Below are 249264 nucleotides of genomic sequence, written 5' to 3' on the forward strand. Positions count from 1 at the left end.
TTCAAGCAACGTCTGTAAGTACTTTGTTTTACATAATTGATCATATTTCTAGTTTATTTCATGCTGATAATTCATATGTTTATAGGTTAAAAATGCAATTAAAAACAAAGTATTTTCTCAATGACATAGCAAACACATGATGTAACTTAGCTAAATAGTAATTCATGTACTATTTTTGATGCATGTTTTGTATGTGTTTGTATTTCAGTTTCACAAAATGATGATTCAGTAAAAATCACAAGAAAGAATCTGCTTCTGTGGAGTTTCTGAATCCCTGTTTAGCTGCTTGGATAGCTACTCTTAGTGAGGCCAAGACATCTTGAGACTCGTGACCTTACAATCACTGACCAAGTTCGTAAACTTGGAGTGTTGATAGACTCAGATCTCACTTTCAGCAGCCACATCAAAGCTGTCACCAAGGCAGCTTTTTACCATCTCAGAAACATCAACAGAATTAAAGGTTTTCTCTCCCAAAAAAGACCAGAAGAAACTCATCCATCTCCAGTAGACTCCATTACTGTAACGCCTATTATGCTCTGAATGCGTGCAGAAGTTGTAGAGGAGCTGGAGGTGGAAGAGAACCGTCAGGATCATCAGCGGGTCATATCTTCATTTATTTTAATCTTTTATTAGTTACTATAGTTTTCCTACTCTTTGTAAAAGATCAATACCTGCCGATTAAAGTGTTCGTTGGAATAGTAGACCTAAATATTCAGCACACACCCTTTGACATGAGCAACTTAATGAAAAATAAAAAATATGTAGGAGTGTAATTAGGCTTCCGTGGTTAATTTTTTTCAAAGGTGACTGGTATGAGCAGATTCCCAATAAGGCTATCTACAATTGCCAAACTGCTATTAGTTCTGCCACACTGAAATGCTGATGCAGAGAGGGTTTTTTCCATGGTGGGGCTCAATAAAACCAAGACCAGGAACACTTTGTTTCTGAATGGAACTCTGTCATCCATCATGACTGTGAAAATGGCTGACATTGAGCCACAGTGCTTTAAATGGGAGCCCCCAATATCAGTCATCAAGCATCAAAATCTGCCACAGACACTTACAACACTCATAAACAAACACACACAGAGAGGGACTGCTCAAGGGGCCCATTTGGGGTTATGTTTGTTTTTCTTAATTTAATTTGTCTGTTTTTTTGTTTGTTAAGACTTTGCATACCTAAAACAATTTATTTTAAAATATAGCAGAATTTAGTGTAAAAGTGAAGATTTGTGATTTTGGTATAAATAAAACAATTTCTTTGTTCTTTAAGTAGCTAGTTTATGGCGATGGGATACTGCAAGGGACCCCCCCCCCCAAAAAAAAACGAAAAAAAACCCCCCACGCACATGGCCCGGCCCCTGCCCCGCCCGAATCTCACTCCAAGCAAACTTGAAACTTGAGAGCCCTGATAACACTACTGTCTCGTGTGTAATATGTATATATATGTATTTGTATGACTTGATATAAAGACAATTTATAAAATACTTTATACATACAACCTCCACACGAAGATGTGAATTTATAAAAAATTAAAAAATTTTCAACAAGTTTTTGAAAAGTGCTTCCAAGCTGTTGAAAGCTCAAGTTTCTTAATTTGTTCCTTAAGTAAAATAGTACGTTCAATTGAATTCTTATCCAAAGAAATTAAAATTAAAAAGTCTATTGTATATGTATGTATTGTATGCACCCCTGCATCTAACATCTAAATCTAATCATTTAAATATAACTGATAGCTCTTCAGCTAATGTTCAGCTCGTATTTCTGAAAACGCTTTTAGAAATGTTTTTAGAAACTTCATCGAGCGAGTAAAACACCAAACAAAAACAATTTTTGTGTAAATAAGAGTAACATTTCCAAACAGAACTTACAGTTTGTCAGGCCCAGGAACTCAGGATGCAGATGCAGGGATAAGGTTCTTCCAAAAATGGAAGAACCTGGCATAGCTATAAAAATGATCAAAATAATAATCGCTCGACTAAAAGGAGAAAAACAAAAGACTGTAAAACGTTATACGTAACAGAAAATCACTCCCGCTACGGAGGTAAGACCAAGTAGACTATGGTAAGAAATAACAGAAAAACACTCCTGAAAACTGGAGGCACTAGAGTAGACTATGAAAATATTTAAGAAAACAAAGAATCGCTCCACTCGGAGGAAACAAAAGGCTATGAAACATTCACTATGATTATCCAAACTAAGATATAAAAATTACAAAATCAAAATCTCTCTCTAGGAGGAATAGAACAATCACACAATCACTTTGTTCTGTCATACTTTTCTATTCTGTGATGTACATCCCCTGCAAACACAAACACAATGAATAAATCTGATGAGCTCAACACTGCTGGGATGTAAATTGAGGTACTTTAAGAGGCACATTAACATTAGCATATCTAAAATCGCCTTTGAGATGTCCATTTCATCATTCAATCACGGCTACCTCCACACACAGATGTCATGCATTTGTGTGTGCATGTGTGGCTGACACTGCATCCTGCACTGAAGCTTAAACACATTGGGGCTCCATAAATAGGAGGGACATTTCACCCAGATTAGAGTTAGAGTTTTCTAATTTTTCAACTTTCAGATTATATGCAGAGAAGCAAGTGAGAAGAATTAAGTATGTAAAAAGAATGTATTTTAGTCCTTCCCATGATCATTTTCTAGCTTTCACCAAGTAAATTTGATATCTAACTTTAGCTATGTAATGTTTTAACCTAAACCATCCAGGAAATTACATTATCATCCCCCACCTTTAATTACCTCTTTATGAGGAATTTGTTGCTCCATCTGCTCCAATGTGGAAATGTTAATATGAGTATTTTTTCCCTCCCTATCAGTTGTAGGGATGGAAATTAAAAGAACGTAGTTATAGGTCATATTTAAGAGTATGAAAAATCTTTATTTGACATGAATTCTCTGGATAGTCTCATATTAATTGAGTGTGTAATCAACAGTGTTATCAAGACTTTACCTGGATGTTGTTGGAATAATGTCTGAATTATGGTGTTTATATTTCTCTAATACAGCTTCTCCAGGTCGTGTTCTTGAATTACATTTTAATACTACAGTGTTTGGATGTATACATTCATTTATTTAACAACAATTATTTGAATCACTGTAAACACTACGTGACCACTGAATTTAGCACAATGGTGGTAAAAAAAAAACTGTTTTAAATGTACTCTGGATCACATTTTGTTGCAATGTAGTCTAAATGAAAAACCAATGTAAATTCCTGCTACATGACAATGTAATATGGATAATGTTATAATATTTGTAATACAAAATGTTGATTATTCCTGGGTTGTAGATATTAACACTTGATAATTTACGCCTGATGTCATAGTTTTTTTTACCTGTTGTGTTGAATCTGTCAGGACTTTTAAGCTCATGGACTGCTTAGTTTGCATTTTATCATGCTTAGCAACATGCCAGCACCAACACAACCTTACTTTGTTTTTTAAACTCAGTGTTATTTTCCATCTTAATACATTTCTTATCCAGTATCCCTCAATCTCTCTCCTTCCCTGCACTGTCTGACTTTTGCCATCACATTTTTTTGTGTTGTGATATGACTGCTAAGCCATTTCTTCATTCAGCGGTTTCTGCTACCCTTCCTCTGTCTCACTCCTCCTCCTCCTACTATTACTCCTTTCCCCAAATCCTATATTTGTGGTTGCATAAAGGTCAAAATATTTTTCATTTCAGTCACCTATAGGAAATAGAAATGTCAGTGTTGTATAGGAGCTTTGGTAAACCCAGGAAGGGAGTTGTGTGAGTAGCAGAGGCACAGTGTAAGTCCTGAGAGTGTATTTTCTGTCTGCTTGGGCTCATGGGTTGTTGTTGGCCCCAACCCAAACATGATCTTTGCAACTAGGTAAAATTACACAAAACGGAATCGGCCTTTAACGATACAATGTCCTTGCTCCTCTGTATGCTTGTAATTGAGCATGTTTTCACTTGATTACAAGCTAAGACAACACAGATAAATTCAAGGTGTTTACAGTCAAGATTAGCATACAGAGGGCATTGAGGAAGAGTATCTTACATATACTGTCAATATAAATAAAGGAGGTGAAGGAGGAAGCAGCAAAGCAAAGGTGTTGAAGTGGGGAAGAAAGACAGAAATTAGGGGGTATCTGCCTGGATGAGATGAAAAGTGGAGGGGCAGAGAAAGAGGCTGCAAATGCTGCAACATGACAACTCACACTGATAGTGTGTGTAATCAGCTCTCTGAGAGGTTAGAGGCCACTTAATCAGTGTTGGGTTTCCTGACCCCTCATTTTATCACGATCAGATGCCGCTCTGTCTCTGCAGCTTGTGTGTGTGTGCTAGTTGGTGTGGTGTTGGTTCATGATTAAGCCATTAATGATAATCCTATCAGTTTGTTATCTAAGGCAAACAACAGCTCCCCCTACCATGAAAACCGTTGTTAATGTGCTTTCCACAACCAAAGAGAGCCTCTCCATAAACATAGGCTGCGGCTACACGGAAACGTTTTTCACTGTAAACGATACTTTTTCTTATCGTTTCACTGTCGCGGCCACACGGAGCCGGCGTTCCCACTACCCCAAAACGATAGTTTTTGAAAACGGGTTCCAGAGTGGGAAAGTTTGAAAACGGCCTCGTTTCGTTTCCATTGTTACAGCTAAAACGTTTTTGCGTCAGTCACACGTTGACGCTGGGAGCCAATTTTAACACTTCTCTATTGTCTCACAGCGTGGCGTGACACAGTGGCATGTGTACTGCCTCGTTTCATCGTTTTCGTCTGGACAGCAGCGCGTTTCCGTGTGGTCGCAAGAATTTTCGAACCCGTTTTCAAAAAAAACCTCGTTTCGTTTTCGTGTAGCCGTAGCCATAGTCAGACACACTCACACCTTTCCCCAAGGCCGTTGGCTGTAATTAGACAAAGAGGGATGAAAAGACATTTAGCATCCTGTCATTGAAAGTATGTCTCTGTGTGTGAGTTTACTACATGTTGATGAGCAGTGACCCGTACTTCTCTGTAATTCCACTCTTACAGTTGAGTGACTTGCCCACAAACAGGTCTGTCTTTTGTTTCTCTTTAACAATACCACTATACATATGACTACTGTCTGCAGTTGGAAGGTAGTGGATCGTGAAAACAGTGTGTGTATATGTGTGTGTTTCTCATACATTAAAGTACAGTCAGTTTCAAAGAATGAAATTGTGAGTTTTAGGAGTGGATTAATAATATAAAAAAACGGAGAGAAAATAAACTTGATTTAAATTTAGAATCAAAAAGAGGTAAGTAAACAATGAAAGGGGGGATAGAGCTCCCTCTTACTGTCTGTCTTGTCAGGCAGTGACTGATGGTGCAGCTGTCACAGTTGAATTATGTAAATGTAAAAGATTAAACTATTGAGGAATAGGGAAGACAAATCTCTGTAATGAGACTTACGTGAGGGGCAGCCCAGTCTCACCAGGAAACACGTTATACATACAGTGCCGTAACCAGCATTGAGGACACACAGGTATTTTCCCCGGTGTTTTTTTTTTTTATTCAGAGAAATGTCAAATTAATATAAGATGAAAATCGGTCTGACTTTGATTGGTGGAAAGATCAGCATGCATTCTCATTTGTTTTTCTGAAAATAAAGTCCACATAATCCCTTTATCATCACGTTATATTTTAAAACTGAGCGGAAAAACGCCACCCGACTTTTTTTTTTTTTTTTTTTTTTTTTTTACGCCACCCGACATTGGAAACATGTTTATCATATTACGCGCTTCGACGCGAAAGTCAGCTAGGAAATGGAAGCAAGATGAAGAAATCTACTAAACAAACTAAACTCAGCTTTGGAAAGCCAACTGGCCAGGGGAAAAGAAAGAGAGAAGGAGGTGAGTTCATTTCGCCAATCGCCAGTGAGAATGAGTGACAGTTCATAATGTTCATATGCGTTCAAAGCGCGGCTAGGAATAGGAGGATGCTAGATCATTGTCCTCAGCATTTCAAGCAACAGTCACAAAGCCCCTTGGTTAGGATTTCGTTTTCCAGTCGGCACAAACACACTGCACACAAATCTCTCTCTCAATTCGATTTTCCAAAAAAAAAGTAGCGACCTGTAATGAAATTATTGGGAATCGTGACACGGCTTGGGCTGTTAAGCTAACCTTTTTTTTAATCAGGGCTTGACAGCTTTGTGCCAACTGTGGCTAGTGGTCATTCAGCCTCACTAGCTACAGTTTTGTTCAGTGCTATATGGCTTCCTACATGTAAATAAAGCAGACTAATAGAAACTGGGTCAGAAACTTATATTTTTCTTTTACTTAAAACAATTGATCATGCACACGGGGCAAAATAACAGAATGAAATACCCCGTGTACTCTCTCATATGACACAATCTTAAGGTTAGTTGTGCTGCTCATGGTGCATTATGAAGCCAAGTTTTACCAGCATTTAGCTAGTTGTCAGGCCCAGCATGATACCTCTGTCTTCTCTGTGTTGAGTGAATGGATTGAATTGAGACATCTAAAATACAGCCAACATCTTGTGGTCTGTTTGGCACATTCTACGATGTTAATTTAGTGGGTGGATTCAACCAGTTACTTAGGTAAAATGATTGCATTTTTCCTAATGAACCATTTGGATTTTATTGCAAATGGTGTCTAAAATTTTGCACATCGGTTAGACCAATAGCCCAACTCATTCATTTGACCTTTTAGTGGGTCATGCACATGCATGGTGATGATGGTGACAATAGTAGTAGTAATAATAATAATGTAATATTAATAATAACAATAATATTAATGGTGATGCTGATGATATTTTAAAACAGATGACACAGGAGAGGATGAGAATGAGGGAGTTGAAGAGAGAGAGTCAGTAGAGGAAGAAAGGGGAAGAACTGAGTCTCACTCACTCACATTCATTCTCACTAACTCACTCACACTCACTCACACTCACTCACACTCACTCACTCACATTCATTCTCACTAACTCACTCACACTCACTCACACTCACTCACTCACATTCATTCTCACTAACTCACTCACACTCACTCACTCACATTCATTCTCACTAACTCACTCACACTCACTCACACTCACTCACTCACATTCATTCTCACTAACTCACTCACACTCACTCACTCACTCACTCACTCACTCACTTTAATACTCTACTTTTGTGATCACATTGTTATAATAAACTTGTTCACCTACATATTCACCTCATTGATGGGCTTGTGATTTACCTCTGTTTATTCACATTTACAAACTGTATTTTAAAAAGTCACCATATTAGGATGTTTTTTTTTGTCAAATAAGATTTATCGCAATATTTGACCTCGGTATTTGAAAAATCCTGGTTACGGCCCTGTATACATAAGTTTGTCCACTTGTCCAAAATGTTATGGTGTCACAATCCATGTTTTTAAAATATGAGATAATAAAGTGTCTCCAGGCCGTTGTTTTCTGCAGGGCAGTGTTTGTGTGATATGAATCACTTTCCTGTTGATCCATTTAAAATGTATAAACTTAGCATGTAGACTTTTGTGACTGTCTAACATGTATTTTACAACATACAGCCTTTCCCATGTACATTAATTCCAACCCTAAGCATGTACTTTAAATGTTTAACCTTAACCATTAAAGGGTGAGAGCACAGTAAAAAAAGTAAGTGATCATGAGTGTAGGAGCCATATAGGCTATTGAGTCAGGTCTCATTGGGTAATCAGCGGTCATGGGTATAAGGTAGAAAGCTTCCTTGTTTAGGCAGGTGTTTCACCCGGAAGGGGAAAACAGATTTTGACCGCTGAAGCGATGGGTGTTTACAACAGGTGTGGATGTTTTTATGTGTACGAGAAGCCAGAGGAAATAAATGGACAAAGTGTTAAGAAGCAATTCCGACTCCTACTTTAAAGACATCGAACAAGGTAAAAAATCAGCGCGTCAATTACCTGGTGCATCACCTCAGTGGCTTAAAGCTTTGGCTTGGCCTCTACAATGAGTATGAGGAAAGTAAAAAGTTGAATAACTTTCAGTAATCTCTTGCACTTTAATCCAAAATGTTCATAATCAGCACCTGACACCATCCTTTTTTGGATGTCATCGACACACTGACTAATAAAAATTGAAGCTGTGTCTTAGCAGGGAACAGAGTAATCCAATGTTTACACCAAAAGTAGCATGTTAGACCTAGCTCTGAGGGCTACAACTTATTCAGAAAAGTTCCAACCCCTCCCTGTCAGGCAACAAGCCTGCAACTACAGCAGTTTTATGTCAGTTTCAGAACCTCCATGTGAGACATTAAAGTCAGTAAAAGTTAGCTTCTATTAAAAATCTCTCTGACACCTCCAAATAAAATATATGTATTTTTCCCTACTCCACCAGTGAGTGCTGGTGGAGTAAACCGCACTTCTTCTTTACTGTTTCTTTGATCATCATGTCTGTCGTGTTCATGACATTTTGAAATGCAAATGACACATTAGAGGAGTGTCTGCTTCCATTCGTGGTTAAAAATGGGAGTTCAGGTTCAGGTTTAAATAAAATAAAACCTGCATTAATGCGCAATAAAATATTTATCGCCGTTAAATAATTAACGAGTTAATGCGACAATAACGAGTTAACTCGCCCAGCCCTAATTTAATTAATTTACATCTAATGATAAAAAAGGAATGATAAAAATATTTGTTACACAAACTGAGTATTACTTTGATAAACTGAAGATCAACTCTTAAGTAAGACCACTCTAAACTTTGTGCTGTTCAGTTGCTGTTCATATGAAAAAGAGCTGGATATAATTTCGATAGCTACTACACACACACACTAGCATTTCAATTACAAGACTCTGACGAGTAGTTCCAAAGTCAGTCTGACTTCTGTGTAAAACCCGTAATTTCCCCACTGAGGAACACTAAGCTGCTAACTGCTGCTGCTGTGCTACCAGCTGAGTGAAACATCAAGAGAGGACAATCCTAATCTACCACCACACAGAGAGGAAGACAGAGAAAAAAAAAAGGGAAGGGGGGGGGGGCAAAGGGAAAAACATATAACACGAGAGAGAAGAAATAAGAAAGTCAGACAGAGGAGAGGCAGGAAAATGGTATATGATGAAAGAGACATGTAGAGACAGAGAACTGTGGAAGGAAAGCTCAGAGTGTAAAAAGTGGGAAGAAGCAACACGGTCTCACAGCAATCAGTGAAACAAGAAACTTATTCCACAGAAATAAAAAGGAAAACTTAGTTAAGTGATAACAAAGCTAAAATGAAAAAGGAAAAAGGCAGAAGCGATGGAACATAAAGAAAGTTGGACGGGAAAGTTTTTAGAGAGTAGACATTTTTCACAAACCCCACACATCTCAGACGGCCTACTGTGATCCCTCAACACTTTGTGCACAAATCGATGAATCAGTCTGTGCGTGTTGCTCTGCTTGGGGTTGTCTATATATTTGTCTCTTTCTATCACCTCTGTGTCCCTGTTAATAACTCAGCCAACTTCCTGCAGTCTCCGCAGGCTGGACTGTGATTATCACTATTTAGCTGTGCACCCACACGAGCACAGGGATGGAGTTCCAGCAGTAATATGTCAGAGTAGCCCATGTTGACCGCTGGCACACTCATTTACGGCAGCTTCCCGTAAGATCTGATTAGTAATATAACTTTATTAAAGAGGCTTTGGGGAGTGTATATGTGTGTATTTGCATTATGGAGTGTTTTCAGTGCGGTTGGACCCACACTGGAGATAAACAGCAGATAAATATGGTCAATCCATCGAGGCATGGTTGCACACAAATATTTAGTCTGCTTGTGAATGTGTCTGCTTGACATACCTACACCCACATTACAGAAGGTTTATATAAAGACTGAAATGTGTGCAGACAAAATTTACATCTGTTCTTAAGAGAGATAAGAAAAGAGGAGAGGACAGGTAACATGATCCATGATGTGGGAGAAATCTTGAAGAGGGAATTTCATTTTGGAAGGCAGTGAGACTCTGGACATAAAGTCCCTGGAGCCTGAAGGTGTCAACAGGTTGAAACTACACACGAACAATAAGTATATCCAGCATACTGGCAGCCTCCAGCTATGTCCACAGACATAATTTAACTCAGTGGTATTAAGACATGCGTACAAATATTTATTGAAAGGCACACACACACACACGTACAAATGAGGGGAGACTGATGGACACATAACTGCTGGTCCCGCTGAGATCACCATTCTCTCTGTGTGCTTGTTTTATCATTCCTACTGCTGGATGCCGAGCCATTTTTCTATATATAACTACAGGAAAATGTTGTGATAATCTCGATGGAGACATATTGTAGCTTTGATTTGAATTAAGATTATTTTCAATATTTACTCTACAATTATGTGAAAAAGAGAGTACAGCATCTGTCATTTCTGAGGTTTAACAAAACAGGACATAGAAAAAAAACTAACTGGCCACAGGTCTTAGAATGATGGAAAATACAACCTTAGACAAACAGTAAGTCAGGTTGAGGTCTGGACTTTGACTGGACCGTTGCAACACCTTGATTCTGTTGTAGATTTGCTGCTGTGTTTGTAGTCATTGTCCTGTTCCATAACCCAGATGTGTCCAACCTGTAGCTGTCAGACAGATGGCCATTAACTCTAGAACACTTTGGTATACAGAGGAGTTCATGGCTGACTCAGTGACAAGGTGCCCAGGTCCTGTGGCTCCAGAACAAGCCCAAATCATCAGCCCTCCACCACCGTGCTTGACAGTTGCTTTGAGATGTTTGTGCTGATATGCTGAGTTTGGTTTTCTCCAAACATTGCACTGTGGATCATACATCTCTACTTTGGTCTCATTTGTACTGAGGACATTGTTCCAGAAGTGTCACATGTTGTTCTTCATTTGATGCTGTATTTAAGACCTGAGGACCGGACGATTTTGTTTGTCATGTCTTGATACCATATATCTTATAAACGAAAGAGAGTGTACTTTCCCTTTAACATGACTATACTTTTTAAGTATTGTAACATTTGTAAAGTTTCAGTTTCAGTTAGTATCAGCCAGTTCTTGGAGTTGAGTAAAATAGAGGGCTCTGTTGGCTTGTGGTTTGTTTCAAGTGGCCAGCACTGACCTCAGTTCCAGTGGTTTTACTGTAGGGAGATTTTCTTTGGGGCCAGTATGGGAGAAACAAGCATATCGCTGCTTAAAAAAGCACCAGAAAAGAAAAAGCATGTTCACACAGAGGTCCCAGTACAGCTGGTCTGCACCATTAAACTCCCAGGTGAAATGGGCATCCCACTCCACATTTAGGGAATTTCAAATTGAGATAAGGGATATGAAACCATAAAATCACTCATCAAATGAGCTGAATGAGAGAGGATGGTGGAGGTGCAGAGTATTGGCAAGGTGTGGACAGGGCCAGTATTACTTGTTGACAAGCAAGCCGAGAAGCTCTGCCCCTGACGCAGAGGAAGGATCAGCTTTCCCTCTCCTGGTTTCACGGTTCTGTTGAAACACACACACACACACACACGCACACACACACACATGCATGCACGCGCACACACACGCGTGCGCGCACACACACACACACCCGCACACACACACGCACACACATGCATGCACGCACACACACACACGCGTGCGTGCGCGCGCGCGCACACACACACACACATGCACACGCACACACACACACACACACACACACACACACACACACACACACACCAGTGTGTTGCATGAAGATGCAATTTTCAATCACTTCTCTCTAAACTGGACCCAGTAGTTCAGCTAAATAAGATCAACTTAACTTAAAGCACTTGTCAGAACTCTGATAGAGCGTAATGAATAACAGGAAAAAAGATGCAATGCTGAAATGATTTCTGTAATGAAACTCAACATCGGTGATGTTTCAGAATGAACAAAAACTTAAGAACAGCTTGAATGTTGATTTATGGGCACAGTTGACCTGGTGCATTGGAAAGGCCTCCTCTTAGTTACCAGATTATTCCAGTACCTCTGCTGCCTCTCTTAAATAGTGGCAAGTTAAAAAAAGACTGGGAGTGTGAGTCAAGACTGCAAACATGCCAAGGATTTTTTTCTATAATGTCGGCAATCTACGGTAACTCGCCCATAGTTTTCAATTAGGGAGAGACGTTGGGCTGTTAGCAAAGAGCAGAGTCAGATGCCTCTAATTGGATTCTTGGTGATGTCAGTAGTTACTTCTGGGAAACCCATACCACTGCCAAGCAGAAAAGGTGTCATGGGTAAGCAGAGTTTAACAACAGCCGGGCAAGTTATAAATGTGAATACTGTAGAAGAGGGAAAGTCCAGAAGGTTTCAATATATGTGACGTAGTGGTGGGATTTGTTCCTGACAGCTTGTGGAATGCAAAATCATTTAGTGTGCTTGAATTAACACAATTTTTACTTTTTCACTTCAATTGGACTGATTATCTCTTTCTGTGTTGAATTAAAATATAGATCTAATCTTTAAGCAGTATTTTTAAGAAATTGTTTTTCATATTAAAAAGTGATGAACCGTATAACAGCTTAACAGTTTAATAGCTCAGCTGGATAACTGGTCTCTCCTGCTCCAAAAATCTGACATTTTTACAAACTTAGACTGAGAGTTCAGATGAGCGCTATGTTGATCATGTGACTGCTCTGCGCTCTCATCACCTGACAGATTCCAGTCCACCGGGCTGGGTTTCGTTTCAGTGAAGAGATGCAGCGTGAAGGCAGCTGGAGGGGTAAGAGAGACGGGTTACAGAGGTCGCAGGACGAGAGGGAGCCGAGGAGAGAGAAGGGTGACAGTTCCTCCTTCTCAGACTAACACGTACACACACATATACATGGACGCATAACGTGTCATTATGGCCCTGCTAAATGTGTGTACATCTGTGTGTGGATGTGCGCAGGGTGTGCCCTGCGTTAAGATTGGTTTACCGCTGATACACTGCCACCGTTACACTGCTGAGAGTGGAACAGCAGCATGGCTTCAAACTCTAAATGTCTGTTTGGTATAAGTAGGCAGGAATCCACTCACCTTGCTATTCAGGCCTGCTGATATGTGTCAGTGCATATAAACATGATTATTTATGCGTGTGTGTCTCTATCGTATTACACTCCATCCTCCACCTCTTGTTCAAATTCTGCTCACTAATGACCCATGTACCCTTGGTAAGCAGCTAAGCTTGCAGACAAGTGGCTGTGCATGTGTGTTTGAATTTGCATCAATGATCTCAAGCATTATTACCACAACGGCTGTTCTGCATGACCTGAATCTGCTGCTGTAACAGATTCCCTCATTTCTTTACATATTGACAGGAAAATGAGAACATTAAGTAGTCTTCAGGAATAGTTCTCCAGGCTTCTCCAGGCAAACAGGTAAGAACCTCCTGTTGGATAATTACTGCATGGAAGAAATGTGGTTGGAAAAAAAATCTTGAATGATCGCGATCAGCGATCACATAAACGTTTGGTGACATCGAATCATAAAAAAAACAGCAGTAGAACTCACAGCTTTGTTTAATAGTGAAAGTATTTTAACATTCCACATGCACAATGAGAAGAGAACTCAAGGGATTGGGACCAAACAGCTGTGTAGCCTTAAGAAAACCCCTGATCAGTGAGGCTAAAAAAGGGAGAACAAAGATTGGACTGTGGAGCAATGGAAGAAGGTCATGTGGTCTGATGAGTCCAGATTTACCCTGTTCCAGAGTGATGGGAGCATCAGAGGTGGATGAAGGGAAGGGATGCACCCATCATGTGTAGTTCCTAACCTGTGGGGGCAGTGCTATGATTGGGGGCTGCTGCAGGTGGTCAGGTTGAGGTTGAGGCCAGAGACTGAGGTCAGCTGACTCCCTGAATATAGTGAATGAGCAGGCTATTCCATCAGTGGATTTTTTCTTCCCTGACGGCACGGGCATATTCCAAGATGACAATGCCCGGATTCATCAGGCTCACAGTGTGAGTGTGGTTCAAAGAGTGGTTCAGGGAGCATTAATCATCATTTTCACACGACTGGCCCCACAGAGTCCAGACCTTAACCCCACTGAGAAGCTTTGGGATCCGGTCTGACTCTCCCATCAACTCTGGACGGAAGTATGTTAAAGCTAAAGACAGTCCAACAGAATATTACAGTGTGGAACTTTTTGTGGACCATCAGTCTATAAAGACATGAGAGTTGGCTCAAGACTTTTGCACAATATGAATAGTGTTTTTTATATTTGGTCACAATGCTGCCTTTCAGATTCCTCTGCATTTCCTCAGTAAACCTGCTGTAAACCAGCATGGGGTTCTGCACCACAAAGCTCTCAAAGCTGTGTTATGGCCCTGCTCTCTGCTGTTTTCTGCCTTTCACTTTCTTTCTCCCTCCTTTCTCCACAGCATGGGGGGGGGGGGGGGGGGGGGGGGGGTTGGAGAAAAAAGCCGGGGGATATGAGAGAACCTCCAGGCACAGAATGAGAGGAAGCTGAGGAAAATTAGAGAAAGTTTGAGAGAAATTTTGTGAACATTTAAAGGAGAATCAAGGTAAAGGTGTAGGGGCATGAGAGAATAGAGGGAAATTAAACTGCTCTTTATCAGCGAAGGGCTGTATGGAGGCGGACCGAGGTGCCTACTGTAATCCGATACACGCTCGCGCGCACGGCGAGCACACACTCCCAGACAGGGGATTGAGTGAGCGGTCCTCCTCGCTGCCACAAACCCGCCGGAGATCGGAGAGGAAGGAGCGCACTACCGGAGCTTGTCGGGAGAGGGAGGACAGACAGAGGCACTCAGTGAGCGTCAGGACGCAGAAGACACGCTTTTATAGGAGGAGAGTGGAGAGGCACCGCGCTTATCTTCTCCCGAGCAGTTTTACGCACAAAAATTGGATCTCGTGTTATCTGTATGCGCAAGAACAAACTGCTGTTGGGACATCATATTAAAGGGAAGTTGATGAAAATCCCCCCCCCCCCCCCCCCCGAAGAGAGTTGCAGATTTGTTCATACTGAATCTGTTCGAGGAGGAAAGACACTTTTTCTTTCTTTTTAGATTTAGGTAAACTCGATTTGTTTGCTTATGTTTCTGGTGGTTCTATTTGATCTGTTGTTTATTTCAAATCTGCAGTTTCTTCTATCAACTGTGTTGCCACGGTCCGTTCTCGCACGCGTTTTGACTGCCGCGGAGACCCAGTGCTGTGGGACTGTGCGCACCGCAATGGATTTCGCGGGTTTAAAACAGCGTTTAGAGAATGAATGACTCTGATTTTACATCAAATTACGCTGATTTTAGTTTTCACCAGAGAAGAAACAGTGCCACACAGACGCAACTCATGTGAACTGTGCATTAGATCCATTGTCTCATTCTTGGAGAGCACAGTGAACGCACGCCGGCGTTTGGATTTTGGTCTCTAGAAACAGACAATTGTGGAACTGGACAGTCGGAAAAGTTCTCCCTCAGCTCTGTCACAGATAAACCGAAGAAATCCCACAGGAGAAGAGGAGGTGTTTACTGTTTTTTTCTCCATACCAGAGGGGGAAAGATGGATTTACTCATATGGCTGTGTGGATGTATACTGGCGTTTCTTTTGCCACCGGGAGCAAACACAGAGGAAGGGGGTAAGTTTGACACTTTTGCTGCTCGCTTAGATGTCTCATAAGGTGCTGAATGGAAAATAAACAGCAAGTTTTCATTGAGCGCGAGAGTATTACAGAATTTCCCCATCCAACTCCCCAAAAGTCTGTTAAACACAACAGATACTGACCGACGATGTTTTACTGTCAATCGAAAATAGGCGGTGAATGCGGGTATTAAGATTTTAGGGAGACCATGCATTTGACCACTGTGGACACAACATTCTTCACTTCATTTAAATTAAAATGAACACTGCAGAGAGACACTCATTTATGTAATTTAGGCACAATTAGGAGGCTTCAGGACGGCCTCAGATATGTGAACAAACTAACTCGCTCTGTCGGCCATAAAAGGCGGGGTGGTAAAATGAAAAAAGTAAGATACGAACGTATTACCAACATCAGCGATTTGTCTCTTCCAAGGTAATTTAACCTGGACGATCAAACATCTCCCCCACCGTCTGTCTCCATTGTTCCACTTCACTGCTGCTCTCAGCCTGTCTATGATGTTGGCTGCGCATCGGTAGCCTACTGATTTCTTTCGCCTTGAAAAGTAGGCTATATTGTTTTTTTTATTTATTTTTTTTATTGTTAGCTACAGCACAATAGAAAAAAGTGTCAATGATAATAAATAAAAAAAATAATATCCCAATGATAAGCTAAGGCTGTCGGTAAATTATGTTCGGCGTTCCGCCTCAAGCGGAGTTTATCACTCGTTTACTCCGAATCAATCTTTCAACATTCCGCGATAGTTTTTCCTGAAAGTCTGGCATGGGAATGCATTTCAACGCTTTGCTGTCCTGACAAGCATTCACGTAACTGTCAGCTGTTCGGGGAGGTGGTGACTCTGACCGGGCTACCGTCCCTGCGGCCAGGGGTCAGCTCCGGCGCTCCACACGGGCTTCAGCTTGGTTTCCAGCGACTCAGGCTCCCGCTGCCGGGGAGTGGGTGAGGGACGGATCTTTAATCCGCATAGGCTTGATCTGTTGTTTACATTTAACCTTTTTACACAGACTATGATTTGAGAGATAGGCTAACACGAGCTCTGCCATCCACACAACATCGGACGCTGCGGTGCATTTTGCGTAGGTCTCTGTGCGCCTTTCAATTTGTCCAAGCAATCTTCCAAATCCAAGAAAAAAAGGAGAAGACTAAAAACGGTCAATTAAATGCCATGACGCTGCTGCACAGAGCTGCATTTTAGACCGTTTTGTTAAATATTACCTTGACACCAGTTCAACGCTTCCTGCGTTCACTCTCTGCTCAGCCGCCACAGGTGTGGGGTACTCGAAGAGCCAATGAGAACCGAGAATGAGAAAATAAAATAAAAAGATAGTTTGGAAAATAATATGTGAGTGTTCTCATAATCGGGATTCTATGGATTCGGGACTGAGATTGTGATGACGACCGGTTTTTGATCATAGATACGAATTATTTCTAACTGTGTTTATAAAAGCAGAAAACGTAACGTGGCCATCTCCGAACTTAAAGTCAAGGTTAGAAATACACTCGTGTGTGTACATTGGAGAAAAAAAAGGAAATTAGAAGTGCAGCTATGGAGATGCTGGTTGCAATCTAGTTTTCTATTGATTTAGGGCTTTTTTCAGGTCTCATGACTTGGATTGAGTTGTTTGCCAAATGTTGTTTGGAAGAAACGCAGTGCAGTGCGCAGAGAGCACAGAGGAGGCATTCTTCCTATTACACGCAACTCTGATGGGAGAAAGTTTGCCGTTCTGGGGACATTCCTATGATAAACCTGAAATATTGACAGCAGAAAGAGATGGAACATTTACACTAGCCTATATTTACGACTGTCTTATCCACCCTTTTATCCATTCAAATCATTCTTACCAATAATCATAATTGTTTCTTTATCCATGTAAAACAGTATTCTGTTAATCTTCATCAGTGCCCTGAATATAATCTTAATACTCAATTGTTTCACATGATGCGCACTGACAATCAACAGATTTAGACCTATTCTGTCCGAGGACCTGTTGATTACTGCCAAACCCACTTTTTTGACAACAGAATATCTTCTGACAATCGATGAAACTTCACATTTTCTGGGGACTCCCTCAAGCTCCCCTCCAAATCTCCCCGCTGGCATGCTGAGCACCACCGGAACATCCATGTTCTCATAAGCTTTGTAGAATGAAGCTTACCCAATAAACTTTTTAAGATACTCTCCTCCTCTGTCTCTGGAGAGATAAGCGAGTTTAGCATGGTGAGACTAAGAAGTGTGTACATATAGCGAGAGACATAAGGGATGGAAGTACAGAGAGAGGAAGCAGAGACAGGCAGAAAGGGAAGCTGGGAAAAAAGAACGAAACGGAAGAATGATTTTAAGCCTCGCTGTTGATCCTGTTTCTTCATTCCGTTTGATCACAACTGCGCCTGGAAGCGAGATAAACGGACATAATTGGCCACTCAAGACCAGCTGTCTGCCTCCATAGTGTCTCTGCTGAAGTATGCTAGATGATGAAACAGGATCATTACGATAGAGAGTGGAAGAAGAGCTCCAGCAGTGGGGTGAATTGCCCACAGGTAGCATTAGGGATTGATTCATGTTTTTATTAAAGCTATTTTCATTGCTCCAACCAACTCACTGGAATTTCATAAGTCTGAAAGACACAGTGTCAGCAAGTTGATATGCATATTTATTGTAAATCATTTAATTTCAGCTGTGTATGCTTCAACCATGTTTGCATGAACCAAAGCAGGAAAGTTTCTCCTGATTTCGATTGTTGGTTGTTGTTTTGTTTTTTTGGTCGTTGCAATGCAAAGTCAGCACGGTAACCATACTTTATGAATTACATGCGTCAGGAGTATTTATTTGTTCTCTTCAACCTAAGCAGGTCAGTTTGTAAAAAGGAAACATTACATTGGTGTCGGTCATAGTGCTTTGTAAGTCATCAATAAAACAAATTTCCATGTAATTTGTTCACTTAATGGGGTTTTACTCAGTTTAGAAAACTCCATATTTAATTGACTACCAGCCACAAACACAGTCATTCTATGTAGATTACCTCACATTAGACAGGATTAGCTTTTTAGACATAAATATTATTGATTTATATATATATATATATATATATATATATATATATAAATCTAATTGGATTTGTTCCTTCTAATAAAATGTTGTATTATGTGAATAATTACTGAGCACATATGAAGATTGGCAAGTACTTCGGACAGGCTAACAGCTTCATGGAATGAAAAGTCAGCCCACAAATGAATGTTTAATATTAGCAGAAAAAAATATTACAGCCGACTATAAACAGAAAGGTCAGTCAGTGACTGGGGAATCACTTTCTCTCTATCTGAACTCTGTGTAGTTCAGATAATGTCTTCATTTGTAGTTTCTGATCGTGTTTGGTACCGATTGAGATGTTTATTATCAGTATTGCATTGCTAGATGTGTTTTGCATTACCAGTACTGAAGAGAGGAAATTCTAATTCAAAAGCTGTTTATGCTGCCTTAACTTCAGAAATTGTGAACTTTCTTCCTTGGGCAACAAAAAGAGAAAAAGTGAGAGAAAAAGATAGAAAGAACAAGGGATCACGAGAGTTTAGAAGTGCAAAAGGGAAAGGGGAAAGGTGAGAAACTGCGAGGGTGAGAGTATTAGAGGGCATTAGTGTAACAAGAGGAAAGCAGTACTTGAGGGGAGCTACCAGTAAACCAATCCAGATTTATTCCCCACCGCTGCTGTGCACAGGAGGCTTTCAACCCAAGGTGTGACACTAAATAGAACCAAAGGTGAAAGATTAAAATGCATGCCTATCATTAATAATGAAAATAAAATACAGTTGAAGAGATGCCTTGACTTTTACAGAAAAGCAGTCACGTTTCCATTGGAACCGTTTTAAGTGACAGTGCTTGTGTGAGTGTGCCGCTCTGTGGCAGGTGACACGTCGCTGCAGACTTTTCTCAGATTTCATTTTAATTACCTGCAGGCAGCAGCTGTTCTCCTCCAGGTTCCAGGATTAAGAGCTACCGTCATCTAGCGACTCAGACTTATGTGGTGATGCAGATTTTTCTTTTTTTTGTGAAGACAAATGTAAATAAATCAAATTAGTCAAACAAAAGGAAAGAAAAAAATAACACAACATCAGTCTTTCAATTATTTGATTATATATAGCCTTGTATTGGGGGGTGTTGCTGACATCAGCAACCCGGAAAAGAGTGAAAAACACGATACCAGTTTTCCTTTTGCACATTCTTCCTCTGTCTGTCCCCATCTATAAAACAGATAGGACAATTAGTGTAACCAGCAGGATGTTCTAATTACAGTTATCATGTCATTAGTAAACTGTTAGTACTCTGGGGTCTTCATTGGCCGCTTGTAATGGCAAGAGTAATTATAGAGGATCGGCAGACTCGAATGTGTCAGTTGTGTTTGTACACTTCCCTCCGATGGAAGCAGAAATGAAGGGAATGCCTCAAAGGACGATATCTACCTGTCCTCGCTTCCTTTAAATCTTCAGACACAATAAAGAATATCTGTGAGTGTGTCGGAGCCTTCAGAAGTCCCTCCAAAGCAGTGGGGTGCGAGGCCACAGGTCGTTTTCCTTTTTCTTTCTCCCTTCACGCTAAATCATCCTGTTGTTTCCCCCTTCACGGCACTTCAGCTCGTCTATAATAGCTCTCTGTCTCTTTCTCCACACCTCCCTGCCAGAGTTTTTCCTCACCCCGATTCAGAAGCCTCTCTCACCTTCTGTTCTCCCAACTCCGACACGGTGGCAAATCTCTTTTACTCTTTGAGCCATTTGTTTTTCTCTTTCTGCCTATCATCTCAGACTCTGTCACTTTATGTTTTCTCACACTTGTTGGAAATTCATTCACACGACTTGTTAGAGAAACTCATTCATACACGTCTGAGAAACATGATGTATGACTTTAAGTAGGCTGATTCTGGTATTTTTCCAATTGCCTAAAGAAGTACGGTACACTAGATTTAGGCTTCATTGATCATTACAAATTCTTTACATAATCTGCCCTTTAGAACATTAGAATGACTGATAACAGGCTCTTGAAAAAGGAGAGATTGCTAATGTGAAACTCAACAATTTTGACATGTGGTACACAGATGTAAATGTTTTTTTTTTCAGCATGGATTGATGAACAGAGCCCACACAGGTTTTTGGTTTCTTTGTTTTGTTTTGTATTGTTTTTATGTGGATATCTCTTTTGACATCTTTGGCAAACCCCTTCATGTTAAATGTTGCATGTCTTGAGATAAGGCTCCAAATAAGACGTGACCAAACTTTCTAGGATAGCATGATCCCACCAATGCATGTATGTAGCCCTTTTCTTTTATCGGTTTTGGCCTATTAGAGAAAAAAAGATAGACCTTGTTAATCCATGGCTGTTCCTTCTTGGTAATTCACACATGCCAAACAGAGGCATCACATCAATATTTGGACCAGACTTCCTTCTTGGCTTTAGGCAGAAGAAATCACTTGTGTTGGGTTGGTTAATGATGATTGTTGGAGTTTATTTATTTTACCACGTGACCATCAACCTCATGTATGCTGTTTTTACCCGTCATGTGCAGTTGCTGTCATGACCAGTAGAGGTAACATATTCTTTGAATGTAATTATTGGGTGTATCTGTCTGCATGAACAAATGCCACCTGGTCATGTTCTGGGAGGGAGAATAGTCTTGAAGTTTTTGTTGTGCAGACACAAGGCATTTAGAATTTCCGCTCATAGGACGAATAAAGCTCTATCTTATCTTAAGTAATTAGTACTTTTGCAGTATTTAAATGAATTATCAAAAAGCTCCTACAGTCAAAAGCCCTCATAACATGAACTTTACCTCCTGGACAGGAGAAAATCCTGAAGAATGTAGACAGATTCATGAGGAGCCTCTATGTTCATGGAACAGAGCCCTGTTGCAGCTGTAGTAATAGTGATGGGAGCAGCCCACTGAGTGCTGTTATAGACCGATTCCTTTTAAGTAGAGAGGTCAAGGTGGTTTTGATCATCACTATTATGTCATGAAGCAACTTTTATCAATTTTAAACGAGTCTAACAAGACGACAAGGACAAATTATTAAAAATGCCTTGTGACCAATTCTAATATTGTTTTTTCTGCTAGCTGTTGCTACTTAAAGGTATTGATCCAAAATCTTTGTCTCGTTTCATTTGATTTCACATCGTCACTTTGCATTTCAAAGCCCTGTGAGTTCAGAAGCTTGTTTTTGTGTCAGAACTTTTTCTTTCCTACACGCTCAGCTTAATTTTTTATTACTAATTTTCTCTGTATTTTCCACTCACTATATTTAGTCTCAGATCCTTTGTAGTATTCCTTTGTCAGTTTTACACGTATCCGTACAAACACAGCCGGAGGTTTTCCACTGTGTCTTAATGCAGGGCACCTGGAGAGCACAGCTCCACCTGTTTTTGTGTGCGTATTTGTGTCTGCGTCAATATGTGTGTAGCTTGGATTTTCTGTCCAGTGAGCTTTTCTAAGCTGCTGACTTTCTCCTTTCAGATGATGAGAGACAGATGTTCTTGCATCACTCTCCCTTTATTATTTTCATCCTGCTCTGCCTTCTCCCTCCTTTCCTCTCTTCTCTCTTTGTTTGTCCATTTCCAGATTTCATTGAGTAAAAGCTTTTGATTTTGATCCAGACAACACATTTCATTTTGTCATTTTCAATCTTTCTCATATTACCGTTGATAAGGTTGGTAAGAATATGTTTTTCTTGTTTGAGGAAAGAACGCTCGAACCCCTCAAAATGGTGTATAAACAGTTAAAGACATGAATAGAAATCTGTGGGGAAATGATCACAAATGATTTTGTCAGGCTTTGATTCACATGGTCTGAATAAACAGATTTTTAAATTTAGGGACCAATTAAAGTCAAAATGATGAGAATGCTTGACTCACTGTGCTGTTTGGAGTATTAGGGCCAGTGTTGTTGACAGCTTTCCTCTTAACAAGCCCTCTGGTTAGCTGGGTGTGACACATTTTCTCACTTTTCAACACAAACACTTACTAACCTATTAATGCTTTCATTACAGGTTCAAGCCGTTTGAAATAACTCACTTTACTGATCAGTAGATCGACTGCTTCAGGCTGAAAAGTGTCTGTTTTGAGTCAAACCAGGCTCCCTCAGAGGGAGATGAAATCTGTTAGACATCTTTGAAACAAGGTCAGAACATTTGCATTTGGGGCCAACAAACAGGGTTCTAGGGTTCAAACTAGTTCAATTGTGTAAAGCAAGACCGTGTTTGTAGATGTTTTGGAATATTAAAAGTGTGGTTCACTTTGTATGAAGACATCTGTATGTGTGTATGAGCATGTGGGGAGAAGTTGCTGAATAGGTGTTATCGGGAAACCAAACACGGTGGTGAGCCATACATAATGCAGTGACCTGTCTTATACCCCCGCCCAACTGCTTAGCACCATTTACCACTACTTATGTGTGTGTGCGTGTGTGTGTGTGTGGCCTGAATTCAGTGATGTCTTGGGGATAAATGATGTTCAGTGGCTTGTGTTTGCACATTTGTTATGAATGTGGTCTGAATACAGCCTCTCCCTGATGATCTTAAATGCTGGTGTGGTTTTGTTAAAAACTGCCTTGTGTGAAAATGGGATCAAGACTGGGGAAGTCTTAATGTGGTCTTGGTGGTCTTTTTGAATTGGTATCTTTTGCTCATATAGGTATGATATAACAACTGCAGCTGATCGGAGCAGGCAGGGAGAGATGCTGTAAGTTAAAGCACAGCTATAGGATGACTCTGTCTTTTACCTGTTTGATCATTCTTTTCATGAACTCAGGCTTTTCCTCAACTCAGCATCCTCTACTGTGACACACACCACACACACACACTGCACTTCACAGCATGCAGACCTGAGTTCTTCAGTACAGAATACAAATTAGCATTGATTTTGATTTGTGAGCTGTCTTTAATAACTAACCTTTATGTCTGCGAGGGACCGAGCCAGTTAGACATGAGGACACAGTGATAGTTTCCAGAAATGGGTTTTATTTACCCAAAAAATGCTAAAACACACAACTGACTACACAGGACCCTTAAAAGAAAACAAAACTGAACGCAAGTCATTACAGCAACGTAATCACCTAAGTAACCCCAAACTAACTGTTCAACAAAATCAAACTGACCTAACACACAACAAACAAAGGGGACTTAAATACTGGCTGATCAGACCAGTCTGACAAATCCATGGGGTTGCAGGGGTTTACCGACCTTACAGCTGTGTCGCCATCACAATGTCCTTCCATAAAATCAATGTATGCATAGTTAAATGTGTATGTGAACACAGCAAAGGAGCAAACTGTATCAGATCCAAGATGTCAGCATATTGCCCTCCCTGTTTGGATGCACTAACACTTGAATGACTTTGTGTGCATGTCTGCAGATTAATAGACCTTTAAAGTGGAGCAGACACATCACTTCATGCACATACACCGCCTGTCTCACCATTGCAGTAGCCTTATTCATCATATGCTTTGAGGTGCTGTCTTTATTGGCTTCATGCCAAAGGTGAGAGAGGACAGGGTAGTTGCACTGAGACAAAATATTTAAAAAAACGGGTAAACAGGCATAGAAATACCTGAGGTATGTTCTGTTGAGCTGGATTGTTTCACAGGTGGTTGCGTTATTGTCTACACTCATTCTGTTTCCACAAGCCAGTTAGTTGTGGCTGAAAATCAGTTGTAAGAAAAGGACACACTAGTGTGTTGATGATGATACTTTATGACACCTAATCTAAGATTGTTGTTGCTAATTGTTACAGAGAAGCCCTGAAGTGCTCATTTTTACATGGCGTTGATATGTTCAGTTGCCATCTGATTGGAAAGGGCTTCTTGTTTTCAAGGATCTGTAAGCTACATTTGTGGTGATCCTTCTTGACCCAGTCAATGGTGGCACACTCCAAAATTGAAGTCATAAAGCCTGCCGTGCCAGATGCTTTAGTGTCATTTTGGCCAGTCGTGCACCTCCCAATATTTGTAATTTGACGTGAGCTGCAAGAGCGACACGTTTGAAAATCAGAAGAGCTGGAGGTTAGCGGGCACATCTCTACAAGTACCAAAACCCAAGAGGGTACAATTTATTATATCTAATTATTGCAAATGTTGTAAAACCATAAAAACAATGCTTCAAACTAAAAAGTAGAAGCTGTGTAGTTATTTTGGTGCTTCATGTTTGACTTCTTCTACTACTATTCCTGTGACATAGCTAGTCTTTTTCTGAGTAGCGACAGCTACCGTTCAGGATGAAGACTGCTGTGAGTCCAGCATGCCTCGAGCGGTGGCATGAATAGTTTTAATTTTTAGGGCATTTTTTTTTTTATGCCTTTAATGACAGGACAGTTGGAGAGAGACAGGAAGCAAGGGGCAGAGAGAGGGGGAAGACATGCAGCAAAGGGCCGCTCGGTGCGGGACTCGAACCGGGGCCCACTGCAGCGAGGACTGTAGCCTCTGTACATGGGGCGGCTGCTTAACCCACTACGCCAACAACCATCCCGTCATGAATAGTTTTGACACTGTGCTAACGTCACAATTAATCTATGCCACCAGCATAATTATTCCTTTTTTCGTTTTCATGTGACGGAATCTAAAAATGTGGAGTCCCATTTTTTACTTCCCATACAATGAGATAGCCCAATAACAAATATGCATGCAAGATAAGTCCCACAAAAGCTTATTAATCAGTCAGTGTTCTCTACCAATTTAAGTTTTGCATTATGTCTCAAAAAAGTTTGTTAGAGTGAGCTAGCTAAGCAGTGTGCTATAAGTGGTGTTTGGCTGATGCTGCTGTGAGATTCCAGAGTGGTTAAACACTAATCCAGGTGGAGCTGAGATGAAATGCATCTGGCTTGGTTACATAGCTCTTGTAACTCTACTCCTGTATTACTGTATATCACCAGGTAGACTGAAAACAGATAGGTGGAGTCAGACGGGAGTAGTTAGTTCACAGCATGAGGTATAGGGAGACAGAAAGATAACGAGTGGTGGTCATTAATTGTTAGCAGGCAGAGTGAGCAGACACCAGATATAGGTGCCAAAGTGTCAATCACTTCTTGTGCCGAATGCTGAAATATGATTTCCTCTGTAATTTTCACTGACTGACTCTTGCATGTATGATATGTATCAGACCATATGTAGGCCTATTTTGCAGTGGTGAGAAAATGTGTATTTTTCTGCTTACTTTAATTAGTTTTGAAGCTGGTGTCTGGCTACGTGTTTACCCTGTGCCTTGTGTGTCTGCCAATGTTTGCATGTGTGACTCCTCTCACAGTAGGTTTGCAGTAATCGGCCTATTATTAACTTTCAAACATGTTGTATTCTGCTGAGTAGTTTGACTTGGCTATGTCAACCCACCGCTGCACAGAGGCAATAAATAAAACGTCATCGCACAGCGCGGGCTGCATGGTGGCTCAACACGTTACGCAACCTCCACACAGATTTACCTCTTATTTTTCTCCTGAGGCCGGTCTCCTTTTGCATACCAAGCCATGACTGAAAGAATAATACAGACTGTCATGATTGTGAGTTTGTTTTTCTTTTCTCTCTCAAAAACAGGAAATTATTTTCAGTGTTGCATACCAGCCAAGTATTTCCTATCGAGCATCCAGCATTCACAGATGCTGTTTTCATTGAACAACCCGGTCCATTGTGGCCATCGTTCTCCCTAAATATTTGCTGAAAATCCATTTGCTTTGTCAAAGATAAACAGTTTGATCAATTGTGTCTGTATGTATTAAACCTATTCCTTGTTTGCCATTGAGTCCTTTTCAGGCATCTTTTTGCAGAGAGGTGGAGGCATTATAGTTTTCTTTCTATATATGAAATACTTTTTCTTTACTGTTTAGGGAGCAAACAGCTCCTAGCCTTGGGAGTTGTTTGCAACCTAAACTACGCCATTATATTGGAAGTTCTGAAACATAACAAAGATTGCATTCAGTGTATGTCCACCATGATGGTTTAACTTAACTTTTATGGATCTTAAACAATGAAGAAGCACAGCTCACGTAGAAAGTCTGCAGAGTCCATCAAAAGGAGCAGCCAGCACTCTTAATAATTGACCCTATAGATTTCATACAGCGGAGTTGTGTGTGCGTGCGTGTGTTATGTTGCTGGGTGTCACAGATATCTATGTGTTACCCCTCAATGCCAGGATACAGCTGTGGCAGTGAATGAATGGCATTGTTTATGACATGACACATACATACGACTGCTGACAAGTGGATCCGCTCTGTGACGGTAACTGTGGCATCTGGGAAGCTCTGCGCGTGTGTGTGTGTGTGTGTGTGTGTGTGTGTGTGTGTGTGTGTGTGTGTGCGTGTGTGTGTGCGTGTGTAAGATAGTGTGTGTGTGTGAGTCACCCTGGGCCAGAATGAAGTCTTTGTGCATCAGGATGCTGCGATGACTTTTGACACCATACACACACAGAGACACATCTACACTTTACTTTTGTTTCTCACATCCTGTCATTGCAAACACTTATCAGCATTTGATCTGGTTAGCCTCATTTACTGTTTGAATTCATGCATAATGTACAAATCTATTTTGAATTGACCTGAGTGAGTTTGTACTTCCATGTGGCGAGTCTTTATAAATAAACAGCTTTGACCCTGATAAAACTCTTATCTGCTACCCCAAGGAAAGGTATCGTTGTTTCATGTTGTGATTGGGGATTTATTTGATTGGTATGGAAGCCCATTTCCACCTCTGTAATGAAAAAAGAAAATTCCTGCTGTTTTAAACTAGTACCGCAGCATTATGACTCAGTATATCAAATCTTATTTTCCAGATAAATCAAAATGATGAGAAATGATCTCAACACCTTAAGATAGAATCTGAAAAATGATGACGTACTAAGTCAAAATGATCAAATACTTAGTCAAATATTTTAGATAAGTCGAGTCTGTGTTACAAGGTCATCAATTTAGATGATAAAGCAACATTGAGTTAGGATATTAAGCCATACTTTATTACTTAAAAGATTTTTTTCATTGAAAGTTTTTTCAAAGTGATGAAAATATGTTTGATTGATTAGTATGTTTCTTTCTTTAGAGCATGAGGTGGAGATTTCTATAGATATGTCTGTATGACAACATTATCATATTATAACATTTTGGCAAGGTTTTAACACTTTCAGTAACTTATACAGAAATAAAGAGAAAAGAAAACAAAGCCATTTTCTTGCGTATATTTTTGTTAATTTCACTCACATTTTCCTTTCTTATATCTCTCTCTCTCTCTCTCTCTTCATCCAGCATCTGAGCCGTGTGGAGGCTATTTAGATGCCAGTGATGCTGGCTACATCACCACCCCCGGCTACCCTCTGGAGTATCCACCCCACCAGAATTGTCGCTGGGTCATCACAGCCCCCGAGCCTTCACAACGCATCATTCTCAATTTCAACCCACACTTTGAGATTGAGAAACTGGACTGCAGGTGAGTTTAAAGAGCACGGATTACCTGGGCTGGCTGGCAAACAAGGCCTTTATATAGACAGAGTGAGACTGAGTGGATTGAAAGACAGAGAGATTTAAAGTTCCATGAAAAGTTGGACTGCATCTGACAAGTTTCACTTACTTCTTTTTTCTCCCTGGAGCTTTTGTCTCGTCTGTCTCTGTGTGAGACTTGTTGGGTGTATTTGGTGAACTTCAGCCCACTCTTCTTCTGTTTTTCTGGCTTTTACTATGCCATAATAATCACTGCGGGACCTCTCTTGGTCCCCTGTCTCTAATTATCAAAGTCTAGTTACAACACATTTACTGTTCCAGCATGGTTTTCACACTTTGGAGCAATCAGCACAGATTAAAGGATTTGGTGTCCATCATTGTGTTTGTCTGTTTGGCTTTGGTTGCTCAGTGAGGCTGACAGAAAGGAATAAAAGTTGCAATAAAAGCAGATTGAGAGGCAAACAGGCAGGCTGAGAAATTACATAAAAATTGCATTGTTGAAGAAGACTAGTTAGGAGGCAAACATTATATCTACACTACGTATTTGGATACCATACCGCTCTGAGGGTAGGTATCTAAATGTTTAATTTCAAATGACATATGGACAGTTATCTGAAAAATATCTGTATACACAGAACACATAAAGTGAGATTTTTCTGAAATAACGGTTTGTCACATCTTGAGCCATGTATGTGCCTTAAAATACACTACTGGAAAGTTTTTCTGCCACAGAAGGGTGAATGCATCTTCCACACAGTGTAGGAGAGACCTCTGGGACGTAATGGGCACTGTGAGCGTAAAGACTACAGATTCAAACGCAGCAGTGCAGACAGAAAAGCACACACACTTTTCAACATGTGTTTCAGTGCTTCCCCATCTAGTTATTAACATTTCAGCCATATCAATTATGAATAGGGGAATTCTCCCCACTCAGATGTACCAAAATCATTCAGATATTTCTTTGTTGGAATTAAAGCATCAATATTTTACTGACTACCTGTTTGTTGAAAGGCTAAGAGGTTGGAATGGTTTTGCCCTGTTTTCCCACTCTGCTGTGGAAACGGAAAAAAAGAAACACTCTTCTATCTCCCGTTCCTCGTAGTTTCTTCAGTTTGACTCAGCATCTAGTTTGATACGTATTGTTGGATTCTTGCTCTTTCTCTCAGCACTTACTTTCCATCTTACCCATGCACATGGTTTCTCCTTTTTGCTCCCCTGCCGTTCCCTTCTATTTTTCTGACTTTCTTGCATTCATTTGAAGTCCAACAGTTTCCCAGGAGGATGAAATGTAGTAACTACTAGAAATAACATTTCTACAACATTCTTTTTTTATTATAGTGCATGCATATAGTATACTGCCTGTGCAGAGCATTAAACTTTATCTTACGCTGTTGGTGAGTGCCTGCATGTTTTTTTTAGTTTCAGTCATTTTTTGAAAAGTCATCTTCCAGGCCATACAAGGAGAGTGAGATATATGCATTGTTGGTGATGCCTTATGGTGAAGAGCTATTTAGGTCTACAAGCACCGTGCCCCAAGTGTGTCTGTATATGTGTGTTAGTCTGTCCAAAGGTTGGCTGAAAATGAGCTGTTAGGTTCAGGGGGCGAGAAGGCCAAGGAGCAGAAGTTGATGTGTGTGTGTGTGTGTGTGTGTGTGTGTGTGTGTGTGTGCAACAACCACGACAGACAGACACACGCATGCAGTGTTTAGTTCTTCGTCTGTGGCTGTCTAATGTGTCCTACATTTGATATGGTCTTGAGACCGTTATCCATGTGTTTCTTTTGCTCGCTTTTAGAGACAGAAAACTGCTGTTTATCTCGAGTATAGTGGAGGAGAAAACACAAACTTATCTTTTTGGGACAAAGAAGCCATCTATGCTTTCTGACAAAGACGACATTATGAACAGCTATATGGTTCCTCTCAATCCCTTTTTATCACATGAAAAGACCCTGATGATATTTTGGCATCTCTCTCTCTTCCACAGTCATCTATCAGCGAGCGCACATAGAATCTCATAAGTTGCACTTTATGAATCTACATACTCCTGTTTCACGAGGATTGTCTTATTCAATCACTGTAATCAAGCAGTTGAATCTGTCGTGATCCTGATTGTAATATAGGATAAAAATCTTCACTTTGCGATACATTACATTTGGAAGTGGTTGTAAAATAATAGAAAATAATAATAAAATAAAAAACTAATTCTTTAAAATTTGTATAGAGTGGCAATTTGTATAAAGGGAAACAGCTGTTACTTAGATAAATAAACAGGAATTCAGACAGACTTGTCCCCCTGCTAAGCTGACTATATTCAGTCAGATCATGATTCACTTTGGCGTCCCTTTTCCCCTCACATGACTGTCACTACATAGCAACACACCAGTCCGTTATAAGTGACAAGTTTCAGTTACAAATATGCCGCATCTGTAGAGCCTGAGTGTGTTTCATGAAGTAATACCAAACCATGTGACAGATGACAAGTACACAGGAGAGAATTCTCAATGTCTTTTTGTTGCAAACAGTAAGGAAATGAATGAATAAGTTCAACTAAAAGCTTTTTCATTCAATAGTGAGAAGCTGACTTACTCACCACTGCAATGGGAAGTGGATATGAGGTTTGGACCAGAAATACACAGAAAGCCTTCCCCACCCATATGCTTGACGTGCCGGTCTCTGCGTGTGCAAACTGTGGGTCCAGCACAGCACTATAAGCCTGTTTATTTGCAACCTAAAAATTTTCAGATGTTACTCATTTTTGATTATGTTGCGAATAAGGAGGATGGACGATGGATGGTGCTCCAATCACTCTTATTCTAACAGTGCTGGTTTGTTTAGCAGTCTTTTCGCTCTTCTATGTCCCGTCTGACTCGTGAATACTTACATTGTTACTTTGCTCTCACCCCCAAATGGTTATAGTTTGAAATTAAAAATACATGGTTCAGGTTAGATGTTAAACAACAATGAGAAAATTAGCATGCTCAACTCCAAAACTCTCCTGAAACTTTGACGGGTGCTGATCCCTGATTAGACAATAGCTGAAAACGTCAGCACTCATGAATGCCTTTTCTAACAAGTTTTATTTGAACAGTAACAATGGGGTTAGATATTTAGAATATATGGTATGTGTTACATACATGTGTTACGGGCTTAGGTTTTTTTTTTTTTTTTTTTTAAATATTTTTATTGCTTTTTCCAAGGAAAAGTGAAAAAGTAGACATACAGAAAAAACAAACAAACAAACAAACAAAAAAAAAAAAAAAAAAAAAAAAAAAAAAAAAAAAAAAACGATCACGTAACACAGAACGCAGCACATCTAGGATTATAACAATATTTCATGGTCGTATCTAACAAAAACATCCAAAAGTAGACAAATAAATTAATCTGACATATACAAAACCATATATTAACTTGCACAGTTAGGTGTCATACAGCATCCGTTGTTCGCGAGCTCACATTTTTAAGATAATTTAGTACTGGGTCCCATGTTTTATCAAATATATCTCCCCTATCATTGTTATAGAATCTTAGCCTCTCCAGATGTAAAGTATTTGACAATTCTCCCAGCCAGGGCTTAGGTTTTTTAATCCTTTTGGGTCACAGTACTAACATGTGACCTGGAGGTACCCCGTACAAAACAACTACAGAGCTTAGAATATACAAACTGTAACATGAGGTATTGGTTTAATGTCTTTTTAACATTTTTCTCTGAGCTCACTGCACTGCTTAGTCAGAGAGCAAGTTCTCTATTAGGAGTGTTTTGGAAAGAGGACACACACACATGTACACACACAGACAGCCGCACAGAGAAAAGTGCAGCGTCAGGGTCCGCTGAGGGCAGGCTCAAATCATCCTGACAGCTACCTCCTGTCCCTCTGTCTCCTCTCCTCTTTCCTCTTGGCTCTTTCCCCATTCTCCCCCCTTAACCCCCCCCCCCCCCCCCCCCACCACTGCCCAATGGATTCCATTTATCATTTTTCACCTGCTCTTGCAACTTTATTGAACTCACCTTCTCCTCCATCTTCATCACCTCCACTCCTCTTTTGCCCCCACCTTGTTCTACCTGCTTTGAGTGCCTCAGTCTAATTTCTCACTTTCTTTACTTCCCCTCTCGTCCTTCTTTTCACCTCATCACACCTCACCCTCTTCCTTCTGCTATGAGGCAGTCTTTTATTCCACAAGTCATTATTCAGCATTTGATATAAAAAAAATAGAAACAGCGGGCCAATTGCCACTCCGCCCTGCTTCTCACTATCCTCCTCCTCCTCCTCCTCTCTGTGCCGCATCTATACTTATTCTTCTCTCAGACATATTTGTCTCGTTCTCTGAAAATCTCTTTCCCAAACAAACTAAAAAACTCACATATCATATAAGTCATATTAACACTTGAAAATCGAAAGTGTGTGTTGTAATTTATCAAGGTTTTTACAGGTTGAACTCCATGATGAGCAGAGACAAAAGGTAAAGGAAAAAATTTATTCAAAGGGGGTAACAAAAGGTGCTGAGTCCAAAAGGTGACTCAGGTTGAGAACTCAGGATCTGCGGACAGATCTACACCCGGATGGATGGATTATGGATTATGCAGACAGTCATGCAGGCCTTTTCATGGTTGATGGCTCACACAATAAGTGTGGAGTAAAGCAGTGAGTTAACAAGTGATTTAGAAGCTGCAGTCAACAAAAATGGTTTCTAATGACTTAGACCTTGTTTTTAAGCTCTGCATCAATCAATCATTTAACGTCATGCTAGATCTGTACTTTTCTTGTCTTCTCTGCCGTTTCCGGTGTGAGTGTGACTAGAGTGGATTTGGATTGTGTTCTACATTTCGATATTTCTGAACTGTTTCTTGTGCATGGTCAAGTAAGTGTCTTTCATTGTTCTTTACGGAGTGACTGTTGAAAGACTTGGCTTTGGTTTCTGTGAGTTATGGAGCTGGCATAGTGCCACCTGATAACACCATCAGGGTGGAGAAGCTGTTGCTAGCTGTCGGTGAACAGGTAGGTCATGGTAATCTTATTTTTGCTTCTAGAATGAATAAGACCATTGTTGTATTTATGAAGAAGGTGTCTTGTGTGACTGAACTGATTGAGAAAGGTGTTGTTATTCGAGATCTTTTTCCCCGCTGCCAGTGCCGACAGTTCGTATCACAGTGTCAGTCAGGTTGCCACCGTTCATACCAAATGAGCTTTTGGAGACTGAGCTTAGAAGTTATGGAAAATTTGTGAGTTTAGGGCTATAAGTTTGGGCTGCAAAGATCCTGAGCTCAAGCATGTGCAGTCTCTTAGAAGGCAAGTGCTCATGTTTCTTGATAACCCGACTCAAATTTTGGAGGTGTCCTTTAGGGTTAAATGTGGCGATGGCAGTTATATGGTCTACGCCAGCTTGGGGCAGATTAAGTGTTTAGAATGTGGCGATGTTGGCCATAAAAGGTTTGCATGCCCACACAGCCAGCAGCTGAAAAAAAAAGAAGACAATGAGCATGTTTTAGCTGGAACCAGAACGTTGGATGGTGGAGATGCATCCGCGCTCCCGGCGATTTCTGGTCGTGCGGATGGACCCTCGATGACAGTAACTTTTGAGAGACAAGGCTGCTGCATCGTTGGTCAGTCCAGCTGTGTCAGCAAAGTCGCTGCCTGCATTGAACACTGATGTTTTAATCCCATTAACTACTGGGAGTGTGTTGACGATGGTTGCAGATAAAGAAGCTGAAGTTGTGGCTTCAGTAAATGAGCAAACAGTGGTCTCTGGTTGCTCTGAAATGGAAACTAAGGGGAGACATAGAGATGATGATGAGAATCTAAGTATGGACGTAAGTCTTTGCAGCCAGGATATTGAACACCCAGAAGATGTTAATTATGAAACTGAGTCTGATACCTCTTCTGTTATTGATAAGCCACTGCAAAAGAGAGATATCCACACAGTTGATAATATAATAGTTTTTCTGGATGAGAACTTTGGAAGATCTGTGAGAATTAAGGATTATTTTCCCGACACTGAGAAGTTCATCAGAGCTGTTAATTATCTACAGAGACTGTTGGTTAAGATGTTTTAGATAAGAAAAAGCGGTATCAGCTCAAGAAACACATATTAAATATCTATTGACAGAAGTCATGATGGGAATCTAAAATGTGCTGACGTGCACAGACAGATTACCGACAGCTCTCAAGGTAAAGCACTGAGAAAATAACCCTAACCCAAAAACAATGAAATAAAACACCATGATTGTGCATCACAGGGGTTGTTTTTTTTGTCAGTGGTTCTTGCTGGTTTTCCTTTTCCTTTTTCTATCCTTTCTATGCAGAGTTTTCGTGGGAACTAATGTAAATGGTGGTAGGGACAGGAATAAAAAGGCTGTGATCGATAAGTTTTTTCAGCAAAACAACTTGAGATAATTTTTTTTTGCATGAGACTCATAGGGTTAGTCAGCATGAAATAGACTGAAAGGATGTCTAGAATCAATAAATCATATGGACCAAACTTATTGTGTTCAAGATCGCAGTGTAATAGATCATCTTTTCTTGTTTAAGATGTTTTTGAGTTAATTACTGTTGATAATTTGTGTTTTGGTATAATCTCATTGGACCAGAAAAAGGTCTTTGACAGAGCGACCACAGTTATCTGTTTTCTGTGTTAAATACTTTTGGTTTTAGAGATGTTTTCATTTCTTGGGTAAAATAGTTATACAGTGGTGCAGAATGTTTGTTAAAGTTGGAGGTCTTAGTAGACCAATCCCAGTTAAGAGGGGAATAAGGCAAGACTGTCCGATCTGGGGCCAACTTTACAGTTTAGTTATAGAACCTTTGTTATGTAGGCTACGCGATAGGCTGCATGGTTTTTCCTTGCTTGGTACAAGTATAATATACCTTTAGTTGTAAGTTCTTATGCTGATGATGTTATTGTTTTTATTAGAGAGCAAACAGACATTGAAGCTCTAAAAGAAAGCCTAAATATCCATATGAAATCATCCCCTGCAAAGGTAAATTGAGCAAAATGTGAAGCTTTTCTGGCAGGGAGTTGGGAAGGGAACATGCCTCCTACTTTGCTTGGGAATTTAATGTGGGGAAGGACCGGCTTGAAAGTTCTTGGGCTATTGTTGGGTACTGAGGAGTTTCAGAAACAAAATTGGGATGGAGTGATGGATAAAGTATGTGCAAGGTTATCTAAATGTAAATGGTTGCGATCCCAGCTGTTTTACAGAGGACATGTCCTGACTACTAATAACTTAGTTGCCTTGATGCTGTGACGTAAGCTGATAGTCCCCCTAAAGACCCAACTGAGAGAATACAGCATACGATCTTGGACTTTTCTTTGAGCAGAAAACACTTGATTCGTGGATCTGCACTTTTGTTTTTTACCTGTAGCAGAAGGAGATCAAGGCCTTGTTGACATTTTGTCCAAGATGACACCATTCAGATTGCAGACGGCTTAGAGATTTCTTTATCATTGTGGCGTGAGGTGTCTTTTACTGGAAGACTGGTATATGATAAACAGCTTTTTCCTTCTACAGATGGGAGCTGAGGATTTGACGGGTCTTTCAGCTATTTTTCCTTCTGTCCTGGAAGCTTGGGAATTTCTGAAAGCTGACAGGGAACCTGCTGCCATTCCAGGTCTGTGGATATTTCAAGAGCCTCTTTTCCACAATTGCTTGATTAATGCAAGCATTCTCACATCAGTCTCCATAAGATCTGAAGCTTGGACATTTGACCTCACCTACAAAGCCAGAATATAAATATAAGGCCAAGGTTGCTATCCAGAGTTGTTGAGGACATTATGAGGTCCCTTCCAGAAAGGTGGAGGTGTTTCATGTCTGCTTCAGCGGGCCTTTGGGATCCAGAAGCACGGTACAAGTTTTCATCTCTGACTGTTGCTCCCAATGTGGAAGACTGGGAGGAAAATGGAGGAAAATTGCTTTCTTTCAGGGCTCCGGAGTAAGGGGAGTTTGAGAGCTTTAAAAAGAAAACGGCCTATTACATTTGTGTAAAAGTGAGACATTTCCGGTCCTTGAAAGACTTAAAGGCATTGAGGTGGGTAGAGTTTTTTGGAGCAGGCTCCACTCCGAGAGGACGCTGGCGGTTTCTGTACAAACTGCCTGTTGAGAAATGGGCAGCAGACCTCCAATGAAGGATTGTTCATGGTGCCACAGCTTTAAACAGATACAAGCCACATATTGATCCCAATTACTTGGGGAATTGTATATTTTGTAATGAAACTGGAACTCCGGCACATTCAGTTGTACAGTGTTCAAGGTAAAAGAGATGTTGGATACTGACTGGTGTCTCAGGCTGGGGGAGGTGTTTTCTTTCCCCTTGTTTGAGTAATGCCCAAGGTATTCTGCAAGGAAGAAGCATGTTCGCCAGCTGGTCAATCTAATTTTTGCTACTGCCAAACTTGCCATATGGTTGACACAAAAAAATAGTTCTGAATCTGTTGGTTGTGTGGACATGAAATGGTGTTTCAGGGATTGTTGAAATCTCCACTACAGGTTGAGTATGCTTATTTTAAGATAATCGATGCACTGCAGACTTTCAAGTGTACTTTGGCCATAGAGGGAGTATTATGTGTTCTGGATGAAAATGAAGTGATGATATATACTTTTTTTTTTCCTCTCTGTTTTTTGGGGTGTCAGAGATATTGAAATTGGCCTTGTTTTTTTTTGCTAGTTTAATCTATAGTGTGTTATACTTGTGTGTTTTGTTAAAATGGGTTGATAAAGAATACTTTAAAATAAATATACTCTACTTTATTCTACATGTTTATATGAAGAGGGATCTCAGCCAGGTATCAAATATGAACATTGCTGGCTAGAGCTGTAGGAATATTTCATCCAACATGCAGACACACCTGGCTGGCAGGCAGAAGTTCCACCAATAGAAAACCAAATGGTAGAGTGATATGATGTGACACTGGCCTGAGGGTAAAGTGGCAGAAGGAGAAAGGTGGAGAGAGAGATGAAGAGGCTGTATGACAGAAGAAGGAGGAGAGAGGAGCAGCATGTGGAGTGACAGTTCGATTACCAGCTGTGGGCATTTAGCAGCTGCCTGCATGTTTGAATTAACGTCACAGCAACTCTCCCAGCAGGAGACTCAAGGGTCCAGGCAAGACTTTGAACACAGAGGGGAGGACAGTGTTGTTACACAGCTGCAGAAAGAAAAGCTAAGAGATCTCACTGGAACTCAAATAAGTGATGCAACTCATAATTTGATGAAAGAAAAATAGTCACAGGGTAAACTTTCAGGAAGTGACGACGACAGCTGAGGTAAAAATAGCAATGCCAGAATATGTGTGGAGACAGGTGTCTTGATGTGATTATTTGTTCAGGTTTGTCACAGAGCTGCAGAGATAGCCAAGCTACTTAAAAGTAGCTCCTGCACATTAAAATAAGTATATTGTGATTTTTTTTTCTAGAAAATTAATACAATTTCCTGAGGCCTTAATGAAATGCATGTGACATGCTTTGGTCAAAATATCACAGAAAGACAGTTCGAAAGCTCTTTTGTCCACCATGAATTTACACCTCTCTTCAAACTGACCTGTAGTAGAGTTTTAAGATCCACTCACACCTCTTTTTGCAAAGTTTCCAGGACCCCTTGAAGTGCATTAGCATACCTGAAAGCATGCATTAGCATACATACAGAGCATGGACTGCACTGTCGCTGTGTTTAGTTTAGTTTTTAAGAGGGTAACAGTAGAGCCATTGCTTATGTGGGCTACACCGAAATTAGTAAGATATCCACAAAAAATCTGAACCACTCAGTGAATGAGATATTTTCAAACCTAGATGGGCCCAAACAGACACAGTTGGCAGTAATTTCAGAAGGCTGCAAATATATTCCAAAGCAAAGAAAAGTCATTTTTATTTTCATGATAGGTCCCCCTTTAAAAAGAGTAAAGAAAGAAATCAAACAACAATATCCAACTTATCACATTCTATAAAAACTCAACTGGTCATGATTTAAAACCCCAAATGGTTTTAGGAAACATGTAGCTAGAAGCAACAGATAAATAATCCCAGTATGTAGACAAATACTGGATAAATGGTCAATTTAGATTAAAAAAACACAGTAATTGAACATGGTTTTAGTAGCGAAACATAATATGTAAAGGTTGCAATCATCAATTTAGATATTGAACAATTAATGAAAATATTGGAAAAATAGTTCAGATATTTATCTGATTGTTATGGATCCATGACTCAAACTTCTACATTTTGCTTCCAAATGAATGCCGTTTACCACAGCAACAATATACAATTCTATTGTATAATAATGAGTTTTCACAATGTTTTATGGTCAAATTAGCATATTTGGAACATGATGGTTATGATGGTGTCATTGAAGAGGAAACCGTAGCTCTTCTTATTGGTCTGCTTGTGTACGGCCGTCGAAAAAAGTTGGCACTCACTGACTTAAGAGATATGTTGTTACAGAAAAGCACCTTTCAAGATTTGTTAAGCTCCAGAGTGGTGACTCAAAGAAATCCACTCACACACCCTCAGATAGTGGAGGTAATGATGATAATATCAGTGCTCTGATTTACAGACACTCCTCTAGGCCCTGAAGGTCTGCCTGATCAATGTCTGTCACTGTAATAACTCTGCATATGTTGGTGTGTGTGCATGTCAGTGAAGGACTGATCCTGATCAATGCGTGTTAAAGCCATAATGAGGAATCGATTGGTTGTCCTGGAGACTGCAGCTGGACACACGCATACATATATTGCACACAGTCACATACACACACTGTCCAACAGTCCACAGTAATATGCCTATTACTTTCTATCAGTGAAGTCGGCCCTCTCTCAGCTCTTGCTTTTAACTACTTCAGTGACGGATTGACTGACTGCTACAGTGCAGGTGTATGAATATACTGTAAAAAACAAACTATTGTGTGGGTCACACTGTGTAGAAACCTGGATTCTTACAGTTTTGATTTGATGATGATTGGTTTATTGTTTTAAACACTAGGTACCAATGGGATGCAAAGCTTCGCAATCCTAAATTCTTCTAATGATTTTCACCCCTGCTTCAACAGCCAAAGTGATGCTTTAATTACACAGAAATATAATGCTTTAAGACTGCACGCAGATTAGATTTTAAGGACAGACTGCTCAAACGTTTTTTTTTTGTGAGTAATCAGATCAGATTTGTGTCTAAACATCACCAACTTCTCTGCAAAAGCTGTTTTGGTGTTATCACTGAACTATGCTAGTAACGGCTTTTCTTAAAGCTTCGCCTTTGCTGAGACCGCCTTCCAAAGGGCCAAACTTATTTCAGTATCTGTACATTCTCCATGCTGTTCAACATTGCACTCTGCTTGTGGCAACACTGATTCCACTCAGCTGTCAATCTGGAAAACTCCATCTGGAAGGGCATTTCTTAGAGTCCTCTGAATCATTGTCTCTCAAGGTGTACAATAATGAGAATCAAAAGTAAAAGTGACAAAAAAAAAAACCCACCAAGAATTGGTGAACTACTAGTTTGCTATAGTTGGCTTATAGTTCTAGCCAGTTAGTTATTTACATGACACTAAAAAATTAACCAAAAGATAAACAAATAAATAAATACTAAAGCTGAAATCTGAACAAAATCATAAGAAATTGAGCTTCTCATTCTCAGGCGTACACACTTAAAATACAGGTGGGGTTTGAATCACTCCTGCATGTATAAATGTCTAAACCAGGCACAAATGGGCCTAGATGCTCCACACATGTCAGCTGTTACTCTGCTCTGATAAAATACTGATTTAATAACACAGCGTCATCTGACAAAAATCACCATTCAAGCACCTTAAAGGCAACATCTGTGAAGGTAATTCAGCTTTACTCAACATGTGGGATGATCTCCCATGAAGAAAGTTAGAAGCAGCAGAAAGTCTTGAATGTTTTCTCACACAGTCCACAGGGGTTGAATATATCTTGGTCAACAACTTGATTCAGTGTCCATGCATGTATACTGTGAAGGAAGGTGGTATATTTAAATGGCCATATCAAACTCCAGCCATAACTCTACTCAACTGTGCATGTAACCAGTCTGAGTGTTGAAAGACGCTATGAGAACAGTTGGAGGGGAAAAAAACTAATTATTTTCTTAAGCAGTGCAGTTTTGCTTCTCTATGAACCACCTTAAAACATCTCCAATGGCTAAAAATGAACTGTCAATCACAAGACTATAGTGGAGAGGAGGTGTATGTATGAATCACCACATATGTTTCACTAAGAAATATTTCTCTGTACAAAAATGGTTTCGCTTCCTTTTCTGGGAAGCAAAAATTTCATTCTCTGAAATGATTTTTCTCTGTCAGTTCATTCCTAAAGTTTTGACGTTTGTTTTCAGTTGAGTATTTTTCCATTTTACTACTAAGGGCAGGTAAAATAGTGAGAAGAAACATATCACAATCTAACGATACATGCACAAATTTGGTTTTGAATTTTGACCACCTAATAACTTATGATATTATAGATGTTTATTTAATCTCTTTTTTGCTTCATCATCACCACAACGTCTAACATCAATGCAAGTCAGGCCGGGTTTCAGCTCTTTTTATTGTGTGAGGGAATGCGCATGTGTGCCAAGCAGATGTTGTGTCTACAGCTAAAGGCACCCCCAATGTTTGAGAGGTGGAAGAAGACAACTCCCAACCTGAGGAGTCAGACAGAATGTGTGAAAGGCATTTAAGAGGAAGAAGAGGTGGAAGTTCATCTGTATCCGAGGCTTTTCCTCGGTTCCCATCAGGTGGGCTTTGTAGAGCGTTCTCACTACTGAAACACTCCTACCCCCAAAACACAAACAAGCACAGACAAAGAAATCTGCCAGAATCTCAGATGTTACAGTCAGCATTCATTCCACAATGCAATTTGTGCTTACAGTCCATGAGTGCTTCTTTATAGCCTCCCACGATATAGGCTTTGGATCCAGCATTTACAATTTCAAAAACTCCTTCATGTTAGAAAGAATGAAAATCCTGCGCCTTGTTAACAAATTCATTTTGGGGGAAAGTGTGGGAGAAACAATTTGGAGTTCTTCTCATTCCCTTTGGCGAGCCTTTGGCAGTGAAACGTATTCTGGGAGAGGAGAATGAAGGAGGGAGAGATGATGGGATTAAACAGGTTTTTAGAGGCTGTACACCTCCTACACGCACACACACACACACACACCTGTCTCCGTCTGTCAAAGGTACAGACGAGGCAGACCGCATGCAGTTTCATGTTCTCTGTCTGACCCTATGCAAAGTGTGCTGGCTAAATTTTGTAATTCTTCTCTTCCCTTTGCATTTTGGTCTTGTCTGAGGGCAGCATTTTTCATAAAAAGTAGAAATTTGTAAAAGCTAATGAGCTAAAACTCTTTTTTTTAGTTGCATGAAGGTGAAGGTAGAACATTTCTCTTCGCCATCTTTGTCTTTTCTTTTTTACACACACACGGTTCCGTTGCCACTGGTTTTGCGCGTAAGCACATAACAGAAAGCTACAGAGGGAAAGGGATCTGACTGAAAGGAATAAAGAATGCGCTGAAAAGCAAATCACTGAGGGAGTGGGCAATAAAAAGAAAGTAAAACGGATGTTGGGTTGAGATGAGTAGCTGTTAAACAAAGTTGTCACTCCAAGAAAGGGGACGGGGAAACTGTCAATACAATGAAGCGTTCTCCGGGGAGACTGACTGGAGCTGTGGCACCTTCATGCACACTTACTCACACTTGCATGCACATCCACATGTGAAGATGCACACACAGACAAGCTCACTGCAGTGACAGCTTGCATCATAAATCTGGTGTTAGTTCCACACAGAACATGATGGGGGAGTAGGAAGCGTGTGACCCTCATTATGTTGGGAGGTTGCTCACCTGTCAGATGACACACAGACACTAACAAACACAAACTCCAGGATGACTGCATGCAGATGAAGAGCAACTGTCAAAATGTACACTCTTAGGTATTGTTGCACACACCACATCTATATAGTTGGCAGTATTTTGTAAAGCTGTCGGTGTTCTGTAGTTTTGAGTTAATGTCTGTTACCATGAGTATTTCTGTGACATGATAAGAGGCAGGTTGTGTCACATGCTGTCATGTAAAAAAGGAAAGTACAATCTCTTTCAATTCTAAGGTTTCATGTATGTAGAGGCAGTGTGTGAAAGCCTTTTTCCAATTGTGCTGTCATGAACATTTAATTGAGGCCTGTGGAGTCTGAGATGTAACTCTTCGGTTGTTTTGCAGTTTCTCTGAGCGTCGCACGGTCTGACCTTGTGGTGGACTTGGTGAGACGTCCACCCTTTGAAAAATTGGCTACTATCTCAGTTGTTTTCTACCTATAAATAATCTTCTCACTGCAAAATGATGGACTCCAAATAATTTGGAAATGGCCTTACAACCCTTCTCAAATTGATGGGCAGCAACAACTGCTTTTCTCTTCTCTGCTAATAGGTGTTCACGCTTACTGATAATCTATTAGTCAAGTGCATTTGATGAGCAGCTCTTGGCTGCTACTTACCCTTTTAATTCCTATGGACGCAATAAAGGTGGATTTAGTTTTTCACACACAGTTTCTGTATTTTAGCTCAGTTTATGTCAAATTAATAATGACACAGTGTCATGTGTTGTTCTTCATCTGAGGTTGAATTTATCTAATTTTAGAACAGGTTGATTTTTGTTTTTAATAATGTCTTGAAATATAGAACCTTGGAATTGAAAAATGATATACTTTATTTGTCATTATTATTCACACACATGCACACATTTTGTTAATAACTGTCATTATGTGGGAGTGAGAGTAACGCATGAGGATAAATTAACCTTAAACATCCATTTCTTACTGTATTTAATGGTAAAGTTCAATAATGTTCCCAGTTTCAGTCATATTTAAGGAATAACTCTCCAATACAAATGTCCCAGATATACCCTGGTTCCTATATTTAAGGAATAATGTGAAGTTGCGTGTCCATGAAATAATCTTCCTGTCCACCTCGGTGACAAACCAGCATGTGCATGTACTTTTTTTTGGGTTCTCTGTTTAGGAATGAAACACATTAATCTGAATGCAAGCTTACAAAGAGTGAAAAGATTAACACCCCTTTAATATTCATGTATTTTTTAATGTGTGTGAACTATGGCACAAAATTTGCTGTTCAGCAGTACATAATGCCCTCATCTGTGGAGCCACTGGGAGGCCTTCTGTTGCTGGCTGATGATATTTTCACTGGTATCAAAGTCATGATTACAGCTCTGAAAGTGATAGAAAATTCTGAGCCACTGATCTCTGGGTTTAGCAAAATCGAGTGTCACACCAGTGATGTCAGAAGTTATTTGTATGATGTACATACATGTGAAACTAAACTTTAGACAATGTTTTGCTTTGCTGTAAAAAAAAATCCCTAATTTACGGAGAACTTGTGTCAATCAGAATCAGACTTGAAGTCTTTATTTAGAGTTTATTTGTTCCAGGAATTTCTTCACTGGAAGCTATTTTAGAGTTAGGCAGGTGTGTCTTTGGTATCCAGACAAAGAGGCAACACTCCTGCTGTGGGTCTGCAAGACAGACCTCTACATTTGTTGTCAGAAAACATGAAAGGAACAGAAATAGTAATAGATTCTTTTGTCAGTACCTTCCTTTTATAGAGGAGAAAAATTCCTAGCATCCTGTCTGCTCATACATCAAATGCATCTACTACACATTGTCTATTGCAAAGTTGTCGACAGTTCCATGTTTAGAGTTTTTTTTATTTGGATGTCTAAAACATGCTTCAAAGAGAAAGCTGCAAAACACTAAATTAGCAGCAGCATTTCTTATTGTGACATGGAAAGTGGCATTGCCATCCAAATGATGTCTCTCCATGTATCAAAACATGTTTACAGTTTAGACAGTATTAATATGGAAACCATACTCGTCACTTTTACCCCAGCTTCACTGAGATAAGATTTAGACTTTATTGTCATGTAGATGCATGAAATTTCCCCTCCGCATTTAACCCATCCAGGTTGGCACCTGTTGAACACGCACATGCACATGTACATGCACATGCATATGCATATGCATATGCACATGCACATGCACAGATTCACACACTCATAAAGACAGATGCCGTATACACTGGCGTGGTAGGCAGCCATTCACAGCACTCACCGATCTTTTAGAGCGGTGAGAGTGGGAATCGTACAGCCAACCTTGCAGCTATTGGACGACCCACTCTAACCATTAAGTGTAAGAATGTAAGATATATTCCAGTTGCCTCTTTGTGAATATGCATAAGCATCTCTTGCTGCATTTATTTCAACTCTAATGAAATCTGTGCCTAATAGTAACTGATAGTAACGGTGCTTTCAGCAGTTCTTCTCGTATCTCGTAGCTGCAAACAAACTGCTCATTGCCTCCATTCTATCAACAAATCCGATGAAAGAACTAATAAAGAAAGAAAACTAATCACATCGGAGTCAAAGCAGCTTTGAGGATTTAATATATTTCTCTTTCTGAAATGAATTTCCCCTTCCCTTCCTCCACTTAACAACTCGTCAGTAGATTAAACTAGCATCTGCTGATGTTCAAGTGTGTACCAAGCTAAGTAGGCTGCCACTACATTTTACTGAGAAGTAATAAAGGAATGTTTGCTTTCGCTGTGACTTTCCACATGCTGCTAATCTCTGGATTCCAATAAAATGACAGTTCTGTCAAGTTAATCAGAATTAATCCAAGAGCGAGGGTATTTATGAACACACTTGTTTGTCTTTTGCAGGTATGACTATGTAGAGATCCACGATGGGAACTCGGAGTCGGCTGACCTACTGGGGAAGCACTGCAGCAACATCGCCCCTGCACCAATCATATCATCAGGCCCCTCGCTCCACATCAAGTTCGTGTCAGACTACGCCCACCAGGGGGCGGGCTTCTCGTTACGCTATGAGATCTTCAAAACTGGTAAATAGAAGGATTTTATTTATCTATTTAATGTTACTGATATACAGTTTTATCATCTGAGAAAATGGAAGGAGAATTTGATGTGAATGCCAGCTCAACTGCTGTGCATAATTAGATTTTTCAGCCACCAGGACACCAAGCCTGAAAATGTACTGTTGTTTTGAGGCCCTTTACATTTTCAAACTTTTATCAACAAGCACTGAAAACAAGTTCCCATTTCCATAAACAACTTTCACACTTGGAGAAACTTAAAAGTACAGTATAAATGGAGTTCAGCTTTGAGTAGGCTATTAGTGACTGTATTACAAGATACTAGAGGACTCAACATGCGCCATTAGGTGATCAAGCCTCGTTTATCTCCCTGGTGTCAATGAAGATGGAGGGAAAGCGTCTAGAGACACGGCAGAGGACCATTGACGGTCCTCTAGTCTGTCTTCACTTCAAGGCACTTTGTATGTGTGCATAAGTGTCTGTGTGCCTAACATGGCTCCCCTTCACGCTGCCATGGGTCAGCCAAAGTGAGACCAATTGAGATCAAGGGCAAGTGAGACAGAGAGGCGCGTAGTGTCGGCCCCACAGCCATCTTGTCCCATTCCCCCTGAAAGCATTCCTCACATGCCTGCTTAATTGAGTCCTGAGCCCTTTTCCCCTGAGACACACACACACACACACGCTAACACACACACACACACACACACACACACACACACACACACACACACACACACACACACACACACACACACACACACACACACACACACACACACACACAGAGGGCTGAGGTTACTAACACAACACGTGCGGCCGTCTGTGTTTCTCTCTTACAGGCACCAGCCTTTTGGGATTTCTGCAGTGTGTGTGTATGTGTGTGTTTATGTGTGTGTATGTGCTTTGCACATGACAACCTGATGGACCCGAAAACAACAAGGGTGTCAGTGTTCACGCCCCAGGGAGGAAAAGAGAATGAGACCCAGAAAAAGAGGACGATTTGTGAACAAATTGATTTGTTTTGGACTTTAACATTGTAAACTTACCAGACATGAAATATAAAACACTGGAGGTTTTATGGGAACATTCACTGTTTTGTTGTTCTGATCTATGCACTGAGTTGCTTTTATGAGCATTTTGCATGTTGCATATTAGCCATAAGGTCGATAGGGTCAAAAGTATGCAATTTTATCTCTCAATGTGGTGAGTTCAGTATTTTTTTTTTTTTATAAATCCAAGCTTGAGAAAATTGTCTGTACACATATGGGAACATGCAAATCCAGTAACAGCTAAGAACTATTGTAACGGAAGAGGCAGACTATGCAAAATGCACACGTGTGCATTCACACAGACTAGTTCCTTTAAGCCCCCCCCACAAAATATCTAAATTATTGAACGCTCTGCCAGATATCAGGAAAATTTAAGCGTCATTTGAAGCAATACTCACACAGTTCTGATCCTCAGAATTTACACGAATACCATCTGGATGTCATCAAGCAATTAGTAGCCCACATAAAAATCCAAGCAATAAATTTATAATAATCAAATCACTGGCTATTGAACCCAGCATTTAGGTCTGAACATGGCAAGGAAAGTAATGCACCAGACTGCAGCAAGCCAATGTAAAGATCCTGACTCACCACTTGTAGAAGTCCATTGTCCTCTCCTCTCTTTAGCTCCTTCATTATAACTGACTCAAAGGGAGCAGTCGCCACGTTATCAGTCTTTTTGTTGTGCAGTTTGCTTTCACTGCTTTCAGTGATGTGTCATTTTACCTTACAAATCCTGAGCGACGCACATATCATGTCAGCATTTCCAAGATAGACTAACGATTTCATACTTTAAAATAAAAGTTACTGATAAAAACATTAAGGCAAAATCACTCATTTACCAAAAAAAAAAGTTCAGATCTTAAATGATTATTATTTCAGTTTCTTCAGAGGCTGACAAGAAAGTGATATTGTACAGTGAAGTTTTCCAGAAAATCTTCTAATTTATGTACCTGTAGTCTTCTAAATGTATGTTCAGTTTCCCTTCAGTTAGCTTTCACAGGCTACAATAATAACAAAGTCACGAAGAATAGTATAAGGAAGCTGCTTTCTGACTGGTCCAAAATACGTAAGGCAAAGGAGAGTTTCAAAATGTATCCTGACAATAGAAAATGAGCCAAATTCTCATGAAAGCATTTTGAGCTTCCTTTGGCAGCTTGTTAGATCTCACAAAGTGATTATTAGTTATTCAACATCTGCCAGTGACCGAATTACAGAATCAAACTGAATTCGCTTTATTTTCATCACACAGAACAGTTTTTTTTTCTTGCTTCTTCCAAAACTTTCATGGAGGCTTTGCCTGCCTTGTCTTCTTGAGAACTGTACAGTTCTTCAGTTGGTTCATTTCTTCAAGGAGTAAATACTGAGTAGCATTTCCATTTCAGATTTAAGTAATGCTTTTTCATTTTTCAGTCGTCTCTGGCAGTAACGACGGAGCCATTTGGAACGTTAAAGCTGTTGTTATGCTGCTGACGAGATCTTGTTATCCCAGAAGGTGCAGCTCAACGTCTGTTTGTGAGAGTGTGTACAAGTTGTGTGTAACAAATATTATACGGGCTCATGGTGAACAATCTAAATATTAAATCCATGACAGACAAAAAATACAATTCCTCTCCTCCATGTTGTTTTTCAACATTCTAAAAATACTTGAGCTGCTATGATAAAAGCCATGTAAAAATATTATTAAAAGTGCTGACAGTGAGCAGTTTAACCACTCATGATTTATATGATTAGTTTATGACACTACTGCTTGTTCGGCTTTAACCTTTACACACTTTTCCTCCATTTATGTTTACTGTGGTGGTCAGAGGACCTTGTTTGCCTAAGGATGTAAAATCTGTGTGGAAACTGTTGAGCAAATCTGTTCACTTTTGCTGTGCTTTATCTTGAAGAGATGAGTCTTTCTTGTAATTAAGTCACTTTGTTTCAGTGTCCCACATTGTAGGATCTTAATTATGACCAATGGCTTTGTTTTTTCTTCATCCCCGAGTCCTTTGTTCCCTTGAGTGAACATTTCAAGGCAGTCTCTGACACAAACTGCTACTGGGATTGCTTTTGTCGTAGTGTTGCATGTCTGTGTAATCACAGTATATCAGAGTATATGATACGTACGCAGGTATTCGAAGGAAGGCATCAAAGTTTAAACAAACACATAACCACTTAGAAGCCAAAATTAACAGAAATGCCTTACTTGTTATTGTTTACAGCTCTGTTACCATGGATACAGTAGTAAATTTCCAGCCAATACTAACACAGGCGTAAAAATGTGGCAGCCAATCAAATTTCACTGTCTAGGCTGTGTGCCCCCAGCTGTTGTTGTGACCTAGAACTTACCAGACACACACGCATATGAATGCACTGATGCAGCATAGATCACGAATGTGGGGCAGCTTGCATGTCTGCGCGGTAACCTTAATTCACACATTTACATGTACAGTTCTTACTTTCATCACTTAGCGAGATTGCATTGACTTTCATTCATTCCTAGTAAACTTATTCTGGGTTTAGCAGAACAGTGACAAACATCACCTCAGCTGAACACCATTTCCTGCCCTAAATGTGAAAGGAATCAAATTGAAATGAAATCAACAGAGTAAACAGATTTTCAGGAGTTATATAAGTACACCTCCACCCAATCGCACACACACCAAAGGCTGTATAATGTGACAAGTTATCGTGACAATCCCTCCGATAACTGGTGTTGTTTACATTCTACCCAGCGCCTTTAGGCACATCCTCTCTGCCTCTGTCCGACTATTCATCAAGTGAGTTTAATAGATTCTAACCATCATATCACTCTCTCGTCCTCCCTCTGGCTTTAACTGAGCAAAGTGATTCCAGATCTGACCCAGTAACAAGCAAAATGTTCTTTACAGTAACAAACAGTTGTGATGTCCTTCTGAAAGCTCCTTGTTAGCAAAATAAGCAGAATGTTTTCCCTTTGCCATCTGTTCTGTTAAAAAAAATAACCAATAACCTAAACCTCTATGATACTCCAAACTAATTGTCATTAGGGATAGTTGAAATCAAGACATAAGGTGTAATATTACTGTCATTTGCGGAAGTTTTCTGCTGGAAAAGTTTTACTCTGATTGATTTTTTATGAAATATTTAGATAAAGCAGACAGCGTTTAGGCTGATGGAAAACAGAGTATTTTCACCTTAAACTGAGACTCTTGCACTTGTTACAGTGTACTTGCATAATGCAATTAATTTTGGTTTCACATTGCAATTATGCATCGCCCCCAAAGTACTTATGAAACACCCTGTTGTCATCACCTATACTTGACACTGATTGGTTTGTAGATGGGCGTATAAGTGCTGTTGATATGCTGTCAGTTCGTTGATTTGCCTTCTATCACCACCGGAACAAACAGAGAAAACCGAATCAGCTGATTCATCATTCATTTGTTGCCATAATAACAAAGAAGGGGGTCCCCACATGTGATGTTTGTCTCTCCCATATACTCTTCCAGTATGGTTCAGTCTCAGCCCCGGGTGGGTCTATTCTCATCTTATTACCCTGCTACTGATTATAAACTTTGGATGGTTCAGTGGAAAACATCCTATTTACTCTCCTGGCTTCAGCTCCTCTGGTGTACCTTCTGAGGCAGGTAGCCAAAGCTGTGAGTCGCTGTTTGGCAGTCTCCAGTGCCTCAGGTATGGAGCGTTTGTTGTATTTCTTAGGTAGTTCCCTCTTTATTGCACCTTTCTGAAGCTCGATAGCTGGCTAACCTCCCTCAGTGCTGGGTAAGGGTGTATGTGTGTGTGTATATATATACAAATACACATAAAAATTAGTCAGTGACAGAGGCTGAAATATAATGTCAGAGGGGTTTCAGCACCATGTGCCTTAGACTTAAGCCCTATTCGGACGGGACTAGTTCAATGGGGGGACGTATGGTAATGTTGGTTAACCAGACGTGGCCAGGGAGAAGAAATGACCAATTCGGACGGGACAAGAAATCCCTGTAATATTCATCTAACATGGGAGGAGTTGTTGGTTACGCACAACCGTGACATCCTGGATGCTATGCATGTCTTTATTTCACTTCCGTAAACCCCATCTGTAAACAGACATGGCGCCGACCAGGTCGAAGCAAGCCAAAGTCCGAAATTGGATGCGTGCTTGCAAGCAGCGCTTCATCCAGAACCTCCATGTTTGCAAACAGACACACCTAATTGTTTCTCTCTTTAAAAGGATGTGACGACATATTCCGTACTTATTACCGAAGGTCGCATTCGCACGGGATTAGTATTACCTATGGTAGATACTCCGGACCGTTTCACAGGAGGTAGAATTCTCGGCAAAGTTTACCGACATACTCCGCTATCTTTACTGACATGGCGCGTTCGGACGGGACTAGATTTCCCGGTTATTATTACTTTACCCCAGGTCCCCCATTTAAACTAGTCCCGTCCGAATAGGGCTTTAGATGACACCCAGGTTGAATTCAAACACAGACAAGGAAAAGCCAGACTGTGCTTTCTCTGGGCTTGTTAAACTGTGTGTGGTTGCGTGCAGTGTGTGTCTTTCAGAATATATGTTACAGTAAACTTCCTTGGCATATGCACTGATGTGTGTGTGTGTGTGTGTGTGTAAGGAAGGGGCTGTAAAATGGGTTTCATCTAATTAATAATCCTTTGGCATGAAAGATGGTTTGACTGAAAGTGGATGTCTTCATGTCAACTTACAGAATACACACAACACAAAGGCGCACACACATTTTCATAATGTACACCCAGTACTGAGATGAATCAGTGGTTATAAGCCAGCACGTCACTTTAAGGCGCGCTGACAAACCTCGTCCTGTCTCCTAGAGATCAGCAAGGCACCCCCACCAGATCTACCCAGCAACACAAACACGCACACACACAAGAAACTCTCCAAACCTTACAAGTGAAACATGTGTTTCTTTCACAGTTATCCTGTTCCATCAGATGGGAAGTAATGAGAGTACAATAGGAAATGAGACAAGGTGGAGTTTACCCAGAGAAAGAACGTGGAGTGGGGACAGACCAGAGCAAGACAGGAGAAAGGAGGGCACAAGTGTTTTTGCTATGTCCATGAACATGAAGTAATGAGAGGGGAATAAAATTGCCGTTGGCTACAAAACTGGTCAGGCGTTCACTGTACACACACTTACACACACATGCTCGTAGTCACGCAGACCCGTGTTTTGCAGCGACGGCCTCTGCAGGCGAGGCAGATGCAAGGGAAGCCCTGTGAGAGAGTGTCTGCATCTGTGTTTGATGATAGAGAAAATCACAATAACAAGAAAATCAGACCAGAAAGTGGGACAGAAAATAACAGGGATAATCAAGGGAGGCCTTTTTATCAGACTAAAAACAGAGTGCAGTGAACAAGAGAAGATCAGATAGATCGAGGGCAGTTATTAATTTCTCCGAGCAAACCAGAAAACTGATCCCTGGTAAAAAAAATATGAGGAGGAACAGCAAATTGGGCAGAGATGTTCAAAAATAAAGAAATGTACATAGATTTGTTTGTTTCATATAGCATCTGTCAGTTATGGTATAGCAAACTAATTGCCTCTAATTTTGGAGGTATACTAAAACTGACTATTTCTATGCTGTGACTCCACGTTACACATTGCAAAAGTAGCACACGACTCAAAGCTGAAGTTCTACTTCTCATCAGGCCTGTAATGGATCAGCTCATCAACAACAGCTGGATTTCCATTGCAGTTTCTGATTTGGATTCAGAATATATGAATTGGAAAGGTAAAAACTGAAAAGACTTGATAGAAATGGGGGGTAATATAAAAAACCTTTTGAACCCTTCTAACCTGGCAGAGATTGAGGATATGTGACCGAGAAGCTGAGCTAACAAACAACAAACTGACTTAATGTTGTTTTCCTAGATATGATATTGTGCTCCAGATACAGTATTCCCAGGAAATGTATATAATTTCTGAAAAATGACAGAAAAGCAATTCCCAGAGGATAGTTGCTGGTTAGGACAAGTACTTCTTCTTCTGTGGCCTGTTTGGCAACATTATGCAGCGTAGTTTATTTGTTTCAAACCATTAATGGAAACGCACATGATTCCCATTTCTTTTTCCTTTGAAAAAATTTGCTCTCTTGTTTTGTGTTCTTACCTAATTCTCTTCATTTACTTCTGGAAACATGTAAACAGAATCACAGACACCCAAACAGGCTGGAGAGAAGTGGGTTACTATAAGAGGCTTAGATGGTGTGAGAGTGTGCGTGTTAGGTCTCACATGGCTGGCTGCACTGGAATAATGGTCCAGTCGGTGAGACCACATTCACTTCATAATGTGTGTGGATGTGAGTATTAATAGAGGGGTATTACAGTTGTGTGTGTGTGTGTGTGTGTGTGTGTGTGTGTGTGCACATATGATGATATCTAAAAGCTCCCCGTAACTGCAGGACCACCGATCCATGATACTGTCGGCAGACATGTCTGCCTTTCTGTCTCTTTAATACCATCTCTTGCTCACTCGTGCCCGCTCATTTTTCTAAAAGATTAAAGCAGGGTCGAGGCTTTTCTTCCATTTTTTTTCCTGGAGCTGCACAAAGAAACTCTAGCCTAAGGGTTTAGTACAACCCCTGACAAAATAATGGCTTTTGTGGATGTTCATTCAGCTTTTTTAATTTGTTTTTTTTTTAAAAAGACAGATGATTATATTCATTGCAAACCATTCGGAATTTGAAAATACAGAATTAAGAAAAATAATAAACATATCATATCAAGTAGAGGAGAAGAATTTTGAAATGATGATCCAAATAAATAAATAAATAGATAAAAAATCATACTACTCTGGCTTTTATGACAGAGGCATGAACTTCACAAAAGAAAAAACAATATTCTTCATCAAAAAGGTTTGAACTTTCTTGTATAGCAGTTGACTTTGCATGATGAAGCTTTGTCAATTTTTGACCAATTTCAATTAAATATTTCCAACTGGACTGAGATCCAAACTGTTTGCAGACCACATCAATGAGTTTACAAGTCTTTCATGAAAAAAAATTTGAATGCTCTTTGCTCTGTGGCAGGATGCATTATCATCCCTGGAAACTGACCTCAGCATCATCAGACTTCCATTCCACTGATGGAATTTGAGGTGTCAACATGTACATCTACTGTAAAGTTCTACTGTAAAGATGACCGCCATCTCCCCATATCCTTTACCTGACGTCAGCCTCATATCATTAAGGAATGTGGACATGTGCTTGTTTTCTTTAGGCAGTCAATTTTCTCTGTTTTGTAGACCTGCACAAAACTAAATTTCCAGCATCATCTCCTTGCCAAATGCACTGAAAATCTTTTTCATGCCATCACCCACAGTTCATCCTCTCCATCTTGCTTGCACCCTGAATGGTTAGAGATAGGTGTTAAAAGTACTTTTTTAGGGTTAGAATTGATGTACATGGTTATGTAAACGTGTTACATAATGCATAGTGGGTCAGTTACAAAAATCCAAACAGTTATGGCTTAGACATTTCTGCTTTTAAATTTTACATATTCAATTCTCAGGCAATTTCTGTCATGATGATCTGGCCCTCATTGAAAGAAAACAATAGCATAAGGATACATTACCATCTCACGGTTTACAATAATGGACATACAACATTTTGGACGTGGAAAAATGTATATAATCCATGTTTTCTGGTCAGATACCAAACCAAGGTAAAATGTCTATCAAAAAGCCAAAACACCACCTCAGGCACGCTCAGGACGGGAGATTGACTGAAGACAAGTTTTGGTGCAATCTGTTGGTTTCCTTAGCTAAGAAATTGTTTTTGAATTGGCTCTATATGAATGAATTGGATTATTTTGAAAATAAATATGATTACAATGAATTGAATTCCAATTGGCTTGAATTGGACTTTATTATTTAAAGGTGGGGTCTGAGATCTTGGAAAAACGGTTCCTGTAAGCTATATTTTTGAAAATACACAACCTTGCCTCTCCCTTCAGCCCACCCCTCGAAACCACGCCTTCAAAACACAGGAACGAGTCACGAGTCTGTGAAAGCGCCGGGGGGAGGGGGGAGGGGGGCTGACGGTTGATTGGCATGTCAGAATCCAATAGAAGTAACTCTCATCATTACTTCTATTGGTCAGACATTTCCTCTTGCTACACCCTCTACAATGGACTAAAATATTTAGTGCAATGGGGTCCTGAGGAGGTTTTCAGACAATATGATAAAAAATGCTCCAGAAAACATCACAGACCCCACCTTTAACTCTTTCGGTGCCATTGACGTCTATAGACGTCAATTTAAAAAAAACGTTGACTGCCGACGTCAATTGCGTTTTTTAACGGAGCGGGCTGGGGGACAATCTAGCGGAGTTTATCGCTAAATCTTAGGCTTGTAAACACTAAACAGAGAATATACTGCCAAAATTACCCGCAAGGTGGCAGCAGTGCCACTTTGCACAAAAAAAAAAGAAGCGTGTTTTCTCCGTTTTTTGGGTCAAACAGCTGTTTTTGGTGAAACCAACCTATGTTCTACTGTCTATTACTAAAGGACTGAAAATGGTAGAAACAAACTTTTTTTTCCTGATGAAAGAAGAGAGTCTATTCTTTCGTTTGGTAATTTCGGTGTGTACATAGTCATAAGACACACTTTTCTGTGGGTCTTGGAAAATCAGTCAAAATACTGTAAAACACTTGGCAGTATGGGTCTCTCTGAACTGAAAATGGCTGGCAGCCAATGAGTTAAGTGCCTTGAGATAACATTTGTTGTAAGTTGGCGCTATATAAATAACACTGAACTGAACTGAACCAGAATCAGCTTCATGTTAACTACTCTTATTCATTTTGAGTCACTTTTGAATGTGTGCCCACCCACAAGATTAGCATTGATGTAAAAGTAATGTTATTACTGGAACAATAAATGCCATTTATTCACATTCTAGATTGCAAGAATTGAGTTCAAAATACATAATGTGCTCCCTGATCTCTCACCAGAATGTGTAACAGCTATACTGCTATGTCCACAGCACATTTTTTTCTTTTGTTTCCACAACAGTGGAGAGCTCAATAATTGTAGTGTCTATGTTTTCCTGACTCATTTTCCTTTCTAATAATAGAGCTTTCATCTTATTATGTGATGATGCTGGCATTTGACATCATGTTGTTCCATCACATCTTTGATGTTTTTTATGTCTTGCTTCATAATGATGTAGATGTTCGACACTTATGATCTGGTTGCAGATGCTTGTCAGGAGTAAAGATAGGTTGCTCAGGATCCAGTTCAAGATCCATCCTGCACAATATTTTCTGCGGTACATTGATTTTAGGGTTTAGACATTACAAAATCCATAGTTGGAGTAAAATAATACTAAACGGTTACAGGTAACTCATTTCACTAATCATTGGTTTGATTCCCCTCATGTCAGAGGTCAAGCTGTACAACACAAAATTACAGACTACGGATGTGTTGTCATCTCACTATTCAAGAAAACTTAGATATCACAACTGGGACTTATGAAATGTTTTGAGTTATTTTCAGAAATTTAAAAGCAACCTTCTCTAAAAACAGCACATCTGGGTTAGTGCCCAGAATAATCCCATTAGTTTAAAGTATGAAGACAGTCTTTGTAGTCCACATGCTTTTCTAAACATGTTTTATTTTTCAGGTTAATAATGCCATCAACCAATGTCAAACTGCAATTAGAAACATTTTTTGTTTAATATGTATCTTATAATCCGTTTTGTCTCATCTTACCAGGCTCAGACTGCTCCCGTAATTTCACCAGTCCCTCGGGTCTCATTGAGTCCCCAGGCTTCCCTGACAAATACCCCCACAACCTGGAGTGCTCCTTCATCATCATTGTCCCGCCCAGCATGGATGTCACTCTCACCTTCCTCACCTTTGACCTGGAGAATGATCCCCTGCCAGGCGGAGATGGAGAATGCAAGTACGATTGGCTGGAAGTGTGGGATGGACTCCCAGGAGGTACAACATTTACTACACTTCGTTTTGTTCTTGATCATGTAATCTCCACATTATTTGTGCTGAGAGTGGGGTTCTTGGTGGAAATGTTGAGCAGTAATTCACCAGTGTTGTGAGTCGGTACAGTAAAAATTTGTGTATCCAGCCCTGTCTGTGTCATTATTGACTGAAGTGGAGCAGCAACTATTTTAGTAGCTATGCGTCGGTAGATGAAAGCTGAGCTTACAGGCAGGAGGCTGGCAACTACTGTGGAAAAACAACAGAACTTTGAAGGGGGAAATAAAATAGAAGTTGCTGAGTTGAGGGAGAGGATACTGGAGGTGAGGCAGAAAACAGTAGTGAAATAAGATATTTCTTGTCTGGCTTCAGGAAATATTGGAAGAGTTTAGAAAGAAAAATCTAAGGCAAAAAAGACCTCGGGCCTAGTTTCAAGCAATGGAAGAAGTAGAAAGAAATAGTGGAGCAGTGGAACGGCAGCAAAAAGTCATCTTCTGTTGCAAAGGAAGTAGATTTTGGTATTAAACATACAGTAAAGTCCCGAAAATGTATGGTCCACCTTCAAGAAAAGAGAAACAACATTTCAAGGGAGTTCAGCAACAGTGACTGAAAATAGAGGGAAAAGTTTTTGCAGGATTACAGCCCTTAAACAATCTTGTATCAATAAAATGTACTTTAAGGCTAAGTACACGCAATCACAGGTATTTGTTAAACACTGGGTTTAATAGGATACCGAACTACACAGGGATTTCCTTGACATATGAGAACTCTCTCACCATTCTTTGACGAAAGTCACCTCGTTCTCAAAGTTGTCACATCAACTCAAGGTCTGTTGGGCTCTGGTCCAAAATTGGCTATCCACATAGAGTTCTGTGTTGTTGGATTGTCGTTTTATGTAGCAGTGTACTCCATAATAGAATAGAATAGAAAAATACTTTATTCATCCCCCAATGGGGGAAATTCAAATTAGTCAAGTAGCTCAAAAAAATTATTAATATTTACAATGATTGTATAATTCTAATAATATTAGAATATCTATTATATATGTTATATATATATTATTGTAATATCATTCTAATAATGCCTCCTTTCCCCAGTATTTTCTGCAAGAAACTCAAAATTTATACACGAACATGTGGAAAATCCCCTTAGCAAAATTAGCACTATTGCTATCTTAGCCGGGTTTGGACCTGCCATGTAAACAAAGTGCTGATTGCTGCATACGGTTACGTTAAACAAAGGAGATAGCGACGCACAATCTGACATCGCAAACCGAAAACCATGGTTTTCCAGTCCACAGGTAAAATCCCTCAAAAAACAGTGATTCAACCTATCAGAAAAGAGAGCCACAAATGGTGTTCTGCTTGTTATGAACTTTACTGTAAGTATGAGAAAGTGATGGTTCACAGAAAGAAGACAGCTGCATACAAGGATAAAGGAACAGGAAGAAAGGATGAGAAAAAGCAGGAAAAGAGAAAGCCTGAATGTGTTGAGGTTAAATGGATTGAAAGAAGGGAAGAAATGCTGAGAGAAGGGAAGATGGCTGATAAATCTGCATACAGATAATAGGGAGAAGAGGAACAGATGAGAGAATCCAGTTTTTACCTGATTGGACAACAAATCAAATAAAGAAAGAGAGAGAAAACTCGATGTCCGAGCTAAAATTGAGTTTCCTCATTTGCTCCAATGTTCATACATGTGAATAAGTGTGCTGAGATGTTATCTCCTCTGATAAACTGTCTTGTCAATTGTTTGCTCTCAAAGCCATTTATCCACATCATGATGGAAATTAAACAAAAAAATACAATTTACTACATATTACATTTGTTTTACTCTACTCCTCTCTTTTTCCTGTTTTCTTTCTCCTCGCCACCATCAAGAAAAGAGTTATTGCCATTATTTGCTCAAGAGCCCTATTTCAAATATCCACCCATTCCAAAAGGGAGGAAAAAAATCAATAGCACGAATCGATCGCTGGCTATTTTCTCTCCTCCTCCTCATGCGTATATCTCTGTGTGTAAGACAGGAGCAGGGAGTTCGCAGGATAAATGTACTATCTGTGCTCCCACTCCCTCACACACACTCACACACACACACACACACACACACACACACACACACACACACACACACACTCTCACACACACACACACACACACACACACACACACACGCACACTCCCCTGGGCTTTAAATCCTAATCATCTGTTTGTGTTGACACATTCACAGCTCGTGGTACAATGGCCTATTACAGAAGAAGACAGTAGAGGAATCACTTAGATCCTTGAATTTACACACACGCATACATTACAGTTTATAGTATAAAGTGCACATTGTAAAGCCAGATTCAATCCAGAGATAGAGAGGGTAGATGACGGGAAGCTTGGTGAAGTGATGAGCAGATGTCAGGGTAGGAGGGAGTAATAGAGATAATAGATGAAAGGGAAAACAGCACAAGTAGCAAAGGAGATGAACAAATATGAGGGTTAAGGGATGGAAGGATTCAAAGATAGACCTCTATCTTGACCCCTGGAGTATTCTGTCATGGGTCAGAGAAATAAAGAAAGAAATAAAGAAAGAACTGAAGACTCACGGTTTCAAAGTTACTCTCAAATTTTTCATCAGATCGCTTGCTAATCTAATAAATCTTGTTTGACTGACAGTGGGCCCCCGGATTGGTCGATACTGTGGGATCAAGGTGCCTCCTGAGATCCAGTCATCCACTGGGATTCTCTCTCTGTCCTTCCACACTGACATGGCCGTGGCTAAAGATGGCTTCTCAGCTCGATACAACATGACGCACAAGGAAGTCAGCGAGAGTAAGTTTAGGGCAGCATTGGGTGTGTGTTTTATTTCAAAATGAACTCATCAGTGTTGGTTAAAACTTCTTTGTCTCTACCTCCTGTCTCCAGCTTTTCACTGTAGCAATGCATTTGGTATGGAGTCAGGAAAGATCACAGACGATCAGTTCACCGCCTCATCAAGTTTCTATGATGGACACTGGCTGCCACGACAGGCCAGACTCAATTACAACGACAACGGATGGACGCCTAAGGAAGACAGCAACAGGGAGTACATTCAGGTACAAGTTTTGGAGCTGGGTTTAAAACGGAAAAGGTTCCTCAAACTTTTCTGTGGTTCGAACAGTTCAGGGAGGTTATTTTTATTTTTATCAGATTTTGGCAAAAATGAAAAACTCCAAGCCTTACATACAGATAAGTTAAAACACAGTAATCCGCCTAAACTAAAAATAAGCTGCACTCCGACTTTAACAGCATATTTTTCCATTTGTTGACATAACCACTGATATATTTGTGTCAGTGTGTGAGAGTTATGTGGGAGTTAGTGATAGATAGTGAGTGGGAGCAGTAGTGCCATCAAGGTTCAGCAGCCTGAACGAGGCATTGTTTCCTTTATTTTATCACAGTGGCAACTTTGTGCCATCCCTGTGCTAAGCTTGAGTTATAAGGCTGTCTGAGTGAGGGGAAAGAGCGAAGGTTAGGTTCACTCAGGCCAGCCAGAAAAGCACTTTTCAGGCAGACACCCTCTGTAAACAACAGATTATCTTGTTGGTTGTCACTTTCTGGTAGTCTCACAAAGCCGGCCTGCAGTTTTAACTTTGCTTTTTGTTAAGGTTCAGTAATCTTATAGGGGGATTGGTTTTGTTTCAGGTGCTTTACTTGCAGTTCTTTTAGACCTTTAAAAGGGAAAAACATGGCAGTGTTTATATAAATGCCGTAAAGCACTCACCAATCTTGTAAATCCATCTTTTGAGATTTTAAAGGTAGATCTGAAGGCCAGCAACTCTGCTTTATCATCACCAACCATTAAATCAAGGCCTGGGGGTTGTTAAAATCCTTTTAAGGAATGCAGTTTATAGTAGTCCGTGATCAAAATATGAAACACAATTTAATTAGAAAAAAATCTCAACAGCAGAATTATATCTTGTGAACCCTCAGACTTATCTTACAGCCTCTCTGCAGGATGCTGCACCTCAGGCTGGAAAGCACTGAACTCTACTGACCTTTACAGTTTTCTGACTGGCCTGGCTACCAGCTCTCAGCTTTCCACATAACTACAACATCACACTGCAAAATTTGATTTTGCCAGATTAGGCAATTATTAGATTATCAAAGCCTAAACCTTATGAGAAATTCCACATTAGTACAGTCATCATTCTAAAGACTTTTGTCTAAGAAGCCACATAATCCTCATAAAGAGGAAGGAGGGGTGGCTGATGTAGCTGCTGCGCTTTTAACCGTGGGCCTTGTGTGACGTAAGATCGGGACTAACATTCCTTCTTCACCACTTTAAATTGAAATTTCAACACTATTCTTTTAACTTCAACACTATATTAGAACATTTTGTAACAGGATTTAGGCAACAACTTTACTTTTTAACTCTTTCGGTGCCATTGACGTCTATAGACGTCAATTTAAAAAAAAACGTTCACTGCCAAAGACGTCTATAGACGTCAATTGCGTTTTTTAACGGAGCGGGCTGGGGGACAATCTAGCGGAGTTCGTCACTAAATCTTAGGCTTGTAAACACTAAACAGAGAATATACTGGCAAAATTACCCGCAAGGTGGCAGCAGTGCCACTATGCACAAAAAAAGAAAAAGCGTGTTTTCTCCGTTTTTTGGGTCAAACAGCTGATTTTGGTGAAACCAACCTATGTTCTACTGTCTATTACTAAAAGACTGAAAATGGTACAAACAAACTTTTTTTTCCTGATCAAAGAAGAGAGTCTACTCTTTCTTTTGGTAATTTCGGTGTGTACATAGTCATAAGACACACTTTTCTGTGGGTCTTGGAAAATCAGTCAAAATACTGAAAAACACTTGGCAGTATGGGTGGCTCTGAACTGAAAATGGCTGGCAGTTAATAATGATCACCTTTTTACAAAGCAAATGTCACCCACACAGATGCCATTCTGCTTGTTCCCCGAGCTGCATGGAAACACAATAAGTAAGAATGAAACGTCACTTTCTGGTTAGCTATAGGAAATAATCTCATTTTTTCAGGGTTAAAAATCAAACGGCTCGGCTCGGGTTAGAAAACATTCATAGTTAGGGATAAAATAAACATGACTGTTATGTGAAAGGCTCTATTTTTACCCTTCATCAGCAGTTGCTCCCATGACCACCTGAGGTTCACATTCTTTGAGAGAAATTATTGACCATATGTGCCAGCATGAATAAACACCACATGGGTTTGTTTTTAGAAGGAAGACAGTCTCAGATCTAACCTGGCTCCCTTGCTGTTATGAAGCCTCTCTTGTCTCCATCTTGTTTTCACTTCCTTTATATTAGTGGGAATAAAGGCTGACCAATAAAGCATGTTTACATGAAATTAGAAAATCACAACTGTTGCGTTGGTCCATCCATACATGTTAGTCTGAACAAAATTGAGCTTCTTGAAAACATGGGAATACATCCAGGTAATGCATTTGGAGATTAAATCACCCCATATTTCCACTTAATTTTGGTCGAATGGGCCTCCATACTCTGCCCATGTTCCACAGGTAAATTGTTTTACTTCTTTTTGTAAAAACATTAAACTGTAAATTCATATCAGTGCAGCTGAATTCTTCTCTCATTCCACATATTCTTCTGTATTTAAAAAAAAAAAGTATTTCAACTTGCGATCACTGTAAGCATTACCAGACTGGTGCACTGCCCCAATAAATTTCTGATTTTATAACCGCAGCATTGTCTAATAAATCCCCTTTTAAGTAACTTAAAGACAACGTCTGTGCAGTGTACTAAGCTGTACTAAGAAGTAAGACGATCTCTCACAGAGAAAGGTAGAATGTTTTCTCATACAGGTCACAGTGTTGCACTGTCAGATATACTTGGCAGGGTTGGTTGTATAATTCAACTCAATTTGGCTCCTGTGCATATATATACTGCGATGAGGACAGGGATAAGAATCAAGCTGTAACTCTGGTTTGACTCACATGTACATGTAACCGTGCTCATAGATTGTTACATACAGATGTGGGCTAAATGCAGTAGTTGAAACCCAGACTCAGGAAGGGACTGTGGCCACCAGTCTCACACCTCTTCTCTCACTTACAGTACCTTCTTCAGCTGACAGCTCTCTCCCTCCAGCCATCATTTAAAAGTAGCTGATGTAAAACTATGCTTATTTTACAACAGAAATCAGTGGTTGCAGGACTTTTACCATATTTAAATGACTGAAATCATCCTGTTGACTCAAAGTAAGACCCCTTTTTGGATTTTATTGTCTGTGATGCTTCAGATCTTTGCATAAAAGAGGTATCACAGTTGGCTGGAAATGCAGCCTCTATCTCTCTCTTGTTGTATTTTCCTCCTCTCTGGTCCCTGGTGTCACTGTTGGGTTGTTGTGTCCTGCAGACACTCTCAGCTATTTTCTTGCGTTTACAGAGAAAGAGCCCCCACATGCGTGTCAGTGTGTGTCTTTGTGTGTAATAGCTTCTGTCTTGACGAGCAGCTGTCATAAATGCCAACGTGTCTCTCCTTCTTGCTTCTTGCACCCTGGTGTCTTATAACTTGGTGTGTGTGTGTGTGTTGCCTGTGCCTTTGCAGCTTAGGCATGCATGTTTTGCCACGGTGACTAAGGAGCCACGTGTGTGGTTTAAATCTCGCTACAGCACTTTTTCTGATTTAACTTATGCTGTTTTACTATTCTATTCTATTTGTCTACCTTTATAGATTATATTCTGGTTTGGTCCAGTGAGGTGTGCTGCAGATTGATGATGCCAGGTTTGGTGGCTCCGCTATTCTAACAGCTCTGTGATTGATGAGAAACCTTCCCTGGGAAGGCTCACTTAGCATCTCTCTCTTTCATTTGTTCTTCACCTCCTTCCTCTTGTTTCCTTTTCTCTCTCTCTCTACATTATACCTTACACCCTCCATCTCCTCTCTTCCTCTCCTTGGTTCTGGACTATTGATTAGTTGTCTTGGTGGATCTCGTTCTTGCTCCAGCAGTGCAGGTACACACCCGTGTGTGTGTTGGAAGTAATCTAAAACACCTGTCTCACTGACGGATAACAAACACTGCATTTTACCTCCCCCAGTGTTTTGTATTTTTATCCCAGAGGGACATACAGCTCACACTCACACAGCACACTCAGATTAATCTACAGGTTTCAACAGCTCCAATGGAGGAGAATAAATGTTGTGACCTTAAATAGAACATTTCTCATGTTCTGATCTCTATTTGTCTGTCTTGGAGTGAGAGCTTAAAAAATGTAAAATGCTCATATTTCTAGTAAGGAACTTCTACAATCCTCAAGAAAAATCATGTTTGACTTCAGAGTAGTTCTTTCTTCATGTACAAACAACTTCATGGTTTCAGTGAGGTATATTATTACCTTTACTTGAGGTATTTTCAAGTCTCTGGTTTATCTATGTAATTATCACAGAGCAATTGTTTTTTTTCCTGACAGATACTCTTTATCAAACAAATGAGATTCCTGAGGACCTCAAAAAGAGTTGTTGAGGTCGGGTATTTTAGAAAGCGATCTCTAAAGAGTTCGATCTCCAATTGACAGGCTGAGAACCTGCATACAAATGAGGAAATATTAAAATCAATAATAGTCTGAGTAGCCACAAAGGAGCCTAGAAACCTTGACTAAGATTAATGTTGGTGAGTTCACCGTCAGCGAGCGACCATGTTGGTGGTGGTAAGAAAGCCTCTTCTCTCCAAGCAGATCATTACTGCTTTGTCTGCAGTTTGCTAAAAGTGACATGAACATGAACACTGCTGAAAAAGTTTTGTGGATAGATGAGACCAAATAGATTCACGTTTAAGGATTTGAAAATGCTGGATTCCTGCCTAAGAACCTTTTCTCATCCTTGGAAAAACCGTGGAGGTGGTATCATGATTTGTCCGCTTTTTGCTGCATCTACAGCAGAGCAGCTTGCCATCATTGATAGAACAATGAATTCTGAGTAATGCCAGCAAGTTTTGAAAGAAAATGTCAGGATATCTGTTTTTGAAGCAAATTTCAAGAGAGAGTGGATAATGCAGTAATGAAGGTACCCTAAACACATAAGTTATTCCACTTTTGAATGGTTATAAAAAGAAAAGAAGGTTTTGGAATGTCACGTTAAAGTCTTGATCATAATCCAATAGAAATGTTGTGGATGGACCTGACAAAAAAAAAGAGTTCATGTAAGGAAACCCACCAACATCCCAGTGCTGCAGAGGTTCATTGACTTTGAATTGTGGTAATTAAAAAAATGTTTTATGTTCAGGTCAGATCAGCAGTAACTGGAGACATTAAAATGCACATAGATAGAATCCACATACCTGTGTCACCCACAGAAAGTAATATTACATTGTTTTACTCAATAAACAAAAGACTAGTTCTAAAAATGTTTTGTAACATGTTCAATTTGGTGCTGACTTGTGTAGACATGATGTTTTAGTTCCCATTTATATGAATAACTGAAAAAAAACAAAATCAAAACAGCTTCACAAACTTCTAAACATCACTTAAGTATCAATATGCCAGTCATGCTCAGCACTGCTGTGCAAAATAAATGCATATCTGCTTGATTCTGAAGTGGGCAGCCATCATCCTGCACAATGGCGCCCATGTCACAACACAGCTAACAGCATGCCAGACACGCAGCGTAACATCCATAATTAGAATGGCGAGGTGATTATTGCTGTTGTATAGGAGAAAATGAAAATGAGCCCAGATAATTACTATCGATCTGCCAAGAAGCAGAGAGGAAAAAAAACATGGGGAAGGAGATGGGAACAAAAGTAGACTTCTGAACATATATATACGTGTATATATATATAGACATATATAGATATATATGTATGTGTGTATATTTGCATTCAAATATTCATCTATCAATATCACGTTGTTTTTTACTTGTAGAACTTTTAGAAAAATGGCAGTTTAGCAGATTTAGAAAGCTTAGAAATCCTTTCCTAAGGTGACTTCAACACACGCATCCCATTATGTAAAATTATTCATTTCTGATATTAGTTTAGAATTTTTTTAATGTACTATACCTGTCACTGTTGTTGTGTGTTTCAAACTCAAGCCATTTTCAGATCAAAATATATTGATCTTTTTCTATTTTTTTTATTCAATCATGAATGATTCTGTTATTTAATAAAAGTTAAAAGCTTCTCTCCCCGCCAACAGGTGGACCTCCATACTCTAAAGGTGCTTACAGGCATCGCCACACAGGGTGCCATCTCGAAGGAAACTCAGAAGATCTACTATGTTACCACCTTCAAGCTGGAGATCAGCACTAATGGAGAAGACTGGATGGTCTACAGATATGGCAAGAACCACAAGGTGGGCACAGACACGCATGATAGGAACTGGAGCACAGCCACACTTGCATTCTCATGGAAGAGGTAGAGAGAAATATGAGATGGAATAACTACAGCCAGAGTCGACCACAAATGCAAAATTTAACCAGTGTCTACAATTACAGCTGTTTGACTGCCATTCAGTAGGCTTGATTTAAGGGTTTATGACCAAGCCCTGAATGAATGCACGTCTCCAAGCTCAGAGTGGTACCTTACAGCATCATATGGAACTACATTTATACTTCGCATTCTGCTTTTCTCATCACATCTGTTTTCTGTTACTCTCTGGTCAGAGTTCTGCTGAATTTTGACCTGACCGAGCAGCACTCTGAGCTGTTTCTCTCAGAGGTGTTAAGGCACAATATATCAGTCAGCATGCTACAGTCTGGGGGGCTCCAGGTAGAAATGAAGCAATTGGAATTGAGCGTCTTAATGGTTGAAACATCAATTAAAGTAGAGGAGCATTCCAGCAGTTGCGGTTGGTTTTTCCATCACAGCAATTCTTCCCCTGTAATGTGGGCACACGTTTTTCCTGTGGTCTAGCACCACGTCTAGCTTTGTGCTGTAAACCCTTATTCCTTAATGAACACTCATGCAAGCACACATTCACAGATGCATGCATTTTTCTCTGAGGGGGAAACAAGAGATCTAGTATAACTATCTGGGGTTCTTGCAGACCCCATAAGACTCATAACAAAGGCAAGCTTCCAAAGAAGTGATAGACGGCTAAAACAGATTATGGAATAAAGAGATGATTGAGGGAAAAGGCTTAGGAACTGAATGTAGAGCAAATTAATTTTCAATCATATTTACAGGTATGGGGTTGGACAGTAGTGTGATACATAGCAAAGTCGCCTCATGGCAGGAAGGTTAAAATCTCAGCTGGGGCCTCCACATGTCCTTGGGATTCTTTCTCCCACCGTCCATTAATTCCCAATTCCAAACTGACCTAAGGAGTGAATGTAAGCGTTAATGGTTGTTTTTCTGGTTCGTCTCTATGTTGGCCCTGTCATGGACTGGTGATGTGTTCAGGATGAACCCTGCCTGTCACCTGATGGCAGCTGGAATAGGCTCCAGACCCACTGCATCCCTTAAGGGCATGGAAAACTAATGAAGAGATGATAATCATGTTCAAAGAACAAGCAACCTCCAATGGTCAGGAGAACAGCTGCATGTAAAGTGTCAGTGAATGCATTTGAGTCCTAAACATATGTTTTTGGTAGTCCTTATGAAGTACTTTGGATTTATAACTCTAAGCATGTAATGCTATTGCCTTAATCCAACCAGAAGGGACAAATTGTTGTTGTGATATGCTGTTCTATATAGGCCTGATGGCCTCGGATGATCAACAATCTTCTGTAAAGATACCAAAGTCACAGGCTCAAAGTTATCAAAAACACCAGAGCAGGGGACAAAGACTGAGGGGCCATAGTTGGAAGGGGCAGTAACAGCCCTTGTAGATGCAACCTTAAGGGCGGATTATAGTTCTGCGTCTATCGTCTTGACGTGTTGCTTTGCTCTGGTCGCGAACCACTTTTCATGTTATGGTTCTGCAACCTCGGTCTGGAATTTCTCGGGACGCACAGCAGTTTCCCCTCGCGAGAATTTCGGTGGGCGGTGACGAGAACTTCGGGGGCGCCGGCGGAAGTGTTTATTTTTCAAAAAAAAAAAAAAGTGTATGCAAGATATGGATCTGGAGTTGCTCGACATCGAAGAAGAACAGCTTCTTTTATTGGAGTTGGCGAAAATGCAAAGGAGGAAGCCACACAGACAACCGGAAGAGCACACCGAGGACCAATCACAGCCGCTTTTGTCTGCGCACTTCCGTTGGTGGTCTGCGTGCGTCTGTCGCGTAGTCAGGATTTTTCTGAGGTGCACGACAACGCGCGCAGAGCCTCTGCGTGGGGGAGTGGTCAAGATTTTGACGCTCGCAGAGGCTCTGCGTCCGAGCGTCAGAGGCTTTGCGTCTGAAGCATAAATCAGCCTTTATTCATGAAAAATTGAAGAAAGTTTTCACAGACAGCAGAGGAGGGTTAGATACCGAACTTTAAAACCGAACTTCCCTTTTAACTTTGGGAGAGGGAGGGACTGTGGAGTTGTCGATTGTTATTGAGTAATGGCTTTCATGGAAGAACATAATATCCTCAAGGTTTTCCAATTTGGCTTTAATATGTTACACAGTACTGAATCAGCTCTTTAAGGGGTTTTTAATATGTGTTTTTAGCTACTGATTCTGGTGACTGTGTTATTCTTGTGCTTTTAGATCTAACTGCTGCATTTGACATCGTTTGGGGTCCCCCAGGGCTCGGTTTTAGGTCCCCTTCTTCACTCTCTCTATCTGCTCCCACTTGACTCAATTCTTAGGCAATGTGGTATTTAATTCCACTGTTATGCAGATGACAGTCAGATTTATCTACATCTTAAAAAGAATTAAGGCTATTCTGTAAAACCTTGCTCAGGTGCCTTGATGACATAAAGGCCTGGAAGGCTCATAACCTCTTAAATTTGAATGAAAAAAAGATGCTTTACCTAGTATATCAAGCCAACTATTACCAACCTAGAGGTTAAAGTGGACGCCGATCTTTAGCTTGACAGTCAGATCAGAGCAGTCGTCAAATCAAGCATTTTCCAATCGGGACATCTTGCCAAAATAAAGCCATTTATGTCCAGGCAGCATTTTGAGACAGTAATCCATGCCTTTGTCCCAACTCGGCTTGATTACTGTAATGCATTTTATATTGGGGTTAGTGTTTCCTCCATTACCTGGCTTCAGATGGTTCAAAATGCTGCTACACGTCTTTTAACTGGCACGCCAAAATATGAGCACATTTCCCTCATTTTAGCCTCCCTCCACTGGCTGCCAATACATTTTATGATTCATTTCAGTCCTCTTATTTGCTTTTAAAGCTCACAATGGTCTTTCCCCACCCTACCTCTCTGAACAGCTTTACCCTTATACATCCACTCATTCTCTCAGGTCAGCTGATCAACTGCTCCTGAATGTCCCAAAAACTAAGCGGAAGCTAAGAGGGGACTGAGCTTAATGGTGGTTAATATGCAAAGCTGCCTTTGCATATTAGACAGGCCTCTTCTGTGCTTGCTTTTAAGTCTCTTCTTAAAATCCATCTCTTCTCCTTGGCCTTTGACACCATTTGTGTTGTTCACTTCCTTATTCTTATTATTTTATTGTATATTTTATTCTTTATCTATTGTGTCTTTTAGCACTAATTAGGTCTTTTAAGACCTAATCTTGAATTGATTAGGTCTTATTGCTGATATATTTTGTCTTTTATTTACTATGTCTTTTACCTACTATTCTGTAAAGCGCTTTGGTCCACTGTGGTTATTTTAAAGTGCTTTATGAATAAAGCTGGATTGGATTGGATTGGATAATAGTGTTTTCAACAAATGTTGTTGTGTTTTTGACTGAATATAACCCAGAAGTGAAGAACAGTTGTCGTATCTGGGTGGCTAACCCCATCCCGTTCCAACCGCCTGCCCCAGTAATTTTTCCTCCATAAAAGGACTTCTTTTCCCTCCAATGTGGAAACACATATGAGATGTATTTCCCTCCTACCACCTGTATAGCATGACCTAATGGGTTATATTAAAAGGTAGGAACTAGCATACAATTTGGCTTTTTTGTGTAGATGACTTGTTGCTTATGATTTATAGAGGAGTATGATAAAATGTGTTAGTTATTATGATGCTGTATGCAGGATTATTTTATTTTTATAGTGAATAAGAAATATGAAAAGGGATTTACAGAAAAGGAAACTGACCAATTAGTAATTTTACTGTGTATTGTGTATCCACCACATGTGGTAGCAGCTGCAGCCCAGTTTTATACCATAGTGACATTGGGCCACAGTATAAAATTATAAAAATCCAATATGCAAAACAGATTAATGACCAGTATTTTGAGATGAGTTGCTGGTGTCACATCCCATAATACCCTTTAAATCCTCCATAACAACAAAAAGCCACCTCAAGCTGAATATCAAGAGATACAGAGAGATGGGTGTGTCAACATACAAATGTGTGTGTTTGAGGAGAATGGGTCTAGAATAGATTAGTAGCAGCTTCTGGTTGAATACAGTAAGTACACCATCAAATACACTCAAACCAACTGGTAAGGCTCCTCTGAGCTGTTTTGCTCCCTGGTGTGTAAGTCTGTTCAGTAATCTGATGGTTCAGATCAGAGCTGCCAGTCGCAGTTAATTTACTTCTGTGTCACATTGTTAAATTATGGATGCTAACCATAATTTAGTCTTTGTGTTATGTTCTATCCCTAGAGGGAGAGATGAAAGTGAAAAAATGTGTGGAATGTGTTTGTATTCTGGCTATATTTCTGATGATGAAACTATGGTGTCAGGATCTGGAGTACCATGACATCCCATCTCAACTGACTCACCTCAGACAGCTAGTCAGGGTTTTGTGTTGTAAATAACTCAGCTGAAGTTGATGAGATCTGTTAGCAAAGTGTGGTTTTGAGTGTAAAATGCTGCCTTATTTTGTGAATGTCTCCCTTCACAAACTAATTCAAATAAATAGTTTTTAGTGAGAAATAGTGAGAGCAGACCTTTTATCACTTTGAGGATTCAGTTTAAAAGTTTGTGATGCATCTTCCTGTTTTTTTTTTAACTTTGAGTTGAACTTTCAACTGATTCCTGAATCTCACCTCGTCTGTTTACTGCCTGATCCTGTTTTTAACCACACATACACACACAAATCTCTTCAATGACATTTTCATTCACTTGCCCTTTTTTCTAGTTTTCTCAAAATCTCTTCCTTCATAATTTCTCCCTCCTGTCTACCTATTCACTCTCTTCACATCTGCATCTACCTCTCTTTCCACTTTTCCCATCTCCCCTCTTTTCCCTCCCTCAGCACTCAATCATTTATTCCTCCATTTCCTTTATAACTCTGTGAAAGTCATCATGAAATAGACAGGCACGTTGATGCAGTTTAAATAAATGACTTTTTGTGCTTGCCATGGCAATGCTTAAGTGTATATATGTGTGTTAATCTGGAAGAACTATTGAATTAGTGCTTTATGAGAATCATTAAAAGCAGAAATTAATGGGAGCCATATGGACAGAAACAAAATCACACAATGTACAAAGTACTGTAGTTCATGCATACAAAGACAAGGATACATATAGACAGATGTATGCTGACTACTACGTTCTTGTTGTTTTTTTAACATTTGTCTCAGATGAGTAACTTTTAATGAAGCAGCCACTGTGCACACACTCTCACATAGATGCATGTACACACTTAAACATCTGTGAGCCAGCCCACAGGGGTGGTGCTGTTGTCACACAGCATCACAATGATTTGTGATCTGTAATGTATTTGATAATGTAATTAAAGGCCTGTTGTGAACCAGATGGGACATAAGGAATTCATGTTAATGTACTGAGATTTTTTAGGCAGAAGGTAATATTTAAGCATAATTTACTCCAACAAAGCAATGAAATACACTATCAGAAATACATGGGAGTGAGAGATGGGAAAGGCGCCCATATGAATCTGAATGTTGTTTTGTGTAACCCGGAGACGTTTCTGTTTTTCTGTGTGTACCTTTCTTAACTGTGAAGCAGCCGTCCAGTCAGTGTTAGATTTGTGAAGATGCAGAATACAGAGTCAAGTCAGGTTTATTTGTATAGCACATTTCATGTAAAAAACAATTCAAAGTGCTTTACACAAAATAAAAGCATTGCAGCAGGGAGTAAAAGAAGCATTAAAAATACGTAAAAGAATATAAAGAGAAAGAAATAAAACAATTAAAATTAATTAAAATTATTTTTAAAAAAGCAACAGTCCAGATAAGTTCAAAGATATCGTGCAGATTTCATGCATAGACACATGAGAAAAGAAATGTTTTTAACCTGGATTTAAAAATGTCTCCATTTGGTGAAAGTTTAATCTCCACTGGCAGTTTGTTCCACTTGTTTGCAGCATAACAGCTAAATGCTGCTTCTCCATGTTTAGTCTGGACTCTGGACTGGACCAGCTGACCTGAGTCCTTGGATCTAAGAGCTCTGCTAGGTTTATATTCTCTGAACATATCACAGATGTATTTTGGCCCTAAACCGTTCTGGGATTTGTAAACCATCAGCAGGCTTTTAAAATCTATTCTGTGACTGACTGGAAGACAGAGTAAAGATTTTAAAGCTGCTGTGATGTGTTCAGATCTCTTAGTCCGGGTTAAAACTCCAGCAGCAGCGTTCTGGATGAGCTGCAGATGTTTAATGCTCTTTTTGGGAAGTCCAGTTAAAGAGCATTACAGTAATGGAGTCTACTGGAGATGAATGCATGGATGAGTTTCTCCTGGTCTTTTTGGGACAGAAAACCTTTAATTCTGCTGATGTTTCTGAGATGGTAAAAAGCTGCCTTGGTGACAGCTTTGATGTGGCTGCTGAAAGTCAGATTTGAGTCTATCAACACTCCGAGGTTACCAACTTGGTCAGTGATTGTAAGGGACCAGGTCTCAAGATATTTACCAACGCTGACCCTCTTCTCTTTGCTACCAAACAGAATGATCTGATCTGAGAAAATATGTACAACTAAAACTAGTCAAGGATTTGGAACACAAAATTCCCTGTGGGCCATTTTTATGGGAGGTTGTGTACATGACCAGGAAAACCATTGATTTTCAGCAACCTGAGATCACAAGTTGAGATATTATGTTGACTGACTTTCAGTCTGTGTTGTTTGAGACCTTCTGTAGAGAGTATTTTTTTTCAAGTTTGACGTGGTACAAATGTCCTTATGTATCCCACTGAATTGCTGCTGGCAGACCTGACAGTGATCATTACAACCCTGGAGCTCAATCAAGGACCAAAATCTCCTATTCCCACTCCAACCAATGGGAGGGTGGAAAGAAGGAGCATATACAAAGGTTTAACGGAATTTGCGAAGAAAAGAAAGAATGTAAAGAACAAAAAAAAGAGTTGAGCAATAAACTGGTAGTAATGTGAAACTAGGCAGGGAGGAAGAAAGATGGAAACCAGAGGAAGAAAAGCAAGGTTCATAGGGGAAGAGGTGAGAGAAGGAAAGAGGCTGATGAGGGGAAGAAATGTTCTTCTGGGAATCACAGACTGAAAGAGAGAGTAATGGATGGATGGGTTGAAGCAAGAAAGAGAGGGGGAATAATGAGAATAACAGATCAGGGTGTTGACCACAAATCCCTCTGGATAGATCAGAGATCTCAGCAACACAGCCTGGAAGGATGTCAGAAGGGGAGGAAAGAAAATAAAATGTCAAAGTCGAGGGAGGAAAGCTACAAGGTGAGGGAAAGAAAGAAGGGAGGGTGAGGTCAAAGGACTGGAAGAGAAACAAGTTTGTGACAAATGAAGACAGAAAAGCTTAGAGAATAAAGGGAGAAAAGAGACAAAGGTGGTATAATAAAGATGCTGTGTGCCATTTGCTCTTTGAGCTTTGTGTTTTGTACTGTTACACATAACACACAGTTACATTCAGCTGACAAAGACAGGTCACCTCCCCAAAGTGTGTGTGTGTGTGTGTGTGTGTGTGTGTGCGCGCGTGTGTGTGTGTGTGTGTGTGTGTGTGTGTGTGTGTGTGTGTGTGTGTGCACGCGCGCGTGTGTGTGTGTGTGTGTGCACGCGCGCGTGTGTGTGTGAGTGTGTGTTTATCTGTATTTGTCCTGGTGTGAAGAAATGAAAGGTGATGGAGAGTGTTTTACTGCTTTATAACTTGATGCACACACACACACACACACAGAAAGCACAGATATTTGCATAATTTAGCACGTCTGACTCTCCTGAGTGACTGTGGCCTGCAGGATTATAACAAGGTCACTCACACACAGGCACACATGTTTCTTGTTCCTCACACTCCTGTGCGGTGAATGTATTCCTCATTAGATATCATTTAGTTTTATACAGGATCTGATTAGTCGTGTTTTGCCTAGAAACCAGAATTGGGTACCCTGTACCTGCACAAACTCATCATTTTCACTTCAGCAGGTGTGTATAAATGAAGGAGAAAACAGTACTCGCTGTTTGTCAAGGTTGAACTTCACTGAAAACTATTTGATAGTATTTTTTGAGCAACAGCTTGTTATTTTTTGGTGTGTGTGTGTGTGTGTGTGTGTGTGGTTGGGTGGGGTGGGTTAGGTGAGCATCTGTTCACCCTCCACCTTTCTTGGTGTCAGCTTCCCATGTCTCTGAACACTCATGACAACATTAGACCATTAACAAATGCTGACAGACTCACAAAGACACACACACACTTGGCTGGGTTGCAGGTGTAGTCCATTAGCTGATTATTATTGAGGCCCTTTAGACACACACTGTTAACAGTGAATTTAGGAGTTGAAGACCTCAGTAATGCTACTTATCCTCTTACACATCTCCTCTGTGGATTCTGACTGCGAAGCCATGACCTGGGAGCAGTCCCAGCAATAACAATATGTTTGTTAGCATGCATAAACGAATGTTGTGCTTATTGTTTATTATTAGTTTAAATTCAAAGGTGAACTTTGGTGTAACACGAAAATGTGCACTATTGATCCATATCATTATTTTGCCAATCTACAAAGAAGACAATATTCCGCATGGGTAACAAATGATCAGTTACACAAATTAGTCATAACGTAGGTGATCGTTAATAAGCTCACAGCAGTGTACAATATGACCTATCCACCAGCTTTTTTAACTCTTTAAGGTTAGCCATTTTATATGAAAGTATATAAAACACTCTTGAGAGTTCTGGTAAAGATATACCTGAGTGGTTGTTCGTGAGGTTTCAGGAAAAACTATGGATGCATGAACAACTAGAAATGCACTCAGAGAGTGCAGACCTCTGCCAATGAAGCTTTGTTTTATAAGCGCATTTTTTTTATCCACCCATAGCCTATATTGTAGTGAATGGTCTGAAGCGATTAACGTAGTAATCCACCACGTCCGAGAGAAAGCGACTCGTCTGCTTAAACTTGTCCATAGATTCAGCTGGCTCGTGTTCCGATTGAAAAGGTTTACAAAGTTAAGATGCTATCTTTCAGATGCGACTTCTCAGAAACGGCAAAGACGGCTTTCACACTGCGATCCGCTACCTTAGCGGGTCCAAATTGCGGACCTCCTTGTCTCCCCAGTTGGCCATATTAAAAAATGTCTCCAACTTGATGTAGGCTAAAACAGAGTAAAACTTGTGCTCACCTGTCGCTGTTGTTCTGAATCAGCTGTCCATTCTGTCTTTTTAACTCCTCACGTCACGCCCACGTCCGACCCGCGTCGACTGTGTTCACATCAAACCATCAAACTCGGCTCGGCAAAAAGACTAGGGTCTGACGCGGGTCGAAAGGCGAGTCGAGTTGACGCGGCAGCCCGGGTCGACAGTGTGAACACAACAGCGGACACGCTAAATTCGCGAATTAAGGCTCTAGCATGGTTGCCGCGTCTGCTCGCGCGAGCGGTGTTGATGACGTCACGAGTTCGTGCCCGCCATAGGACCCTATATAGTGGCGCAAGTCGTTGCGCGCCAGTAGTTGCAATTTTCTCCGTCACAGAGGTGGCGCTGCTACGTGAAGGTTACCTCTACTCTACAACCACGAAAGTGGAGAAGAAAACAATGCCGCTGTCAAGAGCAAGAATACTGTAATTAATGATACTGCTGCAGTTTTCGGATCATTTTAATTTTTTAATTCAGTTAAAAGAAGTGAAGGTCTGAAGCCCCCGGCATCAACAAAGTCTCTGCCCTCTTCTTTGCCTTCACGTATCTGTCCCGTAGCTTCTTCCACACATTCTTACAGAACTCTCCCTCTTTCCCCAAAGTTCTGCCCATCTCTGTGCACCAGTTTTGGGAGTTTACGTGCTCCCTGTGCTGTTTCACTGCAGTTTCGTACAGCTGCCTGTACAAACGCACCTCCTCACTGAGCCTGGTCTCACATCGGTCCATCCGGTTCGTTGTGCTCGGCGCCGCCAAGTTACAAAAATCGACTGGTGCACGACAACGCGCTGCGCCGTCTGTTCAAGGGAAGCGCCAGGCCTGAAACGTCATTTTGACATCACGGTCCACCACCGCCGTGACAGACGCGGCAACCATGCTACCGCCTTTAAACGCGGGTTATTCGGCAGTGTGAAAGGGGCTACTGTTTACCTTCCCCCCTGCGCAGTTAGTGTAAGCTTTCCCCCTGCGCACCCCCTCCTACCCCTCCCTCAACGACAACGAAACAACCAAGCCCCGCCACCTTGTGGCAGGTCGCAAGATTGCAGCACGAACAGACGAACATCCAGACAAACATCCAGACAAACATCCAGACAAACATCCAGACAAACATCCAGACCAACAGACAAACTCGGGCGATCACATAACCTCCTTGGCGGAGGTAATAACGCAACAACATGCTGTGATCAGTGACCTAATGTGACAGCTTGTAAAGATTCAGGTCACTCTGACAAGAGGGCTAAATTTGCTTAGTTTTTAGGCCATTTGCCTAACTTGAAAATAAATTAAGATTGTCGTTTCTTTTGGTGCAGCTGACACTCAACTTTTAGGAGATCATCTTTGCAAAATATGTAGTTACTCTAGACCATAGACCGAATTTATTAACATCCTGTTAGTCTAACTTTAGCTTGTAAAGCTTAATTCAAGCTCAATTCTTAATTCAGAGGTACAGCTGTTAGCCTTTTTAGGACCTCATAAAGTCCTCCACTGTGCGTGAGGTGACGGTGACGCAGACAGATATATCCACGCAAGCATGAATGAGCTTTTACATTGTTGTGGGTATTTAAACCCGTATGACAGTGCGTATGTCAGTTTGAATTTAGACCTCCATAGTCATAGGTGGAGTTGGGAAGGCTTTGCTGTCTTTTATTTGCATTATCCAAGCTATGACAAATAAAAACAGATGATTATTCAATGTAACAGTTCTATTGTTGTGTGTGGAGTTAATAAATGTCGAACAACAGTCACTTATATTGAAATTACTGCAACACAGAAAAGAGAGAGGACAATGGAGGGGATAATGTATATAACCATTGTTACGTCTACTTGGTGACCCAGTCAGCAGACAATAACACGACAACCATAAAATCAAATAAGTCTCAGTGAAAGTGAACAACGTGGTTTATTAAAACAAAAAGACACACTGAAGTGGGGGAGGACAGGATAAAGAGATTGTGCCAAAACAAATTAAATTAATATAATAAAAGGAAGCCTACCTAAACTACCTCTGAAGAAAACAAAGTGCAAACAAAATGCCTAACTGGCTTCTCTAGCAAAAGAACATCTCAAAACAGTACAGGAGTGGCACAACCAATAAACCTAGTGAGGTAACAATTTTCACCTATGTGTATGCAGAAATGTAAAGGGTACCCCAACTTACCTAGACCCAAAACCTCCCACCACATACAGTCCAAATTACAAGTCAGAGACACCACTTAGCCAGACGAGGACAGCAATAGCACAAGCAAAAACCAAAAGGGCCAAAGGTCTGGGATGTCCTCCATTTTAAGGCCTCTCCCTTGTCACCATAGGCCAGCTGGGGAGGTAGAGAGCCAATGAGCAGCCGAGCCTGCTTGCACAGGTGAGCAGCATTTCTGCTGCAAGCACCTAAAAGACACACACAGGGGAGGGGGGAGACACAGACACAACACACACACACACACACACACACACACACACATACATGCCTGGCATGTAACACCACCGATCAAAATGACTCTACACAAAAACAGAGGTTTCAAGATTATATAAAAAAAGCATATAGCAATATAGGCAGGATACTAGATACTATGAGTACTATTAGCTAGCCTGATACTTCCATTCATCTACCCTGTGTTCTGGCTTTGTCCTGTTAGAGGATCCTGCTGAGCTGGAACTTCTCATAGCTGTCCTGGGGAGAGGTATGTCATCATTCCCTCACAGGGCGAACACAGAGACAGGCATGCATGTACACTCTCTTATAGTGTAGAGTCACCAGTTTACCTGGGAAGCATGTTTTGACTCTTGGTAGGAGCAACCAGAAACTCCACTTAGAAAGGCCATCGCAGGGGTTTGAACAAGTAACCAACTTTCTTTAAGTTAACAGAGCAAAGCATCAGCTACAGCACTGACATAATTATGGCTTAGTACATTCCAATTATTTATTTTAAAAAGGTTTTACTTGTGAGCTGTTGATTTGCTGTATTTACACAAATTACAGCTAAAACAGTCTGTGTTGAGGAATGAGCAGTAGGTCATGGGAAAGCTACACAGGCCAGAATGCAGGGTGCGCTGCTATGTCACAGTCTCCACATCAATCTTTTGAAAGCATAATTCTAGCTTAAGTTTGTCATGTGGTTACAGTCACAGTGTAAGCCACACATATATATATATATATCTATATATATGTATATATATGTATTGAACAACATGAATAGATGGATATATATATATATATATGCTATAAATTGTATTTGATCACTAATTCATTTTTTCATGGCTTGTTTGGAACTTTTGTGTTGGCAGTGGAAGGGTAATGGTACATCAAACAGCAGCTTGAATTTGAGCTCTGTTTGGTGACCCTGAACACAGTAGCTAATTGACTGAATTTAATCTGGTGTCCCTGTTTTTTTTGTTTTTTTTTAAAACACAACGTGTATACAGAAGCACACTCATACTGTACACACAAACACTTCACTGAAAATGTTAAGAGCTGGTAAAGGACAGCAAACATACATGTGCACAAAAACCCATTACAGTATGTGCACTCTTACAAAAGTATATATGTGCCAAGGAAATGTTCGTGTCTGCACCAAGGGAAATCAGAAAGCACCCGCCAGCCCCCAAATCCTCAGAGCGAGACCTCATAATTACACTTTTACACACACTAACACGCACACACTTGTAATTACAGTCAGCTACCACAATCCCATTAATTCTTGTAGGGCCTTCAGGCATTTTTCCATCATTTAGGTGGTCACGGTTTCTAGTGTGAAGGCCTGTGAGGTCACCAAAGCCGACTTTGTGTTGTTCAACCATTGGGTCATGGGTTAAATTCCCAGCTGGCTCAGTGGCTTGCTGCTGTTCCGGCAAGTCAGAGACTCCCTTCATCCATATTTTGTCACCCCTGATGGGTCCTGCTGTTTAATGGATTGAGAACAGGAGGAAAATAACAAATTTACACTCACACACGCACACACACACACACACACACACACACACACACACACACACACACACACACACACACACACACACTCACATTGATTCACACAGAGCTAAAACAAAACACCTATAAATGCGTATCCAAGCAAGTAATTGCAAGGCCTTTGGCTCTGTTAAATAAGGCTCACTACTCTCTGTAATAAACACACTATGCTGTGTTATCAGCACTAATGCAACATAACAGAAAGGGTTTTGTAAAAAGAACACAGAGGGATTTTTTCCCTTAAATTTACAGCAGTATATCATCATGGCAGCGTGACAGAGTGGGAGATAGAGATGTCGAAGAGAAGGACAGAGAGGAGGGGAGAAAGTGAAATGATAGGGAGCAAAGCAGAAGCCCAGCTGTGTTTTCCTGCGGAGAGCTCAGCAGTGATGACTGCTGGAAAGAGACAGACTGAGAGGGGGAGACATGACACTCTGTCAGAGAGACAGAGATATGAAGTCCTGATGTCAGGAGACAAAAAAGAGTGCTTCTGGCCATGTGTGCTTGCATTCAATTTCCTTTTATCTGTAGTTGTGTGTATTTTGACAGGATATCATTTTGTGTGTGTGTGTTTATGTGTGTGCACATAGTGACGAGTGCAGGGGCTCTGAGGGCAACATGAATGACCAGAAAAACTGTCTGTGTGTGTAAAAGACTAATGTGTTAGCATGTAGTTTACAATTGTGTGTTTTGTGTGAGGGGTGTGTTTATCTTTGCCCTCAGAGCGTGATGGATTAAAGATGTTTTCCTCTGTGTGTGTGCGTGTGTGTGTGTGTGTGTCTGTGGTTAAGTCAAGAGGAGTCAAGAGAAGAGGATTCTCCTCCACATACTTACGCGTTTGATTTATTGCACACTGCATGTTTCAGACTGTGTGTGTGTGTGTGTGTGTGTGTGTGATTGTATAGGTAAATCTTTGCACTCATTCTTCCCTCTGTGAAGAAACAATGTTTATTTTATGCATTTACAGTTCTGGATTTACTGTGCGTCATCACACAGAGGAGAAACATTTCTCTGTTGTCATTGAAACTCATGTGAAATCATATTGTCCTGGGCTCGAACCACGGACAGAGCCATGTCAGCCCCCATCTCTTATGTTTTCATGTGAACACACTTTGACCCATGAATAAATATTAATGTTATGTTGCTACGCTTGGAAATAAAGAAAGTAACCGTATTTCCATTTCCAGAAGGATCACATTTATTCCACCTTTTTCTCTCAGAGAAAGATTTGAGGTGTTCAGATATTCTAACAGTTAAACAGATGTTCAAAACACAAAAACAAATGCATACACAAAACAACATCAATATTTTACAAACAACAAAACCAAAAATACAATATTTGAGAATCTCAGAAGTAACACAACCTCCAAACAGCAAATTAGATTGTGTTTTATAGAGCACAACAGCATTTCCTTAAAACACAACAATCAAATGTAGTTAACTTAAGCACATAACAGAAACATAGGAGACAACGTGAGACAGAAAAACCCACTGCTCCTGTGTACAGTTGAATTTTTGAAAAAAAAACAACAACACTACCAAGCAGATTTTCAGCTTGGTAAAGTTCTTATCAAAAAAGTTTGCCCTTTGACCCCTGAGACCCAGTACTCAATATCACAGCACACTTCAAAGTAGGAGCTAAATACAAATGTGCAGCTTATTTAATGTCAGGCCCATTAAAAACATTTGATTCAAAATGTATGAGAAAGGGGAGGTCAGCCCAAAAGCACCATTCATACCCAGGATGTGCAAGCTGAGGTGGGTGTTTTATTCATGAATATCTGACATGTTAGATTTGCTGTGTATTTGCATTTAGCTCTTATTTTAAGTGTTGTATTGATTTTTCAAGTGTATATATGACTTGTTTATGTTTTTAATATTATCTGGATTATTGGTATCCAGCGCAGGCTCTCGCTTGAAAAGCCAAAGGTTAAACTTGTTCCATAAGAATGTGGCAAAGCTGACCTGCTGCTTTAAATGTAAAAGTCTTGTTTTATTTCACATGCTTTGGAGTGGAATTCAGTCCTCTGATTGGATAATTGGTTGTGGGTACTGTTTATATAAAGATCATGGTCAGAATGACTGAAACTCTTGATTTTTGAAAACTTTTCTGTCTTTTGTGTGTTTTTTCTGAGGTAAATCATGTCATAAATGTGTGATTTTCAATTTTTTTTTCAGGGTATGTCCACAGTCAGAACTTATAGATCTCTTATGTTCCTCCTCTAGCGACTCTGTGACACCCTTCAACCAACCCATTGAATAGCTTTTTAGAGTTTTTAGTATTTACCACATAGATGGGCAGACATACTATGCTATAGTATCTCATAGAAAAACAAAGATGAGCTTTAAATGCACCACATGACCCTCCAGGTTCAGTGTCTCTCCATGAGGGTAACACCATGGTTCTTGTCTTTTCACAACAACATGACTGCTGTATGACTCAGTGATAGTTCTTCACGCTCCTTTGTTGCAGCTCACTCTCCATCCTGGTCCAGCTACCAATGTAGTATTATTTAGTCTCTCTATTATGCTCTCTGTACAGGTTTTCCATGCCAATACTGACGCCACGGAAGTGGTTCTCAATCGGATCCCACAGCCGGTCCTGGCCCGCTTTGTACGAATCAGACCTCAGACGTGGAAGAACGGCATCGCCCTGCGGTTTGAGCTGTACGGTTGTCAGATTACGGGTAAGAAAGATGAAGCGTCTTCTTCTGCAGAATTTCTCAGACAATTTTTTGTTGGACAGTCTCCTCGTGTGAAAACACAGTTGTCATTTTGCCAAGTTCTACACCAGTGATATACTGGCTTTTACACTGGGTCAGAAGGTGGGTCAGAGAAAAAATAACTCCTTTAGAGAACATTCTCTAAAAGAACAGGCAAATGTCAAAGGTTAGTTCTTTTCTTTTCATGTATGTAATCAGATGAGAAGTAATACTATATTTTCCTCACCCTTCAGTCCTATATAGCACTTTTTCATACTTTCATCTGTTTCTCTCTTTCACATGCACACAACACACCCACTCTTGTGCACTCACTCTCTTGCCCTCGCACTTTCAAACACATATCTCCCTTCTCTGACTCCCACTTGCGCACACACACACACACACACACTCACACACACACACACACACAAAGAGACCCACATCTGTCCTAATAGAATAATACTAGAGTGTGATGTGTGGGTGATAACATCAGAGAGTAACAGGCTCTCAGCTTTCATCTGCAGCTCTGGCAAACAAACACAATTTCAACCAGAATAATCAGCTCAATACTATAAATAGATAAAACTTAATTATACCGTCTGTGTTTGTGTGTGTGCATGCATCTGTATATTGTGGAATAGTAAAAGAGAGAGGGTTTCAATCCATCTAAGTGGGCCTGGATGTGTGTCTCAGCTCCACTGTATCATTATTAGGTTAGGGCCTCTCTCTGCTGCCATTGTGGCGGCCACTGAGAGGGACAGATATGCTCTTATCCAGGAGAGCTATTTCAGCACCCACACAAATCAAAATCACACCAAAACAATATGATACCGTGCGCATGTGTGTGTGTGAGTAAATGATAGAGTCAGACAGGGACGTGGAATATATCGGGTATCCTGGCAGTTTTTTTCTAAACTCTATATTAACACCTAAAATTTCATTAGATATCACCTTTCTTTTCTTATTTTTCTCAGCAGAGAGAACGTGTTTAACATGTTTTTTGGGCCATTATCTGTGTCTATCCTTTATTTGTGGCACTTTGTCATTTCTGTTATCTGTAATTGGCCTGAAGAAAACATCAGCTTTATATGCAACATCTCGACAGTTTCATACCAGTCTGCCTTTCGGTAAGAGGATTGGCAGAGTTTGACATTTGAGAGGTAAGCAGAGAGAAAACAACCTGTTGTGCTGTAGTGAAATATGTCTTCCTGCAGAAAAAAGCAAACATATCTGCTGATAGCCATGCGGTATCTTTTAAGTTTCTTTCCCTGCTCATAGACATGTAGGCAAGCACACACTCGAACACACTACCAGGGGGGATGTGATAATGCCCTACACAAGCCTATAAAGGCAGACATAAAGCAGGCACTCAGTGACATGTCATTAACTTAAATCACACTTTTATGTCTCCTGTTCTACTTTCCTCTCACTTTCCACCTTTCTCTCCTCTATGTCTCTCTGTTTTTTCTTCCTCCTCGTTCTGCTCCCCCCTCTGCTGACAGCCTCCATGCCTCCACTTCTCTCCAGCCCTCTCTCATTTTCTTTTCTCCATCACCTTCCTTAAATTTCCCGGGCCCCTGCCTCATTCAGCAGCTCTTTCCTCCTCCATCATCCTAATCTCATTTTATTTTAGAGCTGCAGCACTTATTTTCAGCATCTTTATCATTTTTCTAGCCAGGCTTGTGTGTCGAGCATGTCCATTTGTATGGTCCAGGTAAGGATGCTTATCAGTGGTTATCTGGTTATCAGTGAAAGCTTGGTGGGAGTTCGTGCTCGCCCATGTGTGGGTGACACATCAGAACATACAGCAGAGGAAAGGAAGTGGGTTTGTGTGCGAGGACTTGACTGCTCTGCTGTGATGCACTTTGTGTGAATGTGTGTGTATGTGTTAGAGTGAGTTTAAGAGCTCTCATGCTGGTGTGTAATATCTGTCTATTTCTGCTGGGATGTGAAAGGGAGGATATTCTGGTCGACTCCCACTGCACTCCTGAATTAAAAGGCCTGCTGGAGTGCTGTATCTAAAGTACAGAGACAAAAGTATAAAAAAAAGCAGTGGTAGAGTTTTTTGTAGTTAATAAGTTTTTGTGAATGTTCATCACCTCTGGCTGGTGCTGTTTATTGTTAATACATTATTCACTATACTGAGGCAATGTTGCAAACGTCATGGCATTAAACATTCAAGACCTGAAGAATGTCACCATCAGTTACCGTCAGCGCTTGCTGTCAGCCCACTCTTTCCTTCTTCCTCTCTGTGTGCATCTCTTTCTACCTGTATTCATTCTCTCTGTTTACTCGCTGTCTTTTCAGTCCTTCTCTCTGTTAAACCATTTATCCATTTTTTGTCTCCTCATTATCCTTGAACTCCTCTTTCTTCCCTTTTGTCTTCCCTCTTCCTCTGACTTAACATCTTTTTTTCAGCCATCATATTTTCACTCAGTACATTTGAAAAACAGAAGTGGCCACATTGTTTGATTCCCTGTTGTTTTCTGTCATTATTAACGGCAATGCTATATTTTGATGCTTGTTGGACTAAAACACATTTGTCAGTGTAATAAACAGAATCCCTTTGATCTGCAACATGCTTTTATTTAGTTCTTCCATTTGGGAGATCTCTGGCTCAATCCCCCATGCACAATCCCCTTTAGCTCCTTGGTTAAAGTTATGCATCTACTTTGCAGCAGCAAGAAGGAAAAATAATGAAACGGGATGAAGGAAAGCAGCTCAGTGGGGCTGCAGAATGTAACACATCAGTCATCGCCTTAACAATTTGTGTCACGATCAAACAAGATTCGAGCGAAAGTTTCATGTAAGAGGGTGCATGAACCTCAGTTAGCTAGTCTGGATGTGGAACAGTTTAGCCTTTATAATTGTATGTTTTAGATTGATATAATCTGGATCAGCACATTTTTTTAACATGTAAGGTGGTCAAACTTTATTAGTCCCATAGCCGTTTGGATGCCTAAAACTAACAAAAAAAACTTATTCAAAAGGAAATAAACTTTAAAGAAATTGACAAAAAAACTGAACTTCTTCTGACATCCTTTAAACTCACCCAAGTAAAAATCTAATTGGCTTCTGTTTTTCGCTTTTCTTGTTTGGACTTGAAGCAGCATAAGCTCCACCACGGGAACCTTTTCCAGAAACACGCATGTTTTAGGGGTCCTTTTCTCAGCCCATTTTAACCACAGGAATCACAGGCTAAAAAGAGTTCTGAGGGAGAAATTTAATTGCTAAAATAGAGCATTGATACAGCAGTCGTACCTTTCAGACTACCCTGAACCTTTGGAGTGAGGCTTGTAGAGTTGATCATTTCTGATTGGTTGAATTTTCTCATCTTTTTTATTCTACCTTTCTGTCCTAATCACGTCAGATTTATATCCACAAAGGTTGCTCCAGCAGTGAAATCAGTACATAAAGTGTTAAACTCTGATCTTTTCACAGTGGCTATGCTCTAAAGCTTAAATAAAAACAACCAAAACAAATATAGGTGAATAACATTGGCAGATTATACATTAAAACAATGAAGATCACTTCCTGGTTTTACTGTCGGTTAAGTGTAGCAGTGCTGAAACTCTGGAGAGAAAAAAACATGGTGAAATGACAAACTTCAGCAGGCTTGATATGTTTGATCTACCCTGAACTTTTGACCTCAGTGAAAATGCAACATATCTCAGGCTAATATCCCCCTTTAGCTCCTGAGAAAAAAACATAAAAAGAAAAGAAAGATTCCTGTTGTGTGCTGACCGTCACAACCCTGGGAAAAATAACCTAAACCCTGTTTTCTGCCTTCAGTGTAAGAAAACAAGCATAAAGTTCTCTTAACATTTTTGACAATTGCCCATCAGTAGTGTAAAGTATTCTTTCTCTCTGTCTCATGGTCAGATGCTCCCTGCTCAGAGCTGCAGGGCATGTTGTCTGGACTGCTTCCCGACTCCCAAATTTCTGCATCCTCTATGAGGGACATCCATGGCTCCATGGGAGCAGCCAGGCTGGTGGCCAGTCGGTCAGGCTGGTTTCCCAACCCAACACAACCCATAGCTGGAGAGGAGTGGCTGCAGGTATGGAACTCTAACTTCCTTTTTTTCTATTTATATTACATCATGCCCCATAGGACTAATTGCTTGCTCTCTTCAGTCAAAGAGACTGTAAGTTGGGCTCGGGGGCTGGAGAAAGGGTTGATTGACTAGTTTGGGTGTCTTTTCACTCTTTTTGATAGTGCTAAAAAATGTATTTTTCATAGTTATGGCCACCAGGTGTCCATCTGCACCTCCAAGCAGGCTCAGTAGATTACCATCATCAAGTGTGATCGTTGATACAGAATCCAGGTTACGAAGGTGACCTTCTGCAGTTGTGTGAGCACTGTGTGTGCATCAAGTATAAATTCTTATTTCAACCAAAAAACTTGCTTTTCAGCACCAAAGTCTAAAATCCCTTTCCCACCTGAACACTCCCAAAGTGAGACCTCCTTGCTCTGCTTATTGGTATAACCAGCAAATGGAAAGTCACCATCTGATGTTCCACCCAGAGAATGAACAAACATTAATAACAGTGATTTTCTGTGTTTTCAGGTGGACCTCGGTGTGCCCAAGATGGTGCGTGGCATTATTACCCAGGGTGCAAGAGTGCTGGAGGGCAGCACTAGTGCTGAGAACAGAGCATTTGTCAGAAAGTACAAACTAGCATACAGCTTGAGTGGCAAAGACTGGAAGTACATCACTGACAGCAAGACTGGGTTTGCTAAGGTAAACCAAAACAACACACACATTATCTCTCTCTGTCTAAGAAATACTCCCTGTCCACTGAGTTAGTTTATTTATAGCTATCTCTCAACTTAGTCCTCCTACTGTCTCCCTCCCCTTCTTTGCCTCCTCGCTCTCATTCTTGTCATTTCTTCTGCAAAAAAAGTCATTTTAGTCCAGCCTCAGCTCTGATAATAATTCAATTTAATCACTTCACTCTTCTCACTTCTGTCTTTTCCTCTCTCTTAATCCTGTACTGTCTCTGTCTTTCATCCACTTGCTCATTCATCCCCTATTTGTCTCTCACGGGTGTTAATTAAAAAATGTCTTTCCTGCATCACCACTCAACGCTGCTGGCAGCCTAACGCACCGTGAGACAGGGCACTTCGTTTTCCTGTCTGAGACTATGTCTTAAAACGCTTTAATAGTACCATTGAGTGCCTGGATTTTCTCCTGATGCTAAAATCCTGTTCTCTCTCATCTGCCTGTCTTTTTAAATGAGTGTCCTGGGAAATTCATCATAGGTTTTTAAAACTCTGAAAGCACAGAAGACAGAACACACAGCTCAGTTCATGAAACCAACAGCAGTCTGGTGCAGTCAGCGTTAAGCTCATGATAAAGTCTGCGGCCCAAAACATTGGAAAATCAAAGGCAACATGCTTTCAGTTGTCATTTTTATGACACATCATACTGAGCCGGGAAATAATACTGATGAGTTGTGTTGGATGACTTTAGACTGGCGTACTGTTGTTTTATGATGACATTCTCACTGACATTGTTTGTCAGTGAGATTTTAAAGGAATGGAGTGGAATATCTAAATCTAGAAAATCTTTGTGCCTCAGCTTAATTTTTATGTTCTTACATCATGGACCTCAGTATTAAAACCCTTTGAAAGAATCTTTGATCCAGTGTGACAGCCCACAGAGCTTTGTGGCTGATAGCTGTTTTCTGCTAAGGCCTACATTTTGAAAGGAAAAAATGAAACAGCAGTTAACACTGTTTCTCCATCTCTTTGCTCAGATATTTGAAGGGAACAGCCACTATGATACTCCAGAGGTGCGGAGGTTTGATGAGATCATTGCCCAGCACATCAGAGTTTTTCCAGAACGGTGGTCCCCTGCTGGGATCGGCATGAGGATGGAGGTTCTCGGCTGCGACCTGCCCGGTAAGAGCACACACATGGTAGCAGAGGGATAAGCGCACTTGATGATGGCACATGCACACGAAACAAGCAATATTGCTAACAAAAAAGGACAGAAGAAATGTACTACAAAGTGAAGTCCTTTTACACCGGTCAAAATTGAATCACCTCGGTCTTATGTTAAACTCAGAAATTGTGGTCCAACACATCCTGTAGAATCCAGTGTGATGCCATCCCTCAGTGATGTTGTAGTTACAGGCTCGTCCCCTGGAGGTAGTGGTAGTTACTGGACCAGTTCTGAATCCATTGTAGCCCCAAGAGCACGAAAAGTCAACTAGGTACTCTTAGCAATGGGAAAGGCTTAAATAGTTTAAATTTAAACATGCTGTTTTTTGTTTAAGAATGATGAGAAATGAATGATCTACCAACTGTTATCATGAACAATCTTTTTGCTGTAGTTTATATCATAAAGAAATTGTATTACAGCATGATATATTTATATCATATCTGATATTGTGTAACATGATCTGGAAACTTTGTTATAGAGTGAGATTTGACTTTATCAGAATTGTAAATTAAAGAGTGCATAACATTTTCTAACTATGAGACAGGAAATACTGATTTTCTTAAAAATTGCAACCTTGACTCTTAATTTGATACAGATTAAAGCACAACAATACAATGTCTGTTATATTTCTAACAGTATAAGGTGGCCTAAGAGATAATTCCTTGCGCTACAACTCTGAAAGCAGTAGCAGGTTTACATATTCTGATTCATGCACAGTAACCTACAAAGAAAGGAGTTGAATATACAGTGGAAATCACACCTTTCATTTCTTTGTCATCTTTGTATTTTAATCTGCCGTTGTGTACAGCTTCTTGTCTCTGTCTTTGTGGGTGTATGTACAGTACTGTACATGTGTGTCTATGTGCATATACTTATACTATGCTCTTACTCATCCTGCACAAATTCTTGTGGCTGAAGTTAATCACGTTGCTCCATAGGAGGTTTTTGAACATGTCTGGACAGGGATTAAAATGTCTAGGTCATGGGACTTTAACTAATAGTGGCCAGCTGTGTGATACATTGTGCTCAGAGTCTATTAAGTTAGCAACATGTTGCTATTGTGTAGTAACGGATTAGCTGCAGTACATAGTGTGCTGAATTATGGTATTCATGATGAATCCATGATCAGTTATGTTGAAAATAAAAGGCTGTTTTTTCTCAACCAGCTGGGAGTTTAAGTGGTGATTTAGCACATTGTGCGTTTAGAGTGATGAATGCAGGCCATTAGTCTATATGTAACTTTACTGAGCTGTGTAAGTGCAATTCATTATAACATGCTTGTGTTGTACAGACCTTATTAGTTATGTCAAGCTATGTTTTTTCCTAGTTGCATAGTAACTTTGGAAATAAAGTAAGCCATTGTACAGATGCTGTTACATTTATTAACTCGTGCAATAATGATGTGCTGTATAAATTTAACAGCTAATGAAGTAGAGACCAAGGATACCTTGTCATTACAGCTGTGACATTTTAATGCCCTGTGCTGCATTTTAGAAAAAAAGATAAAGTCATAGTCCCCATCTGAAACGCTAACGGCATATAAATGATGTCCTCTTCACCAAAACTCTACTCTACTCTCACTTATTTTGCAATGGTCCTCTAAAAATGGTGTTGCTACAGCCAGCCTCCTTTTCTTTTCTCCATGTTCCATCAGATCTTACTTTACTCAGATTATAACATGTGAAAGGTGAAGACAAAAACTGGAAATGACCTGCTCTCAGCAGCACTCAAATTAGTTTCAATTCAGTTCATTTATACAGCGCCAAATCCCAACAAATGTCATCTCAAGGCACTTCCAATTTAAGCCAATTTGAGTCCAATTCATTGCCATCATAATCCAATTAATTAAGTAGAAAATGGATCCAATTCATTCTTACAGAGCCAATTCAAAAACAATTTCCAAGCTAAGGAAACCAACAGATTGCACTGAAACTTCTCTTCGGTCCAATCCCCCGTCCTGATTATGCATGAGGCAACTTTGGAGAGAAACGACTCCCTTTTAACAGGAAGAAACCTCTGGCAGAACCAGACTCAGGAAGGGTGGCCATCCACCTCGACCAGCTGGGGTTTGACAAGACAGAAAAGAGGGGATAACAAACACCATAACACCATTCAAAGGATACCTGTTGGAACAGGGAAACACAAGTTAATGACAACAATAATGCCAAATGTACATAATATCATATGAGGATATAAAAAAGGGGAAAAAGACAAAGTGAGGAAAGGTGTGACATAAGAGCTCCCCCAGCAGTCTAGGCCTATAGCAGCTCAACTATGGGATGTTCCAGGGTCACCTGAACCACCCCTAACTATAAGCTTTATCAAAAAGGAAAGTTTTAAGCCTAATCTTAAAGTTAGAGAGGGTGTCTGCTTCCTGAAGCCAAACTGGCAGCTGGTTCCACAGAGAGGGGCCTGATAACTGAAGGCTCTGCCTCCCAAACTGGCAGCTGGTTCCACAGAGAGGGGCCTGATAACTGAAGGCTCTGCCTCCCAAACTGGCAGCTGGTCCCACAGAGAGGGGCCTGATAACTGAAGGTTCTGCCTCCCAAACTGGCAGCTGGTTCCACAGAGAGGGGCCTGATAACTGAAGGCTCTGCCTCCCAAACTGGCAGCTGGTCCCACAGAGAGGGGCCTGATAACTGAAGGTTCTGCCTCCCAAACTGGCAGCTGGTCCCACAGAGAGGGGCCTGATAACTGAAGGTTCTGCCTCCCAAACTGGCAGCTGGTTCCACAGAGAGGGGCCTGATAACTGAAGGTTCTGCCTCCCAAACTGGCAGCTGGTTCCACAGAGAGGGGCCTGATAACTGAAGGCTCTGCCTCCCATTCTACTTTTTGAAACTGTGGGAACCACAAGTAAACCTGCAGACTGAGAGCAAAGTGCTCTTGTGGTAGGAAATGTAATGAGTTTCCTGATTGCTGCAATTACTGACCAATCAGGTCTCTGCTTGCAGTATATAAACGCTAGATGGAAGTTTACGTATCTGTCATGCTTTGAGCTCTCCTCCGGTGTTGAGTGCGCGCCCTGTTATCTGACTTCCGTTGCTTTTGTAAACCAGTGTCCGTGATGTTTTTTTAAATGAGTCGCTCTGTAATATTTGCTTATTGTGAGCATTTAATTACCCTAAGATCAGTTCATGGTGGGGTTTCCTCCTGTTCTCTTCTGGATTGTTACTGGTAGGTTTGCTCCCACCTGTCATGATCTCTAACGTATTGGTATTAAGCAGGTGCTTTGCCTCAGGTTTATACCGCAGGGAATCGGATAAGCGTCATGATGCCTGCTGTGTTGGTGTTGGGAGTCACTGCCTGATTGGTATGGATCGCCAAGAAATTGAACATTTCCAAATCAAATCATTCTCTGCCCTCACACAATGTGAGCACACTCACGCCACAGTGCCTGTCACTGCTGAGGTAACAGCATTCCGACCGGTCAGCCGTGTTACCATGAAGTTTTGTACTCTGTCTGGGTGTAACAATGAGCGATCAGGTAAAACCTGCACAAAGTCAGATAGTGGTGACAAGCTAAAATAACGAAGTCAGAAGGCTAACATGGTCAAAATAATGGTGATGAATGCATGAAGGGATCAATGAATACAGTAGGGCAAAACAGCAGCGTTCCTGTAGCCTAGATCACAGCTGCAGGTCTTAGATTAGCATAGGCTATTATGTGTATTATATGTTCAGTATAGCTCTAGTAATTAGCGTAAAATGTCAGTATCCATATTGCCTATTTATTGTTATTGTCAGAGAACTTATGTCATGTCATGTTACGGCATGTTATGTCTTGTTATGGTAGTTGCTGTACGGTGTCCTGTCCTAAGAATTTCAGTGCCCAGTCCGACTCTGTCCTGTGCATCTGACAATAAAAGACTTGACTTGACTTGACTTGAGCAGCGCAAGCAATGGTCCTGTCCCAGCTGCCAATGACCTCAGAACAGCCCCAGGATCCCTGACATGAATAAAACAGCAGATCAGAAAATGACCCGATTTGGAAATGTTCAATTTTGCGGCATTACATACATAATAAATATATAGCTAGACAGTTTTTTCCCTGAAGCGCTCAGGTCCAAAGAAAAGAACTTCGGTTTTCTCTGAATTTAGAAGTAGAAAGTTCTGAGTCATCCAGGTCTTTATGTCTTCAAGACATGCTTGTAGTCTGGAAATGTATGCCTTATAATGTTACCTAATGGAAGCATATATAGAGTGAAAAGAATTGGTCCAAGCACAGAACCCTGAGGAGCTCCATGACTTACTCTAGTGTGTGAGGAAGATTCTTCATTTACATCACTGTGAGAGTTAAAGGAATACCTGGCTCAACAGAGCTCAGACTCTTTGTCAACCTGGCTACAGTGCTCACAGTGCTCCAGACATGAGGTGGACTGTTGGCTACAACTGATAAATACAGTTCTTTATTTCTGAATGTGAGTGCATGCAGAGAGAAAAAGAGAGCCCAACGGGAAATGTAAAGAGGAGACGCAGAAATAAATGGGCTTGGAGAAATAATATCAAATACATGACAAATTAAACAGAGGTGTTAACAGAAAAAGTCAAATGAATACAGTTAAAAATCAAAGCAGAAATAACAATACAATTCACATTTCATAGACTGATTATTGCCAAAGAGATTTTTCATATTATTTTTGTAGCATTTGTTGGCATAGGTATTTCATTTATTGTGCCTTTTTTATATGTATTTTTTATTTCATCAGTTTCAGTCCTTTGTTTTACAGTTTGTCCTTTTAAACATTGTTCTTTTATACACCATTTCAACACTCCCGGTGAACAGAATGTGTAATTAAAACACATAAAGGTGACATCTTTTATATATTCTTTTTTTCCTGGTGGCAACCTTTTTTCATTTTGATTTTCAGCTGACTGCCAATGAGGGAAAAAAAGTAGGAACATTAGCAAGGTAAATATCCCCGGGCATTGTAAAATCACACTGAAACTTAAATATTAATAGAAAAGATATGACTTTCCCCTTATATGTCCAGTCAAACTGACTGCAGTTTGCTGTGTTTATTCTATCCATACACAGTATTTGTAACTGCATCTACTGCACATCATTTCAGCAGGCATTACTGAAAAGATCAACATCTTAACTGATGGAGTATTCGCTGGTCTGGCTGTCTATGTCTGCATGCCAGATGTTTGCCCCCTGGATTTAATCTGTGCATTAGAGATGATAACAGTTCATTCCCACTTCACATGAACACCACAGCAACTGCTCCTGCTCCTGTCCTATAAATACAGCCTCACAGTGAGATAAACCCACATCTTAAATTTCACTTATCCTTTGAATTGCTCTAATTCTATCTAATCTGAATGTAATAATGATACAGAAAAACACTTGATCTCACTTGTCAGAGATCAACTATTATTTTCCTAGTACTATAAATGAAAACAAAAGAAAACACATGATCTTTTTTTTTTGCTTTTGCATACGTGTGTGTTTGTTCTAGCAGTTGTGTTGAGTTCTCGAAGGAAAATGAAATATTTAGCACTGCATCAGCCTCAGTCCACTGAGCACATCTGTTTACAGATAAGTCACAAACACAAAAAAAATGCAGACATTCATTTCTAATGGGCTTCTATATATTCAGACAAACGCTCAGAGTTATCTACAGAGTAAAACAAGAAAAGGACTAACAGCAACTTTTTCACCTACATACAGGAGACCATGAGGTAACCCATATTCGAAGTGTTTTTCACCCTTTTTTAAAATTTGAACTAAGTCTCATTTTTTGTTGGAAAAGATGAGACCACGACTTATTTTTGAGCACATGAATATTAGAATTGCATTGTACAGAAATCCACTTGTGTCCAAGCGCCATGCCTTGTTGGCATGAATAAAAAACTATTCAGGCTTGGTATTTACTCATGTACTCCAAAAAACATGTACAGTAGTTTTTGGTGTTGTTTAAGATGACTTTATTTACCATTCAAATGTAAAGACAAAAAAATAGCTCTTCCATTACTGCTTTTGCTGTGTTTTCATATCATAAAATGAAGTGAAATGACCCAACAATTTCCTCACATGAGCGAGACAATCTCAAAATCCAATTCCAAATTACAGATACAGGGTTCTTCAGGGCACACAATAATGTTGTTTAGCATCTCATTATTGTGCTAAACCTTCGGTGCAAACACAGAAACAAAAGCCAGAAAATGACTGCTCATTTCCAATCATTCACGCTAGCTATGGAGGCAACATGTAATTTAGGTCTTGTAACCTCAACTATTGGATGTGAACTGAGAGCTTACAAGCTGCCAGTTTTGTTCATGTGTTCAATGACTGAGCTATCAGAACATCTGCTACACTCTCATCTCTTTCACTCTGCACCTAGTTTTTGGCAGGCAGGCAGGCACAGATGTACACACAAATACACACGCACACACACCACCTGTTTGGCACAAAGATGAGGGTTTGTTTCTCAAGTCCTTTAAAAACTACAATGTTATGGGGTAATTGAGAAAAATAACAGAGAGGAAGTGACAAACACAGACAGAGTGAAAGCTTCATGTCCAGAATCTTAAAGTAGCTTCGAGAAGCTTTGTCTTTATTCATCTGCTGCTGCTGCAGTTTCCTATGTGCATGGGTAACTTAGACACTGCAACCAAACACAACAAAACCACAATAATTTGACAAAAATGGGAACTGCAGTCTCAGTTAACTGATGCTTTTTAGTTAATATCAGTTGGGGCAGTGATAGCATTGGCTCTATGAAATTCACTGTGTCACTATAAAGCTTTGGTTATCCTACAGAAAAACAGTCACGTGAGAAACAAAGGACACCTTCTTTGGATTCAAAGGTTATACTTGACCAGACATAGTAAAAACATTTCTGGTCCATACCACGGTTAAATTTAGGCAACTGAAACACATGACAAATTACACTTGGTCATTATTAATTTGACTGAAATTAAGTCAAAATGCAGAACCGTGTGTGAAAAGCCTAATCCACCCTTACTGTGTTAATAGTAATTAAGAGGGTTATAGCAGCCAGGTTCTGCTAATCAGATGCACTTGACTGTAATTAATCGATCATCAGTAAGTGTTAGCACCTCTATAAAAGCAGAAGTTTTGGCAAACTGCTCTTGCTCATTCGGGTGTGTGTTAATACAGTGCCAAGAAGGAAAGACATCAGCAAAGATCTTCCAGAAGCAATTGTTGCTGCCATTTCCAAATTATTTTGGAGATCAAAGATTATTCAAGTTGAATAGATTTGTTGCCAATCGTCCCGGGAGTGGATGTCGTAACAAGTTCATCCCATGGCCAGACTGTGCCATGAATGCTCAGAGAAATTATTTAAAAAAAAACAAAGAGCTACATCTCAGACTCTACAGGCCTCAGTTAGCATGTTAAATGTTACAGTTGATGACAGTACAGTTAGAAAATTACTGGACAAGTGTGGCTTGTTTGGAAGGGTTGCAGGAGGAAGCCTTTTAGCAGCACTAACTTGCTACTGAAAGTGGTTCTACAAGCTATTGAATCATGTACCTCATTTTTTACCACTGCTTGTTCATTTTGGCTTGGTTTTTAGAAAAGAAAAGATTATTAAGATCATCTTTTTTTAAGCATTGCTATGAGCAGGATGTTCCTGTCAGTGCATAATACCACATACTGTATTTCCTGATTTCATTGTACTGTAGGTTGACTTTTAATGGTTATTGTGTAAAATGCAGCAGTTAATGAAAGTAAAAGACTTTCCTTTTTTCTGTCATTTTCATCTGGACAGAGTTAGACCAGGAAAACACACAAACACACACACACACACACACACACACGCACACACACACACACACACACACACACACACACACACACACACACACAACACATGCACACAAACACACTAATGGCAGCCTTGTGGGACGTACTGTTGATTTTTCTTGAACATTTTGAGGTGTTCTGCTTTTCCAAGTTTCACTCAGGTATTCTTGCCAAGTGTGTGTGCGTGTGCGTGTGTGTGTGTCAGCATTGCTGATCATTATCACATGTGAGCCATGGCTCCAGTTCAAATATATTCATGTGATCGGTGGGATGTGTCCTCAGTTACACCCATTAATATTTCTTCCCTGCTGCTCCTTCCCCTTTCTTTACACACTCCTTATCTCTCTGAGGGAATTAAAAGTAATATGATTATAAAAACTCAACAGAGGCCAATACTAACCAGCATGGAAACTATTAAAACATGTTGAAAAAAATGTATCATATTGCTCTGAAGTATACTGTAATAGGAATAAGAATCCTCACAAAATGCAGTGGTTGTAACTGTATTCGAGGTACAAGCAAAGACACAACACATGATTAGGTCCTTTAAAATATTGATTAACTTGATGTCTGATTAATGTTTCACCCAAAGCCACTTGGCAATAAATGTAGAAATGGAAAATAATGTTAGATCCAGGGCCCTAGCTCAAATTGCTGTGGTTTCTGCTGTACTCACTGTGTCTCCTGCCAAGGCCCCTGAAACAAAGCCCAACCACCCTGCAGACACACACTCACCAGCGTCATCACTTTCGCTCCTCCCCTTTATGCTCATGCATCCTCTCCCTACGCTCTTTACTTTTTTCTGCGGAGAGATCTTTCTTTTAAAAGAAATCTATCACCTGTTTGTCTCAGCCATATAAATCCAAAGCAAAATAAAGCTGTTGCCAGCAATACATGTTGCTTTCATTATTTATGAAAACTCAATCACAAAGATTTTCATGCCTCTTTAATCATTCAAATCAGAACAGAGGTGTTAAACTAGCAGCCAGCTCAAGATTGTAATTCCTGACAGTACAATGCACTGGTGTGCCATGGTGTTGAAGAATTATTTGTCCACTGCAGATGTTCGGTGCCCTGTAGCACTTCTCCTGGCCTGGGCCTGTCGTACTGCAGAGACACGAGGCCACGTTTGCAGAATATAAGAATACTTTCGTGTTAAGTGCCTGGAATTCCAGCAAACAGCCACAGGAGGATAAGCTTTTTTGAACCACATACAACAATGTTTCATTTCCTTTCAGACAGTTAAGTTGATCTATTCCTTCTCTTTCCCTGCTTGTCATATCGCACATGGAAACATTTAAGGTTGGGCTCAGGTTCATTGTGGTTGACTCTGTGTTTAAGTATGTCTGTTTGCAAAAGGGTACAAACTTTTCCAATATAAATATTTAGCTTTGGCACACCACCCCTTTACTACTTTTCCCATATATGTCTGCATCTTTTTTTCCATCAATTTCCAATTTCTTTTATCCATCTATCCATCCGCCCATCTGTCAGTCTGTCCATCTGTTCAATGCTGCTTCATACCTTGTGCAAAAATGGAATTCAGTGGTTTTCCATGATGAAACATATTATGTAAAGACTTATTTTTCATTACCCAAAATTTACTGGCAGTCCATCAGTGTTGCACTATACTTGCTGATGAAGCATAAAAAGTTAGATATAATATAAATATAATAAGTTAATGTTAACTATTAGTAAAGTAGAAAGCAGCTTCTCTTTTCCAGAGATCTCATTGATACACTTAGCTCAATGTTTCACTCTTAAACTAATTTCCTTTGTAGCTTAGTTTAAGTTGTTAGCCCATCATTGCCGCCAGTCTGTTTTGATCTTCTCAGTTGTTGTACATTGCCTGACTCTTAAGGCCACAATTACAATCACGTACCTTGTGGTACTTTGATGGCACAATGAGCTAATGAGCAATTCACTGTCAGTAGTTTCCTGACATGAAAAGCATCCTCCCTTTTAGCATGTCAGCTATATAGCTCATGGCTCTGCCTTTTAGCCACACTTTAAGCTCCATCATTGGTGGCTTTTTAACGAAAGTCACATGCTTTGTTTTATTATTAATGGGGTAGCAGTAACTCTCCAACATGTCTGCTAGACATAAAATGTTATGGTTCAGCGCAGCACTTACTATAAAAACAGATATTATTGGTAGGTTGCCGAAGAATGACCTAATTAGACATTTAACCTATAGAAAAAAAGAAATTTCCCGCTATAAATATAACATTTTATCTCCTGCTCATCTACAGAATAGGGAGTCATGATTACTGTAGCACTTCAAGCTACCCACGTAACAAACTTGCACTTTTACTTTTTAAGAATAGTCATTAGATTGGTCATTCAGTTTGCTGGGATGGTTTTCATCCAAAAAACACTCGTGTTTTCTGCCATCACTTGTCAATTGATGTCACACTTAACACTGAACAGCCCTGCTTGCTTTACATCCAGAACTGGAAATGCTCCTACAAGTTTCCAAGTTCCAAGATTCTACGTACACAAGCTGGATACTTGGAGCATTTACTGTAGCCATTCTAAAAAAAGAACTATCAGTAGAGTGCCATAAAAAGGGCTTACCTATCATGAAGAAAACACACACTTGCAGCATGTCACCAATAAGTGAGGAACAACAACACTCGCTCTTTTTCCCAGATACACACACTCACACAATATGTCAGTAGTCATTATTTAAGCTGACACAGGTAGATTTATACCCACAGCTCTTTCCATAATTGAACAGTTTTCTCTGTTTCCGTTTGGTTCCACCCAGTCAGCAGCTTTACAATGAGCCCGTGGGCCCACAACACCTTTTTCTCAGTTTAGAGAACGTGTATATGTGTGTGTGTGTGTGTGTGTGTGTGTGTGTGTGTGTGTGTGTTTGTACGAGGAAGTCATGGCAGTTTTCTGTAGATGACCCATCTATAGAGTGCCTCTTTCACTACAACAAGTAAAAGAAAAACCTCCTGCAACAGTATTATATTTTATAATAAGTAACTTATTCAAATTATTCCACTGACCTTTACAGTTGCTACATAGAGGACCTTGATGAATAGAAAGAGGATGGGGATGACAGATGATGAAGAGGATATGGAATGGAGGAAGTAAAGGAGTGAGGAGGAGAGAGAAAACAAAACTGGATCGGACAGGTGGAGGGGAGATGGAGGTAGAAACAGGAGCCTGACAAGAGTTATGTGTGGTCACTAATTGTGGGTGGAAGGTGGAAGGGGTTAGGTTCCATCCTCTATGTTTCTTGTGTTTCTCTGTCTCTCACCCCACCCCACCCCACCCCACCCCTTCATTTCCACCCAGTGTGGGCTCATTACAGCAGTAAAGGGCACCAAATTAAAACGGCTTAATGTCAGCAGCTGAGAGCATCTAGTTGTGTGTGTGTGTGTGTGTGTGTGTGTGTGTGTGTGTGTGTGTGTGTGTGTTTCCGCTTACATAACAATCCTGCATACTTTTACTGTGAGCAAACTCAATAAAATGATGCACGTCCACAATGCACAGCAGAGGACAAGATGAACCCAGACGCCGCAGAAAATTCAGAGCTATTACTAAAGGATTGCAAAGGTTAACAGTTTACTCTCTAAACAGGACACACACACACACACACACATATCCATCACCATATGAGTCATGGAAACATTTCACTGCAACTGAAGAAGATGTAAATCAACAGTGTGATCAAGTTTACTGAGCTGGTGGTTCAAATCTACATAAAACGACACTAAACAGAACTGTGGCACACTGAGCAGTGCTGAAAGTTTCAACAGAAAGAAGAAAAAGAAGAGACACAATCTCAATAAAAAGAGCTGTGGGCATGCAGAAGCATGGGGCGAGTGGATATCAAAATACCTCAGGGAGGGGTGACAGAAAGAGAGCAGCGAGAGAGAGTTCTGAAGAAGAAAACTGCAGATGTGGGAAAACAGAAACAACACTGGGCAGGATTTCACTTCTATGATATGCTACAGATTCAAGAGAAGATTGATTGTGTGTGGGAGTGAGTTAGCACTTGTGTTTATGTGTGTAGACAGATTTTTGGGGTGTTGATTGTGGTTTTGCACAGTGGAGCTGAATTTGGTCAGATTTCTTATGGCAGAGAGAGAGGATAGGCACATGTGGTGTGCCTGAGACAAAGAAACAGATGAAGGAAGGGGAGAACAAAAACATCAGATGAATGAGAGAAGTAGGAACAGGAGCAGCTTCTGAGATTAATAAGGTGAGAGGTTTGGGGTGTTTGTGCCACAGAAGCCAGAAAATCTTCTGTTCCCTGACGTCAGCGTCTTACAGGCATACACTCACTTTCTCCACTGTGTGTGTGTGTGTGTGTGTGTGTGTGTGTGTGTGTGTGTGTGTGTGTGTGTGTGTGTGTGTGTGTGTGTGTGTGTGTGTGTGTGTGTGAGAGAGAGAGAGGGAGAGAGCTGGTAAAACATTCGTGGACGTTTAAGGACTCAGTAACCAACAGAAGAAAACTGCTTATTTAGACCAGAAGGTTGTGGGGTTACAGTGACATTGCTGATGTGTTTGTATGTGTGTGCTTGTGTTTGATCTATCATACACTGGTTGCATGCTGCTGTGCTCCAAGGTCAGTTTGAGAGCAGCATTTATCATCACAGGGCACAATTTTCATGGGGTCTGAGAATCAGGAGCAAACTATTCCTGAGGGTGTATTTACATAGATGTTTGCAGGCAAAGACTTGATTTTAAAGTTGGAGATAGGGTTGGGTAAGATACGAGTAAGGTTGTGTGTCACCCAAAGGTGTGGTTTAAAAGGATTTTATTCTACGACTTTGTGTATTCATATGTGTAAAGATTGGGGAAACAGTTTTTTTTTCACCCATTTCTTTTGTAGTTGTTGACATATTTCACTAGTAATTCCATATGTGCAATATTTCTGTCTCAGGGATCATAGACTTGCAGTCTGGTTTAATTTCTATAAGGAAATGGTCCTGATAAAACTGCCCAGAGCGTTTCCAAGATGTATGCTGAGAGGCAAGACTCTCCTCTCCAAAGACTTTTGGCACACTTACTTTTGGTTGTGAGAGTTGAGGTAAGAGGCTAGGCAAAGTAAAAAAAACACTTGTTGCTGCTACCTTTTTACCTGTACTGGATTATGGAGATCTTTTATGTATGAATGCTCCTGCTAAATGTCTGTACATGGTTGACATGGTCGATCAGGCCTCTCTGAGGTTCATTACCAACTGTAAACCATTGACACACCACTGTGAGTTACACACTCGAGTTGGATGGGCTGCTCTGGCCACCCGAAGACTCAGTCATTGGTATACTTTTGTGCATTAATTGGTCTACTGCCTTCCTATATTTGTTCCCTAATTGCACAGAGAAGTGCTGGTCCTTACTCCTTCCGTTCTCCACACTACGTGTTGCTTTCTGTTCCACATGCCCAAACTGAATTGGGTAAAAAGGCTTTTGGCTGCTCTGCAGCTCTAGCATGGAATATGTTGCAGATGCAGAATGACTGGAAACTAACAGGGTTAATCTCTTTGAGTGTCTTCAAATCCAAACTGAGAACACTTGAGGCCGACTCCAGTACATGTACTTGTTTTTCATAATCTGCTTGTAAATTCAACACTTTTTGTTTTTATCTGTGTAATTTGTAACTGTGTCTTGTATTTGCTGCTGCCTATCTTGGCCAGGTCTCCCTTGAAAAGGAAGTTCTTAATCTCAATGGGATCTTCCTGGTTAAATAAAGGTTATAATAATAACTATGATAATGCAATATGCCAGTGACAGGCCCCCACAAAGAGAAGTGTACAAGCATCTGTGTGTGTGTGTCTTTGCATGCCAAGCAGTGGATGAACGGAGTGATGTGGCACAGTTCTCAGCATGCCAGCTTACTGCTTCAGCTCACTGTGTCGCTGCTTGGATTGCAACAAAGTTCATCTTTTTCCACACAGTCCTGGAACACAGCAGTGTGTAAACATTATTGTTTACCATAATGTCTACTCCTCGGCTTTGCTCAAAAACACAAATGTACTCCTGTGCATATTCAGCTGTGTCGTGAGCTGTTGTAGAGCTAATTGTGGGTATTTAAAAAGGAGAGCTTTGGTTTTGTAGTGGGATGTCCTGTGTGGCTGCTACTCTTACAGTTGGAGTGTGTTCAAAATTTGAATTTGAAACAGATATGCTCATACTAAAGCTTGACTAAATGTTAAGTATGGTGTTCTGCCATCTTATCTTATTACCTTTTATGCTAATCGCCTTTTATTTTTCCTGCTGACAGAAACCACCACTCTACCTCACACGGTGACCCCCACGTCTCCCAGAGTGGAACAGACAACCTCTGCAATGAGATCTGGTAAGCACACACACAGAAACATTTTTTAAGCACTCTTGCACACACTATTCCTCCTAATGCCGCACAAGCACACATTTATTTATTTCTGTTCGTCTCACATCTACACACGCTGATGCTCTTAAGGTCAAATTCATGATGTCACTATGCACCACAAGGCCTCTGGGCTTTGAAGTCTGTTACATTCAAGAGTCACACAGGAAGCTCCGTTCGAGGGAAAATCAGCTCTCACAGCCAGAGGATCTTGCCTCCTCACACACACAGACACGCACTGGGAATATGATTTCACAGCTATGGGTCAATTGACTGCAAGTAGCCTAACTGGAGTTTATGTGGTTCAAGCAGCATCATTTTATCATTTTATTCTCCCTTGTTTCTTTTTTCTTCTGTTATTCTCCTTTACTCCTCTTTTTGGACTTTTTTGTTGAAAAAAGTGTGTTTGCTTGCCAAACCATCGAAACACGATGGATACCTTCACCAGCCACATTGTTCAGACCTGATTAAATCCTGATTCTCTGCATGGCAGATTTGACAATTCACAATCATAACTACAAGTGTTTTGCTTCTGACTTTTAAATGAACATGACTGCCAACTGAAACGCATCCTCACCAGACACCAGACGTTTTGCACTTTTTCACACTTGTGTCACCAGCAACAGAAAAGTAATTCATGGAACCACACTGGGGATTAGATCCTGAAATTGAAGCTAGCTATGTTTGTGGATGTCATTTATCTCTAGAAGATAAAAAAACATGTGTCCAGCTGTATAGGAAAAGATTTATAAGGACAAAAAACACTAGACAGTTGGCTTTTGCTGCTCGCTGTTTGCTAGCAGTCTTTTAACTGCAAGTTTATGACAACGCGCATATATTTAAGAAAACAGCCACATATAATCTGACTGAGATATGAGCATTTTTACTGATGCCGCTTTGCCACATGTCAGATATATAAAACTGATCTAAGACCACATGTTAATGTGATACAAATTGGAATGGAAAATTGGAATTTACTTTTCGATTACTGTGTCCACAGAGTCCGAAATAAAAAAAATCAGATATTAACCACATCAACAGAAAAAGATCAGATTTGTTTCACTTTAGTGTTGTAATGTGAAGATAGTCAGTGGGTATATTTCTCAAAGTACTATGAAATAAATGTGAACCGGCCTATATGGGAGCAAAAATAAGTTTAATTGGTTAAAAATCATTACATTACATAAATGCTAAAAAAAAACATGAGTCCTTGATCAGTTTTATTTCAGTGGAAACCGATGCACTTACAGACGTATTTATTCATAATCTGTGTTTCTCTGTCCACTCCCAGCCACCACTCCATCTCTGTCAGCGATGTGTGACTTTGAGCAGAGCTTGTGCGGCTGGTCGGCTGATCCCCACTCAGGTGTGAGCTGGTCCCTGCACACAGTCAGCAGCAGTTCAACTGGACAGAGCTCACATGGAGCAAGGCAGGACCTGGCGCTGGGATCTGATAGTAAGAACATGCACAACTACTCAGGCGGAATGAGTTTGAAAATATCAACATGTCAGATATCAGCTAAAATTCAACATCACACGTAGCTTGAATACATTGTGGTATATAGGGATGGGAATTGTTAAGAATTTAGCAATTACGGTTCCATTATCGATATCACTTATCGATTCGGTTCCTTATCGGTTCTCGTATCGATTCTCATCCGGTCATATATAGTAAGACAAGGCAAGGCAAGGCAAGTTTATTTGTATAGCACAATTCAACTACTAGGCGGTTCAAAGTGCTTTACAGATACATTATTTAAATTTTAAACAAAAAAGAAAGAAATAAGAATAATAGATAAAATCAGATAAAATCAGTAGTTAAAATGTGATTAAGTTTTTAAACTTAAGCTTCAGATTTGGAGCTTTATTCAAATGCAGCTGAAAATAGGTGTGTCTTCAACCTGGACTTAAATACACTGAGTGTTTCAGCTGATCTGAGGCTTTCTGGGAGTTTGTTCCAGACATGTGGAGCATAGAAGCTGAATCCAGCTTCTCCATGTCTGGTTCTGACTCTGGGAACTGATAGAAGACCGGATCCAGATGACCTGAGGGGTCTGGAAGGTTCATACTGGGTCAGGAGGTCACTGATGTATTCTGGTCCTAGACCATTCAGAGCTTTATAGACCAGCATCAGAACTTTAAAGTCTACTCTGATGGACAGGCAGCCAGTGTAAAGACCTCAGAGCTGGACTGATGTGGTCCACTTTTTTGGTCTCAGTGAGGACTCGTGCAGCAGAGTTCTGAATAAGCTGCAGTTGTCTAACTGACTTTTTAGGTAGACCTGTAAAGATGTTGTTACAGTAGTCAAGCCTACTAAAGATGAACGCATGGACTAGTTTTTCCAGGTCCTGCTGACACATCAGATCTTTTAACCTTGATATATTCTTAAGGTGATAGTAGGCTGACTTTGTTATTGTCTTAATGTGTTTTTCCAAATGTAGGTCTGAGTCCATCACTACACCCAGATTTCTGGCCTGGTTGGTAGTTTCTAGGTGTATAGATTGAAGTTCTGTGGTGACCTGTAATAGTATAAATATAGTACAAATGGCTTTGGTTGCAGTAGCACTTTAATTTCAAGTATGCACCAACATTTTATCTATTTTTGCCTCTGTCATTTTACTTTTCCCTGCCTCGAAGAAAGGGGTAGCTACAGATATGCAGGAGCCTGCCTCTGAGCCTGCCTCACTCTTGCGGTCCTCGTCAACTAAATGTTAATATCCGATGGAAATTATTCATAAAGTATGTCGCTAACATTATTAGAATCAACAGGACCTGGAAGTTTTACGTTACAGGGCTCTCCAGTTTTGAAGAGTGATATCTCTCTCCCCGTTGGCTGGCCCGGTTGTACGGGTCGCAGGAATGGGGGTCTTTCATTAATAATATTATTATCATTAGTATTGTTGTGTCACAAGCTCCCCGCGAGTCAAAGACTTTACATTCATGCACAGTAACTGAATGCTGTGTGGTCAGATGTTTCAGCATGTTGGAGGTATTTCCCTAACCTGACTCACGTCATCTGGCTGTGTTCACCAACTACACGCGGGGGCGTTCCCTTTCCTCACACAACCATCTGAGGAGCCTGGGAGTCATATGTGTTTCGTCCGATTAGAAAATAATCAGAGCCAATCATTAATCGCTGGGTGAGACTTTGGATGAATGGGCGGCGTTATGGCCGCGTTATGGCCGCCCATTCATGCTCCAGAGGGCGGGAGTCAAGTAAGCTCTGAGCTACGTCACGGGTTGAGTCATTGGGAGTGGCTGAAGTGGCGTGTCAGTCAAGATGACGGACATATTCTTCATCCAATCACATGCACGAGTTTTAGAAAAAATAGCCCCATTTGAAATCATGTCGGTTGTGGGCTCGTCCCAGATGGTATGCGAATACCAGAGGGCGGGAGTCAGGTAAGTATTTCCCCCCTTTGATGTGATCACAGCTCTGCACGTGTTGCAACTGGCCCTAGTATTGTCATTTTTGGTGAAAAATACCCAAACTTTGGTGCGCTTCTGCCTCAACGCCATGTTGGAAACATTCTGAGCCAAAATACGAAGCGTGCACATGACGTCATCGCGCAAATGCGTCAGACATTAGCCGAACCTATAAACGGGATCGTTAGGCAGGCGAATTGACGATTACACAGAATCGAACTACTGGCAGCTCATCCCTAGTGGTATTCTAAAGGATGTCTCAACTATGCAGTTTTGACATTTATTGGACATCAAATTTCTTACATTTAATTTGATTCGAATTTTTAAAAATACCTGTAGATTAAAAGGAGTAAGTGATAGTTGCAGTTATAATTTTTCATCCATCAGATTTTCCAGCCACAGGGTTGCACCCCATTGAAAGGATTTATGGGCAGGCCTCTATTCAAACATTCAAGCTTACTAAAGACTGTGCTGATTACAAACGCCTGCATCACTGGACATTTTTTATTTGAAGTCATTTCTCATTTCTTTAAACATCTGAAAGACATCGTCATGCCGAGATGTTTGACCTTCCTCATCACAAAGCCTTCTCGAGCTAATTAAGAACAAAGCAGTTGTCCTGTGGTGGAATATTATACATACCAGTGCTGGGAGGAACCACCAGAAGCAACCATGATGCAAGGATTTCACTGAGATCTGATAGAATTGTTTGGAGTTTAGGGAAAAAAATCTAGGTTTAACAGTTTTACTTTCCTTAACTAGTTTGCTGTTTAGTTCTCTCATTTAGCTACAGTTTTTTTAACCTCTTGTTATTTTCAGACATAGTTGACAACTTTACTACCCTTCATCTCTTCTTGGAGTTTTACTTTTTCCTAACATTTGTTCTTTTTAATTTGTCTCTGTATTCTATCTTTGGAGCATCTTTGTTCACTTTAATTATTGTACTCCAACCCTCTTCTTTCAATTCAATTCAATTCAATTCATTTTTATTTATATAGCGCCAAATACAACAAATGTCATCTCAAGGTACTTAGATAATAAAGTCCAATTCAAGCCAATTGGAATTCAATTAATCGTAATCAGAATTATTCATAAAATAGTCCAATTCGTTCATATAGAGCCAATTCAAAAACAATTTCCTAGGAAACCAACAGATTGCACTGAAAACTTTTTCTTTTTCGGTCCAATCTCCCGGCCTGAGCGTGCCTATGGCGACTGTGGAGAGAAACGACTCCCTTTTAACAGGAAGAAACCTCTGGCAGAACCAGACTCAGGAAGGGTGGCCATCCGCCTCGACCAGCTGGGGTTTGAGAAGACAGAAAAGGGGGGGGGGGGGCACTGTAACACCATTAAAGGATATCTGTTGGAGCAGGGAAACACGCGTTAATGACCACAATAATGTCACATATACATAAAGAGAGTAAAGTGAGGAAAGGTGTGACAGATGAGGCCCCCCAGCAGTCTAGGCCTATAGCAGCTTAACTATGGGATGTTTCAGGATCACCTGAGCCATCCCTAACTATAAGCTTTATAAAAAAGGAAAGTTTTAAGCCTGGTCTTAAATGTGGAAAGGGTGTCTGCTTCCCGGACATTTACTGGCAGCTTATTCCACAAGAGAGGGGCCTGATAACTGAAGGCTCTGCCTCCCATTCTACTTTTAGAAACTCTGGGAACCTCAAGTAAACCTGCAGTTTGGTAACGAAGTGCTCTGTTAGGAAAATATCTTATAATGAGATCTTTAAGATATGATGGAGCTCGGTCATTAAGAGCTTTATATGTAAGGAGAAGAATCTTAAATTCTATTCTGAATTTAGCAGGGAGCCAATGAAGAGAAGCTAAAACTGGAGAAATATGATCTCTCCTGTTAGTTCTCAACAGAACTCTGGCTGCAGCATTTTGGATCAACTGAAGGCTTTTCAGAGAATATGTCGGACAGCCCAGTAATAAAGAATTACAGTAGTCCAATCTTGTTTTATATGCGAGTCAAATGATAAGTTCTGGTCAAAAATAACTCCAAGGTTCCTCACTGTAGAACTAGAAGTCAAGGAAATACCATCTAGAGTAACTATATAGCTAGACAATTTCTCCCTGAAACGCTCAGGTCCAAAGATAACGACTTCAGTTTTGTCTGAATTTAGAAGCAGACAGTTCTAAGTCATCCAGGTCTTTATGTCTTTAAGACATGCTTGTAGTCTGACCAACCTATTGGGTTCATCTGCTTTTATATATAAGTACAACTGGGTATCATCAGCATAGCAATGGAAATTTATGCCATGCTGTCTAATAATGTTACCTAATGGAAGCATGTATAAAGTGAAAAGAATCGGTCCAAGCACAGAACCCTGAGGAACTCCATGACTTACTCTGGTGTGTGAGGAAGATTCTTCATTTACAAGAACAAACTGAAATCTATCTGAACTGAAGTCAGATAAATATGACTTAAACCAGCCTAATGCAGTTCCTTTAATCTCAATAACATGTTCAAGTCTCTGTAATAAGATACTGTGATCGACCGTATCAAATGCAGCACTGAGATCCAACAGGACAAGCACAGACACAAGTCCGCTATCAGAGGCTAAGAGGAGATCATTGGTAACTTTCAGCAGTGCAGTTTCTGTGCTATGATGCACTCTGAATCCTGACTGAAACTCTTCAAACAGATTATTTCTGTGTAAATGATCACAAAGCTGAGCTGCAACTATTTTTTCAAGAACTTTAGACATAAAAGGGAGATTGGATATAGGTCTATAATGAGCTAACACTTCTGAGTCAAGAGTAGGTTTTTTAAGTAAAGGTTTTATTACAGCAACCTTAAAAGGCTGAGGTACATATCCTGTCAACAAAGACAGATTGATCAAATCCAATATGGAAGTGTCAATTAAGGGGAAAACCTCCTTGAACAGTCTGGTTGGGATTGGGTCTAAAACACAAGTTGATGGTTTAGAAGACACTATTGCTGTTGTTAGTTCAGAGAGATCAACTGGGCAGAAGCCGTCTAAATATAAATCAGGTTCTAAAGACACCTCTAAAGCTGCTGTACTTGATGATACATCACTGATAATAGTGGGAAGGACTCCATCAATCTTCTCTCTAATAGAAACAATTTTATTGATGAAGAAGCTCATGAAATCATCACTGCTGAGAGTTAAAGGAATACCTGGCTCAACAGAGCTCGGACTCTTTGTCAGACCTGCTACAGTGCTGAAAAGAAACCTGGGATTGTTCTTATTCTCTTCTATCAATGATGAATAATAAGCAGTTCTAGCTTTACGAAGGGCTTTCTTATACGTTATTAAACTATCTTTCCAGACTAATTGAGACTCTTCTAAATTAGAGGAATGCCACCGTCTCTCCAGCTTTCTTGCAGTCTGCTTTAAAGCACGCAGCTGTGAATTATACCAAGGAGCCAACCTCTTCTGACTGATTACCTTCCTTTTCAGAGGGGCAACATTGTCCAGTGCTGTACGCATTGAAACTATAGTGCTGTCAACAAGAGAGTCAAGTGCTGCTGGAGTAAAGTTTAGGTAGTCGTCCTCTTTCATATATGCACATGGCAGTGAAGAAGATGATAGAATTAATTCTTTAAATCTGGTTACAGCATCCTCTGATAGACACCTTCTATATGTAAATTTCTTCTCAGAAACTGTATAGTCAAGTAATGTAAACTCAAAGGATATCAGAAAATGGTCAGATAAGACAGGGTTATGAGGGAACACTGTTAACTGTTCACTCTCAATGCCATAAGTCAGCACAAGATCAAGGGTGTGATTAAGGCTACGGCTACACGAAAACGTTTTTCACTGTAAACGATACTTTTTCTTATCGTTTGGCTGTCGCGGCCACACGGAGCCGGCGTTCCCACTACCCCAAAACAATAGTTTTTGAGAACGGGTTCCAGAGTGGGAAGATCTGAGAACGGCCTCGTTTCGTTTCCATTGTTACAGCGAAAACGGATTCGTTTACATCTGCGTCACAGCCACATGGCTAACGCTAGTGACGTATACACATACGTCAGTGACCAGAACAAAAAGCGGCTTCCATTCAAAATCCGGAAGAAGAAGACAACACAACAAGGACAGACAGCGATCATCATGGACCCCACAACATTGATAGCAGCACTGCTGCAGACACTGCTAACTACGTTGTTGAAGGAACAACGTGAGCTTCGCGCTGGTAGAAGTAGGGGCGTACACGCATGCGCATTGCTTCTTCTATTGTTCTGGTGTAACCGGTGGGGGTGGCTTACAGCGCACCTAGAGGGGTTTCGTGTGTACTGCATCGTTTTCATCGTTTCCATGAGGACACAGAAGCTTCCCCGTGTGGTCGCAATAATTTTCGTACCCGTTTTCCAAAAAACCCTCATTTCGTTTTCGTGTAGCCGTTCCTAAGGCAGTGAGTCGGTCTGTGAACACTCTGAGAAAATCCAATAGAGTCTAATATAGAATCAAAGTTCATATTCAGGCTGTCATTTTCAACATCTACATGAATATTAAAGTCACCCACTACAATGACTTTATCTGTACTCAGCACTAACTGGGATAAAAACTCTGAGAATTCAGACAGAAACTCAGAATAAGGGCCAGGTGGACGATACACAACAACAAACACAAGAGGTTTCTGTGATTTCCACTTTGCGTGGGAAAAACTGAGAATCAGAGATTCAAAAGAGCTCAAACTAATCTTGGGTCTGGGACTGATTAGTAACCCTGATCTGAAAATAGCTGCCACTCCTCCTCCTCTGCCTGTGGTTCCAGGAACGTGAACATTTAAACAGTCAGAGGGAGTTGATTCATTAATGCTAACATGATCCTTCTGCTGCAGCCAGGTTTCTGTAAGACAAAATATATCAATATGATGATCACAAATCAACTCATTCACTAACAGAGACTTCGAAAGGAGAGATCTGATATTCAGCAAACCACATTTAATAGTTTGATGTTTTTGTTCAGTTAAAGTTTTTGTTTTAATTTTTTTTTTTTTGCACAAGAGGATTTGCTCCTTTTGTGTTAATTGATTGGGTGGATAGCAGCAGGTGGGAAGCTGCAGAGAAGTGTGTAAGACTACAACTCTGCATCCTGGTCTGAGCCCTGGGTTGTCATGTTTTAGGGTGGCAAATAAATTCGTCCATATTTCTAGAAATGAGAGCTGCTCCTTCCAAAGTGGGATGGATGCCGACGCCGTCTCTCCTCATCAGACCAGGTTTTCTCCAGAAAGATTGCCAATTATCTATGTAGCCCACGTTGTTTGCTGGACACCATCTAGACAACCAGCGATTGTAGGACGACATGCGGCTAAACATGTCATCACTGGTCAGATTTGGCAGGGGTCCAGAGAAAACTACGGAGTCCGACATTGTTTTGGCAAAATTACACACCAATGCAACATTATTTTAGTGACCTCCGATTGGCGCAACTGGGTGTCATTAACGCAGACGTGAATAACTATTTTACCATATTTACGTTTATCCTTAGCCAGCAGTTTTAAATAGGATTCTATGTCGCCCGCTCTGGCCCCTGGAATGCATTTGACTATGGCCGCTGGTGTCTCTAATGCCACGTTTCTGACTATGGAGCTGCCAATTACCAGGGTTTTGTCCTCAGCGGGTGTGTCGCTGAGTGGGGAAAATCTGTTAGAAGCGTGGACAGGTCGATGGTGAACAACGGGCTTGACTTTAGAGCTATGCCTCTTCCTGACAGTCACCCAGCCACGTTGTAATCCTGGCTGCTCAGGTTCTGCTAGGGGGAGGCTAATTGAGCTAGCTACGCTAGGTGGCTCCACACTGGCTAAAGGGACCTGGCTCGCTATCGGTTGATTTTCAACAGTGCAGATCCGAGCTTCCAATTCAGATAACCTCGCCTCCAAAACTACAAAAAGACTACATTTGTTACATGTACCATTATCACTAAAGGAGGCAGAGGAGTAACTAAACATCTGACACACGGAGCAGGTGAAAGCAGGAGATAGAGGGAGAGAACTGGTAGCCATGCTACGCTAGAGAACCAGACACACCGTTAAAAAGTGAGAATAAAGATTAAAGATCTGTAGGAGTGTGTTAGAACAGAACGGTAAGCTGTAGAGTTTAACCTTCGCAAAATTGTGTAAGTTATAGATAGAAATAAAGTGATTATCAGTAGTCCAAGCGGAGCAAGAAATTCCACAGTGCACAAGCAAGGTAACAGGAAGTGATGCAATACGTCTTACCGCAAAGCAAAGCGTCACACAATTCCACCTCTTCCACCAATTCACTTTTCTCTGCCGTTTTCCTCTTTTTTCTATACTGCACTTTATTTTCCACTAATGTCCCTTCAAAAGTCTTCTTGCTCTCATTCATTGTCATCTATTTTTTTCTTGTTCCCTTACAGCACAATGCTTCTTGCATGCCATCCTTCCTTTATAAGTCAGTCACCTCTTTTTCAACTCGTACTACTTTGTATAATTCCTGCATTTTCCCATCACTTTTCATCTCCAGCCTTCTCATTCCATCACCTTTTCTCTTCCTCACTGACCTCATCCATTTCACCCAGTGATTTTTGCCTTTTTCCACATCTGTCCATCTTTAATAAGAGAGCATGAGGATAACCAAGACTGTTTTATCAATCACACTTACGTTCCCTGTCTCACACACATACCCACTGGACTTACACACCCATAAGGTGCACTTACATAGCCCAGAGCAGTCAGATAAGTCAGATGATGGCTTCGACAGAAGTGCTGCTTTAGCCTTAGCGTTACCCGTACCCCGGAGGCTCCACACACTTGCACACCACAACTCACGGAAGGACTCTCCGCGTATTAAACACTCAAAGCGAGTAGTTTTTTTCCGCTTGCTGACACATGACCTTGGCATCCAGCAAGGTTTTGTTCGTATCTGTTGAAACCATCTAGTTTATGGCTGACCAAGCACCTCCTTCATAAACAGACTGGGCCGTGACATGAGGCAAAGCTCTATTGCACATCTCACTAGGCTGCTATGTGTGTGCGCCTGCAAACACGTTCACGCCCTTACGGGTGTGTGCGTATGACAATGTGAAATTGACTTAGCAGCGTCCCTGCCTTAGTGTTTGACAGCAACATGACATTAAGTCTTGTTCAACAGCAGCATTAGTGTGGCACCCTGTCTAGAAGCTGCCTCCATATGCAAATCAAATCTGCAGCCCTTATCATTAAGGGCCCTTTTAGGGCTTTAAAAGAGAAAAGTCGACCAAAAAGGAACTCATAAGTTATTCTTTTGATCTCAGATATGCCAACGTATGCCATGCTGAAATTCCTCTCTCTGTGGAGATTTTTATGGACATAAAAAAACACAGTATTCACTGTTGTATGTTGAATTATAACTGATAAGTAAAGGAGGGGCAAAAAGGAAGTAAACGGACAAGGTAACCGTAGTTTCTAAAAGTATTGTATGAAATTTTCTTCCTGTGATCCAAGACATGTAGATGATAGACATATCAGTTCTGTCTATGATGATAGTTTAACCCTGTGTGAAACTTCAATATACACATAGTATACAGGCACATACAGCAGCTGTACATGCACACAATGACTGACAGACCCGCAATCATAAATAAAGATACTGAAAACTGTGTAAAAATTTCACAAACACACACAGACTTACACAAATTTCCCTCCCTCCCTCCCTTCCTTCCTCCCTTCCTTCCTCCCTCCCTTCCTCCCTCCCTCAGAGCTAACTCTACATCCCAGCCTATCCCTCCCATGGAGAGTTGTTAATTAATTCCCTTCCTTTGTACGTTTGCTGAGATCAAACGCAGAACGACAGAAAAACACAGCAACTTTTCTCTAAGTGTGCTTAATGAGCAACGGTAATTTAGGTCCTCTTTTTTCCATGCCTCCAAGTGAAGAGTTGAGTAACCTAAACCCAAATGCATTATTCATTGAGAATAATGTGCTGTGAAATCTGTCAAAACTTTTTCTCGCTGTCATAGCTGACTGAGGTGACAGATGGCCTGTCTTTTGATGACACTACTGGTGTATTTGCAGCTTGAGAGCACCTCTTACTCCCCGGCCATAATGGACACAACAAAAAACAGCAGAAAACAGGAGCAAAATAATGATTAGGATTTTATTTTTCAGTGGAGAAAAGCATTATGTTTCTACATTTCCCTGTCAGCCCTGCTCATTCTTTCATCCACTCACTCCTTCCTTCCCCTCACCGCCTCGTCCTTCTGAACAAGCTTACAGCATTAGAATGATTAAGGCCAGTTAGCAGAGTTGTGTGTGTGTGTATGCAATGTATGTCATCTGTGTCCATAGCTATTAGCGGCCATTATGAAATGGCAGTCAAATTTGTGGTTGAGCAGCACGCCACAGAATGTCTTCAGTTGGAAACAACAACAACCTGCTGTCTTACTACAAAGCACTGTCTTAAATAAGAAAATAAAGTAACATTAAATCCATTTAGTGCAATGAATGCAATAGCTCATGTCAAATTTAAGATTCAAATTTAAATATTTAACATATGCAGAACAGTGATTTCACCCCCAATCTGTACGAAGGCTTAGTTTATTCACTGTAATAGTGTCTTCAAGGAGAATATCTTCTATTTTTAATTTCCTTCATGGAGAATGAATAAAGTATTTTTCTTTTCTTTTCTATTCTATTCTATTCTATTCTATTCTATGTTGTTCTATTCTTATGGAAGTGGTGTTTAGATGATGTATGTTGTTCTTTAAGGGTTCTTAAACAACAAATCAGCATCTATAATAACTCCTTGATTTAATTGAGTTACATCAACATTCAATTTCCCTCTGGGATAAATAAAGTATTTTTTAATTGAATTTGAATTGAATTGAATTGAAGGGCCCACTTGAATAATTTTTTACTTGCTGAATTTCCCTGAGTAAAGTGAAATACTTACTGTGTGATGGATCCTTTTTTGATGTGTCACACAGTCAATGCAAAGTAGTGTTGTGGTTTTATTGTTAATTGAAACTTATTGGAGTGAAATGCAATTCTTAGGTGACAATAACAACGTAAAAATATTGTAACATCTTTCTCCTCTATCCAACCAGATTTTTCAGGGAACTACCTTCATCTGGATGCAGGTAGCCACACCCAGCGCAAGAGAGCCAGGCTGCTGAGCCCTGAGGTGGGGCCAGAGCAAGGCCCACTCTGCCTTCTGTTCTACTACGAACTCCAGGGGGAGGCACAGGGGAGCCTGAGGGTCCTGCTGAGGGACAGCGACCAGGAGGAGACCCTCTTATGGGTCCTAAAAGGCGACCAGGGGCCTCACTGGAGAGAAGGTCGGACCATCCTACCCCAAAGCCCCAAAGAGTATCAGGTAAACAACCGATGGGCAACATTCATTTACTTCTCTGTGCCGGATTGCTCTCAAATGCACAAAATCCATCACTGTGTGCTCTAGATAAAGGAGCTAACAAATAAGCTAAATGTAATGGTTACTTTCTCCCTTTATCATATAGGTGGTGTTTGAGGGGTTCTTTGATCACCCTACAAGAGGCCACATCAGAATAGACAACATCCACATGAGCAACAGCATTGAGCTGGAGCAGTGTGCACGTAAGTCCCATAATGTGTCTGTTCACCTTTTAGCACATTTATTTCTATGCTGTTCTCACACCAGACCGTCTGTTGTGTGTTTGCTCAAGAGGCCTGATAAAAGAAAGTAAAGGGGTAATAACTACTAAAATGTTGTATTTACACGCAGACACATCAAAAAAAGAAAGAATATACTGCATACAGAAAGAAAGTAGGCCACAAAGGGCCTTTGGGCATGGATTCTAATTTATCTTCATTATATCTCCCTCAGTCTTTTCCTGCACCACTCTATCCTACTGTGTCTCCACCCTTCCCATTCCTTCTCTCTCATTGTCTATCACTTTATCCATCCCTAACATCGTCTTCTGCAATGTCTCAGACATTAAGCACAGAAACAAGGTGTGTGCTTCAGTGTGATTCCTGAAGGGAACCGTAATGTTGTAAGGATCGTAATGCTTCAGAAGCAGTTAATCTGTCTTCATATTCTCCTGCACACAGACCCCAGCTGAACGGTGACAGAACTGTTATAATTGTTGGCTTCTCTTGTAATAGTTGCTTTGCTCAGAAAGATTCAGATATATTTCTGTACATGGCCTAAGATGTAGGAACCCGTTGTTGGCATTGAGCATGGAGCTTTTACCAGGCCAGATGATTGAATACAATATAATATCAAATTCTGATAAAGAAATGATTGGATCAAGAATTTTTTAAACTTCGGTCTGCCCAGGATTTAATATTTCTTCCTTTGGTGCTTCTCTTTTGTCCAGGATTTTTTTAAGTGATCAAAGCAAGACTCTTGAGGGCTTTCATCTGGGATAGCAGATTCTTATTTCACTTTTCCCACCACTTTGTTTCCACTGTTTTTTTTTCATAATTTCCTCTTCCTTCATTATCATTTTTCCATTTCTTTTATTTCTATTTTCTCCTTTTCTTAACACATGTCACATGCTCCAGCAAAAATACACAGCAGTCTTTTTCCATTCATGCTCTCACAACCCCTGACCCTAGAGCTTTCCTCCACCCTTCCTTCCCATTTCTACATTTCCTTCTCTACACATTGTCCTCTACCCTTTTCACCCCATCTTCTATTCATTCCCTTCTTTTCTCTGTACTTTTTTACCCAGCATGTTTGCTGCAATTTAGACCTTGTTTATCAAAGTGGGAAAGAGAATACAAGATAATGCAGATAATTAAGAGCAAGTACATAAAAAGAGATACACAGGATTACAAAGCAAAGAGAAAAATTTTCCTTCTCGTGTTCCTCTATTTATTTTCGCTCCATTTTGGAAAAACAACTCATCCTGGAAGATTTATGGACTTTTCAACATCAAAACAATGTCTGAACTAGGTAAATCTGAATTAATCTTCCTAGCAAAGACTGAAATTTAGAGCAATTTTGCAAATATATCAAAGGACCCCTTTTCATTCAAGTTGACACAATTTCCTGAGGTCTTAATTAAAAATCTATCATTTGCATGGTTCAAAAGATCACAGAGAAACCTTACAGCAGCTCAACCATGACTTTACAGCTTTTTTCATAACAACTGGTTTTAGGAAGTGGAGTGAGCCATACAACTCTACTTCCATGGGGGTGTGTCTTATTTGAGATATGTCCTACTACTTCAAGCTACCATGCAAACTTGAATCTGGACAAATTATATTCATATTGGCTTCATAAATCCTAGGCTTCACTGTCACTTCATTCGTCTTCGTTTTGCTTAATTCTTTAAGAGTCTAACATTAGAAACCATTACTTATATGGGCAAAGTCTTGCCAATGTATGTTGTTGTAATGGTGGAATGCTGTTGCACTACAGATGGTACAATTCAGTGGCCAATTCGAAATTGGGATTTCCAAGTTCCACCAGGGAAAAAAAAAAGAAATTAAGTAAAATATGTAACTATTGATCAGAATTTGCTGTTAATAACAAAGCAAAAAGCAAAAGAGATGATTTCTCTTGAGAACTTGAAATTGGGCATGACTGAATATTTCTACTCTTAACTGGGAGTGTGACGTAAAAATCCACTACAGTCTGAACTGTTCACTAATGAGAATTTGTAAAACCGAGACAGTGTCAGGGTTGTTTTTGAGTTTGCATTGACTTCTAATATATGCCCCCAAGCACAGAATCAGTAATAAAATGTAATATAATTACCACATAATAATTAGATAGAACAATAATACAATATGTCACATTAACCAAGTCTGAAACAATCCTTATAAGACTTATTGTATTTCATATTGGAAAGGGAAATATTTGAGGAATACCTGAATAAAATCATGTTCAGCACAGCTGCAGTTGTGCCCGACTGACTAGTGAAACAATTCTGGTAAAACTGGTCATTATTACTTCTGATCTTTCTGTAAACCCCCATCAACATTTTTTGCTCTCTCTCTTTTCCAGAGCCCCTTCCCGCCTTAACTCCTGGAATAATCAGTAAGTTTGACCTGCTGTGCATTTGTTCATCTTTTGCCAACGTGTCTGTGCTTCCTGCTTGTTGCTAAGCTCAGCCTGCAGCACTGCACTGGCCCTCAGTAACCTTTTCAGTTTATAAGACTTCATACAAAACAGTGCTCTAAAGTATATTTATTTAAGTGGGAGCTAAACTTTGACTTTATTTCCAAACAAATCAAAATGTGATTTTGTAAATGTTGTGTAATTGGTGCTTCAAACAACTGGACCGAAACAGTGAAAGACTTTAAAGGGATATACTGTATTTCACTTCTAGACTTAGATATGTATACTTGATCCATATACAGTTCCAACATTGCAGCTTGATGGAATGGGTCCACTGCATGACTCCCTGCATGCTGGGCTGATATTCTTGGTTAATGGTATCATAAAGAAACAGACACATGATCGTTCACCACAACAGCGACTGTCAGACTGCAATGGCAGCCGTGTGCAGCTGTAATAGAGGACTATCCTCCTCCCCAAAATGTGTCCATGTGACATTTGTATATGAAGACAGAGACTTGTTAAAAAATATGCAACCTGAGAGTGTTTTTAAACTTAACAAAGTGAAATTAATATTAAAACCCAATCAGTAAGTGACACGAGTAAAGAGTTGTCATCTTATAGACTGAACAGGACTCAGAAGTCAAAAAACAGTAGTCCCTTTGTGGTCTTGATCTTGCGCCCTCCTAAAGGGCAGATTACAGTTCTGCGTCTATCGTCTATCGTCTTGACGTGTTGCTTTGCTCTGGTCGCGAACCACTTTTCATGTTATGGTTCTGCAACCTCGACCTAGAAATTCTAGTGACGCATAGCAGTTTCCCGCCAAAACGCTAGTGGGAGCCCATTCGAGAACTCGCGAGTCGCGAGAACTTCGGTGGGGGGAGTGTATACAGACAACCGGAAAGGCACACCGAGGACCAATCACAGCCGCTTTTGTCTGCGCACTTCCGTTGGTGGTCTGCGTGCGTCTGTCGCGTAGTCAGGATTTTTTTGAGGTGCACGAGAACGCGTGCAGAGCCTCTGCGTGGTGGAGTGGTCAAGATTTTGACGCTCGCAGAGGCTATGCGTCCGAGCGTCAGAGGCTTTGCGTCTGAAGCATAAATTAGGCTTAAGGTGTATGACTGAAAGTTCTGTGAACACCATCTACGGATTCTACGCCCTACTTTTTGGCTTCTTAAACAAAAGACTTGATAATGATGTCTGCTCCGAGGTGGAAGTTTCATATGAGTCGCATTTCCCTTCTGCTGCTCATAGGGGTGATACTAAACACTAAAGGTCCTATTTAAGGGGACAAATGAGTATTGTTTGGCGGACTTGTTGATAACAGAGTAAAACCGAGGTATTTTGGTCGTCTTAAATGATGTCCAGTGCACCGAACTGTGTCTCACAGTTGTTATTTCGCTTTAGGATTGTTTCTACAGCAAAAATCGGATTCTCTGTAAACTCCTTGTGTGGTAAATGACTTTGGCATGAAGTTTAAGTTCATGAGGTCAGGATTATCATAAAATGAAAAGCACAAATGTCTTTGTTACTATCTTAGTATTCTACCATAAACATTTTTGAAGCCCAGAGAGAGGCAGCCCTGCTCATATTTCTTTTTCTTATTTTGTTGTCACAGAGACAACGTTCTCTCTCCTACTTCTCTGCCTCTCTACTACTTTTCCACTCCTCTCCTTCTTCTCTGGTCATTCCTTTTTCATTATTTTAACCTTTTTTTATTTTCTCTTCCATGCCCTCTCTAATTCTTGCTTTGTTACTGAACCCAGTAAGTTCCTGATCCCACCTGCAAGAAATGCTGAGCTTCCTTTTTCTTTTCTTTTTTACTCCTTCATCCTCAAATAGCTCGTCTGACGGAAAATAAAAGGGCTTAGGCAGATTATGCTCCTGGATCTCTTTTTTTAAACTCTGGGTTGCGACCCGAACCAGTGGTTCTATGTGTGCTACTGTTTAAAGGGCTGATCGTAAGCATAGTCATTTTGTTTCAAGTTCTATTTTTTGTTAAAACATACCTGAATACCTGAGAAGAATATCAAGACTATAGTGATATAAAGACGTTCTTGGATTTAGGGATTTGATCTCAGTTCACGGGTGCTTGATTCATGACTGCTATGTGATAATGATTTTTCATTTTCGTTCAGTTAGACATCTCTTTAGGGACAATGCGGTACTTTTCTCTTTGTCAGATGGTATGGTCTACATGTGTTCTTGGTGTGTGAATAGATCAGACACATTCTTTGAATACTGTTGAAAACTTGAGCCGCACTTACTTTTTTCTCCCCACATCCAATTCAACAAAAACATGGATACCATTCCAAAATAGAGAAGTAAAGTCACCTGAGTCACTGCTCAATTATGCGACCCAATCTTTGCTGTTTCTGACACAGTTGAATCCTAAACAGCTATCATAATAATTTTTTTCAAAATAACCAAAATGTTGCAAATTTTAGAAAATACTTTAGTTGTTATTTAACTGATGTGCTGCTATTTATCTGTCTCAGCAAGAATCTCTAACTCATGAGGTGCATATACTTTAAAGCGTTTTTTTGTTTGTCAGCTACATATTTTCTCACACAACCCAACAGGTAAAAATGGGACTGGATATGATTTTTAGTTATTACAGTGTAACGGATAACTGACCGATCATGCCACATACGAAGGCAAACACACTGAGAAAAGATACTCATTCTAAAAGAAGTGATTCACATTCCTACTCAAATTTAAAAAAAAATCTAATTCACATGCTTTAATGCTAATGAGTGAATTGAATGTCCTGGTTTGATAATGGTCAAGTGTTTGAGAAACTTCCTCGAATGCTGGAAGCTTCCTCGACATGTTCAGTTTTAATAATGGGGCTCTTGAGAAACTTTCCCCTGAAAATGATCTCTATTAATCCACCAGTGGGAAGGCTCTGCATGCAAGCTGCATTGAGAGCAGGTTTACAATCAAAGCCAATTTTAAACCCTTAAAGAGCTCGTCTGAACTTAGAAAAAGACTAAATCAAGAGGACTGCTTTCCTTGAGGTTCTGTATCCTGCTCTGCAAAACTCCTTCTTCTCATCTTTCATTATTTCTCTCTTCTGTCTCATCCCAAGCTAGTTTTTGCTCTTTTTCCTTTTTCCCTTCTCATTTCTTTCTTTCTCCTGTTCTTTATTTCTCTCTTTGTGTCTTTCTTATTTTCTCTCCTTTTCCTTTTCTGTATCTTTCTTTCTCTCTGCGGGTTTCTTTCACAGTGAGTTGACAGAGTATTGAAGTTTCAGACAAACCCTTTAATGCAGGATTAAAGATATCATGGCAGGATTAGCTCTTTCACTTCACAACCCCATCCTCCCACCCTCTCTACTCTCACTTTCTACCAACCTACTCTATTTCACTGCATTCAATCCTCCAATAATACCTTTTTTCTTACCCTTTCTCCAACCCTGTAATTTCTCTCCGTCTTTCGCTCCACTCTTCATTAGTATGAGCTTGCCCCGATTAAAGAAAAAAGAAGAAGAAAGCGAAATCAAGTCACTCGACACACCCCACCCTTTGTTCAGGTCCCCCAGTCACTGCATAATCAAGCTTTTGCATTCTTTGATTGAATTGGAGCGCATGGCATGAGCCTTTGCGTGTCAATGTGCAGCTAATGTTTGTGACATTTGCATCTATCAAAAAATACTTGGAAAATGTTTGAAAGACAGGCTATGCATCAGCCTCTTTGAGAAATAAGGATTTGAAATATATTAAAATAAGTGTTTGGTTGTTTGAAAATTGGAATATCAAATTAAATCTGGTTGCTATATCTTACTTGTTTAGTTAAATACCAGCAGCAACAACTTTACCATCTGCTAAAACCCCGCTACATTACAGATGCTAGGTCTGTCAAGCTTTCAGTTTTAAAAAGTGTATGCAGCTTACATTCATAACAGTGACACATTAACATTTATTTTGTAAAGATATTTTAGAGGTGTTTCATTCAAAACCAGTGCAGGGAGATTTGATAAGCTGTAGTCAGATAGCTAACTGAGCTAATGCTAGCTCCACAAGAAATTAAGTCTAGTTGATTTTTTTTTTAGTGTCTCCAGCTTTCCATCTTATGCGTCAAGAAATTAGCATCCTCACCCATTAATTATCCATTTACAGTCAAAGAGAAATAAGTAAATGTTTTTTTATTGAAAAATCTAAAGACTGACACAAAAGTAACCTCAGTAATGTCCACAAAAGTTCTATAAGTTCTATCTTATCTTATCTTATCTTATTCACTGCAAGTGGGCTACATAGTGGGAGTCCCTCTTACTTTGCTTTGTTGTCAACATTAGTAGGTCGGCTATGTGGACACCAGCAGAACAGTTTCACACCAAAATTAGTGTTATTAGTCACAACTTTCCAGACTTGCTACAAAATAGGCTGTTAAACTGTGAGCATCCTATTGCAGTAGTCACCCTGAAAAAGCAGAAAATTTAAATTGCTTACATTTGAGTGATGTTGTGAAAGAACATATTTAAAGTCAAATCATGATCTCATCTGATCTTAACTAAAGTCTATATGTTTGTCGCCTAATCCCAACCAAACAGCGACTGATAATTAAAATGTTTTAATATAATCAATAAAATAAAGGTATTGTAATACACACTCACTGAAAATAAAGTCTAAAACTTTATCTTAAACTTACCCTAGAAACGCTACAGGATCAGAGTAGAAACTCCTGTATGACTCACCAGCCCAGTCTCATCAGAAAACAGCTGGGTTTTTTTGTTTGTTTTTGTTTTGCAGCATCATTGCACATGAAAGGGACCATGACCGACACAAAACTGTGTACCTTTACAACCCCAACCATATATTTTGAGCATTTAACCCCAACTGTGTACTTTTAACTCCTAACATTAACCACTTCCAAGTAAGAAAACTGTAGAAAAAAAAGTATTCACGGAGGAGAGGAGAAAAGGACAGTGGAAAAGATTGTGGAGTCAAACGAAAGATCTGAACAATACATTGTGCGCGTTTCCACAAACCCACTTTATGTGGATTTCAGTCTCCTTTGCATTTATAGAGTGTTGTCCAAGTAGAATCCAATACGGTACCAAAATAGATACAACTACATGTCAATTATGACAAATGTCCTTGTGCACAAACACAAATGCACATATTATAAGACTCTTATCTGCAGAGAGGACATGGCGTCCTGCCTCCAAAGGTGGACTTTATGACTCTATTTATCTGCAATAAGAAAACAAACTGACAGTCATGTGACACGGACATGTGCCTGCAGAAGAGAGCAGGCTAACAAAAAAACATTTCTTTAACACATCACCACCTAAATGAATGCTGTTTGCGAGGAAAACTTAAAACAATTTGCAGCTACATTTCTGCAAATTTTTTCACAACATTGACTTTGTTTGTCAAGAGATATAGGGCTGAGTGCCGCTTTTCTAATTGACTGAGCAGAGCTGAGCTATAAATGTGCATGCACATACAGAGACACACTTTCTGCTAATAATGCTATTACTATATCATCTGTACATAGACCTTAAAGTAATACTTAAAGGTATTAAGCTACTAGATCAGAGTTGCAACTAATACATGTACAAGCTGTATAATCAAATGAGCTTTTTTGGGGGGATTTGATAAGACTTTGGAAAAAAAACTACAGACTCAACTCACTTTTAAAATGGTATCACACCAGTTCTGCACTCTTAAGCATGTGGAGAAATTCAAAGCTTGACAGACCTGCTATGCACAGTCACAACTTAGCAGCCACTTAGTTAGACAATTACCAGCTTTTAACTCCTAAGTAAAGTCTGCATGCTTGCCTCGCTCCTCCTCTGAGCAAATCAGTAACGTGTACTCCTGCCCTCCAGGGGGTGCCATATCTGGGATGGAGCCCACCATAGACACAGTGATGGTGCAGCCGCTCCCTGCCTACTGGTACTATGTATTGGCGGCAGGTGGTGCCTTCTTGCTGTTGGTCACTGTAACCGTGGTGATGATACTGTGCTGTCATCGCTACCACTGGGCGACCAAGAAGACCAGCAGTAGCCATCATCATTCAGTGATGTACCACAACAGCCAACAACCGTATCAGCAAGGTCAAGAGAGCTGTTACCAGAACCAAAACCTCAGCTGTAATCTGATCCCTAACCAAAACCAACTGTACCCGGGAGCTAGCCCAGGTCTTGAACCCATGCTCACCATAACAATGGAGAAAGATGACAGCTATGGCTCCCGGTGTTGAAATGACTGGACTGAAGAGAAAAATGCAATTTCATTAGAATGCTTATTTAAATTAAAGAGATCAAAGGGTGTAAAAGCTTTATGAAATGAATAAGAAACAGCGGCATTCTGCATAATCTCCACTGTTCACTGGTGAGCATCTACATGGTAGAGGCACCCCAGCTCCTGTTGCTACTGAGATATCGAATAAAATGATCAGTTAACAGTTTTGGCTGAAAATGGCAGAATGAAGGCCTGATGTTAAACTTCTGTTCCCTCAACAAAGAGAGTGCTGAAGATGGAAAACTTAAGAATCCAACTCTGATCTTTGAGGAGAGCCTGATAACTGCAATATAGTGCAACTTTTCTGATGTTCTAGATCTGAACCCCAACCTTGAAGTGAGTTGGATTATGGACAGAGTAAATTACAAGTAGACAAACTCTGGACAAGACATGTGTCATGTACGTCCAGTGTACAATGTCAGCGCTGCTTCCCTCTTCTATTAATGTCAGAGAAGGATGCGTCTGTCTGCCCTGTTGTGATCTACAGCTTGGACACTGGCTGCTTCCAAATACCCTGTCTGACAAAGAGGGGATTTACATGCAGGTAGAGAGGACACACTGTGTTTGTTAGCAGCATTAAGAGTGATGGCTATGTCTTTGGGACGGAATAAATCTGCAGTTTATTTGCCCCCTTACCTTTGAGAGACTGAGAGGAAGAGAAGCAAAAGGGAGTGTCCATCACTGAAAACCAGACAGAAACAAACATTGCAGCTTTGGGGTGTGAATATCACAGCAAAGGCTCCTGTAAATGCACAGACACTTTCAAGACTTTTCAAGCCTCTGGTGTGACCTTGAGCGTATTTTTCATTACATCCTGGATATGCCTTTTTAAAAATGTGCTTTAAAACTATTACCTCTTCACCCCCAGAATGAGGTAGTGCCTCAATGTTGAATAAGAATGTGGATGGATGCAGTTTTACTCTACCGTTTGTTGCCTGGATCTTCTGCCTGTCAATTTAATGTTCAAACTAAAACCCACTCTGTGTCCTGCTCACATTAGACTGTATGTGAACGTGGAATGTATGTTTTCCTTCATCTCTCTGCAAGTACAAGCATTCTGAAATCATTTTCATGGACACAAACCATGACATTTAATATTATAAACTAAGAGTTTGTTGTACATTGGCTTAGTATCCTGAAAGAAAACAATGTGGCTAAATATTTTGCAGTATTACTTTCTTTCAACAATTGAGACCAAACTTACTGTGACAAAAAAAGCATCAAACTTTTCTGAGGGCTGACATCAGTTAGTTCAGAGCATATCTGTGTCTCAACTGGGACTTCTTTCCTTTTTTTGTTGCCATGCGTGTCAAGTTAAAAAATTCTATCATTCTGGTCACTAAGAAAAGTAACAGATGTGGTCCGATCAGTTTATTTGTGCTCGTATGCCCGACTGAAACAAAACAACAAGGAGAAAAGGACTATTTGTGGGAGATTACGTGCAATGAAGCTGCTGACCTTTTGGGATATTTACGTCTGTGTTTGTGTTTTTATCACTGTATGCTTTCCATACTTGTTAGCTTTAGGTCAACACCTCTTTGTCACAGAAGAGTTTAAATGGAAACACCCCTTATGAAGGCTTTTAAATCTCTTATTTGGTTACTTTTCTTTTGTTTGTTTGTTTGATGGATATATGTAAATGTATATATCCTTTATTTAAAGGTAGGGTAGGAGATCCTGGATTTTGAGTCCAGCGAAGCTGCATTTTGAAAATACACCGGTAAAAAGTCCCAACCCTTTTCTTCACTTTCCCCCCGAAGGCACGCCTCTAGAGTACATGAACGCGCACGAGCACTAAGGTGCACGAGCGCTGTTCTGACAGCAAGCATCGATCGTTGCCGTATTTAGTATTTAGTATTTAGTTTATGCTAACTATACGTTTAATAATGCTAGGTGCTAGCCAAGCTGGCTCTAGTTTAGCTTCCTGCCAAGCTTCTGGACGTGTAATTCGTTCACGGAGCAGGGTACGCGCACAGGGGGGGGAGGGAGGAGCAGATTGCAGTTTGATAGACGGCATCAGTATCCAATCATTGTGAACGGTCCGTTCACAATGATTGGATAGTGTTTTTCCTAGATTGTACGTTCTAGAGGCCACTAAAACTTTTCATATTTGTGTCAAAAGTTTTAATTAATTGGTTGCAATGGGGGTGTGAAGGGTATTTCAAGCAATATGTAAAAAAATGTTCCAGAAAAAGATCCCCTACCCCGCCTTTAAAGTAAGACTGTCATAATACTTATTTTTGAAATACCATTTGGGTAAGTACTGGAATCTACCAGTGCATATTTCTTATTTTGAGTCTAAATTAGCATTTACTGAAGAAGTGTAATATAATTTCTTCTAAATTGTTTTTTCAATGTTGAGATGAGGACCTTTTTCACATTTGGTGTGATAATGCATCCTGAGTGATCCGATTATAAGTGGATAACGAAGTACGTGTGTTCACGCCTGGCATTATAGCACATCCTCACATGCGTCCTGAGTGACTTCTTATCATCTGATCTCAGTTAGCTGATTTTTATGCAAATAAACACGCAGCCTGTGTCACACAGTCAGCTGCCAGCGAGCATCAAACATCATCAGTTCATCATCAAATCCCATTCAGGAACTGAACTATATTGATATTAAGACATTAAAAAGCTCTGTTGCATCTATTGCGGAATCATTTACAAACATTTCAATAAGTTCAGTTATGTAACAGAAATGATACGAGAAAAGCAAAGGAGCATGAGACAAATCATTTGCAATGTTGCAGAGCTCAGTGTCAGCAGGTGTTTGCTGATAAAGACACACACACTGAAGCTTTTAACAACTAAACTTCTGGCAGCTCACGGGCAGCTGTCAGTAGTTTTCTTGACAACTTTGTTGTGCACACAAGGGTTGAATGTAAGTGGGTGTCCAAGCAACATGGTGATGGAAAGCTGAAATTCTTGTGATTTGATTGATGCAAAGCATTTAGCAATTCAGTGACCGTATAGGGTACAATCAATGTCAATAACAATAACAAAAAAATACACTATTAAAACAATTCACTTGTGAATATTATTGGAAACCACTGATAGATCATTTTCTGACAAGAATGGTCCTTTTCTTTGACAAAGGTATGATCCAGTTCAGCAGATGCATCTGTTTGTGCAGTGGATGTCAGTTGCCTCGGTGGTCCCAGAATGTGTCCTGGGGATGCACTTTGGTCACACTGCAAGACGAATGCAGAGAAATGCATCTTGGACCACGTCTGGATGTGTCCTCAATCCGTCCTGAGTGTGTTCACGCCTGTATTTAGAGTCAACCATTTGTGATCGGATCACCCAGCACTCATGTTAAAACCAGATCCAGACAGGGCCTTAGATGAGCACTTTGATTTTTTTGTCTTGATATCAATTTACTCAAGGATTATTTCTTACGTTTACTGTGAATCTTTTAAAGAATGCATGAAGAACTTGGTGTAAGAGAGCTACATGTGGTTCTAATTGTAGTTATACAGTCTTTTTTTTATAATTTACACACTGACTATTAACTCTGTTCACTGAGATAATCTTAACAAGTTTACCAGACATTCAATTGATGTCAGTTTGTAAAGCTTAAGGTATTTTGAAATGGGGAATGTTTGTTCCTCATTTCAGCATCCAGTTTATTTAGATGGCGACACATTTGAAGCAAATCAATAAATGTTTTGTAAAAATTATTCAGGTAATGTAAAAAAAAAATCTATTGAAATCCACACTTGTTCTCACTAATTGGAGAGGGGAGATAAAATGGGGCTGCAGGGAGTTTTAATCTCTTCTCAGATCCATGTGATATTTCTTATCAGGCTCTTCAATGTGGTACTTACTGTCTGGACTTCACATCATCTTGTGTCGTATGCTACCTGCTGCATCATTTTGCTCATGCACCCTTTCCATTTTTCATTTTTTTTTTTTTTTTTTACCAAAACCTGCTTGTTTGTATTCTATTCCTTTCCTTCACATCATATCCTCCCAGTAAAAAAAACACAGGGGAGAAATGCGAGGCAGAAATAGAGGGGAGCTAAATCTCTCTGAGCAGAAGGGCCCATTAAACAAGCCTCTTCTTTCTCTAATGAATGCACCCAGAGATGGAGGGAGATAAAAGAAGTAAAAAAAAAGAAAAGAAAAGCTCCTCTCTATAAAGATAGAATTTCCTCCTGCTCTGAGAGGGATAGATAATGGGGAGGCAGGTTGGGCTTTGGATTGAAGGAGAGGGCGAATTGAAGGCGGCGGACAGGTAGTTCCAAACGCAAAAGCTGATGAAAGAAGTCTTTTGGCTGAATAGTGTGATGAAGACACACTCTTGATGCTGTGCACACTAACCAACTCACCAGCACAGACCAGTCATGGCAAATAATCTATATTTCCTCCTGCTCTCTAATACAGCCATTTAGATCATTGCTGCATGCATTTTTCACAGTGCAGATATTATATTGCCCATATTGACTTATTTCATCTTACTATATCTCATAAAATGTTTCTTTTGTGCTTTAGTCAACAAGTATTTTAGTTATTTTTTGCTTGCATATCTGTTTCTGCCTCCCTAGCCCCTTTCACTTCCATTTCAATTGACATGTGCATGATTTACACATTATATGACTCATTCCAGCAACCCTGTGCCATAACCCAATCAATGTGGGTCCGAATTCAAATCGAGGAATGATGTATGACTGTATTTATGTTGTGCTACCCATGCACTTTTCTCTCTCATTCTGTCTCAGCCTATCAAACTTTTTGCAAGATTTGGAAAACGTTTCACAGAGAGCTTTTAAATCAGCCTTCCCTCACTTCCCTCCCTCATCTCCATCACAGGATACTTTGAAGCCCTTTAATATTTCTAATTAGTTAATGGAGCTGATTGCATTCATAAAACCCTGCAGTTAGCATTTCGAGCCCTCAGGCCATCTCTAGTTTTTCTCTTTACTCCTCCTCCTCCTCTTCTGTTTCCTGGAGACATATCAGTGCAAGCAGTCTAACAGGTCCTCAGGTCCCCACTTGAACAGAAAACGGTGGCAAAGAGCCATCCCTATCTCTGCCGGAATTAGAAGGAAAAAAAGACCATTTTATTTTTCTCTTTACTAATTGGAGAGGGGAGATAAAATGGGGCTGCAGGGAGTTTTAATCTCTTCTCAGATCCATGTGATATTTCTTCTCAGGCTCCCAGCCTGAGGGCTTCCAACCAGCATCATTAGAAAGTGTTCAACAGTCATCCAAAGGGGGTCCAGGCGCCTGTTTTCCCTCCTTTCTTTTTGCAATCTCCCCGTAACTGATTTAATGCTCTGGTCAAAGCCTGCGGTGCTTTCAGTTGACAGTGGGAGGGACAGTAAGCGTTCAGAGCCTGTGGACAGACAGGCTACATGTCACATGACAGAAAAACTTTATTCTTATATCCAAAGTACATTTCACTGAGACCTCCAAAAAGTTATTACAATATTACGAGTGGGATCATTAGCTTAAGAATCACTTCACTATTCTCACATGTAATAGAATGGGAGTTATTTATTGAAATAAGTAAGACTGTTACCAACACTGTTTGAAATTATGTTTGCAGGCACTGTGGGCTTTTTCATGCTTGCATGCTTTAAGATGCCTTACAGGGTGGTCAGATATTTTGAGTCAATGTGTTTTCCTCTGTTTTTACATCTCTTTTATTTCAATTCTGATGATGGGAAATTGTACTATTATACAAGTACAATCCCATGTGGTGTTTCCAAGAAATCAACCAAGATGATGTCATTTTAGTAGATAATTTAATGGTGTTGCTATAGTTTTTGGATTTCTTTATTAATCAGCAATCTTTCTTGATAATAATTTGTTTTAAGGAGTGAAGACTGATCTTTGTGAAACTTGGCCCCAGCAAGGGATGAAGCTGAATTGGAGTCAGTTCCAGCTGCGACTGGTTTAGACTCACTCAAACTAAATGAAATTAGCCTTTAGCTCCTTGCGTTGCACTTTGAGTACATTAAACATTGATGTACAATATGCACACCAATTCCAAACAGTTGGGACTCTGAGTAATATGTAAAAAGTGAATGCAATGATTTACAAATCTCATAAACCAAAATTTTATTCAAAATTAAATGTTGAAAGTGAGACATTTCCCAATGTCATAAAATAAATGGGCACATCTTGAATTTGATGACATCAAAATATCTCAAAAAAGCTGGGACAGGGCCAACAAAAGGCTGTTCAGCTTCCCACAGACAAAATGCTCAGCAACTGAATCTAATTGGATCTAATTCATCTTGGATTTGTTAGCTTTTATATTATTTTATTAAGTCGGTTTTTCCAGGTTTGTATATTTAATGATTGCTCAGTTGAAACTCACCTCTTTTATTTTTATAATAACCTCATATTTCAGTCAGATCATTTTGCAGGTGTCCCTTAAAAGTTTTAATCTCCTACCGTTATTCACTGTTTTAGGAGTCTTTGAGGTCTGTACAGTCAGTTTATTGAAATTATAATATGAAAATGGGAAAATTGTCTCATAGAAGAATGACCTTATCTAACTGAGGAAATGAGGATGTGGATCTTTTTCATACCGTCGAAATTAGGTTTTCACCTCTTATCCTCTGAATATCTATTACAGTTTTACTTCATAAAGTGCTTTTGGTTCCCTTGCCCAATAAATGGTTATCAGTTTTCCAGATATTGCTCCATTTTTTTTTTCTGGCGACTTTAGTGTCAACTTCCCTGAAAAAACTGAGCTGAAGGTGAACAGAGCCCCAAACCCTTCAGAGCCTTGCACTACGGCCTGCCTCAAAAATTTAAAGTGGTATTTTAGCTCGTTGAATTTATTGGTCTTGGTATAAAAAGAAAATGGATTGTAGTGAATGTGAAGGTAATAAAAGTATTATTTTTCTATGAAACGGTTTTGTGTGTGTGTGTTTTTTCACACTTTCCACTTGTCTCTCGTTCTCCATCCTAACTTTCCATGTCAGAATGTCTTCTGACATTCTCTTCATTTCATTTCATTTCATTTCTTATCACATACTGGAACTTGTCAGATTTATGCAGGTAGTCTTGCTTAAAAGTTTAGTAAGGCTGGCTTTTTTCTTTTCCCTTGATAAACTGGACACAGAACTAAATGGTTTATAGAAGATTTCTAGCTTGATCTCTTCAGGAAGTTTGAACAAAATGATTCAGTCTTTAAGGTGATTGTCTTTCGTGATTTCCCTCTATGAATGTAGCTTATATGCAGACAACATTAGAGATGGAGAGATGCTATCACAGCATGAGTGGACTCCCCAGCATATGGATGGTTGAGATTAATACTGCTATTCTTTCTGTCTTGTTAACAGATCCCAAGACTCTGGATTTTGGAAAAGATTCTTTTTTCAAGCTCAAGCCCCCCATCAACGGAGGTGAGGTCCTCTCCTTTCTGCTGCTCTCCTTCCCTCTTCTCTCCTCTCAGCCTGAGGCGATACTGACTGTTTTACAAGTCTCACCCAAAGGCTAGTGAAATGGCTCATGCAGAGGCATGCCTATGGCTCTTTTCTTTACTTGCAATTCCACAAGAAACAAGCCTGTGGCAACAGTGACAGACAATCGTGTGTGTGCGTGTGTGTGTGTGTGTGTGTGTGTGTGTCAGAGAGAGTGAGTAGAGAAAAGTGTAAGACAGCATTCAGAAGTATGTGTCTGTGAGTACACGTGGTGTGTTTCGCCTCCTACTCTTTTATGTTCCATGGCAAACAAAGTGAGACCGACAGCTTCCTTCTGGGCACCTAGAAAAACATCTGTCTGTAACAATCACGCTTTGTGTGTGTGTGTGTGTGTGTGTGTGTGTGTGTGTGTGTGTGTGTGTGTGTATGCCCACTGTTGCTTGTATTTTCCAGTCCCTCGACAGATACAAGACAAGTACTCAGCCTTTACCTCGCTAAACAAGTCTGTTTACTGTCAGGTTTATAGCATTCTTTTGTGTGCGTCTGTCTGTTTCAGTCTGTTCTTCCGTAAAACCATAATTCCGTAATTATAGACATACTTGATTATGTGTATGTATTCATTACATGAATTAGCATGATTGTGTACCAAGTAGATGTGCGCACTTTGACCCCCACAGACACCAGGTATTAACACTGCACTATTTCACTTAAATCATTTATAGCAGCCGTTATGTGTAACATTTGCATGTTTGAAATGTTTTTGTTCCTCACAGTGCAGCCTTGTTGCATTCCCAGATCATTAGTGGGAAAGCCTGGTCGGGGCCTCTTGGCATCACATTTTTAACTTTATTGTAATTTTTGTTGATCAAGGAGAGTCCATCTGAAATGGATGACATGAGACGGTTAAAAACCTTAAAAAGCTCAAGACTTTCATTTTCAAATTTCTGTCGCCCTTTACTATTGGTGCATTACTTTTTAGTTGAACTGGCAATATGCAGCTTTACAGCATGTCCACGTGTCAGAAAGTGACGTTAAAGGATTGCCTCAAGTATTGAAAACTGACACGAAGGGCTCCCGATGAGGCCACATTTTACGAGCTGGGATGTGTTACCCAGCAAGATGCTAATGGAGATCACAAATTACCAAGCTGAAAAATGGCTTTAAAAGGAAACACAGTGTTTTAAAATGAATCCCATCCCGGGTGAGTTGAGGATATATGTACATATATGTATACTGGCAATTATAATTAGATTTTTTAGGTACGAGCATAAGATAAAGGGCTGTCTAATGCATTCTAACTTTCATTTGTAAATGGGTAAATAAACAAATCCTACTTGTTTTCTGACATTTTTACCTGGAAAATGGTCAACTCCAGCATGAAGTCATTCTCAACTCAGATTTCCAAAGCCAGTGGAACACAGCCAAAGTATCAGATTAAAACAACACATCAACGTTTTTGAAATATACCAGTGTGGTTACATTACGTTTCTAACATTTCCGGTTTTATCTCCAGATTATGTTTTCCCAGGCTGGCCATCCTCCTTCTCCACTCCACCTTCTGATGTAGACCCATCATCTGTCACCCTTGTGTCAGAAAAAGACAAGGACAACGCCTGGCTGTACACACTGGACCCTATCCTGCTCACCATAATTGTGATGAGCTCATTAGGCGTCCTGCTGGGAGCAGTTTGTGCCGGATTGCTCCTCTACTGCACATGCTCCTATAGCGGGCTGTCTTCACGTTCCTCTACGACACTGGAGAACTACAACTTTGAACTCTACGATGGAATCAAGCACAAAGTTAAGATAAACCAGCAGCGGTGTTGCTCAGAGGCATGAGGTAAAGAAGGAGAAGGACCAGGATCCTGGAGAATGATGGGGAAAGGTGTGTCCTTTGATTCCTGCATAAGAAATCTGTTCTCAGTTTGGACAAAATCAACAAAAAAGAAGCACTATCTATCATTTCAAAGTGTCCCCCACCTAAAATTCTACTACTCTTTTACTCTGATGTCTAATGGGGTAACATTGCACCCAGAACTTGCACAACTGTTTATGTGCCAGTGGGGACTTGATCTTCTCTACATGCTTTGTGGCCTGAACCCAGGAAACATCTGACCCCAGTCTCCCTTACCTACAGTCCCATTTCTCCTCTGCCTGAAGGAGAGAGCCTGCTCGATTCTTAAAGCCTGTGAATGAATGAAGAAATGAATATAATTAACAGATCTATCATAGAATATATCCCACCAGCCCCTGGAATGAAGTTAAAAAGGAGTTGAACTACAGCACCCATGACAAACTGGACATTTGGACCACAAATGCATTGTTAATGGGATTCTGAATGACAGGCATTCCACTGGAAGGACTGGTGCTTTTTACAGGAGAGTGACATAAGGTTTTGTCGTCATCTGCCAACAGACAGCTTGCAAAAATCTGAAAGTTCCAGCTTCTTACTGTTTGTGAGGACTTCAGCACCAGTGGGCCCTTTGAAGTGGGTACTTTTGACTGAAATCAACACATATCAAGTGAATGCTTTTTTATGGCAAAGAAGGAAAAGATGATGAAAAAGGACATATTCTTTTTGTTTGTTTTAGCTATGAGTTCTGTGAGTTTTAAATGTCCATTAGCCTGCCATGTGGCACACGCTAGCTCCTTTGTCTGCCCTCGCTCTGCGCTTTGTGAAACCAGTGGCTTAGAAGAGTAATGGTGACTGTTTTTGTTCTGTTTTAGACTTGTGTCCATTTGGATAAGAAGGTTAAGAAAAGCAAACTTTGGTTCGTAGCAGCCCTGTAGAGCTCTGATGCCATTTTTAGACTTTTCTGTTAGAATTGTGTTGGACTTCATGGTGTCAGCTGTTACTTCGGTTCTTTTCTATTTTGACAAATTTTCCATTACAATTTATCGGTCTTTGCAAAGAATAGGAGAAAGGTAAAGTAATACAATAGACAGGAAGTCAGAGGTTTATCAAAATCTAACATGCTGTTATGGAGTCGTGCTTTAGATTCAGTATTCCAGAGTTTCGTTTTTGGTATATATCTATATTTTTTGCTTTTCAGACTGTATGATGCCCAAATGATGGATACACACTGTGTAAACAAAATTTCAGTGATTGTTTTATTGCAACCTATGGATTGCCAAAGAGCTTTGTATGTGCTCAGTTGTGGCTGAATTAGTGTTAAAAGAGGCTGGGTGGACTGAGAGTGATGAATTATCATGCTGTTTATCCATCACTCTTAATCCCACCTGCTGAAAAAAGGCTGAAGTAAGAGAGAATGACTAAAGGAGGAGAACTGAAATCATACAGTCGATTTTTTTTTTTTGGAAACACAAAGGAGCCTTAAGCAAACTACAGTATACGCTGTATCGGAGGACAGCCATCAAGAAGGGCCAGTGCTGCTGGGGAGACACATGCCTACATCAACACACACATGCATACACACATCCTAGTACTCCAATGTTTGTGGGTAGCCTTCACTGACGCAATACATTCTTCAGCCCCGCACCTTAACTGGATTAAGTGGATACCCAACCCATAGCCTGGACTTTGATCTAATCTTAAACCTTCATCCTTAACATTCCTTAACATTTAAACATGCATTTTCCAGTATTTGGGCCCCATTCTGTACGTACTTGTATACCACAAATGCAGTTCAGTTTTCAGACCCCACAAATATAGTGGAACAAGCCCACAAACACATGCATACTGAAAGACACAGATAAGGAATGTGGGGAAGAGAGGGAGGAAAAAAGTTATCTTTACTTGCAAGAGGAAACCATCCAAAGGGTCCACTTTCTATTTGATAAAATTACTCAAAGTAGTGAAAATTACGGAAAGGACACAAGAACAAGCGGGGTAATCAGTCAGTTTGAGCATTTGTAGCCACAATAAATCGGCTATTCCTTCTAAGAATAACTCCATAGGACTATATATGATGCCTCAGCTCAGAACATTTTGGCATAAATTTAATTGTACCTAAAATTTTGGCTCTGTAAAAGCACAACAGGTCAGTGTTTTTACAGGCAGATTTCCCATTTATTTATACATTACTTATTGAACTTAGCTGTTTGATTGATCAACAGCTGGTGATAGTATCAACAAATGTAGCAATGCACCAGAGAATTCTGATGTGATATTTTTAATCCCAGCCCAGTCTCACAAGAATATGTGTAATAGGTACGTTTGTCCACGTGTCTAAATAAAGGTACCTGAAAGGCCCATACTTGCTTCTCTTGCTTGACAGTGCTTGGTGTTATTCCACCATCCACTGAATTTTGCATAATATTATACTGTGATGGTAAAAAGTAATGCAAAATGTAACGTAATTACAATCTGCAAAGGACAATGTAGTAATGAAATGCTTTTGGGGCCTTGCAAATGTTGTAATTTTCTAATTTTTGAGCAACCGTCACACTTTCATGTAATGCAAAATTTTGGAAAGTTACAATTTTGAATGGAAGGTGTAGCACCTAAGGATTCTGTTGCCCAAAAAAAGTGATAGTTTTACATGTTTTGAGCCTTCATGGGGAAGCTGCCCACCTTTGCACCGTGGACCAATATGGCTATTTCACATTCTGGACTGCAATGTTAATGCTGCTCAGATTACTTTAGTTTACAATTAACACATCCTATTTCTCTCATATGTTGTTTTTCCTACAGTATAAACTTAATTTAAAACTTATTGTCAATATTATACATTTTCCATTTATTTGAAGCAAACTATTGTAAAGTGATTTGACCATACCAAACTGTGGACCATTTGATAAATTAACAAGCAGGTTGCCTTGTGCATGTAAACATAGCTTGTAATGAGTCAATAACGGGGAGAACCAATGACATACACACTGCCAATATCTATGATATCATGACAGTTTATGAAGATTGTATTTCAGGGACATTTTGTGTGTCATTTCTACTGTCTGCATTTTATGGTGTTAGATGGCACACAAAATGGTTAGGATTAGGTCTATTTCATTAGATTTTGTGTTCAAAAGAAACACAACATACATATTACTGTCAAAAAGAAAGTTGGAGGAAAGAGAGAAAGACACAATCAAGACACAAAGAACACAGGCAAAGAGACAACTGAGCAAAAATGAGAAATCTGTACTTTGGAGAATCAGATACTGACCTCTCTGTTGAGCAACAGCAGGTTAAGTTGCATCATTCAAAGTCTCTTTTGCCCTCTGAATCTGTGAAGTATCCAAGTTATGATGTTGTTGTCTGAGGCTGAGGCACTTGTGAGAGAAAGTGGGGAGAAAAGAAACTTCTGATTCAGTTGTGTCTTTGCCTACAGCCCACATTCTTTCTCGTTGTGCTCTTCTCTCCCCTCCCCATACTCACAGGCCTGTGTTGGTGAAAAACACAAAGAAAATAAAGGGAATATTAAAAGGTGTTGAACAATGGTCAGAAAAGGAAAGATGGAACAAGGGAACAATGGAAAGAGATGAAGACTTTTCTGTCCATCTTACTGCGTTTTCTTTGGACTGTTTTCCAAGTGCCTTGGAGCTCTCTTGTCATGTTCTTCTATCTTTCTCTTTCTCTTTCTCTGTACTTTATTATGTCACACTCTGGCTCTACTTCTTTCTCTCACATGCAAACAGGAAAAATGAAGCAGTGACCCCTGACAACATCATGCAACATGCAAACACACACACAGACATGCTCATTCTCAACCCATACCCTCTGTCTGTCTCCTGCTTGACTTTGCTAACTTGTTTCCTCAGATAGTATTACCTCTTTCTGTCTTGATGGATACACACACAGACACACATTTACTTATGCACAACTGACTGACTCATACACAGTACATTATGACACACCTATGGCACACTGGCCAGAGAACTCAAACTGTTGTTTGTAGACTTTGTACAGAGAAATTTCTTTTTTAATGTTATTATTATTATTTAATAAAGGCTAAATAACAGATTATTTGTTTGTGGGTGTATTTTTCTGTGTATGTTTGAAAAGTTAAGTCAGTTTAATCATGTAAAAACTAGTTTTAAATAACCTCCATGAATGTTCAAAGAAGCTCTTGGGACCTCAGAGCCTTCAGAAACATTTGACAGGTTTTTGCGCTTTTGAAAGTTCATAACTTTATGTAGACTGTATGATAATAAAATATGCTTAAAGGTAAATGGAGCACATGGGAGCAGTCCACTGAATTTTATATCTAAATCATAAACTGTTTTACTGATGACAATAATCATAGAGCAAACATGGCCCAGCCATTCATTCATCTTTTTTCCCTTTATCCCGTTAAGATTTTGGGAGTCAAACCGGGAACCCTTTTGCTGTTATGTAACAACACTAATCACCACACCACCATGCTGCCAACCTCTCAATCTATCTAAGTGGTAAACTTGATCTCATGAATGAACGTTACGTTGGTTCACATTACTTAATGGTGCACTTTCAAAATAAAAATGACAAAATTGTACTAAGGTTGTAACACATTTTCCAAGACTGTCCTCCAAATAATGACCCTATGGGTCATTAGCTCATACAAGCCAAGGCAACCTATAATTAGGTTTCAAATCATCTGAAACCTCCAGTGGTCATGGAGGTAACTGCATATAAACTGTAAAATGCTGTCCATGAAGGTCACTTTGGAAAAACAATGTAGTTGTTTAGTTAATCCTAACCAAGAAGTTTTGATTCCTTATTCTAACCAAGTAAAGTAATTGACTAAACCCAGCCAGGAAGTGACAAAGTTTCCCTCCTTAGTGCTGTGTTTACGTGTAACCAAGGCAACCTGCAAAACCGTGTCTATGAGGAACAAAAGGTGTCCAGACATGTGGAACAAATATGCGTTCCTTATGTTTGGACATCTCCAAGGAACTTTGTGACACCTTCGTTCAAGAAATCTCTCGTGCAAGACTAATCCTACTCAGTCTTTTCAACCGGCATTGTACTTTTCTGTTTCCCTCCTACTCCACCATTCCTTTCTGTGCTCTCACATGCTAATGGCTAGGGTTAGCAACTAAAGCTACTTGGTTAGTAGGTCTTTATCACAAAATATGTGGTTGGAAAATCTTCATGCATACAGCTTACTTATTTTTATATTCATTTAAATAGACTATACGTTTAGAGCGCTTTTCTAGTCTTGTTGACCATTCAAAGTGCTTTTACACTACAAGCCACATTCACACACACACTTATTCAATTAAATTCTATTCTATTTACATAGCGCCAAATTACAACAAATGTTATACTTCAAAGACAGAATCCAATATATGCAGCATGTCTTGGTCAGAGGCTACACAGTGCTTTTTTCTTCTGTATCACAGAAGTGTCTTGCCCAAGGACACTTCAACGAGTGGTCCGGGAAAACCAGAGTTTAACCACTGACTTTCCGATTGGCAGATAACTGCTCTCTCTTTAAAACTGCAGCAGCACAATTCACATTGTTTTACATGAGCACTGCCCATAAAACAAAGCCTTGAGAAAAGTTGCCATCTCACAAATTTTACCCATGGATTGTGACACTACTATGTTTTTGACAAGTGGACAGGTGGAGATGTTCCCTTTTGAGATGCTGACAGCAACAGCAGCTCTGAGGTTGGTGGTGTGAGCAGGCCTCCAGAACACAACTTAGATGCATGTTTTGGATATATGTTTGCAATGAGAGTTGGAACTAAAAAGGTGGATTTTGTTAATTATCAGAGATGGTCAGTTTTGACCTGCCAATGGTGCAAGACAATACTTGAGACAAACACACACGTACACTTAGGAAGAGTCATCACTCACATTCACTCTCACCCTCTCTGTGTCTCAGAGGTGTTATGTTGTTGGTCCCCATGAGAGGCCAAAATAGGAGGGATCAAAGATTTTCTCTCTTCATTTAAATGAGCTGTGGAAGCTTTCTCCTAATTAGCATTCAGCTATAAAAAAAAACACACAAAGCAAAGCGCCAAAGCCTGCTGGAGATTAGCTTGGAGATCACAATAGAAAATTTGTCGCCCACTCAACCAATTTATCTTAAAAGGGTGAGAGCACAAATGAAACAGATTTTTGGATAATTAGCTTACAATTGAACATGACACCTCTGGTTATGCTTACATTTATGTGTCTGTGTATGAGTGTGAATGTAACCATGGAACAAAGAATGTAGGGATATTTTTTTTACATATTTGCAGCACACTATAGTCTGCCCCATATCCTTGACCATGTGTCCAACTGTTAAGATTTTTCAATTTGCTGTAGCTGTAGGAGGTTAGTCCTAAAGTTTGATTTTAGCCCCTAATTATCTTCGTGAGCCATTTCCACTGGCACTACCTGCATCAGCAGTTCTTTGCCTTTTCTTCTTCTTCTTTTTGACATCACTCCTGCGCTCATTTATTCATCATTTCCTCATCCCACCGTTCCTCTTCTCCTCAGGAGACTGACCTGGTTCTCACGCTTCCGCTGACATAAAACAGGCAATTGCACACACACACACACGCTGTGTACGCTTATACGAGCACAAGCGTCAAAATTTCTGTACACACTGAGTTGAAGGGAGGCTGATACAAAAACACAAGTGTGCCAGCACACATACTTCAGACAGATCTCCTGCAGTTGGCATTTGCTGAGAACGTAACCTACTAGCACAGATTTTCACTCTCTGCTTAGTAGCACAAATCACTGATCTCTCGCTCTCCCTCACACACACACACATTCAAAACTTTTTTCTGCTTATTTTTTCATCTGATCAAACACTGATCCAACACTGATCAGAACTGATAAAAACAAAAATTAAAATCAGTAGAATTGCCATTATTTTGATGGTTGATAGGTGTCAGCCCCATGGAGGACCCAGGAGCAGGAGATGATATATCCAAAAGCTTTTAATGAGGAGCAGGAGTTCACCAGGCTCTCCAAGAGAGAAACAAACCAGGCTATAGAAGTTATCTGTTAATATATATATACTTCTCCCAAAGTGAGATAAGTATATCTATGAAAAATTATCAAAATAAGAATCACTCCACTATAAGGAGGAAAAACAAAAAGGATTATCAAAATTTTAGCTTTAACTTAATATCACTCCTGCTACGGAGGAAAACAAAAAACCTCTCCTGAAAAATAGGAGGCACTATACCATGAAAAATGTATTAAACAAAAACTCACTCCACTGGGAGGAAAAACGAGAATGCTATGAAACTTAAACTTGACTTTAGCAAGACTATATTATTAAAGTTAATCAGAACAAAAAACTCTCTTAGCGAGGATATGACCAAAATGGTAACTTTGAACTTTGACTATGGCTTGGAAAGGCAAGAGTGAAGCACCTTTGACCAACAAATACGACACACTGGCACAAGACAAGGGGAGACGCAGACTCTTATGCACACAGGGTTAACAGGGAACAGGTGGAATCATTCACACAACAATCAGACTGGAACACGAGAGGAAGGCCAAGTGACCTGAAACAAGAGGGAGAGTTAGTATTTCAAAATAAAACAGAAAATGATGAGACATGACATGGAGACGAGACAAAAAACCCACTTGACCTCACCGCAGTGTGACAATACGTTTGTTCGACGGTGAAAAAAAAAACACAATTAAAAAGAGATACCAAAAAAACGTGTCACATTATGTTAGATATCCATGGAAAAAAATTCTAAAATTTAATGGAGGAGCCAAATAATCATTTCTTTGGACAAGGTAAAAAAAAAACCTTCATCTGTTTCTTCTGCATATTTAGGTCCAGTTTGCACCCCTAAGCAGGCCTGGCATAGCTTCCCTGTCCGGAGCCACCACTTGTAGCTTCTCAAAGGGGAAACTGAGGTGTTTTCAGCAGGGATTATCCCATGCCCACCAAGAGCTGTAGTGTCTTTATCCTATACTGGTTGTGGCCTGGGGTCTTCTCTTGGTATAACATATTAAAAGTTCCTCACCTGAGAGGTATCTAATATAGATGCCAAACTATATGTTAAATGGCCCCTCTGTAGCTCCGCCCTGAGCTCCAGCTGAATTATTGTCTCAGTCCCCTCTTCACTACAACATACAAGTACTGGGTCTTCATCACTGCAGATGCCGCTCCAATCAGCCTGCCAGACTGTTACACTCTGATATGCTGATCCAAAAGGCTGCAGCCAGAGTTCTGATGAGATCCAACAGTAGAGCAGAGCACATTTCTCCAGTTTTAGCTTCTCTTCATTGGCTCCCTGTTACATTCAGAATAGAATTTAAGATTCTTCTCCTCACATAATGACCAAGCTCCATCAGATCTTTAAGATCTCATAGGTGGGTATTTTCCCAACAGAGCACTTTGCTCTCAGACTGCAGGTTTACTTGTGGTTGCCAGAGTTTCTAAAAGCAGAATGGGAGGCAGAGCTTTCAGTTATCAGGCCCCTCTCTGTGGAACCAGCTGCCAGTCTGGGAGGCAGAGCCTTAAGTGCGAGTGCACAAGGAACGTAAGAAGCCCTGACGAGTGGATGGTGGAAAAACGGAGATCTGTGTGAAAAGGAGAGCAGCGCTGTTATTTTTTCGGCAGCTGAACAAATAATGCTTATGGAGCTGTATGAGGATTTTAAAAGTGTCATCACCAGAAATGGTATTACAGCTGCGATCAAAAAAGCGAAGAAATCAGTATGGTTAACAAATGCAGACAGACTAAATGCGTAAGTTATGAAAGTTTCATACCTTTGTCAATTGTTAGACATTTATTTTACTGTCCTCATGTATTTATGCTCTCCTCTTGGTGTTATAATTTGTTTACATAAAGCATGCTGAATTGTCTCTGTATGAGATGTACAGCACACATATACTGGCCCTGCTCACTTTATTAATAACCCAATAATCGACACGCATCATCATACTTTGGGACTATATTATCGTGAGTGTGTGACCCACATATTAATTTTTCACTGTTACATCTCAACAGGAGCAATCTTAACAGCCAAAAGCGTACCTGGCAGCAAGTGAAGGTAAAGTACAGGAAAATATTTCAGAGTGGTAAATAGCCTTTGAAGAAATGTGTTTGTACAATAAATAGAGCACCAAACAAGATATGGAAGAAACTGAAAATAAAAAAGATCAAGCTAGAGATTATGAAACTGGAGAGGGATGTTTGTATAAATTCAGATAAAGGAGAAATTCGTGTTGTGAACTGTATTTAATTCTGTTTTCTCTCCACAGCTTGAGAAACATGTAATAATAATTAAACAATTCAACACAACTTGAACTCAAACTTGTCATTATTGTACGATTCATGCAACATGTTAGAAATGTGTTTTTTACATTTATATTCACAGTGGGGTGCCATGACCTAACGTGTGGAAAGTTATAAATCATCTCTGTCCATTTAGCCTTCTTACACTTGCTCTGACTTAAACTGCTACTGTGCCAACGCTAAATTATGAAAAGAAGTTCTAACTCAAAGGTCACAACAATAAGGATCAAAGGAAATATGTGTCCCTGTACAGGTCCCTCACTGTGTCAGGAGAAACTGAGTCCTTTCAGGCACTGGAACCTCCAGGGACTCAGACTTTCAGCCCGAAAAGTTGTCCACAAGACAAAATGTATAAAATATGAAGTATACTATTAATTCAAGATGGCTCTGTCAGAAGTCAGCCATGGTGCCTGAGAACTTTAAGCAATGAACCTGTATTTAATTTGGCCAAAGGTCATTTCTATCCGTGCCCTTGTTGTAGCATGTGCATGTGCATGTGCATGTGCTTGTTCCTGGATCAGGATATGCCGTGAGGAGGTACGGCCAGCATGCATAGCCTCTGTCCCCAAGCAGGACACCATTGAACTCTCCTGCAGAATAAGAGAAATATTGGATAGATATACATGTGTTAAGACTTGGCAATTTGATGCAATATGTGCCTTATATGGCTATCTATAATAAAGTATGACGAGCACTTTAAATTCCTTAAGATGACCTCTACACCTGACCTTTCATTACATTACCAAAATTCTGCCTATAGACCTTACTTCAAAACTACACTCCTTCGGGTAAGTAAAACTCTTGCGCCTTGTGCAAACCTCTGTGCCAGTGAGGATGCTCGGAAGATCCAAGAATCATGACCTGATCCCGGCCATTTAGCCTCAATGTTGGAAATTAAATGACCTCCATCACAGATCATCTGTATGTACGGGGGAAAGGAGTCAATGATGAGGTTTCACAGGGCATAAATGTAACATTGCTCAGCATTACCCAAAAAGGGGTTGATGTGGTATTTTTCAAAATGAGAAATCAAGTTCAGAGTTTATGGACAATTATCCCCAAGCGTACCTGTACATTTAGGATATGGAAAAATTTTCAGTTTACATAGTCAGCCTCCACGGGTCCAGCAGGGGCCTGGATAATGTGACAATGTTTAAATCCAGACTGAAAGTTCTATTTAGATGTGCATATGACACCTGAAAGTATTTTATCTGCACTCTTCACTTTTAAATTAATTAATTAATATTTTTTTTGTTTTTTGGAATGATTTTATTGCCGCCTTGTGATTTTATGTGGCTGTAAAGCACTTTGAATTGCCTTGTGTACGAATTGTGATCTACAAATTGCCTTGCCTTGGATGCGTACATGGGTACAGTGTAGTGCACCGATAACATTAGGGAGGGAGATGATGAACTTAATGCAAATACTTCAGCCAGTAGGTTGTTTTACATTATTGGCTACTGTAAATGTGGAGCAGCAGCCTGAAAGGACAGAGGTCCCCCCCCCCGACATTCGCAATACTGACACTCTCCCTCTGTTCAAGTCTTAACTCAAAACCCATCCGTTTAACTTTGCTTACCTCCATTTATTGCTCTGTTCTGTGTACTTTTAATATGGTAATATTTTTTAATTCCTGTGTTCGAATATGTAATATCTTATTTGTACAGTGTCCTTGACTGTTTTGAAAGGAGCTTTCAATAATTTGTATCATTAACATTATTACCTGTCCCCCATTTTTCTGAGTCTGGTCCTACGTGGGTGTAGATTGGATGTTTGTTAGGTATTGATTAGTTTTAATGATTACCATGTTCTCTCTCATTTAAAGTAATACTATGTAACTTCTCAAAAAGCCCATTATGGAGCTCCCCCTACAGGCTTGGAGGTAATGTACGGTTACACTGTCGTAAATACAACACCCTTTCGCTTTCACGTTTCACGTTTGTTGACGAACCAGCGAGGAGTCAGAAGGTGCAAGCTATGTTGACCGAGAAGGTAAGAGTAATCAAATGTACCTGGGAGCGTGAGAGGGGTCTATTTGTTTTTGCGGTAGGTGTGCCAGAAAGCAAGTCGAAGTACTTCCGCTCAGCTCCCGGGCCGGTCCAGCAAAGTTACATAGCGCAGTTATTCCAACTCAGACCCCCGAAGGGCATAGGAGACAGGCCAATCGTAATATTAAAACTCATTCTAGCCGCACAATTTTTTTCAAGCTGTTATTTTAAGGTAGAAATGTTACATAGTATTGCTTTAATTTCATGTTCAATACGTGTGTATAGTGTGTTCAAAACGTTCTTTAGTTGCACTAGCACCGACTGATTGATTTTTCGAGACAGTGAAAGTGGTGATATGATAACCACAGTTTTTGTTTCATTTTTTTAGACAAGACATGAGTTGCGGGAGCGCAGAATTCTTGTTGAACATTTCTTTCGGGAGTCTGTTTCAGCCGGTCGGACATTTTTTGAGTTGCAGCTAAGCTGAGCTTCAACTTTAGCCTGCCCGGGACCAGGCTAGTTCAGCAGCATAAATTACCATGGTTACTCAGCGGGCGTTCAAATAAGCCACGTTTATGAAACGGAACTCTCGCTAAATTTAGCCAGAAGTAGCGAAATAAGCCAGGCTTTCCGCTAAGCCAGCTTCTAGGAATACCCCCCAGGTATCCCTGGCCTGGTGTTGTGGTGCGTGTTGTCCCCTCTTTTCTTTTCTTTTCTTTTCTTCCCATTAAAATGGAATTTCATTCTTTCCACAGCTGCCTCGTGCACGCTCAGGACGGGGGATTGGAACAAAGAGAAATTTTGGTAAATCTGTTGGTTTCTTTAGCTTGGCTACTATTTGGGGGAATTGGCTCTGTATATATGAATTGGACTCATTTTTAATTTCATTAATTGGATTTGATTGGATTATGATTGGATTACAATGAATTTTATTCTAATTGGCTCGGATTGGATTGTCTCTTTGAAGTGCCTTGAGATGACATTTGTTGTAACTTGGCTCAATATTGATAAAATTGAATTGAATTATATTCTTACCTCACTCAATCCACTTAAGGCAACAACTCACCTCCTGAACCAAGCAATCCAACTTTTTCCAACTAAGAACTGCATGGCCTTTCAACATGTGCCCTTCAAGCCAGGACTGTTGTCTTCACTGCATATTTGCAGATTAAATAGTTCAACAGTTTCCCTCGTTGAGGCTCTACACAACATTGTAAGGGAATGTTTGTGTGTGAGTTTGTATTTCAGCATTTTGTGGGCTTACAATGATTTGTGAGTGCAAATCCAAACTGTGGAATCTGCAGAAGAGGTGTCTTTGATACAAATCCACATAAAAACGTGTTCCCTCTTTGCTAAGAAAAGTGTGAATGTGGTACAACTGCTTCTTCCTCTTTTTCCCTTCTTTGGCGCATGTTTCCGTCATACTCACAGTTCATTTCTTTTATAATGTAATCGTGTTTTTTGTTTCCGTCATACTCACAGTTCGTTTCTTTTATAATGTAATCGTGTTTTTTGTTTTTCATTTGCATTGCATCTTAATTGTCTGTATGTAGTTCTGGCTCAATAAAGCAGCACTAATAACAGAGGAAGGAGCAGGACTGAAAAGCATGTATAAAATAATGAGTTACTAATTTAATTTGTATGCTTGTAGCCTCTAACTGAATCATATATTTTGAGTTGTAAATAAAAAGGGAGTCTTAATAAAAAAAAATCTTCTCTCTGTTTTAATGGTGCCAACCTGGGTGGGTGTCTGGGTGAGGGAGCTTGCTCATAGTCTTGGCAGCTTGCAGCACTCTGCTCTGCTAATGACGCCAACTCACTGGCTGCACGCAGCTAAATCAAATTTCACTTTGTAAGACAAAAGCTTTTTTTTTCTCATGTTCAAACACAACTGTTGAAAATCTAAACACAGCACAAGGTGTATCGCATTCTCCTTTCTGGCTTTTCATGTGTTCAGCAGTTTGCCAGGCTCTAAATTTTGCCAAATGTAAAAGTTACACTTAAGCAGAGAAGCTTACCAGAAAAAAAAGTGGCTTCATGTTTGGTTTCCTTGTCTCTGTTTTCATCCATCATTGGTATACTAATCATTTTAATCCAGTTTTTCTTCTCTTCCTCTCCTCCACCACCATCCTCTCGCTAACTGTAAATCATCTGAAACATTTCATTTTCAATCTGCCATCGTTTCCCTTATGAAACATTTAGTCATAAGTGTCTTCAGAGCCTTCTTCTCTTTTGCTTAATATTTCATCCCTTCTTCTTGATTCATTCGGAAAACATTTCATCCGTCAACGTTGGAGCAAGCACATTCTGTTATGGTGATATCAGCCTTTCCGTTCAGTAGCCTTTGGCTGATGCTGAACTGCTGCTTAGCCACAAACGCTTGTGCTTTTAGAGGCGGTTGTTGACATTAAGACACTTAAACAATCCAAGTCTGCGGTTTGCCCCACTCTGAGGACCAATTGTGTGTGTGTGTGTGTGTGTGTGCGTGTGCGCATGCATGCAGTAAGTAATGAAGATCAAGATGAGCTGTTCAAATTTTTACAAATGCACACAATCAAAAATTCCTTTCAGATACTAAACTTATTCTAATACTCATGAAATAGAAGGACAAACAAAACATACCCACCAGGGACAAAAACACTTTGGACCACTGTTACACCGTTTTAAAAGATGCCTACCGTGCCGTTTCATGGGCAGCTCTAGGACTCTCAGACCACTGTCTGCTTCACCTCATCCCAACCTATAAGCAGAAACTGAAAACTTCTAAACCCGTGGTGAAGACTGTTAAGAACTGGACAACGGAATCCAAGCTGGAGCTGCAGGCTTGCTTTGACTGCACCAACTGGAGAGTTTTTGTAGCCGCAGCTACAGACCTCAATGACCTCACTGACACTGTAACATCATATATCAGTTTTTGCGAGGACATCTGTGTGCGATCCAAGACCTTCTGCACTTACAATAACAGCAAACCTTGGTTCATTCCTAATCTTAGGGGCGGCTGTGGCTCAGTGGTTAGAGTTGGTTGTCCAACAACTGGAAGGTTGGCAGTTCAATTCCCACTCTTGCTTGGTGGAACTGATAGCTGGAGGGGTGTCAGTCCACCTCCTTGTCATGGCTGAGGTGCCCTTGAGCAAGGCACAGTACCCCCATGCTCCCTGGGCACTTTCATGGCTGCCCACTGCTCCAGGTTGGCATCTATCTCTGAGTGTGTGTGCGTGTGTGTGTCAACAGGTGCCAACCTGGATGGGTTAAAAGCGGAAGACAAATCTACCTTTGGGTATAAATAAAGTCACTTAACTAGGCTACACAAAAATGTTTTTCACTGTAAACGATACTTTTTCTTATCGTTTGGCTGTCGCGGCCACACGGAGCCGGCGTTCCCACTACCCCAAAACAATAGTTTTTGAGAACGGGTTCCAGAGTGGGAAGATCTGAGAACGGTCTCGTTTCGTTTCCATTGTTACAGCGAAAACGGATTTGTTTCCATCTGCGTCACAGCCACATGGCTAACGCTAGTGACGTATACACATACGTTAGTGACCAGAACAAAAAGCGGCTTCTATTCAAAATCCGGAAGAAGAAGACAACACAACAAGGACAGCGATCATCATGGACCCCACATCATTGATAGCAGCACTGCTGCAGACACTGCTAACTACAGCGGCGTTGTTGAAGGAACAAAGTGAGCTTCGCGCTGGTATTACATTACATTACACTTAGCTGACGCTTTTTATCCAAAGCGACTTACATCTATTGAGATACAGGGTATTGGTTACAGGCCCTGGAGCAATGTGGGGTTAGGTGCCTTGCTCAAGGGCACTTCAGCCATGAATAGAGGTGTAGGGAGAGGTAATGGCGGGACTTGAACTTGCAACCCTCTGATCTTAAGTCCGCCTCCCTAACCACTAGGAAGTAGGGGCGTACACGCATGCGCATTGCTTCTTCTATTGTTCTGGTGTAACCGGTGGGGGTGGCTTACAGCGCACCTAGAGGTGTTTCGTGTGTACTGCATCGTTTTCATCGTTTTCATCGTTTCCATGAGGACACAGAAGCTTCCCCGTGTGGTCGCAATAATTTTCATATCCGTTTTCAAAAAAACCCTTGTTTCGTTTTCGTGTAGCCGTAGCCTTAGGAAGCTACGCCAAGCCAAAGAGGAGGCCTACAGGAGTGGGGACCGGGATCTGTATAAGCAGGCCAGGAACAAACTGTCTAAGGAAATAAATGTAGCCAAAAGATCCTACAGTGAGAAGCTAAAAAATAATTTAGCTTCAAATGATCCTGCATCAGTTTGGAAAGGTCTGCAACAGGTCACCAACTACAAGAAACCATCCCCCCACCCTGATGATAATCCCAGACTGGCTGATGACCTGAACGACTTTTACTGCAGGTTTGAAAAGCACCCATTATCACACCCATCACGTACAATGAGTTTCCCCTCAACACCCAACCCCCTCCCCCCACCTGCATTGACGATTTGTGAGAAGGATGTGCGCAGTCTCCTTCATGTTATTGTTGAGTGTTGTACTTTGTGAGTGAAGTTACCGGAGTCAAATTCCTTGTTTGTTTAGTCAAACCTGGCCAATAAAGCGGATTCTGATTCTGATTCTGATTCTGATTCTGGTTCTGGTTCTGATACATAGGCCCCCCACCCTTCCACACACACACACACGCACACACACACACACACACACACACACACACAGAGACACTGGTATGAGTGCCTACTCTTTGCCCCATAAATAGCAACAATAGTCCTCAACAGGGCCTCTAAAGGAGCTACAGAGTGGTCTGCCATACAGCCAACTCTTTCATCTGGGTAGGTGGCACAAGTGTGAGGGTGTATATATGAGTGCTTGTGTGTATGGGTGGTAAAGAGAGAGCTGCAGGCACCAGCAGCAAAATGCGTGTGTTTAACCCTCCCTGTCCTATCCCACACACAGCCAGCTAACTTCACCTTCCAGCGAAAGCTTGTACCCACACACCCATGTCAATACGTGTTGGATCAAACACAAACTGCCTACAGAGCAACCCTTCGCTCTGTGTGCTGCAACATCAAATGATACCTACCTTTCAAATTGACTGAGTATTTTGGGATGCACTCAGGAGGCATTCTGTCTTCAATTCTGTCCCTTCAGGTGTCAAAGCAGGAATATGCTTGAAACGCAGTGGTTCAATGGCATATCGACAAGGTTTTTTTCAAATAAACACTTGAAGACAGGATACACGTACAGTACTCACTCTTCCTGTGCACATTACATCATGCAGGTTAAATTACCCTGGACCAAAACAATTGTGTTCTTATCTGACACCATTTTTGCTGATGGAGTATAAAAATAATATTGAAAAGCATATGATGATTTCCTGAATCATTCAATAAGCCTGTGATACCAATTTCTTTCTAATATTTTGAACTAGTTTGGATTTATCTGTTGTGACACACTTCTTTGGATTCTTGTTGGTCCAAAGCTACACACCCATAATTTGTATTAATTTTTTCCATATTTGAGTTATTATGTACTGTACATTCCTCACACTGCTAACTGCACAGCTGTTTGTGATATCATCCAGTCTGTTACAATGGAACTCAATGAGTCAGTGAACTACTTTATTTGAACTATTTAATGATGTTTCTTGAATAGACAGCTAATTTTCCAGGTCATGTGACACCAGCAACCAGACGATTTGCTAACTTCTACTTCTTGGAAGGAAGACCTCTTGGAGCTGACAGTCCTATGGGAGGTTCACATGGAAACACCTTGAGTATCACAAACTGGTTGAGTGTCAGAGGAGTGGCTGCAAAGCGTGCTCTGAGCCCATACAGCTGGGATGTAGAGGCTGTGCTGCAATTTCAACACCCTGCTCAGGGTGAAGAGAGCTGCCACAGAGTCCTCAGAGTGAGCCTGTAGGTAGTCTGAAATGTGGGCCAGTGAGGCTGGTACACAAGTCAGGGGCTGACCAACCCTGGCTAGGTCACCTGATCGCAAGATCATCACTGATGATGTGTCCCAGAACATCTCTCGATGTAGCTACACAAATTAACTTAGAGGATCATTTTACAGCATTGAGTAAAACAATATCCTTGTGGGGATTTTTTTAAGGGGGCTGCTCGGTAGTGTGGTGGTTAGCACCGTCGCCTCACAGTAAGAGGGTTCCAGGTTCCACTCCCGACTGGTTCTTTCTGTGTGGAGTTTGCATGTTCTCCCCGTGTATGCGTGGGTTCTCTCCAGGTACTCCAGCTTCCTCCTGTCCAAAAACATGCATGTCAGGTTAATTGGTGTCTCTAAAATTGTCCTTAGGAGTGAGTGTGAGTGTGTGTGTAGTTGTTTGTCTCTGTGTGGCCCTGTGATGGACTGGTGACCTGTCCAGGGTGTACCCCACCTCTCGCGCAATGACAGCTGGGATAGGCTCCAGCCCCCCCGCGACCCGACAGATGGATTCAGTGGGTATAGAAAATGGATTAATGGATGTATTTTTCAAGGTTTTTTTCTTTCCAATTTTTGTTTTGAAAAAAAAGGATTACCTTTAGACATTTAACACATTCACACTCACAATAAATGAAACAGCACAGTCAACATGCTGCATTCTCATTACATTCACATAGCATTGAGGATAAATTACACAGCCCCTGTAGCCAAAAACCCTCCTGGTTTTAAATAATTCATACTTGTATGGAGCAGATATTACTGGAAGCTTGTGGCTATGACAGTGTCAGGAGGTACAGAGGGATTTAAAACACAGAGGATAAGTCAGTGTGGACATCGCTTTTTCAGCATTTATGATTAAGTTTTAGAAAGCTCTTAAAAACTAGTTCATAATGAACTCTAAAAGGTATTGCAGTCAATTTGCATACAAGCCATGAAATGACTGTTTCCACCTGACAGCAACAATTGGCTGTAATAGTTGCCTTTGTTCTCTTTGTTACATTTTACTTCAATCTTTTGGGAGGAAAAAAAAGGCTTCTGGTCTTCTGTGATGTTTTGTAATGAAAAATGTCACATGAAAAAATAAGTAATGATGTACGCAGTCGGCTAGCTCTGTCATCATGCATGCGCTTTCAAATAATGCCTTGTGTGTGTGTCCACCATCAATAATTTTCTAATAATGACCCCATGGCTTTAAGTGTGGAAAGAGCTCCAAAACATCAATCATGGTTCCGAGCATGTCTGTGTGTGCGATTGCTGCATTTTTTCTGTGCATGTGGAAGGAGGTTATTTGTACTTACTCTTACGCTTTCTTTGTGTGTTTCGGGATGTGTTTGTCAGTTTTAACATGCTGTGCATTTACAAGCAGTTTGGGGCAGTGTGTTTATCGAACTGGCAGCAACTCGTTGCATTATTCATTAGCAGACAAAGAGTGACAGATGACTCCCTTTAAGAGTGCGTGCATGTGTTTCAAATTGTTCATTTAAGAAGTAATACCGATCAGGCTATTTTTGGATATGTTGTCATTAAAGCTGCATGATTAACTATACAACATAGTGATGCTTAACACATCAGAAAGATATTTATCATCAAGCTACTAGATTTGTTCTTCTCATTATTGCAAGACTTCTTTTTCAGATGAGGAAATATCATGACCTTGGTTAAAAACTGAAAAATCAACATTTGTCTATTACAGTTGAGCTATATTATAAAGTCATACTGACATGCAATCCCCTCTTCTGGGGGTTTAAACGCAGGAAACCTACTTGTGATGGATGAAAAAAAATTAAATAGAATAAAAAAACTCCATTAATTGTAATCTCATCATTAATTCATCTTACAAATTATGAATTCAATAGTATATCAGAGGATAATTTTTTCTCAATATGTATTTTGAGAATCACAAGAAGTATCTAATAATTTATCAGTACGATACTTCACATGTTGGATACAAGTAAATAATATCGGTGTATTCAGTAGTAAATAAACAACTCGTGAAGAAAGTGTGGTTATGAACAGCAATTCACTAACTGAGTTTGGCCCACCCATTTGATTATCTACACCAACATGTGGTGCTTTCATGGCTGTTTTGGTCATTTAGAAGAGTCAGTCAAATGCTTGATCCTGTCAGCAGGGTAAGTCAGGTGATGTTCATGCTTTGATGAGTTAGTCCGCAGTGTGGGAACAAATCTATTTACTTCAATGTATTTTTTTAACCTTATTCAGTTGTTTTTTGTTGTGGCTCATATTCAAGGCCAAGACAACATAAAGATGCTATAAAAATGAATCAAGAAAAATTGTCATACATCAGTGAAAAAAAATTTAATCACAATCACGCAAACCCTGACTTAATCTAGATCTTTTCCAATGTTTCTAACCTTTTTTTGCTTTCTTGTTAATGCACGTTTTTCACAAATGCACAACTTTTTCTGATATATTTCTTATTTATATTCTTTTTCCTGCTATACATATGTATATATATATATACTGTATATATTATGGCGTGCCATTCAGGAAATTAATCTTTGAATATATGGAATGAAACTCTGAATATATTGAATGAAACTCTGAATATATTGAATGAAACTCTGAATATATTGAATGAAACTTTGAATATATTGAATGAAACTTTGAATATACATAGTGACATATAGAAACTCTTTAATAAAAAAACTCTTGAATCTCGTATATAACATAATAATTCAATTTACAATAATTGATTTACAGCTGGTGCTCAGCCCAAGATTGGTTTGAAACATCAATCAGCAAAAGTGAAAAGACTCAGCAAGAGCAGGAGAGGCTCTTCCATTTCCTGCTGAGTAAAGAGAAGGTTACATGCCACAAACAACTCCTGCCCAGCATGGCGTGTCTGCTTGTGTGTGTGTGACAAATAATGCATTTTGTTCGCCTTTATGCATGTGCCTTTGTGTGTCTTTTTCTTTTTCTCCTCTCAGCATGTAGTGAATGACAGCTGGTGATTTTGAGCGACAACTGTTCAGACTAGAGGAACCCCAGTGTTCAGCTGTAAATAAAAGCTCATTGTGATTTAAGCTCTGGCTCCCAACCAGTTTGGTCCTAATCCATAATGTATATGTCCTGCATACTGCTCTGCAGGTTTGTTTTCAGAGGGAAAGTTTGGATAAAGCCACTGTACACTCCCATCCCAGCAACAAACAGCAGCAAAGTGAGTCATTACGGAAGCTGCTGAGCTTGCTGTTGTGTTTAACCACTGAGTAGCTAGACATTTCAATCAGGAATTGTATGCTGCGAGATTAAAAAAACATCCCAATGCCAAAATCTTTCAAAAATTGGATTCATGGTTATTAAAGTGAAAGTGCAACAAACTGGTCCAAACTGCTTCGTCCTACTTGGGGTGTTGTATATTCACACAACAGCTACACATGTGGAGTCTGATTTGAAATAATTGTATATGCTTCATTGTAATCAAGAGTACAACTTTTTTTTTTAAGATAAAGCTAATTTGTCATGTCCTACTGTATATCTTGTCATAATTCATATATAATGGTTATCCGTAGATTTGAATAAAAATGATGAAAAAAAGCCAATAAGTATATTTCAGGATCAAAGTGAGCCATGCCTATAACCTTTACTATAAAGGGAAGTTTTAAGCCTTACATTAAAGGAAAAGTGCATGTTTGGAACCACAAGTGGACCTGCAGTCTGAGAGCAAAGTGCTCTGCTGGGAAAATATGAAATGATAAGATCTTTAAGGTATGATGGAGTTTTATTATAAAAAGCTTTAAATGTGAGAATCATTTTGAAATGTAGTCTGGATTTTGCAGGTAGCAAATGAAGAGAAGCTAAAATGGGAGAGATAGGATCTCTGGATAACTTTCACTGCAGCATTTTGGATCAGATGGATGCTTTTAAAAGAGTATTTTGGGATAATGTGATAATGGCATTGCAGTTGTGCATATTTTGAATATTTTTTTAATTTAAAACATAAATTACATCTATCAAATTTAAACTTTTAATGTGCATCAGTGCTGAATTCCATTGTGGAAAAGGTTTTAAAAATACAAAAAAAAAAATCTCACATTTATTTTAGCTCACTAAATCTCATGCTACGTTAGAAATTAGATGCAACCCGAGTGTTTACAGTTGGAACAGCTATACACGCCTGTACTGCAATGAAACGTGGCCTTTGAATCATTAAGAGAGGAATCATTATATGGTCACAGTGGAGTGGGACACCATCTGCAGGCATAATTGGCAGAACCATGAAATGTTCTGTGATGTCACAGGAGTAGCAACAGATGTTGTCAGTGTGTCTTTGTAAATGCTGGTGGGGGGGGGGAATAAAACTGCACTTAGATAGTGTTTTTTTTATCCTAAATCATAAACAAGATGCTTTACGCTGTGTTTTTTTTAGTCAAACACTCTGAATTAGAAAAACAACAAACTGATTGTTTAAAAATTTGGACTGATCAATTGTAGATTCACAAATGTTATTTTGTAGAAAATTACATTTTATAAAATTACATTTTTTAAAGATGTGACACTGAAGCACCAAATTCTTTACACAGTAGAGGTGCTAGTTGATTTTACTGTGTGTACGTGCTCAAATAAAGCCAAGTGACTGTGTGCTTCCTGCTCTCAAAATGTCTGATGTTCAGACTTTGTTGTCAGGTATCTGGTCTGGTGTTACGGTGTTTGTTGTCCCCTCTTTTCTGTCCTCTGAACCCCCAGCTGGTGGAGGCGGATGGCCACCCTTCCTGGTTCTGGTTCTGATGGAGGTTTCTTCCTGTAAAAAAGGAGTTTTTCTGTCCACAGTCACCTTGTGCACGCTCAGGGAGGGGGATTGGATGGAAGAGGTTTAGATACAATCTACTGGTTTTTTTAGTTGGTTTTGTATCCGTTGGACTCATTTTGAATTTAATGAGTTGGATTTGATGATTGTATTACAATTAATTTGAATGTAATTGGTTTGCTGTGGTTTGGTGCTACAGTATATAAATTAAACAGAGTTGAATTGAATTATGTGCAGAGAAAATCCATGTAACATAAAGAATTGTGTATATTTTTTTTATAAAGAAATGTTTGGTATCTTCCTACCTCTTTTCTGTTCGTCATCAGACACCTCAGAATTTCCAGTTTCCTGAGTGCCTCTTGGCCGCACACTGGTGTGATAGTCGGTGCTGTCATCTTATAGCTAAAAGGTTCCTCCTTCAGCTGTGAAATGCTAGCAGTAGCATTCCCCATCAGTTCCAGGCTCCAGATTGCAATACATAATGGTCCATTTGACAAATGTAGTGTGATTTTTTTGTTTGCTCCTTTTTACTATTTTCACAAAACTTATCTTTTTCAAATTAATTCAACTTAAGTGTATCAATTTATTCAACTTTTTTTATTTTACATTAAAGAAAACTTGACTTACTTAAGATGAGAGTTGATAACCGCTTGATTAAAAAGAGATTAGGCTGTATCCACAACATATCTTCCATATAATCCAATGTTAGTTTACAGCGCAGCAGGTCCCAACCAGCAGGTCCCAAACAGCTTAGGCTGCATTTCTAAAGGGAAAGACTGGTAGCAGTTAATTTATGAGGATTTAAAAATCTTTAGTTTTGGTAAAATTTCAGTAGATTAAGAAAATAAATTTGGCATTTGTTTGAGATTAATTGCAATAAGTGACAAATATGCTTTTGAATGCCCGTGAACCCCTGTGGCTATCTGCATGTGTGATGTCATTGTCTGTCAAACACAGACATCAAGGTCTTTGAAAGAAGTCTTAATTCCACAGAATTTTCTCTTTAATATGGTGTAATAACATTAATGTTAATGACATGTTGTTGGAATAATGTTGTCTGCCTAAAATTGAGCCCCTGATGCTATTTGTTTCCTCTCATTGTTTTTATCTATTCTGGGCTGCACATCTGAAGACTGAGGAGTACCTGGTAAACCAATGAAAGGTTTGAAGATCCTGGATCTTTAAATTGGTTTGTCCATAACTTGTTGGTTGCTTATGATATTTATCTAACAAGCTCAGACTGATACTTTTCTTTCACTGTACTCTGTCAACACATGGTGCTGAGACGAGGCAATGTTGAGAGACGAGGCACGAGATGTTACAGGACTGCATACTCCTACATACTTTGATATATGTGGCGAACAAACATGCTTACAAAAAGACGGAAACAAGTTAAAAAAAACGTGTTTATCTACAGGACAGTTGGCTTTCTCAATATGACGTGTGTGAAATGGATACATGTGCAACGTAATGCTCATTGTATATATTACAAGACAGAAGAGAACATTTTGGTGTTTAAATTGGCTGAAATTGACCAAACATTTTTACTTGAGAAGAACTTCTTTCCTTGTTCGTCTGAAATGGAACTGAGGAACTAACTGAGGCTTCGTCTGGGAGTCAGACATGATGATGACAAGGTTCAAATTTTCATTTGAATTTTATGATGAATAGCATGACACGAACAAACACGCTGCTGTTGTAATGTTGTGTATTTGTTAGTCATGCTACAGAGTACTAAGGCAAATGTCTGGAGTATATAAAGACGTTTCATAACTTTTATTTTAGGAATTAACTGCAGCTATAATCTTTTCTGATTGACAGCCAACACAGAGCAGAGAGAGGAATGATCATGACCATATTGTTCTAATGATTATTAACCCACATGTTGGCAACTTCACCAACAGAGCCAAGCAAAGCAAACACGACAGAACAAGAGAGCTAATCAGTTCCTACTTACAGTTGACAGCAATGAAGCCAACTCTGCCTCTGTCTGTCATCCTTTTTTTTAGCAGTAAAATCAAATCTGATGTTTATTTTTGTCCCGTGTTTTGCTCATTCACCGTATCTCTTTTTCCTCACTTCCTCCCAAAGTGTTTTCTTGGGTTTAGATGCTGCATCTGCCACAGAGTTTTTTTTTATCCACTTGCTGTTGAGTGACATGGTACTGTTAAGCAAAACAGTGTTGTGCCAAGCAGGAAAACTGCGGTATCTCATCCCCGGTGTTTAGTGTTGCTTTGAATACATAAAGCATCATGGCTAGCTTATTGGTGTCAAAATAGTCAATAATAGAGTCCACTGTTAGTCTCATTTTTGGGACATTTCCTATAATTTAGGGCAAACTTTGGGTAGAGCCTAAGTAACATTATTACCAGCACATCATCTGGGATCTCAGAGAGGGAACATAGATCAGTGTTTTAGAATCATAAAAACATCAATTAAAATATATTCTTGTTTTTTCATATTTCTTTTTTATTTTCTTGTTAAAAATGTAATATTTCTGACAGGGGCCATGCCATATCTGTAAGTTATATTGTTTTTGCATTACAGGAATAAATCATCCTACATTTTTTATTTGCCATGGCACCTAAAATATTCATGATCACAATCACCAGTGTTCCATATTTATGCCAATCACCTTTGCTTTTCCCCTCTTGCTCCGCATACATTCTTTTTCTTTCTCATCTCTTCTTCATTTTCTTCATGATACATCTATCCTCTTTCTTTCCTTCTTGTATTTCTCTCCCTACAGGCTATGGAAGACCCTCTCTTATGAGAACCCTAGATCTAAGTCGCAGTCTTACTCTGGCTCAATATTGTATCATCTATCACTCTGCATAGAGCTGCAGGCAGCTTCAGCCTCCGAGGAAGGGGAACAAGATTTACTACAGAGGATGATGCCCTGAGTCGGTGGTGGGAGGACAGAAAAGGGAGATGGAGATGTGGTTGGACACAATGAGGCAGAGGAAGAAGCGAAGAAGATTATTTGAAGGAAAAAGGAAGGAAAGGTGTTCTGTGGAGATGGAGATAAATAGAAATTAATGTGAAAATAAGACATAAGCAGAAAGATGGATGCGTGGAAGGACAGGGCTAATGAGCTTACGTGATTGAGCTTATAATGAATGTGTGCATGTGCATGTGCATGTGCATGTGCATGTGCATGTGCATGTGCATGTGCATGTGCATGTGCATGTGCATGCATGTTGTGCGTGTGCATGTGCATGTGCACATAAACGTAGTTAAAGGCCAATGCCTGGCTGCGTGTCCATTAGGTGTTTAAAAATGACTGCGGTTGTGTGTGTGTGTGTGTGTGTGTGTGTGTGTGTGTGTGTGTGTGTGTGTGTGTGTGCGTGTGTGTGTGCGCGTGTGTGTGTGTGCGTGTGGTCAGCAACTGTCCATGTCAGTGTGCTTTATCATTGACCCTAGCCTCTGTTTAAACATTTGAATTCTTTCTGGACACAGGCAGGTAGGGAAATATAGAAAACGTGGAGGATCTTTGATCAACTTTAATCTTACACAGACAGAAAAATACCATAATTACACTGATATCGAATCTTTTTTTCCAAATCTAACACTGTGCTTTTACAGTGTTCCACTTTGTGCATAAGTCCTCACACTTGCTGGTAAAACAGTTCAAACTGAATGGAAAACAGCCGGGTTTCTGTATGTGACTCTGTATCACTGATGCTGTGGTATAGTTTTTATTTTTTCTGAGTCTTCTGGTTGAAGATATGAAAGTAAAGAGAGGTGTTAGACAGCTGGGAAAATCCTACTTTTAGAGCTCTATATTTAAATAGAAGACATCCAGTAATCAAACGGGTTACATATTTCTGTTGTTGTATGAAAATCTAGTTGATTTCAAATATACTTGTTATGCACAGTTTAGCAGGACTCACACTTGGAGGGATAACTTCTCACAGTGCTGAATTACACTCAATTAAAATTCAAAATGTATATCTGTATATGTCTATGTGAATATACAGATTAGCACAAGACTAAAGGAGGGCTGCATACGGATCAGAGTCCATTGCCCCCGTCCATTTTCGACAGACATGGGTCAATGGACAGGGCAAAAGCGCTTTCAATGGGAAACTGAAGTTCAGTGCAAAAACATGGGACAAAGGTGACCTTATGTGACAAATTCTGCTATGAACGTCACTGCCAACCACATGGTAGCTATATGCAGTAATGGCACTAATGTCTGTCTGCATGATAGTGCTTCCTGGCTCTGCCAAAATGACTCAGGTATGGTTTGACGAGCGTGAAAAATAGTTCAAGGTATTGACTTGAGTTTCAAATTGTGTGGGATTTTCTGGTAAAACAAGTCTATCCCATGGCTCACGCCTTTCAGGGGTTTTTATGATGGAGGTTCTGGAACACTTGACCACCACCAGCCACTGGAAACTCGTTTTATGCACTGTGTGAAAAGCAAAATAGTTGGTGCAGGAGAAATTTGATCATTCAGTGTTGGGCTGATACTGATGCAAAATACTGAATATTACACCAAAAGCTGACAGGTGTGACACATCTCGGTTGCAACAGTGGGAGAACCGAAGAGAAAGAAGAGAAGTCACACATTAGGAAAGAATAAAGGATGTAAAAGTTGCCATGGATGACAGATGAGTTTGGAAATAAATAAGAGTTTTACAAAAGTAAAGGCTCGAAGGACAGAGGCGTGGAGAGAGGGAAATGGAAAGAGGGAAAGAGACAGACAAGCATGTTGTGTGTGTGTGTGTGTGTGTGTGTGTGTGTGTGTGTGTGTGTGTGTGTGTGTGTGTGTGTGTGAGAGAGAGAGAGAAAGTAGATCAACCTCAGACAGACAATCACACCATTCCAACAGTCTGGATGTTCAACTGTTCTCAGGCTTTCCAATATAATTCACCCGTTCCGCCATGTCAAGTTCCCTATCAAGGTCCTGTAGGGCCCACCACGCCTCCCTTTTTCCTCGCTTCCAAACATGGGCATCCTGTCCCCCCATGGTACTCAAAGGGATTATTATGTTTATGTCTGTACCGCTTCAGTGACTCCGAGACAGAAAAGAAGAGAGATTGTTCTTGCTTTTTCCACACTTTGCCACTATGTGATGGCAAAGGGTCTCCAGGACTTCAGGACCACACAGATGTGTGCGTGGGTGTGGGTGTGTTGAGACAATGGAAATATTAAGATATCAAAGCACAGATGTATAGAGGTACAACATGTCACATTTCCTTATCAAAATCCCAATGTGAATATTCTGTTATTTATTGAATATCTTTGAATATGGCTTCCTGTGAGGGTTGGACTCCATCAGGGCTGCCCTTTGTCACCAATTCTGTTCATAATTTTTATGGACAGAATTTCTAGGTGCAGCCGGGGCGTTGAGGGGGTCCGTTTTGGCGACCTCAGAATCAGGTCTCTGCTTTTTGCGGACGATGTGGTTCTGTTGGCGTCGTCGGGCCGTGACCTTCAGCTCTCGCTGGAGCGGTTCGCAGCCGAGTGTGAAGCGGCTGGGATGAGAATCAGCACCTCCAAATCTGAGACCATGGTCTTCAGCCAGAAAAGGGTGGAATGCTCTCTCCGGGTCGGGAATGAGATCCTTCTCCAAGTGGAGGAGTTCAAGTATCTCGGGGTCTTGTTCACGAGTGAGGGACGAATGGAGCAGGAGATTGATAGGCGGATCGGTGCGGCGTCTGCAGTGATGCGGGCTCTGCACCGGCCCGTCGTGGTGAAAAAGGAGCCAGAAGGCGAAGCTCTCGATTTACCGGTCAATCTATTCAATTCAATTCAATTCATTTTTATTTATATAGCGCCAAATACAACAAATGTCATCTCAAGGCACTTAGATAGTAAGTCCAATTCAAGCCAATTGGAATTCAATTAACTCCCACCTCCGGCAGAGCTTCAACCATGTCCCGGGGGAGGTGGGGGACATTGAGCCCGAATGGGCCATGTTCCGTGCCTCCATTGTTGAGGCGGCCGACCGGAGCTGTGGCCGCAAGGTGGTCGGTGCCTGTCGTGGCGGCAATCCCCGAACCCGCTGGTGGACCCCAGTGGTGAGGGAGGCCGTCAAGCTGAAGAAGGAGTCCTATCGGGCCTTTTTGGCCAGTGGGACTCTGGAAGCAGCTGATGGGTACCGACAGGCCAAGCGGAACGCAGCCTCGGCGGTTGCTGAGGCAAAAACTCGGGCTTGGGAGGAGTTCGGGGAGGCCATGGAGAACGACTTCCGGACGGCCTCGAGGAGATTCTGGTCCACCATCCGGCGGCTCAGGGGGGTGAAGCGGTGCACCGTCAACACCGTGTATGGTGAGGGCGGGGCTCTGCTGACTTCAACTAGGGACGTCGTGAGTCGGTGGGGGGAGTACTTCGAGGGCCTCCTCAATCCTACCGACACGCCTTCCGATGAGGAAGCAGAGTTGGGGAGCTCGGACGTGGGACCTCCCATTTCTGGGGCTGAGGTTGCCGAGGTGGTCAAAAAACTCCTCGGTGGCAAGGCCCCGGGGGTGGATGAGGTCCGTCCTGAGTTCCTCAAGGCTCTGGATGTTGTGGGGCTGTCTTGGTTGACACGCCTCTGCAGCATCGCGTGGACATCGGGGGCAGTGCCTCTGGACTGGCAGATCGGGGTGGTGGTCCCCCTCTTTAAAAAGGGGGACCGGAGGGTGTGTTCCAACTATAGGGGGATCACACTCCTCAGCCTCCCTGGTAAGGTCTTTTCGGGGGTACTGGAGAGGAGGATCCGCCGGATAGTCGAATCTCGGATTCAGGAGGTGCAGTGTGGTTTTCGTCCTGGCCGTGGAACAGTGGACCAGCTCTTCACCCTCCGCAGGATCCTGGAGGGAGCATGGGAGTTCGCCCAACCTGTCTACATGTGTTTTGTGGACTTGGAGAAGGCGTTCGACCGTGTCCCTCGGGGACTCTTGTGGGGGGTGCTCCGGGAGTATGGAGTGCCGGACTCCTTGATATGGGCTGTTCGGTCTCTGTATGACCGGTGTCAGAGTCTGGTCCGCATTGCCGGCAGTAAGTCGGACATGTTTCCTGTGAGGGTTGGACTCCGTCAGGGCTGCTCTTTGTCACCGATTCTGTTCATAATTTTTATGGACAGAATTTCTAGGCGCAGCCAGGGCGTCGAGGGGGTCCGGTTTGGTGACCTCAGAATCGGGTCTCTGCTTTTTGCGGACGATTTGGTTCTGTTGGCGTCGTCAGGCCGTGACCTTCAGCTCTCACTGGAGCGGTTCGCAGCCGAGTGTGAAGCGGCTGGGATGACCATCAGCACCTCCAAATCTGAGACCATGGTCTTCGGCCGGAAAAGGGTGGAATGCTCTCTCCGGGTCGGGAATGAGATCCTTCCCCAAGTGGAGGAGTTCAAGTATCTCGGGGTCTTGTTCACGAGTGAGGGACGAATGGAACAGGAGATTGACAGACGGATTGGTGCGGCGTCTGCAGTGATGCGGGCTCTGCACCGGCCCGTCGTGGTGAAGAAGGAGCTGAGCCAGAAGGCGAAGCTCTCGATTTACCGGTCAATCTATGTTCCTACCCTCACCTATGGTCACGAGCTGTGGGTAGTGACCGAAAGAACGAGATCGCGAATACAAGCGGCCGAAATGAGTTTCCTCCGCAGGGTGTCTGGGCTCTCCCTTAGAGATAGGGTGAGAAGCTCGGTCATCCGGGAGGGGCTCGGAGTAGAACCGCTGCTCCTCCGCATCGAGAGGAGTCAGATGAGGTGGCTCGGGCATCTGGTGAGAATGCCTCCTGGACGCCTCCCCGGTGAGGTGTTCCGGGCCCGTCCCACTGGGAGGAGACCCCGGGGAAGACCCAGGACACGTTGGAGAGACTATGTCTCTCGGCTGGCCTGGGAACGCCTCGGGGTCCCCCCAGAAGAGCTGGAGGAAGTGGCCGGGGACAGGGACGTCTGGGTCTCTTTGCTCAAGCTGCTGCCCCCGCGACCCGATCCCCGGACCAGCGGAAGATAATGGATGGATGGATGGATGGATGGAATTCAATTAATTAATAGTAATCATAATTCATAAAATAATTCAATTCATTCATATAGAGCCAATTCAAAAACAATTTCCTAGCTAAGAAAACCAACAGATTGCACTGAAAACTTTTTGTTTTTTTCGGTCCAATCTCCCGGCCTGAGCGGCGTGCCTGAGGCGACTGTGGAGAGAAACGACTCCCTTTTAACAGGAAGAAACCTCTGGCAGAACCAGACTCAGGAAGGGTGGCCATCCGCCTCGACCAGCTGGGGTTTGAGAAGACAGAAAGGGGGGGCGGCGGCGGCGGCGGCGGCACTGTAACACCATTCAAAGGATATCTGTTGGAACAGGGAAACACGAGTTAATGACCACAATAATGTCACATATACATAAAGAGAGTAAAGTGAGGAAAGGTGTGACAGATGAGGCCCCCCAGCAGTCTAGGCCTATAGCAGCTTAACTATGGGATGTTTCAGGATCACCTGAGCCATCCCTATTCAAGGTAAACACAAGAAACTTGTGCTAACGAAAATAAATAAATAAATAAAGGACCAGACTCAGTGAGTAATTCCCTATACTCCCTATATAGATCCATCTTTTACAGCCACAAGCTACCTCAGCCTCTCACCAACTGCACACCAGTCACAGCGGGGTGGGGATGCAAACCCTGGTTCGGGTAGGGGGAGAAATAAAAGAGGTAAGATAAGCGGGAATGGGATTCAAACCCTGGTTCGGGTAGGGGTAATGAAAGTATAGAAGGTGCCAGAGGTGGAGGCAGGACAAGACACACTAGCAGATTCAGCAGACAAACTCACCTAAACAGTCCCTATAATCACTAAAAATACCAGCAAAAACAAAGCCATACAACTCACTCTCACCAACTGCACACCAGTCACAGCGGGGTGGGGATGCAAACCCTGGTTCGGGTAGGGGTAGAAATAAAAGAGGTAAGATAGGCGGGAATGGGATTCAAACCCTGGTTCGGGTAGGGGGTAATGAAAGTATAGAGGGTGCCAGAGGTGGAGGCAGGACAAGACACACTAGCAGACACACTATCAGATTCAACAGACCTAACTATAAGCTTTATGAAAAAGGAAAGTTTTAAGCCTGGTCTTAAAAGTGGAAAGGGTGTCTGCTTCCCGGACATTTACTGGCAGCTTATTCCACAAGAGAGGGGCCTGATAACTGAAGGCTCTGCCTCCCATTCTACTTTTAGAAACTCTGGGAACCTCAAGTAAACCTGCAGTTTGGGAACGAAGTGCTCTGTTAGGAAAATATCTTACAATGAGATCTTTAAGATATGATGGAGCTCGGTCATTAAGAGCTTTATATGTAAGGAGAAGAATCTTAAATTCTATTCTGAATTTAACAGGGAGCCAATGAAGAGAAGCTAAAACTGGAGAAATATGATCTCTCCTGTTAGTTCTCATCAGAACTCTGGCTGCAGCATTTTGGATCAGCTGGAGGCTTTTCAGAGAATATGTGGGACAGCCCAGTAATAAAGAATTACAGTAGTCCAATCTTGAAGTAACAAATGCATGGACTAGTTTTTCTGCATCACTCTGAGACAAGATGTTCCTGATTTTAACAATATTACGAAGATGAAAGAAGGCAGTCCTAGAAACCTGTTTTATATGCGAGTCAAATGATAAGTTCTGGTCAAAAATAACTCCAAGGTTCCTCACTGTAGAACTAGAAGCCAAGGAAATACCATCTAGAGTAACTATATAGCTAGACAATTTCTCCCTGAAACGCTCAGGTCCAAAGATAACGACTTCAGTTTTGTCTGAATTTAGAAGCAGACAGTTCTGAGTCATCCAGGTCTTTATGTCTTTAAGACATGCTTGTAGTCTGACCAACCTATTGGGTTCATCTGGTTTTATAGATAAGTACAGCTGAGTATCATCAGCATAGCAATGGAAATTTATGCCATGCTGTCTAATAATGTTACCCAATGGAAGCATGTATAAAGTGAAAAGAATCGGTCCAAGCACAGAACCCTGAGGAACTCCATGACTTACTCTGGTGTGTGAGGAAGATTCTTCATTTACAAGAACAAACTGAAATCTATCAGATAAATATGACTTAAACCAGCCTAATGCAGTTCCTTTAATCCCAATAACATGTTCAAGTCTGTGTAATAAGATACTGTGATCGACCGTATCAAATGCAGCACTGAGATCCAACAGGACAAGCACAGACACAAGTCCGCTATCAGAGGCTAAGAGGAGATCATTGGTAACTTTCAGCAGTGCAGTTTCTGTGCTATGATGCACTCTGAATCCTGACTGAAACTCTTCAAACATATTATTTCTGTGTAAGTGATCACAAAGCTGAGCTGCAACTATTTTTTCAAGAACTTTAGACATAAAAGGGAGATTGGATATAGGTCTATAATGAGCCAACACTTCTGAATCAAGAGTAGGTTTTTTAAGTAAAGGTTTAATTACAGCAACCTTAAAAGTCTGAGGTACATATCCTGTCAACAAAGAAAAATTGATCAAATCCAATATGGAAGTGTCAATTAAGGGGAAAACCTCTTTGAACAGTCTGGTTGGGATTGGGTCTAAAACACAAGTTGATGGTTTAGAAGAGACTATTGCTGTTGTTAGTTCAGAGAGATCAACTGGGCCGAAGCCGTCTAAATATAAATCAGGTTCTAAAGATACTTCTAAAGCTGCTGTACACTGTAAAATGTAATTGTATATCTTACTTAAAAAAAAAAGTGACCTTAACTCATTCCAGCTGACTCTGTTGACTATCCTCACTTAAACTTAGTAAAGACAACTTTCTACTGAGGCAAGTAATCAAACTCATCAGCTGCAAGTAACCTGTACTTGAGTACTATGAGTGAGCAAGACGCGTCTGCATAACCAGCAGAAACTCGGCGTCATTCGGCATTTCTCGTTTTACGCACATGCGCAGTTGCCCACTGACGAGTGACATGACGACGTGCTTTGAAAGAAGCGGGAAACAGGCGGTTGCTGCAGCTAGTGTCACGGTAAGTTTCACTGGTTTTCTATGTAACAAACTTATCGTCGTTATCTTTGCCATATAATTTATCCGTAAGTCTATGTTTGGAGGTTAACTTTATGTTTAATAAATTAGAGTCGGTCCTTTGCAGTCATGTGAAAGCTAAAGCTAACCAGCCCTTCACGTAACGTTGCTCTGTAAGGATATTGTAACATTTAGGGATAACTGGAGTTTCAGCAAACACAGCGTGCTTATTAACGGTTGAAAAAGCAACTGTGCTGATCTTTCAGGGACACTCTTCAACTCACCAAGCATGTAATTATTCCTCAGCTCTTAATTAAACCATAAAAAAAATGAGTTTGTCGTTTTCCATGGCCCCTTTCTTTAACATGGCGGAGATGTTTTAAGTTTACTGTTGTCCCTTTTACTGGTCGCATAGGTAGTACGTATGTTTCACGCTTATTAACCAGTCAGTGACAGTAAAGTAATAACTCTTAACTGAGAAGTCACAGACACACTTGCCACGCATTATGCACATGAGAATGTCCATAAATCCATCCAGTTTTTAAAAATAAATAAAAGAAGAAAAAAAATCACAAAAAGTTGTGGAAAAACTTGCAAAAAAAGGATATATATATATATATTTATTCGCTGCTGATATTTCAAAGCCCAGAAAATTATATTCTGTACAGCCTTAATCTATGCTTGTGCTATGAGTTAATTACAGTTTAACTGATTGATTTTGTTGTTTCTTTTGTAGGTTTCTGAAGACAGACCTAGCTATGCATTGGAAGTGTAAGTACTGCTTGTTTTCTTCTGAAAAGAGGACTCAACTATTCAAGCACTACCGCTTAAAACATGGAAGCTACGCAAGAACTACTCCAATTCCATGCCTCCACACAGATTGTCTGTGTTCATTTAAGTCATTTAATGCCCTGAAAGTGCATTTAACAAGAAATCACTCCCATGAAGTACATGATGGGCAGACGAGTGGAGCTGATGAAATCCCTGTGATATTCAATTGTCCTCTTTGCAATTTTGAAGAACCCTGCACAGAACTCATTTTTTTTTCCCATTTGCGCCAACATCTTAAAAATAAGGAAACTGTGAATTCAATTCAATTCAATTCAAAATACTTTATTTATCCCAGAGGGAAATTAAATGTTGATGTAGCTCAATTAAATCAAAGAGTTATTATAGATGCTGATGGCTGTGGGCAGGAAAGATTTCCTGTAGCGGTCCGTTTTGCATCCAAACTGAAGAAGCCTTTGACTGAAGAGACTCTGTTTTCTGATAACAGTCTCATGGAGAGGATGTTCAGGGTTGTCCATAATTCTCTTGATTTTATGCAAAATCCTTCTTTGCATTATTGTCTCCAGAGGTTCCACAGTCGTCCCCAGAACAGAACCAGCCTTCTTTATCATCTTTATGAAGTGTCCATATGAAAACTGCATTTTTGAGAGCAATGTCTACTCAACATTTAATGCTCATAAATGCAAAGACCATCGGCTTCCCAGTCAGAAGCGGTTGAAGCCTGACATTGCCATGCGCAGCACACCTCCTGATTCAGATCCAGGCGTGTCACAAGATGTGCAAGAAGTTGAGGATTTTTCAAGTGATCCTACAGACCAAGACAAAATTGAGGCAGAAGTTCAAATCGAAAATTTGGATCATTTACAGCATCAGCTTGAGCATAATTTAGCCTCACTCTTTCTTAAACTGCAGACAGTCTTGCATTTAAGTGACATGGCAGTACAGGAGGTAATTCAACAACTAAATCAGCTTGTTCTTCTCTCAGAGCCCCTTTTGCGTAATGCCATTCAGCAAATTCTGAATGAACACGGTGTCAGTGACGATTCAGTCGTGAGAAAGATTGTAAATGCTGTCAAAGAGAATAACTTGTTCTTGAAAATGACTGATGCTGGCCAGTCACTCTCCACAGCCAGTAAAAGAGCATCATATTTCCAGAGGGAATTTCCTACGGTCATGCCAGTTGAATACAAGCTTGAAAAAGACTTACAATCACTCTGTTATGTGCCAATTCTGAAAATGTTACAAAAACTTTTAAACAGAGCTGATGTTCTAGATAAAATTCTTACACATGAGTGCACCGTTGATGGATACAACACTTACAGAGATGGCACTCACTATCGCGGGAATGATTTTTTTAAGACTGAGACCTTAAGGATTGTGCTCGGCCTTTACATTGATGAGTTTGAGATAGCCAATCCTCTGGGCACTTCCAAAAAGAAACACAAACTGTGTGGTATTTATTGGGTTCTTGCCAATATTCCCTCAAAACATCGCTCCTGTCTTCACTCTATCCAGCTAGCAATATTATGCAGAGCAAGTGCGATCAAACAACATGGCTATGCAGCTGTCCTTCACCCACTTCTTCAAGACCTGGTCACTCTTGAAAAACACGGGGTCTATGTTGAGCAGTTAGGCGAGTGTGTGAAAGGAACTGTGCTCTATGTGTCAGCTGATAACCTAGGTGCTCATTCTTTTGCTGGTTTCCAGGAGAGTTTCACAGTGCAGCACCCCTGTCGATTCTGCATGGTAAAGAGGAGTGATATCCAGCAAAGAGAGGTCCGATCAGGAGCATTTGAGTGCAGAACCAGCCAGGATCATGACAGGCAAGTTTCTGAAGTTTTAGAGAATCCAAATCTGGTGAAAGAGTATGGTGTGAAAGGTCCTTGTGTTTTAAGCGACAATTTGGAACATTTCCACACTGTCAGTGGGTTTCCACCTGACATAATGCATGACCTCTTGGAAGGTATCATCCCTGTTGAGATGTCTCTGTGCATTAATGACTTGATCTCCAAGAAGTACATCACCCTTGAGTCCTTGAACAAAGTCATCAAACATTTTCCTTACAAATTCACAGACAGAACTGATCAGCCCCAGATTGTCCCTGCCACATTTGCCTCTAGAGGTACGATTGGCGGTAACGCCCACGAAAACTGGGCACTCACAAGACTTCTCCCACTCATGATTGGTTTTGATGTCCCAGATAATGATCCAACATGGGAAATTTTAATGCTTTTGAAGGACATCTTAGAACTGTCAGCATCATTTAGACTTACAGAAGATTCTCTTGATTTCCTTGATGCAAAGATCTCAGAGCACAGAGGTTTACTTTTAACAGTATTTCCTCACTTCACATTGCGCCCAAAGCACCACTTTGTGGAACATTATCCACAGTTGATGAGGATGTATGGGCCGCTCAGAGATATGTGGACAATGCGCTTTGAAGGAAAGCATAAATTCTTCAAACAAGTCATTCACAACACAAAAAACTTCAAAAACGTCACACAAACTCTGGCTGTCCGGCATCAAAGAATGATGGCATATCATGTGGACTCCTCATTTTTCAAGCCATCCATCCAAATGGACAAGGTGTCACTTTCTTTGGTTTCATCTTTACCTGAGAATATTCAGAACTTGTTGAAACAGAGGTATGCATCTCAGAACACTGTCCTTGTAGCATCATCTGTGAGCGTTGATGGCATCAAATACAGTTCAGATATGATCGTGTCTGTTGGTGCTTGTTCATGCCTACCTGATTTTAGGCAAATTCACAACATCCTTGTCATTAACAGTGATGTTTTGTTTCTGTGCAAACATATGACATCATGGTATAATGAGCACCTGCGTTCTTATGAGCTATGCAGTCATGCGTCATCAATGTCAGTCAACATGCTCTCAAATCTGAATGACCCGTTTCCTCTGGCAGCCTACAGAATCAGGGGCAGAACATTTGTTACCCTTAGACACTATATTTTGTGCTGATCGGATGCTGACGATTTTGATGTCAAGTGTCATGAAGTAACTGATTTTTTTTTTTTTTTTTTTGTATTTTTTTAAATCCTCTGTAGAATCGCAACCAACAATGGAGACGAGGACTACACTAAGGATAATTTTCCATGACAATGACATAAGAAAAATTACACTCTCTGCAAAACCACACACACTTGACTCTCTTTTGGAACAGCTTGAGGAGAAGCTGGGGCTTCAATATAAATTCTCCCTCCAGTATGAGGATCCTGATTTCAATAATGCCCTCGTCAACCTCACTGACATTACTGACCTGCCCGACAAACCCACCCTAAAGATAATCGCTCTGGTTCCAACCCCCACACCAAGCACAGCCAGTACGGATGACACAGAGATCCTCTCTTTGTCCTCCCCTGAAAGTCAGTCATCTCTTACTCGGTTTCCATGGCCAGACACTTTCGAAATTCCTTATTTTCCTGTGGACATCGAGTACAGATTACGTCAGGGAAATCTTCTGTATATGAGAGACAAGACATATCTACAAGTACCCAGGGACATGAAGCACGAGATACTTGAAAAGCTTGCAGAGGCCATTTACAGCTCCAAGGCATATCCCAGCGATCAAGAATTCAATGATGTTGCAACTGCACTGATTCATAAACATCCATGTCTCATTGAACCAGGCTCTGCCAATGGATGTAACGGATGGAAAAATAGTATTAAGTTCAAAATGGGCAACTACCGGACCAAACTGCGTCGAGCTGGATGTACAGATGTGGCAGTAAATGAAAGGAAAAGAAAAGGGCAAGCTCCTCACACAAGCATCAAAAGACCCAAACGGTGTGAAATCAATTTTTTACCCAATTTCCCTGATGGTGAAGATGAGACCAGTATAGAGTCCAAACGAAAGGAACTTGTAGAGGAGATGAGGAAACGGCGTCCAACTGCTGCTCTGATAACCAAAAACATGGACTCTACTTTTGCCTTGAGAAGACAAGAGTTGGTGAACTTGGAACCTCCAGTGAAGGACACAATGGAAAGGTGGCCAGCACTCTTTACAGAGGGTCAGGTAATTTAAAACTCTTCCTATCTTTTATGCATTAAGTTTTTTAGTTCTCATATAATTCATTGTTTGTCACATCTTTTATTAACTTACAGAATTAGCTTCAGTGTCCTGCTCGTGAAAAGTAGTACTTAGAGCTCCAATATCACTATATCTTAGATATTAATTTGTCATACTTTTCCGTCAGATTCTGGCAGAGTTCTGTCGCTTGTCAAGCAAAAACCTGAATACAGAATTCTTCAAAGAACTTGACAAGTACATCCCTCGCTTCTTTGAGATTTTCAAGAGCAAGGGGGGAAGTGTTGGCCAGAAACTTCAGAAGTATCTGCAACAAGTCAGACCAGAGGTAAGTTTCTCAGTTACAAAGTAATACATTTTTTATCATGGGGAACAAAATACACAACCCCATTGTGTGTGCAGAGCTATTAATTGATTGTTCTTTACCACAGGAGTGATGTGTGTTTGACATGATTTTTCAGAGTGCAGATGTTACCGCGAAGCGAACGGCAGTGCTCCGTGGCCTTCCTGTGATCCTTGGAGATGAGAACACAGACTTCTTCAAGACATGCTTTGTAAGTACACCACAGGATGTCCACTCTATTTAATTCTGCTCCTTATGTTACTTTGATTGCTTTAGTTTTAGTTACTAGATCTTCCACTCAGCCTGAATCAGTGCTACTGTACTTCTTATGTGATGACCTATCCCCAATCAGAACACTTTAAGTGGTATCTGCTGTCTTTCAAAATGATTCAGTCGCAGTTCTCTAGCGTCACCCCATGTGAAACCCAAACGTCTTCAAGAACAAAAAAAGTACAATGAATTTCACTTTGCTGATTTTAAGTAGAGGGGTTCTACTGATATCTCTTATGACCGTATGAAGAGCAACACGTAGTTAAACGTTAAATGTTGTGAACTTTCCCTTGCAACAACATCAACACTTATTTATCGCTGATGCTCTTGGAAAATGCTTTCGCTATACCGTCGCAGGAGGCTGATGAGTGGACTGCCATAGGTGTGACAGCTGCAAACTGTAGGAGTTTCACATTCCTGTACTACACTGGAAGTTTACTCATCAGCCTCCTGTGGTAGTAGCGAGTACATTGCCCAGAAGCCGCAGTGATGAAGAAGTGTTACGTTGTACTTTTAGTGGCTGTCTTGTTTTTTTTGTCATAAAAATTCAAAGTGACATCTGATATGTAATTTTGGTGTTATTGCTGCTATTGTTGTTAGGACTGCGAAGACTCAGACATGTCCCACACCCCCATTGGTATCCTGACCATCATTCCTGAGGACAGACAGGCCTCCCCTGACTCACTGCACCTTGAGTCTTCAGGTACTGCAATCATTTTGGAAGGAAGAATTGTCATGGATGACCTTGGAAATCTTCCACATGCCATGTGCTTGCTCTTTGGACTTACTTACGCTCTGAATTTGGAGTACCCTCAACAACTGAAGTACACCTTTGACTTCATCCAAAGGGTGCTTCTCTCACTTGGACATAAATCCCTAAAACCAAAAATACAATCGCTCAAAAATCTTCTGATGCAATGAGTGAATGTGTTCACGATGTGAATGTGACGTGACATTATGGGTCACGTTGATACCTTTACCCTTATTGGAAAAGTGATATTTATTTCTTGTTTGATCCTTTTTTGTGGGAGGGAGTCTCATCGCACTTTCAGACTACTAAATGGTTTTATGTTCATGAGGAGAAATATGAACACCTACTTTCCTTTTAGCTTTTCTTTTTCCTTTTGTGTTAATTTTGACATTATTGTGGTGCTATTGATTACCAGCATCAGGCTCTTTAGCCAGTTATCTCAGACTTAATGTATGTTGAAAGATATATCTGTTGACTTAAAGTGATAGTTCGGAGTAGATTCACCCTAGGGTCAGTTGAACCGTGACATCCAGCCCAGTAGCCCACCCGAAGTTTTTTCGATATTGGCTGAACATCAGCTGAGTTACCGAGTTATCCCGAATAGATTCGTACAAGGGTTAATGGATCCTGGCAGTATCTCCAAAATTCCCACACTAAAATCACATGTCATGACACCAAACTTCTACAGTAGTACAAATATGGTCTGTACTCACCAAACGATGCATTTGGAAGTTTGAAAATAGTCCAGGAGTTTATTATTATCAACACAAGCCTGATAGCTTTTCTGCTGCTAAAGCTGCGTCGACGTCACTTCAGGGAGCTGGGAGCTTCAAAGTAAGATGAGGGTTGATCTACTACTGTAGACAACAAAGTATATGCTATATTCTACATGTTTTTTTTTTTATGAATTTTTATGTTGTAGAGTTGTGAATTTATTTTATTAATGGAGAAATTGAGCAGCCTTGCTTTGTTGTCTACAGTAGTAGATCAACCCTCATCTTACTTTGAAGCTCCCAGATCAAGGAAGTGACGTCGACGCAGCTTTAGCAGCAGAGAAGCTATTAGGCTTGTGTTGATAATAATAAACTCCTGGACTATGTACAAACTTCCAAATGCATCGTTTTGTGAGTACAGACCATATTTGTACTACTGTAGAAGTTTGGTGTCATGGCATGTGATTTTAGTGTGGTAATTTTGGAGATACTGCCATGTTCCATTAGCGCTTATACTAAGCTATTCGGGATAACTCAGTAACTCAGCTGATGTTCAGCCAATATCGAAAAAACTTCGGGTGGGCTACTTGGCTGGATATCACGGTTCAAATGACCCTAGGGTGAATCTACTCCGAACTATCACTTATCACTTATCTGTTGAAAGTCAATCTCTAGTGCAGTTCTAAATAGTGATCTTATTTTGCAGTCATGCAATATGTGGATTGAAAACAGAGTTGAGCTATATTTGCTGTTCACTTTATTGATGTTATGATAAATGTTAGGCCCTGTAATTGACAATTGAGTTTATCTATATTTTGTTTCAAACCATAGTCATAGTCGACTGAGGGCTGTTTTAGGGACTCAATATTAGATTGAAGGCGGCCCTAGAAAAAAGTCAAGTGTCATTTTTTTCTGAAAAAGTTTGTTTCCAGGTTAGTGTTTATATTACATACAAAGTATGTAACCACACTTGAGAACTGTATTTACGGTAAACTTCAGTAGTTTTCAGCGTGGACCCATTTATTTGTGTTCAGAACAAAAAGTTTAATTATTAAACTTTGTTTTCCATTCAAACTGTTGTCTGTTGTCTCTTCGATTCAATAACTTATCACTTTTGGTTCAGCTTACTTGAACATATCAAGGCAATCGGTTTCCTGATATTTTGCTAGTAATGTGAACGCTTAAACTTGTAAGGATAACTTATTTTTATGAGTACTGCTTAATTAACATAACTCACAAGTTTAAGTAGTCACAATTGACATTTTATAGTCAACCTAACTAATCATTTTGAGTTAACTATACTCAAGTTTACTGCCATTGTATGAGTTGTCTGAATTTATATTTTATAGTTAACCCAATTAATGATTTTGAGTTAATTTCACTCAAGTTTACTGCCATTATCCGAGTTGTCTAAACACAGTTATTTTCAGCTATAACACCTTAAAATGAATTAGCTACTTTACTTGGAGATTTTGAGGCAATCGGTTTCCTGACTTTTTTTAAGTAAAGTGAACTTATTACAATTTACAGTGTACTTATTACATCAGTGATAATAGTGGGAAGGACTCCATCAATCTTCTCTCTGATAGAAACAATTTTATTAATAAAGAAGCTCATGAAATCATCACTGCTGAGAGTTAAAGGAATAACTGGCTCAGCAGAGCTCGGACTCTTAGTCAGACTGGCTACAGTGCTGAAAAGAAACCTGGGATTATTCTTATTCTCTTCTATCAATGATGAATAATAAGCAGTTCTAGCTTTACGAAGGGCTTTCTTATACGTTATTAAACTATCTTTCCAGACTAACTGAGACTCTTCTAAATTAGAGGAATGCCACTGTCTCTCCAGCTTTCTTGCAGTCTGCTTTAAAGCACGCAGCTGTGAATTATACCAAGGAGCCAACCTCTTCTGACTGATTACCTTCCTTTTCAGAGGGGCAACATTGTCCAGTGCTGTACGCATTGAAACTATAGTGCTGTCAACAAGAGAGTCAAGTGCTGCTGGAGTAAAGTTTATGTAGTCGTCCTCTGTCATATCTGCACATGGCAGTGAAGAAAAGGATGATGGAATTAATTCTTTAAATCTGGTTACAGCATCCTCTGATAGACACCTTCTATATGTAAATTTCTTCTCAGAAACTGTATAGTCAAGTAATGTAAACTCAAAGGTTATCAGAAAATGGTCAGATAAGACAGGGTTATGAGGGAACACTGTTAACTGTTCACTCTCAATGCCATAAGTCAGCACAAGATCAAGGGTGTGATTAAGGCAGTGAGTCGGTCTGTGAACACTCTGAGAAAATCCAATAGAGTCCAATATAGAATTAAAGTTCATATTCAGGCTGTCATTTTCAACATCTACATCAGTGTTGCCATAGTTACTTTGAAACAGTAATCCGACTACTGACTACTGACTACTTCTTTAAAAAGTAACTTAGTTAAGTTACTGACTACTTGCTTTCAAAAGTAACTAAGTTAGATTACTTTTAGTTACTTTCAGCAGAGGCTGATCTCCCGCCCCTATAACATGAAAATGACTACCAGTTCTGCCAATACTCACTTTATTGACATGTATTTTAACCGGAACATCAAAAATAACACTGGCATTTGCAAACTTTTTCTTGAAATAGGCTTACATGTTTTTTAAATAAAAAAAAATAAGACAGTCTTTCTTGACTTTACTTAAAATATAAAAAACCTCTTACGAAAAAAAGTAATACATAATACCTATATTGAACATCCCTTGAGCCTGTAGTTGTCTAACATTAGAGCAGCAAGAAGTGGTTTTATGAAACAAAAACAGTATAAAAAAAAATCAAAATACTCTTTCTTCACTTCATTTAACTGAAATACTTATTACAAATTAAATGCTTTTTTGACTTCATTAAATCTAACTTAAATACTTCTTATAAAAAATAAAGTAGCGTTTCTTGACTCAATTTAACATAAACACTTCTTTAAAAAAAACTACATACAATAGACATTCTTGCATCTATCCATATGCACTTAAGTTACATTGAACATATTAATGAACCTGTAGTTGTCCCGCATCAGAGCTGCAAGGAGTGGTTTTACAAAACATCAGTCATTCACTCGCAGCGATGCAGACAAACGGACGGTCATAACACGTAACCTGCTGATAATTATGGGCCCAAGCCAGTATGACAGTCAAGTTTTTGACCGAAAAATGTCACGTTTATCTTGCTGTATCCACTCGTTAGTACGACGTTAACAAGTCATCTTTGAGTCATCAATTGCGACCAGGTAAGATAAACAGCTAGCTAGCCCTCTCCATAGCACTGCCTGAAACGTAGGCTATATGTTATAAAGTTAGCACGAATAGCTAAACCTATCAACTATCGTCTGTGACGGGCACTGATGAAAACTGTGGCTTAGATTGGTGTATTTATTTAAAATGATTAGGGAAAGTGAGTAAAATGTAACAAATGATATCGCTGGTGTTAAACATTTTAGTGGGACAGATCATGTAAAATAACGAGTGACTTCAGGCGAACCCCGCTCCCGTCGCGGACACTGATATAACTCATAAGAAAACAAAATTATCCCAAATTATTTTAATACAAATGTATGGTTGTAATAATCGTGAATATATGTTGACAAAAGTCAAATATATGTTCCCCTGAAATGCAGAAATAGTAACGCACGATGTTTTAGATAAGTAACTTCAATCTGACTACTAGTTTTGAAATAGTAGTTGCGTTAGACTACTCGTTACTGAAAAAAGTAGTCCGACTACAGTAACGCGTTACTAATTAACGCGTTACCGGCATCACTGATCTACATGAATATTAAAGTCACCCACAACAATGACTTTATCTGTACTCAGCACTAACTGGGATAAAAACTCTGAGAATTCAGACAGAAACTCAGAATAAGGGCCAGGTGGACGATACACAACAACAAACACAAGAGGTTTCTGGGATTTCCACTTTGCGTGGGAAAAACTGAGAATCACAGATTCAAAAGAGCTCAAACTAATCTTGGGTCTGGGACTGATTAGTAACCCTGATCTGAAGATAGCTGCCACTCCTCCTCCTCTGCCTGTGGTTCGAGGAACGTGAACATTTAAACAGTCAGAGGGAGTTGCTTCATTAATGCTACCATGATCCTCCTGTTTCAGCCAGGTTTCTGTAAGACAAAATATATCAATATGATGATCACAAATCAACTCATTCACTAACAGAGACTTGGAAAGGAGAGATCTGATATTCAGCAAACCACATTTAATAGTTTGATGTTTTTGTTCAGTTAAAGTTTTTGTTTTAATAATTTCTTTTTGCACAAGAGGATTTGCTCCTTTTGTGTTAATCGATTGGGGGGGTAGCAGCAGGTGGGAAGCTGCAGAGAAGTGTGTAAGACTACAACTCTGCATCCTGGTCTGAACCCTGGGTTGTCATGTTTTAGGGTGGCAAATAAATTCATCCATATTTCTAGAAATGAGAGCTGCTCCTTCCAAAGTGGGATGGATGCCGTCTCTCCTCATCAGACCAGGTTTCCTCCAGAAAGATTGCCAATTATCTATGTAGCCCACGTTATTTGCTGGACACCATCTAGACAACCAGCGATTGTAGGACGACATGCGGCTAAACATGTCATCACTGGTCAGATTTGGCAGGGGTCCAGAGAAAACTACGGAGTCCGACATTGTTTTGGCAAAATTACACACCAATGCAACATTATTTTAGTGACCTCCGATTGGCGCAACTGGGTGTCATTAACGCAGACGTGAATAACTATTTTACCATATTTACGTTTATCCTTAGCCAGCAGTTTTAAATAGGATTCTATGTCGCCCGCTCTGGCCCCTGGAATGCATTTGACTATGGCCGCTGGTGCCTCTAATGCCACGTTTCTGACTATAGAGCTGCCAATTACCAGGGTTTTGTCCTCAGCGGGTGTGTCGCTGAGTGGGGAAAATCTGTTAGAAGCGTGGACAGGTCGATGGTGAACAACGGGCTTGACTTTAGAGCTATGCCTCTTCCTGACAGTCACCCAGCCACCTTGTAATCCCGGCTGCTCGGGTTCTGCTAGGGGGAGGCTAATTGAGCTAGCTACGCTAGGTGGCTCCACACTGGCTAAAGGGACCTGGCTCGCTATCGGTTGATTTTCAACAGTGCAGAGCCGAGCTTCCAATTCAGATAACCTCGCCTCCAAAACTACAAAAAGACTACATTTGTTACATGTACCATTATCGCTAAAGGATGCAGAGGAGTAACTAAACATCTGACACACGGAGCAGGTGAAAGCAGGAGAAGGAGGAAGAGAACCGGTAGCCATGCTACGCTAGAGAACCAGAAACACCGTTAAAAAGTGAAAATAAAGATTGAAGATCTGTAGGAGTGTGTTAGAACAGAACTGTAAGCTATAGAGTTTAACAATGCAAAATTGTGTAAGTTATAGATAAAAATAAAGTGATTATCAGTACTCCAAGCGGAGCAAGAAATTCCACAGTGCACAAGCAAGGTAACAGGAAGTGATGCAATACGTCTTACCGCAAAGCAAAGCGTCACAGCGTCACAACAATTTGGTTGTGAGCTATGAAATCTATGTTCCTATCCTCACCTATGGTCACGAGCTGTGGGTAGTGACCGAAAGAACGAGATCGCGAATACAAGCGGCCGAAATGAGTTTCCTTCGCAGGGTGTCTGGGCTCTCCCTGAAGGCTGAGTTATACTTCTTTTAACTGCCCTTGCGCTTTCTTCTTGCGCGTATGTTAATGGCTCGAGACGTTTATACTTCATTTTGCTTTGCCGGCGGTTGCGTGTGCTGCGTGGCGATTCACTGCCAGGAGAGTAGGTGGAGTAGCGGGTTTTTTCAATGACAAGCCTACTATGATGAAAGGAAATTCACCGCCAGGACCTCTTCAAGTGATTCATGCTTCTTCTTCTTGTAAATAGCCGGTATTTTGTCAGATTTTCAACACCTTGGGGGTCTAAACGACTACTTTCTCGCCTGAAAATGTTTCAAATGTTGCTAAAGTTATATATTTACAGAGTTTATAGCTTAAGCGAAATCAGCTTTTCAGGCTGGCTGATTTCGGCTCGGGCAGGAGTGAAGTGCACTGTGTGTAAACGCTCTGCATACTATCAGATCGAGTATGCCGTTTTCAAGTCGTAGGCTTGCGTCTTTTCTTGCGTGAAGTTTAGAAAATTGAGGTGACACACGCAAGCTCGCAATGGGGGGCTTGCAACCGCGCAAGGGCTTGCGTTTCTTCTTGCGTCTTGCTTTGCGTCTTGCGTTACCGACTATAAACCAGGCATTAGAGATAGGGTGAGAAGCTCGGTCATCCGGGAGGGGCTCGGAGTAGAACCGCTGCTCCTCCGCATCGAGAGGAGTCAGATGAGGTGGCTCGGGCATCTGGTTAGGATGCCTCCTGGACACCTCCCTGGTGAGGTGTTCCGGGCCCGTCCCACTGGGAGGAGGCCCCGGGGAAGACCCAGGACACGTTGGAGAGACTATGTCTCTCGGCTGGCCTGGGAACGCCTCGGTGTCCCCCCAGAAGAGCTGGAGGAAGTGGCCGGGGACAGGGATGTGGCAGTTCTGGTTGCCACTGTGAGTTCACCCAACACATACACAGAGACCGTGTCTGAATTATACTGGTTTATTTCACAATGATCGAGGTTCTCAGACAGAACGGCAGAAGACGATCACCAGCTTCTCCGTTTTGCTCGTCTGGTTCCTTCTTCTGTCTCTGGCTCTGGTTCTCGATCTTGTCATCTCCTCTCTCTCCTGCCTGGACCAGCACGCTAATGATAAAGGGGGGAATGATTAGCCGACGATGTACAGGTGTGCCAATCATCTCCCCTCCCACTGTCCTCTGAGCCCTTCCCACCTCTCCTCTGCACCTGATGCACCACGCCCCCCCCCACAAGGGACGTCTGGGTTTCTCTGCTCAAGCTGCTGCCCCCGCGACCCGATCCCCGGACAAGCGGAAGATAATGGATGGATGGATCTTTGAACAATATATATTCCTGTAAAGAGCTAAATAAGAGATCTTATGTTACAACATCAGTCCAGCTTATTGTGCAACATGTGGCTCATGCCACACTGCACGAAAAGAGGGATTTGTGTCACTGTGGACGGCAGTGAACTTCCGCGAATTTGCCTAATTTTCGGACGCACCTGGGCGCTTGCAGGCAGACAAACTTTAAGTTTGTTGAGCGAGAAAATCGTCGGAAACGAACCCGACTCGCGGCGGGCTCTCACAGCGGGGTGCTAATGGCCCAGCGATTAGCACCCCGCTGTGAGAGTCCCTGGACCTCTCACTGGCCTCGCTGGTATTGGACGAAAAAGGCACGTGATTACATAAAAAAGCTCCTGTAAAGCTGTCCGCCCATTGGCCAATAAGGTTAATATATGCATACTTTATATGGGCATATCATTCAGCAATTATGATTAATAATTGTGATTATGATTACTAATATTCCTGGGATGTTTGTGTACTTCATATATTCACGTCATTCTTATACGCTGCACTATGACTAGGCTAATGCAGGCATGAATGACGTGAATCTATTGAGAATGAAAAAGAAAACTTTTTTTTTTTTTTAAAGCGCTTTTATTGCCACACCACACAATGTACATAGCTTACATTGTAATAAGAACCATGTTGATAATAAAGAATTGAAAACTATACACACACTGCTGTAGCCTACAATATACACAATAAGCCTAAACGCCGCCGTTTGGAATCCGCATTCTTCGCATTCCTCCGGTCCCTGCAGGGTCTACGGGAGTTGTCAGACGTCCTCATCCTGGATCAGAAGCTGGCTTCTGGGAGCTGTTGGAATAACCAATAAATAATCCATGCACAGCATATTGACAACTTGTCTATAAAGTAACAAAAGTCATATTGACAGCGTATATGTTCTTACTCTCTTTTACTCTTCTGTGGTGAGACTGTGAGTATTTCGGGTTGGCTTCAAGACGCGCCTGTAGCACAGCACACAGGTCCGTCACGCAGCTGAAAAAAAACAAGAGGAATGAATAAAATGACCAGTGCTTAAAAGTGTCAGTGCCAGAGCCGTGGTAAAAGTCAGCGCCGCTCACCCTCGATAGTGTCCCCGTCTGCCTCTCTGAAGTTCGGACTGTTTGACACCGCCTCCTTCAAGCGACTCGTTACATCCATATTGTGAGGTGACAGTAGCCTGTAAAAACAACAGGCCTATGGTTAATAAAAAAAACTGCATTAACGTAACATCGGGTCCAACTCAACTAGATATTGGGAGAACATTCACTTATTCTTACCCTTGACCTGGATTATAATGCCACGGTGAGTTATGCAGGCGGCGAACTGCTTCCTATAAATTGAAAACACGAAATTCATTTTTTTAAATAAAGCAACTCAAACTGGTTTTCACGTGATGGACACAATTAAGTTGAGTTTAGCCTAAAGCCACAGTCAACAACCTACTCTTACCGTGATTTTCGGATTCTGTATCCGCCTTCTCTTGGGGGTGCGCTCTTCAACTTCTCTGGAATGTAACTTCAGTCCGTTCTCGACGGCCATCTTACCTCCAACCTAGCGAATCTCTGGTCGATTCCCTCCAGAACCCTCTCCACGACCGTATCCACAGTGCTGGCCACCATACGAGACATCCCGGTCATAGCATTCAACAGGACTTTCATTTTATCTGCCTGTAAGCAAGTGAGTAAGTAAGTTTAATATACAGCACATTTAAAATCAGCGAGAACTGTCCCAAGTGCTGTACAGTGTCAACAAGACTAAAATTAAACAATCAAATGGTCATGTGCAAGTAGAAAAAAACACACAAACCTGTAGACCCGCAGAGAGTTGCTGGGGAGTTGAAAGCTAGTCGTCTTCCAGCCATTGTATTGCACAAACCAGGGCAGTTTTCACAGTACGGGACTCTGTCTGCCTTTCTGTCTGTCTTTCTGCCGCCAGATCTGCTCCTTAAACTTTTTGTTTACACTGCACGACACAATGTTTCTCATACGTGATTGAACGAGAGCTTATGCGAGCCGTTAAGCTCCACCAATCATATGCGTTTACGTCATTACACGGAATACTCGCGAGACAACCTCCCGTCCTTTTGCTATTTAATGTTGTCTGACCACAGCTGGCAATTTGCACTGTTTTGACACAAAAATGGACTCTGCAAGGACAAAGAAAAGACCTCGGCGATATTGTGACCATTGTGACACCGAATTAAGCCATACACAATAAAACACTGAGCGCACTACTGCACATTATGTATACAGGCCAGATTTCTATATTTTTATTTCTATATTTCTATTTTATTTAAGAAACCTTTTAGAATATTGCTGTTGCATGCTTATTTTATCTTTATCTTATCTTTATTATTATACATTTGGACATCCAGTGCGGGCAACAAAGAAAATAATTTCATTGTTCAGGGAAACACGTTTCTAACTGCACACATGACAATAAACCTTTGAAACCTTGAATCCTTGAATTTTGCCCACAAAAAGCGGTTACAAAAGAGGTGTTTGGGAGAAAAAAAAAACAGATATGCATCACCTGTCACCAGCAGACAGCGTGCACCTCTTCTTTTTCAAGACAACACAGCAACAAACTTGGCTGGAGTTGGAGGTGATGGTCAGGAACGTGTAGAAACAGGCCTGCCCACCCCCCACCTCACCTCACCCCACCCCACTTGAAAATGACTGTGGCAGCTCCTGACCTGATCACTGGCATTTACATATTAAAGGCTCTCCTAAGTAGGGGAGGGGAGGGGGGCATGGGGGAGCAGTTGCCAGGTTAATTTGCGACAATTTGGGCCAAGTTTTCACTTTTACCACCGCAAATGCAGGGGCTCAACGTATGCGGACATGTAAGGGGCCACATACATCCGCAAATCCCTCTTTTCATGCAGTGCCAGCCACCGAGCTGTTGTGCACCGTAAAGGGCTGAACATAGAGATCTATACGCTGTAAGCTGTTGCCTTGCAAACATGTCTTCATACTATAGTGTTTCGGGGGCAGTTTTATAGATATGTGGAACAATTCACTTCCTTATCAGATATCAAAACACAGAGCACATGATGTTAACAGAATCATTTAGCATGCAGAGCAGTTGTATATTTCTCAGTGGAATCCCTTCAGAGCCAAATACTCTCTGCTAATGAGGGTCTTCCAACTTTCAAAGAAGTGTCTAACTCTCAACCCAAACTAACTTCTTTTTTAGTGCATTCTTAAAACAATTACAAAGAACAAAAAAAGAAAATCTGGAAAAAATAACAGCCACAATTAACATTGACAGAAGGGAAATAGAGAGACCTCCTTCCTCATATTCTGAACGGCAGTAGAAACCCAGCTAGTGTCACCCACCGTACCTAAGATTAAGCAAAGAATGCACATGACAACTTCAGAGGCAAAAAGTTTTCCTCGATCTTCATCCTGGAACGAGTTTCCCAAAAATGTTGTATATACATGGATGAAAACTGAAGGTGGTGTGTTTAATGGGAATGAGAAGGACTTGGGTTGCTACAACAGCAGTAGTTAAAGTCCGAGAGTGAACAACAAACATTTTAATACATTATCTAATCTTAAACAATTTCTATCATTTCATGCTAGATCCCAACATCATCAAATTATTTTGTTGTTGTTCCAAGAGACGGCAACAAAGAAGAGGTTTTTTTTCAAAGACTTTAAAGAATGGTCTGAGGAAAAACTTGTTTACTCATAGATTTAGGTATAATGTGCTAAACCATATTACAGCCTCAAAGCAGCTTTTTATTCATTATACATTATAGCGTGGTGCATTTGCAAGATTTACACTGCCTGTTTTAATACAGGATGCCAGAGAATACAAATTAGGCTTTAGACCAATTGCTACTACTATGGATAAAAAATGGTAGTGAATCACTTGCACTGTTGTCTGTTTGAATGCTGAATAACTGATTTCAAAGTTTCCTTTTGCTAAACAGATTCGGGTGCATTTTGCAATGTAAGTTAAGCTTATGTCTGCCAAGTTACTGAACTGAACCAGCAGCAGAAAGAGCAAGAAAAGAGAAAGTCTGAAGAAAAAAAGGGGAGAAAACAGGGAAAAACAGAAATAAATCCCCGCTAAAAACAGGGTCCTTAAATGAGTGTGTAGAGAAGCCGGCTGGCATTGGAACAGACACGCCCCATCACACAACAGTTGAAACATTAACGTCTCTGCTCCGTTTTTCCGTCTACCATCACTCTTTCTCTCCCTCCCTCTTTGCCTTCTCTCCATCTGCTCTGCCACTGCACCTGGCCTCTTTGCTTTCTCTCACACCATTTCCGCTCTTTTACTTCTTTTTCTCCTCTCACATCTTTTCTTGTCTTTCTCAATTTGCCAGATTTTACCCTCCTCCTCTTCCTCTCTCTCCTTTTTGCAAATGAATAGTTCTTTCTCTTATGTGTCTTCCTCAGTCTGTCTCTTCTCTCCATCCGACAGCATCTGCGTCTCAACTGTCAAAGCTTTTGACATTACCATCTCCGCCCTCTTTTTTTCATCAGATTTCGCTCTTCACAGCTTAAACTCAAAATCAGTTTTCTTTAACAGATCGTGTGTTGTCAATTTATCTCGAAGCCAAATGTCCAAATTTATTTCTGTCCTTTTGAGGCAATTTTTATCTACCAAACCTTATTCCTCCATTCAAGGCAGTGGCTCACTGTTTGTCCATCTTGACCTAGCATGAGTGGACCATGTCTGGGCACAGAGAGTCAGAAGTCTCCTAAAGATCCCTGGAGTGGACTGACATGGTAGCCATATGGCAGCGCAATGAGGGAAAGGCTCTAAACACTCAGACAGAGAGACACAACACAGACTTCAACAGACCCCCAGTGTCATGGAACAAAATGTGTCCTCTGTGGCCAGTGGGCATATCCTCCACCCTTTAGTTTCCCATGGAGAATTGATATTATTCTCTGAACTGCTTGGCCTGCCACAGTGCATAACCCTGACCTTATGAATAGGTGGAGACATGTGTGTTGGAGCAATGGTTGTGCACAAACTAAAAGGAGTTAAGAGGAGGATTTAGTGAACCATTTCAAATTTGATGACAAACTCACTGAAAGACATCCCTAAATTCACAAGAACAGAAGACTTTGAACAGAACGAGGGAATTCAATAAAAGAGTAAAGCTTCAAGACCGAGTGGAACAACGGTAAAAAAAAGATAAAACAGACGTGACCAAACAAGTAAATATTTAGACAATTTCAAAATGTGACCAATTCTAACCAATTGCTAGTCCCAAGGCATCAAATACTGCCATTCTGTCAAAGCCCCTGGTGTCACTGAGTCCCCCACGAAGCTTAGCCTGACATACCAGCTGTGGCAGTTCAACATAGAAAGCAAAACAATCAAACATCATTTAGGAGAATTTACTAATGTACAAGTGAAAAGGTACCCATAACATGGCAGTAACTCAGAGTCCTGCCACATTCAGAAGTATTCTGATGACATGGCTGTTGTAGCATGTGTGCGCGGTGGACAGGAGAAGGAGAACAGGGACCTTGTAGAGTCCTCCTATGGCTGGAGCAAAAATAACTGTTTGCTCCTGAACACCACCAAGACCAAAGAGCTGGTGGTGGACTTCAGGAGATCTAAAACTCCATACCAGTCAGTCTGCATTGATGGAGGGGAGAAAGAGACTGTTCAGACCTGCAAATACCTGGGGGTGGTGCTGGAAGATAAACTGGAGTGGTCTGCCAACATGGAAGCAGTGTACAGGAGGGGCCAGAGCCGTCTCTTTTTCCTGAGACGGCTCAGGTCCGTCAATGTCTGCAGTGACATGATGTGCATGTTTTATCACACTATCATTGAGAGTGCACTGTTCTATGCTGTTGTCTGCTGGGGGAGTTGCACTACAGACAAAGACTGTAGGCGCCTGGACAAACTGGTGAAAAGGCTGGTTCTGTTGTAGGCAGAAGGCTGGACCCTCTCAGTGCTGTGGTGGAGAAACGGATGAGGAGGAAGTTAGATTCTGGTAAATGGACTGTACTTGTATAGTACAGTTATTCAAATTATTCCACTATTTATATAGCATTTTTCTAGTCTATCTTTGTATTCATTTAGTATTATTATTATTTATATATTGTTCTAATATACAATAATTGTAAATATTTTTTAAAAAAGAAAAAAATTTGAGCTACTTGACTAATTTTGAATTTCCCCCACTGGGGGATGAATAAAGTATTTTTCCATTCTATTCTATTCTTTTCTATAGGTGAGGTGAGGGAAATTCAGTGGACTTGGAAACAAAAATGGAGGCCAAGGTTATCTGGGGTTGTCACTGACTGGCTGCTAACTCTAAACTTCACATCACAATCACATGAATCAGTCAGGCAACTCAATTTTCAGCATAGATTAAGGGACTAAAACAATTTGGTTATTTTCAGGAAAAGATTATGACCTGAAACTAACCAAGCAATATTATAACCCTAACTCATAGATGTGTCTAAAATACACCCAGCACATTGGGTAATGACATGTAGTTTCACGATGTTCACTAGATTTGGTGCAGGGGAAAGATTACTTCCTGGTTGATTTGGGGAGCCAGAGATCCAACAAAAATGCATTGCTGGGTCAGTTTTGTCCTCTAGTCTTCTTTCAGTAAGCTTTTTGTATCTAAATCAAATAGAATACAAGACTGAGAAAAAAAACTAGAAAACTATGGTCTTACATGTGGCTCCCAAAAGACTCAAACTACCGTGAGCGTGACAAAGGTGCATCTACACAGAACGCGGTCCAAATCCAGACATGGATGAGTAAAAATGGAATGAGTAACCAAACACTACCAGAAATTGGGCATCACTGACTTCCCTCAAGCATCTCTTGAGGACTCATCCGATTAGAAAACAGCTCCTCTTCTAACACCTCTAACAACCCAGCTGCCCAACTCAATGTACTTTGCCCTTTTTTACCTGTTCTCCCAGGATTCTGCCCTTTAAACAGATTCACTGTTTCTTCTGACTAAATGTAAATGAATTTCCACGTGAAAATCCAACAAATTATTCCACCATTTACGGTCCAACTCACTGGCGTAGGGTTGAGGGTTAATTCAGCCTTCTGCATATGCTGGAACTTTCTTGTACCCTCTTTTTGGCTGATAATATTGAAGAATGTAGCAATAATACTATAAAGGTTAAAAGTGAAAACCACTCCTCTGGAACCAGTTCTATTTTATTGTGGTTTTGATAGATCCTGCCACTGCTATTCTTTGCCCCTTCTAATTCCACCATGTTACTTGATTAAGTACATTTTACAGAGCTCTGTGGGACATAGCTGGTGCCATTAATTCCCATGGTGACATATTATGCTCTATTATGCATGTGTACATGATGTGTATGCAATAGAAATAGTTCTGAAAGTCACTCAAATATGAATCATCACAATGGGGTTGTGGAAATCTGGTGACTGTCCTTACACTGGCTCTTTTCTAATAAGATAATCATTTTTATTCAGGCCGCTGATTTCTGTCCTGTTCAGCGTGTTCCACACTATTACACACACACATTCCGAAATTAAAAATATTACTCACTTTTGACAATTTCAGTGTTCCTTTTCATGGCTGGCCCATCACAGTCACAGTTCATGTAAATTAAAATGTTGGCATCCAGAGGAAACCTTGTTTATCTTGGTGTTTTTGTGTACTTTTGATGTCCTTTGAGGGAATTATAATTGGTTCAGCTTACTGATAAAAAGAGTCATCACAACTTATAAAACAGATATCAGTGAGAGGTGGCTCCAAACGTCCAAATACTTTTTAAGATGCACTTGTGTGGATGACAAAAAAAGGAAGAGGACTGCCTGCAACACTTTTTACTTCTAACATATTTTTTGCATTTAATTATATACACATGGCGTCCAATCCTGTGAATGACTGTGCTAATGTATGAATCAATGCAAATCAGTTCAACTGTTTCATTTTTTGGAAAGGAAACATAGAACAAGAAAAAGTGAAATATGGACTCTGGTGAACCAGGTTACGTCTAATATCCCTGACTGGAGCTTTTGATGCAGCCCCATTTGTATGTGTAAAATGTGTGTGAACGAACATCACTGAGATTGACAAAGGCTAATATCAGTTTGAGGAACAAACACTTTGTACTGAAGGACAAGAAACCAAAGTTCAGGATAATCATCATTTTTCAGTCTGTTTCTTTACAATCCAATGAGTCTTTAAACTGTGCTTAAACTGGTTGTCTGAGTTAAGAGCTTGTTTCTATACTTTCAAGGCTGTTCTGTGTGAGGTGCTGATCGACATTTACACATCTACGTCCTAAATTTCCTCGCTCTGTGACAGGTAAGGGGGTCATTTCCCAGACGAATGGAATATTCAAAAGTTTTTGTTGGGAGGAACCCTTCTCCTGTCCATGGGTCCATCAGAGAAAACTGCTAAAAAGTAACTTTCTCACCTCTGTATGATTTCAGTGAATGTGATCTCGAACATATTTAAAATCTCTGAGCAAATTCAATTTAGCTTTTTTCAATGAAATACTATTAAGAGTTAAATATCCTCTTGGTTTTCATTTCCAGTTCAAGTCTTGCCACAAAGTGTGTTTAGTCACCTCGTGCTTCCTTTAGACATGTCTAACCACCGCTCAAATGTATTGATTTTGCTCTGTAGTTGTCTCCAAAGTGCTCTCCGACATTTGGTCATTTTCTCCATCTCCTTTTTCTTACATACTTCCTCTTAATAGATTGCGTGGTTGCTTAAGGATTACCCACTACTAATGTGACCATCTATAATTCATCATTTGTGGATACATTTAAAGGTATTTGGAATGAGTATTATAAGCATTTTTTGGAACGTGTTATTGTTCCAGAAAACATAGGGATGTTTTTTAAGCTACAATAAAGGTTCAACTCAAAATCTGCTGCAGTGGGCGTTTAACTTCAGTGCAAAAGTTTGCAATAAAAACAGAAACAATTCCACATAATAAGACAGATAAAACATATATTTATATAATGTCTGTGAAGGTTGTTTCCAAAAACACCTCGATGAAAACACACGTTTTGCTTGGTCAGACATCTTAATTTGATGATTCCACCTTTATTTAAAGCACCCAGTGTCTCTGATAACAACTACTATGGAAGACATTTTAATGAGTAGCTAATCATTATGTTCTATTTGAATGAGAATAATGTGATCTTCAGTTTAGCAAATGGGGCGGCTGCCATCATGGTGACGCTTGCAGGGACGGTGTTTGTTCACAGGCTGGTGCATCTTTCCCTTTTGAGTTAATTGACACTCTGCACTGACTGCAGTTCCCCCATCTAAATAGTGGTTGTTATGGAAACATCGTTTGGTGTGACAGATGCGTTTTAGGATACGGCAAACCACGAGGGACACATGGACAGAGAAGAAGAGCTGGTGAATAGAAAGCTGAAGAATAGAATAAAAAGACAATATTAAACCATCACAATGCTCACGGTGGATAGGCTTATTCATAAAACGAAAAAAAGAGATTACTAAATGCTAACAAACTGGCAGGGATGTGTCAGTGTGCAACATTATTCCACCTGAGCACAGATTTAAAGACTTAATTAAGCGGAAGAAATGATATCATTCCCAAAAACAATGAGTGAAAATTGCAACCGATTCTTCTGTCTTGTTTTAATTACCTTTAGAGATTTACTGAGGCTGAGATGTGTTGGATAAACGGAGACTGAAAACAAAAACAGGCTTGGTGAAACTGCCATTAACATTCAGAGCCGAGGAGTTTCTCATACAAACTGCACACATTTGTGCCTCATGAAATTCAAAGCTGCTGTCATTTCTGCCACGCTGCTGAGCAAACTTGTGACTTAAACATATTGATGTTGTTTGGAATTATTCATTTGTTTACACAACTTGAAAAGAAGGGCCTAACAAGGGCGAAAACAGCTGATCTTCTGCTCATTATTTGCTACAGTATTGGATCAGGTGCACCACACCTTCGGGTCAGATCTGTGAGGAGCTACCGGTGGGTGCCTGAGATCGCACCAGCGTGCATCTGACGGAGGGGGAGCGCACGGCTGTCTGTGGATCTGTGTGCAGATGGGGGGTGTCTGCCTTTCAGTGTTCGGGACACCTGCTCCCAGCATGTGGGAAGGAAATGACAGCAACTGGCAGGGACATGTGGGTGCTGCTGCAGACCTCACTCCTGATGTGTGTGTGCATGTGTGCGTTAGTGTGTATTCATCACCTGGCTAAGTGGGTTGATTTCTGGCCCTGTTAGCACAAAGGATGATTGGCATCATGGGTTTGGGTATTGTTGAGATCTCACAGGAGGGCAACTGCCACGATGAGCTCTGTCAAGCTGTCTGCCAGTCATAAACACACACACACACACACACACACACACACACACACAAACCTACAACACAACTGATCTCTCAGTGACACATCCTTTGACTCCTGTTTGTTACTTGTAGAATATGCTCTGCTTCCAAAAACACACTCATCACAGGCTTCAAACTTTTTTTGGATCCTCTATGTACACAAACACATGCACACACCCGTCCCAGCGAGTCCCATGAGCAGTCATTGAACCTGGTACACCGGCAGGCCAAACTGGGGCCCAATGAACAGACTCTTTCAACTATGGAACTATGGAAGTAGCCTTTTACAGATGCAAATTCATCAATGAGTGATGCAATCACTTCCATGGAAATCTCTCACAATTTCATGTTAGAAATTGGTCATTTGACCTAATTTTTTTATTACAAATATTCCATTATTATAGTCTAGAACAATAATATAACATAGTATAGTAATAGCATTATTAATTATTTTACATATAATCAACGCTAGTATAGTAATAACATTACCGGTATTAATTATTTTACATATAATCAACGCTGTCCAAGCTATCACTGCCATCTGCGCCAGGCAATGTCCCAATGTCCTAAACTAGCCGTCACCAGAGTCCTGCGCTGCATGTTTACAGAAGGTAAATGTGGCACTTTGAAAAGTGTCCTTTGTTGTGAACATCTTTACCTATCGAGCCCAGAGAAACCGTTTCCAATATGCTGCTGATATTATAAAACAAGAAGAGTAGAAACACGCAAGCAGTCAAAACCAGGAAAGATTATCAAGCAATAGTGTCAGCTTCCATTTCAACAAGCCTAAAACTCTATACAATGAAATATCATTTTATGATTTAGTTATTCATTGAGTCAACAAGAATATTCAAATTATAAAAATGAATATTTATTAAAAAAGTTTGAGTTGTGCCCCCTGGATGTGGGTGCAGACGGTAACATTCATAAGCTACAGATTCATCTGTAATGGGGGCTTTCTTGACAAAACAGTTGCAGAAGCAGCAATCTCGGCTGTCGGGTGAAATTTCAGGATGAACCTGAAATGCATTCTAACCTTTACAGGTGAACTTAATATGAACTTCTGTAAACTTTTGAATGTTGCAGTACTTTTTGCACAAGTTGCTGTTCTCTAACAAGGAGAAACAGGTGTTTGATCCATGAATCGACCAATACACATCCTGGTTCAATTAGAATTGGTATTTCAATTCAATTCATTTTTATTTATATAGTGCCAAATACAACAAATGTCATCTCAGGGCACTTAGATAGTAAGTCCAATTCAAGCCAATTGGAATTCAATTAATTAATAATAATAGTATTTGAACAGTCCTCCTCATCATGCTGTTTACATTTATTCATCATGAGACCAAGACGACACCTAACACCTAAAAACCATTGGGAGGCTTCAGACAGGATGTTCTCAGACGGATGGGGCCACTGAGCTTAGAATGTCATCAGCAGGTTGCAACAGAGAGACTGGAAGAGTCACAGAAAGCCATAGAAGTGGACGTCCTTTGGCCACATCCCACACTGATGAGCGCTTCATTGTGAGCAGCGCCCTGTGGAACCGGATGATGAATGCCACTCAACTCCAGGCACATTTAAGGGTGAGAGGCACCCAAGTGTCACGTCAGACCATTCGAAATATTTTACATCAGCGCGGTCTGCATGTTAGACGACCTGCAAGGGTACCTGAGCACACCACCAGGCACAGGTGTCCTCGTCCTGCATGGGTCGGGGAGCATTTACGTTGGACGAGGGACCCGTGGGACTTAGTGCTGTTCTGATGAAGGTTGATTCACGTTGAGCCGAAATGATGGCTGCCAACAATGTTGGAGACGTCAAAAAGAGCGCTGTGCATCAGCCACTGTTGGTGGAGCCTTCGGTGGTGGTGTTACAGTGAGGGCAGGTGTGTGTAGTCAGTACATAACTGCCCTACACTTTGTGAATGGTACAGTGACAAGCCCATACTACCTGAATGACATCATTAATCCAGTCATTGTGCCCCAGCATGAACAACACAGGCCTAATTTCATCTTCATGGACGACAATGCTCCAGCTCATCGAGGTCGCATCATCAGGGAACGGCTGCTGGAGACTGGAGTCCCTCAGATGGAGTGGCCTGCACTTTCTCCAGACCTGAATCCCACAGAAAACCTACGGAGTCAGCCGAGTCACCGTGCAGAGGATCATAATTGATGCGTACATGACAAGTTCTTGAGACATTGACATTTTTTGTTGTGGTGTACCCAACGCCGTTGTTGGCTTTTGTTTCAATAAATTGTTTGAGATGAGGAACTCATCGTGCTTCTACTTATGTACCACTAATGCCCTCATTTCATGATATGATATCAGGCCAAAACAAATTTCACAAATATAATCCCAAAATACCAAATACAAGACATAGAAAATAAGTAAAAAGTCTTTTATTCTGTCTTTTAAAATCTTTGCAAAAGTAATACCCACCAGTACACTTCCCAAAAAGGTCTGGAACAACTTCTCAGAGACTCAGCAGCTGGGGAACATTGACCAGCCTCGTTCAAGCAATGGCCCAGAGTAACATGGATGTTCTTCAGCTGACAAAATAGTGATAAAGTAATCAACTGCCTGATGCAAAACTGATTACAGCATTTACTAGAACTGCTATGAAAGTTGTTAGGTTAGAGTTGTTTGAGATGGAGAATATTTGCTCTTTTGTGAGAATTCCTCCCGGCTTCTCTAAACTGCTGAATACTGCATGGAAGACACTGACGACTCAACAGTATTTCATGCAAAACTACTTCAAAAATACATTTAAAAAGCCTCCAATCTTGAAGGATGTTTGTTCTCGTTGTCCCAGTAACAAAGACACTATTAAAGTTGTGGCACAATCATCATTAGAAGAAGCTCCGTTGACTATTTATTTGACAGGGGGTGGGGGGAGGGTGGTTTTCTCTGCAATGTTTGGTTGTCTCATCCGTCCGCCTCAGATTCCTGTGTACACAACAGCTCTGTTGAGACACCCATGCCTCTTCATCCATATTTCTCCTTGAGCATGTGCAGGCATATTGTCTGAACTGGTGACATCGTCACAAATCAAGAATCAGAGCTGTAATACCACCTGTGGGGTCACACTTGATGTATCAGCACTGTTGCCCAGCAACAGAAGCAATTTCTTGTTGGGTCTATCCAAACTCCCCAGTAACACATCCACATAGTTTGAAATAGGTCAACCGAACAGTTGTTGAGATATTTCTTGATTTATTTTTAAAATGGTCATAATCACAAGTTTTATGTCGATGACGTATGAAACATCCAGGTCTGAAAAATAAAGCTAGGTATCCTAAACCTGTATTCTTTATCAGAGCCAGCTTGAAGTGACTCCTGTGGTCTATGAGACCTTATTACTTGATTTATTCCCACAAAAAACATTTTCTAAATAAGCAATATTCTTTAATATAGCATGATGTTCATTCAGTAAATGATGGCGTCTTTTGGACTGAAATTGACAATAAAATAGGATATGCATTAGGGCATTGGTCAATTTGCTGGTATCGTGTGGATTTCTGTTGATTCCCCCCTTCTTGTACTGAAATGCCAAACACCAGGCTTAAAAATGCCTCAAAGCCGCAGGGCTATAGCACTTCAACTGAACAACCTAAATTTGTTTCAAGAAGTCCCCCAATCAAAACGACCAAATACATTAGGTCATCTGTTCATAACCTTAAATGCATCACTGTTGGTGGCACAAAGGAAATGTGACTCATATGACTGTTTCCACATTGGAGGAAATATCATCCTGAAGTGTTTCCCTCGCCAAGACACAAAATCCTCATCAGGAAAAAGGAGGGGATTGGACAGCACTCAGGAACACAAGTTGAACACTAAAATGCAACATTTGCTTCACCTCATGGTTACGTTTAGCCAAGAAGGAGGGTTGTTGGTCATCTCATTATTTTTTCATATTTTTGGCCAAAAACTTTCTTAAAGAGACACCTGCTGGGCTGTTTTTTATCCAAACACACAGTGGAAGTTTTGTGATTATGTCTATACAGATGGTTTCATGGTTGTGCATCTACAACCACATCCAAAGCTGCACGTGCTGTTTGTTCTTTAACATATAATACAATACACAACGCATGACAGATAAATAATAAGCTTTTCCTAAAGAGATCCAAACTGCTGACATGAAAACTGCCAATTAAAGACTGTGGTTGAGTGTGTGTGTGCGTCTCAGTTCTGGTCTGAATAATGAGGCATTTTACGGAAACTGGCACATCATCGTCTCACCTGGCAAACACACAGATACATACACACACTTACAGGCACAAGGCAGCCCTTTAGGGATCAATTACCACTCACTCACATCTTTATCATTTCAAAGAATACCTCCTCACATTGACCAGACGCATACATGCACCCCCCTCCCCTGTCCCTTTCACACACACATATTCACTAATTAGATGTAAACGTAACACTTCTCAGAAAGCTACAGCATCTCCCACAGCTGGCTGAACATCCCAACAACCTCTATTGTGATGATGCACAGAGTTTGTGTGTGTCCGTCGGTTTCCCTGTTTCAGTGCATTTCCTGTTGAATTTGTGGGACATCTGAAAACACCAGGAACCAGCTCTCTCCAGACATGATCAAACATATACTCACACAGGAAAGCAGCAGTACATTTAGCTCTCACGTCCTCTGTCCATCCAGATGCTCCACCATTTATTCATGTTGTGCAGCTTTCATTTTAATCCAGATCATTTTATTTGGATTTAAGAGCCAGATCAAAGAGAGTCACAGAAAGATGTGAGCCCAAGAGAGGAAATGTCCTATCAGATCAAAATTTCACCAAAAAAGTAGCTGAAATTAGTGGCGAGACATTTTTTTTTTTTAATTGGATTTTTACTGGTTTTAATGTTAAGATCTGTTTTTATCTCGAGTCGCCCTATCATTGTGGAGGTGAACTTGGGGTTCAGAATCTTTCCCAAGGTGTTGTGAATGTGCATGTGAATCCCTTAGATTAGCAGGCAACAAACTCTTCCATTTTCCAATTAAAAAAAACCATAATTCAAACCCAGTCTTTAACTTAAATGGATAAAAATAGGGCCTATAGCGTATAGAAAGTTCAAACCGAGCAGTTTTCAGCTAATGCCACCTTGAATGCCAGCAACGTTTTTTTTTTTAAAGGTTTGGAGAGGGGCTTGTTTATCAAAGGGTTGCATCAAACCTTTTTTAACAATATTCTGTAAGTGTTTAAAGAAACTAAAGAAACCAGGTTTTGTAGTTCTTCTTCATCCTTGCTTTACATAAGATCTCAACTGTTTAACAGTTTTGGACCCAAGCTATCATACACTTGATAATGTGCCTGATGTTTGCAGTTAGTGACAGGCCTGAACTGCAGGCAGCTCAGTTTAACTCACAGACTCTTTTAGAGCCATGTGGTTAAAAAATGTGCTGAATGGAATTTGGGATTTGTCTTTTTTTATACTGAAAGAGAACAGGCTTCCTTTTGAAAGACTCCACCTGGATGGAAGAATTTGTTGCTCCAAAACATGTATGCAGTATATCATTCAGCATTAATAGAGTCTATGCAAAGGTGCAAATGACCCATGCCATGTGCACAAATGCCGCCCATACCATCCCAGATGCTGGCTGTTATGATTCAGATAAAAAGCTGGATGGCCTCATTCCTCTTGAGAACACTGCAGCTATGATGAGCCCAATGGGGTATTTTTGGATCATGTTTTTATACGTTTTCTCTGGGTGGAAGAGTTTTAACTTGTATTGGTGGAAAAAGTGACTACCTGCGTTCACTGTCAGTAGTTTTCAGAGTTCCTCAGCACATGTAGTGATTTCCACCATAGATTTATGTCATTTTTTGACCCCTCTCTATCCTTACTTCTGAAACACCGACTGCAGGTCAGAAACACGATTGCATTTAAAAAGAGCTCCCCAGAGAGACAGGACATTACACAGTCAGAAGATGATTAAAGCACCGGGAGCAGCAAGACAGTATCTTGCCCCAAGGCACTTCAAAATGTGAACTGCAGAGGCCAGGGATCAAACCCCCAACCTTCTGATGGGTAAAGGATGACCCCGTCTCCTGAGCCACAGCTACTTACCTGACAATAGTTTTTCCTTTTCCTTTCTAAGCATGACACAGTTTAACTCATTTGTAAAAGCATGCCTGACACTAAACTCCAAATGAGCACATTAATGGGAAATCAGATTTTTGGGGTCGTAAGTGTCCTACCAGCAGCTGTCAGCAACCAGAGCGCTCCCAGTTTGGAGAATCGGCAGTTTTCCAGATGGCTGAGCTAAAACTAAAAGCTAATCTGAACAGGGCTACCAACAGAACACATTTTTCATTTTAAAACCCCTTAAACCTGAAAATTTTAAAGCGGTTTGAGGGAGAGCTATATTGAGGAAATGTACACTACGCCATGTCTGCATTGGGTGGTTGTTAACACTTAGGTTGCCACACCGTGTGGACATATGGACCATTTTATGGGCCCTCTTTGCGTAACTCTCTGATGCAGAAATGTCAAAAATACAGCTTTCTCTCAAACCACCATGACATTTTTTAAGCTTAGAGTTGTTTTAGATGGTAAAAAAAATAGCTTTTCAGGCTTCCCATTCTAAGTAGTTTGTGGTTTTATTAACCATTTTAGTGTTAAAGCTTCTGATCCTTTAGAGAGCATTATGACGACCGTCTACTGCAGGTAAGACACCAACTGCTTCTAAAGAAAAAGTAAACGATTTAAACGGAAGTATCCTTTTGGTCATCTCTTTCTGTTGCAATGAGTTTTTGTTCCCCAGTCCCTGTGAGCCTGGAGGAGGAGATGTGGCACATCAGATGTGTTCAAACAAGTCATAACAGGAATGATGCTTCTCGTCACAGTTTGAGAGCGCAGATCTCTCAGTACCGTTTAACAACTTCCAAATCTTTTCAATCATGAAGTTAATTAAAAATAATAATTTCTTTGGGTGTTACATCAGGTGATGCTGGACAAACGTTTGATCTTTATTTAGTTTTTTGGTTCTATAATCATCTTTCCACTAAGGTTAGGTGACAGTTGCATTTGGTTTTCACCCGACAGTAACTGTAAAGATATCTTAATGTAAGAGATGCCACGTAATATCTGCTCGGTGTCATCAGGGCACGGCGTGTGCCAGATTTCCGAGTCCACCCAGAGCTTTTGAGCACGCTTAAGCAATCATGACCTGGCATAAGGTCCATGTACAAAATCAATTATTCATTTGGAAGGTGGGGGAGAGGCGGCCCATCTGCTGAGGGGAGCAGTCCTGGCTGACTTATTGAGCTGTAGGACGTTCTGCTGCTTAATAATGATCCAACCATGTATCGCTCCGCAGCTTGGACCAGTCAATGAGACCAAAGTCACTGCATTTCACAGGGTTACCATCATTTAGGAATGAACAGATCATTTTCTGGGATTTAATGATTTTCTTTTTAAGAATTGTACTTTGCTGTAATTGGTTTGCTTTTTGCAACCAAAAGCATGAGCCGCAACAAATTAGGTTTATTCTGAAAAATGTGAAGTTTGTGTTGAGGCAACTGGAGAGATGATGCTAATTAAATTATAAATAAATAAATAAATAAATAAATAAATAAATCATACCCATGTGTTTAGAAAAAGAAAACTTCACAGAGAGTGTTGCTTATTTGCAGATTGTTCTAAAACCAAACCTATGACTCAACAATGATCAACAGCTAATGTTGAGCCTTGAGATGTTTGACTGGTTTGCAAATGTCCATTGGTGGAGATTTGACTTGTTCTGGAGCGACACTACACCCTAAAGGCTGAAATTAGCACAACAGTGCAGTCAACAGATTCATCTCACCAGAACTCCAAGCTGCTTTAACTCCAGGCCCATTTCAAGGATTTCAGAGTCGAACCTTTTTACCACCAGCTCGTACTTAAATTAAGTGAATCAGACACACAATGCCATGTATATGGTGGACAAGCAATTTAGAGTTATGTTATGGGAGGAATAAAAACTCGCACAATCCCGTTAGAACAAAAAAAGGGTAAAAATGGAACTGTACTGCCATCTAGTGGCCAAAAGGCCAACGCACAATATGACACAACAGCTCCAGTTCATCAAATATACCGCACAGCACCTACTGTACTTAACTTCATGAGATGAATTTTGGTGACAATAGTTACTGTATCTAACACACAATAAAGGCTTTACTTTGTTACAGATCAGCTAGATTAAAAGAAGAGTGTGTTGTGATATTTTACCTTAAAAACACCTGATCTACAGCAGAACCCGACAGGAACCCAACAGGAACCACTAAACAGTCATTGATCACTTCATTTCAACATCAAAAACAATAAAAAGGAATGAGAAACAACTGTCTCCTACTGTAGCAAAGCTTTACTGAGTCATGGTCAGATAATCCAGAAAAAAATAGAAAATTGATGTGAGACATAAATCCAGTAATCAGTCATACATGTCCTGCTGCTGCTGCTGCTGCAATTAGAAAACATCCCGAGGCTGAACATCTGGAGTACCTATGACAGCATCATCTTCAGAAAATATATATATATGTATAACTACTTCATGACTACAGCTGGCTGATGCCATACTGACAATACATAATCACCTATGTGCTACCATACTTTTGAACATTGGAACCATTCCACTGAGTGGTAGCATAAATACTGCTCACTGCTACAGTAAGAACACATTGGAAAAACAACCCCTTGTTCAAGATAATGGAATCATCATCATACTGAAAAAGACTACACATAACTGGAATGAATGTCCAACTTGAAGACTACAATAGTTAAAAAATAAGCATCAGTGTATTATACTAAATCATTTGGAAAGTGGAGCAACAGACCTCACTTTCTCCATGTACAAAAATCTGCTTTGAAGATATTTCACAGGTTTCCTTCCACTTCTAAACCATGTCGGCCACTGTGAACTTAACATGAGCAGTTGGAAAAGTGACACAAATCTATACTGTTTCCGGCATTCTTAGATGAGATGTGTTGAATACATTCAATGACATAAGGCAGGTAGGTAGCTACAACATGTTCGGAGTAAAGTCAAACTGCTGTCTGAAAGAAGCCGTCTAGTTACACGACTCCATGCGCTCAAGTGACAACAGCAAGTGGTCAGCTCTCACTACTGGCATTCACATGCCTTGGTCCAGAGGCTAAGCTGACCACAGAAGCCATGGTGTGGAAACAAAGTGGGGGATAAAACTTAAATAAAATGTTACAACTTAAAACAGTTTGCCAGAGAGACGCAGAGCCAACTACCACTGGTGATCAGTTCCTGGTTACGCTGCTACCAAAATATGTGAGTTCAGAGAGTTCTGCAATGGGCATTTTAAACAAGTGAAACTACAGAAAGGTAAGAAATGAATATTAAAAACATATTTCTAAAACCAAAGTGGTCATTTCACTGCAGAGTCCAGTGTTGCAAAGAGAATCCAGTGAAGCTTTCTAACCCAAAGGCTGCAACAGACGACTTCCACAGTGACTAGTTTAAAAAAAAAAAAAAAAGAAGATGCGAGTGGCTACAGGGAGACTTCTGAACCAGACCCACGCGTTTCATCATGCTTGAGGTACAGATGCCTTTCTTAGTGTGGTCTTCACAGTCATTTTTCCAGTGTACTTCAGCAGCTCTACGTGTGAGAAGCTCAGAGATCCAGTGGTGCGCACCATTAGGGCTACAACAGCATCCAGAGGCCACTAAAACAGACAACCTACCATTTAAGTCACCTTTCAGTCAGAGGCTGAATTCCCATCAATCTCTGTACCAAATGAGACTTTGTGTCAGTTCCCACCTGCTGGGAGGTGGTGCTGCTTGATGGAGGCAGAGGTGTGTGTGGGTGACTCAGAAGGTGGCAGGTGGTGGAAGAAAAACAGGAAATGTACACACTCTTAACTTTGAACACTAGAGCATTGTTCGTTTAAAAAAAGATGTGATCTGAAAAATAAAATGTCCTGTCATTGATCTGTGAGTAGTCCATCTGTTTGTCAGTGTGTGTGCAACTAGAGATGCAAGTGTACTGCTTGAAAGCTGCCTCGTCCTTTCCTCCGAGCCTCAGTTTGTGGGAAAGCTGTTGGAAAGAGGAGTGTTGTGATGGCGGGTCCTCTTCCTTTCATCAGAGCTCAGTGGTCAACAGACCCCTGGGTTTGGCTCCATCTTCCGAGGTGGGTGGTTGACCCACAGTGCTGTGGGACACGGGGCGGGAGAAACACTTTACTGACAGAAGCATTCAACACACAGCCCTGTGCCAACTGGACATTCAGTTGCACTTGAGTCCTGAAAAAGGCAGCTTTAAGTTGCTGCCTGGGATTTATCTGTTTATCACAAACAATACCAGTCACATGCTTGGTCACTTATTTTACTACCTCTGCAGGGTTTTACACACTGAAACAGTGTCTGACTCATGTTTTCTGAAAGCAGCCAAGCTGAAGAAAGGTGGGATTTCTGCTCATCAGCACAGGCCGGAAGACTTTAAAGCTTTGAAACAAACTTCAGGTGCTTCGGGTTTAAAGCGCACAGGACTTTACCTGGTGGAGATGGCATTACGTGTGTGAGCGAGGTGGGGAGGGGTTGGGGTGAGAGCTGCTCCCCCATCAGCAGGGAGAAGAGGGGCGACCTTAGCTGGGGGGTCTATGTCGAGCAGGCCGTTGGTAAAGATGCCAGCAGGCTGCATTAGAAAAGGATGAGGAAGAAGGATGAAGGGCAGCTCCTAAAGAGCCACTACAGCTGCCAGAGTAGAACAGCTATGCACGAAAAGACTCACTTTTAATATAATTTTAACAGAAAAGCCATCACAAACAAGAAGCCTGCAACTGTCAGGCCAAAGGGCATATAGAGAGGTGAACTCACAGCGGCTGTAGGGATGATCCAGCGGGGGGTGATCGGTGCTTTGGGCTGCTGTACAGGTGGGAGCTGGAACACAACACAAGACTGCGCTCACATCCTCCATCCAGCTCAGAAAGACTCAGAAATAAACTGTTTGCATGTTCTAATGACTACCCTGAATATTATGAAAAAATTCCATTATTTATGAATAATGCTAATAACATGAACGCATTTTTTTGTTTTTTTCCATGGAACTTTATCTCAATTGTTTAACGGCAGATGCGAACATAATAACACTGTTTAGAGACTTTTTACATGTTTGCACATAAAGGTAGAGTTACATGTCCCCTATGTAGAGGAAATGAGGCGTCAGAATGTACTTCAGAGCTCACTCCTGGATAACCCAACACAGAGCGAGCTGTCAATGTTGCTGGTTTAGAATAAAATCTTATTGCAGTCTGGTTGGTAGGACAGCTTTGAGAATGAAGTGACTGTCGCTGCAGAGTAATGAGGGAACGTTGTTTTTGAGAGAGCAGCTTTGCCTGCACATCAAGCGGAGGACAACCATGATGAGATCTTCTGCCGTGAACTGCTGTGAAAAGTTCTGTGCACACTGAAGCCCAAAGGTAACTGTGCCTTTCATACAACTAGGACAGAAGAAAGTGAAAGCCGAGGGAGAAGCACCAAAATCTCATGCACACAGCAACGCTCTCATTAACACGGAGATCTCCTGCAGTAGACCACTGTGCAGCGGGCGCTGAGTGGAATTACCTGGTTTTTAGGCTCAGGTGGGCATCATCACTGACCTCTACACATATCAGGGTGCTTTAAAGAGCTATGGCCTGAAGGCCTGAGGGGGGTCCGACCAGTATGGGACATGGGACGGTGCACAGGCAGCACGGGCTGCAGGATTTCCTCCCAGTGAAGTCAGTGACTGATTGCAGGATCTAGAAAACCTCACATTCAGAGAGTCTTGTTGCCTCTGGATCACCTTGGTGGGAAAAATATTCCCCGACTTGAAAACAAATGCTCAAGGGGTGCGGGGGTTTTCAGTCTCCACTGTGGCAGCAGAGTGGGGTATAAAAAAACAGCCATGAAAACTCATGTGTCTGAGGAAAAAAAACATCTATGCAGCAGTCTCCTTCATGCATTGGATCACATAAACGTTGCGCTTATTAACACAGAACCGCCTTAATAAGGACATGCAAACTGCTGAGCTCCAACAGTATCAAATAGATGCTTATTTTGAGCTCAGTTTCAATGTTCGTACAAAACTGGAAAACACCTTTAAACTGGGGTTTGGTTGAGTGAGCAATGTTGAGCTTGGGTTCGGAGCGCTGACCCGTATTTGCTCCGGGTCACTGTGTGCGTTGGCCTGAAACAGCCGTGAATTACTGCTGCTGTCCATTCAGGAGTACGTCACATCATGGAAGCCTTTTCTGTGCAGAGGTGCACAAACGAGCTACCAAGAAGGTTTTATGACAGATGATTGAAGAAACTCCTCCAGTGCACTGACACTTACCGGGGGAGTCGGGTCAGTGAAATCAATCAGGTTGTCAGACAGCAGGGCAGCGTTTTGTAGATCAAACTCCTCCGCTTTAACCTGCAGCGTGATGAGAGCAGTCTTTACCACCACATATAAGCAAGAAATGCACCCAAACCACTCTGCATGATAACTAAATAGGCTTCAGAATGTCCAGACCAAGGCTGAGATGAAAAATCAAAAGCAAGTTCATGTCGTGAACTAAAGCCAACATTCTTGAATATTTAAACTCTGTAAGATGTGCTGGTGCATTATGGTGACCGTTTCTTTCAAGTGAGCCAGTTCAGTAAGTCATGCAGATCATCGTTCTCACACATGCACCGAATTGTTGAAGGGGCAGTTAAAAGTGCCCATAATGTCATGATTTCAAATGACAAAAAAAGAAGTCCAATCAATGGCTGAGAAATATTGGAAACAATAGTATTCCCAAGCTCCTTACAATAGGCACTTTGTACATGTTTATTAGTTCAGTAGTTACCAATATAGCTTCGCTGCACAACACAACAGTAAATAATTAGTATGAAGTCTAATCATTTTGTTACCTTTGGTGCCAAGCCTTCGCTGGCAGCAGGAATCTTGAGAGCAGATGGATTTAAATCCTCAGTTAACTTCTCAGAACTAAACAATGGACACAGAATAGAAATGACTGTACATACATGTTGGAGCACAGTGATGTTGTAATGCATTTCAAGTTCTTCATCTTTGAACAACACATGGCAACAAAAACTGCAACTGTTATTATCCATAACTTGTTAATAAATCTGTTCATTTCAGCAACAACAGCACATTGTAAGTTCTCCAGACTGCAGCAGAAAAGCAGCCTGAAAGGGGAAGCATTTCATGCCTCAATGAGCTCAGAGACACGCAGCGTTTGGGAAATGTCTGTTTTTGGTGTCACTCTCTGCCAGCAGTATCCAGGCAGAAATCAAGTCATGTGACTCTCTGTGTCACACACACACACACACACACACACACACACACACACACACACACACACACTCCTGCATTACTCAAAGACACCAACAGATGTCAGCAAAAACAACAGGTATCAGGCAACACCTTTGTTTCCTGTTTATTGGTGACCCTTTCCATGGTCCCAGTGATGCAGCCCTTAATGCTGCAGTTGTGAGTATAAAATTGTAGAATTACATATGAAGTTTGATACCACTGAAAGAAAAAAAAATTCTAAATCTCATCTAACCGTTGTGGCTGTTGATTAACTGAGTTAGAAGTTTTCTTTATTCTAAGAAATCCCTTCTTGACATTTTTTTACATAATATAAAAAATATGGGAAATATTTAGTTATGCTATGTTGCTTGTATTAAATGTTAGTGATGATTTTCAGTAAGTTATTCATTTGATTTAGCTCCACTTGAAATAAAAAAGGAAACATGTCAAATCCTCTATCGATGCACACAGTACAAAGTGAAACAGGAACACAAACAGATTTCATCTGATAGAAAAAGGAGGGTGTAAATTGCACACAAAGCATTGAGAAGAAAAACACACCGACCTGGCTGCAGCAGATGAGACCAGAGAGGCAGGTTTGATCAGCTCCCAGGAGTCTTGGATGTCAGGACGGCCGCTAACAGAAAGAGACGAGTTACTGCCCATTCGGCCGGTGCGCACCTTCAACCTGGCAAACAGACAACGCATGCTGCCGTTTTCATACTGCACATACCAGCATGACATATTCTGTCCGTTTTAGAGACAAAACAGGCTTAAATTGTTCCCACTGCACTGAGAGAATCTTGGCCCAACATAATATGTACTATAGTGTCCTGCTTAAAACTATATCACAGCTGTGTAAAAAAGCCCATTTTTTCCTGGTTCACTGTATTTTCAGACAAAGCATTTAGTAAATCCTTTTGTGTTTTTAAACAATATATTGCAGCCATAAAAAAAGGAACAGTAAGTAAAACCTTGTGTATTCAGACTTGAGACACTAGCAGCCTCCGCTAAAAACCAGTGTCAGATCATTTCTTGTCCAGAGACTTTTCTTCCTAAAAATAAAAAGTGAGGGGTGTAATATTGTGAGCAATGCGAAGAATTCTCATCAAAATGTAAAAGGTTAATCAGCAATAGCAGCAGGTAGTGTTGCGATTGGCTGGAACAAAGCACTGAATGACTCATAGCATGACTCATGGTATGAGTGCTCTGCACTAACTGTAAGGAATCCAGTGTCATGCTGCATACATACATAAAAAGTCACACACTCTAATATTTTGTTGGACCACCTTTAGCTCCGATTATGGCACACATTCACTGTGGCACACCATTTACTTGATGGGAGAGTCGGACCGGATCCCAAAGATTCTCAGTGGGGTTAAGGTCTGGACTCTGTGGGGCCAATTCATGTGTGAAAATTATGACTTATGTTTGCTTAGTTAAATCCAGGTGGCGAATTTTTTTTGGATTGTATTTTCCATTGTTAAATCTAATTATAGAAATTTAATTCCCACTTTTTTCCTCAATATTTTATGTTGAATATTGCCTCCACTTTTTTTCCTATTCTTTGGTGCTCCTACCTGGCAGAAGCCTCCTGCAAGTTACAGTTCTTATCTCCAACTATTAGGACGTGTTCCTCCAAAGGCCCCTACAGAGGAAAACAGGCAGACAGATTAGAGACTTTTATAAGACAGCAGAATAAAAACACACAAGTATAAGATTTTCCACATTTCTGGCATGCAACAGATGTCATGTTTTATCCTGTTGTGACACACACAGACACACTGAAGCTCATAATGCTAAAGTCTGCTCAAATGGAAGCCAACCTGAAGTGATGTGCAAAAAAAAAAAGTTGCACAGATACTTTGGTTTAAAGTATTACATAGTGGTAGGCTATTGGGCCTCTCAAGAAAAACGGTTTAAAGATTCATCAAAAATAAAATAATTATGGACTATAAAATTAGTTTTCATTATTTACTCACTACATTTCCAATCCTGATCCTCAGGGCACACAGCCCTGCATGTTTCCCTGCTCCAGCACACCAAATCACGCCAATAAGTCTTCATCAGCCTTCTGCAGAGCTTAAAGAGCTGAAGAGCTGACCCTTATATTTGGACGCATGGAAAACATGCAGGGCTGTGTGCTAGGAGGATCAGGGTTAGAAAACACTGATCGAGAACAACCAACGCCTCTATAATGCCTCTTCATATCGAACTAATATATTTGTTTCAAGTTCATGTAATTGTTTAATTCATAAGAGAGAAATACAGCAAATTAACAAAAAAAACTAAGACCAATGATGATGCTTTTCATCCTTACACATCTTCCAGATAAAAATCACTAATCAATACAATGGAAGCAATGTATGGAATAGCCAAAAGAATTGAGAAACTAAGCCTGGATAGTTCAAATAAACTGTAACTGTATCAGAAAGTGTCTTTCTTCCTTTCATTCCTTTCCTTTATTCCTTTCCTGTTCAGTGGAATCTAACCTGCACTTTAACAGCAGCAGCCTCAGCTTGAGCTTTCAGGATATTGCTCTTTAGATCCTCTGGGGTGTGCAGTGGAGTGACAACTGGACTACTGCCTGTACTGTTCAGACCACACTTCTCTGTGATCTTCACCACATCATCCTGTTGGAGAGGACAAACAACGGAAAGGGTTAGTCATCTATATCAGAAAGGCAACAAAAGTGTTGCTTTTAGCAAATGAAACCCACCTGATTGTTCATGACCATATTAACGTTGATGTTATTTCTTGGAGTAGGAAGGAGTGGACTACCATCCAACTCCAGCTGCTTCAGACGAGCTGCTGCTTCTGTGGGGACAAGAACAGCTTTAAATAGAATTATAAAATCATTCTTACTAGGGATGCACTGACTGTGAAATTCTGGGTCAATACAGACGCTAAAAACAATCATTGAGCAGATGGCTGATAGAGATGTTGTTATTTTTCCTTGAATTTCCAGGTAAACGATGAAATGTCTTATTTCAAGACCATTTCTAGGGCTTTTCATCTTGTTACACCAACTCAATGACTTATTTTGTGCTTACAAGCCCAATAACATGTTTTGTGCACGCTCAGGTTAAAGTCAATGTGACTCAACCAAGACACAGCAGAGAAATATCAGCCAGTGCCATCTGTTGATGTTATCCTGATTGCTGGTAGGCCGATTGCTGTCAGTAAGACCATAATAGGCAGATACTTTTGGCAGATATTCCAAAATGTTGCAACATTTGTAAACAGAAAGCACTGATTTTCAAATGTCAAACAAATATTTGAGGACATTATGAGACATGTTCACCATTTCATGCCAAATATGAGCGCATCTTGGTTTTGAAGGCAGCAGCATCTCTCATGTTTCCCACTGTGTAGCATCACCAACAGTCTGTGAACATGTGGAACTGAGGAGACAGTTGTTGGACCTTTGTTCTATTCTCGTCTGACAGGATTCTAGCTGCTGATGCACCAAATGTTTTCAGGTGGTCAAAGGTCTGGACTGCAGGCAGGTCAGTCCAGCACCCAGACTCTTCTACTACAAAGCCCTGCTGTTGGAATAGATGCAGTATGTGGCTTTGCATTGTCTTGCTGAAATGTGCAAGGTGTTCCCTGAAAAGTGGCTAGTTTAAAAGGCACCAATGCACCCCCATAACATCAGATATTCAGGCTTTTGAACCGAGCACTGAAACAAGCCAGATGGTCCCTTTCTTTAGTCCAGAACTGTTTTTATCTATAAATTACTAAAAAAAAAAAGCAGAGAAAATATGACCAACTGACAGTTTAACATATTCATAGTCATACTGACCACACTAAATTTCACGCTGTTCTACTCTTATCTTTCCCATGGTCGACGTTGTGGGAATTCTAACTATTATTTCCTCTCTATAAAGAAGGCACTCTTCTTGTCTCTTCTGCTATTTTATATTCTAGTTTGCCAACAAATAGGCCAACTAATCAGATTACATTGAATAATAAAGAATAGGAAATTTAGTAAGAGCTGACAATGGTTGAAAAACCTTTAGACCTTTAACTACTGGAAGGGCTCTCTAAGAAACGAGAGACACCTACTTTCAGAGACAGATCCAGATGTTCTGTTCATAGATAACATGACTTCGCAGCGCAACAGCTATAGGCAATTTACAAGGTTGTTTGGCTGTAATAATAGTGTAGCTGCTTTTCATATTATTATAGGTTTTCCAGCATCTGATTATTTTCTGTATATATATAGTCAAGATATATAATTATCAAATGTGACCTTATCAGTTATTGTTATTTAGTTTTTTAATAATATTGAATGAATTTCAGAAAATGCCAGTGTATCGTATAATAGTTTAGTACAGCATCTGTAAATGTAGGTTTCAATGTTATTTCATTATCTGAAAGACTTCAAGCAGAAGAAATGAATGTATCTATAGAACCTTTATCATGAGAGATTATTGTGTTTTGAATGTAAAGGTCAAAATGACTTCTTCTGGCAATTTTAGTACTTATTGTTAATGTAGTTCTACCCGAGTGTCCAAAGATTAGGGTATTTATTTTCGGCCATGTCCACACATAAATGCCTCCATCTTCTGATGAGGTTATGTACAGTAGAGGATGAAATATTCAAACATTCCCATTGAGAAAATGTATTTTTGAAATTAAAAAATAAATAAAAATAAATAAAAATCTTCAGTTTCCAGCATTATTATATTGTCACTGTACGCTGTTGAAGGTATGGTTGTTCGAGCCTCACCAGCGAGACTGAGTGGATTTTCTGTAGTAACACTGGCTGTGGCATAGGCACTGGATGATGCAGGCTCGTCTGTAGTCGACACGGGGGGAACGACAGGAGTTCTGAGGATATCATCTATGCACGTCTCCATCAGGTCAGCAACCACAGGCACGCTGGAGGCACAGGGATAACAAAACAGGAGAAAACACTTCAAAGACCCGTCATCAAATTTGCAGCGATTAACATGAATAGATTTAATATAAAACAAACGACCAAAAACATGTCACCTAAAAAGTATTTAGGATTACACAGCTTACCTCTGTTATCCGTAAGATTTGAATGGACTCTTCTGATAAAAAGGGCTGGTTTTACCATCATTGCAGACATTTTAGAAAAAAATACCATTATGGCGCCAAATACTCCAAAAATGGAAATTAGAATAATACTAATAAAAATACACAAATGAAAATAAGCCACTGTAAAACCATTTAAAGAGCCAGAGTCCGGATATAAGCATTTAAAGCAGGTAATAATGTGGGGTAAAAACTTTGAGGTGTTTGAAGCAAACATTTGACACAAAGATTCTGCTAGTAGTTCTTCCAGCAGCCTGGTTAGTCACCAATTATATATGTGTGGAGAGGACAACAAACAAAAAGATTGCAAAGTAAATTACAACGCTCGGTCCAAGGGCTCAAAAAGCAAATGTATTGAAACACTCCCACGTGTGAAGAAATTCCTGGAGGAAACAGTATGGACAGTAAGGATGTGCCCTGCCATCATGAGGGAAATAAATCAGGAGGAAAAACCCAACAAAGGCATACCATGGACTTAGTGTGTGCTCTTAAACGAACACCATACAGAGGTGTGCTTTTGTGCAATCATGTGAAGTCCCCATGCATGTAGCTGATACTTTCAAAAGTTAGCAAGTTTGTGTTCAAAAGCAATGGTACCAGTTCCATGACAGCAAAGGATGAGACAAATCTTTACTGTACTGTACATACCTTCACTCAATGCATTAAAGGGATAAAAACAAATTTAAATAACTTCTGTGTCATTCCTGTTTTTATTCTCTAAAATGATTTGAAATAATTTAAAGAGATACACTTCATTTGGTCAGTCAAGTAAACATCTAACTAAGCAATGATACTGTTTAATCATCCTCTTGGTGTAACTAACAGTTATTCAACACAGGAGCTGAGGCGCGAGTGACCAGTTTAGCATCCATCCACTTCTACATAATGGTCTCTTCTCTCAGGGTCCTTTCATCATACCTTCTTTGCCAAGCCAGCACCACAGTTGTGTTCACAAGATAAAGTGACCTAAATCCATCTCGAGGAATTCAGTGTTGAACATTTCAAACCATCATAATGGAAGCTGGATGAGAAGGTGCAGTTGAAATATTTTCTGATGGGCAAAATGGAAGCTGTACAAGCTACCACCGACAAGCAGAAAAATCTTCACCAGAATTAAAAAAAAAAAAAAACACTTTCAAGAATCAACGTGCAAATTGGTTTGATCTGGAATATTTGGAATGTTGCTCTGCAAACCTGTGCAAAGACGAGAAAGATATCAGCCCTCTTATCCAACTCCCTTTAAAAGCACAGCAGCAGATCAATGAAATGTTGGAACAGAGTGAATACAAAACAAATCAGATTTCATAAAAAAAAAAAAAAAAAAAAAAAGGGATGGAATTCAAGCTCAATTAACATATCATGGTGTTTTAAAGATTACAATTCTACAAAAACAGGAAATTCTTTCTGAGTGAAAATAAGGAGCAAAGAGGAGAAAAACCTCAAGAAACAATGTGACCTTCAGTATCGTTTCCCCGAAGAGTCGAGAGTGGAACTGAATTCCTAAGCCTCACACTGATACCATCTTACATCAGTCGGCCAGCTTCACTGCGTGTTTGGGAGAGAAGGTCAGGGGGGGCATGGAGGAGGAGGAAGGGGACAGCGACTTCAAACTTTCACTGAACAAACATGAAAAGAGGAAAGGCATGACATGAAGTGATAAAATGTAACATTATGGAGCAGGAGATGCTGTGATGTCACGATTTAGAAATGTCAGTCGGATGTTGGTCTGATGAATTGGTACTCTGAGCAGCTACTGCTGAGAAATGCTTCATCCAATAAGGCGTAACATGAAAGTTCTTCCATGCTGTATGGTCCCAACCACAAGTGGCAGAAGCTTTTCAAGGACAAGTCACCTCGAGGCCGAGCCACTCCCATTTCTTAGCAGGCTGACACACTCGTATCAGTACAGAAGGTGAGAGCGCTGTCAACTGGGTGGATGTGTCCAACTCCTTGTAGGGAGCTTTGATGCGACAGGGGCGGGGTGTGGATGGAGGAAGGAGGAGACCTGAGGAGAACAGGGTGGAGGCAATGGTGAAGAACAAGAGGAGGGGGACAAACGGGAGGTGGAAGCACAAAGATGCGGTAGTGGGAGTGTTGAGGCAAACTAAAAGCAGCACTGGTAGGATGGGTGTGGAAACAGAAGAAACTGTGAGGAGTGAAGGAGGGAAAGCGCTTTAGCACAGAAATTAAACACAGTGAAAGAAGAAACCAGCAAAAGGCTGCAGACAAGAACTTAGGAAGCAGGAAGTAATTACAAGAGGGAAAGAGAATGTCTAAATCATCTTACATGGCTCCGTGTGTCCAACGGTCATATGTGGAACAAAGTTTCATATCTTCTACATCTGTGTCTCAAGGTTAAACAATCCTTTTTACTTTGCCAAAGGACATGGTCTGTTTTTTCTATTTGAACCCCCACAAAACAAGCCATTTCAACTGATATGAGACAAAAAGAATAAATAAAGCGGTCATGCACAAGGCCAGCAGTGTCAGCACACTGAATAAATCATGCAGCTTATTGTACATTGCTACAACTGTAAACTGGCATGCCTTCGAGTGTGATATGACACGTGTTGTCACATGAACACTTGAGTTAAGCCAAGTAGACTGGATGTCTCTGGAGTGCCAGTGACCTGGCTTTGCACCTCTAGTGGATGAGGTTCGATGGCTTGTGTCAAGTCTGTGTTTACATATTCAGTGCTGGAGGCCCAGAGGAAGAGGCTTTTATTCATGACGGCTCTCCAGAGTTTAGATGGGAAGACAACGCTCAGTTTCTGCCAACGGTGACTAATGGCTGATAACTACATGGTCAGCAGATGAACTTTTACTGACCTTCATATTTTTCATGCAGTTTCTCATTGGCAACACAGATGAATTCTAATTAATTCCAAAAGCACTGATGTGAAACTCATCCACCTTCACTTATGATAATGTTTTAGAGATGTGAAGGAGCACACAGGAATTAACAAGGGTCAGAGAGAAGGCAGGAGTTACAGGCACAGCACTACATGGCAGCTTATACAGGGAGACAGAGAGCTTTAAGGCAGAAACGTGGCAACACACATACACAGCCGTTGTGGGGAACATGACACTTAAAGTGACCTTTTACACATTTCTAATTTTCTTTTAGGATATTTATATATGTTTTAGATTTTCTAATTATATTTCTTCAATTTGTATTTGTTAACATTACATTTCCATAAGAAAGCTTAGATGTTATCGCACAATTTTCAAAGGAAAAATAACACACCGTCCAATTCATACTGAATAATTAGAAGACCAACATTTTGACTGATACTACACTGTCAACATTAAAGTGTCATATTACAGATCTACATGAACGTGCAAAAGGCTCATTATTTCTGTTAAGACCGACTTGCTCATGTCATCAGGTGACCAGCTAAGGCTTGTAGAGCTGCATGCAAAATCATTAGTTACAGTGCATTTAAAAGATGTGAAGAAAATTAAAGAGCATCAGAGAGATCAATCATGAGAGGCTGTTCATGAGAGATCATGAACAGCCTCACCTACGGATTAGTCACTTTGAAAGCATCCTCCTCACCTTACCCGACTCAATGTTAACTGTTCCTACGAGTTCATGACGTGAAGAACAACTCCAAGGTTCTCATTACAGACAGAACACACTGGAACTGTGAGTCTGAGAAACTGACAACTTTTTCTTCATTGTAGGGTTGTGCTTGTTTCTTTGGCGAGACACGCCGAGTTTATGAATCAGTACCATGTTATCTAAATAACATCTTAAACTGTAAAATAAAATAAATAAACTGTAAGCCAGTAACCTAGAAACAGTTCTACCTGGATGTTGATCATTCTTATATTTGTACACATACCTATATTATGCTACTTTAGTACTTAATCTATCTTACATTGTCAAAGCCTTCATCCTGCCGTGTTCGTTTATTGTTGTTTTTTTTGTAGATTCACATGCAAATAACTAACAGAGTAAGATGACTACCAAGCTTCAAACTATTATCAAAGGAAAATCATCAATGCTCCACTGTTACATTGTCCCACTTGAACAATATATTCAAATTTTTTTGACCCCGCCCCCATTATGACCAATATTTTCTCCTCCTTAAAATTTAGAGCCTTATAAGAAGAATGACGATTAATGGAAATAAGCTAGTGATGCTCCGATCGATCGGCTGCCGATCATGATCGACCGATAATGCCCAAAAATAGCCTGATCGGCGATCGGAAAAATATGCCGATTAAAAAACCGATTACGTGACATAAATTACTAGCGACCACTTTCTAATGTGGTACGTGACGTGTGAACAGAACCGAACAGGCAAAACCTCTACAGTGCATCTTGACAACATGACCTCTCCTGTCTGGAATTTCTTCAAAGTGTGTCAGAAAGACGTGAAACTTACTGCGGTCACGCCATCTGCGCTTCGGAGAGGCACGGTCGCGCTAGCTACACTTGAAAATCGGTAAAGTGTGTGAGCGGATTTATGGTGCATTCAAGTGCACCCCGTAAACTCAGATATCTATATCGAAGTTGATTTTTCATTTGTTGAAATACATACACCTGTCATTACTTGTTTTTTTTTTTTTACTACATTCTTTTTAATGATTAAAACAAAATGATAGAACTAAATTATTGAAGCATATTCAGAATCAAACTCATTTCTGCATAGTCAGATTTGAAAACGTCATTTAGAACCAAATCAAAATGTTCTCTGCCGACTCCATCAGATTCTTGTTCTACATGTCCCCAGCTACCTCTGTGGTGATTTTCAAGTCATTTCACTGCATCATTGTTTAATAATCTGATGCTGAAATCAAACCCAATGCATGTATATGGCTAGATTAAAAAATTCATTAAAAAAAAAATTCTAATTGTTTTTTGCAAACTCCCCAGCTACCTCTGGCGGTTTAATTTCTATAAATGGTGCACTCTCTGCTAGTGATCGGCAATCGGGCAGATCATGATTTTGGTGATCGGTCCAAAAAATGCTGATCGGAGCATCACTAGAATAAGCTTCTTTTTATTTTTTTTTTTAAACCTAACTAGAGTCACACAAGCAGCAAACACATCTGATTCAGATGAAATGGATCTCTTTAAAAGATTGTTTTGTTCTGCACAAGTCTGCTAATGATGCATTGATTTGAATCAGGTGTGTTGAAGCAGGGAAACATCTAAAACCTGCAGGACAGCGGCCCTCAAGCCCTGAGGTATAGAGCCATTATGTTGAAAATATGCAAAAAGGAAAGCATTTTATTTCATCATCATCCTCAGAAACGGTTGTATTTTTTCCTTTTATCATTTGGAAAGTTTAAAGAGGAGCAGGTGAACAGGATGCACAGCAGGATATTAGATGAATGGACGAATAGATACCTACACCGTAGAAGGCACCACAGTCTTAAACAGAACAGATCCAAAGCTGAAATCATATCACATCACCGAGTCATGCCACCAAATCAAGATCCCTACACAGCATCCCGTATCATAGCATTGCTTCCTGCACCAATTAGGTTGGCATTTCATGCTGATCAAAAGTGGACAAACAGCACATCACATCGAGCTGTTGTCCGTCTTTTTCCAAAGCCAAATCATGAAACCCGCCACAGCACAGCGACTGATTGGTTAAAGCCAAAGCATTGTCGGTGTTTGGTTGTACCTACCCAGCCTGCCTCCAGACAAGACCAGTTTGTCCTCAGTACATGATAATACTGGAACAAACAGGGGAACATCATGTTTTAAAGAGCGGGAAACAAATGCCTGTTCACATTCAACATGCACACACTTTAAAACTTTTATGACACGTTGAAAAAAAACATTTACATCAATTACTCATCCCAGGATATTTAGACACATTTTTTCAAAGAAAGTGGCTCAAAGGGAATAAACTGAGTCCTCAAATGCACAAAAAATAAAAATAAAAAAGGCAATATTAAGAAGATGGTAGCAGAACACCAGCCAAGTTTTTGTATGTTACATTTAATGAAGGAAAATATCCTGTCAGCATCCATCTAATCTTTCCATGGCCAATTGCCTGTCTGACATTGTTTTGCCGGCTGTCCAGCTTTGTTCAATTTCAATTTGGCACTTGGGTGAATACTGTGCTGCTGCATTTTACACAAGAGAAAACAAATACGATCCAGGCATAATCTGCACAGTGCATCATGCCAACTCGTTTTGCACAGAATTCCCTTCCAGCTCCACATAGAAGGTAAAAGCAGGTGCGTAGAAAAAAATGCAGACATAATTAACTTTCTCCTTGCCCCTGCCCTCACTTCTTTTATCCTCTTCCTGATCACAACATGACAGGGTCAGTGGATAAGCCATCCTAAGCCACTCACATGGCATTAGACCAGGAAAAACACACCTAGCTACTTCTTTCAGCAACCAACAGTGATCATTCAGCCTGCTCCAGCCTCTTCTAATCCGGTTCTGTTTTCCTCACCATTAGTCAGCACTGGGCAGTTACCACTCACATATAAAAATGAACTGAAACTGACTTCAAAATATTGTTTGAGATATGTTACTGAACACTTATCAGGTTCAGTGTTTTTTTTGTGTATAGTCAAATAAACAAAAGAAGAGTAAAAAATGTGGCTTAACGGAGTAAAGAAATTATTCGGGTACCAACCTTCGTTTTTCTCCTCCAGGGCTTCTGGGCAAAGTCTCGATTTCCACTGGTCCACAGGCAGAAGCTGCTACTGGGCTGACCACAGGTGCAACAGACCAGGCGCCTCGACTGGAGGAAATCTGAAGGAGAAATTATATGAAAAAACAGAACAAGAGGATAAAAACAGTGAGATATTTTGCAACTGAGAAAATGAAGTAACAAAATAAATGATAAAAAGGCTCAATATTTGACATGATTTAACTCCTCATTGTGTGCACACTTCTCCTTACCTTGCCATCTTTGCTGGAGCTGAAGCCATTACCTGAAGAGAGAACGCTGAGAAAAGATAGAAGTTAGTATTTATTCAGACCAAACACAGCAACACAACATTCTTAGTACTGCACATGGATTGGCACTGGAAGTAACGCCATTTGATTTTCAGTGTCAGGTCAAATAGCATTACTTTAACACTTTAACACCAGGAACACTTTAAGAGTCCCTGCTTGTTTTCTGAACATTACACAGAGGAATCTATGTTGGGCATCAAGCCTTCGGGCCATGACACAGCAACCATTTTATTTAAGTTATGACATCATCTGTACATTACATTCTTTGTTTGAAGTCTTCTGTGAGCCAATTTACAAAACCCCAGTTGTGATTAGACTTTTAGCCCACACACATTTTCCCGTACCAAAAAGCTCTGTATCGAAGCCAGGCCTCGAGACCAAAGTGAATAGTATGACACCGTGTGTAGTGTACAGAACTTTAAGTAACTGTACTTGTTAAGGCTAGAAGAGATTTCATTTTGTGAACTAATTAAGCTGTTCTGCACACAACATCACACAGCAGCCGTTCAAGGATTTTCAATCAGGGACATACAATCCCAACACAAAAATAAAAGCTTCAACAATGCAGGGACACATGGAAATCTCAAACAATCACATTATTTAAGCATCGGTGTACTTACTCCTGGGGGTGGAATACTCCTGTAAAACACAGACAACATACAGTAAGTACTGTGTTAATAAGTTGAAATGGTTAGAAATCCCAGTTTGCTAATCAAGCAACACTTCATTACTAATATAGATCGAGTGAAATATGCTTTTTAATTTTTTTTCTCCATTTATTACAAATCAAAAGATATACTATTGCTTGGTTACAGTTTCATAGCAAAAGTTTAGCGTTCCCTGGACTTTCAGGCCGAGCACACAGCACGTCCAAGCTATTCCCTTTCACAGCTGGACAATCAAGCATAAATAATAAATAATTACAGAATGCTCCTGAACAGAAATGCAGAGCCAGTGTGGCTGGTCAGAATACTTTGGCATTTCAGTTATTCCTTATTCTTATGAGGCCTACAACACTGAAGGGGTGACACGACTTATGACACTGTAAACTTATGTTTCGTGTGTTGCTGGTGGATTTGAAGTGCATCACTCTTTGCTGTGCAGGTAGTTTGTGTTCCCTGATGTGAGGGAAACTCCGGGTGTTACCGCTCAGACAGAGAGGTAAGTGACTCTGAACCTTAAACTTATTGTAGGTGGGGGAAAAAAAAACTGAGTTTCTTCAATCTTGTATCTTTTGGGGAACCTGTAGCAGACATACGGTCACTTCTACTCATTTATTATACCCAATCAGTGTTTAAGTGGATTGAAAGTAATAGCCTTGCAAGCTAACCCTCTGTCATGCTCTAAAATCAGAACTCATCTCTTGCACCTTTTTCATTTTTTTTTAATTCTAAAAGCTGGATTGAAGAAAGTTGATCCTTTTTCATTTGTGAGTTTGCTCAGTCAATGACGGAGTCAGAGCTCTATCGATGGCAGATCTTTATAGTGGTTATGTGTGCGTTTAGCTCCGGTGGCTGAGCTAACACAGCTCGAGGCAGTTCTAGGACCAATAGCTTGGAAGTTCATGTCTCAGAGTTAATCAGCTCACTTCAGTTCAGGGTTCTGCTCAGTTAGTTTAACCTGACATCTAAAATGGACTCCAGGTGTGTGACTGAGTGATTCTTGTCATTACCTCTGTTCTGCATGGTTCTTCTGGAGTAACGCCGACTGGGTCTCCTCTCAAAGGAGGCTGACCGCCTTGCTTTGTTGGCCTTGGTTGTCTGATACTCCGTCTTTCCACTGGTCACAGAAACACATACATTTATTTCACTTTTTCAAAAATGAAATAAATCTACCTAACATTTTTTGCGTGAATGTCACTGCCACAAAAAAAACTAACACAAGAATGACCTCTGCTGAACTCTGGACCCATCCAGGCGATAACCTCATACCAACAACAAAGCCCTGCAACCTCTGTGTTAAATCAACATTACCGCCAATGCTTATCCATCTGGGTAATGTTTAAACACACAAGCTGGCTACTGCAGTGTGTTGACACGGAGTGTCTGTCAAGCACAACTGGAAGTATCTGTGTGTATACACGTGGGACCTTTTTGTCTGCTCAGAGAACGCTACAGCACTATACCTCAAATTAGAATAATCTTGTTGGTACACTCACACACATGGCACAAAGGTAAAAAAAAAAAAAAGGGATTCTAAATTAGAGACACAGCACTCATCAGAACTCTCCCATCCCCCAAAAATCACCTTTAAACAAACCCAACTTCAGCCATTCCTCCCACCAACTGTATTTCACCTGTTTGCACATCAGTCAAGTCCAACATAATGGACACAGAGTGCCAACTGAGTCCTTTCATGATAATCCAATCATTAGCTGGAAGCTTCAGAAACAGTGCCAACTGAAAGACATAGTAGCACTGAATTCATAATACTTTTTAAGTTTTTAAAGTTTTTCCAGTGATATATTTAGGTGTAACTATGAAAACCAAGTATTTACATGGCCTTATGATACACTCTAGAGTTGATGAAAAAGTTAAATAAATAGTTCAACCTGGGAGAGACAGGCATCCCTTTCTGAAGTGCCCTTTGACCCCCACATTTTGTTCACATTTGTCACCTGTATCTGAAGCGAGATCCCATGCGAATGAATCCAGACTGTGCAGAGTTCTTCTGTACCGGCCCCCTCAGCCTAAAGAAAGCATGGTGCTCCACAGCACACTTCCAGAGATGTTTACAGGCCTTGGGGTGGTCCATCCTGAAGACAAAGGTGTGCTCCTGCTCTTTATCCTGAGGAGGATTGGTACGTGAGTAGAATTAGAAAATTAGAATCGAGGAAGTGTTACTTCATCTTTTGAACATGCAAATATGGCACATTGAATCATGGCAGGTTAAGGGGGGGATATTACCATGTGCTGTGCATCAGTAAAATAATACAATATAGTTGGAGGAAGTCCCTAAATATTGCTCATTTCTACCTTTTACTCATAAAAGCCAACTGAAGACTGAATGGCTGCTTTACAAGGGCAGATGCTGCCTCATTAATCCACTTGGCAGTAGCCTGGATGAAAGCCTGCCAGGTACTACAGTAGGTTACAAACTGTGCTGGAGCAAATCCAGAGTTACAGTGTTGCATTTCTTTGCTTCTTTTTATTTGTTTTCAGGTGAAATTCAGACAAACACCAAAACATATGAATCAGACCTGCATGCTGTCTCTGCATGTCACAGATCCCCTAAAAAAACATTTCCGCCGGTCAAACAGGAAAAAATAAAAAGTAACAAAATGAAGAAGTTTGCAGAGTACGACGCCCCGTGACCAACAGAAAGACGGAAGCATCTAGTTTAATGGAGGTATATGACTAATCATAGTATTTGGGATTCAAAACCTCGAAATAGGAAACAGCACAACTCAAACATATAAAGTTTTGTTAACTTGAGCATTGGGACATTGTTTGCAATTAGTGGATTTTTCTGAAAAAAGTAAATAACAATCTATAAAAACCTAATATCACACATACACATTTTCTCAAAGATAAAGGACCACCTTTATCTTTGATTAGGAAACAGTTGAGTCAACGCTTTGATAAACTTATTGGATTTCGGAGTATTCATTTTTCACCCAGATATTGTACTGATGGTGGAAGAGTGGATCTGCTGTGTAAAGTCTTCACCAGCTCCTTCCAAACATTCTACATGGGATTAAGTCCTGGACTCTGTGGTAGCCAATCCATATGTCAAAATCGAGTCTCGTGCTCCCTGAACTACTCTTTCACAATTAGAGCACAATGAATCTTGGATTTGGAATTTTGGAATATACCCGTGTTATCAGAAAAGAAAAAATGTATTCATAAAAATCCTGGTCATTCAGTATATTCAAGGAGTCGAATGACGTCATGATTTTGGCAAAGAAGGTTGGTGAACCTACACCTGGCACAGTGAAGCAATCCCAAAGCACAACACTGGCCCCACAGTAAACACTTGGAATGATGGATGCAGCACTTCATCAGGTAAATCTGGACTTACTTATCCTCACTGATAAGGGGTTTTATTAAGATTACACAGCTGTTTAGTTCCAAAACTTTAAGTTCACTATGCACGGTAGGTGTCAAAAAGCTCCTTCACTATTAAACATTATTACAAGTTTCACTAAAGATTTTCTTCCATTTGATTTCACCAAATATTTAAATTATCTTTAATCGTTTAAGATTTCCTTCCATCCAAATGTCATACTCAGAGATTCATCACCAGCCTCACAGGTTTTGATAATGCATTAGACAATTTTAAACCCAGTTTTAATTGGTTTTGTATGCTTGATGCAGGCCAATAATTAGACTTTGTGAAACAGAGAAACGTCTCTTTCATAACCCCAGGACGTATCGTCTGACATGGTTGTTAAATCAATTTGAGGCTACTCACTGCATTGCTTCGGGTTGCCAGCTGAAACATCTTAACTTAAATAATTGCCCTATGGGAGGCTCCTATCTATTTGCTTAGTTAAATCCAGATGAGGCAGTGCATTTACATTCGAGAGGCCAAAACTATATTTGGATTAAAAAAACAACTGAAGTCTTCAACAGTTATCAAAATAGGCATCAGCTAAATTCCTGTCCGTCTGTAAGTGCACTAATCAATGAATTGACTGTTTGCTTTGTTTTCCCTTGTGCTTGTGCATGTGCGTGCGTTTGTGTGTGTGTGTCGGAGAATGTGCATACCAGGAATACCAGAGGGGACAGGCTTCTTTATTAACCTTACTCAAAGACCCATGGGATGGAGATAAACAGGCTCTCCCTCTCTCTCCTGCTTTTACATCGTTTCATTTGGATAATGCTCCAACATATTTTAGAGCTCAGACACAACTACAAATGAAAAGTTTTTGGAGGAATAGCCCTTTAATGGAAAGACGATTAAAAAAAATAAATATATGAATATAAAAACCAACAGATTGTCTGTAGCAGGATCAAAGTTACTTGCATGGTCAACCTAAGTTAGTAAATAATTAAGGGATTTAATAAAAAATCCTTCAAATGTTGACAATGCTGAAGAAGTGACATCAGGAGTCCACATACACTTGAATTAAACTATATTCTATCTGAAGGGGGGAAAAGCTTTTGATCTAAATCATTCTTGACTGAAATCTGGTAAAACGGGAACAAAGTGTAGAACAGTACAGTCATATCAGAACCGATATGCTCTGATCAACAACTGTACGCTCTGTATTTTCAACACATTTTCTGTTTTCAGTGAAGTGTAGGTGTGGGAGCTTTTGTTCACCTGCTCATCATCTTCCACTACCACAAGGGTCAGTTTGCTCTTCTTGAAATCAAGACGAGTTATTTTGGGCCTACAACAGAAAAAAAGAGTTAAACTTTCACACATAAAGACGCATGTCATGATTAAAAGCTTTTATTTCATAAAAAAGTATCATTAACATGAATAAATTAATGTCTTCTTTAATAATCAATATAAATACATTTTAGAAATGAAAATATTTCCTATCATTCAGTCAGAACTAAACATACCAGAAGAAGAGTCCGATCTTAGTTTGGCCTTCAAACACCAGAACTCCAGTGGGTGTCAAACCCAGACTGTACTCGTTACCATCTCTTGCCTGCAGGGCAGAGATGGAAGAACAGGAAAAGAGAAGAATGGGAAACATTTAAACAGACGCGGGTATGATCCCATCATATATTTATGTTCTTATGCACATTCCTTTCACTTCCTGTTTATCATCCAAAACAATTTCAGTTTAAAATCCAAGGTATGCTGTGGATGTGCAGCTCCATGTATGTTAAACTGCACTAATGTAAAACTTTCATGACGACGCATGTTATTCACCTTGACCATGTGCATGTCCACCCCATACATTTCCAGCCACTTCGCTTTATTCAGGTAGTTTATCTCAGCTTGTGCTGGTGTCTGGCCTCTGGAAAACAGGAAGAGAAAACAGATGATGTGGTGTGGATGCAGTAGGATAACAACAAACACCAAAAAACACTGAATGCATCACCATAGCTGCCTTCCTTCTTATTAACATCAACTTTAGATAAATTAATGCTTACCTGCACTCCTTCCATGCGTTATATATAGCTAGCTCCACATCTTCTGTCTGGTTAGGGATGAACCGAAATTCTGACACCAGGTCCAGGTTATGTTCTAGTGGATCACAATCACCCAACTCAGCTGAAAACACAGACACAAATACTCATTGTTTAAAACGACAGATTGGTAGGTTGCTTCAACAAACAAAATCATTTAAAAAAAAAAAAAAAAAAATCCTAAATGTAATACTTGACCCGATCCTGACCTAAAACCTTTGGAATAGAACAAGATGGCAGCAGATCTCAGACATCTCAACTGAGTGAATAACAGAGCCTTCCTCACAGCACACAACATATTGTGCTGTGATCCCTTTCAATGGACAAAGGGTCACACATTTATCAGTTTTAAAATGGAGACAGAACATTGGTTCAGGCAAAGAAGAAAATAAATCATCTTATTAAAACTCGAATGAGAACAGCAGAATGAAAACAAGAAAAACTTCAGCACTAAGCAGAGCTGTGAGGAGACCCTTACGCTGGGGAACAAGAATTTGCTGTGGGCTGTTCTGTCCAACAGGCAGTCCAGCCAAGTAGAAAGGCTCAGGTTATAAAAAGTGATTTCATCTTTATGCGCAGAGGATATTACCACAGAACATCCATTGATGAATTGAGAAAAATGTCCAAAATTTCAAGTCCACCCATGCATTTATTATGGAGGTAATGGCTGCTATCTCCCCTGGTCCTTTACCTGACAACAACCCCACATCATCAATGGTGGTGGAAATATGCTCGTTTTCATCAGCCAATCATCTTTCCACACTATATGACGTCGGCCCACCTTTGCAGCTACCACAGCTTCAACTCTTCTGGGCAAGCTTTCCACAAGGTTTAGGAGTGTTTTTATTCTTCCAGAAACACATTTGTGAGGTCAGACACTGATGTTGGACAGAAGGCCTGGCTCGCAGTCTCTGCTCCAATTCATCCCAAAGGTGTTCTATCGGGTTGAGGTCAGGACTCTGTGCAGGTCAGTCAGGTTCTTCCACACCAAACTGGCTCATACATGTCTTTATGGACCTTGCTTTGTGCACTGGTGTGCAGTTATGTTGGAACAGGAAGGGGCCATCCCCAAACTGTTTCCACAAAGTTGGGAGCATGAAATGGTCCAACATCTCTTGGTGTGCTGCAGCATTCAGAGTTCCTTTCACTGGAACTAAGGGGCCAAGCCCAGCTCCTGAACAACAACCCCACACCATAATCCAAACTTTACACTTGGCACAATGCAGTCAGACCAGTACCATTCCCCTGGCAACCGCCAAACCCAGAATCCTACATCAGACTGCCAGATAGAGAAGCGTGATTCATCACTCCAGAGAACGCGTCTCCACTGCTCTACAGTCCAGCGGCGGCGTGCTTTACATCACTGCATCCGACGCCTTGCATTGCACTTAGTGATGTATGGCTTGGATGCAGCTGCTCGCCATGGAAACCCATTCCATGAAGCTCTCTATGCACTTTTCTTGAGCTAATCTGAAGGCCACATGAAGTTTGGAGGTCTGCAGCGATTGACTCTGCAGAAGGTTTGCGACCTCTGCGCCTCAGCTGACCCCGCTCTGTCTTTACGTGGCCGACCACTTTGTGGCTGAGTTGCTGTCGTTCCCAATGGCTTCCACTTTGTTATAATACCACTGACAGCTGACCGTGGAATATTTAGTAGTGAGAACATTTCACGACTGGACTTGTTGCACAGGTGGCATCCCATCACGGTATCACGCGACCCATTCTTTCACAGATGTTTGTAGAAGCAGTCTGCATGCCAAGGTGCTGGAATTTATTCACCTGTGGCCATGGAAGGAACTCCTGAATTGAATTATTTGGATGGGTGAGTGAATACTTATGTTTCATTGGATCTGCACCAAACAAAAGTTCTGACATCATCTCCTTGCCCATGAATGCTGATTGCCATGACATGTAGCAGTAAGGGATTACAAGATATAGTTAATTTGCCTTGTGTAAATCAGAATAACTTTATTAATCCTTTGCGGGAAATTCTTTTGTTGCAGTGCTCTCATTACAGAAAAAAAGAAAGATGAATAAGAATAAGATGGGGAAAAAAAAATAATAAATCTCAATATGTACAAAAATACAATAAACAGTCTTTACAATGCTACTCAGTAGCTAATTATTATCGTTATTGCACATGACTTCACATGGTGAAGTAATGTCAGAGACTGGAATTGTACAGTTTGATGGCCACAGGCAGGAATGACTTCCTGTGGCGCTCTGTGGTGCAGCATGGTGCAATCAGTCTCTGGCTGAAGGTGCTTCTGTGGCTGACCAACACATCATAAAGAGGATGTGCAGGATTGTCCAGCATGGATTTTATTGTGCAGGATTGTCCAGCATGGATTTTATTGTGCAGGATTGTCCAATAAGCTTGTTTTTTGGTTGCCGTGTCAGTAATGGTGCGTGGCGTCAAAATGACGTATTTCCACCTGACAGGAATGAAAAGGTGGCACGGTTTGTAGTCGTGCACCAGTCAAAATGTATAACTTGGTGCACGCGGAGAGAGCGACAAACAGGATGGACCAAATCGAATCCAGACTCAGCGAGGAAGTGAGTCTCTACAGACACCTGTACGACACTGCGCTGAGACAACTTTGCTGTTGTTTCATTCACTGGAAGTGACTTTGAGTATTATGAAAAGCAATATATAAAACCATCTATTATTATTGTTGCAACGATAAATCCCAAGTGTGTCCATTGAAGCACACTATTTCATAACAAACAAACAAACAAACAAACAAACAAACAGTAACACAATACACTTTAAAGTCCTATAACAATATTCTAAGTACCATAACTGACCATCATGGTGATAACACATGGAACATATTGCAAGGAGACTTTGGAGGTCAGGTGGGCATCCTCATGCCTTTTGAAATGATACCTTCTGTAGGCTCATCAGCTATTAAGTAAGCACAGGTGAGAATGCTGATCATTGACGACCTAGCTACCCTTCCTGCTCTTGACAGGGGCATTGTTTTCTTCTCCACTTTCATCGTTGTAGAGTAGTTAGTGGTAACCTTCACGTAGCAGCGACACCTCTGTTCAGGAGAAGATTGCAACAACTGGCGCATCGACTCGCGCCACTATATATGACCGGCACAACACCGTGACGTCATCTACACCACTCGCGCGAGCCATCGCGACAACCATGTGGGAACCTTTAGGCACCGTTTTAAGACACTTCTGTGGAAGACAAAGGTGTGGCTGCCAAGTGGGCAACGAATCACACTTGGTACTAGGTTTTACAGAGTGTGTTTACCATCTCATACAGTATTGAGTGTGGGCTTTGGGTCTATAAACTGCACATTTTTAAACAATCATTTAGATAAGCTGGCAGCAAAGAATTCCCTTGATCACGTAGTGAAAAGCAGAACTGAATGTATAACAAAAATTCTCACTGGTTATCTGAAACATGAGTGAGGCATCTCACCAGACCACCGTTCATGCCTGCAGTGAGGAAGAAGAGCGCTTCATTAGACTGAAGAGAGTATGTTACTTCAGGCTCTTATAGAATAAAGCCCCCCCCCCCCCCAAGGGAGCAGACATCACCTCTTTCTACCAGTCATTCGACTGGCATACTGAAAAAGAGCTTCTGGGAACAGTATATAACACGTGTCCCATAGTTGGTGGAAAAAAATCAAAATAAACCTGCTCCATTCTGAAGAAGATTCTTTGGACGGAGAAAACCGTGATTCACGACAGGATGGCAGAGAAGATGGGGAGAGAAGACTATCAACATGGAAGAGACAGCTCATGATAATGCAGCCTTACAAACATGGTAGAGTCAACATTATGGCACTATGGCATTAAGTTGTATGTGGCATTATGACACATTGCTTCATAGTACAAATACATAATGATCTAAATAAGAACTCAAAAGCAATCCAAGAGCTTCTGCAGGCAAAGAAACAGGGTGTTGTTACATAGATGTGTCAGTAATGGTTTTCACTTACAGGAAATTAAACTGACAAGAGAAAAGGTTAATAAAGAAATTAAAATGAAAATAAAAGACAGCAGCTGCAGGTTCGGCCTGGATTCTTAATGGGGGAAACTTTGGTGACACTACGTGTTCCATGAAAGAAAATGTTTTAACATCAGAATTCAGGATTATTTTTAGCACTTACATGCAAATATGTAGTATGGTAATTAATTTTTTTTCTAAGCGTGTGAGAATGGAGGGACTGGGAGGGGGAAAAAGGTTTATATAACAAATACATATACAAAGAAATTATGACTGCGTCATTCAAAATCACTCAAAAGTAGAGTAAAGAGGAAAACACATGAAATGTAACACTGTCCAAATACTTTTGGCTCTGACTGTGACTAGAGGGAAAAATAGAAGGATGGAGGGAGAGAGAGAGATCAACTGAGGGAAAGAGAAAAAACAGAGAGGGTACTAGATTAGGGGGCCTCCGAAGAGGATGGAACACTAATGAGCTGGCATCAACCCCACAATGACCGTGTGTGTATGTGCACGCCATCCCATTCCATAAATGTCTGCAGTGGCTCAAACTTTGTTGTTCTGAAGGCACTCTGAACTGATAAAGGGACACTTGCAGGTAAAGACTGCATTTCTGACCATTACAAAAAAAAAAAAAAATAAATAAATGGTTACGGCTTGTTACGGTTTCCCCCTTTTTTTCTCTTAAAAAGATTTTTTTTTGTCACTAGTGGCCTTTATTGAAAAGTTGCTCAACAGGAAATGAGGGCAGGCACAGAGGGGGGGGGGGGGGTGCGGGAGAAGCGCCCCGAGCCGGGAGTCGCACCAGGGACGGTTGCATCAAGGAGCCTCAGCCTCTGCATATGGGCCTGCTCAACATGTTGAGCTAACCGGCACCCAGAATTTTTTTACTTTCACATTTTCTGCTTAAAACTATGGAAATGGCTGTAAAACAATGAATACTGATACTGTTGGACAGATGTTTAACTTGTGCTATTCCATTCCACTGTAGATAAACCCAATCCGTACAGTGGTTGCTGGTTGTGGAATAAAAAAAAAAAAATAAAAAAAAAATAAAAAGATGTAAACATCAAATATGAAGAAATTCCTTCAAAACATTCATGATACATCTCCTTACATGGAGTAGGACAGACCTTAAAGAGAGACACACTTACCCTGGAGTGAGAAAGCAGCCAGCTCCATCGCTGTGTCAAATGGACATTCTAACCTGAAAGTACAAGCATGCAAAAATGACTTACTATGAAAAGAACAAACATTAAACAATGACAACAACTAACACATTTTAGTAAAACACATGACTGAAGCCGGCTTGAGACTTTCTAATAGTTCTCAGCCAAACGACAGAGGAGGGTTTGACTGCTGACTGCTCTGAAATGGACGTAGGCATGATTACCAGCACAACTGATGGATTTGTGTTAAAAAGAAAAAAAAACTAAGGGAGGAAATGCACCGTCTTTTTTTTCAAGAGATGTAGAAGCAACACTGCTCTTGGGCCAGAGCTTGGAGGACTTTTCACTGCGAGATAACTTATCTCTCCCACTGTCTCACTTCGTTCACCTCTGAACAATTAAACTAGATACCACTAAGAATGTGCTGAACAAACAGAACTACTGTGAACTACACTCTGAACTACACAGTAAAATATGTATGGTTGATAGTTTGTTTCAGTGGCTGGGAAGCTGCCGGGCTCGTATGATAAAGACCGTAAAACAACTAGCAGCATGAGCTGGTCACCTCGTGTGCCTTTAATACAATGACAGAGTTAACCATCACATCTTTCAAATCCATTCTTGCTGCCTCACAATTTATTTTTCTTAATTTCTTCATAAACAGTAGAAGGAAAATGACATACTTGCCACTGAGGATGTCTTGTTTTAACTGTAAAACAAACAGGTATCTGAAACAGAAACACAAGAGCAAACAGTTAACTACTGCAGTGGCTGCTCAAATGCTGGGATGAAGAAACCCCCATCGATGTCAGACTGGCAGTATGGGGCACATGGATTAGTGAGTTACAGGGTCATGCTTCTGCAAGCTGGGAATAAACGGAATTATTTCCATACCGGATTCATGTGCAAGGTTAAATGCAAAGGTTAATTTTTATTACAGCTGAACACACATCTTTGTTTTAGTTCATTGTACTTAACATCAGCAAACAAGCATAATAAATAAAAAAATAAAAAATGTATAAAATGATGTGCATGATATGTGAGTGTAGCCCTATACTGAAAATAAAAAGGGAAATGTAATTCAAATTAAATGGTATATTTGAACACATATTTCTCACTTGTCTACTGTGAAAGAGTAAAACTTAGACTTAGAAATTAGACTGACTCTCTACTAGTGTCCACAAAACAGAATTGTGGGATGCTTATTGTGTCATGCACCCATCCATTACTATCGGATTGTATCGTCTCTGCCAGATTTTTGTTCAATGCAATCTTAAAGGCCTACAGAAAGCTGACACTACACCCAATACATAATGATAATACATACACAGAGGAACAATAATGATCATTGGACTCTACACCAAAACATTTCATAAACGCATGAAATTTGCGATTTTGAATTTGCCGCTAGGAAACCTTCCTGGAATTCCAGACTGGGGGCGGGGCTTCCGTGTGACGTCACAAGTGCCATGGTTTTTCCTGGCTGCCTCAGTGTTGCCAATTTAGCTAGATTTAGCGACTTTTGGCCATCTCTGGCGACAAAAAAAAAATAATCTAGCGACTTTCGGGCTCAATCTGGCTGAATCTAGCGACAATTCAACTTGTTTTGTGAGTGACAAATCAGTTGCCCCGCGACACCATACAAGCCGAGACAGAAGCACTGCAGGATGGTGGCAACCCGGCATTTCCTGTCAAAACCGCAGTTTCAAGCTAGCTACAACGAGGGTAGGTTCACTTCCTGTTTTCAAAACAACAGCACGTAATGGCTTTCCCTATGATAAAAGGCAACGGGTGTTTTATTTTGTCAAAATAACCGGAAGTGCGTTGCTCACTGCGGCTAGCTTTAGCAGCGCCGAATTCGTCGGAACAAAATGGTAAACAGCCGGTATTTTGTCAGGTTTTCAACACGTTGGGGATCTAAACGACTACTTTCTCGCCTGAAAATGTTTCAAATGTTGCGGGGACAGAGGAAGCAGAGAGACCTGCGGTCGGAACTTGTGTCTGTGCCTCCCTGTCCGCCTGCCTCCTCTCTGGTGAAATCAGCCGGAGCCATCCCGCCGTGTTCAGCTCCCTGCGGTGCGGACACTCAGGGGGAATCCACCTGGCGGAGAGCGGACACACCGCGGGATGGTTGCCCTGAAATCAGCCGGCAGAGCGATCATCAAGAGCCCCGACGTGGACATGATCGCTCTGCCGGCTGATTTCCACTCTCCACCTGGCGGAGAGTGTGTTCGCTCTCCGCCAGGTGGATTCCTGTCCGACCGCGGGTCTCTCTGCTTCCTCTGTCCCCGGTGGTGTGAGCTGCTGGTGCTGAGGACAACACACGCACTTCGTACATCTACTCGCAATAAAAACTGCACTGAACCCAACGTTTTATATTTCCAAGTGACGTCCCGCGGCACACATCGAAATTTGCCGTGAAGAAGCTGTCCAGGTCTGGCAAACTGCTGGCTTCGCTACTAGAACTACTGGTGATTGTTCCAGCAGCTGGCACTCGTGACGTCACGCACCTGTCGTTCCAGTTTGCCAAATTCGAGTCAAACGTGGTGATAGTTTATTGGGCCTAATCAGGACTATCCAGGGGCCTAAAATTATTTTAAAATCATAAAAAAATTCCATGGTATATAAGGAATCGATCTGCTATTTCAGTTTTGTGCAAAAAAAAAAAAAAAAAAAAAAAAAAATCACCTTTCTGTAGGCCTTTAAAACCCCGTAACAGACCATCTCTGTTTTGTGAAGTAGTCAGGTCCCCGATATAAAACCACGACAGAGGCATTTTAAATCAGCTGGAGCTGGAGTCCAGCTACACTGACACAAGAGAAGTAACAGTCCAGAGATATTTCCCACTGGTAGATTAGCCTCTCCCTCTACACGTTTATCTGTGGAGCATTAGACACTCCACTTCAGTTTCATGAAATTCATGGAGAGCTACACAGGGGGGAGCAGCAGCAGGTGCACACAAACCCCCTCAGCCACTGAACCCTGCACTGAACTGTTAGTACTGTGGACTGTTAGTACTGTGGACTGCCACACAAACCCCCTCAGCCACTGAACCTTGCACTGAACTGTTAGTACTGTATTATCTCACTATAGTGTATTCACTCGTATTGTATCCATTGTATTTATCTCATACTACCTCATTCCATACTACCTCACTGTGTAACTCATTGTAATTATTCCAATCTACATTTGTATTTATTCACCACTTCACTTTACATATGCACATACTCTGCACTTTAACTGCTTTTTGCATTTATTCACTACTACACTTTACATATGCACATACTCTGCACTTTAACTGCTTTTTGCATTTATTCACTACTACACTTTACATATGCACATACTCTGCACTTTAACTGCTTTTTGCACTTCTGGTTAGATGCTAAACTGCATTTCGTTGTCTCAGTACCTGTACTCTGTGCAATGACAATAAAGTTGAATCTAATCTAATCTAATGTAGAGGATCATAACATTGCCACAAGTAATGAATCAAGAAATGTGCTGCCAGCCATTTGCTTTACTGACTGCCTATTCAAGTTATGATGAGCAGCTGTTTAAACTCATCAGGCTCGAATACATAAACCAACAACAAGAGCGAGCTGTGACCAAGAGGTCCCCTGCTGGGTCTCCTGGTGTTGGCAGAGTCGGATTAAAGAAAATACTCTTCAACATCCCACAGAGATCTCAACTGCCACCTCCCATGAGAAATGTATGCATGATCAAGAGGACACTACCTTGAACAGGAGGCCATAAATGATGCATTAAGGTAAAAAACTGAAATAAAGTACATTCGTATAAAGTCTAGTTATCATTATTAATAAAAATGTTTATAACCCAACAAGTTAAAGGCTGTTTTATTGCGTTTCGACTCAAAAACACAAAAATGAATAAATAAGAAGTATTTGATCATTGAGGGGAGCTTTACATTCATAAAGCTTCCCTTAATATAACACGGTATTCAGATTACAATTCTGCTGTCGTGATGCTGGCTCGGACAAGCGGAAAGAAAAAAATGGATTTGAGTTTAAACTAACACTAATAGATCATATGGTTTTGTTCAGCTATGTATCATAAAACATTTATGCACTGAAAAATGAACAAGAATTAACACGATTAAAGCTAAATTGCTATTCAGTTCATTTAGTTCGCAGAGCAGCCATTCAGAGCACTCTCTTTCACCGACCCGATCAACATGTCGAACAGGCTGAAAAAATGTCCGTTACAAACCGCAAAGACGAGAGACAGATGCTCCAAACATTCCCCATGGCTGACTGTTTGCTCGGTGTACACAGATGTGGGCTTTTATAGATGCAACCTAAAAGAAGAGTCAATTTAATTTAGCACCTGGTGAGTTCCTCGTGCAGGTTGTTCGGTTCTGAAGAGTAGAACTTGACTTTCATGTGAAGGCAGTATGGTGGACCAACTAAAAGACAAACAAAAATGACAGCTGAGTAATTAGCTTTATCAAGTGGAACAGTGATATGAAGGAGGCAAACAGCAAAGCACATGCAAGGATATACAAAACCTTTCAAAAACATGCGTGGTGCTTCACTCACAAAGAAGTTCCAGTTCTAAAATCCCTGCACTGCAGGACTACAGACTGTGACAATGGAATCAGTCCAATTCCATTTTCAAACTAGGTGCAACTTGGAATTAAGTTCCCCATTTGCTTTTTTAATGTTGGCAGTCTGAAGTAGTGCTACAAGTTAGTCTGGAGTCCTGCACCGTTTCTGATGGTGGAAACCCAAGGCGAACTACATCGGATGATTTCATGAATAAAAAAGGGAGCGTCTGTTCAATACTTACTTTTCACTTGTTTTTTGATACTTTTTGTGACATCAAGCCAATGCTGAACAAAAACAGAGATGACGACAGTTAGAACAACAAAGCACTTTCACAAAAGTTCAGAAACCATCCCATCCAACAGCCTATGGTTGTCAAATCTGACCTTGAGCTGCTTCCGTATCCACAACCCCATACATTCAGTTAGAATAAAATGCAAAACCTTCCAAACTTGTGATATTTAGTTTTAATATTTGAAAAATGTAATAAAAACAAAAAGGAGCATCGTGCAAAAGTCTGAGCACATCAACCGGTACGAGATCTCAGAACTGTATCAGTTCTGCCTTCTGTGGCTTGTTCACGTCATCCTGAAGACAGTTCAACTGATGCAAAGTTTGAAGCTTTGTAAACACCCATAATCTACATACTTTCTCCTAAAAATAAGCAGCCAGCATTTTCAGATTAAAAAAAACAAAAACAAAAAAAACTGCACATCAGCACATACAAAGTGGGATAAAACTATGTAGGAATGGCAGTTGATGTGCAGATGTATGGATCTACAAAAGCTTAGCTTCCACTTCTTTTAACAAGAAACTTAATTCTGCACCCACACCCATTTACACACATGAGCAAACACACAAGTCAGCGATCTGATCAGTGTGGCGATTCCTCTTGGAAGTTCCGGCTCTATGAGGCCCAAACATGATGGTGATGTGTAAGCGGAGACAGAGAGACAGACGTTGGGAGATAAGAGAGGAACTCACAGCACTTTCTTGTCTCCTCTCCCCCACATTCCTCATTACAGCCCTCCCTCTCCCACTCTCCTTCTCTCCGCTTAAGTTCCAATATGCTCTCCACCCTTCTCCTGTCTTCATCCCTCCCTCCACCAGCCCCCACCCTCCTTCAATGGCAGAGTATCACTGTGAAAGAGCAGGGTCACTGGCAGACTACTGACTTAAAACAGATTGTGTAGGAGAACAGCTTGACACCCGGTGCTGACAAGTGTCCCTTAACCAATCCTGTTAGTCTTTTCACCAAAAGGGAAAGTCCCCGTCTAAAGCCTTCCCAGAAATGGGAAACGGATAAAGGGTCAAATCCAGAGTCTGACCATGAAATGCCTGAAACACACTCGTGACATGGAAAATATCCCTGCAGTAAATGTTTAAGTTGACATGTGATGTATTATAAAAAAACATTGGTTCTATCTAGTTTTAACATGACTTATTCAACTATCAGGTCATATATAGGGTGCATCAAGTCTATCAGTTCTTACTGGAACTTGTGCCGAGTCCATGAAGCGCAGCCCGAAGTAGTCTTTCTCCACAATGTCCAGATGGTACATGATCTGCTCAAACAGTTCCTCACCTTTGGCTTTTTTCTGATGAGGGAAACAAAAAAAAAGGGGAGGAGACGTCAGCATCTCCGTGATGAATGGCCTCGAGACAAGAAAATGTATTAACTGGTGATATGAAAAAGAACAAGGAAGATTAGGAGTTCAAATCCTCGTGATTAGTATGCACCATCAAAACAACAGCAACGTTTTTTCCCCTACAAAATAAATAAAATGATTATTTGACCATCAAAGTAGTTGCAAAACATTGTTTTAATACTTCTTTGGATTATTGTCCTGAATGAGTTCTTGCTGGGAGGACATCTACTTTAATTTGGACAGAGGGAATTTCTCTCAAAAACAATTTGAGAAACATCCACATCACATTTCCAGGATCTAAATAGGTGTTGCCCTCTCTGATGAGGCCGTACCAGTTACTGCCTGTGTTCTGCCTGGGACTGGGAAATTTCTTCCCCACACAAACACACACATCACTCAACACTTACATTTATACGACCTCACTGCATCTTCTCCCTTTAACATACAAATAATGCAACTGGCTCTGTTTGAGGAAGGACTGGCTAATGAGTGGCCCCATGTCTTCTGCAGAGCTCCTGGCCAGCTCGGGGGGGCTGCTAGTTGGCATAACCAACAAGGCATACCGCACCCCTACAGTACCCATGGAGAGAGAGCACAAAGCCCTTATTGTATGTGTGGAAGGTGTGTGTGTGTGTGGCTTGTTATAAAGCATGCTGTACTGTCTGCTTGTTTGCAGTCTTTCTGTCTGCCTACAGCTCCATCTCTCAGACATTCTGAGAGGTATTTTACTGTTGATCTAAGAAACTGCACTTTACAAATCCATTAAACCCACCAGTGTAGTGACATATCCATCTGCAAAGGGCATAAACACAAAGCGTGGTACAAGAGGGAAAGCCTTTTCTATGGGCTACAAATCCAGGGAGCAAAAATATTCATGTGAAGCTGAAAAGGTAGTTTGTATGTGTAGAGGGGGGCATGAATAAAAGACAAGGAAGTAAAGATATTGAGGGAAAGAATGTGAACCTTAATGTTGTGTGGAACTGGGTGTGGACATGGATGCTCCAAAACAGCGGTATCCCTTGGCAACAACTTTTGAGTGGCCTTGCATACAACAAACACACAAGAAAAGCACTGAAACATTTGAATGAGGCCTATTGATGGTGTTTATCATAAATAAAATTAAATGCTCTAACTTTCAGCAGAAGGTCCCCTGATTTCTGCCAGCTTGAGTTTATAAAAGGCACGACGTACAAATAATGTACACTGAAAAAAAGAATGGTGGTGGAGGAAAAGAAGGATATCCAAAAATGAGATGAAATGGAATTTTACAACAATTTATTCCTCCTTTTGGGTGGCTAACCTTTAGCAGAGTTACACGAGTGTCTGAAGATCAGCTCTCTTTTAAGAATTGAAGTGTTGCACTTATATCATGCTTCAAGGACTAATGCTTGGGTCTCCCCTTTCTGAGTTTTCAGTTTACCTGACAGCATGCAGATAGTGTGGGAGGAAAACATTTAGTGGTGATCTTTCACAATGACAAATGATCTTTTCTTTGGTTTTATCAAAATACATGAGGAGAAAATGTGGCAAGAACATAGGCGCTGGTCTTTAAAAGGTACTTTTGTACTCCTGTCCTATTGCTAAGAAAGCTGAGAGGACTCGCTTGCTGCCTTTTGACTGAAAATGACAATCTAAAGCAGCACCATGTGGAAATGTATCGAGGTTTTCCTCATTGCTGGCTGCTAAATGGCTTCTTACAGTCTGGCGCAAATCGGTTACATGTTCAAGCCTGGATCTGTCATTTCAGTCTCTTCTGCTGACGGAACACAATTCAAGACATCCAACCTGATATTCTGAAGCCGATGTTCATCATATCCAATTGCTATCGTTTGAAAAAGTTAAAGTGAATCACAGATAGAGAAACAACACATCATGTGTGCAGCTCAGTGAAAGTCACACTAATGTGTAAACCAAGTAACTTCAGTCGACATGCAACTCAGTAAATTCATATTCATTCCACCTGAACATCATACCAAATTGCTGTTTTAGGTCATAGAAAGGGATTATTGTTAATGGTTTTATTGTAAATGATTAATTTATTCATCTGTTTGAGTGAGACACAGCGGCACTATTAGTGGAAAAAGTTAGTCTTGAGCCCTGTTAGTTAGAAATAATCCATGCCTCTTAATCTGTTATTCTTCCCTCCATGGCATCTAAAATGGTATTAGGTATCCTGTATTTTTTGGGCTAGAAGTATTAAGTTTGAAATTCTAGTATTGTGACAGCCCTACCGCAAGCATGGCTCCTTTTTAACACAGCTGATATAAAAAATCCCCGGTTTCCCAGATAATGGGAAGACTTGGGCGGGCCACCCACGAAAATGAGTGGGTAACACAGCCATGGCTGACGCAGGGCTCCAGACTAACTTTTTACACTGGTTGCACTGGTGCGCCTAACTTTTTTTCTTAGGTGCACCAGCACAAAAGTTAGGTGCACCCAAATTTTCAAATGCATTGCATTTAACACCGCAGTTTTACAGGTTCACTTTATTTATTTATTTTAAAATCGCTGTCCATATATGTCTATTAACTAGCAATCTGGTCAAAATAGTTCTTTATTTGAAGCACAATTCTACAAACTTACTGAACTTAACTTACTGAAAAAGTGTTGGTGCTTAAAGTGCTTCACTGGCCTGAAATTTAAACTTAAAACATCTCAAGATAAATTAAATAAAAAGAAAATCTAAATTAAAATTGCAAGTGTTTTAAGGGCTTCAAACTGAACATCTCATGGCTCAATGTCTTATGGACTATGCTCCATTGCAGTCACATGCCCCTCGGATGACCAACTCCTGTACTTGGGTTAAATATCAGTATATTCACCGGTCTTCCTTTCCTCAAGATACGGCCGAACACACTGACGCATTCCTGCAGCGCTAGCGCCACGGGGGGGCACTCGCGGGCATTGCCCCCCCATCCACGCCGGTGTGCCCCCCCTGGGTTCACTTTGACGTTTGCCTCAAACACTGCAGTGCATGAGGGGACACGATCTAAAAGTCTTAAATAAAAAATACGTTTTTTTAAGGTCTTAAAATGTCTAAAATTTCTCTGATTTTCGAAGAGTGGCATTAAATTTCATCTGGGCGGAATGAAAGAAAGATATGTCTGGAGAGAGCTTTTGTGTGTGCGCCAGTACTTCCGGTGATTTGACAGCTAGGGCGTCAGGTTAGGGCCAGTGGCCGTAAACAAAGGTTAACTTATAGCCGAGAAGAAAGATGATAATATAATGTAACTAAAAAGACTAGCTTTCTTCAGTAGCCTAATGCTTACCGATTTAGCAAGCCTAGCAGCCTCGTTGCTAATGCTAGCCGCCGTAACGTTACCAAACATACCCGACGTCAAGGAGTTGGGTGAGCAGGGGCAAGATTATGGGGCTGGCAGAGTTAACTTCATAATGGGTGAGTGCAGGTTTCATTCACTTGTTTTCATTCTTTCACAGGATTGATTCACTTCAATGGTTTATCCGATTGCTGGCCGCCGAGCCATTATGTGCCTGGGTTTGTGTGGGTTACTGATCATGGTTGTTAGCAGCCGATAGTCAGGTTGTGTGTTGTGTGTGTATTTTTTCTATGGGTACATGCCATTGACTGAGCGGTCTGTGCTCGTTTTTAATTTTTATTTAATTAGATTGGAGATACTAATTAATACTGGGGGCTGGTCCCGGGGAAAATTGCCAGGGCTGATTTTTTTTCCCAGTCCGACCCTGAACTACATGTTCAAATGCGTTCTGATGTCGGCTCAACGCCAGTCTAAATTCACTGTGGCCGTGCGTGGGCGTTGCTGTTGCGCTCCTGTTTGCTCGTTGTGTGTATTAGTATTAATGGCGACTAGAAAGGGGCAAACGTGATCTGGGCTTCGCGTTCAATTTATGCAACGATGATTATACAGAGTGGATTAAACTGTGCAGGCTATTCGAGATGTCTCCGAATGCCTACTTTAAAGGAAGCGTGATGTGTTTGCCAGGGCTGCCTAAACGAGTTGCCAACCCTCACTTGAAACAATGGAATCGTCACGTATTTAGTAACAAAAGGACAGTTCCTTATTGGGCTGAAACGGGGCCCACAATTCGGTTAAAATGCAGAAAATTGCATCTAAGAAATACCAAATTTTCTGGGGGAGGACCCCCAGACCCCCCGCTAGGGGGTCCCCCATACTCGTTTAAATGGCCGTCCAATAGCTTGTCTCTGCCGCCAGGTCTGCATTCCTGAACGATCAGGAATGCCATGTACTGTTCAATTAGTACAGACGGGTTTATGTTCAAGCCATTTTTCTTCTGAAGAATTATTTCGGACTTGAACTTAGTGAAGGGAACTTTTGCAATATGGTCGGCAACGTTAAACTTGATTATCATCTCTGTTTGCTGCTGCCTGCCGCTGAAAGGCAGCGGGGAGAGGGGACACTGAGCAGGTAATGCGTTTCATAGATGCGTTGTGCTTTTTCAGCGTTTCAATTCGAAATGTATTAGAACCAGTCACAAATGCACTATTGCCACGTTTTACAGTAAATGCAGTGCATTATATTATCGGCTTTACTGTATTTTAGCCAGGTAAACTGGTCAAGACACTCTCTTAGAAATGTATACACTTTACCCCTTTTAATTTCAGTTGGTTCTGGCTCGGAGTCGATCGTATGTGGCTCATTATCTGATGCTAGCTCCGGATGCTAGCTCTGGACCTGGGCTTGACATAACGTGGGAGGTTGATGGCTCCGTGTTAGAGCATTGGTTGTGGTTATTTTCGGACGAATCAGGCCTTAACTTAACCAAAAAGTTGTCAATCGTTCTTTTCATCATATCACCCGCGGCTACATCGACTGTTTATCTGACGGGCCGAGGTTCATCGCCTCTCTGTCTGCCTAGCAAGCACGTGTTCAAACGTACACGGGCCAATCAGAGGGGGGTCCCGCCCTTCACTATCTCTGATTGGTTTAGACCACGATATGGGTCTAACGTGTGTCTGTTGTTGAACCACAGGGAGACTTTCAGAGTCGCGTAGACTTTTTTTTTTTTTTTTTTTTCCTCTAACGGGTGGTTGCACCGGTGCAACCTCAGATTTTTTTTGGGCACACCATTGAGAAAATAGGTCGCATGTGCGACCAAATTGGTCGCACTCTGAAGCCCTGTGACGGGTCACATTGTGCCTTCAGATGAAGTGAGGGAACACATTTGGCCTAATTTAGCTGGACAGTGTTTGAAATCAATACGATCCACAGAATTGAGACTTGTGGAGCAGACTCCTTCATCTTGAGATTTGCCTCTGTGAAAGAGATCAGTACATATTTGGAATTTCCCCCACAGGGGAAGAATAAAGTATTTTCTATTCTATTCTACAGAAGGAGAGTTTATTCCTCAAGATGTCTCCAGGAATGATGCTGCACATGAGCAGGGACTGGCTTACACAACCCACCAAAAAACAGCAGAATGTTGCAACACCTGCATTTCATCCCAGAACTCCACAGAAATCCAACAGGAGAGTAACGGGCAGAAAAACATGGCATCTATGTCTTCATCTGGCTGCAACAGTTGTAACATCATGGAAAACATTAAAAAACCATCAAGGGTGGCAGTTACATGTTACCTTTTTTTCTATGTGGGGAGATGGATGAAGTGATGAATCTGCATAATAAATAAAACAAAGGCTGATGTGTAAACTTATTCAAGTTGAATTAATGGGCCTATTGTAACAGGCAAGCAAAAATGATCTAAATAGTTGGCCATACACATCAATGCACAAAGGGAAATTTTAAGATGTTAGAAATATTCTGAAATATTCTAACGCCATTAAGCCTCCCATGTGACCATGTGAGTAAATGCGGTTCTCTAAACATGCTCCACCAGTGGCATTGTACGAGGTTCTGTTCAGATAAAGGCCATGCAGTCTAATCCATTTTACTGACAAAATGCTTTAGACATAAATGGTTATGGGTTAGCCAGCATCAGACTTTTTCACAATTTACCTTTAGGTATAAATTAATGTTACTAGACCGTTTCTGAATAAATGTTAACAAAAGACAAGAAGGGCTTAGTTTTAGGGTTGAAAAGATGTGCAAGAGTCCCAACTTCAGTGCACAAGTAAAAAAAAAACAAATCACAGTTTCCATTAAAATCTCAACTGTGTTCATATTTCCAGATTATCAGTAACTGCTAAAATATTTGAGTCTTTAGTGAATGAGCAGGTTAAACATTACTTGTCTGATAATGGAATTTTAACATCTACACAATCAGGATTCAGACAACATCATAGCATGATCACTGCCACTACTTTAGTTGCCAATGACATCATCTCTGCCCTGGATAACAAGAAGTCCTGTGCTGCTCTTTTTGTTGACCTTTCTAAGGCTTTTGACTGTGTGAACCATGATCTTCTTTTGCAACGTCTTCAACATATTGGTTTTAGTGACATAACACTGAAGTGGTTTTTAAACTATTTATCTGGGAGAACCCAATGTGTAGCTGTTGACAGCAGTAGTTCAGACCTAGTGGAGGTCAAAATGGGTGTGCCTCAAGGGTCGATTTTGGGGCCTATTTTGTTCACCATTTATATAAATAACCTTTGTGTTGGTCTTGATTCAGCAAGGGTGCATCTCTATGCTGACGACACTGTTTTATATACATCTGCCCCCTCTGTAAAGACAGCAGTTGATAATCTTCAATCTGCTTTTAGCATTTTGCAGGCGTCTTTGCTTAGTCTGCGACTGGCTCTAAATGAAAAGAAAACAAAGTACATGGTTTTCACGCGTACCCGCTCATCATTACCTAATGTTGAAGTGTCCACTACAAATGGGACCTTGTTAGAAAGGGTTAAAACATAAGTATTTAGGGATTTGGCTTGATGAGAAGTTAAATTATGAAACACATATTGCCCATCTTCTTAAAAAGCTTAGACCAAAATTGAGTTTTTATTTCCGCTTGAAAAAGTGCTTTCCTATTGCTGCCAGATTAAGATTGGTACAGAGTACATTTTTACCCATCCTAGACTATGGTGACATATTGTATATGCATGCCTCCATCTCTCTTTTAAAAAAGCTGGATGTAGTTTACCATGCAGCGCTGCGTTTCATCACTAATGCAAACATGAGAACACATCACTGCACACTATATGAAATGGTATCATGGACTTCACTACCACTCAGGAGAAAAATCCATTCACTCATTTTTATTGCGATGGCATTGGTTGGTAAACTCCCATCATACATCAACTGTCTGTTGTCACGCCAAACCAGTTCCTATGGCACTAGGTCAGGAAATAAAATAATGTTAAATATTCCTACTGTACGTACTGTACTAGGCAAGACTTCTTTTAGTTCATATGCCCCATATGCTTGGAATAACCTCCAAAACATCTTAAACTTGGAATCTGTCCCCTCTATAGATGCTTTTAAAAATCTTTTAAATACAACTTTGGTAGAGGAGTGTCACTGTTTTTAGGTTATCAGTTTTACTGTTTGTTTTTTTATGTCATTCTGTGTCTTTTGTGGTCCCCTGTATTCCTATCTGTTGTGTGTTTGCTTTTCTTTTCACTTTTTCCATTTTTTTTTAGTGCTTGCCTGTCTGGCTTACTAGCCTTTGTCTAATGTTTGTTTGTCTTTATGTCTTATGCATGTGCATATGCCGTCTTGGCCAGGACTCCCTGGGAGAAGAGGTTTCACACCTAAATGGGACCTTCCTGGATAAATAAAGGTCAAATAAAAAAATATCTTCTTTTCCCTGAATCTTAAAGCACCTGCAAACATCGACCTAATGAAAGAATGAGCTCCCAGATTCACAGAAGTATTCCAAGGTCAGAGGCAGTAACATTTACAGAATGCATCACATGGCACAGCTCTCAACCCTCTCAGATGCACTGCTGCCGTTTTAATTTGACAAATGATCTAGTTTTCAGAGCTTCAAGTAAACTTCTGCTCATCTCAAATGGTGACATATGTGGAGTCCCATATCACGAGTACAAGGGCTGACGTCAGAACGTATCCGAAGATGTTCCCTAGCAACAGGGGTAACCTCACACTGTCTCTGATCAGCTGATCTGTGCCAGACATTCTTCCATTAGTTGTTTAATAAGGCTTTTATTAATCCATAAAATAAATCTATGCGTATTTAAAAAAAAAAAAAAAAAGGAAATTTAACATTCACTTTACAATGTGGCCACTGACAACGACTCTGCTCTCCTCTGCTCAGCAGTAAACAATAAGCATGTGTACATGACACAAAGCAAAACAGGCCTTTTTAAAAAATGAGCATGTAAGCATGCAAGGTCGACCAAAGTCGAGCTTCTCAAAACACACCCAGGGAAATGGCAGCAGTTTGAATAACTCTTGCCGGATCAAATGGGCCTTACATAACAAAAGTGTATATCAATACAGCCAAATTCCCCAAAAACCTGCTCTCATTCACATATTTCTTGTCCAAACGGTCTGTTTGCTCTAATAAAAACCTGATTTTAGAACGTCATATGACAACAATCCTTATTACAGTAAGTTAAAAGTGATTTTGGTAATACTTAAATGTACGATGATCTCCCACAGAGAAAGTTCTCACACACAGTGCACGGCTTAGCTGTGTCAGACATACTTCAGTCAACAACTCTATTCTGCTTCCATGAATGTTAACTGTTATGAGCACGGCGGGCGAGTCAAACGACAGAGTTGAGTTGTAACCATAGCTTGACTAAACTGTGCATCATGTAACCTTACCAAATGCGCATGCATTCACAAACACACCATGCACGAGGAGGCAGGACAGATGTTTCTCTATCAGTACATGACTTTGACAGGGAGCCCAGTGGTCATAAAAAGAGTCAATCCCAACCTGTTGATCAGGACTGAGAACTGGGAGAGAAATGGGATAGAATCACTGAACTGAAGTTAGCATGAGAAATAGAAACACTAACACTCGTTAACATCCATGTTAGCCGTTGTGCTCTTGACCTCTGACACTCACTGAACACCCTGTGCTTAAGTCAGCTGCCTCAGCTGCGTGGTGAAATTAGCTGCCCTGAAGCATGAGTGCACCTGTATCCTGATGTAAGCTTTCCCTTCAGCCTGCAGGCCAGAGTAGCATTCTGTTGGCTGTTTAAACTAAAGGAGACGGTGCTTTTAAACTTGCTGCTCTTTCGGTGAACATAAGAGATATGAAAACATTTATCCCATTTATTCAGACGGGTTTTTGTTTAACTTATCTTGTCATGGCATGTTTGCATCATTGCGATTGTTTTTTTGTTTCTTAGGTTTGGTTTTTCTTAGCCACATAAGATATTTGTGACATCTGCTCTTGAAAAGTGAGATTTCTTTTCTTTGTTAGTATTGTTGGAAAAGTGTTTTCTTATGCATTAGAAAACAAGTTGCTGAATGCATCTAAATTCATGTAATCTGACAGTAAGTAGGACAACAGTTCCATTCCACACTGATCAGGTTTTTATTGAGTGCAAGCAGAGCGATGCTCCGTTTGTCAATGTAAAACCTGACTTTACATCCATTAGATACGTGAATGGTTCACTGGATATACTCAGGTGGGCAGAAGAGTATCTGGTTAAGTTACCCAGGTAAAGTGTAGGTGTAGGAAACACACATCTTAGCAAAAGCTCTGTCCAAGAAAATAATTAAATCCAGGTAAAAAAATTTTTTTTTAAAAAGACTCGGATGGACTGAAGCCGTGCCGTTTTCTAAGTTGGCTTTGAATATTTTTTTTCTTTAATTAAAATGATCAGTGATTTTTTAATATTTGTCTTCTTCCCTGTTTGTATTGACATACTGATGTGATGTTATTTTTACTCAGAATGAAATATACAGAAGTACACAACAACATATTACTCAAGTTAGCTGAAAATATCCTTTTTTAACATGCTGAACATTGTTCTAAAGGTCACATTGTACAACAGAAGCAGTGCAGATGTTATAGATGTTTAGTTCAAGACACTGTCCCTGTACAGTCACAGCTGTTTGTCTCATCCAAAGCTGCAACACTACACAAAAGTCCCTCCATAGCTGTGCACACCTGTCTGTTAAGGTGACTTCACAGCTATGCTGCGTTCAAAGTGACATGTATGCGTTACTAGGACTGACGTAATAAGATTACTGTTTCAAATGTTATGTCTAAGCTCCAGGTGGGTACTTTGCACGTGACACTGACACTGTCAGCTAGCACCAGATTAATGGAAAGCAGAGCATTTGTGAAAGGAGCTTTAGGAACTCAGCATAAAGCCACGACCACTGATCTGAATGCATTCAGAAAAGCGCTAAAAGCTTCTTCTGGTACATAAATAAAAGGCCTGGAAAGTTTTCAGTTATAAACGACAACTTTAAAATCAATCTAGAGTAAAAGCAGTGACTCTTGAAGTTATGACAAACCCTGGTAAAAAAGCAGCAACCAAGAACAAGAAAGCATGAGTAGAGAAGAGAGGAGGAGCCTAAGCAGTCAACATTCCTCCAGAGGAGACTGAATGATCACACAGTGCAACCTTTATATGCACACTTCAACGAGCTGATAGGAGGTTACATGTTAACAATGGGACAGGTCCAACACCACAACTACTATTAAAATATGAAATATTAATATTAATATTAAAAATGCACTCCTGCTGAAGCCGGTCAGGAATTCTGTGCTGGATAGTTTTTACGATAAAGATCTGCTTTCATTTACAGTTCATTAAGCAAAAGGAAAAAAATTAGGATGTTTTTAATCTTTTCTGTAACAGTGAGAAGTTATCCTGAGCACATCTTCCATGGATGCAATGCTAAACAAATGATCTTAAAGAGATACTATAACCCAATCTGTGGGGCACAGAAACAAAGATCACATGAGGGAAAAGAACCAGGTATCAAATTATAATCCGTGTATTTATACACAAACAATACGACATGATACTTTTCCAACAGAAGCTTGATGTTTTTCTCATTTATTAAGAAGACAACATAAAAGGTGAGAGCTGGAAAAGATGTGATGTATGAATTAAAGGGGAGAGATTGTTTGGTGATGACTCCAACATGTCATGTGATGCTGTCATGTGACTGTTCTCCAGAGAGGATCATGGAATTACAGGTTATCAGCAGGACTGCCGCACACACGCACTTCAGAGGCTTAACAGGACTGCTCCACTGACACAGGCACACAATGGTCATTAGTCCAATGCTTTCACATTCCAGATGATATAACCCCCCCCAAAAAAAAAAAGTTGTCCCATGGCTACTTGACTGTAATTTGCCACAAAGTAGAATTAAGTTGGCATTAACTGTCTTTGTAACAGATAAGCAAAGAAAAAGAAGTGATCCGGGCCTGGTTTGGCACATAAGTCCAAACTCTGCATTTATCTCCCTCATATGCACGTGGACGTTGCTATAGATCTGTGAAAATCAGAGGGTGCAGAGAGGCCTAAATCCTAGCAACAGTCCTTACCGGCAGATCGACGCTGACATCCGTCCCGTCCAGTAAGGAAACACGGCAGGTGATGATGGACTTTGCATCCCCAGCAGCGGGGATGTGGGTTGTGGCTCGCTGAGCCTCTCGTAAACGGGCTTTCTCTGCATGTTTCCGGATGGAGCGCCGCCCCAACGTCCTGCGAAGGAAACTCAGCATCATGGGTGAGCTGGAGGGCAACAGTAACACACCTGGAGATGAATGATGAAACACACAGAAGACATTAGAAACAGTTATGTGCTTTCATGCCACAGAAAACTGGACGCTTTTGTACTTCTGCATTAATATGAATATTTTACACAAGTCCTAGAAGATGAGTTTAGATCAAGAGAACGTAGTTTACCAAACGTACATATATTACACACAGTTGCATGGTGTGATCCTGTGACGCAGTCGGGTACATTTATTGATTTGTACTGTAACAGCTGTTTGGCCAGTAAATCAATCCTGACCTGGATTTGTAATTCGTGCAGATGTATTTTCTCTCAATGTGGACTGGAGGGATTCCCACGGTGGGATACCTATGGTGGGATACCCATCTCTTAAATTTCGTCATCTATGCTCACAGATTAGTAAACCGTGAGCAGGGATTTCCAAACAACTTCTTTCTTTGGAGAATAAGAGGTTGCGTCGGTGTGGACAGGACTTGGGCCCTCACAGGTGAGGATTCTCATTGACCAATCAGTGACCTGCAGAGTCTCATTTCATTGTTTAAAATTGACTCACCTGGCTTGCAACTTTGGCTATGGTAGTTATGGGGAAACAAAAGTGTAGAACGGTTCCCAATTCCAAGCAGCGCCTACAATACAGACCCAACTGCAAAGAAATGTTAAAAAAAAAAAAAAAAAGGTTTGGGTCCAACCACTCTACATCGTGGAAAGGGGTCACTAAGGTCAGGTGCTTCTGATCAGTGGGATAACAGTCAGTGGTGGATGAAAGCCCAAAGTGGTCAACTGAAAAAGATTACTCCAAGGCAAGGAGTGAGTAATGAGCATGTGAGGCCAAAGGAGAGAGGGAACTTCCAAACAGGTGAAAAGCCCTCTTACATTGGTGTTCATCTGGTAAAGCCATTCACTAAAGAGGAGGCAAACATCAACACAACAAGCCATGAGACTAAGTATGCTTCATGAAGGATAGAACTAATGTTTTGGGATGGTCAAGTCGGACTCCAGACTGAGATCCAACAGATATATTATGGTTGGACTTCAGAGTTAAAACTCTTCTGCAAAGAGGAATTAGCTTAAATTCCTCCGAGGTGAAGGCTAGCTATGCGTTCATATCTGGTGTTGTGTTTGCCTGGCGACGACGGCTGTACACTGACAGTGAACGCTACAGATGGAGAAAACTTGGGTAAATAGTGGCTAACTGTGTTAGCATTCAGAGGCTACCAAGTATCTGCTAACACCTACAGCTGATATTACTGTTAGTTACCTCCGCTCAGCAAAGGAAATGAATGAGGAGCTTAAATAACCAACTACCATTATTTTTATCATGTATTTAGTGATGCCAACTTAAACTCCACCGAATAAAACGGTTTCAAAAGAACCATTAATGTCTTTCGGTCCAACAAATACAATACAGGACACTTGAATAGAGTTACGGTCCTGAACAAATAAATCTGAAGACGTCAGCTAACAACCCTCCGCTTCAAACGTGTGTATATTATCTGAGTTTTCAGGTCAGCGACAAAAAGCTGGACTGTACTTTTATGGGGGACTAAAACCCCCCGAATTTATGAAACACAGTCCTAAATGTGTTTTTTTATCTGTGGGACAAATCTTACAATGAGATGACAAGTAGAACCATTTAACCCTTTAGCTTCCCTGGTAATGTCAGGGCCTGAAGTACAAGGTGGAGGCAGAAGCAACAGGTGTGCACTTGTTACATCGCACAGGCTACCCGCTGTAAAAGAACTCACGAGGAAAGGTAAGACTCCGACCGTGCAAGCATGTCCCGTCCAACAAAACGAACACAACGTTTAGCTGCGATAGCTTGATTCGATACACACTTGCTCCGCAACCACTTGAAGGACCGAGGACGTCTGGATGATGGGATACTTACAAGAAAAACCTCCTCTCAGGAATTCACGGTGAAAGCACGTCCGCTTGCATTTTAGACGACTAAACAGAGACCTCGTATATTTCCCTAGTCCGTGGCCTGTTTTTTTGTATTGTTTCTCGCTTTTATTCCACCGCACAAGCTCCGCAGGGTAATTTTCTCTCCCAGGTCCCAACAAAAAGTAGGAGTCAAGCTCTCCTCAGGATGTGACGTCACGACAAAGCCCTAACAAAAACTTCATTAGCATTTTTAAAGCGACAAACTCCTCTTTTTCACCGCTTTTCACCATATCACGTTAGAACTCGAAAGGCAACAATTTATAGGTTTGTGTTTTCATATTGTACATTTTTTGTAACTGTCCATTTACATTTGTTATGCGACCAGAGCAAAAGGCCGAAAAGCTGCAATTCAAATAAAACTCCAAATGTATGAATAGACTTTAAAATAAATGACACATAATGACATCTCACGGGGTTTAAACGTTTCAGTCTAAGATTACGCCTTAATTTTCTGATTGTGAGTCATACAGCGTTTTCCATCCCAGTTTGTCAGCAGCACCCCCTTCTGGTTGGTTGAAGGTATGACAGTTTATATGGAGACAGAGGACCTTTTTGGCCTGTGCGCCTGCCACAGTTAAACAGCACAATGAGCATTCAGGACGGCTGCACAGAGGCACTGTTTTGGCATTCAGAAAAAGTTGTTTTAATCGGAGACAGCCCTGGGACTCATCCCTGCATCTCACCTAATTAATTAATTTTTTTCATATTTGTGCGTGTATGTCATAAAAAGTCAAACTGAGATTTGGTTTCAATACAAAACATTTAGATGGCTTGAGTCTTTGCACTGAGATTAAGTTGAAACATGATTGACAGTGAAACAACATGTAAGATGACCTCTCAGTAGACTTTAACAAAGTAATGGTTGCTATGTGTTCCCTGTGTAAAGTATTCCTCCTGTAGGCTGTGCTCTGGTACATACTCCTAATAAAACTTCTAATCTAATGAATTATTTACCGTCATTTACAGTAAATCCTGATTTGGATCAAGAGATCTAATTGTTTATTTTTTAGCATATTGGTTTTCCTCTGTGTTTAAACCAAAAAAGGTTTAATTTAGGTCTTCAGCAGTCCCGTCCCCTTCCTAATCTGCTGGCTAATGTTGCCCAACCTCACTTTTACAGTGTGGGAAAGCAAGGCGATCCAAAGCCGCATGTCCATGCTTTGACAGACAAGCTTTAATTGATCAGAATCAAACTTATAGACATGTCCAAAGCACTGTAAAACCATGATACCAGAAAGAAACGAACACTTGAGGACAAAGGCTTTTTCTTTTTTATGACCCAGGTAGGAGTTAATCAAGCGCATAATACGGTAAAATACTTCTCATCACGTTGTAGTTCATTATGTACACCAGGGGTCTTCAACGTTTTTCAGGCCAGCGACCCCCCTACTATTTATATGGCATACAATTGTGTTTTATATTTAACGGGGCCTAGTGCCGTGTATAAACCTAGCTACTCTGTTATTGTACATTCAATACTAAGCTATTCAAATAATACACAGGTTAATATATTTTTGTTTTTATTTTAAACATGTGCAAGGTACAGGGTGGCCGTGAATGCGTGCATTGCTGACTGAAAGATAACGTCTTCTGCCTCCATTTTTCCGTTCGCTACAATATTTTGGATTTGTGTTAATGTGCATTTAAAGACATTGCAATTTGTGAGAAAAAACTGCTTGAAAAAAAAAAAAAAGAAAGAAATATTAAAGATCACCTAATCAACCAAAGATTTCGCGACCCCCCTGCAGTACCTCCGCGGACCCCCTGTTGAAGACCTCTGATGTACACGATTGCTGTTATAGATTCAGAACTGAAGACAACTTTTGAAAGAGCAGTCTTGAACTACACACCATTTGTGTCACATTTGAATCATCCAAAAGAGAAATAAAAATAAAAATGAAAATAAAATCTGTCTGCTCACAAATGATTTTCCCTTTTATTTTAAAGATTTTTTTCATATACAACATTGTATTTACATTGTCTAGTATTATTTACACAAAATTAACAAGTGGCACTGTGTAGTTAGGAGTCCTTTCCTTGTTCCGTACAGGTGTCTTGGTTTAAAAAATAAAAATGATAAATTAAAGAAGAAAAGAACAACTCATTTGAACTACTCACTTTTTTTTTCTTCTTAATCCAGTAGCACTACCTGCCACTCAGCCCTCTACAAAGTGCTGTCCCTTTCCTACCCAATTAGTACTGATATTATCTTTACAAAAATACAACTAACCTCAACCTTCTCCACGTCTGAGCCCCTCCAAACTACTTTTCATCAGTACCCTAAACACAAAAGATAGTACCGATTCTGTCAGCAACAGAACACTCAGAAGGTTGACGGCTCCTTTCTGGACTGCAGAGCCGACGGCAACAAATCCTCACGCTTTTTGGAGCTCAAGATTGTTGCCACTTTCAATGTTCTGCTTTGATTCGTTTTAATTTGGAGACATTTTGATACCAAGAACAGAGGCTGATTTTTTTTGTTCTTTCACTTATATGCTCATACACACTCCATTTGCATGGTACCTGTAACCTGTATTAATCAGCAAAAAAGAAACAGTTACTGACTGACTGACTGACGAGCCTCGATGTATCCTGTGGAAAACAAGCTGTGCCTCTGTACTCATGATATTCTGCTCAGATGTGTCATGTGCCCCAATGCCATGCAGAGAGAGTGGGACCCATGTATGATGATCCAAAAAGGAGGCATCTCTTTTGGGGGGGATGAGAAAAATGAAATCTGGTTGTTGTGGGCTATTCAGAGATGCAAAGAGATGCAAATGTGAGATTAGGTGAAAAAAAATAAATAAATAAAAAGGGTGAGGAGATCACGCTTATCTTGATCCCTCCTCCACATGTGGCAGAAAAAAAGGCTCAGCAGTCTAAAAAGGAAGGTATGATCCAGCATGACTCTTTAAAAAAAAAAAAAGTTAGGGTTTGTGGCTTCATGGCACAACCTTTCATTCCAGTTCACAGACAAGCAGGCTTTAGACCAGACAGCTAACAAAGTTCACGCCAGAAATGGTAGAGGAGAAGAGGTACAGAGCGACACATTAAGAGGAATAAGAAACAAGCACTCTTACACACACACACACACACACACACACACACACGCAGCAGTACTTTTTATCCAGCAGAATCCATCGTAGAAGCCAATGACAGCAGGTACTGAAGCAGCTGGTGAGGGAAAATATGAAGAGGCTTCACTCCATGGACCACACTTTCATTCCACTATTTAAAGGAAAAAAAACTTATCTTGTACTAAAACCAAAAAGCTCAAGCAAGTTGAAAAACTTTTGTGAGATAAAATCAGCCCCATTTGATCTTTTATCAATCATAACACATCTGGACTTAAAAGCAACATGTGCCGTAAAACAATGGAGTTCCACTGGGCTAAAAATGAGGGATATTGATTGAATGTTTTGTTTGTCCTCCCTGTGAACGGTGAACTGGTCTCTGGCAGATACGGGCTGGTTGTACCCCCTGCTGCACTGACACTTGCTTCAGACAGTATTTCATTCAGAAATATCGCCTGGTCAGAGCAGGCATGTGAGGCTGCCCGTTACAAAGGTCTGACCCACTCTGTGTAAATAAATGTGGAGAGATCAGTGGAGGGAGCTGTCAAAGTTCCTTCACTCCAAGGTTGAGATCAGTTCACCAAAATTATTTAGGAAAAAAAAAACAAATGGGCAGATAAACCAAAACTGATTGCATAAAACTTCTAGCAGCTTTCAACCACTTTTGAACTGATTAAATACACTGGTATCTGCCGGTCAGACAGCATGAAATGTTACG

General features: G+C 40.6%; 3 protein-coding genes across 6 annotated transcripts; 2 read left to right on the plus strand and 1 right to left on the minus strand.

Annotated features, from left to right (window-relative positions):
* The first annotated feature begins 14656 nt into the window (after positions 1-14656).
* LOC142396341 (neuropilin-2-like) lies at positions 14657-136125 on the plus strand. 3 transcript variants are annotated; one of them, XM_075478949.1, is made up of 18 exons: positions 14657-15554; positions 27832-28012; positions 44738-44919; positions 55682-55909; positions 58567-58722; positions 58816-58985; positions 65062-65217; positions 80936-81080; positions 84978-85153; positions 85664-85837; positions 86856-87000; positions 101059-101133; positions 102455-102619; positions 113619-113887; positions 114030-114126; positions 116510-116542; positions 130119-130181; positions 131713-136125. In XM_075478949.1, the coding sequence occupies exons 1-18, from the start codon at positions 15479-15481 to the stop codon at positions 132036-132038; spliced, it is 2817 nt and encodes a 938-aa protein (XP_075335064.1). In that variant the 5' UTR covers positions 14657-15478; the 3' UTR covers positions 132039-136125. The 3 variants fall into 3 exon arrangements, with proteins under 3 accessions (XP_075335064.1, XP_075335065.1, XP_075335066.1); XM_075478950.1 differs by lacking the exons at positions 130119-130181; positions 131713-136125 and adding an exon at positions 122400-124647; XM_075478951.1 differs by lacking the exons at positions 14657-15554; positions 27832-28012; positions 44738-44919 and adding an exon at positions 45844-47454.
* A 33506-nt stretch (positions 136126-169631) lies between these two features.
* LOC142396080 (uncharacterized) lies at positions 169632-171608 on the plus strand. The gene is made up of 4 exons (XM_075478614.1): positions 169632-169797; positions 169979-170137; positions 170271-170363; positions 171023-171608. Exons 1-4 carry the CDS (start codon positions 169654-169656, stop codon positions 171341-171343), a joined length of 717 nt encoding a protein of 238 aa, XP_075334729.1. The 5' UTR covers positions 169632-169653; the 3' UTR covers positions 171344-171608.
* A 25894-nt stretch (positions 171609-197502) lies between these two features.
* epb41l5 (erythrocyte membrane protein band 4.1 like 5) lies at positions 197503-245603 on the minus strand. 2 transcript variants are annotated; one of them, XM_075478953.1, is made up of 26 exons: positions 245417-245603; positions 243335-243546; positions 231794-231898; positions 230545-230587; positions 230083-230161; positions 226422-226466; positions 225724-225776; positions 220564-220684; positions 220340-220427; positions 220024-220112; positions 219776-219845; positions 217125-217294; positions 216180-216286; positions 215128-215146; positions 214451-214496; positions 214182-214300; positions 207233-207384; positions 205217-205314; positions 204990-205130; positions 204078-204145; positions 203063-203134; positions 202092-202167; positions 201529-201609; positions 200031-200093; positions 199709-199848; positions 197503-199366 (listed from the first exon to the last, which is right to left on the minus strand). In XM_075478953.1, the coding sequence occupies exons 2-26, from the start codon at positions 243515-243517 to the stop codon at positions 199297-199299; spliced, it is 2298 nt and encodes a 765-aa protein (XP_075335068.1). In that variant the 5' UTR covers positions 243518-243546; positions 245417-245603; the 3' UTR covers positions 197503-199296. The 2 variants fall into 2 exon arrangements, with proteins under 2 accessions (XP_075335068.1, XP_075335067.1); XM_075478952.1 differs by having other exon boundaries at positions 203063-203185.
* Between the last annotated feature and the right edge of the window lie 3661 nt (positions 245604-249264).

The sequence above is a fragment of the Odontesthes bonariensis genome, chromosome 12 (assembly GCF_027942865.1).
Source record: "Odontesthes bonariensis isolate fOdoBon6 chromosome 12, fOdoBon6.hap1, whole genome shotgun sequence".
NCBI classification, from domain to species: domain Eukaryota; kingdom Metazoa; phylum Chordata; class Actinopteri; order Atheriniformes; family Atherinopsidae; genus Odontesthes; species Odontesthes bonariensis.

Coding starts and splice junctions, on each gene's coding strand:
- epb41l5 (XM_075478952.1), bottom strand. CDS start 243,517: ATGATGCTGAGTTTCCTTCGCAGGACGTTGGGGCGGCGCTCCATCCGG. Junction 214,301..214,450: donor GCTCCAGCAAAGATGGCAAG/GTAAGGAGAAGT, acceptor TTTCTCCTTCAG/ATTTCCTCCAGTCGAGGCGC. Junction 199,367..199,708: donor CGTAATGCCATCTCCACCAG/GTAAAGTCCTGT, acceptor CGTGTCCCACAG/CACTGTGGGTCAACCACCCA.
- LOC142396080 (XM_075478614.1), top strand. CDS start 169,654: ATGAGGAAACGGCGTCCAACTGCTGCTCTGATAACCAAAAACATGGAC. Junction 169,798..169,978: donor CACTCTTTACAGAGGGTCAG/GTAATTTAAAAC, acceptor CTTTTCCGTCAG/ATTCTGGCAGAGTTCTGTCG. Junction 170,138..170,270: donor TGCAACAAGTCAGACCAGAG/GTAAGTTTCTCA, acceptor ATGATTTTTCAG/AGTGCAGATGTTACCGCGAA.
- LOC142396341 (XM_075478949.1), top strand. CDS start 15,479: ATGGATTTACTCATATGGCTGTGTGGATGTATACTGGCGTTTCTTTTG. Junction 58,986..65,061: donor GCAACAGGGAGTACATTCAG/GTACAAGTTTTG, acceptor CCCCGCCAACAG/GTGGACCTCCATACTCTAAA. Junction 65,218..80,935: donor GATATGGCAAGAACCACAAG/GTGGGCACAGAC, acceptor CTCTCTGTACAG/GTTTTCCATGCCAATACTGA.